The sequence below is a fragment of the Anser cygnoides genome, chromosome 5 (genome assembly GCF_040182565.1).
Source record: "Anser cygnoides isolate HZ-2024a breed goose chromosome 5, Taihu_goose_T2T_genome, whole genome shotgun sequence".
Lineage (NCBI taxonomy): Eukaryota > Metazoa > Chordata > Aves > Anseriformes > Anatidae > Anser > Anser cygnoides.
Genome location: NC_089877.1, coordinates 32,352,328 through 32,590,721, shown reverse-complemented (window position 1 = coordinate 32,590,721; position 238,394 = coordinate 32,352,328). Strand labels below are relative to the sequence as shown.

At 39.9% G+C, this 238,394-nt stretch overlaps 6 protein-coding genes across 10 annotated transcripts; all 6 read right to left on the bottom strand.

Moving 5' to 3' along the window:
- Positions 1 to 1,786: 1,786 nt before the first annotated feature.
- Positions 1,787 to 28,618, bottom strand: EHD4 (EH domain containing 4). The gene is given in 7 exon segments (XM_013192272.3): positions 1,787 to 6,311; positions 8,862 to 9,026; positions 11,861 to 11,937; positions 11,940 to 12,272; positions 18,730 to 18,827; positions 22,298 to 22,474; positions 28,228 to 28,618. Coding segments are annotated over 7 exon segments (1,626 nt in total). The 5' UTR covers positions 28,467 to 28,618; the 3' UTR covers positions 1,787 to 5,774.
- Positions 28,619 to 32,160: 3,542 nt separating this feature from the next.
- LOC106040722 (cytosolic phospholipase A2 epsilon-like) lies at positions 32,161 to 69,093 on the bottom strand. Of its 3 annotated transcripts, XM_048065185.2 has the most exons (22): positions 68,976 to 69,093; positions 68,193 to 68,294; positions 67,747 to 67,833; positions 61,546 to 61,621; positions 50,600 to 50,736; positions 49,737 to 49,865; positions 49,035 to 49,075; positions 48,419 to 48,461; positions 47,932 to 47,995; positions 46,838 to 47,007; positions 46,615 to 46,713; positions 45,969 to 46,006; positions 44,559 to 44,694; positions 42,787 to 42,923; positions 42,169 to 42,394; positions 40,593 to 40,707; positions 40,007 to 40,144; positions 38,688 to 38,795; positions 37,423 to 37,611; positions 36,387 to 36,553; positions 35,671 to 35,857; positions 32,161 to 33,138 (listed from the first exon to the last, which is right to left on the bottom strand). In XM_048065185.2, exons 2-22 carry the CDS (start codon positions 68,217 to 68,219, stop codon positions 32,828 to 32,830), a joined length of 2,625 nt encoding a protein of 874 aa, XP_047921142.1. In that variant the 5' UTR covers positions 68,220 to 68,294; positions 68,976 to 69,093; the 3' UTR covers positions 32,161 to 32,827. The 3 variants fall into 3 exon arrangements, with proteins under 3 accessions (XP_047921142.1, XP_047921141.1, XP_066853875.1); XM_048065184.2 differs by lacking the exon at positions 68,976 to 69,093 and having other exon boundaries at positions 68,193 to 68,352; XM_066997774.1 differs by lacking the exons at positions 61,546 to 61,621; positions 67,747 to 67,833; positions 68,193 to 68,294; positions 68,976 to 69,093 and adding an exon at positions 56,651 to 56,768 and having other exon boundaries at positions 32,162 to 33,138.
- Positions 69,094 to 81,098: 12,005 nt separating this feature from the next.
- Positions 81,099 to 137,272, bottom strand: LOC106043002 (uncharacterized). Its single transcript, XM_048065172.2, has 43 exons — positions 136,861 to 137,272; positions 134,383 to 134,495; positions 132,913 to 133,044; positions 124,598 to 124,670; positions 120,840 to 120,976; positions 119,453 to 119,584; positions 117,944 to 117,984; positions 116,961 to 117,003; positions 116,121 to 116,178; positions 115,531 to 115,697; positions 115,327 to 115,413; positions 114,098 to 114,135; positions 112,007 to 112,154; positions 110,980 to 111,116; positions 110,193 to 110,415; positions 109,693 to 109,807; positions 108,588 to 108,725; positions 107,339 to 107,446; positions 105,931 to 106,122; positions 104,958 to 105,124; positions 103,524 to 103,710; positions 102,669 to 102,867; positions 98,809 to 98,944; positions 98,079 to 98,159; positions 95,805 to 95,877; positions 94,175 to 94,311; positions 93,667 to 93,798; positions 91,351 to 91,391; positions 90,619 to 90,661; positions 90,140 to 90,206; positions 89,778 to 89,947; positions 89,549 to 89,635; positions 88,497 to 88,534; positions 88,083 to 88,218; positions 87,198 to 87,334; positions 86,537 to 86,759; positions 85,729 to 85,843; positions 85,211 to 85,348; positions 84,316 to 84,423; positions 83,408 to 83,599; positions 82,740 to 82,906; positions 82,177 to 82,363; positions 81,099 to 81,644 (listed from the first exon to the last, which is right to left on the bottom strand). Exons 1-43 carry the CDS (start codon positions 136,916 to 136,918, stop codon positions 81,436 to 81,438), a joined length of 5,310 nt encoding a protein of 1,769 aa, XP_047921129.2. The 5' UTR covers positions 136,919 to 137,272; the 3' UTR covers positions 81,099 to 81,435.
- Positions 137,273 to 142,282: 5,010 nt separating this feature from the next.
- Positions 142,283 to 172,876, bottom strand: LOC106042985 (cytosolic phospholipase A2 epsilon-like). 2 transcript variants are annotated; one of them, XM_013192252.3, is made up of 20 exons: positions 172,089 to 172,876; positions 170,865 to 170,937; positions 160,565 to 160,701; positions 157,181 to 157,312; positions 156,066 to 156,106; positions 155,597 to 155,639; positions 154,884 to 154,947; positions 153,908 to 154,071; positions 153,545 to 153,637; positions 152,805 to 152,842; positions 152,210 to 152,345; positions 150,238 to 150,374; positions 149,554 to 149,776; positions 148,862 to 148,976; positions 148,208 to 148,345; positions 146,146 to 146,253; positions 144,881 to 145,075; positions 144,238 to 144,404; positions 142,904 to 143,090; positions 142,283 to 142,726 (listed from the first exon to the last, which is right to left on the bottom strand). In XM_013192252.3, exons 1-20 carry the CDS (start codon positions 172,113 to 172,115, stop codon positions 142,518 to 142,520), a joined length of 2,427 nt encoding a protein of 808 aa, XP_013047706.1. In that variant the 5' UTR covers positions 172,116 to 172,876; the 3' UTR covers positions 142,283 to 142,517. The 2 variants fall into 2 exon arrangements, with proteins under 2 accessions (XP_013047706.1, XP_047921134.2); XM_048065177.2 differs by lacking the exon at positions 142,283 to 142,726 and having other exon boundaries at positions 142,951 to 143,090; positions 144,216 to 144,404.
- A 2,595-nt stretch (positions 172,877 to 175,471) lies between these two features.
- Positions 175,472 to 202,921, bottom strand: LOC106042978 (cytosolic phospholipase A2 epsilon-like). Its single transcript, XM_013192226.3, has 20 exons — positions 202,766 to 202,921; positions 201,139 to 201,211; positions 191,960 to 192,096; positions 191,430 to 191,561; positions 190,512 to 190,552; positions 189,660 to 189,702; positions 189,147 to 189,210; positions 188,096 to 188,256; positions 187,801 to 187,893; positions 187,130 to 187,167; positions 186,283 to 186,439; positions 185,656 to 185,792; positions 184,578 to 184,800; positions 183,176 to 183,290; positions 182,383 to 182,520; positions 181,553 to 181,660; positions 179,392 to 179,583; positions 178,754 to 178,920; positions 177,095 to 177,278; positions 175,472 to 176,205 (listed from the first exon to the last, which is right to left on the bottom strand). Exons 1-20 carry the CDS (start codon positions 202,790 to 202,792, stop codon positions 175,967 to 175,969), a joined length of 2,469 nt encoding a protein of 822 aa, XP_013047680.3. The 5' UTR covers positions 202,793 to 202,921; the 3' UTR covers positions 175,472 to 175,966.
- Positions 202,922 to 205,450: 2,529 nt separating this feature from the next.
- Positions 205,451 to 238,171, bottom strand: LOC106042968 (cytosolic phospholipase A2 epsilon-like). 2 transcript variants are annotated; one of them, XM_013192203.3, is made up of 21 exons: positions 237,972 to 238,169; positions 237,485 to 237,520; positions 231,807 to 231,879; positions 227,431 to 227,567; positions 227,007 to 227,138; positions 226,349 to 226,389; positions 219,861 to 219,903; positions 219,303 to 219,366; positions 217,871 to 218,013; positions 217,630 to 217,719; positions 216,911 to 216,948; positions 214,915 to 215,050; positions 212,969 to 213,105; positions 211,562 to 211,784; positions 210,519 to 210,633; positions 209,669 to 209,806; positions 209,285 to 209,392; positions 208,641 to 208,832; positions 208,005 to 208,174; positions 207,083 to 207,269; positions 205,452 to 206,274 (listed from the first exon to the last, which is right to left on the bottom strand). In XM_013192203.3, the coding sequence occupies exons 1-21, from the start codon at positions 237,996 to 237,998 to the stop codon at positions 206,066 to 206,068; spliced, it is 2,439 nt and encodes an 812-aa protein (XP_013047657.1). In that variant the 5' UTR covers positions 237,999 to 238,169; the 3' UTR covers positions 205,452 to 206,065. The 2 variants fall into 2 exon arrangements, with proteins under 2 accessions (XP_066853874.1, XP_013047657.1); XM_066997773.1 differs by lacking the exon at positions 237,485 to 237,520 and having other exon boundaries at positions 205,451 to 206,274; positions 237,972 to 238,171.
- Between the last annotated feature and the right edge of the window lie 223 nt (positions 238,172 to 238,394).

The window sequence follows — 238,394 nt, the reverse complement described above, 5'->3', positions numbered from 1 at the left end:
GACAGAAAGTACCTGTGAGTCCACAGTCTATCACCACATACAAGTCTGTGCTAGCATGCAGTCTTGTAGGGAAAGGAAGATGAACCCATCTCAGAATACCACAATTTCCATGGGAGAAGATATTTTTCCTTCAGAGATCAAAACAAGCTCAATGTAATTGTGAAACACACACACACCTCCTCCTGGCTGTGTTTTGTTCGATTACAGGTGTTTGCTGGATTTCTGGATTTGGGCATTTATTTCCAGACACTCATTGCCATGAATACTGAGCAAAGGGAAACACCTTTCTCCAGAACAGGTATGTTTGTCCATCTGTCTAAGCAGAGCAAGACAGCCAACTCTTTTTCCTAGGATTTGCTACATAAATCAAGCAACCTAGCCCGCAGGCCAAGGTTTCTAAAGATCTTCCTTGCTCACAGTTATTGCTTGAAGCATAATATAGCCTTGGATAAGAGAAACTTGGAATAAAGTAGTCTCTACTCCAAAGCACTTATAAATACACCAGAAGTAGGAACAAAAAATAAGGTTTGGAGAAATTACATGATATAGTAGGCAGAAATAGAAATATTTCACACTTAAAGGGTGCCAAATATTATAAGTAATGACTACTGAAAAACTTACCATCAAAATGACAGTGTAGGCATCCACCCACTTTTCTTGTCCAAATATAAACTGAGGATTAGAGGAGAACATCCAGCTATGAAGTGTGCAGTAATTTTTTCAAAGTTTGAAATATCTTGGATACTGAGTATGAAATATACCATACTACTGTCTGCCCCGCCCCCCCGCCCAAAAAAAAAACACAAAACAAAAAACAAAAAAACCTACCTCCAAACTCCATTAAATATCATCTTCTCCAAACTGTTTCTGACTTTCAAAAGGAACAGTTAAAATGAACCACTGCAATTCAACAGCAGTGTAGCCTCAAGGAACACACAACATATTGTTTGCACATGAAACATTCCTTCACATGACATATGGCATGCCCACCACAAGCATAATAGCATAGCTTGCTAACACTGCAACCCACAAAACCCTTTAACTTTGCAGCAACTTAGGAGCAGTAGCTGAACTGTAGCATCCTGGTGACACAGATGCATCTCTGGAGATGCTTCAGATAAATAATTTGTATACAGGGGAAGGAGAGACGTAGGTGGAATTAATTTAAGCACAATATTAAAGTGAATATTCTGTTGATATCATTAGTCATTTATAAGCAGTAGGTAGCACAGCATGAAAGATGTCATTGATTTTTTATTTTTTTTTTGAAAAGCATATGGCAAAGTACTTTTGCTAGACTATTCGATCTATTGTTATTTTTCCAGGTGAGTGCCCCCCTTTAAGTTAAAAGAAATGCCTCTCAAATCTCAAGTTTAAAGCTTTGAATCTGCACAGGAAATTACCTCTACATTGATTTATCTTCCATACTTTGACTTTAAGAAAATTCCATGCTTAGACATTGAGAAACTTTGAAATTGCACTCTGCTATAAAAAGCTAATACAGAGAAGTGCTGGAGGTTTTTTTTTTATTATTATTTTTATTTTTCCTTTTAAAATACAAATTTAGATTCTGGAATCAAGCCTTGGCGCTGGCAGTATTTTCAGCAACAAGTTCAAGGACACAGAAGAGGAATAGCCATAACCTATTGTGGATGCATAAACTGAAGTGAGAAAACAAACAGCTTCCCAAATAGCTACTATGTTTATGAGCCTTAAGTAGAAGTATTGAAAAAAATTCTCATCACTGAAAGGTTACCTTTCAGAAAGAAAATTACAAACAAAAGTGTCAGGTAGTTCAATATTAGTTTATTAAATCAGCAGTTTTTATCACCACTTTCTAAAAATGATTACAAAGCATATTAAAATATATTACAGTATCTGCAAGGAATTTATTGTGTAATAAAAAGTGCAACAATAATGAACTTACAGCTTTGTTTGCCTAGCTGGACAAAGTGAAGCGCTCTGCACAGATCAAACTCCCTCAAAAATAAATTGAGTGCCTTTAAGGGGAAAACACAGTATTCAACAAAAGCATTCAAAAAGGTGTGCATGTGAAGTACAAGATGTTCGTGTTCATTCTCTCCATGCTAAGTTACACATACAAAAGAAAACATACACTTCAAATTCTCTGCTTGAATTCCAACAATACAAAGAGCCATCGAACTGAGTGCACATGGTGAAGGGAAAAAAGTGAGAAGAAAAATAGTGTGCCCTTCAAGTACTGGAGATAAATGATGTTGAAAAATCAGGGACTGGATACCACTGCTTTGATACCATATTCCATGCAAGTCTACACCATTCTTAACTAAGGAGCAGGACCTCATCCTGACCTAAAGATCTTTCTAAACTCTCCATTTTCAACCTGTCACAGTTTTGAAAGGGTCTTGCTGTCCTGTAGTGTGGTTTTGAACAGTTGTCTCACATTTTTTCTTCCAAACAAAAATCTAATTGATTTCTGTGGGAACAAAATTTCAGCTGGGAATTAAAACTGTTGCAGAACAGCTAGAAAAGAGGTAAAAGCAGCAGTGTCTACTTTGGTTTACAGCAGCAAACTACACCAATGAGCACTAAATTCACAGAATGAATTCTTGACAGTTTTGAATGATCCTTCAGCATTTGTAATCAAAATCCTTGGCATAAAATGGCCAACCAATCCAAGATCCTGTTCTTTCTTGAGCAGAGATTAATAACAACATCAAATGAACAACAAAGATTACCTCATACCGCTCTTCCCAGTAACACAATTTCATGAGAAGGTAATCCTGCTCCCTTCTCTCCTCCTCATGCTCCTTACATGTTGTCTCACTAACTCAGCAGAGCACTATCCATATTGCTTCCCCTGAGCAACAGCACTCTACTAGATTAGTTTAGCTGCACATGAAACTGCAGTTTAAAGTCCACATGAAATGTACTTGAATTCCTATCAACTAATTATGACTTCTGTTAACATGCCAGTGCACTGCACCACATATCTAGATATGCATTCATTGCATGCTGGTCCTGAAATGCTCCTACTCCTCCAGATCAACAGTGAATCCACCTCTACTCTTATACATGCTTTGTGCATTCCCCTTCCCCTTCAAGTCTTACAGGAAAAGAGCAAAACATTTCAACTATATCTAAAGAAAATATTTAAATTATCAAAATAATGCATTTCAATTTGTCCCCTCTAAGTCCAAGTTAGCACATTCTCACAGAGTCTGAAAAAAAAAAAGGCTGTATTCTCCATTTTACTACCAGTAAAACTAGAAAAAAATATATATAAATCACTGAGAAACTATCCTGCTCCTCTCCCTTTGCTACAGAAGGATATTTCTACTGGCATGGGATCACACGACTCCAAAACACTTGGAGCATCACTCCTGGAAGCCACATGTGGTGGGAATTCAAACACAGGCCCACCCTGGAACCCTGTGCAGCAGAAGGGCAAGGTAAGTACAACAGAGTTGGAAGATCAGCAGCTTCCAAGATCCTGTCAGCTTTGCCCACTCTACATTAGGCACAACACAGAAGTTTTCTTTCTCCTGGTGGCTTTCCTTGCAAAGCTATTCTGGTTGGTCATTAGTGTACAAACTTGTCACTGAGTACAAAAACTACCCACAAACTAACAGCCTGATTTTTAACACCCCTTGCAAAGTCTATATAATACTTTTTGTTCAACTAAAAATAAATTACATAGAGAATCAGTTACTCTGCAGACACGCGGTCACACAGGTAGACTCATGGTCAAGTTTCACAGCTCTACGGAAGTGCACAGAGATGTGCTAAGGCTAATTTGGCTCCTACCATAGGTCTAACAGAAATAAAGTTGGTACACTTGAATTATAAGAGAAAAAACTAAGAATAAGACAAAGCAAGCAAGTCCTCAAGAATGATTAACTGTGCTGGGATATCCTTGACACAGGCCCGGACGCCTGGCAAGGTGAAGGTGTTCTTCTGTCACCATTTAAAATAGCTTCATTGTTTTCACATGGAAGAGTCCTAGCAAAGTTCATGGTAATTTCACTTTAGAATAGAAATGATGCAGAAAGATAAGATGTCCAGAAAGATTTGAAGTATGAAAACCGACTGACAACCTACAAACATACAATTTGAAGAAAAAGCTGAGGCTCTTCTTAGATCACACCTACAGATCTCAACATGTAAATGTGACTGAAGTCTTAACTCAGAGACAACACTCAAATTACTTCCCTCCCTACCCCCACTGCAAAGATGCTTAAACACTTTTTGGCTTGCTCTGTCTCAGAAGGCACTACTGCTAATACTTATTGAGACTCAAAGAAAAAGTGCCTGAAGTTACAGTACCTTTGATATGTAGGACATTTCATACTACAAATGGAGTACAAGTCAATTCTTGTTCACATACATAGACCTACAATGATAGCCAAGTTTGATTTCAGAAAAGAAGTGGCCCTCCCCAAAAGACAGGTTCACAGGACCAAAAATATACCTTCTTTTAAGGTAAAATTACTTTCTTTTAAGGTACTGGTAAAATCAGTTGGAAGCAGCAGTAAGCCAATAGGTTCAACATTTGATTTTGTCATTAGAAAAATGACGATTAATAATCCATTCTTTTTGTTTTAATAAAGGAATAATATTTGAAGGGACCAGTCTATAACTTATTTCAGTCAATGTAAAGATTTCTGTTAGTGGCCCCAGCTTTCAAATCTGCCACCATATCAATCAAATCTCTCTTCAGTGGTTGTCAGCTAGCTGCTGGCAAAAGAGCTAAAAAACCTCACTTTAAAAAAAAAGTATAAGATAATATAGATACCTGTATAATTAACTGTAAATAAAAATTAAATACCCATGGAAATTTCTCAAGACAATTCAACATGCTTTGAAGATGCTGACTTTGAACAATGCACTTTTTCTGAACATTATATGAGGCTTTATTTCAATGGAAACTTTATTTCAGTGGAAACATTCTGCTCTGACTTTGAAAAATTCAGGAATTTGCAGCGCAGCTAAACTGAAACCTCAAAAGAAACACCAAATCCAAGGAACAAAGGAGATTCAGTTCTTTTAAAGATAATACTGAGTATACAGTGCTGTACAAAACTGCAGCAGCAGCTCTTCAGATAAGACAGTGATGACAGACTGAAAGAATCATTTTAATATTTTGTACTTTCTAGCTATAAGCACCAGAGTTTTAAAATAAGTCTGCTCATATTCTGAGCACTTAATATTCTTGCCACAACTTTACTCTTTCTCTACTCCCAAATTAAATAAGAACAACAACAAAAAAATAGAACAAAAATTTAAATTTCTTTTTATATCTGCTTTTTCTTAACCTATAGAAATGTTGACATTCACTTGATGCCTAAAGTATGCTTTCAGTGTAGAAAATGTTCCTCTCACAGGCAGGTGAATATAACATTTAGAGCTTCCTTGCACTAACTAAAATAAATAGTTTGGAGTAACCCATGGTTGCTAAGTGCTTAGGTTTGGTGAAGATCAGTGATTTCATACTTTTTTTTTCTGCTTTATGGCTGTAGAGGCAGCAAGATATGGAAGCAACACTACAGAAACATTTTCACCTTACCATCCACGCATTATGATAGATCTATACAAGGCACTTGTGATAAGCATGTCTCAGTGAAGGTCAGCAGGGACTACTACACAAATGTTTCCCTGCTACTATGCTTCTAATTTCAGTAACTTGCGTGAAATGGGCTGTGAGTTTTGAAGATTTAAGCCTAAATTCAAATTTCGGTAGTTTCAACACATTCATTGAAAGACATCCAAAATCCTCATTCTTCTCCTAATATTTTTCACTCTGCTGTCTGCAAAGGTTTCCTGTGAGATGGTGGCACCAGGTGCGAAGGCAGTGTGCCAGGCAGTTCATACCCATCCAGTTTTATCTTGATGAGATGTTTTGCTAATGCAAATTCCTCATCATCCAACATCCCATCACCATCACAATCTGCGAGTTTCCAGATCTTCCCCAAGACACTGTTGGGTAGTTTGGAAGTCACCATCTCTTTCTTTGCATTGATCCCAGATATTTTGCCATTGATTGGTGATAAAGTGTAGAAAATTTCATCATAAGCAGGTTTATCTTTGGCAACAACCCATTCTTCTTCATCAGCTCCTTCCTTTGCACCTTCTCCATATCCCTGGCCAAAAGGTCCTGCCATGGTGCCATCAAATGCCCCACCGTGAACCAACTCTGTGGGCATATTGCTTTCTTCCTGGCTGATCAGGCTCATCAGGGAGGCAATCTTGTTTGCCAGCATATTATCCACAGCTTCAATAAGCTTTGGTTTCAAAGAGTGAAATTTAGTGAAGTCACAAGTCTCCAGCTGCTCCTGTCAAAGATATAAACATTTCAGTGACAGCAGTTAGAAAAACTTCCAATACACTGAAAAGGTTAGAATCACAGAATGGTTCGGGTTGGAAGGGACCTTAAAGATCATTTAATTTCAACTCCCCTGCCATGGTCAGGGAAACCTACCACTAGATCAGTCTGGTGTTACATTGGTTAAGGAACGGGCTTCAAATGAAAATAATCTTTTGAAATAGATCCCACAACTGAAACTCAATTTTTTCTTGAAGGATAAGCAAGGTGGACACATACATATCATACCTAATACATTGATCAAATATACGGAGACAATTTTGCAAGTGTTCCTCTATTCAATTGCATTTACAACAGTTTTCAAAATGGCTGTGCATAAGAATAGGTGATGTTACCTAACAACTTTCCATTTGATGATTTTCTTCCAAACATCAAAGAAAGTATGCAAGTAGGGCCTTAGACCTGCTAGCCCTTCTGCAAGCATTTAAAGTTAGCAAATACATTCAAGAGTTTGCAGGTCTCATCTCATTTTACAGATTAAACTTCTTTTTTGTAACTAGGTCATGAAGCAATGTCCTTTACCAATAATAATAAAAAAAACACTGAGCTGGGGTAACAGCAGCAACATTTTTATAGCAGTGCTGCCAGAAGTCATCAAGTCATTTATAGAGTTATCATCTTGTGTATAAACTCCTACCAACCTCAGTGAGATTTTTAACTAGGTGATATGTGCTATTTCAACACAAGCCCAAGCATATTTCACGTCAGAAAAATTAAAAATTAAATTTTGTTTAGGCAGTTATTTATTGATTTCTACATGCAAAAGGCTAACCAGGAAAGAAGAGTTACAGTGGAAACAGACAAAAACAAAAAGAAAACTGTTAAACTGCTTTGACAAATCCCATCTATCTCAGGGAGCTGCTCCCCTACATAGCAGAACTGTAACAATACAAACCAAGAAACTTGAAGTACAGACAAATTGCTTCACCCCTGCACAAAGAACTTCACATTTCTTAAAGGAAATACTGCCAGTGAACAACAATCACTCCATTCAGGTGAAGTTTGTGCACAATCACCTGATTTACAGCAACTGTTCAGCGAAAATTTATGATATACAGTAACTTAGAAAGTAAAGGTCAAGTTTGCTATCTGTTTTCTCAGTTTTTTTCCCCTCAGTACAGAAATGAATGATCTCTCATGTATATATTTGCTGCCATCTGCTGCTGAGGCTTAGTGATATACATTATTAGTCTGATAAAGTTCTGTGCAAACTTTGTTTCAATATCCAAACTGACAAGTCACTCATTCTCTCTTTTCCTATCACAAAGGAAAGAGGCAAAGAAAGAAAAACTGCACTTTTTCCATGCGAATCCCTTTCTAAAACCTAACTTCATGAAATCCTTCCTCAACTATTCTGCTTGTGAAAATCTAGATGTAATAGATCTTGTACTAAATCTATAAATTAGTGTCTCATGCAAACAACTGATCCCTAAGTTAAATATTTTAATCCGTAAAATAAACTTGTGCATCCCTATAGATAGGTTAGGTTAATGAAGACAGCGACAGCTAGTCATCACTCTTTATGATTAGCAGTGTAGATATACCACATAAATGGTCAGAATAATGTGCAAATATCAATCTGAAAAATATTCTCCATCACATGCTTGACTAGCCAAGGTCAGCCCAAACTGCAAGTTCCTATTCTCAAGTACATCAACTTAGAAGATCAGATATCTTCTAATTCAAAGATCATTCAAGAAGCCTATGATCTGAGATCAAAAGATTGCAAATTGAGGCTTGAGGAATAAATTGAAAAGCATGGCTAACACAGCATAGCTGTCGTTCCCTAAAGAAAGTGACAAAAAGCAGGTAGTAAGATTTGCACAGAGTTCAAAAAAGAAAAAAGAGGTAAGAGATATTAAAATAACAATAAAAGTATAAATTGAGAGCTACTTTTTCTTCACAGAATACAGCTCAAAAGGACAGGAAAAAAACAGAAAATCATGGTTTTCAGAAGCAGCAGCTTTAAAGCTGGACTTTTCAGGTAACCTATTGCCTTTGTTACTCAATGGCAAACATCATCAGTAAGAGCAAGAACAGAGAAGGGTAAATATGAATGATGTGTGAGTATGGGCATCTTCACCTACCCAAATACCTGACAGAATTACAGAAGTGATATAAATACCCACATTTAGGACACAAATCAAGAAACAGCTTAGCCCATAGGAGTCCTCTAACATTTTATTTGTACCATCTTCTAAAACATTAAGTACTATCTGCCAATAGCAAACAAATATTGACTAAAAGGACAGAAGGTTTGATTCCTTATGGCAATTTCTACAGTTTTGTATCTGGGGATGCACACACACTAAGAAAATTATCAATCATCTTCACTGCTTCCAAGTCATGCTAACACCAGTGCCTGTCACTTCTGCTCTTTTGCCATTTGCCTGAAGGCTCCAAACTATAACGCTGAGATGCTCTGTTCTATCTTTTCTAATTTCTCAATCGTGTCAGAAAATTAATGTTATTTCAGTGGAACTGTAATCTATTGTTTTACCTGCATTTTTTTGACTTCAGGAAAGTCCCCTGCTGAGATATGATATTCTCTTTGCAGCTGGCCATAGATCTCCGGTAACCTGCTGATCAGTTCCTTCTTCTTGTTCTCTTTTCCAAAAACAGAGGGCATTTCTTTTTTCAGGTAACTGATGATATAAGCATGTACCTAAGAAGAAGCAAAGTTGAAATCAATACTACTGCTCATATAAGCTTCACCCAGGTCATAAAAAGAAACAGAATGAATAAAGTCATCTCAAAAAATAAGTCATCTGAAGGACAACATATTATCAGCAATTGTTTGCTGAACCTCATGTTTACAGAAAGAGGTGTCAACTAACTTTTGCTGCTTTCAGTAGTCCTTTGAGAGGCTGAGAGAAAGCAACTGCATTAAAAAAAATAAAGATATACACACTTGGGAAAAAAAAAAAGCACAGTTTAAGAAGGAGCATTGTACACCATTGTATCGGTACCAACAGCGAGAACAAAAGCAAGGTCCTAAAATGCTGCCCTGTCACTTACATTCCTGGATCACGCAGAAAAAAATCAGCTGTACTAGTCTATCTGTCTCAACGGTGGAGAGTTGTAACTCTACTTGTCTTACCAATTATTGAGTGAAGCAATGGGATAATGGCTTGAGTAATCCAAGCATGTTAAGTGGTAGGGCTATCTAACTGAAGTGACAAGGCATTCCTACCTTTTTACTCCCAGAGAAGTGAGCACATAGTCTATATTTATGTAGCCACAAAAGGATGACAGAGCAGTTAGTATGCTATAATAACAGCATACCTTGGCTGCCCTGCAAAGCCTTGGGAGAAAAGCAGAGCCATTCCAGCATACTAGGGAAGGCATTAATTTAGGATGACAAGCCCTAAAACACATCAATACTTGCAGACCTCTTTGAGTTTTTCATCTGCTGTGATCAAGATGAACCAACACTGCCATCAAAGTATCCACCCTGCCCACGTACCCTCCTTCCACCCTTACCCTCAAACCATTCATCTCTTCCCTTGCCACCCTCCCACCACCTTTCACCAACAAAAGGGATCTGTGTGGCCACACAGCAAGTGAGCTGGTCCAGGACAGAAACTGTGGGTTGCATTTGTTCTCACTGGGGTGAATTCATTTATTCCATTCATCGTGTAGGCACAGATACTCATGCTGCACAAGGGAGGGAAGCGCTAGGTCAGGCTTCTTTTAGAAGCAATGCACATACATTCCATTACAACTTGAAGTAATGAACATGCCTTCTTAAGCTCTGACCTAGGAAGGACCACTGAAGTCAAATGGCCTCTGTAACAGGATGAGTCTTTTAAAGAACTCAAACCTTTCTTTATTTGAAAAACAAACAAACAAAAGATGCAGCTGTTTCCCAGACACAATTTTCACACACAGAGAAAAAAATATAAAATTAAGAATGTCTATCATTATCATACCATAGAATATAAAAAAGCTGAAAATTTGAGTAATGGGCAAAGATTACCACAAAAGAGAAGCAGTAGAAAAACATGATTATGCAGATATGGTGATGTGTACAATAATTAACTACCACCAAAACACCACAGAACGTGCCTTATTTTATTCTGGAAAAACCTTACACATAACCTATGCAAGGAAAGTGTGGTCACATTCCTTTACTTACTCATTTAGAAGCTTACTGGATAAAAAAAAAAAGATATATTCACTATTCACTAGAAGTGGTGTAACCAATGTTTCTTTGAATGTCTTAAGAACCAAACTTTCACGTTTGACTTAACAGAACAGAACAGTAGCTAAGCAAAAATGGACCATACACATTCAACACCACTTCCTCCTATCTAAAGGGAATGCATGCATTTTAATTACAGATACACTCAAATTTCTACAGAGCAGATAAAAATAGACAGCATAAAGAAGCATAGTTTCTGCATAAAGCCATGAAATTTTCTCATCGGGCAGATGTGAACGTCCTCCAGAATGACAGAATTGATGAAACGGGGATATTTCCAAGAGAGTTTATAAATAATCTTAAGTAATTTTATGGTCTTATGTTTAAAATAATTCTTCTAGCAAAATCAGAAAAGTACGTTTATAGTTCACAAGCACTGACAGTTTCACATGGGTATGGCTAAGCAGTCTAAGGCCTGCAAATGAGCACATGTGTTTCTTAAAGATAAGAATAATTCTCATCAGAATGGGATATGAGTCACAGGACTTAAAAAAACACGAACAAGCAACAACAAAAATATCCAAATTTGACAGCAAGTTAACAGTTTGTTTTTGTTTTGGGTTGCTGCACATGTTTTAGAAGGGATTCAGAACACAGAGGTAGAGACATTGGACAAAAATACTACGCAATGCTGTAATTTTGACTCAGTACTTCAAGTTCAGTGCAGAAGACAGAAGTATGACACTGTAAGAATTACATTGCTGCTGTCCTGCAGATAAACAGTTTATTCCCCTTCCAGAGCTGACTGATAAGCAAGCCCCTTGAGCACTGTATTTTGTATTCACCTTTATCTGTTTTTATTTTATGTTACATAGAAACACCTAAAAATGATCTGATACCTTTCCATTTCCAAAGTGATTGTAATGAAGGAAAATAAAAAGCTGACAGAAATGTATACAAAACAGATTCAGTTAATAGCAGTTTTTAATGCCATAACACCAGGAGCACGACAAAAAGAAAGTGGTTTATCTTCAAAAAGCAGCATTAAGTTAATTTTAATGTTAATCTTAAGTTAAGTGCAGCATAAAAATTTTGCACCTCCCCTCCCAGCAAACAATAGTTTTAATGGCCTAAAAAGATTTGATGTCCTTCTCTAAAGTAAGGGAGGCACCCCAGTACAAGTCTTTATTTCCTCCCATTTGCCTCTATGACCTCTTCCATGTAAAACTGACAATGCAATCCATTTACTGAAAACCACACATTTTATGAGTACAAAGATTGGGAAAGATGAGAAAGGACACACTGGAAAAGACAGAAGAGATTGCTCATTCGATTAACTTGGCATATTTTCTTACCTTTGCGAGTCTTGCCCTCTTAATGAGATCATTGAGCTTCCGCACTGCGGCCTTCTGCGGGAGACTCTGGATGTCCTGAAAAGATCCTGTGCCTCTGCCTCAAAGAGTCTTCGATTCTCTGTGTTTCGGAGAGGATGGGCCCAGAAGGAGCCAATGTAGACCCGCAGCACCTCTGGAGTGTTGATCACCTTTCCCAGGGACCACATGAGTGCACCATAGACCCTCATCAGCTGCTGTGTGTCCACCTGGTCAGCCTTATTAAGCACCACTCGAATCTTGTCATCCTGGCCCCGGAATGACTTTATAGCCTCTGAAAACTCATCAGATATATCCAGCTTATGGGCATCAAAGAGGAGAATGATGCGGTCGACTCTTTCCGCAAACCACTGGAGGACTTGGCAGAAGTCGTAGCCTGAGGAAAGAACGCACTATCAGTTCTCCTGTTGGGAGCAGTGAGTCTCAGAAGGTAGGGATGGGGGTGCAGAACAAGGGTATCATAGCATCTGCCAAGAGGAAAAAGGGAGACAGACCACCTGGAGGAGAGTATCTGTGGACAGGTCAAGACAACTGTATCCTACATGTCCTTAGACAGGTCTCATTATTACCACCTTTTCTTTTGATTACTAACCTTGATTTTCCTGAACCTTGCCATCCATTATCTACGTTGCTATCTTTCACGTTGCTGTGAAATATCATCTCACACCCATGTTTGCCTCTTCTGAGAGGTTCTGACTTCAGCATGGAGAGCAAGCTAAGAAGGTTTGTGGGGCTCTTGTCACAAGCTCTCTTCTCACTGTTAACACTGGCCACTTGGGTACCTCTGTGTGCCCATAGTAACAGGCTGCAAGTGCAGCACCCCAGTCTAAAACAGCAACCAAAAATTTTTGGATTTTAAAAACATTTCCTAACTCTTATCTCTTTGCACTGCAACACTTGCTGTTATTTCTGCCACAGCAAACTGGGAAATCCAGTTTACCAGTAATGAGCCTGTGTTGCTGATGGCCTTGAGGATGTGACAGATTACAGAACACAAACAGGCAGCGACCTTTCTGATCATCTGAGAGAGACTTTTTGATGTTCTGAAGGAAAGCCTTTTTGTAGCACCTGTCTGAATGCTTTTTTAAATGCAACAGGTAGCCTAATCCACACAGCAAACAGTATTCAGGAAATCCTTATTCAGAAGTGACACATTTAATCTGCAAAGAGTCACCATAAATGATGTGGCGTTGGGCTTGGCATGCACATGACTCATCTTGTTTGAGTGAAGAACAGCAAGGTCTGACTGGGAGATGATATTCTGGCCCTATTTTTCCTCTCAGAAAGAGACACAAACTAAAAGAGGCAGCAGTCAAAATGCAAGGACTGTTGTAAAGTAACCCAAATAGAAATTACACTTTTGTCTCCAGAAGCAGATATTTAAGCACTGACAACAAAGAAAGCTCAGTTATCACCAGTGAACTCTCCAGGGCATTGTTGGTCATTTCTCAACTGTGTAATACAGGCCTTCAGACCTGCACTCCCCCAGCAAACAAAACCACTTAAACTACTCATACATGAGCCAGTTAGCTAAATACTCCATGTTTCTTGTCCAAACACAAGCAAAACTCTTCTCCACTCCTCATTCTGCCCAGCATCTTTTACACCGTTTAAATAAAAGGATAAGGGGACATTGTGAAGTCGCTTAGCTTTGCTTAAAAGAATGCTGGCTCAGTGAAGTCATTATTCACTATATCTTCAAGTTGTTGGTTTTTAACCCAAAAGTAAATCAGCTTTTTCTATTGGCCCTAGCGAAGCTCTATTAGAAAACAAGGAGAAAAATAGGAAAAATGGGGAATTCCAGATTTCTCACGAAGCATACTTGTACATGCTTATCAACATACGGAAGAACTCAGTCTTAAATCTTTTGTTTAAAAATGACAATTAGCATATGAAATGAAATCTGGAATTTCTAGTTAACAGTACGAAAGTGTCCCCAGTTACCTGTCTTCCCACCCACTGCCACTAAAATCCAGCACAGTCATATCAAACAGAATGGAGAAGGCAGTGGTAATAAGGTATTATTAGGACCAAAAGGATGCAGGTCAGGCTTTTTAACTGGCTAAACACCGTCACTACCAACAACAAAACCACCACCTTTCCCATTAAAATAAATACTTTGTTAAAAGTGCAAAAACCCTGTCCTATCCGGATTTCCTACATTCTTTTCTGTGACCAGTTCTAGAAGAGATGAACAAGAGATGAAAAGGAGGACAAAAGGAGATGAAAGGGGGCAAGGAGGAGAGCTGCACAAAACACATCTGGAAGAGAGCTCTTCTCAGTTAACGCAAACAATTTATCAAAATCGCTACGAATCACTATAATTTATCTCTATAAGAACTTAGCAGGAAAGAAAGGGAGAAAAGAATCTTATGCTACTTCTCTGCACAACATAGTAGCATCACTGCACAAATCTGAACTATGCAACAACCTGTTCTGGACTTTATATATGTAGAAGGAAATCTGCTCGAAATTAAATATGTAAAATTGCAAAATGAAACTAGTTAAATTCTAGTAAGTTTTCCACTAACGGTACAAAGTGGACTTAAAGGGCTGGCTAAATAAATAAATATATAAATTCCCAGCATGCATTTGATGGATTTTGAACTACAATTTGCATATTCAGTAAGAATATGTAAACAAACATTTCTTTTGAATATGAATGAAATAAAAGTTAATGAAGCATTTGGTTTGGGAAGAAAAATCTGCTTGCTTAAAACTGGTAAGAAAAAGATAATAACTAAGATCTGACAATCTATTCATTTTAACGAAAACTTGCAATTACAAGTGAATCCATTTCCATAGATTCAGCAGTTAGAGTATTAAGAGTATATCTGAACTACAGGGCAGCAATATATACTTAAACATTTCAGCCAAGAGTTTCCACATAGTTGACTTCATGATTTTTCTATCCTGTCCCCACAGAGCGTGCAATGCAGCATCTATTCCATCAGTCAAAGCAATGTTCTTTAAAGGAAGCATAGAAGAGCACTGGGTCACAATGCACTTAGGATCCTGTCACATGCAGTGTACATGCATGGAGTTGGATTTTCAAAATTGAGCAGTACCAGTTCAACACAGATCAGTATGGAAAACATGACCAAAAGAAAAAAAATCAGTGTTGGTGCTTCTCAGCCTTTTGCTGCCCTACTGTTCCTACTTCTTCAAAGGTTTGTCCCCACACCTGCTGTCAGCTATTATCTGTCTCAGGAGTTACAAAGTCTATTTACAAGTACATATCAGAAAGTCACAAGTCACCCTCATACTCAGCTAAAGGATGAAGAAGAGCAGCAACCCACCAGCAGCACTGAAGAGCTCTTAAGCTCATCCTGAGCTGCAAGGAAGAAGGCAGACAGTGCATCCAGCACAGGCACAAAGGTCAGGCATCAGCAAGGGGCTCAACAGGGAGCCAGATGAAGCAAAAGAAAACAATGAAAACAATGAGATGAAAAAGTTGATGAGAGACCGTGCAAGGTTACCAGCTCTGCAACCACTGATGAGAACAATGATTATGAACTCTCATGTGTTACTGGCCCAGGGCAAAGTACACGTCCTGCACATGACAGCCACCAGCTCTACTCAAAGATAAAACTATGCAATCATCCAGCGCAAGTGTGGGTTGATTTTCTGTGTCAGTCAGTAATAAAAATTTAGACAAATGATAGACTTTCCCTTTGGGGCCTAAGGTAAATAATTTCCAACTTGCCCTAATACCATCTCCCAAATCTTCTACAATTCAGAAAATAATCAGGGAGACTTGATGGGTTCCACCCATCCTCTGCAAGGAGGGACAGGCAGATTGTCCAGTTCTTCCAGCCCTGTGGCTCGTGTTACTGCAGCAGTGAGCTACCTCTTGGATGAGTGCTGCAATGAGGAGCTGCCAAGTCCAGAGAACAATTAGTCGCTTAGTTCATGAAGCAGGGGTGGACAGAGTGTGGAGCGATCCCACCCACTGGTACAGTACTACCATAAAAACAAGGCTACGAACACACACATTTGGGACCTGGACAAGAACAGCTATTCCCCCCCAAAAAGCCTGCTGTTCTTTTCTTGTTATGCAACAAGCAGGCATCTAAACTGTCCCACTCTTTCAAATGCAACTTGGTCCTACACAAAGAAGCATTTTTTAAATATTCTTTTTTAAACACTCCAGTCCTGGGGTAAGTTTCCAGTTATGTCAATGAAAACCTGTCTCAATCCAGCACTCTCAGATGACACTCTTACTGCACTCTTGTTGGCAGTGTAGTCCTAAAGAGAACAGACAGTGCCTCACTGGAAAGAAAAGACTGACACAATACTATAACTATGTACATCACGTTTCAGAATTCCCAACAACATTTTCACAAGCCTGACCAAACTGACAAAATTAACAGTGCTTAATAACTCTGGTTCTAAAAAAATGCAAGGTGAGCAACGTTGTGCATTTTTTCTGATCTTTTTCCCCATGCTTCTTTAAACCCTTTCCTTTGGGTTCAGTACCAGTCAGCTTCCCAGGGGAAAGAGGAATGTATGTTTCCTTTCCTTTCAGCAGGCATTCATATTGACATTTGCAGTAAAATTATCAAGGCGTGGTCCTTGAACGCTGCAAGAAAAAAGGTCACCACATTTTCTGAACAATTTCTTTAATCCTACAGTCATTCCAACAGTCATGAATCAAATTCTCCTCCCTTTCTCAAATCAGTTCCTCCCCATACCCTGCCAGCCATTGTTTCACCTTCCTCCTCTCCTCACACTCATTATTCCTTCCAAACCTTGCAGACCACACACACTTTTATGTTTCAGTCTGCTTTGTGAACATCACCAGTGATGCTGCTGAACCTTCTGGTGCACTCACAGGGCAGCAGCAGCACAGGGACAGCCATTGTCTGAGGGGACAATGCCAGCACACATTTGCACATTCCCGTCGAGCCACTTACGCAGGCAGTGAGCTGACAGGCAGGAAGCCTCTGGCACATTCTCCAGCTGACAACAGGAGCAGGAAAGGTGTGTCAAAAGAAAGACAGCTTTGAATATTGTCCTAAGTGTACGTTTTTGATCCTTTAGAAAATGATCGGCTCCTTCACCTATGGACACCTTGCGAGCTTTACAGAGCTCTAAATAAAACACCTGGGAAGTAACGTATTGCCTGCATTTCTGCAGAGCACCTTTACTTTCTTCTAGTCTTTTACTAGGTGAAAGGAGCAAAAGCTGAGGTCCTGTAAACTAAGAATGGTTGTTACTCTTCCATTAATTCTCTAGAAATGTAACTGACAAACTTGGATATGAATAGACACCAGCAACATGCAGAATAGAAAGCAGGTAATAATATTTATCGGGTGTTATTTCATGTCACATTCCATTACTGCATTATGAAAAAATCTCATCTTACATATATCCATTAGAAAACGGCACTAAGTTTCATAAGAAAAACTCAAGTCTAAAATGAAATAGAAAGATACTGAAAATTTAAACAAAAAATGTACAATTTTGAAATACAAAAATCTGAAGCTGTCAGAAAAGAAATTCTGCTAAAGAGTCACCCAATACTTTTAGACCTATTCTGGCAAGTAAAGACTCCCTGTGTTTACATCTCTATTCACCTTCAGTGAAAGGAAATGACAGCTCCAACAATGAAGCCTACAACAAGCTGTCACCTTGTTACAGTTCAGAATAAGAATTTCTCTAGTGCAGACACATTTAAGAAAAACAGAAAATATCCAGTAGAATGCTGCTTACGTTTGTACGCAGTGTTTTAAAGAGGGCCTCCGAACAACTCAAACTTCAAAACATACTAAATTAGGCTTGTAGCGTATGTTGAAGTCCTTCCAAAAGCCATTCAGACAGGCCCTGCAGTGCAGCATCACAGGATACATCAAGTTTGCTCTCCACAAAACCACCTGTTTTCGAACTGCATAAGAAATCTGGAATTCATACACAGGAAATGTATCTGACTATGAAATATTTCATGGGTGAGCACAGTATTGCCTAATCGTTAACAGTGTACAATCAGTGCGTGCAATAGCTCCGTACAGCAACTTGCAGGTACACCAGGAATGCTGGCATCTAACTATATGAAACCTTAAACCTCAGCAGCAATTGCCCTGCAAACTTGAGGTACAGAGAACAAGAGCACTGCAAGGCTGTCTCCTAAAACCTCGTGGTTGTACCTTATGGTGCAGCCATACTGGTTAAAGCTCAACATCATACAGCAGAAACACATTTTTGATATAAGCACTATGCCAAGTTAGGTATTCAAGAAAAATCCCTAACACATTGAAAAACACCTTGGTGAAATGCAAACTAGTCAAGTTAAAACCTTGTTAACAGATGAGGAAAGCTTAAGGTTATGACTCAGCACTGTCTAGGTGAAAGTCTACTGTATGTAAGGGCAGGTCAATTAGGCCATAAAAACACTTGATAAGGCAAATACCATCAAGAAAGAGAGTTTCAGAACAATAAAGAAACAACAGCTGTATATTCTGTTAAGTCAGAAGAGTAATTCTAGATGGCAGTGAAGATCCAGAGTCTTTTAAGCAACAATCCCTGTCAGCGTTGAATTTTGCCACACAAGTGCTCACTTTTTCAGTGTCTGATTAACACGATGCCTCAATTTTCTGCATATTTCGTGTTCACTTCCATACTGTTATGGAAGTGGCAGCAGGTACTTGAATGCTGCCAAGCATTACTTTCCTTTCATTTAAGCGGAGAAGGAGAAAGACAGAACTATTTTTATTTTTATTTTTTTGGTGGAGGAAGAAGGGAGATTGAATATAAAACATAGAGGCAGACCAAGGAGATTTAGAACCATCTCTGATAGTCAGTGTGCTCAGTTATTTTCAGCTCCTGCAACTCACCTCTGCTGATGCGCTGTTTCTCTCCAGAGAGGATGCCTGGGCTGTCAATAATGCTGATACTCTTCAGCACCTGGTTAGGCAATTGAGAACACAGGAATCTGCAGGCAAGGAGAAGAGAAAAAAACATTAGCATGATCTCTAGCTCACATGTAGATTGTCCCTTGCCCTCTTTATGTATTAGCTTTTAGAAAGACTGAAGTGAAATTTTAAAAAAAAAAAAAAAAAGGAAAAGTTTTTGAAGTCCTTAATGAATGCCATTTTGTTTTTAAACATGTATGGCGGCCAAAACAAAGAAAACTGGAGTGCTTCTTAAAAAAACACATCAAAACAAAAAGAGGAAAGGAAAACAGTGGAAAGCCATGCAAAACCGCAAAACCATATGAACTGTATTATCTAGGTGATGATAAAATTCCAAATGTAGCAAGAGCTGACAACATGGGCCACACATGCACCATTCTAAAAAGAAAAAAAAAAAAGGCTTAAATTCAGTTACTGGCAAGCCAAACCTGCACTCCAAACTCTGATGCTTCTGGGATAATTCATGATTGAAAAAAACTTTACTGCCCTTCATCACAAACTGCCTTTAAAAGATTTGCATAAGAGTTTAATCTTCTTATCGGGTAGTGATTGAAGACCATATAGACAAGAACACAGTGCACAGTGCAACCTAGCATCTGCAAAGCTTGCAAAACACCACTGAAAGCAAACTCGATGACCAACATAAAGAGCTATCATCCCCAGAAATTTAGTTAAAAATGTAACAGTGAGGTACTATTGAATAAAATAGTGATTTTTAAGATTTTCTAAAGACTAAAGGAGACACTGTGTTAAAGCAAACATTTTGTGGAAGCACAACGGATGCACAAAAAGTGACAAAGAAAATACATTTGACCACAACAACCATTACAAAAGCATACATCACTAGCATGAACAACATGAAGTAGCTTTCACAAATTTGCAAGATTCTGATGACTGAGTTTTCATCTCTGTTTTTTTTCTTACCACTATCTCAAAGAAAGCCCAGTTTAGTATCACTGAGATGTTTCTGAAGCTATCTTACAGGAAGAGGAGCACCATTATTTCAGCTGAACAATGCTGTAGTATTTTGATGGAGGCATCGCCCAAATGCGGACAGCTGGAAAAGGCCGTGCAAGAAAACAGGGAGCTAACAGGCCACAGAAATGGAAACACACAGCAGACTTGACAGAAGTCATTAGTAGCAAAGGAAGAAAATACATAAGAAAGAGATATGAAATAAAAGGATAAACTCAAACCACAATTAACTGTCTGTAGCTTTTTGAATATATCCATTATCTGAAGACAACAGGTGGGTTAATAATCTTAGGTCAAACTAGTATTTCAGACAACTTAAAACAGTAATGTTACTTGTATTTGAATATCTGGTTTGGACACTGAGACTTGGCTGTGAACTATCATTTCTTACATAAGCTGTATAAAGTGTGATTTCAAGTGCTACATCATAAAAAGCAAAACTACTTAAACGACATGTTTTTTTTCCTAATAAAAAAGCTTTACAAATATAGTTTAGCTGAGTGAGATGACTGTAACTTCTTGCAGCATGTTGATGCTTTCATGCTCTTCATATTATTAAAAGACTATTATTAAAGAAAACCAGCAATATTAAGCTATCCTTGAAAACATAAAAGTTACATTTTTTGCAAAAGTAAAATCAACAACTTTGCAACCACCAATCACCTGTTGATTTTTTTTTTTTCCTTAAGATTACCTTTTGAAAATCTAGAGTTTATCCAAACAAGAACTTCTCCTTTTTGCATCCATTCAGACACCCATTAGATTAAAGCAGGACCATGTGTTTCTCCTCAGTGGTACTGATTTTCTCCATAACCTTCTGGTATACTGCAATGTTCTTTTTTAACTTACTTTAGTCAGCATCCAAAGGCACACATAGGTCCTGTCCCCCTCCCTCTCAACCTTCCTTACAAGTACACAGGAGAAATAAAAAACGAGTTTCTACAGTCAGGAACCTTACAGAGACATCTACCAGAATCAGTGAGATACAAGGGAGGGGAATAAGAACAGGTCACAGAAAAAGTGGCAAGATAGTATCAGTAAGTTAATGAAGCTAATTAGCAAGTACAAGTCTTCATTGCGCTACAGTGTTCTTGTTTGTATTTTAGTTTCTCCATTACCTCAGACACTGTCTTCTCTCACGTTACATTTAGATGAAAAGGACGTTTGGCTTTGTTAAGTGTCCATAGCCATGTAAAAGTACTACCTTAGGTTTATCCATAAAACATAACAGTAGGATTGAGAAATTAAAAAAAATCATTATGTAAATCTTTCATCCAAACAAACACGTAGCTTTATTACATGTTCAGTGTAAGTACTTGATTGCTGTGAAAAATACTATTTACAGGATAATTATGTTAGCTGTTTTCATAGATAGCCTAGGATACATTAGTGGGGTAAGAAAGATCAGTGATCTGGAGGACAGAATTTAGCTAATACACCTCACAGAAAGGGGGCCCCAGAAGTATTAAAGTAGGACCTGACTGCAGCTTCCCACAGCACATATTATCTCTCAGCAAACTGATAGCCAAGCCAACCATAAGTAGCTATAAACATAAACTTTCTTTTGTGGATACGCACAGCTAGATAGACCATACACGATGAACTTTTAACACATATGTCAGTGTTTATCAGCCAAACAGGAAAGCTTATTGTTAAAAGAGAACCAATTTAGATTAATTGGCTAGCAAAAGCAGGCCTCCATCTCAAATCACCATCAAATACAGGAAGAAAACAAGGCGACTGCTCACACAATGCCGAAGTTATTAATAACTTCAAAATGGAAATAAATATTTCCAACTGCACGTTAAGCTACTTACCACAATATTCACAGCTCCTTAACAACTCCGCCTGTTTTTGCAAATACACAGCAGGTATCCAGAAACTAACACTATCATCCTGGTCTACTGCACTGCTTGAAAACCATCTGGTTTTCAAGCTTTTTACTGGACTGCTTGAATATACACTTAACAGCTTGAATATATTTTTTTTTCCTTCAAAAGGAAAAAAATATTCCTTCAAATATTCAAAAAAAAAATCCTTCAAAAGAATATTCCTTCAAATATTCTCCATTCTTGCAGGCCTTTTTACATATCTCTGCAATTCACAATTTTGAAGAGTTACTCCAAAACCTCTAGTGTTTAAGGGACCAGTGCAGAGGAACAAGACAGCATCAAAGGAAATAGATCTTTTTGTATTCTGGATGGTAGTTTTTAAACAACAGTACTTCCATATTAGTTTTATTGAGCAGAGAAACTTGTGCCCAAACCGATCTTGAGTTCCAGCTAGCATAATGCCTTAAAAAAAGTCAGCTGTACACTAGTGCGACTTCGTACTGCCTTTTTTTTTTTTAATGCACTTGAACTGTCACTGCTTCTGCTTGTACTTGAATACTTATTTTATGCTGTTCAATATGAATACAGCAGAAAAGACTTGGTAAACAGCACTGATGTTTGAAGGTGGTATCAAGTAGAAATTCAGACTTAAAATCAAAAGACAGCAACCAACCAGATCTCACCTGTTCAGGAAAGCATTTCCAAAACGGCTGAGTTTGCGGAATGGCTTCTTAGGATCAACAACCAGGGCATTTCCAGGAACACTTCCTTCTGATTCTCCATACATCACAGCAATAAAAGAATCTGTGGTAGGCTCTGGACCAATCCGCATGCCTGGGAAGTCTTGTTCAAGTAGATATCTAGAGATGGAGAATAGATAAAGAGAATGTATGACTGAGAGCTAGGAAAAAAGCAAATACCTCCAATGCCCTTGAAAATTCCCAAGGATACCCACACACTAGAATCATAAAGTTACATTTTTCTCTGCATTTCACTATTTCTATTAGCTAGGGGAAAAAAAAAAAAAAGAGGGATTCCAGTTTTTCACAACAACTAGGTAAAAGCATCGAGTCAGTCACTTTACAAAAATAGGGTGGAAAGTATTCCCTCACCTGCAACACCTGAGCCACTCAAATGGATGCTTCTACCAATGATCACAGTGCTGTAGGTTACGCTATAAGACTGCTGTTTTTTTGTCCATGTTTGCAATCCCATACAAGTGCTGCTAGCACTGAAAGGGAGTGGTCTGAAACACAGCACGAGCAACATCAGCTTGCTAACAGACATAACCATTCAATGAACTCAGTTGCAACACACTGTTTTTACTACCTTGAACTCACCTTTCCACAGCAGAGATAATACAGTTAGGAGACAATACAGTTACTTCTATTTGAGACTGAGGAAAAGGAGTTTTTATTCAATTTTATTTATTTTAATTAACAATTACTTTCTGATACCCAGGGTAAAACAAGTTAGACCCATAGGAACTCCATGGCTAAAGGTAACATACATCCCACATGCACCAAATCAGGCGATGCTGTACAAACAGAAGCCATCATGCATCCCCCTCTGAGCAATCTGCTGAGACACAGACTGCACATGCCCATTGGGCCAAGTCTGATACAGCAAGTCTTGACTGGCAAGATCTCAAATGAAGGATGCACATATTTAAATGCTAGAACTTAGTGGAAACAGAATACGTACTTAAAGCCTGCCTGCATACCTTCCTGGATGGCAAACGACAAGCGAGAGAAGCCACAAGCCTATCAACCAAGCCTCCAGCCTACACTCTCACATTTGCTACTTTTCACAAACATGAGCAAACAATCCTGCTTAGCTTTAATGTGAATGTATGAAAGTATGAGTACTACTGTCCTCATTCTCAACAGCACCATCTTAAAAATTATCACCTTGAAGTACTAAGCACAAATTGTCAGTGCTGGTCCCACATCCAATGACAGCACCAGTTATAGCTTTGAGCACGTCTAGATTAACGCTGGCCTTTAAGTAATAGGTTTGTTCTGGTCCTTAATCTAACAGCACTATAACTGTTCTACCATCATTTTATAAGTTTCGTAATTTTCCATTGTCTTGAGAAGACTTCCAGGCTGTTCTTCCTGCAAAATACATTCCCCGAAGTATCTATAGTATCATTGCTACCCGTCAGAAAAGCTCATGAACCTGACAGGCATTGGTGATGGAACTTCAATGGCAGTTTTATTTTAGATGACTAAAAAAATAATCTCATGGCCTGTTCATGAAGTTGCTGGCACACACAACACTTGCAGAATTTACAAAGAGTTGAAAGTGTCAAGCACCTTACAGGATTTTCAACATGGTATTTTGAGCTCAGAACTCGAACAATGCAAATTCAGATTACCTGCATATTCAAATGACTAGACATAGAACAAATTTGAATAAAGCGCTACTGACTTGCAATGATACTTCCAAGTTAGCTTCACAGATGCAGCTTTAAAAGCCAGGCTTTCAGAGATAATGCAGGAAGGCAAGAGCTCCTTCCAAATACTGAGTCCCACCCAAGAGCCAGAGTTCTGGGCCTGCTGCAGCTATTCAGAGACAGCAAGCACTTGGTAAGGCAGGTATTTTCCATTAAGACACTCGCTCAGTCACATGTCAAGAACCAAAACAGCCAAAAAGATACCCCAGGTCTTCTTCAGTGCTGGTTGTACAAGCTATATCACACTTCCTCTCATTATGAAAATATCAGTTTCACTTAGCCACACAAAAGGGAAGACCAGCCTTCTGTGAACTGAAAAACTGCAAATGTTTTTGTACAGTGTTATATTAGCACAGGAAGCTACCTGGATTTTTAGCATCTGTGACCACATGCCCTTCTCAGGAACTTTCAGCAGAGAGGGAGTTCAAAAAGATTCACAGGAAGAATGCTTAAAAATAGCATCTGTCCCAAAGACAGTCTAGATCAAACAACAGACATCCTGTTGACTCAAGGGACTTGCTCTTCACCCTTTGTTTTTACCTGGGCTATAAACTTTCTGCTTTGCTAGCAAACATTCATCTACATCCCTTTGCCAGATCTATAGCCCAACTACAGGAAACTGGTTTACAAGTTCCAGAGATAGCAAAGATTACTCACAGTTGCGGATACTGATAATCATCTGAAGCCTGCATGCTTCAGTTAAGCCATACTAACACATGAACACAGGCTAGCTGGACAGAACAGCACTGGGCAAGGATGCAATGTGATGTATGGAGAGACAAGCTAAGTCTCCTTTCCTAAGGCTGCCCACCTCCACACTACGTGCTACCACAAATCCTCGCCACTTTTTTTTTTTTAAACGTAACAAAAGAAGATGTTTGCTATAATGCAAGAATTCTGTTCCAAATACCTTGAATAAGACTTACACATAGTGCTAGTAACAAAGAAGTTCTACAGACCCAAAGAAATTCAGAAAGATCCAACAAAAAAAATGATGCGGCCCATTCTTGCCATACAACTGATGGCACACCATTAGCAGGCTCTAGATATTACAGATATGAAATGGAGCTTTCACAAAACTCAGCTCCAGCTGAGTTAAATAGAGGGAAGTTTACCATTTTAACCTCTGAGTAAGACCTCTGAACAAAGTAAAAGCACGATCTGGAGAGCTGAGGAATTCACTTCTGTTTTTCCTCATCTTGATATGTTAAAATGAAAAAAAAAAACAACACTTAGTCTCTTACACTTGTAGAATAGAAAAAGTGGTGATTACAAATGTGCACTGATGATCTCGTCTCTGATACACTGCAGTTCTCTTCTCCTGGCCCTCCTTTCATCACTTCTTCCTCTAAAGCAGCCATGAGAAGTTGGGAGTATTACAGAAGCTGCGCAGGTACAATGCCAAGCAGCTTACGTGTACGATAAGCACTTGGCTCTCACCCATCCTCCCACCCTATTAAAAAAACAATCATATAAGTATTGCCATTTGGGCCTCGATATATTCGAGTTATTGGCATTGTTAGACGCTTAAATGAAACAGCATTAGCACACTACGTCTTACTCAGACAGTGAAACCGGCCAGTTCCACTGCATTGTTCAGAGAGCAACCAATAACAACAGCACCAAGTGAAAAACCAGAAAGGCTGACAGAAACCTGGAAGTGTTTGTTTTTCTATCCTAATCCCTCAGGACATTCAGTCATTACTAGATCACTGTTTTCCATGAAGACTGAGTGGAAGGAACTGGGTGGATGTGGATGTGTCAGAACTATGAAAATGTGAAGTTCTCACGATAATTTCTAAAACAAATTACCCCATGCTAGGTAGCCTCAAAAAGTTAATCTCAAATGAATACTCATCAGCTAAACAGATTTGCAGGTTCACATACAAACATGATAGTAAACACAAAAATAGATCTAGTGTGTCCTCCTGACTATGAGATGGAGAAACGTGAAAACAAAAAGCAGTTTTAATTAAGGTTTAAAATAATGCTTCCTTGCCAAAAGGCTACTGGAAAAAAAAAAAGAAAAAAAAAGATATAGTCTAACTACTTTCTAGAAAAACCTATCAGTTATAAACCATGAATTATAAGAATCTTGAGAGAGTATGCCTTTTTTTTTGTTTTTTTTTTCAAACATGGGAAATCACCCTACAATGGAGGAAATTAATTTGTGGCTGACCTGGCCACTGCAGTATTTCTTCTTTTGTAAGTCTTCCCTTTATTATACATGCACAATTTCACTTCTCATTTCTTTGCCTTTTTTCTCCTTTCCTCTAAACTGGATTTTGAATATCAGTCACTGTGACATAACCTTTACACTGTTGTCATAAGTTGCTGCCCATGTTGAATGGAGAGTTTTCTCATGCTGATGCAGCCAATGATTATCTACAGTTATTACCTATTCTATAGCAAACCCTGATATAATTAATGTTTTTCTGGCTTCCCTGGGGAAGGTGTTAATGGTGACTGTGTTTCTTTTAGAAGCCATAGCAACTGTTTTATTACAGACAGGGTCTCAATAGTCAATTCCTGTGAATTCCCAAATTCTCCAGTATCTAGTAAGGGATTAAACCACACTGCGATCTATGTAAACTGGGGACAGGAAAAAGGGGTGTCTGGGTGAAAAGGAGGGCACATCATAGTAGAAGTTGCTTCCTCCATTCAGACATTTTGATAAAATCATAAGATATCTTTAACATTTATATCAGTCAAATTTAGTTGATGGTTGCCAGAGGGTTCAAAATGTGTCCAGATATCTGCTCCCAGCAGAGACCAGTGAAGTCTCACTTCCCTGGGAAATAACACTGAAAAGGTGGGAAATAGTCGTAATGAACGATATTTCTTTCTTCTTGCAGACCATCCATTACTATCGGTCAGCCCTATTATTCTGTATTTTACGATTAGACGTAACAAGTTACACACAAAGCAACAGCACCAGAAGTACTTGTGAAGCAGTACAAGGCCTATCAGTGCTCCTGAGTGTGATACTGAGTTACGTTCAGTCAAATATGGGCAGCTGCAAAGGACAGAACACCAAACATCCATAAATCAAGAATGTGAGTTCTCGTCCAAGGCAAACCGGAGGGGAAAAAAATTTCCTATGAACTGCAAATGACACAGCAAGTCGGCTGACAGGCAGAACAGGTTCTGGTACATCTCTGTTCCGGACCACTCTGTCCCACATTACCTGTGCCCTTGCCTTCCTTTGTCCCTAAGCCAGGTAAGATCACTTACCTGGAAATACACCCAGCCTACCAGGGCTGCTAGAATTTGAATACATGTAAAGAAGAAAATGAATCAGTCAGCACGGGTTGAGAAACACGAGAAACATTCAAACCACCCGCCCCACAAACACATACCTCCCTTTCAGCTACCAATGGGGATCCCGAAACCAAGTTTCTCTTAATTACAGCCCTATGCCTATTTTTAGCACGCTGCTCTGAGAAAGCCCACTCAGCGTGTTAGCAGAAGTCAGAAACCACCGGCAAAGAAGCAAGGTGAACCTCAAGCCTGCAGCCAGCTGGCTGCAAGGCAAGCACAAAACGTGACGGGCTCTGCAAACACCTGAAAAGGTGAGTAAAGGGAAACACCGCTCCTCGGTGGGGCGTGAGGAGGGGAGCCTTCTGCACTGTGAAAGTAAAAGTGCCATAGCAAGGCTGCCAGGAACCTTTGGAACTAGAAGTGAAATATTTGTACAATTCACAGTTAGTGATGTTTCCTCTTCAACACGATTGAACAGGAGCGTGAGGGGAAAAAAGATCTCTGAGGACACTGCATGACCGCTGTCGTGTTTCTCCCCTGTACCCACACCCAACCTAAGTATTAAACTTCTTTAGGGAAAGAAGGGGCGGACATAAGGTTGCATGGCCGGCGATGACAGTGCTTTTAACGCCAAGTAGCACCTTTTCCTCTGAAACAATTTAGAAAGAAGAAAAAATACAAAGTTAACAGGAAGTAGACAGCGAGGTTACGCTTTCCCGGCAGAACATGAAATCGAGAGAAGGGTCTGAAGCAGGAAGTAGGAGCAATACACAGCAGCTAAAGCTCAGACCCAGAAGCCGCCCCCATCCTCAGCACAGCCCCTCAGGCACCCCGGGGCGCAGCAGCACCCATCGCCGGGTGGGGGGGGGGCACCCCCGGGTGTCCGCCACCTACCGGATGAAGGTGGTCTTGCCGGTGCTGTACTGCCCCACCAGCAGCACCATGGGCTTGTTCTCGAAATCGGCCTCCTCCAGGGCGGGCGAGTGGAAGTCATGGAAGCGGTAGTGCTCCTCCAGCGGCAGCAGCTTACGGAGGTAAAGGTCCCGCAGCCCCCCGGTCACCGTCTGCACCACGTCGCCGCCTCCGCCGCCGCGCTCCCGCCCGCCGCCCTGCTTGCCCAGCCAGCTGAACATCCCGCCGCTGCCAGCCCCGTGCCGAGCCCAGCCGAGCCGTGCCGAGCCGTGCTGAGCCGTGCTGAGCCGTGCTGAGCCGAGCCGAGCCCCGCTCCTCCCCGCCCACGGCCCTGCCCCGCCGGAGAGGCGGTGCCGGTGCTGCGGGGGGGTGACCGCAACCCACACCACCTGCAAGCAGGGGAGTCCACCAAGGCACTCCCAGCTTGCTATCCCCCATTCCAATAATAAAATAATAATTTACTTTTTTTTTTTTGGGGGGGGGGGGGTATCTGCGTATCTTTTTAATTTTTATTTTATTTTTTACTTTACTTTTTTATTTTTATTCGGAAGCAGCTTGGTCCCGAAGCCGCCTCTTATTTATTTATTTATTGTACCTGCTGCCCCTCTTCCCCGCTGGGTCCGGCTCGGTCCCCGGGAGCGCAGCCCCGCAAGGCGGAGCCGCCCGCATGCCTGGCGAGTTTGGCTGCTGACGGCCCCGGGAGAGCTGCGGGGCGAGCACTGCGCTCGGCAGCTATTTTAAACACGGGAAATTCCTCCTATAGCGCTCATGGTTGGCTGGGGGACGTGCGTAACGTATCTGGCCGTTAGTTTTAACCTTGATAATATGTGTAGCTCCAAGGGTGGAGCACCTTTTCCAGCGGCTTTGCAATAGATTTTAATGGAATACGATAGCACGCTCACTCAGACACTGTTAGTTTTTCATTTTCCATTATTTCATTTTACATAAATTCATTTTTCACATTAGTGATTTACACTAGTACATTCATTGCATTAGTTCATTAATTTTACATTAGTAAAATGAATGTCACTTCTCTCTCTACTTAAAAAATGAAAGCTTGGGCTCCCAGATGAAAAAAAAAAAAAGTGGACATTTTTTTGCTGAGTCTGTGTGTAAAAACGCTGTTGGAAATAAAACTTTTGTGTCGCAGTCTTACCTCATTGCATCTTTTGCAATATCCTTACATTCTCAATCCCTTTTTGCTGGTCCAGCACACCTCCTGAGTCACATTTTTAGCTATTTACCTCTCTTCCTTCTAATTTCCATCATGAATATTACCTTATCTCCATGTGCTCTTGCTCTTTTCTTAATGCACCAGCAGGTTTAGATGTGCCCTTTCCCTGTCTGCTTCCTCCTCATGCTGTTCCTCAAAGAAGAGGTTAGGCTTTAATACTGCTCAGCCCTGAGCTCAGCCACCCTGTCTTTTCTTGGCTCCTTGCTTCACATTTTATTTAGGGCTGTGCATGTGTTTTGCAATGCTTTGTTGCAATTTCCATGCTGAGTCTAAAGATTTTATACCACTTCATGTAGGGTATGTTGGCCAGCTTCCTCATTTTTTGAAATACCCTTTTTTTGTAGTTTGGTTTTGTATTCCTCTCATTTTTATGACTTCTCCCTCTTCCATCTTCCCCCTGTTACCTCAGGGCTCTTTCAGCTGACATCATTACAAGTAACCTTTACAAATTGCATCATTACAAGTAACCTTTTGGTTTCCGTAGATGCACTGAAATGGCAGATGCCAAGACACTTGCTTTCACGTGAAGGATTGAATTCATTGATGCATTCAGGCTTCTATTAACTTTTTCTTTTTTTGTCTGTTTTCTGAGTATTTCTGGACATAGAGTGATTTCCCTCTTCAAATGGTTTGTGGCTGGGTGTAAAGCAGTCTATGTAACTATCAGCATTAAGGGGCAAAGAGCAATACCGTGTATTGCTAACATGGTGTAGTAATTTCTTTTTGAACCAGTCTTGTGTCACCACATTTTCAGCAGTTCCAAATACTCCAGAGCGTTTATTATTTGCAAAAATATCTGAGCTGTGGAAAACCTAAGTCTGGGTTCAGGCCACCTGCCCACTAGTCTTATAGCAGCCAGCATCTGGTGACTGGAGAGTGTCACAGAAAGAGGGCAAGAGTGTTGCAATTCTTCCTCAGGCTATCCTCTCAGCCTCTGCGACCTGGTGATTCAGTGCAGGGCCGAGGCAGATGCAGAGCCCATGTATTTTTTAGCCCTTAAAGACTGCCCAGAGAATGCACCACTAATTATTTTTTTTTGAACCCACATAAACATTTATCAACAGCAATATCCAGAGGCAAAGTAGTCTATAGCATACTGGCATGGTGTGTGAAGAACTACTTTACTTTGTTAACTTTGAGTCTGTGGCTTGCCAGTTTTGCTTTTTCCCCTTGGGTCCTGTTTTAAAAGAGAGATGGTTACCCCTTTGGTTACCCCTTTCATTCTCCTCTATATTCTTGTTGAATACAGGGAACTCAAAGCCATGAATTATTATTTCAGTCCCACTGTGTACTTTTTGAAATGGGGCAAAGTGTCCATTGTTCTCTGTGACCCTTTCGTGGCAACTGGAAAGCTGCAGGAAGAGCCAGGAGGTGTTTGCACTCACACATCTAGCTCTGCTTGTCTTCAGACTTCCTGCCTAGATGCTTCCTGCTGTCAGCGGGAGAATTTGCCCTTCAGACAATAAAGCTCCAACTGTATATGGGTAACTGGGAGTGCTTCCAGATTCCCAGGTCTGGCTGTGCCCTTTGGTTATGTCCATTCCAATATTGCGATGAAAGCCAGCATGCATCAGCACGACTGCCACCTTCACCCTCTGGTTTCCATGGGAGGAAAACCCTGGGCACAGAGCCCATACAGGAGCTGTGCAGGCTCCTGCAGCACACTCCGAGAGGTAAGCGTTCACTGACCTAAGTGGGAGACAGAAGGGTTACATTTCTCTGCACCACCTGGGGAAGACCCTTGACTTTGAGGGCAAAGGGATTTCTAAGACTTCCATTTTCAACCTACAACAATAGGATCTCTTGCTAAAATAAACTACAGCAGAACAGACGATCAGGAAAGCCTGCAGGAAACGTATCAAGGGGCTGCAGGCTGGTAGATACATGTCAATCAATAACATTGAATAAATAATTCAATAACAATGAATAGCAGTTAAACTTACCTTAGAAAAAGAATAAACAGAGACCTGGGATTCCATCTGTCAAAGCACAGCACTCCAATTGTGTTCAGCACTGAGAACAGAGCAACACTGAACTTAGACAACTAGAAACTCATGCCTCTCTCCCACCCATCAGAGATGCTCTGTTTTGCTCAATAATCAAATGAACTCTTCCTCTCTTTCTCTCTTTCTGCGTATTCCTCTCAAATCTATTCCTGCATAATATAATGGAGAGGCTTATAAATGGCTTATATTTTGTTTTGCAGATAACTTTAAGTTCCTGGACTCTCTCCACACAGAATAATGTCTTTCTCTGCATTCCAGGAGAGCCTGATTCCCACTTCTCACAGGTGGATGAGCACTTTACAGAGTTCAGATGAGGTTCCAGCTCCTTATCTAAATGGTATTAGACCTGCTATATCTGCTTCAGAAAAACAGACTGCTCATATGAAAGAAGCCATGTTAATGCGATGACCAAAACATAAAAGAAAGTCAAAAGTTAATAGTCTGCTAACTTCCATTGGACTGCTCTGCAACAAGTTAAAAAATCACATTTGGGTGATATTAAGAATACAATTTTAGATCAGCTGTGCCTATGTTTCTCATGTCTTTTCAAATGTAATATCTCAAAAAAGTTTAAACTTTTAAATCTTCGATGTGTATCAGTAACACATATCTGGTGTATTGAAATAAATTAGTCAGTTCTTCTAGAGATGATCCTTAAATGATCCTTAAACTCAAATGATCCCAGGATCCTGAGACACTTCACATCTAGGCCTGCAGCAAGTGTTATTTCTTCTTCAGTACTTTTTCAGCAGCTATGCAATAAGTTTGCATGTTGCTGAAGTCACCTTTCTGGTACAGGAAGAAACTCCTAAAAGAAATTGCTCTAACATATATTTGCTGCAAAAAAATGTTTATTTCCTGTAACTCTGACTCAAAAAGAAAGTGTTTTATTATGTAAAGTTTAATATTTATTTACATTCACATAAAGAATCCTTAGCTTACAAATAGCTGTCTTCTTGGTTTTCACTTAGAAACAGTGGATTTTGTTCTCTGTTACTGGACTTACAATCCTCTCTTTTTATAGCACAGGTAGAACACAAACACTGCCAGCATCAACTTCCTCACCATCTCTTGTCCACAGAGTTCAGCCTTGGCCTGAAAGGTCACTTCTGCAATTGAGAGCGTGGCACAGCTTCACCTCGCCACTCTCCTGGAGTTGTCAACGCGGGAAGCACATTAATTTATTAAGGAAAAGCTCTGCTTTCTGTGTTTATTTCCTTCACTGGCAGACAGGCCCTAGCATTTCTGATGACAAACAAAGCTTTCTTAGCATTCTTTAGCTTTTCTCTTTCTAATCAAGATCCTTGTGATTTTTTTTCTCTTAACAGGGCTCACAGATATTTTATTTCATATTCCTTAGGACTGTGCTGTTGGCTAGATGCTGGGATTCCTGTCTCTTGGGCACGCACATACCCTCACCACCAGGTGGTTTCTGCAGTGGCTGCTGTTTCTTTTGCTGCTTTTTCCTCTCCACTGCTGTACGCAAGGCCTGAATAATCAAGTCTTTATTATTCTGGACATTGTAGTAACTTAGGTTCACCAGCTTGTCAAAATCTTCCTCTGAATAACTCAGATTGTTTATGTAGTATGGACCACAGGTATTGGCAACGTCAACGTCACCTTCTGCCATCTCCGAGGGACTACGTTTCACCCCTAAGGGACAAACAGGGACTTGGTTAACAAGCAAAAAAGTGATTAGGGTCAGGGTGTTTCTTGGGCATGCACACACTATTGATCACTTCAGTGGTATTTCATTGTTGGGATATTTGATTAACAGCAGGATGTGGAGAAGCTGGTGGTGGTGAGGGGAGCAGGGGTTGTTCTCGGTACTTGTAGAGTTGCTAGGACAAGTAGAGCAAGTACAGTAGCTCCTCTTTTGAGCACAGGGTGTGAGGCTGCATTCCACACTACATCATCCTCCAGCCCTGGGGTGAGCCAGCAGCCTAGTACCCAGGTCACCTTCAGTGCTGATGCACCCCCAGCCTCCCCTTGCTGCCACCTTCCAGACATTGCAGCACCTTACATTTCTATCCAAGGGGGCAAGAATATTGCATTTACTCTTCCCCTCTTTCCTCGCCTTCTCCCAAAGCAGGTAAGTGCAGCAAGGACATCATTGCAGCAGAGTTTCTTTCCAAGCAACTTTCTGTTCCTTCTTTGTCTCCACATCTTATTATTTCCCTTACTGCTGTAAATATGTGCAGTTCTGTGGTTCAGACTTTCCAAAGGCAGTTCTCCCTTTCCAATGACCTTACAGATTATCTTCAATCCAGCACAATCTGCTACCATGACTCTTGTTGCATTCTGGGAAGAATTTGTAAAAGATACAGAAAACAGACCTAAAAAACTATTCTATTGTCTAAACTCAGAGACTTCACAGAGCCATTATCTTGATATAACCCAGGAGCAGATGGCATGAATATTTACCGTAATTTCCTTGAGCTACCTGCTACTATAACTACAAGCCTTATGTAAGGTCAGAAATGAGACTGAACCTAGTAGTCCCTGAATCACTGAATTTTGGAAGGGACACTGAAAAGACTTTTCATGCCCATTTCATTATCCTAGCATTATCAACTCATATATCACTGATCGAAGCAAAATAATTAGGCAAGTAGTCTCACAAGCGTCATCTCTTCAAATTCTAGATCCATCGTATATGATGATTTCAAAACAAATTCCATTAACTTATTTTAATTCACTTAGCAGTAGAGAGCAGATCCAAAGCTAATGCAGAATGCAGTGCAGAACTTCATTTGCAAGCTCTCACAGAGCAAACATTTGTAGGGACCTCTGCAGTGGGTTGTTGGTACTGGGAGAAGAATATCCACAGCTTATCTGGGGATCACAAATCTCAACAAATTTATGGATGCAGAATATATAATGCGCATCTCCTCACTTTTTTTAGCGTCTTAATAAGTCACCATAAGTCAGAACAGCAGCTGATCTCAGCTGCTATGATCTTTCAAGGTCCCTTCCAATCCCTGACGTTCTGTGATTCTATGACATGTTGAGCCCTTCTCAGCTCAGCTGAGACTTCAAGTGTGATGGTCAGATAAGGACCTGTTCTCTCCGTTTAGTCTCAGCTTGCAGCCACCAACTGAAACAGTCAGGCTCGCTTCAAGTGTATGCATGTAAGTATACAGATCTCATGCAGGTCTCCGCATACACCTACACACCTACTAACACCCCTTTTGAGACTTCCTGATGATTTATGTTGCCATATAGCACCTGCACACCGTCTGACATACAGGTAGGTAGCAGAGTTAGGAACAACATCCTAGGTTCTGCTAATTATTGAGTTGAGAGGGGAGGTAAACTCCCTCACAGAGTTTACAGAGAAGTTAATCCACAGAGATAATCCTGCTCTAGTTCTTTCTCCTTTTCTCTCATTCTAATTCTTACTGCAAAGGACAACTGCAGAAACTAACCTCTCAGGTATCCATCTATTGGTTTTCAGTATGCTGTGGGGCTTTGAAGTGATTAAAAAGTAAGTGTTCTCATAGCATGAGTTAGGGATTTTAGCATCTGGAGAAGCAGTAACTGAGACTTTTGGCACCAACAGGGGTAGTATGTAGATCTGGCATACGGTACCAGAATTTAGGATTTGTCTGTTTTGAAGTGACTGGCAATGTTGCTTTTTAAACTCTCTTAAGTTTCAAAGTAGGACCCACTGAAGCGAACAGAAACTGTCTGCACGTCTCAGTGCTATATTTTAATTGCTTCACCAGTTCACACTTTTGTTTTCAAGGTTATCTGCGTAACAGTAAGCCTGGAAATGATTTTAAACAATGAAATCTTTAGATTCCCAAGAGTATTCTCTAACAGGAAAGGATGAGAAGTATGAGAGGAAATAGCACTGCTAATTTCTGCCATTGCAGATAAACAGAATACACTTTTCACTGTTTATCTCTAGAACCTACCCATGAAAAGCCAAAAAAAACACACACACAAAAAACTCAAACCTGAAGAGGGGCATTTATGCTCAAGGCTGATCCCAGCTGCTGCTCTACTGTTAAGGAAAATTTATGTATTTAATCTCCCTGATACGGTTCAGATCTAAGCAAAGGGAGTCTGAACCTGCAAGTTGTTTACAGGATGGTCTGAACAACAGATATTGTACAGTAAAAAAAAGAGAAAATAGAAGGCTACTGCCTCTGATGATATGATGGGTTGCTGTAAACTTACCAGGTGCTTTGTATTCTTTGAAGGTGTCATTTACTAGAGGGAAAAATATCACAATAGGGGTCTCTGGACTCTCCTTGTCACCAAGGATGTAGCATTCCTTCAGATTTGGTGTTTCCTGATCATCTGGCACCTCAGTAGGGAAAGGAATTCCTTGGTTTGCAAAGTATTTAGAGGCTTCTTTCAGAGGCTGGTTTGCCATAATAGGAAAACAAAACAAAACAAAACATCAGAACATACCAGGAATACTTTGAATTTGACCAAACCCAATTTTGCTGGGATTGCTTGTGGAGTAAGGGCCAAGTTCTGGCAGATTATGGCATGTACCTAATTTAGGTGTTGTAGACTGTATATGGAACCAAGCTCTGGAAGGCCAGGCAGCAGGTGGTCTGAATCACCCCTCTGCTTTTCAGAATGGGTGTTACAGTAGTTGAAATAATTAAAATTTTAAATGTGTTTAGCTTTATCCATTCTACATCTAACTGACTGCAGATCAACAAAAATACATTTAGGTATAAAATGGGCAGATTCAGTTTACTAAGTGCCTACTTACTGATAATAAAGTACTGCTCAATAAATGCACATGACCCTGGTAAAATGTTAGCTTATTAATGCTGCACAGGTACTGAAAAGAGAGTTTCTATGAGTAGAGGATTGGCCATTCTGGGAACTGAATGATGAAGCAGAGATATCAACAAAGAAGAATGTACAAGGCTCACCCCTGTCTGGGAACCTGAGCTGTAGTTGAAATGCAAAATGACATCCATTTTCCTTTCTGGTCTTGTAAGTGGTGGGTAACTGGTGGCAAAGGCAAATGCAGTATCAATCAAGATGAGGTAGTCTGTTGCTCCTGTCAGGTGGTTGGGCCGAGAGTCAAGCTCACAGTCTAGAGAAGAAGAATTAGTTTTTGAGAGGAACTCAATACAAGAGATGCATGGGTATGCTGAAGGAAGTCAATTGTTGCCAAAAGGAGTATTATCTTTTTGTATGTTTCAGACCCATAGCTGATAGCTACTGTACAGTCATTTCTGGATTCTTCATCTGACTTCCTATTTCCACTATTTACTTTGCCATTTCTTTTGCTTTCATGTAAGTAAAAGGGGTTAACTTGAGGGTCAGGAGAACAGAATTAATTCCATCCCCTAGTTTTGTGTGACTGAGGAGGAGAAATTCTTTAATAGGGAAAAAAATTAAAATAACATCTCACTGTCTCAACAGGCTGAATATTGAAAATGTTTGATGCTGGGTATGCTGTGAGAACAGGCACAAAGATGTTAAGGTAGGCAGCCACAGCTCCTTGGGAAACATAGAAGATCTGGTACCAGACCCAGTACAGGTTCCCAAATGGTGCAACAGAGAATACTGTTATGAACATTATATCTTGCTTACAAGTAAGAAGGTAACGTGAAACAAGGCTCCATCAAACACCCCTTGAGTACTGTCTGGGCAAGAGACACCGTATGATGGCACTAGTCCCATGCCATAAGCATGTGGGCTGGCCAGCTTGCAGGCATATCAGCAGATGTATGCCGATTGACTGATCAGGGCCTATCAGTTGCTAGTCTTCACGAATTTTTTAGGAACTTATTTTTGAAGCCTCTCCTACTGACTAATTTCACCTTTTTCAGTGACAGTTTCAAATATTATCAGAGAATGGGAACAGAACTAAAAGCCAGCTTAATAATCCCTTCAGCATCATTTCATTTTTAAAGGATAGTTCAATATATACCTAAAAGCAGGATGTTGTTACCATACCTTTCCATGTAGAAAACTGGCTCTCTAGGTAGTTGTTGTTCATCTGGAGGCCCTTTAGGAAGTTAGGGATTTCTGAAGCTGCCGGGCGTAACATGACGACATCTCGGAAAATGTCTGAAAAGCTGTCAGTGGGACAAACCACTCGAGTCTCCAGCTCATTTGGTCTTGTAGGGAATAGGGTTTCATCATCTGCAAAAGAAAGGATAACAATTATTTTATTTGCTATCACTGTGGAGGTCAATCTATGCAATCATAATCTGCTTTAACATGTTTGGGAAAACTTTGACTTCTTGCTCTTTTCATTACCAGGATTTCCACAGATCTCAGTTTTCAGCTAAGTTTGAAAAAATTCATTTCTTCTCAGTCCATAGTGTTAAAAGCCTTGCTTTTATTGTAAATGAATCCATTTCTTCTACTACAAATTACTTTGCTTTTCTTTGATTTTACCTGCTACAATATCCTGCATTTACCCTATATTCCTTTGCTACCTCATGTTACAGATAATCTCTCCATCACACAAATAAAATAGGCATAAGCACAATGTCTCTTACTAGCAAATAAAAGCTCCTTGTTTTAACAATCAGAAACTAACCCCTACACATGCAAGAAGATAAAATAAATCACCCTTTTTGCTACATTCCTCTTCCTTCTCATCTCCCCTCCTCCTCCCCCCCAGTATGTCTGTGTTATGTTTCCCCTTGAAATCCTACCCTGCAGATCTTTCTTAATTTGGTAGCAAGTTTTGCAGATCTCATCCTTATGAGTAATTTAGAATGACCTACAATAGTACTTAAGTTTGTCTTTGTGCTTTGTAGACTCCAGACAGACAAGAATGGTGCTTTCTTTTCTTTTTGTGAAGCTTCATGCCACAATCCAGGTTCAAAGAGACAAAATAGAATCCTGTGGATCACCAGGGGAGGCCTCCAAGCTCTCCTACTATATATTTTTTCCTACTATATTTTCTCCTACTATACATTTTTTCCCCAGTTTTACCCCTGTGCTCTGAAAATAGCTTGTATGAAGGCCATTTCCCTTTTTTCCTGTGACAGATCCCATGGATTCTTTTCCTCACACAACTAAAATGATTACCATGTGGTAATACATAGCATGAATTTCCTCCTGGTTTTTCATGTGGATTACAAAAAGCCCAGAAGAGGGAACTCCACAATAGCTTTGAAAAATTCAGTGAGACAACAGCAGCACATAAGAGAAAAAAGAAAGAAAAGGAGAAACTAAAACAACATTATTGTATAAAAGTAACCCACCTATGTTGGTAATTTTGTCTTGGGTCCATTTGTGCCAGAAGTCTTCCGAATGAACAGATATATACCAAGCATCCATAAGATTCAAAGAAAATACACTGCTCCAGATCCCTGTGGTATAGAATATATTTGGCAGAAAGAAAACCAGTAAAGACCTAGAAGCATTTTCATTCACAATGACCTTCGTTACCTTCTTCATTCTCCAGCAAACTTTTCCCGTTACATTATCCTTGCGGGCAAATAAAAAGGTACTATCTTTCTGAATCAGTATATGAATGCATAATGTATGTAAAGAATTCAACTTATTGGTACATATGAGCAGGACTGGTAGTATTTTCAGTGTATCTGCTAACACCTTCATTTTTGTTATGTGGCAAATAACATTGTGTCAAGTAAATCTAATATTTTTACCTGCCCTCAACATTTCCTATTCCCAAATTCCCAGTATTGATAATTCTAAAGGTTTTACTTATTTGGAGCATAGCCCCGTTACAGGTATGCAGTTATCACGAAGGCCTTGCAGACAGAAAACATTCAAAATTCCTGCAGCAACGAGGAGGCTGACTTGAAGGTTTTGAAAATAGGAAGTGTAAATGTATGAATCTTTTGATTTCTCCTCTGGTTTGGAGGGTGGGGTGTATCTGGGCTATATTCTTGAGTTCTTCCCTCTACTAACTTACATTAAATGGTTAAAAAAAATTAAATCAAGTAGTGAACTTAATGGCAGTCCAGGCTGCCACCTACCTGCAATCTTTCAGGCTAATAAAACAACCACTATGGTTAGATGTGATGGGTGTGCAATGGCACCTCCCTGTACCCTCCAAACAATGCTTTTGCAAAGAAAAAAAAAAGTATTTCTTACTAATTTTACTGTTCTCTTGCACGACAGAAAAATGGTATCTATTAGGATCTGCTGGCAATCCAAAATGGAAGTGCTATCCTAGAGTATTAATCAGTGTTTGCTGCAGCAGCAACATTTTGGATAAAGGACTGTATTTTAGAGTCTCAGTCTAAAAACAGACTGATGATTTGAATTTACTGCAATGTTACACAACTTTTGATGCTGTCAAAGATACATAAATATTATGAAGGCCTCATGTCAATAAACATAACCTTATATGACATCAAATAAATCTGTTCAGCTGAACACAATTGCAGAGAAAATAAAAAATCCTGCAGATGATGACCTGTTATCTACTCTAATATTTCACCATATTCTTTTGGCAGACAAAAAAAATACTAACTGCTTCATTTCAGAAGAGGGATTTGCTCAGGATAGACTATAATAAATTGCATTTTGTTTCCCTAGATTGACAAATCACCTTCCAAAAAGCAGATTCTCGATTCTGGGATTTTCTTCATCAGATGACCCATGAAGAACTCACTACCGAAATCTTCTGCGTGAATGAAGGCACCGTATTTCAGGAATCCTACCTCGTAAGGAGTGAACTCTACCCATTCTGAAACGAAAAAGCACACGACAGACTGATTACAGCAGCAGAGGCTCAAAATAGTTGAATAAAACCTGATACTAGCCAATTTAAGACAGACTGGTTTCTGAGCTAACATACTTTGAAACAGCCATTTTCTTCACTCTCCATTTCACAGTGTTGGATATGAAGAGTAAATTGTCCCCCTACATCTACATATGTCTGCAAAGTTTAGATTTCTGACACTTTCTACAGAAATGCTTAGCAGGTAATTTCATATTAATATCCTCCATCATCCTGTTTTTGATCCTGTATACAGATAGATATAATAAGGCCTTCAGAAATTTAACTATTAAAAATTTACTCTTCGGTGGATTGGCCCTTTAGAGGATTTGTGCATTGAATCAATTTGTTTACCTAGTCCTAAATGGAACCCTACTGAGATTAAAAGTTAAATGCAATTCAGGAGTATTATTACCTCTAAAGTCCTGGTCGCTGATTTTATCCTTCACATTGAGAGAGAGGTAGATGGGCAGGGGATTCTGACCCTGATTTAGTGCCTGCTGCTGATCTGTGAGCTTATGGGAGTCCTCCTGTTTTGAAGAAGGACAGTAGCTGAGGACAGTCAGATGACACAAAGAGCCTCCCACCTCACCTAAGCCTGGGCTCTGACAAAGAAGAGCATACCAGACTCTGACTAGGATGTTCCCCACCGGTTTAATTCAGAGAGATGCTGTGATCCCTATCTCTGACCCTCCTCTGCCTCAGCACTACAGCACACAAATAGTCCTTGTGATATGAATACTCTAAGTTCATATGCTGAAAAAGTATGATATTCCAGCAGTAGGTAGAAAATAGTTATTCATGTTATTTATTCCATGAAAAAGAAAAAAAAAAGAAATATTTGAAAAGCATTCTTGGCATGGACTATTTCATTCAGAAAGAATGAAATTCATTCATTCAGACCTCTGTCCTTACAGCCCAGAAAACCCTCTTTTCCTCAGACCTCTGACAGAGCCAAAGCTCTCAGAGTTAATGTTCAGCATGGCTTGACCCTTACTGCATCTGCTGTGGAGCATTTTGTGTGGTTAGAGAGGGTAGAAAAAGCAGGATGGTTTGGGAGCAGTGCCAAGGCTTGAGAAGGAGCTGACCTCAGCTCCTCCTGAAAGGGGCCCTTTCAAGAGCAGCAGGTGCCCTCCCCTTGCTGGAACAGCCCTTGGAGGGATGACTGTGCCATCAAGGCCACCGGTCTTCCCTCAGCTGATGCCGGTCCAGGGGGCAGGGCAGTGGCACTGCAGGGACACTAACTGTCCTTGCTGAACCCACCCCTACGAGGTCTCTCCCACTGTGCTATGTGGTTGAAATTTGGATATGGTGGGGTTATTCATAATACGGTGGGAGTATTTTCCGAAGTATAAAAGGGGAAGGAAATATTCATGAATACTAACTAAATCAGTATTTTGCCTTTTGGTGGAAATGGTTACAGGGTGATGACCACTAATGACTCAGATACTTTCCTTAATTTTCATTTGCAATTTTTCTTTGCCTTGTCACACCGTATAGCGTTTTTAACAAGAACAGCAGGATTCTCATTTAAATATTTACATGTGAATTCACTTTAAAGTTGTTCATACTAGAAGTTTTCCATTATTTGTCTTTATTGTCACCCTATATATTCCAGGTGTGATGTTAAGGTTTATGTAATACAGTCAACAAACACAAAGAATGACACTGTCAAGGCACATACTTTTTGCATTTATCTGAAAACCAACCAACCAATCCAACTTCCCCCTCCTTTTCTGTAAGGGTGGTCAAACACTGGCACGCATTGCCCGAAGGTGTTTTGGGGTCTCCACCTAGGCAGATATTCAAAACTTGACTGGACAAAGTCTTGGGCAACTTGCTATATAGCTGACCCTGCTCAAGCAGAGGCATTGGACCAGATGACCCCAAGAGGTCCTTTCCAACCTCAAACACACCGTGATTTACAGTCTGCCCTCACTGATACGTTCTCTAAATATGCAAATCTGAAGAGAAAAGCACTTCTCTTGTACCTTTTCATGAAACATGGTTTCAATGATGAGTCCCCATAGGTCTGTGAAACTTATCTGATGTCCTTCCTGTTTCCGCTGGCACAACTCTTTCAAGTAGTATTTCAGACGATCCGGGGCAAAACAAGTAAAGAACTTATTTTTAAGCACATGTCTTCGGACATCATTGAGTGTTTCCTTAAGGTCCTTTTGGGACCAGTCAGGATCCTCATACAAGTTTGCCATGGTCCTAAAAAAATAAAGAAACAGAACGAAAAGTGTGAATTCTGAAGCTGAGCTTTGGAAAGTTGTGGAGGGTTTTGTACGATGCCTTGATTTACATCACAAAGCGCATGTGTGTGTGGTACCATCCACATCTTTAATCAGGACTACTTTAATTCCAGATGCTAGCAAATAGCCAATGAAGGAAATGAGGAAAAAAATCACAGCAGTAAAATGAAAGCCCTTTCTTGATACTGGCCAAAAATAATATGAACAATGATGGCTTCTGATTTTGCAGATAATAACCACTAAATATTTAACAAGGCTCCAACTAACACCTCACCACTCTGACTCTTTGGATCACTTCTCAACAACATGTATAGAAAACTCCTATGAAAACTCTGCAAATGTTGGACTTACCATGTTGTGCCAGATAAACCAGTGATGTATGAGACACAGTCCAAGATATTGAGTTCCTGCACACTCAGAAGGTGAGCGTACATGGCTGTCAGAGCTCTGGTTCCACCACCCGTTGTCATGATTGCCACCAAAGGTACCTGTTCAACCCCAAAAACACGTGCATTTAATGAGGTGGTGGGGGAAAGGAGATAGATGTCAGTGATTAGAAAAGAGAGCATTACAACACTGATAAAGTAATAAGGATGCTGTGTGCCACTGGTCTGCAGGGACAAGCAAGGCTTGAATTTATAATGGGGCATAGATGGAGTAAGAGATACCCAGAAAGGTTGCGGAGTCTCCATCATTGAAGACCTTCAAAAGCTGCCTGGATGTGCTCCTGGGCAACCCTCTCTGGGTGTCTCTGCTTGAGTAGAGGGGTTGAACCAGACGGCCTCCAGAGGTCCCCACCACCCTAAACCATTCTGTGATTTTTTCCTCTACCAAGCAGCTGTGCAACAGGACATGAAATCCATCATCTCAGACATCAAAATTTCAGTGCTCTGTTGTAAAACCAATAGCACAGATGAGCACAAAATGGCCCCTCTTGCCATCTGAACCAGATTTTTACCAAATACAATAGACCAGAAAACAAGGTTGTTGTCTCTCAGTTTCTGTGTTAATAGTAATAATCTCTCTGTTACTGAAGTTTGCTAAAGCTAATTCCTACTACTGCATAACTATTTCACAGACCATACTAGATGTATTATGACTGGTGGGTTTAAGTAAGCATAGACCAATTCAGACCATATGAGACAAGAAGCTGGCGACCCCATTCCCTTTTATAACTTCTTGAGGGAAAGAGGAGCCATATTCACCCTTCCTACCATGTATGTACACAAAATATTAGGTATACAATTGAGTTGTAAATACTTTTTTTTTTTTTTTCTGTGATGATACAGAAATCCAGGGTCTGGTAGTCTTAGGGGAAGTTTAATATTTAAATATGAATTAGCTCAATTAACAGTAAAGACAGACACCATACACTGGGGTGAGTTCACATCTCATTGCAAATCAGGAGACTCTAGGAGGGTGGTTCTGCAGGGAAGCATGTGTGCCTCTAAATCTGAGGGGAAGGAAATGTCAGCTTGGTGCTAGCATTTAAAAGCGATGTCTTGTGTGTGAAAGGTCCAGCTGTGCAAAAAAAATTGCTGAGCTCAGTTTGGGGCAAAACAAGGAAAACTTGCCATCTCTGCATCTGAGTTCAGGCTTCACAACACAGTCTTGGGGCTATCATTAAAAAAGAGAAAGAGAAGCCTGATTTTTCCCTGCCTTAGGTGCTCTGCTGTCACTCCCATTTATCAAGTAAGTGTATGCTCTAGCTGCAGCAGATGTTAACGTTAGACTAGCAGCATGCTCTGCCCACAAAACAGGAACCTAAATGCCAGCACAAAATGCAAAACAATACAAAACGCAGTCTGAATTGCGAGAACTGCTCAATCAATGGGTTAGGTCTGGCAGAGATGATTGTGAATCCTAAAAGGTTTGGCTTCAGTCCTGAAAGCACCTAGCCCACCTCTGCATCATTCTGCAGACTGCTATTCCATGCAAAGATGGATCCTGTAGGAACAAGGCTACATGTTTTTTTTATTGATCTTGCCAATGAGTACTCATTTCTTCTCTAGAATAACAAAGCCAGCTATAGCTTGCATAAGAAACTTCCTGATCTCCTGGAAACAGTGAAAATTGAACAAAAATGCTACATTTTGACACCCAGCTGTGGAGAAGTCATCTACCTCATCATCCTGCAAGTCTTCCTCCAACTGAAGGACGTCCTTCAGAGCTGCTGCAACAACCTTCTTCCTTTTGCAAATGAAATCCTTTTCCTGTGTACACAGGTCAAATCCCAGGCGTACGTCTAAGTCTTCCTGGCTGGAACACAGCATCAGGTACCACATATCATGCTTATAGTCTAATTCAGTAATTGAATGGCTTCTACTTCAGAAATAGACATGCTTCACCATCACATCTATACAAAGCAGAATAGGAAAGGATGAAATATTTGAGTTTGTTCCTAGAGAACAACAGTAAATCTTCCTTTGGACTGAGGAAACTTCCCCACCCCTCCTTACTGAAGATGCCTGAAATTAGATACAGCTGCAACTAACAAAATTGCTCCATTTCAGACATGAAGCCAAAAGCCTGAAGAGGGCAGTATTTTAAAGATGGCTTTCAAACGCACTTTAAAAGTTGTGCAAACGTCCACTGATGCCTGTGAAGCAAGGACTGAAGCCACAGACTTTCAAGTTCATTTTTCCTGGGGGTGTTTAAAGTCATTTATGAGTATTTATAAGTACTACAGTAAGAGTTTGGAAGCTGCTATGAAAATCTTTCATAGGTGGGGTAGGGGAGAGACCTTTAAATGACAGCTGTAAACTGTATGTCTGTCTCATAGAATATACGCTGAAAATAGCATGATAGAAGATGCACCCAATTTTGCAAGAGAAAAGAAGCTTCTAGAAAACATAACACATTCATCCTCTGAAGTTTACTAAGGCTTTAAACATACATAATGCATTTTCTTTGTTTAAAAATAAGCAATCATTTGATTGAGTTAATTTGCATTTATCTCTTTGAATAGCTGCTTAAAATATACTTGGTTACATTTATTGTGTCAATTTTTTCATATCCTAGGGTCAGCCAGGTACTCTGGCTTTGGTCTTCTAGTTCCCTGGTCTGTGCTTGGGGAACAGAAGTGACTTCTTTCGATTAGTTTTGAAATGCTGCTTTTCTTGCAAATCAACATTTGGAAATAATTTCTAGAGGTTTCAGTGAGTGCCTACAGTGGGCCTTAGTGAATAACTTGGATTACAGTAAGATACCAACAGAAAATTTGTGTGTTCTTGATAAAAACCTTTTCTTCACTCGAATAGTCCCACAACATGAAATTAGAGGGCCTGAAAATCTCTGTATTGTGTACTATGTCTGTTTTATTACATAGTCTGAAATGAAAACAAGCCAGCATTCAAGGCACAGGTGGCGGTAACAAAAGAATTGCAATTTGACTGGCAACTTTCCAAATGCAAAGGGACGTGGCTTAGTTGTGGACTTGGTAGTATTATGTGATGATTGGACTCAATGATCTTACAGGTCTTTTCTGACCTAAATGATTCTATGAATCTATAAAGACAAATAAGATATCTTACCATTTTTTCAGCTTAAAGTGGAAATCAAATTTTCTGTGCTGAAATCAGAAAGGAAAAATAACAAATATTGATATTTTGTTTAAAACAGTCCGGTTTCCCCAATCAGAATGAGACACAGTTCTTTTAGGTCACCGTTACATCTACAAAGCTCCGAACTTCAGTAAGCTTAACTACACAAATAAGTAAGAGAAGAGCTACAGCAGTACACCTCCCTGAAAGGCTCCACCATTAAACACTGGTCTAGAAACTGCAGTGTTTCACAAAACAATGTGAGATACAAGGAGAAGCCCAAGAGGCTGCGCATCCCAAAAGCATGGCTGAGGAGGCTGTTTGGTTTGCCTCCTGGGTGGGGCTAAGCCTCACACCCCGGTCGCAGTGGCACCCAGTGACCTCAGCCTGGGTAAGAACATGAACCATACAAGGAGGGTGAACAGCAGCTGAGGCATTTTTCTTCCTCCTTCTCTCCTGGATTTTGTATTTCATTTTGCTCCAAACAATTTACTTCATTGTGCATCACACTATATACAAGGGTGGTTAGAAAACAACTGATTCTGTATCAGAGAGGTGATCTTCAGTTTCTTCACCTATAGAACTAGCAACAATTTTTGGAAGTTTGTGAAGGAGCCCCAGTGACCAGCAGACATACCTCACCAACTACTTCCCACTCAGAGGGGAGAGACTTCAGAGGGAGAGTCAGGGGGATGCTGCTTCTGCTCCTCCTTGCTCCGCATGACACACAAGCACACTGAAAAGGAGCACGGAGGTCCTTTTGGTTAAGACAGAAACATTCTTCTCTTGCTGCGTACTCACACATAATGTTCAGTTTACAGCACTGTCTGTGTTGACTACCATGTTGAGAGGTAACGTACAAAGCTGGGAAACCTCCTCTTCTTTGGGAGTGTGACATCCAGTGAGGGCTGCTTGTATTTGGCGTAGTGGAAGAAAGTGGGATCTGGGATAGGGGAGCAGGAGCCACAGCCCAGTGAAACTCTCTGGGTTTCTTCAAATGATCCTCTCACTGTAAACATTAGCTCATTCTCTAAAACAATGAGATAAAACACACACAAAGTTACCTTTAATTGCAAGAAAGAGACAAAGGGAAAAAGGAAGAAAAATGTAGATTTGAACAATCCCCTTCTCCTCTTTCTACATACTTGGAAAGCTTACATCTGAAAGTGATCCAAGACCCAAACACTACAGGTGGTTTTATCTTTATAATGGGCTGAACAAAAAGCTGGACATGAGTGTGATGTGAGTGGCAGCGAGTTTTAGACTGCTGCACTTCTATTGCAGCTGCATCATGACACAGTAAACACAGCGAGGTACCTTCCTCTGCAAACCATCCTCATCCCAGGCCAAGTAAGGAGCAACAGAAGATCTCAGTCCCCTAAAATAAGATTACACTCTGCAGTAGATGGCCCTGTTCATCTGAAGAGACCAGCTAATCCTGCTGGAGTGTGTTATGCATGCTCTGAGATTGCCTACCAGATCCAGACCCTCAGGGGAGGTTGGTAGAGGAACTTCTAGATTCTGGATCTTGACCAGGGTCAGGCGTGAGCCAGCTGCTGAGCGGCTAACCCCTGCAAAAAATGAGGTGTTTCTGTGCATGTGCAGAAGTCCAACTGTCAGAGATCCTGAGGAAAGTTAAGGTCATGGACTATCGCAACCAAGGCAATAAGCTTCTTCAGGGATTAGCAGTACAACAGCACAGATTTTCAGGATCTCAGCTTGGGGCTTAGATGCCCTCTGTACAGGCATCTGGTGTCTGGCACAAGGTTCCCTGGGCAGTCAGAACCATGAAACTACATCTGCTGCAGCACTGGTGGTGTTCCCTACTGCAAAGATTTTGTGGATTGCTTTAGATGTGGTCAGTTAAAGCTTTAGCATTTAGATGATGCAATTACTAGGCACTGTTAGAGAGGGTAAAATCACTAATATTCAGTTAAAGAATTAGTAAGCTTACCTGCAAAATGCTTCTTTTTCATCCTGCTCTCCAACTCAACTTCCAAGCAGGCTAGTTCACGACACTGCAACAAACATGACCAGGACAGAGAAACAGATTACTCATCCAGCAATCTCACTATCAGTGCTGGCAGGTGTTGGAAGGGTCATTTGTTGAATGCGTGTGCTAAACCTGTTGGAGGATTATTCCATACCCAGTGAAAGAGAGATTTAACTTCACTGTTAATGGGAAAATGTTGCTATGCTAAGCACACTGTAATTTGCTATGGGTGCAGAAAAAAAAAACAAGAGGAAATGATAATAGTCTGAAGACTCCTCTAAGATCATGTTGGCCTCCTCTAAGGGAAAATAAAGCTTCTAAGGGAAGAAGTGTCACTGAAGAATGACAACTTACAGTGTTTCTTGCACTACCATCATAGTCAGCTAAGGTAAGGAATGATGCAGGAAACAAGGCAAGAGAACAAAGCAAGTAATATTTTATGTTTTACCACTATTGCCCCATTTGTGGTGATGGTTTCAGGAGGATCCTGGCTAGAAAACAAAAACAAATAATATGTATATAATAAATGAAATCAGGATATTGTTTTAAACAGGACATATTTTTCTCTCTTAAACACTTTATTTTTACTTGCTTCTTTCTATTGTCTTTAGAAGTACTCTCACATTTTCTCTAGAGGCCACATAGCTAATCTACCAGAAATTATTCAACTGCAATAAAGCACCTGGAAAGTGCCTGTAACAGCCTTAATAACACATGTGCCCCAGATTGGGTAGCAATAATATCCTCATTCATAAGCTGCCCAGAGGATCTATATACTCCGTTAAATCTATAGACTTACTGCAGTGAGACTCACCAGCCCCTGAAAGCCAATTTTGAACTATGTAAATACCACTTTCAAAAGAAAGTTATGGAATTAAATATTACGATATTATTCTCTACACCATGGCATTTTCCTTTCTAACAGCGATTTTGCTGATGCACACCACGAGCTTGGAAAAAGGGAAGCTCTGTCTGTTAAGATGATATTGGGTATACAGAACATTATCTGCATTGATGCACCTCTCTCTGAGCTGCTGCTGCCACAGCAATGGGGTTTTACTCACATGCTTTCCAACAGAAACTCAACTTCTAGCTCCTCCTTCCCCTGAAAATGAAAGAAAAAAAGAAAGAAACAGCCTCAGTATGTGCAGAAGTTTGCAAAGTGGCCTTCAGTTTTGCAAGCACAGTTTCCTTTATTCTTTAATAAGTAACAACATTCTGTTTCTTGCTTGCTATTGTCAGCATTAGAGAACAGAGGCAGCTTTTTCTTCCCCAGGGAAAAGATCTCAGTTGTACTTGCAGAACAAAGGATGTTTACAAGTCTCCCTGCTAAACCTTCATTTTTCACACTTTCTTGTCTGCCAGCTACCACACACTGAGCACGACATGCTAAGACTTAGTGTTTAGAAAAATATTGTGGAAACAGGCCTGGTTTTGCTGTCCTTGGATTGTTTTTCTTTTTATAATCTTTGTGATGACTAGATAAACTCTGTTGTTTTCTGTCAGCTTAGTCAAAGTGCAAAGCTTCCCTAAAATTGCATCTGTTTTGGGGCATTTGGCCAGAACGTATGCCGGATGAAACCAACAGGAATATGAGAAGGTTGTAAATTTTGTCACCAGTGTACAATTTCCCAGATTTTAAGTAATTTTGTTATCCTACTTGGAATCTGTTCCTGGTTGTAAGAGACAGAAAAGACAGCACATTTCTAGTATGTCTAGATGTCACTTTCTTTCCCCTCTGGTTAAACTTCTGGCTGAGTTCTTACCTGTGGATTTAGTGGGAATGCCATAAATACAGTTTTTCCAAGGGAGATTTTAGCTACATCAAAAAGAATAATTGCTTGGTCATCATCATGAATGACATCATCATCAGAAACAGTAATTTCCAGAATATTCTGGGAAAAAAAAAATAAAAACGTACAATTCATTAGAACATCCTCCAGAAGTATGGCATTCTGCAGCTATTCCAGGTTCAGCATCTGCTTTAGAGTGAGGAAATAGAAAAGCATTGATGACAAACTGTCACAAGGAATAATAAGATAAAGACCGCAATCTCCTTTATAAATAGCAGCTTCTAGTCTCATCAATTAAGGCTGAAATGAGATTTCTTTTGGGTCGTCATTTCTGCTTGGAAGTAACTCTCACCAAAACTGTAATCTTTTAAGAAGTAATATGGATAGCCTGAAACCCTACTTTGCTCCATATCAACAGGAGCGGCAGCGGTCACTTCATACTAATATCTTTCAAGGCCACCTTTCTGTGCTCTTCCACTTTTAGCCAGCTTTGCTCATAGGTATTTGGGAGTAGTGTAATTACCAGTACCAAACTGAATAAAGATCTTAATTATACCAGGATTTAGTAGCTTCCTGGTTTTAATATGTCTTTATTTCACATCCTCTCAGTGAAAGAGGTGTTTTTCTGTTCTCATGCTGCTTTATAGTTTTACGTCACTGTTTCTCTGTGTTGTAACTCTGTCATTAGTCCCATCAGCTTTTGTAAGGAGGTCTGGCTGACAGTACTGATATAAAAATAATAAGTATCTGTTAGGAGGGAAGTGGATTCCAGCAAAAGCAAAAACTGTTTCACTCCAGCTTGCTACTGCATGCAGATGAGACAGAGTTTTTGATACCTTGACTTTTCTTTGTATCCGGAAGTAGAAAGTTTCATTCCACACAGGATTTCTGCAGTTCCTGATGGTTTTGGTTTGGAATTTGTCATCTGAAGCGGTTGGCAACCAGAGGCTCACGTAGCAATCAGATTGGCTTACTGTGGAAACATAGACACAAAATATCTGGCAGTGGAAGCATGACACAAGAGATGGAGGCATAGAAATGTTCTATAGTTTGAACATGGATAAGAAATGTCCATTAATTCCTGATATACAGAAGCCAATCAAGGAAGATAGGAATCATACAGTTAGATAAAAACAATTTGTTGTTCATCACAACACTATTTTAATAAACAGAGTATTTGAATAACTATGAACTGTCCCACACATTTAAAAAACAAAACAACAACAACAAAAACAATTCTAGACAGTGGATACAATAATATGAATAGCCAGAAACAGTTTGGCAGGAAAAGAAATTTGCCACCTAGAAAGCTGTCTGCATTTGGCCACACTATCAACCTTTGAAAAACTGTGAATACTTTCAAGTGTTTACTAGATCTCAAAAGCAAAAATCCCCACGCTCTGCGCATCCCATCTCAGACTCAGTGGTGTGACTGATGGAGCAGAGCCTCAGACTCTGAGAGGAACTGGATATGAGCTGTCTGAATGGCAAGAGCAGACCATTGCTCATCCAGCCAGATATCTGAGGGTACCAGCACTGACTAGGCCAGCCTGGCACTAGCAGGAAGCAAAGAAATTAGTGTCAGCTGAAACGGTGAAACAGCAACAGAAGTAGGTACCAGCACCAGCAAAGGAACCAACTGAGGAAGCTTACATGTACGTGCTTACATACTTAGCAGAAACAAACATAATGCTGGCTTTTCCTAACTTTACCTACTTTACTTTGTAAATGTTTGTCGGGACTTTATGCATACAAACATTTTGATATGTAATCCTTGTGTGCAGAGCATGAACAAAATTAGAATATGATCTAAAAAACTGACTTCCTGAATTCTCACTTCTGTATCTGCAATAGAACTGTGAGAAATCTTAAAAGAATCAGAGTTTCAGTCTGATTCAGATAATAAATGCCAGGCATACATAGCTATTAACCCTTCACGATGGAAAAATTAATTATCCCTCCTACCTAGTGTATTGTCTCCTTAGGTGGGGTAGGAAAGGAGAGACCTACTAGCAGTACATTTACATACTTCAGTAGGTCATTAGGTAGCCACCAGGTCCTTTTCCTGGTGTTTGCCGATGCCTGAAAGACCTGGATAACAGTTACTACTCCACCTTTCTTCCCGGAGAAAAACTAAGAGGCAGAAAGACTTTGGAGCTTGTGGATGAAGGGAGAGAGCCTGCATTTAATATAAGGGACCAGATCCCATATATTATGAGCCAAGCGAACACCAAAGAGATTCTCTGATCTTGGACAGGAACTTTTCCAGAAGCTACTGGAAGGGCTGACAAACTCTGTGGTGTAAACACAGGCTTTGGTGAGAAAACAGGAGAAGGGGAGAATTCTGGTCCCACAGCAATCACTAGAGCTACCTATTCCATGGGCAGAGAGAAAAATACTTAGCTTCTGTTAACATAGACGAAGTCTTCAGTAAGTTCCTCAAGAGAGGCTACTGCCTACCCTCTGATAAAGTGCTGTAAGTCACTCAGCCCTCTGAAGCTGGCAGAGACATGATGTGTGGGAGGAGAAGTACAGGCAAGTAGTTTGAGGTGTTCTCTCTCAGGCTGTGATACAGTCAAAATTGCAGGCAAAATGTACCGTGTCCAAAGTTAAAAGAGTTAGTCCTAGTTTCTGTGTTTGTAATATCAGATACACTGCTTTGGGATATTTTGCGTAGATTTAAGGTATCACTTGTAACCCAGAGGCCACTACAGGAGTGCTGGGACATCCCTAAAGGACAATGTCTCTCTGGTGGGGAAATACTTAGGTAACACTTTACACCGAATCTGAAGGATTTTCTTGAAAATGCCAGGTGACTCCCCTGCAAAGGATGTAAGTTGCCTTTCTGTCTTTGAACCTAATTCTTTCCACAGACAATATTTCAGCATTGCAGTGTTTTACATAGTTGAAGTAAAAGGATACTAATATTGACTTTGGCAATGATCAGTGTGGGATTCTATTTACAACATGAAGGAGGGCTGTAATTACCAATCTGTCTGATACACTGAAATAGCTCCCCTTACTAGGCCGTCTGATGGCCTGCCAAGCTATGTACTCATCCTGATACGGGGCATCACTGGCTCTGATCTACAGTTTCTCAAGAGCACGTAGGAAGCCTGTACAAAAGCCTAGATCTAAACATGACTTCAGGCCATCCAGACCTTCACTCATCTCATTAACGCCTTATCACTGTTGATGTTGAGTGTTCCAAAAATATGAGTCCAGCCTCCCTGAAATCATCAAAGTAGTTGAGATGCAATGTACTTCAGAAATGCTACACTGATCTGAGGCATTTGCCTCCTTTTTTTGTTTCTGGTCATTGCAGGGTACAGAAAGGACACATTACAATATTTTTGCTGTAACTGCAAATGCCAGTTCCTTTCTTTTCTTCTTCTTAATGAGAACTGAGATGCTCTATCCCTTTTTAAATTTGAGGCTTCAACCATACAGTGTATAAAATAAGACTCATGATAAAACTGAGAAAGCTGACAATGCTAAGTCTGAGCTGAGCACAAATGAACTGCCACAACATTTACAAATCTCTTTTGTTACTGTTTCATCTGGAATTTACAGATTTACTGGAGCATTTCCTGACAAAACATTTTCATGAAGCTACTTTCTGAACTTATTTTTCCATATAAGTGTTGTTTCATAAATATTTACTTAAAATAAGCTATTGATGATTCTTTGACAAAGTATAGAAATGTCAGCTATATAAACAGACAGTGAGATGGATTGAAAACTGGCTGAACTGCCAGGCTCAAATAATTGTGATCAGCAGCACAAAGTCCATCTGGAGGCCAGTCGCTAGAGGTGTACCCCAGGGGCTGACTCTGCAGCCAATACTGTTTAAAATCTTCATTAACAACGTGGATGATAGGATGGATTATACAGATGATACACAACTGGGAGGAGTGGCTGACACACTAGATGGCTGTGCTGTCATTCAGAGGGACCTGAACAGGCTGGAGAACTGGACCAACAGGAACCTCGTGAAGTTCATCAAGGGAAATGCCAAGTCCTTCACGTGAATGGGAATAACCTCATGCACCAGTGCAGGCTGGGGGGCCAAATAGCTGGAATAAAGGCCTGCAGAGAAGGAGCTAGGGGTCCTGGTAGATACCAAGTCGAATATAAGCCACCAATGTGTCCTTGTGGCAGACAATACCAAGATCATTCTGGGCTGCACTAGAAGGAGTGTTTTCAGCAGATGGAGGGAGGTGATCCTTCCTCTCTACTCTGCACCAGTAAGTCTACATCTGGAGTTCTGAGTACATTTCTAATCTTCCTAAGAAATATGAATGCACTGGAGCAAGCCCAGCAAAAGACTACAGAGAAGATCAGGGAACTGGGGCCTCTGATATATGTGGAGAGGCTGAGACAGCTGGGACTCTTTAGGCCTGGAACAGAAAAAGCTCAGCAGGATCTTAACTTATAAAAATACCTGATAAGGATAAGGGGATTGAACAAGTCAGATTCAGACTCTTCTCAGAAGTGCCCAGTGAAAGGTGAGAGACAAGGGGCATGAAATGAAATAAAAGAAATCCCAGTCAAACACAGTGAAAATATATTTTTTTTTCCTCTTCTGTGAGGGCAGTCAAACAATGGAATAGGTTACTCAGAGAGGTCGTGGAGTCTCCATCCTTAGAGATGTTCAAAACCAACAGAACTTAGGTCTGGATAACCTGCTCTAGCTGACCCTGCTTAGAGCAGAGGCTTTGACTGGATGATGTCCAAAGGTGCCTTCCTACCTCAGCCACTCTGATTCTGTGTGTGATTCTGTTCAGCTGGTCACAGACAAATTATGTATAATTGTTAGTAACTATCAAGTACAGATTTAACCTTGAAGGTGAGGTGAAGGAACTAGGACAGAACACGTCCTCTTCCCATGGACAAAGGGAACTGTGCCACATTTGTCTGTGCCACAGTTTATCTACAGTCCCTACCGATAGTCAGATGCTGTTGTTTCCCACCAATTCCTGTCATTTTCTATGTTTTCCTTGAATTGTACAGACAATACTAACTAATGCCCATGATGTGACATTAACTGAGCTTATGTATTTCTGTAGAAGTGGAAATTTGCACAAAGTCAAACTAAGCCATGATGGAAACTTTGAGACCAACAAAAATAACAGGATAGTAGGATGGTTGATGAAGACTATGATACCCTCGTTACATAGGAGTACTTGAAATCGATGAACAAGCTTTGTTGCTCCCTCTTATCCTTGCAAAAACATACAGAACAGCTAAAAAAATCTTCCAGTTTATTCATTGCTACCTGTGAGCTAATAAAAAAAATAATATTTGCATTTTCTTCATGCTCTAATTTTAATGTAACTTTGTATTGCTGGGCACCATTAACAATTTCATGCCATACCAGATTCTTATGTCACTGCACATGTTGCAACCTCATTCCCTGATGACATAATGTCACCCCATGGGCATGTTGAGACATCTGAACTCATGGTCTCTTTAGATGTCACTACTGAGTGTCATTTATATCCTCTCCCCATTTTCAACTTCTGATTCAGTTGCATTTGTGTGCTGGTGGACTATTTCTCAACTCTGTCTTCATGCTAAAAACGGACTAAACATTCAGAACTGAACATGGATGTTCAGAACCACAACCAGCTGTTTGCTGCACTGTGAAAGTACAGTCCTATGATATATTCTTAAAATTAACCATCACATGCTAAAATCATTCATTTCTATGGCAAGTAAGAAAATTAGAGCACAGAAAACGAAAGCATATAAGAAAACCCAGTCTTGTAAGAACAATAAACGTAATCTATAAAATCACATCTGTCCTGTTACCACAATGACAAAAAAAAAAAAAAAGATTACTCCTAGTGAATTGCATGGACACAGACTGGTTTCCTTTGAATCTAGTTTACTGCAATTCACCTGAAAGGAAGAAGAGAGCCATACACCACATTTCTCAATGAGCAGACGTGGTCTCCAGGGACATTTTCCCTCACCAACATAGTATAATACAAACAACATTAGAAGTTACTTCCAACTTTCATCTGTCTGAAAGCTGATTTGAACTGAACTCTGTCCTCTACAAGTATCCAGATGCAATGCTCATCTGTAAGTATACAGATTCTCTGCAGCTTGCCTATGGAAATAAAAAAGGCTCACAGATCTACCATACTTTATCAGTCCTTTACCAGAAATGGACAGAGTACCCACGTGAACAGGCCTTACACCCTGCACAGACATATAAGCCAAGTGACAAATCAGGATTTGCTCCCTGGAGCACAGGCATAGTGGGTGCAGTACCTGCCATGATCACAGAGCAATGCTTCTGCACCCTGGGTCACTTCTGCCTCCTGCACCACTGGCATCACTTACATTCATTCGTGGGGCATAAGTGTCACCTGCACCAAGCATATTCACCCTAATTTGCCTGCATTTGGTTATTTTCCTTAGCAAAAATAACCACTTTGATTGCAGACACTGTGACTGCAGCGATACCATTCCAGAACTGATGCATTTCTACTGAATGGATAATACAAGGGCTTCCACAAAATACATAAACTGGAAGAGAAGAACGGCTCTGAGCTCATTTTAAAACATGCAAAGTCTCTATCTAAAGGTGAAAAAATGAAATGATCCAAAAACAAGAGGAAGGTTAAAGGAGCAGCACGATTGTTCTGACCCCCCAGCTCAGACAAACAGGCATCCTCTTACAGCTGAGAAACCTAAACATGGCCTTCAGCACAAACATGAAGCAAGACACAGGTTCACTTCCAGCTTTTTAAGGAGGCATTTAACTGCACCATGCTTTGTTCCAGCTTCCACATGCACCTGATTTCTACAGTTAGAAAAGACAATTGATAAACACAGTCACGTTTCAACCCACCCAAGATTTCACCTTCGCCTACCTCAGCTCTGACAGCCACGTCACGGAACACACCTAACCACAGCCTCTTGAACCAGCAGAACCATACTCAGCAGAAAAGGTGCTCTCTCTGGGAAGAAAGCATCTGGCAATCTGAAAATCAAGCCAAGTATCTTCTTATTACGGGACACAGCTCAAATTCACCTCTGCAGTTCGGGTGGAGTTGCAGACACTTAGCACTGATAAGGCTGATTACATTAAACCAGACTTGACACCTCCTCTCTCCACCCATGCTGCATTAATGAGCTTGATTGTGTTCTCCAGCAACAAAGATCAGCTCTTGGCCTGGTGTATCAGTCAATACCCACGTTATTGAGCACGGTTAAGAGACCTGTCTGTCACAGATACCTTTCTTCAGGTCTTCAGGGTTACATGAAATCCAGTGGTATCCAAGAGGGTTTTCATCTTTCACGTTGTACTAAATCATAGTGAGGAGGGCCACATTACTGCAGGTCTGTGTCACTAGCACTACCTGAGGACCTGGAAGAGATCTACTTCCACTCAAAGCACCTTAGGCCTCTTCCCCTCTTTTAATGTTGGGGCTTCAGGTGTGCCAGATGAGCCCTCACCAACTGTCTTTGTCTACAGGAGTGGATTAGGAGGGTCAGCTCCAGCAGTGTGCTTTAACAGACACCGTAAAACAAGTAAATGTTAACAGCAGAGAAGGCAGACCAGGCTGGGAGCACAGGGGCAGCTCTGCATGGACACCCAGTAACTCATCTGTTTCAGAAAGCAGCTCGAGGGTGTTAGAAAACATGAGCCACAACACTCCTCTCCAACTGCCTGGCTCCTTATCCTTCTGGCAAACACAGTCATTGGATGAGGTGTTAGCAATGAGGAAAGCAGCTAATGCACTGTTTCGTCCACCCCCTCATCCTGGCCAGATATTCCTCCTAACTGCGGGGAATTCTCTAGGAGAAGTGATGCCATTGATAGAGTTGGGAAATAAGAGCTTTTGTAAAAGCCTCTGGCACTCATGTAAAACATCTGCCTTTCCCTCCCTGAAGTGAAATGTTTTTGGTGGCTTTCTTCACTGCTTCCCCCTGTCGGGTGGACTCCGTTTCCTTGCTGCCTACTTTCAGCTGAGGAAGAACAAGTGAACATCCCAATAAAAAAAAAGCCATTCTTTTGTCCAAGACTGTCTACAATCCTTGGGCTGAGGAGGGGAATCCCACTGCATAGCAGGTACCAAACTGTAAGGTCCCACAAGCTTCATCTATATTGTTTACTGAACTGCCCACCACCACCCTAGCATAACTGCATAGGAGTATTAGAGCCTGATGTTGACAGGGCAGCAGGATAAGTAGAAGTGATCATAACTTAGCACCTCTCAGTGAGATCAAGGAGTGTCAGAAATTTGTGTTTCAATTTAACCCATTATTATGAATTGACATAAAGGTCAGCTAGGAATACAGTGAAAAATAATTACCTCAAGTCTGTCAAGAACATCTGCATAAGATAAGCCAGAAACCAGTCGCATAAATTAAGCAGCTAACGTCACAGCTGAGCATTAACTAAGTATAGAGGAGCCCACAAAAGTGGTGGAGCAACAGCAGGTATATGAAAGGAGATAATCGATCCATTGAGGAGGAGCGGGCTACTTTCTTTTTCCTTTAGATTTGTCTTTGTGCGTAAACAGGTGAAATCATTGCCCAGATCCACCAGCATGTGCTGTCCACAGGCAAAGGTGTAGCAACAGATCTCAGGATAAGCTAAGACTCCCTCCCAGGCTTATGTAACACACATCCCACAGATTTCGAGATGCATGTTTGATAAACACCTAGGATGAAGCTGGGTGCTTGCAATAGCGAAGAACGTCAGTGGAAGTACATAGAAAGCGGTGTTCCCTGAAGCAAGGATTTGGCAGGTCACAGAAAAAAATATAAAAACTCTGACGACTTAAGAGCCTGGCATGACTACACTTGTGGTGAACAGAGAAAAAAAAACCAAGAAAATAGCATGTTTTAGCTAAGCAGAGGTGAACAGAAATGTGAGCAAGCTGATAACTGTGTGTAGTTAGACTGGAAGGCAGCATGCTGTCAGAAAAAGCATCATAGAAGCTGCTGCACTTTGGTAGAAAGGTAGTTTGTTCCTGGATTTGGCACTTGGAAGATGACAATCTAGGGAAATCTGAAATACATCATGATAAAAATTTTCAGCCTTCCACTGATATCTCACAGCATGAGAGTTTCTGTACCAGCTGCTTATATTCAGTTTTCCAGGGGAAAAGATCATATCATTGAGATGAGGCTAAGTAAACAGCCTCATTTTCAAATTCTCATCAGTACACAATAGCTTATGTAGCTTAGTTTTCTGATGCTTCAAATACTTTTAAATGATAAAAACAAAGCATTAAATCAAAAGGACATGAATATGACTTCCAAATCAAGCTCTCAAAAATTACAGGCTGTCTGCATTATACCAAAGAATTTAAATTACATGGTCACGTACAGTTTCCCCTGGGAGACTCCAACTTCTTTGCGAGCACAGGCAGGTTGCTGCTCTATCAACAGGGAGCTATTTAATATTGTTTTGCCTTCCTTGTTCAACTGCATGCTGGCTTACAGTGCTCCATTTTACATAAGAAACACACCCAAAGCCTTGCAGTAGCTGAGGAATTACTGACAGAAAATTTAGGAAGTTCCTTTTTGTCACCTACTACTGTCACTACTGGTCTCTAAACCTTTTTTTTTTTTTTAAAAAAAAGGTAATTTACAAAAGGATCTAGAGATATTTCTCACTGTTTCTAAGACTCACAAGGTGGACAAAATGTCTGTAAGAGCACATTTTGTTATCCATATTTTATAGACAGGGAAGCATAGGCACAGAGTGTTCAGGTGACTTGCCTACACTTATTCAGGAAGTCTATTGGCAAAGCTAAAAACCGAGCTCACGCATCTTGATCCCTACTTCAGTGATGTATATTTTAGGTGATAATGGGAATTTCCTAAATGTCTTCATCTCATCATGCAAGATTTTCTCTGAAATCCTACCGTCCTCAGGATGGAGGACAAGGTCACCCTTTTCTGAGAACACAGCGTCATCTTACTTCATACGCTCCCTTTGCATAATCTGGTGAATCATGGTTCTTATCTTGTCATTCCATTGCCATTCTAGATCAAAGGTGATTGTAAAAGAAAATAAATTATCACTTCAAAGGAATAAAGGTAAGGTCTTGCAAACATGTGCAGTGTTTTTATAACTTCGAAAAAGTATAGACATTAATTACACTTTCTTTGCTATCCTATGATATTTCTTCTATTCTCTGCAACCCAGAATTACAGACCATACAAATCAAACACTTCTTTCCATTTGGATAGAAGATTGACAACAGTGACATCCATGTTCTTGAAACTCCAAAGCAAATGAAATACAAAAAGGTGGTGACAAATCTTTGTAGAACATTGTTCCTTCAAAGATGAGGTTAAAAACGAGTGGTAATATTTGGTGCGAACATGCTGATATCCTTGAATTATCCAGGGGAAGTCAAGTAGCACTTGGAGAAAACAAAAGTCATCCTGCCATGTACTTAGCCTTTCTTGAAGTCTGTCTGATGACCTGCTGCCTCATGAGGAGGAGGATCTTTAGGGATGGATTTTATCTTTGGACCAGACTCATCACTAGAGGACAGGATCCAGGAGTCTTCTGAAACAAAAGCTGCTAGGGTTTCCAGGCCAAAGTAACCTGGAGCAGAGCTGCCTGGTTTCCTGGCAGTATGGACGCTTCATCTTATTTCCTCGGAAAAGTTGTGACTATCACAGATATTCTCAGAGTTTCTAACTTCAAGGAATGTATCAAGACAATCTGAAAGTCCTTGACATGCAGTGTATAGCCATTTCCCATGATGGCTTTGGTAACTGCACTGAAGCTATCACATTTTATAGCATCATAGCTAAAGAATTGACCTTGCTCTGTGCAAATGGTAATTATAAATTACTTTTTACTCTGATGGATCTTCAGACTGTACTAAAAAAGTTAAAATGTAGGAAGACAGAGTGAGGTAACATGTTATACAAGATGCTGGGCAGTGGAGAGGTTGTGATGTTAGTGAACTCTTCAGACCCATCTCCAAAAAACAAAGAATGCATAGTAACAGGAGGAAGAACAGTATGGTAAGGGGATATGCAAGGCTGTGGTTATTAGTGACATGCCAAGTTCATGAGGCAGGCATAGGAATTGCAGGAGAAAATTCTGCAGAGAGAAAAGCCCCTGTGGAAGAAGAGCACCCAGGAAGGGCTGGACAAATACCACACATTTTCAGAACACTTTGCACGTAAGTTATAATGTGCATTGGACTTCAGTCCCCAACAGATTTCTGTTATACATCTCAGTGTAGGGTCAAAGTTAGAAACATTCATAACATCATGGCTGATGTCATGATACTTGGGACATATACACAATACAGTTTCACTGGACTTCCGAGATGTGCTCTAAGAAATCCCACCAAAGAGCTGAGAGTGAAAGATGTACAAGGATTTCAGACCTGTATTCTACATATTTGTTATAGACATATGATGTAAACACCTGGGTATTAAAACTAGCGTTAAAATGTTTTCATCTCTTTGAAATAGCCAACATGTCAGAAAAGCAATGTATAATTCTGTGCTTTGCTGACATGCCAGTCTTCAAGTTTTAATCAATACCCAACCTGTCATTATTGACCTATTGCTAAATTTAAGAAGACAAACAAAAAAGACAACACACCAACAGAAAAAAAAAACTCTGAAAGTGGAAATAGATAATCTGTGGCAGAATTTGACTTTGTGAATTCTTAGATAGTATGACCTCTGCAGTTTGCACTTGTGTAGTGGCTAGCACCAGCAGGGATCCAGTAATTTTAGACCTGTATAATATCAGTACAAAGAATCTGGTACTTACAGAAGTCTGCCTGATGAGCATTTCTCATCTTTATTATTCTTACAGTGAGCAGGGAGTAAGGTGACATTTCTTCCTGCTGAAAAAGATACCAAAGATGTGGTTTAAAGCTCGGTTCTTGTTACAATAAATACACATATTCCAAACTGTGAAGAAACCCAGGTTCCGCTCAAGTCCTCTCTTCTAATTGGTATTACAGCACTAATACAGTAGGCAACAAAACACACTTTCTTCACCAATTCCCAGTCTGCAGTCACCTAAATATCCATACAGAAACTGTAGAAGGTAAGGGTGAATAAGAACATGAAGAGTAAATAACCTGAGAAAGTTCAGTTAGCCCGATAAACTAAATCATACAAGTGTTTGCTTGCATCCAATACAACAACACAAAATTCAGTGAATCCATGAATCAAAGATGCCCTAATTTTGGTGAACTATTGAGCCTGTGTTGTGCTCTACTAAGAATCAAATCTGATAGAAAAGTTTCTGCTTTTAAATGCAGTTCTTGGATGGAGGGAGGAGGATAAGGTGTGTGTGGGGGTGGGGAAGAGACACCTTTTTTAGATTCTCTTTATTTTTAAAAGGGAGGATCAGTTTCATGATGCAAGGCTGTTTAAAGATGCATTAGCTCCTTAGAGAGAGTATTAAAGTATCAGGCCACCAGGACAACCCACAAATTCTGAGAAACATTCCCAGCTTGCTTTGTGAGAATACAAGTTTTCCTTACCAGATGCAATTATCCCATTAATGGATGGTCAGTTATCCCATTAATGGTGAACAGCTGGACTAAATGATCTTAATGGTTCTATGATTCAAAATATAACAAAACACATGGTTGTTACTACAGGCCAGCTCAGAGAAGGTTAACTCCAATTTCCTGCTGAAAATATTAGGCCTAATCAACTGGGCCTATAGAAGTTGTGCCACTCACATGTGCTTTAGGGATTTACATCTTCAGAGAACATGACCATCAGCAGCAGCTAAAGCAACTAGGATATCAGCATCAGTAGAAACATACAGAAAATGGGCAAAGCTTACTATAGCTGTAGCACAGATGGCTATCTGGAGTCCCTGACAATGGGAACTGTTGTGGAAAATTTAGCAAAAGCTCTGAAGTTTATAAAAATGAAAGAGTTGTACCATGCTTGTACACAAAAAACTGAATGAAAAGGATTCATTGGCACAGGGGATGGCTACCTGTATCATAATTTAGGAACAGAAATAGGGGAAAAAAAGGAGAAAGTTCTAAAAATTCAGCCAGTATTGAACAGGTTTCCAAGCTGATGTGTAATTATAATAGGAACTCTCATTAGGGAGTTGGTGTAAATGCAGTAAGACTGTAGTGAGCACCAGAGGAAAAGGCTCTGTACAAGAAAGAAAAATACAGTTTCAAAGTCTGTCAAATCCCCAGGCCTGACTGCTACCCTCCATAACGAGGATTTAACTACATACAAAGTTATTATCAGCAGATTCTGGATTGAGTACCTCCAGTAAGAGAGAAAGATATAAATAGAATAAAGCATACATTAAAAAGTGACTTTGAGACAGTCAAGATTACAAGATAACAGTGATTTATTTGACTAAGTAAAGCATCAATAGAAATACAATTTTTGGCATTACAGTGAGGTAGATTTGGGAATAAGGAGATATTAGCTGACAGTTCTAATAGCAAGGGCTGGTGGAGGTTATAAATAGACCAAACTAACTACAAGGAGACATGTAAAATTTCAGAAAGATATTCCTCCAAATAATACTGTAGGCTCAGTATGTATCAAAGTCAAGCAAAAGGTGGCCGCTTCATGGAGGCTTGAGGGTAGTCGCTGATATTCACAAGGAGTAATTTAGATAATTTCTGAAGACAAACAGATCAGTAATTCTTAATAAAGTCACTTCAAAAAACAACAGGGAACAAAAGAAAGAAGCTGTTGTGAAAGCTAATGACCAGAAGTTTGAAAAGATTATCTGAAGAGAAAATGGAGGAGTGGTCGTGGAAGATGATGAAATAATTAGGTGTCATCTATTAACTGATAAACATTAATTAAAACAACAGGGAGAAACTCTCAAGTGAAATGAGAGAAAGCACATTTACTGCTGCTACTGTGATAGAAGTCAAAGACTGCTTAAAAGGTCAAAGTATAAGAAATCAGTGAGACAAGACAGTACATCAGCTGAAGTGTGTAAAGCATTGGACCATGAGGAATTCATCATGAAAAAATTTTGTTTAATCTAACAGTGTTTCCATCTCTAGAAAGATAAAAGACATGAAGGTCATAAAAGGGATTTGCAAAAAATTACAGAAGTAGTCAAGCTATGAAGTTATCCCCTCAAATGGCAAAAATGATTTTTTTTTAAAAAAAAAGTGCTGGGTAATTTGATGACACATTAAAAATTAACCAATGCCTAAAATAACCATAAAGTTTTGCCCATGAGCTCAAGCTTATAACCAGCAATCTTGACTTCAGAAGGTAATTAGGTTGAAGGTTCAGTAAGTTGACTTGTTAAAATCCTGATAATTTTTGCTGTGATGTACAGAATCAGCACACCCAAAACACCAAGCGGGCCATGAAGTGCTGAAAAAACACATTCTCTTTATCAGTCTACTAGGAGTAGAAGATACACATGCACTTACTTAGCTTCTGGTTGGGTTTATACCAAAACTAAATAGGAAATTGATAACTTGTCCTAAGTAGGGTGCTCATATTTTATAGTGCTGTTTTTTTAATCCAGGGAGTAAAGATCTCAGCATTATCAGATATTGGGCTGAAACAGCTCCACACTATTCAACCAAACTGCTCCTTTTCCATCAGCTAGGAACATCTGTCTTCTTACCTGAAGACAACATTCTTCTCACCTCTTGTTTTTAAAGAAACCTACTGAGTCATGGGGTTTGTCCATTTGTTTAAATACCTTTCTCAAAAATAGTTTTCAAGTTAGGTTAGGGAAATATATAAAAGCTTCAGCAGACATATTTCAAGACAAAGAAATGAGTGAAAGGAAACACTAAAACATTTAGCATTGGTACTCTTAGCTTCCTTTAGCATAAACTTGTGGCATCAGCTCTTCAATTAGCATTTTGGAACCCATGTTTTTATAGGCTGTCAGAGATGCATATAAATTACCATGACTATTTAAGAGTAGAGTGATAGAAACAAATATGTATTGTATGAAAATTTGTCTACATAGTCATATGCTCATTCCTGAGCGTCATGCACGTATCACTGCAGTGGACTAGAAGAGAGGTTATGTGAAGAATCCTCCATAGGGACTTCATATTGTGCACATAATGAAGACAGACTGATAGAAGAGCTAGCATATGGGAGAATTCTATTAGGAAGAAAACAAACAGAACATACATCTATGAAGATGTATTAAGCATTTCCATGAAGAGTAAAATGCTGCAAAGATTAGATAGCATCAAAGATGGCACAAGGCTTCCAACACCTCTTTTCATATGGAATCACAACAAGAATGTGGATGGGGATATTTGGTGTCATAGGAGGATTGCTCAGTCCAAGAGAAGGAAGAAAATTATGAATTTTTTCTGTCTTCCAGAAGGAAAGCTCTGAATGGGTGCTGCATAAGAGAAAAGCCAATGAGCTGTTTATGGAAACACTGCACAACAGGAGGTAGGTAGCCAGTGTCACAGAAAATCTCACTGTATCAGCTGAGAAATCTCAGTCCTGTGAAACAGCAAGATACAGGCTTTGTCAGTCAGCGCATACCCAGCATACAGTCACGCATATACAGCACAAGTAGGAGACTGGGAAAGAAAAAAAAAGATTCAAGGAATTAACAAGAAGAAAGAGCTAGTGATGTGAACCTCAGAAAAGCAATCAAGTATCTTTGGTTGCTGCTGCTGATTATCATTTGTGTTACAATAAAAAAATAAATTAATTCAGGGAGTTGGTAATGTAATCAACTATTCATGAGTGATTTATTATCATAAATAGCCACTTTCAGCACAACTTCCTATATTAAGCCAGGAGCAATTCCTGATATGAAGGCTGAAGAGAACAGTACCAAAATCTGAGTACCCATAATACACAGACAGGCAAATCCTCTTGCAGTTCCCGCTAACAAAGATAAATCTGTGTACACTGAATCTTTGAACTCATGCCTGCAAAGACAGGGTGATAGGTAGACTCAGCAGCCTTCCTTAAAAACTCATTGACACCTCTGGAAAACTTCATTTGTTTTTAAAAGGGGAAGGATAATGGGGTCCTGGTAATAATGCAGTGCATTTTTTCTCATTTTGTAGCAAACCATTAAGAGACATGCACCACTTTTTTTTTTTATGAGTATCACCTATATAAATCAAAGCGATCAGAGTTCTCCTAGTTCTCTGGTTTATGATTTCGTGCCCAGCAGAATACCTTGGTGATCCTCCCTGCTCAGTGTTAATACTAGTACTCTTGAGTTGAGATTATGCTTACTGATTTCTTGCCTGCATTACTGTGTGTTTTCTGTGCATTTACAGATGAGCCAACATCTAGTCTTTTTAACCTGATAATTTGTTGATCAATTTTTGTGTTTTTAGAAACAGCAAATTATTCTGTAGAGGTCTGAGAAAGACAATGCACTAACAGATAATAGTGATAAATTTGCTAGATTTACTGTTATTATTGACTGGCTTACTCACAACTATTTATGATCTTCTTTTAGCATGTTTCATCTTTCCTGTATTCATGACTAAGGTGCTAGAAGGCAAACTGTCAACTCAGGACTCCCAGAAACAGCTACAGACATGCTCTCTTGACACTCATTCATTTTAAAATCTGAAGGGGGTGGTGGGTGGGGTGTGTGTCAAAGTTGATACATTTTCCAGATATTTTAGCAGTGGGGGATTTTGAACTTTGTGCTGTAAATAGTGAACAGAACTAAATTTTGTGCAGCAGCCCCTGGGCATGTTTTCCTAAACCAGTCCAGTATCTATTCAACATATAACTGTGTGATAAAAAGTCCTCTCAGACTGAAGCAAATACTCAGGCAAATGTTGAGAATTAACATTAAAAAAACATGTTGTCCTTTATAATACTTCTCCATTAATGTTCATCCTCTTCTCATAGATGGTAAAACTTCAGATTACAAAAACCAAGAGAAAAGCCAAAAGCTGCCCAGGAAACCCAATGCCAGTAAGAGGCAGAAATTGGCCAGCTCACACAAGCCTGTGTTTTTAATGCCAGTTTGCTGCCAAGCTTTATTACAGGGGATAGAAGACATGTTCAAGAGCCAGCAGTCAAAAAAAGAGTGACTGAGAACGTCTTTGTTGTCAAACACTCGTAGGGAGCAAAAGAACTTCTGGAGGTTGACTCGATAAGGAAAAAGTATTGCAAGAACAATAAATTCAAGCAGTACAAATGGTCACACAACCCCCATATGCAGCGGCCTGTGACTACAATTTTTTTTCTGTTGCTTTACATATGTTCAAAAGTGTGCTGAAGTCTAACAACCTAATATACATATAACTACATCAGCGGTAAAGGAGGGCTGGATGCCTTTAGCTATGGCTGTTTCAAAACAAAAACACATCAGTATAAATATAGTAAATCATTACAGAAAAGCAACTGAGATTGGGTCATTGCTCTCCTGAATAGCTGCTTTTCCTGCTTTAGTGCACTCCCTTTATGATCTTTAGCATACACACAGAGAGCCAATTCTGAACATCTCAATGCAATGTCAGTATTGGCTATGCTACTTTGCCATTTACATCAAATTTCACACCCCAGTGTGAGTTAGACACCATTTCTATATTCTGTTTTTTCTTTTTTTTTTTTGTTCCTTTCCCCCTCTGGAAATTGGCATTAATGATGAAAATCCAAAGGATTACTAACAGTTAAATTCTGACTTGCTGACACTGGCAACATTCTCCATTCATGCAGAGCTAAAACTCCATTAAAGTCAATAGAGTATTAAAAGAAGGCCAAACTCAGTCCCATTTTAACAACAAATTGAGTACATTTTCCCTAAGGAATTTCTCTAAGGAATAAAACTATGTAAAAATACACTTTGTATAAATAGATAAAGGAATGGAATGTAAAAGCAACGGAATGCAGATGTTTCAACTAAAGAAAGATTTCTTCCATGAAGTGTTCCTATTTCTAAATAAGCATGTGAATCTGATAAGAACCAAATACGGAAAAAAAGATCCTGCCCTTCTCAAAAAAAAAAAGTTTTGTCCCATTGCTAGTTTGTTGAAGTTAGTACCTTAGCACGAATGTCACTCTGTGCCATAGCCTGCATCATCCATTTTTTTCCTTCATTTTTCAATGGGTTTGATTTGCTGCTGTGATGCTGTTGAAAGAAAGAGGACAAAGGATCAAAAAGATAGTGAAAGTCTATATTTCCACATATTTAAACTCCTTAACGTTGAATTACAATGTGGAATGGACAATATACCTGCCTCATCATTCACATCAGCAAGGTGGCGGACAGAAGGAACATGTCAGGAGAGTGGCAGTTATTTCTGCGCTACATCGAAAGGTTTTAACTCCAGATCCTCACAGCTGTAAATAACCAAGGAAGCACAATCTTGCTTTCTTGGAGATTTATGTCCTACTGATAAGGAAGGGCTTGAGCTGCCTGTATTCTGGGGACAAATCTGAATCAAATTCTCAGAGACTCCTGTGAGGTTTATTCTGTTTTCCACTTACCTGAGGAAACGCAGATGTTGATGCCATTGAAATCACTGCTGCATTAAAAGCAGGTGCTGCAAATGACACCCGAATATTAGGTTCCACAGTTGCCAGAGTCTCCTGAAACATATTTACAGCCTTGAAGAGTGTCAGAAGTTGCTGAACAGGTGTTTTATTACCTTGAGTCAGAGCTCCACCCCTCCATGATTTCTGAAACAGGAAAAATTTCCACCCACATTATTTGTCCTAGGAGTAAGTTTGTTGTAAGATGCAAACATTCATCTGCAGCTCTTGTGACTGAACTGAGTGTGCTGAGGCCAAAGTATTCTCACTTGGGGGCTTGCAGAAATGTACTAACAGCAAAAAGCTGATTGATGACCTCAATCCGTGAGAGGAAGCCTTACAGTGTTAATCTAAAAATGATGACCATAACAGCCTAAGAGACAATTCTAACTAGAGTCTTCATGAAAAGACCCTGAGAAATGCTGTACATTAATGCCTCCACAGAGAGATGGAGGGAGAGAAGTCGAAAGGTAGCAGGACAACTTTTTTGTTTAAAAAATTCCAGGGGACTTTTTGATTGGCAATATAATTCACATAGTACCTTATTTAAGGACTTACAGAAATGACCATGAAACAGTGAGCTGTGGATAACTGTTACTACACTACTTACTAGGAAGAGGATGGAGACCTAGAGACAGATCTTCTGGAGTGACTTGCCCTCTCAACCCACTTGTATTCAGCACCGTTTGTGTTCCTTGTTCCTCACACATCTCCTTCCTCATTACACAGCTCTTTTACCTCTCTTTACCTGACAGAGGTTCCTCATTCCCTCTGGTAGGATGGAGAGGAGCTAACCAGGAACAGATTTAGTCTGCGATCCTGTGATTTGGAGCTGAGATGCAGTCCTGAAGAGGCATACAGCTCTGGACGACAAAAAACAAACAAACAAAAAAAACAAGAACAATTTATTAAGACATACACCTAGGGGCAGTGTGGAAGGACACAGTCCTTCCTGAGGACGCACAGTGAGGGAGTAGAGGAAGATGGGAATAATCAGAGAAAATTCTTAATATTTTCATACATAAGGAATTTTCCTGAAGTAATATTTTTCCACTAAAAAGTACAGTTGCATCATGATTTGTATACTTTTATGTTTTAATAGCTTTCCACTTCAAAAGAAATAAAAGGGAGAAATTTGATAAGCAACATTTCTGTGATCCCTAAAACAATGTATCACACTTCCATTTGAAATGCCTTACTTATTTCTGCATTTTATACTTAATATAAAATGCATCTCAGAAACTTTAAATGAGACTTAAATATTTCACCTTAAAAAAAACTTGAAATATTTCAGAAAATCAAATTTCATGTCTTAGGAAAGCTGGATGCTTCATTTTTCTTTTGTTCAGTCCAGTTTTTTTCAGCTGTTTTTTCCTTATGCAAAGGAAATTCAGATTTCTGAGCAACCATATCCAAATCACCAGCCAGCTGGGCCTTACTAGCAAGTTATTGGAGTTTAATGGACTGAACCTCCTCATTTTTATGAACCTTTTCCGTAGTTAGGATCTGCATGTATTCAGCACACATTGAGGAAGCTCGGTGATTAAATTTTCTAATCCATTATGCAAGCATCATTAGGTACACATACATTTATATTGAAAATCCACTCAAAAGATTAAAATTAGAGCTTATGAAACAACTTGAGATTAATAGGATGACAAAGCATGATGCTTCCTATTAGACACCTGCATAAGTATGAAATCACAGCCACTCTGGCTGTAGTAATAAGTGTTGTACAAGAACCTGGGCTGACAGAAACTAGACACAAACCTAGTCACTTCCAGCAGTCTGGTTGCAGGCACTTCCTATATGCACAAAGGAATTCAGATGAAAAGCTGGTGTTGCAAGGAGAACAAGTAAGACAGTTTGATCATCTTACCTGCAGTATTACATAGTTGCAAAATTCGATTTCTTAGGTTTAATTTTATGCCTGCATTTTCTGATGTGATATTATTAAATGACTACTTTTTTTTTGATTACATGGTACAATGGAATTTTTTTTTCTATGAACTTATTTTCTCACCTTTATCATATTGAAACTTTTTGATGGAACAGGAACTGCTTAATTGAAATTGAAATTAGATAAACTACAACAATAAACGAAATAAAATAAACAAGTGCACTTCCAAGCCCTTGAGTAGAAGCTTTTCAAAGCAGCGATTAGAAGCCTCTCCTACTCCTTGGCTCATGCTTTGCTTCATGTGAGCACTTACACCCATCACCTCTCTAGATAGGAAAAAAATGCCAAAATTTCCTGCCTTGTTTTTCCCCCTGTAAAAATGATCAGAGAAATTTAAGAGAAGGGAAAATATACGCACAAAAGTATACAGTTTTTCAATTTGTTCTACAGTCTATCTGTATTCCTGATGGAAGTACACAGAACAGCCACCATATCAGGATGGAGCCACTGGAACATTAGCGACAGTTTCTGTAATTGTACCCCACAAAGATTATTACCTCCAGGTCTTGTTTCTGCAATGTGTGTAAGCTAATGGGTGAGGCTTTTGCTTGAAAGCTGGTTTTCATTTGTGTCAGATTGCACCTTTGGTTTTAAGGGAAAAGGAAACAAAGGGGATAAAAACCTCCAAAATCCCCTAGGAGCATGACTAAGGATTGTTGTTGCCTAACAACTAACTTTTCTTTCGTGACTCAGGCCTTCCATATATGAAATGCCTCTTCTTTAAGCTCAAGTCAGATGCAGCCAAATGCACCTTTGACTCAAAGCTGGTGCTGATACTGAATTTCCTAAATTTGTTCAAAGTTCAAACTCCCTTTTGCTATGAAGTATGACTCCTTTAGAAACAAGCATAACCTTTCCACAAAGCACACACTGAGGATAGGCTCTACCTTACCTAAATCTAGTTATCTAGAAGTTAAACTTCTGGTCTAAGCCTGTTGTCTGTGCTCCCTATGCACTGAATGGAATAAAAAAAGCAAGTGCTGCATCTCCAGGTAGTGACTAAGCCCATCTACATTATGTTCTTCTCTCTCCTTTGACTGGAAAAGCATCCAGGTCACCTAGCTTCTGAATAGCTAAGATACGTGAGATGAATTCCACCCTGAGCAATCAACATATTCTCTTCAATCACTCATTTCCAAAGCTATTGATGCTTAGAGAACCTGACATGGAGGAACTCCGACCGTGTTAACGCGTGATTCAGTGTCGCAAGGTGAAGCTGCAAAACACCCTGAGGCAAAAACTATCAGCTTGTAAACGAAAAATCCTCTTACAGGTTCATTGGAATAACAATAAGTTCTATGACAACCAGGGTAGTGGAGAATGCTAAATGCCATACTGCATGTACCACTATTTTTTTTTTTGTCTCGAGTACCAACTTCCCTCCATATTTCAGTCTGGGATGGCCTTAGGCCCTGTGATTATTTTTAAATTTTCATCATCTTAAGGACTTCTGGATTTTTAAAATTGTTACATTTTAATAGTATTATTATTATTTAATCATTTAAAGATAATTTTAAGGGCAGCTCGAGATTTGTGGTAGCTCCAAGATCCCCTCCCCACCTCATTTCAGGAGCAGCTTTAATGTTAGCAGAGACCAGGCTGTGCAGCAGTAGGTAATGGCCAGGGGATATTGGGGGGAGGGGGAATCATGAAGTTTGTTTTTCTGTGGTATCCCAGGCTGCAATCTGAGGAAGCTTAACAGCTGCTCCATGAGCATCTGAGACACATTTGGGGCAAACAGGGAATTAGAAAGACAGAAAGGAGAGGAGTGTTACAACCTAGAACCCAAAGGTAATGCACTCACCACTTCTGGGGCATAGCCCCAGGGGTCAGATATTAGATTTAGTGCAGCTCAGGGAGCCAGGCCACCCTTCGGTGCCCCCACTCACAGCAGTTCCAGGGCCTGTCAGTCAGCTTGTGAGCTCCTGGCAAGATGCAGAGCAGCCAATATTGATTTGCCTCAAGGTAGTTGTCATTTGAGGCTCTTTCCTGTTTTTTTCCTTTTTCCTAAGGAGTCTGATGACATCTTAGACTACCATCAGCACAGTTCAAAACTACTACCAATGACTGAGCTAGGCCAATTATAATATTACTGCTCGAACACATGAATTGAATCAGAGTTAATTATTCAAAGATGATTAAACTCATAGCTAAGAAAAAATAAAAAAATCAGCTAGATCGTGTTTTCTTTTGCCCTTTCTCAGTCATTCTCCCAGTAACATGCTTCAGCATCTTTTCCATCCTTTCCAGCTCCTCTTTTTTGTCTCATCCCTATTTGCTCTTTCACGTCATACCATAGCAACGTCACCAGCCCCTCTTGCTTCAGCATATCTTTCCCTCAAATTTCCTGGGCAACCTTTCTGAACGCAGTAGAAAAGGAGGATTCAGCTTCCCAAAAAACCCTTCTGTTTTACTCCTGATACTTATCTTTACTAGGAACAGCCATCTTCTACTCCCCAGGGATACAGGAAAGTGCAGCTCCTGTGACTCAGTGATATGAAGCTTCAAGCATATCAAAATTAATAATGCAATCTAAATAAAAGCAAAAATTTAAGTTCATATCAGAAATCAAGAGATCATACAAAGCTCTATGAAAGCAATGCCAGATAAGAACAAGAATCAGGCTCAAATATGTACGTGAATGTGAAATTCTGCCTGATCAACATCACTGCTGTTGGTGACCATATACTTGTTACTTAATAAGATAAATTGGTCACCATAAGTACATATGTGTACATATATATATACACACACATGATTCAAATATGACTACATTAAAAAAGAGAGTGAAATAGCTTGAGAAAATTTGGACAATAAAGTTAGATCACCAGAAAAAGGGATGTTTCAACCTACCAGCATTATCCAGCTTTTAAGAGAGCTCTATATGTTCATTCTCAGGATGAATATTGGCTATAGATATTTGTTGTATTATGTATACTGACTTTACTAGACTCAGAGAAAACTCAGATTCACAAATATTTCAGGAAGAGTTTGAAAAGTATTAACATCCTGGAGAAATACTGGCATTAAAGCAGATTTGTAACATCCTTTAGTCTTCAAAAAGAAATTTTTTCCCCTTTCCTTGTGGAAAACATTATCTATTTTCTGCTATAACTGACTTGTGCGACACCCTTCGCTACTGAACTAAAATATAAAGTTGTTAATCTTCCTTCTCATAAGGCATGCTCTAAGTAGGAGCCTAGTTCTCACCAGTATCACCAAAGTCTCCCACCAAGCAGCAAAAGGAGTTGTAACAGCTAACACAATTTATCCTGAATTAAAAGGTTTCTAACCATTTTCAGCTGTGGTAAGTTAATTGTGTCTTGGTATCCCAATACTGACCCAGCACCTCACCTGAGGCCTTTGAGTCCTCCTCTTCTTGGCTAACATATCAGACATTATATGCTATTGTCAACATCAAATTTTCAGTGACTACTTCAGTTAGCTCCAGGAGACAAAGTACATTACAAGAACCTAGTCCATGCATAAAACTGTTGTTCCCCAGTCCATTTTCTGACTACAGAGAGAGAAAGGTGGTTTCCCATGAGGACTCTGGTTCGAGAATCCCAGGCTGGATCAGGGGACCCCAGTGCAGGTGAATGGATTGCCCCTGGTTTTGGCAGTTTCTCAAAGATTTCCCCATTGCTAAACGGAATCCCCTTTACTTCCTCAGTGTAAAGGCCAGCATGGCAGCTTTCTGACTACTTTGTGGTTTCAGCCCAGACTAACATAGGCAGAGTGTTTCACCACACAGCAGGAGACTGCTTTTCTCCACATGGCAATGGCTCAAGTTTTTGTATGATCAAATTCCTAACTTTTTTGTCATTTTTGTGTTACAGAAGAGGCTAGGACAGTGCCAGTGCACTGTGAGATCAAGGCCCACATCTGATGCAGTACTGCAAGGGAATAAATTCCATCCTAAAGAACTGAGACGGACAGAAACAACCAAGAGATTCTGCCCTAAAAGATTCATCCCCCTCCTCCTCCTCCAGCTGTCAGCCCCTGGGAGAAAGCACAAGCTATGGCAAAGGGAGTTCCCTGGGGAAGGCATACCCAGCCAAGGCAAGGGTGTCAAGCTCTGGGAACACTTTCTATCTCACCCACAGACTGAAGAGGAAGCAGATGCAAAGTGTTTGGTGATGCACTAACTTCATCTCACCTGAAACTCCCAGTGAGGCACTCACTTCATCCCACTGAAATTCCCTGTCCACTTTCTTGTGACAAAGGCAGAAAAATTTTCCCATTTCCAAGCCTTGTGACCCATTATGCAATCTGAAGATGCGTGTATAGCTCTCTTTCTTGTCCTATATACAGTGTGTTGTCACCAAGAGCATGGAGTACCAGCTTTTCCACGGCATCTGGTAGGTCATATAAGCAGTGTTTAACACGTCCACACTCTGGTGGGAGTCACACAGTCATTCCATCTACATTTTCATCTGAGATTGAGCTATCATCCGCGACTTGTGCCAGCTGTGCATGGGATGTGCTCTCAGTGATGCTATATGCCTGACACCACACAACTGATAACAAAACAAAGCCTTTTCTCAGGGAGTCCTAGAAGACTCCATGGTTGGCTGGGGAGCCAAGTGTGGGAGAATTCAGGGCAGGCAAGCAAAAGAGTCCAGCTATCATTCCACGTGCTCCCGCTGAACAAAATACAAACCTGTGCAGGAATCTAGTGTGGCAACTTACTCACAAAAGGGCTGATCAAAAAGATTAAACTATGTTAACAGCTCCACATGGAAAGACTTTAAAGAAACAATTGCAAAACATCCTAAGGAAGTGTTTCAGAAATGCGTAAGGAAAGAAACAGTCTCCAGGAGATTGAGATAGGCAACTATATAAGTACATCCTATTACATGCTGAGATAAATCACCATTGCAAAATGATATCGTGCTATAGCATAAGGACATCAAAGACAACCATAACTCTTAGGTCAAATCAAGAAAATACAAATTAAAGAAAGACAAATTCGTAGGGTCAGGCATTGCTGAATCTCCACTGTAATAAATGTAGGGGAGCCACATGTTAGTAAAGCATGTGGAAGTCTGTCTAAACAGCTATTACATGCAATTCTCACATGTTTTTGATATTTTGACCCTATATGGTGTAATTACTGAAATCTACTCAGAACATGTTGGAGAGATATGAGTTGAAAGGAAAACAAATTATTACTTATATATCCAAAAACACAGAACGATAACAAGGTCAGACATGCTGTTGATACAAACCTTGTGTGATTGACAAAGAGGAATCCCTGTTGCTTTGGAGGCTCAGCATTCCAGCTGCGTGCTGCAAACCAGTGGGAAGAGTCAGGGTGGGCTAGCAGAATTGGATGTCTTAGGGGCACAACTATCTGCTCCTGCTGCAGTTGAGGAAATCTCAGCAGCATGATACGAGCTATCCTAATTTCACAATTTTGGCTGAAAGCCCAGCCTCTTTCAGAAGTGGTAAGAAAGCAGCAGCTGGGTGTCAAAGAGCAATGCACAACACGTGGGAAATTCAAAGTAGATCATAAGTCATTAAGTATAGAAAAAACATGATTTGTATGGTTAACAATAATAAACATATTTGTAAATATAAAAGAAGTCTATGCACAGAAAAAGCAAAATCTCATCAGAGGTCCAGACTCATTATTTCATATAGATACCAAAATGATTACTAACTGCAGCTAAAGCAGGAATGCTAATAAAACACTCTTGTTCTATGTTGGGAAAAAAGAAACTTAACAAGTTCCATCAACAAATATGATGAACTGCTTTGTGACACATAGCCACTAAGTGACATACATTAAGACTAAACAGAGATCGTTCATACCAATTATTTCTAAAATTGTAGTCTAGGAAGATTCCTGACCGTCCACAGTTCCTCTATTTTAAGTCTTGGGATACTGGAGAGCAGCAGAACACTGGAAGAAACTGAATGTTGTGCAAGTTTTCAAAAGTAGCAAGAGGTGGTTATAGGGTGCTATTAGGTTGGTTACCCTGGTGCCAGTGGAATAGTGGGCATGATATCTGATTAAATGAAAATCAGTTATCATGTATTACCACTCTGGGTTCTCTTGGTATTCCTCAAAATACAGGCTGGCAGTTTTACATGCTGAATACATCATCATCCCTGAAATAGTGAATAGTGATGCTTATTTTCAATCAAGAGCTAGTTTCAAGTTACATATATTCTTCTCATTTAGTCTTCGTATGTTTTGTGTAACATGTTGATGTATGCTTTATATGAAATACAAGTTTCAGCATATAAAGCAATTATACACTGAAGACTGCACTGCACCGCACAAGGGAGTGTTTTCCCCAAAAAAGGGTTGATGATGTATGAGTTAGCCTTAGGACAGTCATTAAGTAGTACTGTTTACTGTCTGGACAGGAGATTGTTCCACCCAGTCAGATTCCATACATGTGTGTGTATGTATGTATAAGGACACCTGGGGAGATTTGCAGTAAAAATGATGTCTCAAACCCTTTCCATTAAGGCAGAAATAAGGGACCTATCTGGCTTGTATAAGAACTGAATATCAAGCCATGCGGTTTGGTAAACAGCTTAAAAAGTTCAGAGCTATGAAATAAAAGGAAAGAGAAGCTGTTGAGAGCTGATCTTAATAAAGGTAGGCCTAATTGTGCATTTCTTTTTATTTTTGTAAATCTGTTTTGGAGTTGGACTAGATGATCTTCAGAGGTCCCTGCCAACCTTGGCCATTCTGTGATTTCTATTAAGCTTTGTGAAAGTCTAACTTTTATTTGAATAATGCACAGAAATTCTTCTTTAATTTCCTTATCCTAGGTATGTACTGCATGTGATGCCAGCATATTGCCAAAACCAAAGTTAAAAGTTCCTATGAATGCACTGATTTTGCAAACTAGGGTACTGGATCTCTCCTTCAGTGACCAGAGTGCAATAAGACTGTAAAGGAAGGTGAAACAACTACAGGGTGTTCCACCAGTAAGGTGCATGAGCTAGTAAATTGGTGATGCAATGTGATTGCATGAAAAATAATAAACCTTTCAGGGATTATCATTAGCAGCTTTGCTAAGCCCTGAGCTACCTTCTGGAAGCCATTCAATGTAAAACAGTGGTTTTTTTTGTTTCTTTTTTTTTTTAATAAGAAGAAACTGATGTAGTTCTATGCTGTAACTCTATAGTTTATTGCACAAAGACTTTGTTATGCAAAGATTGAAAGAAGTATGTATTACCAAGGTTAAGAGTTTGTTAGCTGATTTCATAATTAGTCCTCAGTGAGAAACATCACTGAAAAAAGTTTGTCTGTTTGTTGGGCCTTAAGAATTTTTAAGAGTTTAACAGTCTCAAACTGTCTTCAACGTATTCACGAGTGATTTGGAAATAAGCATGACATCCTGACTGGGCAAATTTGCAGTAGAACAAAGATTAATGGAGTGCTGAGTAATACCGAAGACAGAGCAATCAAACAGAAGAATCAGACCTTCTTGATAAACTGGCCTGATAACCACAGTTAATTCTGATGCACTGAAGTGTGAAGTTATGAGTACAGGAATGACAAATGTATGCTACAATTTACTCCCCCTTACGAAAGGGAAGACTGTAGTTTGGAAAACAGTAACTCACCAGTTTATAGAAGATAAACAACTCAGCAGAAGTCTCTAGTGGCAAATGAGGACAGCTGGATTCTGTATGTATAACCCAGGAAGTCATTTATGTGTAAGAATATAAGAATAACAAGGTGCTGTTCATCTCATTATATAGCATTTGTGGGAAAGGTACTGGAATCTGCACTGGATAAAGGGTCAGTGAAGAGTTGGAGGGAGTACAAAAATAGACCTACGGTTGGATATAACAAATAAAGACTTTTTATAGGGAGAACTTAAAAGGCTGAATCTAGTTGTTTGAAAAAAAAGATTGTGATGTAACCTGGGCATGTTTTATAAACTCAATCCCAGTGAAAAAAAGTGGTTATGCAATGGCTTTTAAGCTACTAGAAAAAGCTTTAACAAGAACTAATGCCTACGCTCTGGCTAAACTAAATGAGGCCAAACCCACAGTGTTTACTGTTTTCAGAAGACGATCACCCATTAAAACATAATTCCATGACATGTGGTGACATCACCATTCCTGATATCTTTAAAAGAAGAGAGGTTATTTTCCTTCAATAGAGGCTTTGGTTGGCCACAGGTGATCAGGATTAACACTGAAGTAACTGCACGGCAGGTACAAGCTCTGACGTCTGACAAGTCAGGCAAGATGATCCGATGGTACTTACGGCTCTGTCTATAAATCTACTGGAAGAAATAAGATGAATATTCTTGTACAAATACAAAACTGTATTCATTGTTTCACTTCATTCTTCCACAGCCTAGCAGAAGCTAAGTGGAGCTAAACAATTCAAGAGCTTTGTAAAGTGTTATAAAATGAATTGTTTAAATCAGTACAAGCTGGTAGGCCCATTCAGCAAACAACACTGGCAAAACCATGCCCTAGAAAACTCAAAGTTTTGCTAAAGACTTAATATTATGGACTTACAGACAAGGATTGCAAAGACAAGAGGATCCAAACAACGTGACTATCCCTCTAGGCTTAGCTTGAACCTCTAGTGCTTCAGTCTTTCCTCACCTCTCCTAAGGCCTTCCAGTCTTATCTACTGCAGCTCCCTGCTGAGCCTCCAGTTTTGGTCTCACATGTGAAAGGTGTAAAAAGCCTCCCCCAGCCTTGTTGACTCTTGAGGTAGGCTCAACTGAGCCTTGTGTAAAAAGCTTAAAGTCTTCTACGTGAATTACTGTCTCAATGCACCTCTTGTGCCATACAGAGAGAAATTTCTGAGGGCTTAAGGGGAATAAAACACCCACTGAAAGTGCCTTGGGAAAGGCAAGTTGTTGGCATCAGGAATTGGGGGTTTTGATGAGTGGCCACTGTACACACAACACTTTGGAACATCTCAGTCTTAAAAAAGGCATTTTATAAATGACCATAGTCATTTAAAAGAGGCTATCAATTTGAGGGGGCATTGTAAAAAAAAAAGAGAAAGCACAAAACTATGTCGGAGATGCCCAGCTCCCCACTGATGTGTGAGCAGACAAGTCTGGAATCACAGGTAGTTTGCTGAAAGGAAATGGCATCTGTCCTGTTTGTGGTGGCATGAACAATCTCTCGAGAGGCTCAAGCTGACTTTGTAAATAAAGTGAACTGGTTGTGAGAAAATCCACCCAGCCTGACTAGAAGACGACTAACTGTCAGTTTCATTCCAGAGGGATAGAGGTGAACCAAAGAAGAGCTGAGAGCTTAAACCCATTCATAACCCACAAAAATGTCTTTTGAGCATTTACCTAGACAAACCACACTGTTGCTGCTCCAGCTTTTCAGAAGTACAGAAATAAAAGCTTGACTGTATCCAGAGAAGTCCCTTAGAAGAGCAAGGCAGCACTTGATGGCTCCCTCCCACTCTCTGACACTCCTTCTCCCCTGTGTTTTAAAGCAGGGAGTTGCACAGAGCCCTTTTGTCCTTGGCTGGCATGTCATTACAGAAACAATGAGTCCTGCTCCCTCTTTCAGGTTCTGATGATTCTGTTTAAAGCTTCAGAGTGACATAACTCAGCCAAGCATGCTGCATGTGCCTTTATCTACTTGTTTGGAAAGTAAAGATAACATCCTGCACATGAGTCTTGAAATGTGGCTGGAAGCCACCCAGGCCACATCTGCAGCACTCCCCACAACCAAAACCTTTCCATATGCTTTTAGTAGGCTGCAAATTGTAGCTGCTGTACTGTTACAATTTTAGAAACTCAACAAACTTTTGCATTAAGTGCAGTAAAAATTAGCCATAAGTGGCAAAAGAGAAAAGATGGATTATGAATGGTTAAGTTATGAATGGGAAGCAATTAAACACATAATTGACATTTTCACTAGTATATTTATGTATTCAAAATTGGCCTGGTTGAAAAGTCACTGATAATTCATAATAGGTGGTCTGGCAGAATCAAAAGCTCTGTGTAAAGAAGCTGTGTTTTTACCTTCCAAACTAATCTTCTCAAAATACTACAGAATAAACAACAATAACAAAAAAAAAGATACATTCATATGTCACCAGGCAAAAAAAAAATCAAAAATATTTTGAGATTTTTTTACATGCTGTAAACGTCACCCATTGGTCCTATTTTTATTATGGCTCTCAATATTACTTCTTTTGATGAAAGAGATCTATACAGACCTAGGAAATTTCTTTTAGAAAATGTCTTCTAGAAACTGAGAGGTTAGATGCTCCAGGAGAGACATAACTCATTCAGTCTGTGAAGTACTGTTGTGTTTTATGTTATTAATTCATCCTAAAGCATGGTTTACCTACAAATAACTTATTCAAAGTAGGTTAATTTGCATGTTAGGACAGAAATACACTTGCAGTCTCAGATTGCTATGAGTCTGTGATCTAGGTTTGCATATTTTTACACCTCATTAGGCTATTTCTCTCCTTTGCTGAGCTCATGACAGACCCAGCCAACAGTGAGGGCAGACAGAGCTGAAAAATTCAGGGGCCTGCACATACTTGCTTTCATTTTCATGGGGATTAAAGCCAGCAGAGTGTTATTCTGTTCAACTTGTACTTCTACTTGCTATGCTACCACCCCTCACACCAGGAGCAGGAAGGAGGGGGGCGTAGCCAAGAAGCAGGCAGAAAGTGCACAGAGAAGCTTGGTGGTCAAGCAGTAGAACCCTTCAGCAAACATTGTTTTGCTTTCTTCATTGATCTGGTACTCATAGCCCATGCCTCCTCTGCCTCTGTCCAAAGCCACCCTCAGGGGTGATGTGTGCCCTCAGGATGCTGTATGACATGTGCCTCTCTTTAGACACTTGTCTACCATGTGCCACAGACCTGGCCCACAGGCTGTTTCTGGCCTCACCACCACCTCACAAACACAAAGCACAAGTTGTGTTAATAAAATATGCCTTTAATGTGGTCTGCCCTGAACATGTTAGACTTAAGCATTTCGGATTTTTTCTCAAGGCTACTAGCACCATGCTCATGATCATCTCTGCAAATGCTTCCTCCTGATTCTCCATATTGTGCACCATGTAACAAACTGTTCTCCACATAGCTCAATTGCAATGAGTTGTTGCAGTGAAATTCTTTGGGAAATAAAGTGTCTGTTCAGTCTCCTCTTCATTTGAGCAGGAATCCCTTGAAGCCTGCTGGTTGATTGTAAGGGAGTCTCAGTCTTTCAGGGGGTCACAAAGGAGTACAAAAGCATCATCTCTTTTCTGCCATTATTTCCTCTTCTGTCTTTTCCTTTCCACTGCTGTGTGCAAGGCCTGCATAATGAGGTCCTCATTATTCAGGATGTTGTATTCACCCAGCTGAACCAGACGGTCATATGCCTTCTCAGTATATGTGACTGAATATGTTGAATAAGGGGAACAGCGGCCATAGAGATCAACTTTGCCATCCTCCATCTCTGACTCAGAGCGCTTCTGACCTAAGACAAAGAGGTGACAAATCACTGCTGAGAGATGGGAATTACACTGGTCATAAGAAAGCAAGCTCACAGAGCAGGGAAAGGAGATATCTCATCACAGAGTGAGTTCATAATAGAAATTGTTCTTGTGTGAATGTTTGTTTGTTTGTTTAAACTAATAACTCTTTTTCAAACTGACAGCTCAATCCCTGGCTCAAGTGGATATCATCTGCTTCATATGATGATGGCAGAAAAATGGTAATTATTGCTCTTACATGGGTCTACACTGCAGTTCTGAGCTGTGCCTCTGCACATGTAGATATATCAATGCTAACTGCAAACTAACCAGCTTGGGGATTGAAACAGTGCAGCCAAGGCAGTAAATCTGTCTTGGGTTAAAAAAAAAAAAAAAAAAAAAAAGTAACCTTAAGCAACAGAGAGGTTTGATTTATTGAAACGAACCAACTGTGAAGTTTAGGAGTTGGAGTATTAAACTCCTTTAATAGACTGACCGTAACATCAACCTATTTTTTTAACATGCTTGATTCCTTACCTGGTGCTTTGTATTTTTGGAAGGTATCGTTAATTAGTGGGAAAAATAACAGTATTGGTGCTCCTGGAGACTCAGTGCCTTCAAAGAGGTAACATTCCTTCAAGTTTTTCCTGTCTTCTTCACTCAAGTCCACCTTGGGAAATAGGATGCCCTGTTCTGAACAGTACTTGCAGGTCTGGTCCAGAGCCTGGATCAATGAACAGAGCAATACCAAGACTTAAAGAAGAAGATAGGCTCATAATTTCTTTGGCATCCGGTACCAAAGCGGACATTTTCCAAGCTGGCTGTGAGAGAGCTCTAAAACCCCCATGGCAAAGCATTGTAAAAGCAGAGAGAAGGTATTTGTTTTCCCCGAGTTCTTAGCACAAAACAGTCATTTTGTACAAGAAAAACAAACGAGAATATGTACAAACTATAAATGGAGTATTACACTGCAGAATTAAGCTAAAAGTACTAGCAGTTAAGACTTCCAGTAGAAGCAATATAGAAAGCATCTAAGTGTTAAAAGATTCTAGATATGCAGTAGTTGAAGAAAAAATAGAGACTGCTTCAATTTATCTCACCAGTATCTGTGATCCTGCACTGTAATTTAAATGCAGGATGACATCCACCTTTCTCTCTGGTTTTAGAAGCGGCATGACGCTTGTATTGATGAAAAATCCTGTATCTACTAGAGACAAGTATTCTTCTGATTGTGTCAGCTGGTTGGGAAATGTGTCTAACACCGTATCTAAAAAGAAATATATATATTATTGTAAGTGCAGTAGGTCAAAACTGGTTAACCTGTTTTCTGCTCTTAGACCACAACTGCAGAGTCCTAACTGGTGACTGCCTTCTGGGAAGGGGGATTTGTCATATCCCTTCTCTTCTGCTTTCCCACCTCCAGCCACAGCTTTGGACCTGCATTAGCAACATCAAATGGAGGTGTTTCTTTTGCCTACCACCAAGTGTGTCATGTCTTCAACCAGAGGAAGCAAGGACCACCATCAGATCCTGGTGTCCCAACCTCACGAGATGTGTGCTGATGGCAAATTCTTGGGGTGGAGCTCAACTGCACCAAGCTACATCCCAGTGTGCCACAAATGACTGACTTAATAGCGATTCTGCCCAAACATGGTCTCTAGCCATGAAGAATGGGTTTAATATCTAATCTGTCTTTTCATTTTTTTTTGTTTGCTAATTCTCTTCCCAGGCACAGAGGTCCTCCCCTGCTTTTCTCAGCTGTCTCCACCTTTCCATCTGCGGAAATGCTTGTTCTCCAGGTAGTCGTTATGCATCTGAAAGCCCTTCAGAAAGTTGTGCTCCTGGGCAACAGAGAAGCGGTCAGTGAGAGCGTCGCGGATAATGCTGCTGAGGGGGCCAGCGGGGGTGAACAGGCGAGTCTTCAGCTCATGGGGCTTCAGTGGTAGAAGAGGTTCTTCCTCTGCACAGTGAGAGACGGTTAAATTTTACCTGCCTAGAGCAAGGTAACCCCCCAGAATATCAAAAATAAGGAATAAAAAACAGTGTTTTCTTTATTTAAAAAGCCTGGGATGAAAAGACTTGATGAGCACAAATGACAAAGTAGAAAAAGAAAATGAAATGCTACTCCTGCCAGCAAATATCATTTCCTTACACAGTCCAGATTTGGATAGAAAACAAGACCCAGCATCAAGCAGCAATAAAAATCTGTACCAGATATCCTCATGGAAAGGACTGAAGGCAGGCTTTGGAAAAGCCTGTTTCCAAAACTTTGTACAAGAAAAGACTTTGTACAAGAAAAGACAAGAAAAACTTGTAAAACAAAAAACTGTTGTACTTGTTTGCATTACAGTAGCTCCTGCTTAAGGTAGTCAACATCCTTTTGCTTTATTAATAATCTACAGATCAATCTCATTAATTCCAAACATTTTACTCTTCTGCCAAATCAGTGTTTAGCCCTCAATGAGTACATACACAGGACTGGAGATTTTTTCTTTATGCTTCACCATATGAGACTTTGAAAATGATTCCTTTGGAAAGGCAAAGTGACCTTTGAAGAAACATGTCAAAAAATGCCAAATATACAGTGTACATTTCACATAGCAGATGGGTATGACAGTTTATCTAACATTAAATCTAACAATAAATACACAGTAGGGAAGAAGTATGATAACTAACCTATATTGTCCATTTTGTCCTGGGTCCACCTGTGCCAGAAATCCTCTGATGAATGGGACAAATTCCAGATGTATAACACATTCAGTGAAAATAAACTACTCCATATGCCTGTAAAAGAAAAGAGTTTTCTAACTCCAGCATTCTCATATCATAGATCTCAGAACTGTTATCGTGAGATAAAATTCACAAGGTTTATGCTTTTCTTTAGCTTGTTTTAAATAAATGCTGCATCATTTTAACTTGTCCGTTGTTTTTTAAGCCTTATTTTGGTACCCACGTTTTGTCTTATGGACATATTTTATTTTAATAGATGGTGACATTTTTATGAATTCATGTGACTTAAGAAAGATGTATGCATTAGGCTAAAATAGTACAGTTTCTCCCTCACTCAAAGTCAAGTGGCCAGAGAAGACTGCATTTGAGCCACTGAATGTGTGGCCAAGGAAGGCTCTCTGGAGCGAGTGTGACCTAGCATGCTCAAACACATCATGATGCAGTGAAGAACCTGCATGAAGACTCATGTAGGCTGACAATAGGAAGCACACAAATTACTGACTACCTGTGAAACAGGCAAGAGGCAACATGCTTGGAGCTGCTCTGGAGGTCACCCTTTTGCAGTGGATTCCCGGGGACCTGGATTTTATTATTGGACTGGAAGCAGTACTATATTGTTACTGAAAACTAGCTTTAAAAAAGTCTGTCATTCAAAATTTTCTATTTTACAATAAACTGAATCCACTATACTAAGCATTAATTCATAATGAGATATATATTATCTCCAGTGAAACTACATTCCTGTCATGCACCTGTTCTTTATTTTACTGCTTAGTTTACATAGCTCACAACTTAAAATAAATAAATAAATAAATCAGATGTTTTCAAGACAATAGCTTACCTTCTAAGAAGCAGATCCGGGATTCAGGGAGCTTCCTCATTAACCGACCCATGAAGAACTCACTGCCAAAATCCTCAGACTGAACAAAAACTCCATATTTTTGCAATCCTACCTCATAAGGGGTGAACTCTACCCATTCTGTGAAAAGGAATGCAAAGAAGAAAACAATGTTTTATTACAGCCCCTTAACTGTGGATAAAAAAGTTGTCAACATGGGAATGAAAGGATGTAAAAATGAAAATCATTTCTACAGTTCATTCTAATATTTCAGACAAATAGCAAGGAGTTATAAGCATGATGACAATGAAAACCAGTGCATATGAAAAGTCTTTGGAATATTTTTGAGTCTGTTGTGTGGAAGGTCAAACTACCCAACCACAAGGACGTTATGCCAATATATACCAGATGAGGTTCTGGTCTTTAACAGAGAAGGGTTTTTTTAGTCTACTTAAAGAGACTGTCCTAGATTGACCAGTTTAAATATAAAGACAAATGGCTCTCAGAAATCTCGTAATTACCTTTGAAATCCAGAGTGCTATAGTTGCTCTTGACATTGACTGCAGTATAGATAGGCAAAGGGTTCTGACCACGATCAATGGCCCGTTGCTGATCAGACAGTTTATGGTTGTCCTTCTGTGATTCCAGAGATACGGTTATATTGAGACAAAAATTAGCAGAAGACTGTTTTCTCTGGATCTAAACTTGTAGGGCAATAAAAGCCCTGACTCTAATATATTACATGTGCTGGAGTTAAATTCTGAGATGTTCTGTATTTTCCAGAATTCCTGAGTGAGCACTGTTACCGAAATATCTGCAGGTCCTGGAGTGCCAGATTATTTGATGACCATTAGGATGAAAGTGGAAGGAAATGCTCGAGAGCAGAAAGCAATACTCAAGGCATAAAGCAACTTAATGTGTTATGCTACAAGTTTACATAAGACTTCTCACACATACTTCAAAAGTTTGCAGGTCCATTTGTTAATACCTTACATGGGCATTAAGATACTGTCTGTAATTTTGCTATTTCTAAACAAAATATTTACAAGAATATGCCAACAAATCTTAAGTTTTTTTTTTTCAAAATGTTAATTTTGCAGTTCTCTCAGAAAAAGATATTCAAAATATCAAAGCAAGAATGCTGTTTTCCACCATGGATGGATAGCTAAAAGAGTGCCACCAAATGTTTTGAAAATATCTGGGTGCTTGCATACGCACCATTTTGTAACAAATGACTTTTCTCAGAACAAATAAGAAAACATCATCTCTAGAAATTAATTTTCAGAAAAATGTAAGCCAATGTAAACTCTGCTTTATGACATACTGTACCCCATCATGCAACAAAGATTCCAGGACAAGCCCCCAGAGATCTATAAAAGATGTTTTGCGGCCCTCTCTTTTCCGTTGGCACAGCTGCTTTTTGTAATACTTCAAATACTCCAAGGAAAGGGAACTTATTTTGCATTTTGTCATATGTTTTCGAGCCTCGCTTATTTGCTTATCGAGATCCTTTTGTGACCAGTCAGCATCTCTGTACAAGTTTGACATGGTCCTAGGAAGAGGAAATATACATTGGAGAAGAACAAACAAACAAACAAACAAACAAGGTTTGATTAAGCAGCTAATAGCTAAATTTCATGCTTCTATTTTAAGATCTTTTTAAGTTCTATTTTAAGCAAAGGCTTCCACTCTGTAGTTGTGTGCTCCCCAAGAAATTATTGCTCTCTCTTTTAAAAGTCACAATCAGTATCTCTGTCAAAATGACTTGAGCAATTTTCCATGAGTTGTTTTTAGACAAACACTAATTTTCAGGCTGTTGTAAATTATGTGACTTTCCCCCATGAAAAGATTTTAATCTGTCATTGGAAGAACTAAAAACAGGGTAACTGAGCAGGTATCATAAGTGGACCACCGCTGTCAGCCCTGGCCTACCTCAGTGCATCAGTGTCTAGAGGAAGAAGGCCATGATGAACTGCCCAGTCCCACCTACCAAGTTGTACCAGACAAGCCAGTTAGGTATGTGGCACAGTCCAGGACGTGGAGTTTCTTGAGCCCCCGCAGACTGCCGTACAGTGCGGTCAAAGATCTCATCCCTCCTCCTGTAGTCATGATGGCAACCACTGGGGTCTGAGCAACACATGAACAGAAAGGGCTGGTGTCAGGCAGTGGGCTGCAGCCGGAGTGGGAGCTGCGTGCCCTGCCCTCAGCAGAGACCTCCTGTTATGGATAGCCTGATGCCATCACAAGCACCCAGTCACAAATAGCCTTCTAACTGATTTCTACTGAAACATAAAATACGATTTATTTTATAAAGGATGACAGGAATAAAAATAATTACATTTTTTACTCGGATAATTGACACTTGTCTCTAATGCATTTAACACTTGCTTGGTACAAAACAAAAGAAAATGCATTAATTCAAAACAAAAGTCGCAAAAGAGAGAAAGCATCAGTTGTAAATCGGGAATTAAAAAGAAATCTCACAGGTCAAAGAGAGGTTGACGGGAAATTTCAAGCATAGGTTGATGGTAAATTTTAAGCTAGAAATTGTAGCTCATTGTCAAGGAAAACAGCACTGGAAGAAAAAGCAATACACCTGGACTGGAACAGTGACATAGCAAAGGAGAAAATCAGAGTAAACCAAAGTAAGGTGCATTATTGGGACCCTTCATTGCCATGGCAGTGAGAAGCAATCAAGAGAGGGGAGTGCAGATTTTGCAACTTATCCAGGTTAGGTCTGATGCAGAGAAAAAAAGCTTTGACCCTTGGTGCCTCTGAGCCACCCAAGCTACTAATATAAAGAATATTCAATATCAAACTAGGTGTTCCCACTGCAAGGCATTCATTAGATGTTTTGAATGTTCACCATACAGACCTCATGGTCCAGCAAATCCTGTTCCAGATGCAGGACCTTCTTCAGAGCAGCAGCAACACACTTCTGCCTTTTGCATAGAAACTCTTTCTCCTGCACGCAGAGGTCAAACCCTAAGCGCACGTCAAGGTGGTCTGGGCTGGAGCACAGACAGGAAAAAAGCATATTGAATTTTATTACTGGCAGACAATCTCATAATCTCTAATACAAAAAATCTACTAAATTCACAAAGTACTGCATTTACAGGAAGATTCTTTCCTACACTCAAATAGGTACTCAGTGCCACATGAAATAATAATTGAAAGAGGAACTGCTAAATTTCCAGGCAGTTATTTAAAAAAAAAAAAAAAAAAGAAGAAGAAGGGAAGACATTCCTACAGATAAATTCAGAGAAACCTGCTGTCTGAAGTCTCTTACCAGTCTTCCGTCTTCGCATGTAAATCAAATCCTTTATCCTGGAAAGCAAGAATGCAAACAATGTAAGTGTAATAACCTGCTTCAGCACTCCTCCCTGCTGCCTCAAAAAGAGTTTTATCTTGTGCTGTCTTAGCGATGCAGATACAAACCAGGTTCCCTGAATAATTCAGCAGGGTATATGAATTGACTGCAATGTGTCAGGGATTTTGTTCAGTAGTTCCCAATATTTTGTAGTGAATGTAAGATCTGAGGCCAACTGCTGTTTACAGAGGAAAGTAATGATAATTTACACCTTACAGCCCCCTGCCAACATTACTTCTCCTGGGCTATCAAGAGGCAAACAGTCAGGTTACAGCCACACTAGTTTTACACAGCAGCATTTATTCCTCCTTTTCTGCAGCTTATGCCCTACAAAAGCTGTGTTCCTTTGATTCTAAATGGATTTTCTGTAAGTATGGATCTAAAACTGCTTTGCAAAGCACGGTCAGCATGAGCAAGAGACCGTTGCTACCTCTGTTAGTTCAGGTACCCCACACGTGTGAGAGGAGGAAAAGCAGATTATCCAAATTTAGCATGAAGTAAGGTCAGGATGGAGTAACAACATCCTCTGTATTCCCACATCCATTCAAAGAGAACAAGACACAGCCTGGCATTATTACCCAAAGACCCACCAGTACTCAATTGTGGCATTGTTTTTCGCATGCTTTCATCCCTGAAAATACCCTGGTAATCACCAGAGCATTTCAAAATGATCAAATGGGTCAGGAGCTCCCAGTTTCCTCAGGTAGAAACTGAGGCCTCTGCTCTGCAGACCTTGCTTGCCTGATTCCCATTACCCAAACCAGTGCTAAGAGGGTGGGACTCCCAGTCCCATGCAGAGTCACCAGGCTGTCCTGCAGTGAGACCAGTCTTCCCAATGGTAGGGAGATGCACTGGCAAGGACAGGGAAGAGCTGGAATAGACCCCTGCAGGTGGAGCTCCAAGGGACTGTTCACTGGGGGTGCAGACTTCCAGGCTCAGGCTCCTCAACCCTCAAACAAGCAGGCACTCACCTCTGCTAAGATCATGCTTTTTCCACTTGGAAGGGAATGAAGTTCCATGTTTGGAAAGGCTGATTTTGTACCACACAAACGAGAGTGCTGAAAAGATATAAATATATCCAAGTTTATAATATAAAGCAACGTTACTCTCTTTACACAGAAGCAAATGAATGTTACTATTTATGGTGCATGTTATTCTACATGCCACTGCTATGCTTTATGAAGTCCAGTAATAACATACGTAGGAGGGAGGTGGTTTCTTCCCTGGTAGCGTAACATCCAGCACTGGCTGCTTGTATTTGGCATAGTGGAATTTGGCAGGATAGGGGGAACCGAAGACTAGATCAGATCCCAGCCTAATGCCTTGGGTGCCCTCGTATGAGCCTTGCACCTTGAAGGAGAATTCTTTCTCTAGGGAAGTGACACAGAAGCAGACACAGCAGTTTTGTTATCAAAACCAGTAACACAAATCCTTACAACACCTAACACAAGGCTGTTCTCATCTTTTGATTTGATTTTTTTTTCAGTCTTACAATAAGCCATTTGCCTTCATAACATTAGCATGTCATGATTTAAAAACAGCTGATGGAAAAGTAACCTCACTTGATTTCCTCGCCTTTTTCTTCTTCTTCTCGGTCACCTGAACTTCCAGGCAGCAGACTTTGCGAGACTGTAAGAAATATGAGCAACAAAATACTTCACCGACAGGGAATTTTCCAGTTTGAGATTCTGCTTCCCAGTCCAAGCTCATACTGATGATGATACAAATGCTACATAGGCAGTGCACTGTGTCCCAAATAAAACATTTTTCTAAACCACAACCTTGATTGCAAATGCTGGCTGGAATAGCAATCTCTGAGAAATCAGACACAGGGCAAGGCTGGCAGTGGTGGTGTGGAGGAAGAGGGCTTGCAGAAGGGAGAAGGTAAGGATATGTACCATGAGGCAGATGACGATGAGGGAAATCACCACCTTTCAGCACCAGCTTTGTTATGTCAAAGGGTACGTTGGCCTGATGACTGTGAGTCAAGTGAAACAAGTGTGGCAACAGGACAAGAAAGATGACGAAAGATGACACTCACCACTAGTACTCCATTAGTAATGATGGTTTCAAGAGGGCCTGAACTAGGAAACAGAAAGAAAAACACATTTTTAATAACTCAGTATAATTACAGTTTAATTTATGAGCCACACCCTTCTTCTCATTTTCTTCTTGCTTATTTTTAGCTGTGTATTGGATCTGAAAGAAAAAAATCCAGGAGACTTGTGGCACAAGTTTCCTCACTGTGCCGTCAATGCACAGTTATTGTACCAGCTAGTCCAGTCCTGGGGCTGAGCAAACAAAAAAGGGTACTGCAGGGCCAAACTGTGCGGTGACTTTACGCTAAGCCCCAAGATGAGCCTGCAGATAGTTTTGCTGAATCCTGTTTTTGAAGAATTGCAATTTGTCTGAGATCAAAAATCCACTGATTATTCCATGTTCTGTTATGCTTTGAATAGAGGCAAATCTCCCTACAAATCTCAAAGGAACACATTACAGAACAGCAGTCCCACTATTCTGCTCTTAAATAATATTCATTGAAGTAGGCAAAGAAAAGATTTTAGGGTACTCTCCCTGCCTGCCTGAAGTTCATGGAAGGTCACCTGGCATGCACCAGTTTGTCAGCTCATACCACAGATTCCATGGGAAACCTTGTTAGTCATCAGCATCATCAAGGAATGATGCACTTCGGGCAATTATGCTAGATTAATCCGTGCCTTGGAATTGCTTTTTCCTTTTGCTACAGATTATGTTGCATTTCATGTTTACTCACATGTTATCCAATGCAAATCCCACCTCTAGTTCCTCTTTTCTCTGGAAAATAAAGAAAGGAAAAAGCATTTGGCACTGGTCTACTGGCATTTCTCATAATACAAGTCTCATTCTTATAATGTAGGTAAATACATTGTTCATGACTAGCAGAGCATTTAAAAAATGGGCATATACCACCTCTGGCCTGTCTGTCTTGAGCCTCAGGATTCTTTATAGCTGCTGTCTCTCACCAAGTCTGCCAGCAGGGAGAAAGAGGGTTTGCTGAGGTGAGCAGCCAAACCCTTCTGGTGCAAGGAGGGAAAATGGAGGCATGCAAAGCAGTTGTGGAAGAGGACAACCACTTTGGTAATACGTTGAGGGCACTGGGGCAAAGGTAAATCTAACATTAAGGTTTCCTCTGTGGGTGGGAGAGAAGGGCATAATTCCTCAGTAGAAGGCGGCGCTGAAGAGAGGAAAGCATAAGTGGGGACAGAAGGGATGACCAACAGAGAAACAAGATCATGCTGTAGGTTACTTATCTGCTCAAAGAGGGCAAGAATACTTACTACATTGAAGGCATCAAAAAGTTCTTAATATAGTGTGGTGGTTTTTCCCTGCTGGACAGCTAAACTCCACCACAACTGTTCTGTGGTTTCATAACACTATATATAGGGAAAAAATATTATGAAGGCCTGAAGATCATGAATTCTAACTCTTGTAGCTGTGCAAGTGCAGTAATGAAAGGTTTGGATATGGCACCTGTAATCACCTAGACTATAATGAGCTAGATTACAACCAGCAGAATATTTCTATTTCCATCAAGGGCTAGTGGAAGTCCATGCACTACTCCTCTCATATTTTGCAAAGAAAGAAATGTTCAAATAAGGCATTTAGAGATAATGAAGTGCAAAGCAGAGTTTGGATGTGTGTAGATAAGATCAACTGGATGGTGCATGACAGATGTACAAAAGACTAAAAGGGAAGTGGAAAAGGAGAGAGACTGGCCGAACACACAGGGAGATGGGATGCACCTTTTCATCTGTTAACCTCTGGTTGCTCAATCCTGATATTTGGTTACTCAAGTGTGACACTTGCTGGTGTCCCTGGACAACGAAGCCTGCCTGACAAGTGTGATGTTCAGTGAAGATACTGAATTGAGCAAGGTGGGGGTAGATCACCCTCTGGCCAAAGCAAGTTCAGAAACAGGCCCATTGCAACTGGCAGATGAACAATCAACAGCAGAGACTCACAAAACACTTAATTGGCCTTCCTGGTATCAGACAGTACCACTCCCATGGTTAACATGTGGGCTGGCTGGATGTGAAGTGCTGATATCCAAGGTTGCACATATAGATGCAACAGCTGATGCCTTGCATGTGGATCAGCTTGGTGCAGAGCACAGCACCAGTGATCCCACACAGAGAAAGCATCCATCTTCCTCATGCTTTCCACCCAGGGCATGGGGTGTTCCTCACAGCAAAAAACATCCCTTCGTGCACAAAGGTGCCCAGCAGGGACCCCTACCTAAGAGAGGCAGTAGGACTTTACTTCAGTACTCATTAATAACTATTGTTATTTTGATCTCCCTGGGAAACACTGAAAGCACATGAAGATTCTCCACAGAGATGTGCAGTGAACATTCAAATCTCTCAGCACCTCAGCTTTGGTGGTGGAAGTGCTGCTTGCACTGGATCAAGGTCCCAACACCCAGCCTTCTGATAAGATGGCCATCCCCTGCCACCATGCAGTGCATCCTGCCCTTTCAGCATGTCCTAAGCGGCTGTACAACATTGGCCCCAAAGTTTCAAACACAACTTTCAGAACCTCCCTGGACACTCAGGAGGAACACAGGAACATTTCTTGTTGCAAAGCTGAGTGACGTGACTTGGACACCTTATTTAAACGCCCACGCCACTGCCTGTAATTAGCAACAAGTCTGGTTCGACATTTGGTTCCGATCACAGAGCTATAACTTCCTAATTAGTAGGTTAAGTAACAAGTTATGACAAAAGCATCATGTGACTGTTATTGGTGTGGACACACTCCTGCAGGACCCTCAGCGGGGGTAGGCTCAACAAGGTGGTAATTTTGCAGAGACATTTACAGTTTGTTAGCTTCTTTGGTCAAATACATCCACACCAAACTTCAGTGTGCCTACAGATGCAGGAGTGAAGAGGTTTTCCCAAGTCAGAGTGGAAAAACTACTCCCTTTTATGTGACAGGGAAATCCATACGCAAGATGGAAAAAAGAAAGACGTTGCAAATAACATTTCAGACAGTAAAGCAGGCAAAAGAAATTTTTTTGTCAACCAATTCCATATCCTATTTCAGAACTCACCTGTGAATCACACTTGAAGTGCATGAAGACTTGTTTTCCCAGGGAAAGTTTGGCTATATCGAAATACACTGTGAAGAGGTGATCATCTTGAGTAACTACATCCTTATCATACAGCCCCAGCTCCAGCACATTCTGGGAAGAGAAGCACATTATAAATGTGACCGGAGTCATTTAAAGCAGTGGATCCTTTTTTTATTTGGTTTCTGTGTTGAATGAGAGGAAGTAAAGAAAGAGAAGGAAAGGAAGGAGGAAATGAACTCCATGCAAGTCTGCCTACAAGGAGGCATGAGGAGAAATTAGACATCTCAAAGGTTATATTCTACCCATGGCTAAATGATACACTTGTCTTTCATGGCATGGAAAACATCATAAGGATAAGCGTTATTCTCACATTTTTCTGCATATTTCTTTGCCTCACAGGAAAATTACATATGTCCGCTTTGCAAAAGGACGAAACCTGGCAGTTGTTCCCTAGATCACAGTTAACAGTGAAGTCCCAGCTCAGTACCTTGACCTGACCCTGGATTCTGAAGTAGAAGGTTTCATTCCAAACTGGATCTTTGCAATTCTGGATGGCTTTAGTCTGAAATTTCTCAGTTGAAGCAGTTGGCAGCCACAGGCTCACGTAGCAATCAGTCTGGCTTACTGTATGTTAAAAAACACAAGCACATCTAAAGTCAGAATTTGCTCTAGAAGAATAAATGACTTGAACATGAAGTTTTGCTTTCAAAGAGAGACACTGTGATACATGATGTCATATTTGTCCAACATAAATGTTATGATTTAGGTAATAAGGATGGAGAAAAAAGACATGCAAAGGGACATGATTATTCTCATTAATAAATGTTATTAAAATATAATAAATGCATTAAACCAAAGGTTTTTCTCCTTCTATGTCATCAGTCAGATTAGCCCACTATAAAAAAAAAAAAAAAGAGTCTGTGGCACCCCATACCATCACATGGACTGCCAGTTTGCTTATTGTATATCTTTCAAATCTGGGAGCCAGTTTCAGCTCTTGCAAAAGGGACAGACAGCTCTGGTAGAACCAGTGAGCTGGACTGTGAAGCAGGGATCCAGAGAACAAATAAACACTGAGGTTTCTCTTGAATATTAGCACTGCAGAAATGCAGAAAAGCAGACTTCAGATACAAGTACTTGCCTTGAAAGAAGCTAAATTGCATTGTCAGTTTATTAACATATAGAAGTTGCTACTCAGCAACACCACGGTGACTTTGTCAGAAGGTTTGGAAGGAAATTAGATGTGATATTAGTGATGTAGGGTACTTGCGTCAAGTGCCAGATCTGTTGTAATTAGTAACAAATTGCAAGGTCAAAGCTGTAATAATATATCACGATGACAGATGGGAATTGTGTAGCAAGTGAGAAATACATCCCGATACATTAACCAACATGGCCAAGGGACACTTGGACAAATGAATAGGAAGGAGGGTAAAATAAACTATGAAGAGTTTATAGCAGAGGGTAGTTTTCCAAGCTTTTCCTCCAAGTAGTGATTCAGGTCAGCCATATCACCCTGTGCCTGGAAGGGTAAAAAAAAAATGCTTCTTGATTTTTGCTTAAGGAAACCTATAACCTTCTATTACATTTCAGCTGCAGGCCATCAGAAGTGGACCTACAAATAGTAACAACACCTAACAGTGTTTAATCTGCAAAAGCTGGTACTCAGGGAATCAGGGTGTGGTACTTTGGATTAGCTGCCCTTTAGAAGCTTTAAGTACAGGCTAACTTTGAGATAATACTACTCCACTTTCAGTGTTCCGTTATTCCAACCAGTTTGTGTATTCTGTTTGATGAATATACTCCAGAGGAAAACGTATGAGATCATGCTGCATTTCTTGCTTCTAACAGACTAGAGTAGCTGCTTTCCCTGTTCTCTTTAGGGATGCAGAGAAATATGTGCACTAGGTACAGCTGTGACCTTACACAATCATCTCTGCACAGAATGGGGCTAATGCAAAGAAAAGCAACACACTGTGTTCATTGCTGGGACAAGCATGCCAGTGGGGGAATTTTCCTATCCAAGAAAAAATCTAGAAAGCCCTTTTTCCTGGAGCAGGACTAGCTCGTGCTCCATGAAGGTTAGGGGGATCATAAAGAGTACTACAAATACTTACAGACATCTGCCTGGTGGATATTTCTTGCTCTTATGACTCTTACAGTCAGTAAGTAACATGGAGATGATTCTGTCTGCAAGAAAAATATAAAATCACACACAAAAGACTAGAATGAATCCTAAAGGTAAATAGCATATTTAGGAGTTAGAAATGATTAAAAGAGACAAACACCCAAATCATCAACAGTTTACTTGAATTTTCTGGGTAATTTAGAAATGGTCAGCACAATGGTTTTTCTACTATTATCTAAATCATATACTAGGCTGAAAGGTTTCTCTTCTGTTATAGCATAGAATGCAGATTTAAATAATTACAGTGAATTCCTTTGCTTTCTAACTAAAATCCGTCTACACAAAGTGGTATGATTTAGATTCAGTTTGGGAGATATTTTGAATTTCAAAGGTAGAAAATGAAAAGCTGCTTTGGGCTTTTTGCAAGTGATAAAATTATCATTGTGGGAATCAGCTCCCATCCAGCTATTACACAAATCTGGACTCCTGGGTTACAGAATATGATTTTCTCATATTCCTGCTCTTTAAACATACAGTACTCCTAGTACTGTATCAGTATTCATAGGCTTGATGGAATATATGCCCATGTGGTGTCTCTCATAATGTTTAGCCCCAGCTACAGCTGGGGCTAACAAATATATGTTGTCCATACTGGGAGCAGTTAACAAGTAGGTTAGCGAAGAACAAGGTAAAAGTAACCTTCATGTAACCAAAGCATTCAGTCCTAGGAAAAGCCACAACAGTATCGGTGCTGTTCAGCTGCATTGCCATTGGCTGTGTGCACAAATCAAGGATGTCAAACCCCAGCTGAGGATCCAAACAGCAGCTCTGGATACAACCATCCAATTGCATTCATGTCTAAAGCTTAATTCTAAAGGTACAGAAATGAGGGAGCTACAGGTGGAATAGGTTCATAACGTAGCCAAAAAGTACAGTAATTACCAAAAGGTGAGGGCACTGTGCAAGCCCTTGATGCTCAGTGAGGACAGAGCAAAGGTGAAGGAAACTGAAAGCAGATATTTAAGAATACGGCCTGTACTATCTGTATTTTTCTGCTTAGTCAATTTTTACTTTCCTTTACTCTCTTTGCAGCTTTATAAGAATTGCTGACTTTGTTTTTGCTATATAAAGCTACTTTACAAAGCTGCCTGTAAACTGTTGAAAAGCAGGCAAGTGTGGGTTGCCACTGCAAAGCGGGGAGCACAGAGCCCCTCAGGGGAGCTGGGCTGCCAGGGATGCCAGGCAAGGGGCCACAGTCTGGAATGACGAAGAGGAGTGAGGAAGGGCAGGTGTTGTCAGTGGCTGGCTTTGGAGAAGACATTCTCCTGGAAGGGCTCAACTCTGTTTCAGGAACTGGGTTCCCTGGAGTAACCCTTGTGGCCTGTGCTGTTGCAAAAGCAGCAGAGAGGGAGAACAGATTGAGGCAAGTGCTTAGGCACGTGGACATACCCTGCCATAACCAGCTAACCTTGGCTTAGACATGACAGAGGTATAGATCATGAATGGATGAAATTCCATTGGCAGCAGAAAGGATTGGTTGTTCCTTAAACTGTAAGCCCAACACTCGCTGCTCTGCATCTTAACTCAGCTCTGTTCCTAATTACTATTCTAATAACTATTATTCCTTAGACACGGTTCCTAATTATTATTAAATGGCAGTAAACTAGAGAGAAAAATCTCAAAAATCTCTTTAAGCACATCTGGTCCTATGATTTCTAGGAGGAAAGATTTCACATAACATGCCTGAAGTCTCCTGGAAAACTTCCTAGCTGGGATTAAATTTTTTTTTTCTTTTCTTTTTTCTTTTTTTTTTTGGAGAGGCCAGAAGTAAGATTAATCCAGGAAATCAGGTGTTGAAAAGCCTCTTCAGGATTGTGACATGCTCTTTGTGGGAGCAAGTGGTTTGATTTTACAGTTATTGCTACCTACTCTGGCAGTAAATTTGTCCTTATGCTTTGGCAAGACATATGGAGCAGAAAGCCTAATCAAACCCATCCTTGTAAAATTATTAAACTTATTCAAAGAGGATTAATTTTTCCTTTGCCAAGGATAGAAAACAACAGCAGGACTTGAACGTGAAGCAAGACTGCGTAAGCAAAGTGATCAAATGATAAGCTGGATGGTGTTTTGTGGAGGCAGCTGGATGGGTTATGAGACCTAATTACTGTTCAGCAGACACTGAAACCTATCTCTTCTCACCCAGGCTCCACCCAGCAGAAAAGTCTCTTCTACGGTTTTCTTTTAAAATTCTCCTTTATGGTACCTTTGTAGCCAAAGTCCACTGCTCCCCATCAGGATTCAGCCGCATAATTCCTTCTAGTGCACCAGTTTGGGTGATCAGCTCCTGCAACAGGAAGGGCCAACGTTACCCCTGGAAAAACCATCCTGTCTCTTATCAGCAATCCTCATTAGGAATTCACAACTGCAGAGCAATGGAGGGGAGCCCACGGTCGGTGCTGCCCACGGGGCCTCAGCAGGTAAAGATCCTTCCAGCTGTGCCCAGTGTCGCTGCCTGCGCTGTGCTTGCCCCACCAAGGCCGGGCAGAGGCGTAGCAGCCAAGCAAGGTCCACCCTTTGTGTGACACACCGGCAAGGACGACTGCTCCTAGCTCTGACTGTTAAAGGAACAGCAAACCTGCCTCTAGAAACACACCCTGTAATTAATTCTTCACCTTAAAGTGCATCTCTATGCTACTCAATACTTTTTTCTAAGGTTGCATACGGCACGTTTCTGAAATGAAGAAAACCCCAACATATACAAAATACTCCTTTAGTAATCAAACTCTTACTCCCCAAGCAGTTTTCCCTTTCTTTCCATGTCTTGTTCTCATTTTTAATTTCCATAATGAGTTCTTGAAACACTGACTTTCTTATTCCTGTGCAGAGTCACTTACAGTCATTAATAGGTCAAGAAAGCAGTCCCGTCCGTGCACGATGTGCAGCATAACCGGCTGAGGTCCCAGACGCCTCGTTTTGCTCTGCACCCTTCTTACCTGAGACAAAACACCATCTGGCTCCATTGTGGCCGCTGTTACATACATGTCCAGCGTTATCTCTGGCAATGCAGCTTCACATCTCCCAACTTCCAGAGGCACCAATAGTTTAAATGTCTCAAATGCAGGTGAGCAACTATTTTATAAACTGACTCAGAGCCCCACCTCTGCCTGATTTCTTAAACCCAGCTATTCCCCTCCCATTTTCTTATGCTAGGAAACTGAATCTTGTAGTAGAATAAATAGAAAAAATACTTCTCTCTGTACAATGACTGGAAGAATGCTGTTTGAGTGACTTTGCCCAACACTGGCCAATGGGCCAACAATGCCCTTTTACCTGAGCAGGAACTTTCCACTTAGCAAGGCCCCAGTAAGATGCAGAAACAGTATATAACCTAAATGCAGTTAATCTGTGATAGTAAGTAGACAGGGTAGAACAGCTAATAGGGAAAAAAAAAAAAAGAAAAAAAAAAGAGAGGGACAATACTATTGCTCTCACACTAAAGTTTGCAAAAGCCAGCTGAAGGGTTTCTGTACCACCTCTCTGCACTCCCATGCTTAGGTGTGCAGAGCAGGCACACTCACATGGTGTTTTGTCTCTACTCTGCCAAGGTCCAGCAGTGTTGGGTCTCTCCCCAAGCAGTTGTATCCTTTTCCCCTCCTTTCCTATGGCTTGTTATTATTACTTCTGTTTAGACAAGAGTCCTGAAGCCATGATTTTCCTTAGCCTAGCTCCACCCCGTAAATACTTCTATGCTGCTTTCCAGCTCAGACTGACTCTGGCTGTAACCTGGCTCCTGTGACTGACCCAATAAACCCTGCCAGCCAGAGGCACAACTCAGCACTGTCCACCCACTGCCTTCTGCAACACCAATGGGAGGGCTCCTGGGCTCCTTCACAAACCCACCACTGCAGTGGGACACCTGTGTTGGCCTCTGCTAGCACTCAGCTAACCCCTATGTTATGAGCAGGGCTCCCAGCTCACTGGAAAGGGATTAAAAGGAGCATCAAAGGCTGTTGTATCTTCAGCAGGTTAGAGCAGAGAAAAATCCCTGGGGTAAGGGAATCCTTTGGCATCCCTGTTCTCCTGGTGTATTACCTATGAGCAAAAAGTTAACTATTTCCTGAGCATTCCTGGGCTTACTTGTTAAATATTGTTACTAGCCAACACAATTCCTCTGCACATTCCCATGCTGCCCATTCCCATGCAAATATCACCAGTCATCACAGTCACCTCGGTAGAATAAATTTTTGCTATAGGCTATGTTGTTTCACAACACAGTGAAGGATTGTGTCTACCTACCTGGCGTGTTTCCTCTCTATGCCAGTTGCAATTAGGTAGCTTGATGAAATGCATTTTTCATTAGATCATAGAAAACCCTTGGCAACATCAGCATCTTTCAGCCACAGTTAAAGTCAATACCCTCTTATGACACCTCCCTGGAGAGCTAAGCTATAAACCAGGACTGGGGCTCTGAATATGTCACTTCCACAGTGCCAATGGCCAAAAAACTCTCAGAGGCCCTGACAGCAGGGCTCTGCCATCCCACTTTCCCCTAGAAAATGAGACACACCAAATAGGAGAAGCCTGGTGGAGCACCATGTAGTCCTAAAACCACTGGAGTGTCCAGCAGAAAGCGCGTCAACTGAGGTGACACAAGACTGGGGCTGCCTGGTAGGACATTTGGGGAAGGTGCAATCACTCCTCCATTTTTACAAATAGCATTTGCAGTTCCACATCAGAGACAGCTCTTGCAGGAGGGAGGGACATGGCTCTCTTTGTACTCCTGCATTCGTCTCTGAGACATACCTTTGCTCACAATGCTCACGGCAAGTATTTGGGACACTCTGATGCTCTTTGCTAAAAACAATTTTGCTTTCCTGGAACAAGGAACTCATTGTGAACCTGAAGCATATTACTAAAATGCCTGAATATGTGGAGCAAGGCAGAATTTTGTTTTGCAAACAAGCCTTTATTGTCCAATATTATATACACAACATTTTTGCATGTAACTAACATTTCCTAAGAGCTGGAGGTGACATGAGATTATGGCCAAAACTTGTATTTATTTTTTTCACACCGGGGACTTCAGGTTCCAATGGAGTGGAATGGAATGGCAATTCCCAGGGTTATATGCAGAACATATAGCACCATATTTCAGATTATGACCCATGAAACTAGAATAGAACAAAAAAACCTGGCATAAGTTTATATTAGTTCAAAACTCAAAGGGTTTTAAATATTCATATTTACACTCTGATTTATAGGCTTGCAATATCACACTACAGATGCACAAAAAATAGTTTTGTTTGACATCCTAAATGAGAAAAGCATTGGAAAAAGTCATTTTTGAACCCATTTTTAAAGATAAGTTTGACTTAATAAGTTTCCTTGCCAAAATGGGAATCCTCAGAGAGTCATTTTGCACCAAGAGAAACACCTTATTTGATTATAAATGAAGCTTGTTATTTTCAGGTTGGGTACCCTGGGCTTACGAGGTAGGCAATCTATTAAAAAGAACTTCTGTTTCAAAACAGAGATGTTATGGAAAATATTAATATGAAATGTTTCAACTTACCCAAGCATTTTTCCCTGGTTTATTTCAGCCTCAGATTATGACATCTAGGTAACTTGTTTAGACAGATTTTCTGATAGATTTTCTCACTGAATAGACTTTTTTCCCCAGTTCCCCAAATTTTATCAGTTGTCATCAAGACACAGAATTTATTAATATAAATGTGTATTTTCAATTTGACTTGCTCCTGGAATGCAATGGTTGTTACAGATATATAATTTTTACAGCTCATCCTTAGCACTTTCAAGAGTTCAGAAAAGACACTTTCCATAAAAGGGAATATGAAGAAAGGTATGTCCCAAACTGTTTAAACAAATTCCACTGAGTTACGTAACAAAGTTTTTTTATGCTCTAGTGGAAGTTAAATATATTCATTTCAAGCACACATTTCTTTTTCATTTAAGAAAAGAAGTTCAATATGAGAACTAACTCAATTGGGAAAAAAATCCCATTTTTTTTTTTTATTTTGAAAGATTCAAAATAAAATTTTGACTTTTTTATATCAACACAATCAAAACTGACATAAATTCAAAGGAAATTCTGATGTGCCCAAATGATATCTTGCAATGAAAAAAAAAGAAAAAGAAAAAGAAAAAGAAAACTCCTACAATACTTCCTCCTACACTGCTCCTTCCAATCTATGTGTGGTGCATTCGCAGTCCAAGATTGCTCTGGAGATGGATGTGATTCACAGGGCTGGCCGTGTGCACACACTTGTCCCTATTACATTTCCAACCTCTTTAGCTGCTCTTCAGTACACTTGCAAAATAGAGTCAACTCAGGGATCTGATTCCAGCTTCCAGTCGTGCCTCAGGTTTTCTTCATTCTTCCAGGTTTGGATGCATGTTGTGTTCCATGAAGAAAAGTTGTAGGGAGCAGACATTCATACCCATACCCCCTTCTTGTGGCCTGTCAGTTTGTTAGTTGGGTTGTATTACTGTAGCACTTTGGTGTTAGAAAATGTTTTTTTTATATGTCATATAATAAATTAGGCTTAAAATAAGACTATTTTTAAAAATATAACAAGGATTTTAGGTAAAGAGTGTTCTACAGACAACCTTAATTTAGGGAACAAAACATGTAAAGATTTTCCAGGCAACGTCTTTGCCTAAAGAAGCCACTTCATGGGAATGAAAATAAAATAAAATAAACACTAAGCCACCTGGGGTAGTTTCTTTCTGTAGCGCAGAATGGCCAGTGTTCAAAAAGCTATGTTCTTCATGTGTGCTAGAGCATGTAAAACTCCTCCAAGAAGACACAGGCAATCAGATGTGTGATTAGCACATGTTTTGCCTTCTTTGCATTGCTGTTTGCAAGGCCTGCATAATCATCTGTGAGTTATTCAGGATATTGTATTCACTGAGGTTCAGCAGCCGGCGGTAATTCTCATCAGTATATCTGACCGAGAACATGCAGTAGGGGGAACAGCGACTGGTCAGATCGAGTTGTCCTCCCTCCATCTCTGAGCAACAGCGCTTGACACCTGGAGAAAAACAGAAGTTGTTGCTGTAGCACGGTGTGCATCTCTGTCAATGACAAGCTGTCCACAGCAGCCCCAAGAGGGGGGCTTTCCTCCAGGAGAGAAGTCACTGGGTTTAAATGCTCCAATAATTCAGTCATTTAAGGCCACTACTAGTCAAAGGCACATTGTGTGCATGAAGCAATGAGGGCAGAAGGGAAAAGTGAGGGATAACACTGGGAAGAGACTGATCTTGACATTGCAGGATTTGAGCCTGAAAGCCAGGTTCTTGCTGCCACACCATTCACAAGTGGCAATGTGAATTCTCAAAAGTAGAATTAAATCCCTGGACAACACAGAACAAATGCAGGGGGATATACTTCTCCCATGATTTTTTCTTATAAATAGCTAGCAACACTTTGTTACAAATGGGAGTGACGTGAAGGTAAACACCATGCAGAAGACAAGGGCTGTGTCTAACCTTTTAGGGCCACAAAGATGACATGAATGACATAGCAACTTTGACTGGAATGGAGAAAGAAAATCTAATTAGCTAAAGCACTCCCTGATGAAACCAGCCAGCAAAGACAGCCAGCAGCAGGGAAATAAGGCTCTTTCTGAGTCAGGGAAGTGGGTAGTGTTGTCTTTTATTTGATATTTTGCCACCACTTTTAACTTACCAGGTGCTTTGTACTCTCGGAAAGTATCATTCACAAGTGGAAGAAAAATCACAATGGGACATCCTGGCGAATCTGAATCTTGGAAGATGTAGCACTCCTTTAGATTTTTCTTATCTTCATCACTCAAAGAAATTTTGGGGAATGGGATTTTCTGCTCCGAGTAGTATTTGCATGCCTTATCTAGAGACTAGTGTACCACAGACATGATCAGCATTAAAATTCAACTTGGCTGTCCTAAAGTCCTAAACTGGTTATCTACCATTAAGGTTTAGAGATTTAAATCCATAGAGTGGGTTCCTTCTTATGAAGGGCTGCTATACACAGAAATACCACATACTGTAACCAAAATACTAATCACAAGCTGTAAACACAATTTCAGAGTTAGAGAATTCATGCAGGATGCTGCTTTGTAAAAACATAAGCAGTTAGAAGCTTAGGGTAAATCATGTAGTGTTAGCAAGTGAAACAGTCCATTGCATAGAATTAATCAGAAAAATAAACCACAGCAAGAAAACATTTAAGGTATCTTACTACATGCTTAGAAGCCAGGAGATAATAAAGATTGAATGTGCAATTATATCAGTGTCTGTGCAGGCATTAAAGCAGTGTTCCTTTAGATCAGTGTTTTACTGAGAAATTCTGAAGTACTAGGCTATAATGTGCCTTTTCAGCTCAGCAGGCCAAGATGCTTATTACTAAATTTCTAACTAAACTCAGTTACTGAGGTGTAAAGACCCAAACTCTTTTTCTGGAAGGCTTTTTAGACAGCTAATTAGTTTTACCTCTATGAAACTGGAATTTCTGCAGGAAGATGTTTGTAATTGAATTTTCCTAGTAGCATCTTATTTCCCAGCCCAGAAATAACATCTGCCCTTGACTATCCACTTAGCCCCTTTTGTATTCTATTTTAAGTTAAAAGAAATCGCTCCTTATTTTTACGCATATTCCTGTGCAGGATCTGGAAATCTGCCCAATAGAGCATAAATCTTTAGAGGCTCTTCCCATCATTCTGGAAGAGACTGTGCTGATGTCCTCTTGAATAATTCAATATGTTCATAAGTCAGCGAGGGAGATTCCAGGAGAAGCAGGAACAAATAGGAAAGATAATTATTACAGTCAAAAACATAACCCTGACAGAACAGTTCCATCAAAAAGTCCTCCTCTGGTGTTTCTAAGCCATGGGTGCTAATAGCAAGATAATCTGAAGGGGGATGTATTCAAAGGAGTGATTGACATCAGAGGTTCTGAAATGAGGATTTAGACAATTTAGCAGATTAATTTCTCCTTCCCTTGAAGAAGAAATCAATAACCTCCTCTAGCATTTAAAGAAGGGGATACAGTAATTAAAAACTGGGCAACTGAAATAACTAGTATTTTTATGTGCTACAGGAAAGCAAAAAGAGAGACAACACACTGTAACAAGATCCTCCTCACCGATGTATGTGATCCAGTAGTATAACTTAAATATATGATGACATCCACTTCCCTCTGTGGCCTTAAAAGTGGTGGACTGCTGGTGTTGATGAAAAATCCAGCGTCTATCATACCCAGGTGATGGGGATTTTGCATCAGCTGGTTAGGACGTGAGTCTAACACGGTGTCTAAAAGGAAAATAAGAAATGATATGTTGGTATTTTGACGGAGAAAAAATGCAAGGTGGATCTGACCATCTCACAGACCTGGTTTAATTTCATTGTCATAATACAGGAATGTCATATAGGCATGGGAGGGACTTCAAAACGCCACCCAAATTACTGTTCTTAAAAATCTTCTATATTGAGCTTCCAACCAAGCTATTCCAGTAATTTGCCATACTCAGTAGCATCCATAAACTATATCTAACCTTTATACTAAATCTTTCTAGCTTCATTTCAAACATTGTTTCATGTTTTATCCATCACTGATATGAAGTACAAAATATCCTTGTCCTTTTTTACGTATAGGTTTATGCTTCCCCCTGTTCCACTGTCCTTTGGACTACAAAGCCTCACTCCTTTCAAGCTTTCTCTCCTACATCATATATTCTGTGATATTCCAGTTGCATCTGAAGATAGAGGCACAGCCTTGCTGAATTAAGATGTCTCCCGTGTTCTCTTTGCTCTTTTCTACCTTAAATTTGGTTCTGTCAGCAGCAAGTCTGCCCACTCAGTCTGGGCCACAGACATCTCAGCTAAACCGCATAAACACACACTTATATTTAAAAACAGACTTATATATCTGGCAACTCTTAGTCTTTTCTCTCCATTCAGAAAACAAACAAACAAAAACAAAAACAAAAAAAACCAAGCACTTTTGAAAGAGAGTTTTTTTTTTTTTTCCCCCTCCCAAGTCTGATAGGTTTCTTTCTTAAATTCCACCCCAAAAATCACCTGGATTTTGATACCTCCTAAATATGCGTTCCTATTACCTTTCCATCGGCAGAAGTGCTCATTCTCAAGGTAGTTGTTATGCAGCTGATAGCCCCTCAGGAAATTGTGATGCTGGGCAACTGAGAAGCGGTCGGTTAAAGCACCCCGAAGAGCACTGGAGAGGGGCCCAGGAGGAGTGTACATGCGAGTCCTTAGTTCATGGGGCCTCGTAGGCAATACTGGGTCTTCATCTAGAGCAGGAGAGAAACACTGATGAATGATTAATTAATTCATTTTCACCTCTGGTTGGCCTGGTGTGTAATAGATCTCAGAGTTTCTTCTGAGATGGCTCACTAACACAAAAACTATTCTGGAGCAGAAGAGTGGCTGCTGGACAAAGCTCTGCAGATGGTCTTGAATTTTGGGCTAAAGACAATTAATCAAAAGCCGTCTTTTGTTCTGGAAAACAGACACTTTAAGGGAACTAAGCAATTCAGAGAATTTCCAGTCAGAAGGAAGGTTGCACATCCACATAGGAAGGTACCATGAAACAGAGGCAAGCATGGAGAAAATGGGGCTTAAGCATATACCCCACTCACTCAGAAGGGCAACAAAAGGGCATCACAGGATCTATATCAACAGTGGACAGCTTCTACCTGATAATCACCCACAGCTACATGAGAATATGCTTAACAAGGAGAATAAAAGCATTTCAGGAAAGCCTAAGAAATACATTCATATTTAGAAACTACAGGAAGTTTCCAAGGTGTCTACATGGGAGCATATGTGGGTGAAAAGCAGAAATGGCACTAGGTGTGGTTTCTCGAAATCACAGCCTACTTTGCCAGACCAGTTGGCTGACAGTGCAGCAGGAGAGACTCGGCAGTTTTTCTCACTGCACAGATATATTTCTTTGTTTTCAGGATGTCTGTAATTATAGCTGCCATCATGTTAAATGATTTAGCAATAAAACCATGGTTTCTGTATTGCTTCAGAAAATACCCTCTGGGCCTCGTTTATCTTTGTTCTATGATGAATCCTGCAATAATGCAATAATTACTGTACTGAGTAATAAAATCTAAATTCAGGAAATATTGATTAGCCAATTGATATTCAGGCTTATTCCCTGCACAAGCAGTAAAATAACTTTATTCTTTGCCACCGATTCTTGGTTCTGTATGGCTGAGTGAGAATGGGAAATGCCAAAACATTTCCTGTGAAATGTGTAACCTCTGTAAAGCTTCCTCTTAAAAACAGAAACTTTCAGTCGGTAGCATTTTCATAAGTCTAATAATTACAGCAGCATTTCCCTGATTACTCTCTTCCTTTTAGGCTTTACGATGTGAGGGGAAGTCGCTTTCTTGTAGTAGGATCCAGTTTGCTGGCTTCAAACTAGGTGAAAGGATGATGTCAAAAGACATCAAAAAGACTAAGGCACCACAAATGGAAGGTCTAAAAATTTCTCACCGACTTCGTCTATTCTGTCCTGGGTCCATCTCTTCCAGAAGTCTTCTGAACTGTGGGACAGTCCCCAGATTTGTAATAGGTTCACAGAAAATATACTGCTCCACATACCTGTAAAGGGAATTACTGAACATAAGGATACAATTAAGAAGAAACTGCCTTTTTCCTTCTCTTTTGATCTTCTGAATTCCTTTTTTTTCTTTTTTTGCCATAATTCAAATATTTCTAAACTTTTGGGCTGTTAAATTTATCTAAATTCTCTACTGCATCATCTCTAACTGAAGACCTCAGTTCATACTGCTGTCAGTTCTGTGCCTCATCTACTGCATGGCTCTGCTGCACAGTAAAGGAAGATGACAGTGGGAGAGAGGCAAAGGAGCAAAACCCACTCATTCAAGGAGCAAAATAAGAGCTTGGGTAATGCATACATACACAGTATTTGGCAAATGAATTTCCCAGTAGTGGCCCAGGTAAAAAGGGCCAACCTGAGAGGTAGTATTTTAACAATATCCCCTGGAGCTGCTGGCTATTTAATACCGCATCATGTGTGCTGAGACTGAGGAGCTTATAAGCAGCAAGAGTGTAAGAAGAGATGACTGAAACCAAACTCGCACTGCTCTGTATTCATCTGTTGGTTTGTTTGTGATTCTGACTACTCCAGCCTAATTCCTTAGCAAAGGAACTTTATTGCTTTTTCATACAACCCATCAGTACAACTCAGGCATTGATGAAAGGGATTCAGGCACCTTTTGCTTCTGGTTTCATTTTTAACCCCAGACACCTTGCATCTTTGGTAGATTGGATTCCCTACATCGGACTGAAGTTATACTTCACGGTGGAAGCACAGCTGCATGTTTCCTGCAGCGTCAAAACGTTCACAAATTGGAGTGCATTCAGAGAGGAATCAGAAGAGTAGAAAAGAAGTGGGAAACATTCCTTACGATGGAAGAATTAAGGGGCTTCATCTATCCCATCTATAAGATAATGTTTAAAAGATTAAGCATACCTTGAGAGTGATAAGAAACTTAAAAGGATGAGAGATCTTCTACTGTAGTCTTTTGGATAAACTACAATACACCCCCATCTCCCAGCAGGTGATAGCACAGCAGCAGTTTTTGCATGTTTGACCAGAAATGTTTGCATGTTTGACCAGAAATGTCCACAATCTGGTTAACAGCATTGGACACACTCCTCCCCATCTTCAATTTCCATCCCCCAAGTGCCTCTGTGCCAGGGCAATGCAATATATCACCTTGAAGATAGCAGATCCGGGATTCAGGGAGTTTTTTTAACATGCGTCCCATGAAGAACTCACTTCCAAAATTCTCTGCAGGGATGAACGCACCATACTTCAGCAACCCCACCTCGTAGGGGGTGAACTCTACCCACTCTGCAATACAGCCACAAAGGGACAATGTGAGCTCTTCCAGGCTCTCTGCGTGGTATGAAGCTGCTAGGACAAAACCCAGCCTGAATTCTGTTTGCTCTGCTGTCTTTGCAAAGCCTTGCTTATGAACAACCGCCTTCCAAACCAGGCGGCTTAGCTCAGACATGGTGGTAATGGGGTTTCCTCAGTCACAAGGAGGTAGGAGTGGTCTGGGCAGTGATGGTGGTGCCAGTGGGACAGGGCATATATGGGGCACGTGGCAAGACTTCGGCTCTGAAACACCTCACGTGCTTGCACCAATCCAGGTTTCACTATACCCTTGCATATACCACCTCTAGGTGAAAGTACCTCCACAGTTATCAAGACAGTTGACAGAATAGGATGCATTTCTTTCCCTTGAATAATTCAGGTATGTACTAAGACAGGTGCCCAGCTCTTCAAGAATGATTTTGTTTTAAGTGACCAGTTATGCTCTTTATGTATTGTAGTAAGGAAGACAGAACTAGTCATTGACTTTCTCAGATGTCCCCTACAAGTAAGGTGCTATTGTCTGATATAACTGCAGCGCGAGCAAAGTCTGGGACAGAAAGATCATAGGCCATAATTTCCTTTTTCTTCAGAACTGAGTCATTTTGTTCACCTTAAACATGAAAATTTAACCTGATTTTCTTCTCCTCTTCTCCTCAAAACAAACAAACAAACAAACAAAAAACAACCCACCAAACAAACAAACAAACAAAAAAAAACATAAAAACAAGCAAAGAAAAAGATTCAGTTGGGAGTAGATCAGCTGCTTTCCCAATCTTTGTCATAACTATCTGGTCTTTCTTCATATTTAAAATATCACTGGACATTGGCAAACAGACCAGGGCTGTTGTCTCTAAGTGCTACCAAGCAGAGAAGAGCAAATCAAATCATAGGAATCATGTTGCCAGTTTTAACCCTATGGGATCTGAAATATCATCCTTACCTTTGAAATCCTGAGTGCTGTAGTTGTCCCGGACGCAGACTGACACATAGATGGGCAGTGGGTTCTGGCCATCACACAGTGCTTCTCTCTGCTCTGAAAGTTTGTGGGGGTCTTTCTGGTTTTGAAGAAAAACAGTTTTGTGAGGAGAGGTGGAAAAAATACATCTCAAAATCTTTCTGTATGTGTAATCTGGACTTCAGGCAGGCTGCCTGAGATCACCTCCGATTTTATTTCAGCACCATTCAGAGTCTAATGGCACTTTCCAAATGGCTGCATTCACAACCTAATTTATTGATATATAGGATGCATATCTCCTTAGGCAGACTATTGAAGAAAATAAAAAAGTTTGAGCATTTGTTGACATGGACAACTCCGCTCTGTTTTGAGGTATGTCCTCTGAACCGACAGGCTAATTTTCTCTCTATTTATTAAAGGCAAAAAATAAATAAAATAAAACAAAACAAAACATTGTTCTCTAAGAAAAGGGATAGACATCATACCCCATCATTTAGTAAGTATTCAATCATGAGTCCCCAGAGATCTATAAATGATGTCCTGTATCCTTCTTCTTTCCGCTGACATAGCTGCTTATTGTAATACTTCATGCGATCCATAGAAAAGCAGCCCATCTTGCATTTGGTTGCTTGTTTCTGTGCTTCAACAATATGCGAGTCAAGGTCCTTCTGTGACCAGTAGGCATCTCTGTATAAATTGGCCATAGTCCTGGAGAAAAACAACACAGAAAACAAAAACTAAAAGAAGAAAAAGAAGAATTCTTTTTTTTTTTTTTTTTTTGCTTTTAGAGACAGAGATCTACATTTAGGTATTAATTTATGTTCATACAGCTTTATTTTTGCCGTTCCATTCAGCAGAATGATCTCTTCAGATTTTCTATGATTGTTTTAGAGATGGCCCTGAAAGATATGGCGCACACTTATTAATGTTCTTGAATTTTTTAACGACAAACTTGGCAGCACCATTAGCAATACAATTGCCAGATGTAAACATGAAGCATAAATTAGGCAGAAAATTACAATTATTTTTGCTTGTTTTCAAGAATCATAAATCAGTTCACACCAGCAGCTGTCTCTTGTTTCTGTATCATCTGAGGGCCTAAAAATTGTTTTAAAATAAGAAAAGACTGAACCATTATTTTTATCTTTGGAGGAGGTACTGATTTTCTGTAGCAGACTCTTTGGCAGTTTCCAGCAACCCTGTGATGGTAGGTCCCTGCAGGAGCATCACCCCAAAAAGCTTGGTCCAGTGTCCTGCACAAGCTGTCCTTACCACGTGGTGCCAGACAGTCCACTGATGTATGTTACACAGTCCAGGAGATTTAATTTCTTGAGTCCCATGAGACTGCCGTATAGTCCTGTCATTGACTTCAGCCCACCACCTGTCGTGATGATAGCTACAACAGGGACCTGTTGGACAGAGAAAGATGGGACATTTACACTGATGGCACTCAATGGACTGACATGGGGTCCAGCCACTGAATCCAGCCTGGGTCCTGATCTCACGGCGCAGGTCCCTTTTAGGAAGGAAAGGCTCCAAAATGGCAATGACTATTACTGCTGCTTCCCTTTGGATAAACATGGGATTAGAGATTAACCTAAACCTGGGTTCTTGCCCATCTCTAGTTTAGGGAAAGCGAGGACCCAGGGGAACAAGAGAAAACCCTTCTGTGGAGGCAACAATATATTTTCTCTATATTTCCCATTCCTTTGCCACTTTGTTCTGTATCTTGCACCTACTACTGCTGTTCAAAAATTCACATGCCAGCCCCACCAAGAAATACACCCAGTTCACACAGTGTTGCTAAACTACCTTCATCAATGTTGTTACTCATCAGTATCATGAAGTTCCTTTAAAATACAGGATATTTACTTTGAGGAATTTAAAAATTGCAATAAAAGATATTATAAAATGCATTCAATGGAAATGCTTATCCTAAGCTCTCACAAAATGATGAAATTTGAACAATGGAAGAAATCTTTGCTATGCAATGTATTTAACATGCACATAGTATTTCTGAACCAAGGCAGCTATAGAATAGGATGGAAGGGATGAACGCACTGCAGATCTGTCAAATTTCAAATTTGGGAGTCATATAGGATACAACTACTGCAACTAATGTTTCTCAAAATAACAGAACTTGGCAGCAAAAGCAAAAGATGCATGCACTAGCTGGTCCCTACACAACAGACACATGCAGCCCGTTTTGCTGACCACTTATCTAGAAGGGAACACAAAGGCACTAGCAATGCAAGATCCTCCTCCCCGCCCCCCCACCCCCCCCACCCCCCCGCCATACTTCATGATCCTGCAGATCCTGTTGTAGGTGAAAAACATTTTTCATGGCACTTGCTACATATTTCTTCCTTTTGCACAGAAAAGCCATCTCGTCTGAACATAAGTCAAACCCAAAACGCATGTCCAGGTCTTGGCGGCATGAGCAATTACTAAGGTAAAAACAGACATATATTTTACATATTAACACACACATACCAATCTTAGGACTTAGACCAAAGATTCTCTACAGTGCCCTTCCCTTTACACAGGGTTATTCAATGTGACAGGAGAAAGAGAATATTCTCACTATTTTTAAAAGTAAGAAAACATATTTCAATTAGTAAGCTTAACCAGTAGCATTATATCCCATTAGTAATAACTAATGAAGAAACAAGGTACAGCAATTTAAAATGAAACCAAATATTTAAATGAATATTTTAAAACTAAAAGGACCACATATTGCAAAAATCTGTGCAAATGTTCCAAAGTGAGTGTACTGATATCCACTTTTATGGGCAATTCCAACATACGTTTTCTCATTCCAAATCTAAAATAAAGACAAATTTTCAAATGTTGGCATTTCCAACTTGAAGGAAATGTCCCATTTTGAGCAACTCAAGTGGGAATGCATCCCCCTCTAGCGGTGAACATGGCTGCAGAAAAAAAAAATCTCTATCTCTGAGGTGCAGATGGCCAGGTAACCCTGACCTGCCATCTCTGGAAGGATGACCTCGGTGACATCCAGCCACTGGATGGATAGAGATTTGTCACCGAATTTAGTGGGGCAGGATCTCAACCCTGCTGTTCTGATCTGTCTGCACTTGCACAAGGTGTCTCACACGTCAGTGCTGCCACCTGTATTTCATGGCAAGCTTTACTCAAAAATCAGAAAGCACAATATTCTTCTGATGAAGGCTTTATTGGCATCAAATTTGAAATTTAATAAGTCATTCCTAATAACTCACTGTTTTAATATATTCACCTGTGCATTTGTGCTCTTGTGCTCACTAATCTGACTCCTGTCCTACAAGACTTCACCAATGGGCAAGAGACCTGCCATAGTGTATCAAGGACAGAGCTACCTATGGACTCTCTGGCTGGCCAGCTAGCCATGGACAGAGACTGTAAAATAACAGGATTTTGATTTTACTTTCAGTGACAGAACTTTTCTCTTCTACTAAGTCCATAATTTAACTGAAACTAGCAATGAAATTTATTTATGAGATTTTTCCTCCATCGGATTTAGATAAAATCAGCCAGATGATTACAACTATATTTGTAAGTTGAGCACACACAAAGAGAACTGAGTTAGGTGGAGCTGCAAAAGTTTGTTTCTATTGGATATCATTGGATATTTTTAAAGTTGTCAGAATGTGAAATAAATAGATGGATTTTTTTTTCCTGTCCTGGAATAACACCGTTTTTCTTGTTGTCATTGACTATTTGCCTTTCTGGATGAAATGATAGGAAATTCTTTTTGAATTCAAAATTAAATTATTTTTCTCTTTTATTTCATAGTCAGGCACAAAATGAAAAGACCAACTTGCCCGTTTCTGTGTGTTACATATGGCTATGGATAAAATGAAACATCTTCATGTTTACTGCTGGGTATTAATGAGCATGTCTATAGAAGTCAAATCACTAGCCTTATTGTTTACCTTAGTTTCTGCTCAATATACAGAATAGCTGGACTTTACAGAATACAAGGTTCATTGTTACTGAATATTGACAATTAGGAAAAGAATGTTCATAATTTATCGTTATTCATAATTTCTGATCAAGTTTAAAATTTGCTCTTCTCCATTCTGGTTTTTGTTTGTTTTATTGAACTTTGTTCTTTTTTTGAATTTGAGAGACGGAAATTGATCAAAAACAATCTGTGGTCAGAGACTAAGTAATAATGCTAAAATAAATACATGTTAATCAACATTTATTTATGAAAGTCAAAGCCTCCTAAGACTAATTATATATTATATACTGAACGTGTGTTTTATGTTTTCTTAAAAGTACATTCTAGTTTTCACACTGAGGATGTCTGCTTGTATCCTTTCCATGTGGTTAAAACAAAGTGAAAATCAACAGCTCAAACCTTTAGGAACAGAAAATCCCTTACCATCTTTCTGCTTTCACATTCAAATCAAATCTTTTCTCCTGAAAAACAAGAATATAAACAGCACATTTTTATTTTATTTTTCCTTTTACTTTTTCTCCTTTCTCTCCTGGGGTCAGAGCTTGATTTAGACCCCAGCAATGTCTGGCAAGGATAAAGTTATATGCCTAAGATCTCTGCATATATTCCCATACTCATTCATTTATCCTCAGTGGAACATTCTTACCCACAGATCCCAAATGCTTCCAGGCCACAAAAAACATTAAAAATCTTGGTGCAAAGGATTATGATGCTCATGTAGTAGGTCCCATTTCCTGTGTTATTCAAGAGCTTTTTGCAGCATCCTGAAATACCACTGTTGTGTGCTTCCCATTCTTTATGCTGTAACAAACAGCAGATCTTTGACATCCTGCCTAGTCCTGCAGTGAAGAGACTGCAGTTCTGTACTCACTACTGCCAAGATTTCACCCTGCCTTAAAATCCTTATTACAACCTTCATATTGTTGATTAACTGACAAAAGGTGTTCCATTCTCAGGGGATGTTTTTATGGCCCTAAAATCTGATGTTCTACTTCTTCACAGCCTAACAATTAGTATTTGGATGAGAGTTTCCCACATAATCTGGATATATGTAGGTGTTTCTTAGTGGAAACACATTATTTTATAAGCAAGGATCTATTTCTTATTCTATTTCTTATTTCTATTTCTTAATATTTTCTTGTGTTAATTTCAGTCAAAATTATACACATTTATTTTGAGCAATATTCTAACTACATTATTTAAAATTCTGATACTATATGTAATGTTTTTTTATACTTTTTATATACAGTCCTTTGAAGTACATGGTCTACTGAAGGCATATTGATAGACTATTTCCTAGTTTGTGTCCAAGAGGCAAATTTTTATTTGGACACTAAGCAAAAGCGTGAGTCTTTGGGTAAACATGGAGAAATCCTGTGAAGTGAATCATCATATTTTCTGGCATTCTTGCAGGTTGCTATATCTGCTGCTAATGGCACATAATGGAGACTAAAGGACAGACAACCTGCTTCCATGGAGAAAACAACTAGAGAAACAGAGCTCCTGTTTGTTCAAGGTCTGAGAAAAAATCAGAATATTTCTAACCTCCTAAGCAGATATCTACAGGGACTCCAGTGGAAGAGTATTATGGGGGCTCACAGAAAGAATGATTTCTACTTGAGTGACCTTTTGTTCCTGGAAGTGATGCTCACCTCTGCAATTGTCGTTTTCCTTCCCATAGGCAGCGAATTGAGCATCAGCACTGGGGAGCCTGTTTCTGTACTGAACCTACAGGTCCACTGGGAAAACAACATGCTTTAGGACCAAAACAGTCATGGGTTTACCCTCTTTGCCTCCTCCCACCTCCTAGAGTGTGACTCATGGCCAGTTCAATATTAAGGCCATTTGCAACATACAGGGTGGTAGCGCCTCTTCTTTGGCAACATGACATCCAGCGTTGGCTCTGCATACTTGATGTAGTGGAACTTGGTGGGACCTGATGGGCTGACCACTCCGTCGGGGCCCAGTATGATATCCTGTGTCCCTTCAAAGGAACCTTTCACAGTAAGGGAAAGCTCTTTCTCTAAAAAAGCAAACAAAGCACATGAGAAATATCAGTACGATTTAACTGGTAAATTGTGCTGTCTTGATTAAAGGCAGACAGCTGAGGTGTAGAGATTGGACCACAGCTTTGTCTAATGGAAAACATTCTGAAAGGAGTGCAAAAAGTGCTGGGACTATTTTTAAAGAGGACTCTGAATATTCTTCCTTGTAGGTACAACCAGGATATCAACTTTGTCAGTTCTAATAGGCGTTATTGGCATATACCTAAGGGAGTATGAGATGCAGTCACTGAGGATTATAGCAACCTAATGGATTTGCCTGGTGTTAATCACACTGAATAATGCAAATACGATTTGTTTCATCATTCATTATAGGACAGAGGCATCCTCTCATCAGCAGGCATGTGGTTATTGTTAAATAGATACTAAAGTAATAACCTTACTTGATTTTTTCTGCTCCTTCTCATTCACTTCAACTTCCAAGCAACAAAGTTCACGACACTGTAAAAGACAGAGAATAATGAGAAAGATCATCCGTTACTGAGAGCTATCAGTTGGCTTTTGGGAAAGTCTAATTGCCTGAAGTGTTTAATCACCTGTCTTTTCTGGACTTCTGTCTAGTAGCCACTAAAAAGAGGGAAAAGCTTTGAAGAGACTTGTAGAGCATCCTCTAGTGAAAATGATTTGGCACAATAAGAGGAAAGTACCAAAGAAGAAAATCTGGAGCATTTTCAAGATACTAGCATGTATACAAAAGATCACATGGGGAAAACCATAAATAAAAGATGTGGTGCTGAGAGATCTAGAGTCAGTAACAGAAAGCATTTTCTGAAAAAACATTGCTATTAATGGTGTGGATTTTTTGTTTGATTGGTTTGTTGTTGTTTTTGTTTGTTCTGTTTTATGGCATTCGCTTTTCTTTCACACAATCTAATTATGCTAAGTCAATTATTTAGTGCTGAGCTTACCCACCAGGCATGACTCATCTCCCATGGGGAAAACAGCTGGTTAGGTTATCAGCAAGTGGCTTCACAGTCATATGACTGTGCTTTGATAAAGAGCAGTACATTTTGAAGCAGTACTCATACCAGAGGAAGGGCAGAGAGGGATCTTGAAATACAGGACAAACAGAAAACAATAGGATACAGAAAAGAATTGGCATAGAAAGAGAAAAGAATTAGCATACTGGGTATCTTATAGTTCACAGTTTCTCTAACCCCACCTTTCCTTACCCTTTGTATTAAGGAAACAGTTACAGAAAAATTCTTAGGAAAAAGACATACCACTAGGACTCCATTGGTAGCAATGATTTCATGAGGACCAGACCTTGGATAAGAAAAAGAAAAACATGGATTTTTATATCAAACTTATGCCTACTTATCTTTGTCCATGGTGTTGCTCTTTTTCCCCATTTAGAAGGATGACTGCCCGAGGAACCCCAGCAACCACACAAGACGCTCCTTCCCACACTTGCTTGGATTGAGCACTGCTCTGAAGGGACTTGCCCCAATACCAAAGCTGAGTGATTTGCATCATGGCTACTTTTCTGCAGAGCAATCTCATGAAAAATGAAAATGGAAACTGCAGCTAGGCAGTCAAATTCTTCCTGTAACTAGAATATGGAGTACATATATTTCATCGGTAACATGTTAATACACCAGCATATCCCTGTAGGGAAGGCCAGCTCTATGTATTTGCTTGTATGCAAATACAATCAAAGGGACAGAGGATATGAATTACAGGAAAAAAAAATCAGATCATGCTGGAGGAAAAGCTCTGCACTAGAGCATAAAACATTGACACTGTGTTGAGAAGGGAAGAAAGAGAATTTGTAGGACCAAAACAGTGCTGCAAGGGAAAAATCAAAGGAGGCTGAGATACAAAGGAAACCTAAACAGAATGGCTCAGCATCAGAAGTCTGTCTAGTGCAGATACAAAAACAGGCATGAAAAGATTGATAGACATGCATGCACACATAAGCTTATGCACACGCACTTGGAAAGTCTTCTGAAATGTCCCACAAAAGACAGTCTGATGTTGGGGATGGAAGAGACAATGCTGGGAGATGCATTTTGAAAACAGCTATATACAGAACAAGCTGTCAGGAGGGATCAGCCAGGTGTTTAACTCCAGCGCAGGCTGCAGCAATGAAGAAAAATCTGGCACTTTTTAACAGAAATCCCACAAAGTGAGACTTCTAGTGCTGTTTCTGTGTTTTAGCATTTAATGATTTTTGCATTCTTTAAACAATCAGCCTATCACTTACATGGCTTCCAGTTTGAATTCAACCTCTAGCTCCTCCTTGGCCTGGAAACAAGAACAAGAAATTAAATGAAGTAGCTATGTAATGCTTTCTCCCTTGTCTAAACCTGGGTCTACAGTACGCAATATTGAAGTAATTGGATACAATATACAGCCTGTGATTAACGTACCTGACTGGAAGGTCTGAAACAACCATTTCAAACCAGATAGTTTAACAATTCTTTCCTCACCATCTACCTTCTACAAGATATATCAAAACCACCTGTATTTTTATCTCATACCGTGAAGTTGCTCCAGTAAAAGAATTTGCAACTTGCTCTGTTGTCTCAATTCAGCCTTTTTTCCCTACCTGTTCCTGTCACTGTCCTTCCACAATGAACTGTCCTTGCTATTAGCTTGAAAGTTAAGGCACTTTCCACCATCATGTTAACATAGTAAACAGAGACTGGTATTACTGAGTGATTCAGTCACTGTTGTGCAACACACAATAAGGCAGTGTTGATAAGTATGATCTAGTTGTGAGTGACCTAGTTTAGTTACCAGAAACAATCTGTCCATGGTAGCAAGAAGTTGCAGGATATTTCACTGATCTTATCCAGAGATCTCAAAGAGAATCAAGACTCTTTTTTCCCATTTTATGGATGGGTAAATCAGTCATTCACAGCCACAAAACAACACTAATCACAATACACTAGTACTTATCACTGGCTGAGTTAACATTGCAGTGCACAGCAGAGGACATTGCTGGGGTACGCACAGGGACACCTTCAGATTTCCTGCCTGGCATGCTTTTGATGTGAAAGGAGATGCAATCAAAGGAGCAGAAGGCAGTGGCTATGAATTACCTGGAAAAAACTTCTTTACAGATTGTTCACTCTGTAGCAGCTGTGCAGCTTTGGTATTGTTCAGAGATTGCTCAGTTAGATCTCTCCCCCACATATCACACTGTTTCAGTTATATGTTCTTTAACCATTTATAAAAATACCACAAGGAGGGGCTCTCCAATCCAGATTTATGACTGCATTTTTTGTTTTTATATTTTGAATGGCAATTAAAGTACACCTTATTGGGGCAAGTGATCCGCAGTGGATTCAGAAACCTCACTCCAAGATTTTGGAATCATTGTATAATTTCCCACTAGTTTCTTGGTTGCTATATTTTAAACCCCTACCTGATCTAAATGATGGAGTCACATAGCTGCTAGATCAGTGACAAATTGGAGCAACAGTCCCTGAGTTCATTCACAGGAAATAAAACAAGGATACTGTGCCAAGAACATTAACTAATGCTGACAAGTAGCTGTAGCCAAAAAGGACTTCTTCATGGAAGATAACACAGAGAAGAGCTGCAATATGCATTGCCAGAGACATCGAAGTAGGGCAAAGCAATGCGATACATAAGCCAGGAAGCAGCAATACATTACAATTTATAGATAAGGCTTGAAAACTCAGGTAAGTGTGCCCTCTACACTCCATTCTGCCTGATCATGCAGGCACTGATCTCACAATCTCACCGTTGAGCTAGGCTTAAAATACAGGAGCACTGTTCTATCAATTGGAAGTTTAGCAGTATCAAAGAGTGCACAGAGGAGATGGTCATCTGGAGTAGCAAAATCCTCATCATACACTGTCAGCTCCAGCACATTCTGGAAAGAGAAGGAGAGGAATTTTAGAGTTTCTAAAGTCTGGACATCACTGACTCCAGGGAAGGAGGAATATTGGGAATGCGTGCGGGAACAAAAATTGAGGAATTAAGTATCATCTTTCTTGGGAGAAACATACTATAATTTGAATATGAATTCTTCCCCATTTCAGCTTAATTGCCCCAACATGAGTAATACATCTGCTATATCCACATGACAGCTTATTCAGCTTCCAGATTTTCTATCTACCTTGCACTGACTGGTAAGAGTCTCTAGTCTGCCTAAAACTTGAGAAAAGTGCTCAGTCCCTGGCCCTCTGGTAACACTAGGCTAGCATTCATACACACTGTATCAGGTTATGCAGACAGAAAACATCTTGAATAAAAATATTCTTTTCATCATGTTATACTCCTGTAAAAGCCCGTGTTTGTAGATCGGCACTTGAAAATACAAAGACTGTGTGCTTCCAACACCATCCCGCCAGGGATAGGCCAATAAGGTCTCAAACAGCAAAGAGCAGCTTTTCATTCATTCAGTGTGGTTCATAAAGCTGCCTGGGTAGGCCAGAGACACCAGGAATGTGGTATAGCACGTCCATGAGGCACAGCCACTGTGCTTCCATGACACAGGAGAAACTGTGTTTGCCCACAAGTTCACATTCAGTAAACCAGGGTACACAGAAAGCTTATCCATTTTGCAGAAGAGATACTGGGGAGAAATATCAGAAGCAGGTGCTATCTGCTGTTGCACTTCCACACTGTTCAGCAGCACATGGGATGCATGGCACAGCAGTTACACACCAAACCTTTGTCTTATACGTGCATTAGTAGGACCCAATGCACAAATGTGTTCCACAGAGCTTTGGCATGATATGAAGTTTCCCCTCACAGTGTATCAGCTGCAAGGAAAGGCCATGTGGGGATGCAGTTCTACAAAAAGTCTGAATTTTGAGACCCCTGCTTGTTCACATAATTTCCAACAAACTCTATAGAATCTCTACTGCTTATTTAACGTCTAAGGTTTGCTGTACTAATTTAACTCTGAACTCTGTGGTTATGCCTCTCTAAGCAATTTAAACAGCACCATCAAATGTTTCCAGGCATGGGCACTCAGCCGTCTTTAATGATCAATAATTTGAACAGTGTCTTATCTTATACTGTATCTTAAACAATTCCTGGGCATGGTTCATGGGATAGATAGGACCCACCATACACAAACATCTTCAGGATGCTTCAAGCAGACAACTCTGGCTCCTTACCTTGACCTGGCTCTGGATCCTGAAGTAGAAGGTTTCATTCCACACTGGGTCGTTGGAGTTTCTTATGGTTTTGGTGCGGGACTTTTCAATTGTTGCAGTAGGCAACCACAACGACACGTAACAATCAGCCTGGCTTACTGAGTAGGGAAAGAGAGCACTGTTAATGTGGCAAAGTAAGCAGTGCTGCATGAGACTGAAAAGGTGATCTTATGGTACCAACACCAAGTGTGATTTATTTAGAGGCAGAAATGCCTGAGGTAACACAATTCTTTTCAAGATATCCTTCTGAGAGGAAAAAGCACAGACAATAAGATGACCTAGAACAGGAGGTGTTTTCTGTTCTTCCTTATGTGAGTTATGGATGACAGTGATGTGTATAAAACAGCATCAGAATTTCCTGTTAGTGAAGGATATTCCATCCTATTTCTCAAAGTCACCTAAATTAAAGCACATCTCAAATACCTACAGGTAAGTACATGATGTACTCTGTGCAAAGGGAATGTTATATATCTTCATACAGTTCATACAAAATACTGAAGGAGCCTTCAGCACTGCAAAACTTTCTCTCACACAGACATTTCTTAACAGTAAAATGAGCAGATACATAATGAAAAAAGTAACTAAGTCTGAGAATGGGCGTCCTTTGATAAGGAACTTTTGAGAGAGATAAGTGATGATAATAAATGGTGAGTACCCTTCAGCAGCAGCAGGTAAGGACTCTGCAGGTAGGTCAGGAGAACAGAGCTTGCACATCTACTCATGCAGAAAGACAAAAACTTGCTGGGCTGCAACAGGAGTTTTTTCTTGTCTTCTGCTTTTCTTTCCTTGTCCTCATGGTTTTGCAATATGTCTCCCTACAGCCATTTGTTCTGCATCAAACTGCGTGGAGGATGCATTTTATGTTGTTGAAAGTGTATTTGTTCAAAAAAGCTCCCTGCTTTTCTTTTCGTGTTAGCATGAAGAACTGAAATTCAGAAATAGCTTGAGAAATTATGTAATGTTTTGTGCTTCATCAATTGACATTTTATTATTTTTATTATTTTTCTACTTGTTTTAATGTTATAATACGGAAATAAAAAAAATCTGCTGTAATTTTTCTAAAAAAAAGTGGAGAAATTAACATATTCCTGCAGAGTCAAAAAAATTAAATTTCTCTGATAGAAAAGTTAGGTTAGAAAATATTTGGCGTGCCCTAACCCTTTCCTGGTCTTTCCCACTTTCCGTATCTCATCTTGAACTAAAATACACATACACATACATGTATGTATTATTAGGTTCTGACAGCAGCTTAAGTGTCCTGTCTGGAGTATTATCTTCTGCTCTAACTCACTCCTACCTTCCCACCACTTTTCTCTCTTAGCCCCCTTCCTTGTACTTTATTTCTGACTATGCTAGTCAAGAGGAAATTCTGCCTTCAACATTCAGGTTTCTTCCTTTTCTTAAGGAACAAAATCACGAAGAGAAGAAAAAGGTTTAGTAAAGGCTACCTGTCTGCTCTGTGTTCAAGCCCACAGGCAGAAGCAACAGAAATTACCCCAGTAGTATCTTTTTCCCCTGCACAGACAGCATAATGGACTTCACAGACCGATGACAGTGCGAACAGTGATTCTCAGGGATGTCACTTCAGATGTTTTGTTTGAATACTATAACCCTTTGCTTTCTGCTCTACTCATAGGCATATTCTTCTTGCATTCAGCTGTGGGAGACATACCCATGTCTTCACAATTCCCGTGAGTACAGATGAACAATAAACAGCATCAAGAGCCTCATTAATAGACAACAGAGAACCACTGCAGCACAAAGTTGATGCATATTTGCAGCAAGCTGCTAGGAAACTGCTAAAATTGAAAACATTGGCTGCTAATCTTAAACGTCTCCCTGGTGAGGGTTGGTCTAGTCAGCCCAGCCAGCCTGGCTGCCTTGCACATTTTGCCTTGCTCATGCACATAAGTACCTCTCTGAAGGAGGGACTAAGTGTCTCATCCGCACCTTTTCCTTGCAAAGAAAGCTGCTTGTCTTTATTTCATTTGTAGACAGAGTTGATTTAGTGCCTAGATTTTAAGGCTGGCCTCCTTCTGTCTTAAAACATCACTTTTAATTGTCTACTACTTGTTCAACTCCAGTATTCAGCCTATACATTTCCAGGAAGCAAAAATGTCTGTCTTGGATGGGGCACTTTGAGAAATTCTTAATCATTTTACTGCTGGGCAATAGCCCTTTTGCACCTTTCTACAGAGTAGAAGAAAGAAGCTAATTTGTGGTGGACCTAGTGAATATATCCCTTTCAAAGTTCTTTATGAGCATTGATTTAATTCTGTAGGACTGTTCGTTATTTTAATTTTTGTTTTTCATCTGGAAAACTCTATGCAGATAATGCTTCAAATAATTTTGAAATTGCAAAAACAGGCTTTCATGTTTCAATTCCCAGAAGTAATAATAATGATTTTAAAATGTTTTAAATGTAATTCTGTATGACTACTACATGACTTTGGTTTATCACTGGAGATCAATGCCTGCTTGGTTTACAAAGTACTCTGTTCTACTGATGTGATTCATCCTTCTTGCATATTAATTGTACTTTGAGATACAAAGCATATCAAGCAATCTTTAATTATATGAGTGGGTGCAGGCAAAATAGTTAGCTGTGCATTTAATTCAGAGTACTGCTCCAGTTCTGCTTGCACAATCCCCTTCTACAACCTGGTTATTTGTGATTTTGTCCTGTCACCTGACATGCAGAAGAGCTTAGACAAGTCCTTGATGAAACTTTTCTCTTTTATTGCATCATCACACATGTGCCACAGCCATGGACAGGGAGGAAGATGCAAGTTGCAGAGAGTGTGACCCAATGAAACAACCTAAGATATGGCTAATATATATCACTCAGAGCTGTGACACAGGGAAGTCGTCTGATACACCTTGCAGAAAAACAAGAAAACCACAGAGTATTGGAGGGGGGATCTTGCTCTCATTCTCTTGCTTGGTGCTGGTTTTTGTTTTGTTTTATTCCTCCAGGTTTCACATGTGCCAGCCACACAGAGGTATCCTTTGGGCTAGAGAATGAACAGGTACAGCAGCAAGGGTCAGCAACACTGATCAATGTCTACTTAGCAATCCCTCAGCATCACTTCTGCTTGTTAGAAACTGACAAGAAACTTCTTAGAGAACATTGGAAGTACATCTAAATTCATGAATCACAGTTTTTATAAATGTATTAGAAAAACTGCAAATTTACTGGTGGGCATAAGAATACAGTCTTTTTCATTGGTACATGTCAGAAAATTTCCTTTCTTTGGGAGAAAGTACTTATCCTCAAAAGCACATTCACTTTTCACCCAGAAACCACTGAAATAACATTCAGTGAAACAGCAGAAAGCAACAAGGACTGACCTGGTTTATAACAGTTAGTTTAAATAAACACTGGATTATTTTAGAAATAATCGCAAAAGATTGCTTTATTGTTATAAAGAAAACTTTTTGGCAGTACTCTGACATACCACTTACCTTCTTTTGAACAATATGCTGTTTTCCATACTATATACATATTCTCATTTAACCATTTATCCTTGCAGGATAAAATAGATCTTGATTCTTATCTAATAAGCAGGCATCCCAAAGTAATGTATTTTTTTAGATATATCCTAGTGATGCCATCAACTTTACTTTTTTGATGTTTACATTTGTGTTTACAGTGTCCAGTTATCTCCTAAGTACTTTCAAGAAAATGAGATATTTGAAAGAACAATAGAGATACTTACAAGCATCTGCTCGCTGGAGATTTCTCATTCGGATGATCCTCACGGTCAGCAGGTAGCAGGGAGACGATTCTATCTAAAGAATGGTAGGAAACAGAGTATGAATAAAAAATTCAGCAGAAAAAAAAATAAAAACGTGCAACCTAATCAAGTGCTACAAAACAATAATACAGTCAATAAGAATTATTTCAACCTTCTCAGTGTTCTGCAGATGAAAATCTGCAACAACACAGAGTAAAAGCAAGGGTGCAAGGATAACTGTAGGGGGTTAGAGCAGAGAGCTCGGGACCCCCTGCCTTACCATGGTCTTAGTGGGCTTGAAAAACACAGAGAAATACAAAGTGATATTTCCTATAACTGTTTTCCTAGCCTGCAGCAATTTGCAGTTTAAGGGCATTCCAAGCCAGGTGTGGTTTCTTTTTATCTGTCAAAAGCTTCTGCTATTAAAGAAGCCTTATTTGAACATTTTATACATTCTACTGTCTTAATACTGTGTCAGTCAGAGGCTGGTTGGCTCATTAGAGCAAACAAGAAAGGAATATATTCACGTCAAATGAGACTGTATGCAAAATGATTGCAAACGCTATAGAATATAGCTACAATAAGTCTCTTGAACACAACAAATGATTTGGTGAGCACCATGATGTAGTTGTCAAAATACTGCTATTCTTCCTCTAAGTTACAGTCACTGTAGTATCCACCTATGAAGCCCCATTGCACTGAAAAGATATCTGTGGAGAATAGCTGTTGTTGCGTGGTGCTAAGCACTGCTCTGAGAGGTGTTTTTGACTTCTGCTTCAAAAACATGGAACAGCTATCTCCTAATCTCTCTCTTTTTTTTTTCCCCATTACAACTCTCCAAGACAAAAACAAGTAAACAACAACAATAAAAAATGAACAAACAAACAAAAAAGCAATACTCTAAGCTGAGCTTTTCTAAATCACAAGTTCGTCATAAACTAATGGCTGAGAATTACGTCCAGAGGAATTAAGGGCTTAAGGAGTTAGGTATGGGTTGCCTTTGAGAAAAAAATTAACACCCCCTTCAAAAACCCTAAAAAAGGAAAGTGCTTAAGTTCTTCTGGCCCCTTTAAATATCTCAGCCAAAATCTTCTATAAAACAAGTCACTCCAGATTTTGTGACTGCAGGCACCTCTTCCTATTTATTATTAGAGGATAACGTGATTTCCTTCTCCTAAGGAAGGTGATTTCCTGCTGGCTCATTCCAAAAAGCCATCTCTGGCTCAGCCCTGTCTGCAGAAGGCTACTCTAACAAAGCCAATAAATAAATCAGCATTTCCTGCTACTGTAACATATGGTCATTTCCTCACACTCCTACAAACGTTTCTACCTGCATAAGTGGTTACAGCGGAGCCCTCCAAATCATTCTGTTTGACAATTGCTATTTTTATAAACTGATTTCCTCTCATTTAGGAGCATCCTTATATTTCTATAGCACTTCAGAAACTTCCTAGAATGACTATAAACAGACAAAATAGATGTTAAGGCAGATAAAGAGAGGCTGGAAGAACCTCGCTTAAAACAATATGTATACTATTGCCAATTATTTTTATTTTATTTTTTAATAGAACAGAACAAAAAAAAAAGACTTTAATTTCAGATGGGAAGACAACTAGCCCTCTTCTGTTACAACAAATTATTTTTTCTACATGTGTTTAAAATTCTCTCACCTTCCATAACACATTATGCTATGTTAAAAAGTTACACTAAGATCTTAAAAAGGGTTCTGTATCCTCCTGTATGTGCCACAAGAAATCCTTGCTTTCTGCCTTACTTAGTACTTTTATTTCATGAAATTCACTCTCAGCAATTCACCTGCATTCTGTTTCAAGGAAGCATAACAGAAGCTGCCAAATCTGCAAGCAATAACTGATAGAGTGGTATGTCCTCAGAGCTACCCCATGCTCTACACAGGCTCACATTTCTGAAACAGTACAACCATATTAACAAAGTTCCCCACCCAGTTAATTATCTTCTCAGCTGGATAATTAGCAAAGGTGGATCACCACACTCACCTGTTAGGAACGAGCCTGGGCACCTTGGAGCCCAGGATATGCCCTAGAAGGCAGAAACTCATTGTTCAGTAGGATCTGCATAAGCGTGGAGCTGTTCGCATGCAGCTGTTTAGCTCAGGAGAGTTCGAAGATTGCACAAGGTGCTGCCAGCTCATGGATCAGTTCCAGTTATACTTCCTCAAGCAAATGGCTCCCTTGCTTGAGTAAGAACTGATTGATTCCGTATTTGCAAAGCAGTTTGAGATTTTTAGATAAGACACATTCAGGAAGTGCACTGGCTTGGTTGATTGTTTTTTGTTTTGTTTGTTTTTTAAATGATTTATTACTCAGTTGCTGCCATCTGATCACCTGTCCCCTGGTCCCCATGTAATGACTTTCTAATGTCAAATTTGGCCAAAGTTCCCCATCTGACATGGGGAAATTGATTCTCAGACATGTGGGTTTCACTAATAGACATCCTGAAGTTTCACAAAGAATCAGTGGCTTCATAGAAGTGACACAAGTTGGTTGCTGCACTCACACCGTGGGAGAGGCAGATGCTATGAGACAGCCGCCCGCAGAGAGGCAGCAGCCAGGCAGCCCCACCACCTGCTGGTGGGGTACCAAAACCGAGGAGACCTGAAATCACCCGGTGGTCAGATCTCATTAGTTCTGCTGCTCCCTGGAGAATTTGCTATTTTAATTAATTTCAGTAACTTATCAAACAAAGGAATTGTATTTAAACCGTGACAATCGTAACATAATGTATTAGCGTCTAGTTATACAAAGAAAATACCAGCTACGCATGCCTAAAATGAAGGATATAAGTTCTGTTATCCAGTTTACTTAAAACCTATTATGATGTCTTTACAAAAAAGTGTTGCTGCTCTGTCACCTTGTTCCACATACCAAGGGTTTTTAGCATTGCCTTGCATGGTGAAAGACCCCAAGCAGAGTCCTGCCTGGGACAACCCTCATTTAGCTTTGTAACCTTGCAGTTTTGCTTTTAACAAAAGCAAGATTGATTTAGCCACTCTGTGACTGTTTCATTGATTGTCAGTCTGCTAGCCTGTCTTCATTTCAGTGTTTCCCAAATTGTGCTTTATGTACATACTCGTATAACAGAACTGCAAACAATGTACCATGCTGGGGTGCCAGTGCATAAGCAAAGCTTACACTGCTAGTTTATCTGTACTCCCAGGAAAACAAAGTTTTACAGGGATTTTTCAAACAGCAGCCCCATCAAACATAGAGCAGACTTCATATTCTCTTCCACTTTTCCACCACTTCTCAAAAGAAAGAATACTGTAGTATGAAACTTGGCACCAAGTTACTGTGTTGGTGGAAATAAAGGATTCCTGCACCGTATGAATGATCCAACTTTCTCCCACCCAGTCTAGTAAGAATCTGAAAACAGAATTTTCTCTGTCATGAGTTCTCCAGGGATTCCAGGCAGTCTACATTCCTGACATATTTGTGTGTCCCTATGTCTATCCCAGCCCTCTCTAAAGTCACACTCAAATTCACATGTAGGTATGTGTGGCATGCATCCATCTCAAGAAGCACAGGTGTAAATACTCCAACATTTTAGCTGTGTAATATACATCCTGTCACATCGCAATTGGCTATGGAGCTCCAAACTGACAGTTCTTCCTAATGAGTCCACGAGACCAGAGAATGGTTATTCTTCTTTACCTTTTTTACTTGCTTTTCTCTCCATGCCTTTCTTCAGCCTTTAGACTTCTTCATCTAACAGACTCTTCCAACATGGGCTATTGCTAGCAGCATCTTCCTAGCTTGTGATTTCAATGGTACAGACATTCACTACTCTACCATGCCTACTGTAGATTACCCCAGCCTCACAGTTGCATAACAGTATGGTCAAACATACACCAGGTCAATGCATATTTTGTTTTTCTGTGTTAGCTGCCTGTTTTACCATAGATATTTGATCAGTTATCAGAATATGGTAGCTGCTTGCCCAAAACAGAGAACAGTCATCCAACGTCACTGACTCCAGAGGAGAATTTGCTCTTGAACTTCCAGGGACAGACAACGCATTCTCAGTCTTGATTACTGCCCTTTATAAATAAGTAAATTTACTTTTACAACAGTTGAAAAAGGCCACTTCTACAGATCCAGCTGAAAAAAAAAATGTTATCTATGAAAATCATGAAAAGAGCTTCCTCTCCACCCACACATTTTCCCTGCACACCCAATAGTAATGCCTCTATCCATTTCTGTGTCATCTACTGGCACAGCAGCCTTTCCTGGCAAAGATAACTTCCCTACCTTTACTAACATCCCCTTGCAATCCTGGCCCAGAGAAACATTCTGCTGAGATGAAATCATGCACAGGATGTCACCAGGGCACTCCTTTCTTCATCTCTGGGTGCTACTTTAACTAGATGGCAGCCAGGGACCAAATCAAAGGAACTAAAATACTTTGCTGCTGACAGTGCATCTAGAGTTGGTGCTGTGTGAAGAAGTGCCCATCTTGAGCCATCTGTGAATCAGGCCTCTTTAGACAGTGTGTAACCACAGGTTTCTGTGGGGTATCTCTATAGGCCTATTTGGGATTCTTCAGGTTGTGCACGTCACGTAGTCAAGCCAGGCCCCGTCAACCACTGCCATGGGATATGCCAGGGGAGCCCACCACGGCACGCCTGCCCGGGTTAAGCGTGGCTAGCTGCTGGTTTTGGTGACGTCTCTGAAGTTCTTCCTCATTCTTGAGGAACCCAGGCTCCACACTGGAAAAGCAGCTGCTCTAATTGCTTCCTTCTTTCACCTCCTCCAGACACTGGGGCTGCACAGGAGCCTGGAGAGTGCCAAGGGGACAGATGCCAGCAATATAGCTGCCACAGGCTGGTTTTCACAAGTTGCTTGTTGCATGTTTTAGGAACATAACTTCTAATCAGACCTTCTTTTCAACAAAGTTAACAGAAGTCTTGCTTGGATGTTGTTGAAGTCAAACACTCTCATAGCCAGACAGAAACACTCCTTTCATGCATACAGCCATGATAATCCTGGTTTCAACAGGGAAAATTCACCTGTGCCTGCAGCAGCATGACAGGTGTAGACTAGGACACAGGAATTGTGTCCTTCAGATCATTGCTTCCTCATACACATATCCATCATGGGCTACTGAATATTTCCAAGGAATAAGAGTGTACACGTGGTGCTGTGCTTGAAACGTGATTCCAAAAAAAAGCGGGATTTCAGATACTGATCAGCACAACATGGGTACTGTCAGTGCACTGTGATCCCAGCTTCTGAGGAGGCTTACTATTTTACTGACAACTCAAGCTACTTGCTACATCAGTACTCTTAAAATTGTTCTCCATCTTTTAGTATTTCCACTTATTCAACAGTTGGATTTCTTCCTATTTTGAAAAGTACATCCATTTGAAAACATAAAACATTGAACTACTCATACAAAATTATTTCCACATGTAGAATTTTAGCCAGGGGAATAAGATAGGCCATCAGTGAAAAGACACAGCTCTTTTGTCCTGTTTTGCTCTTCATAACCAGAACAAACATGAGAGAAAGACACTAACTGGGTCATCTGACAGAGGGTTGAGACTCGTCACACATAATTCCAGCTAGCTTTAAAACAGGTGTTTACACTGGACAGCTGTTAGGCATTTCTGGAGTCTCATCCTAAGGCAGACATTACCACAGGACATGCATCACCCTCTGAAAAATCTCTGTGTATGACTACTGATTCTCAGGGGAATCTAGAGGTCTATCTCAGGCAGGCATGTTTTACATTTTCAATGTCAAATGTGAGTAAGATAGACCTTATTTCAAAGCTAAGAGCTAATTGGAAGTGGCTTCCTTTGTCTTATTTTTGAAGCAGGAGGCATGCTGGAGTGCATTATTTCAGCAGCAGGGATCTCATGCCTGCTTCAGATCCTGATTCACTCCAAGCTCAGTGACAGCACGTGCTGCTGCTTCTCATAACTAAATCTAGCCTGTATAAGAGGCAGCAGCTTCAACCTCCTCCTAACCTTGTCATGCAGGGAAGAAGCTCCCCACTTTTCCCATGATCTTAGGAGCTGCTTCCAGCTCCAAAACCCAGTGGAAGCCAGGGTTCCTGCTTTGCACAGGGGTGAAGAGTTTAACCTGTCCCCCTTCTGTTAAAGTGCTGCCGTTCTCACAGCAGCATAAACTCTAAAAGAACAAGGAGTCCTTACCTGGCAGTGAAATGAAGTACCATTCACTGAAAGTATGAGGTATATGAGGTATCTTAGCCTCTTTAGGGCATGGCTTATGCTATATTCAGAACTATACATCCATTATTTCACTTCCCTTCCTCCACATAAATTGTTGTATGAAACCTGCTGCAATCCTTAAATACTTTAATATAAGCACTGATGCCTGCAACACCAGATCTGGCTCTGACTGCAGCTTTAGCATAGAGCAAAGTACCAGTCAAAGCCTGTATAATATATATTTCTTAATGCAGATAAAAATCAACATGTTGGCGTAAAGGCACATGCATTTGCTGGGATCTGCTGTAATAGATATTTCTAACAGTTGATTCCTCTTAGCAGCCAACAACCCTCACTTAAGTCTTCCGATGTTTCGGTGATGAAATATTTACATTGGAGCATAACATTTACATAAGAGCATGTAATGTGTCCTTCATGCAAACACATGATATGCTGCAATAATGAAGTGATAATCATACAAGCACATAGGATAGAGGGCTATGTTCTAATCATAGAAGAGAAAACTGTGATCATGTAACCAGATGCAATAACAACAACTCTGTCCGTCACCAAGGGATTGTCATGATTTTCTGGAATTTTGAAATGTGAAAAATAATCCTTCTGTAAGAAACAGGTGCAGTATAGTGGTCTACAAGAAGGTTATGATCCCATACACATAAGATGCTTCTTTTGGTCTACTACTATCATATCTGCTTCCTCAAAATTTCACAACCCTGAAACGTCTTTGATCTAAGCCTATATCCTGAGCGGATAATGCAAAAACAAGCATATCATTGTGTGGGATTAAAAAATGAAGACAAGAAGTTACCTGTCGTATGCATAATTATCATGGGTAATTATAGCCCAGGAGTTCAAATCTTTCTGCTTTCCCTCTTCATGACTTTGGGTTTCTTATCACTTGTAAGTAGAAAGCACTGTACTAAAGTCTTATCAACTCATTTTTTCTCATCATGTTTTTTCTATCTAGAAAATTCTTCACCTAATGAATGTTTCAAAATTTTGGTATCCCTACAGACTGGAGATAACAGAGATTGTAAGTTAAATATTTGCAAGATTAAAAGCCCAAAAGACCCCAAACTGGTAGAATATATCCTGAGAAAATATAGTAAAATCTTTACATGACTGATTTTATTTTTTTTAATACAAATCCTAATACTGGGTAAATAGAAAAGCTAAACTTTGAAAAAAGTAGTGTATGCAAAGAAGTAAAAAAACTGGGAACGCAAATGTGAATTTGCTTTAAAAGTTTTTGTTGCCTAAATTTTACAAGGACTATCTCCATGTATATCTAGTTTATTGCAAAGCTCACCTGCTTACTCATTTACAATATTACTTCAACTTCTAGATAAAGTTCCTATTTAAGCTTCATTCTGTCTCAATATAATGTGTCTAAATCAATTATAATGCAAAATGCCATGCAATTATCTAGCTCAGAATCAGACAGTTCTTTGGAAAACATTGTTATATGTGATTCAAATCTTCATTTACGCTTCTCTAATCCTGACAGATAGGAAACAATGCCTGTATTTACTGCACAAGCGGCAAAGTATCACAAATGAGAACCCTCATTGAAATTAGTACATTCAAACATCACTCTATTCCTAAAATTCCCCATTACAGTTTTTTTTCTGATGGAGCATAGAAGTGGTGAAAAGACAGGGATCGATAATCTAGGACTTCCCCATAAATTGCTAAACTAGAGATTGCACTGGAAAAATCATTACAGCAAAACAGGGATCACTGTTATCTTTGACCATTTCAGTTATGAAAAGCATTGACGAAAAAGAAAGTGCACCAATGGATTTCCTTTACAAATAAGTGAAGGATGAAAACAGTGTGCAGATATTCTGCATAGTTCTAATAAAAGGTAAGAGAGAAATACAATGAGCAATTCTGGAAATCACAAATGTAAGTGGAATAAAACTATCCAATCAATAAATTTAGGGATGTTTCTCTTGTACCACTCAAACACCTGCCATCATTATTTATTTGCCTGAGCCTTCTCCCTTTCAGCAAAACAAAACCTTCATCTCTTTTTGGTTCAAAATTCTCTTATTCATAATACCTTGAAATCACCTTTGCCTGGTTCAGTACTTCGTTCATTTTCTTCTTGAGGTCTAGTACCTCCAAAAGGATCAAAAGAATCAAAAGAACCCAAAGAGTCCAAGTCCGAGTCTAAGTCTGAGTCGTCTTCATCCTGAAGAAATAAACGATAACATTAAAGCAACAACAACAACAGTATTATCAGGATAGATTATTAATTCCTACTTGCAATAACTCATGCTTAAACCCCAATTAGAACAGCTGTTGGTTACTCCCTGTTGTGGCATGGCACTCAGCATAATGAACAAACCACCACATGGTTTGTTGTACATGGGCACTAAATCCAGGGGGCAAGGGGGTGCACTTTCAACAAGTCAGTGAAGGAGGAGCAGTTTTAGTCAGAAGATAACCAAAAAGTGCCTGAATTTATTCAGTGAACAAAGGTTTGTTTTTTGTTTTGAATATGCTCTTTTGGCAACCTGCTCTCATTCTCAGAAGTCATTAAATCTTGATGAAAAAAATAATCCCGATCTGTCTACTCTGGGTTCACACTTCAATCTTGAGACATACTGTAATTGCAAAATTTTATAGATAGTATTTCATTTTTTCCGCCCAGGAAACAGAAGTCCAAAAACACTTCTAAAATGTAAAGTGCCCACTTCTGAAATGCTTCATAGGAAAACACCGCTGCGAGACAGTTCCTACAAAAATGTCAGAAGTATTCTGTTTCTGTTTGTAGAGTACTTCCTGAAGAGACGTGTCCTTACCCAAAGAGCACAGAGAAAAATATATAACATACTTCAGTTAAAATTAAATGCAAAGCTTGAAATGACACAAAGAATGAAAAATAAAATGGAAAATGGAGCAAACTGGGAATGTTGAAATTATATTAATTTCCCATTCCACATGCTTTATCCTGTCTGTAGCTCTTTTACAAGAAGAGAATGAGGTTCTTGCATTAATTATAATGTATCAAAATTTTGTTATTGATACACACATGCTTTGTTTTTAATAAGAGATATCTGATTCCGGAACAAAAAGCTGTACTGAATACAAGAGCTTTTCTTTCCTAAAAATGTGAAGTATGGAAAACATTTTTTATTTATTTTTATTATTTATATTATTTGGAAGTAGCTCTGGGTTTACACGGGCAATTCACTCTCCTAAACATTGTCTCTGTCCGTGTTCATTTTTTCCACTTTCTCTAATTTTTCTGTTTCCTTGATAGGCAGACTTTCATTTTGCCCATAAAGCTGAAAGCTTTGGCTCCAGTGAAGGCAAGAGGATTTTTGCCACTGATAGCCATGAAAAAAATGTTTCACCTTAAAACTCCTTCATGCAGAGGCATTGCCACCTGGTCCCATCAGACAGCAAGTATGCACAGTACCATGTATATACCATGTATATCAATACAATCATAAAAACAGGTTTTGTTTTCTGTCAAATACATCTTAACTGGGCCTGTAACAAACTTTTAAAGCTGATGTCTTACCTCCAGTGCTTTGGTATCTGATGGTATCATGGTCTTCCCTGGATACATATAATAGAACGATTCAGGCACATCCACGGGAAGCAGTTCCTGAGACATGTTTGCAGGGTTTACTCCTGTAGGAGTCAATGACAAGTTATTTTATAAAATGACCTGAGGCCCCACCCATCTCATCTCTATAAGTAAAGGTCTCCCCTCCCATTGCTGGAGATGATGGAGCACCAAGGATGACTGCTCTAGGGAAGGCTCCTACAGGACAAGAACAGCTGCTGGAAGGGATGTGGTACCTTGCTTTAATCAGAAAGCGACGGCACCTATCCCATCCTGTGCTTGTCCCTGGGTCCCTCCATCACTGCCACCCTTTTGTCATGCCTGCAAAGAGGCACAGTTCTGCACCCCACAGGAGCTATCACCACCACAACCCCTGCCCCAAAGGTGTCATCCCCACCACTTGGCAGGCTATTGCACCAGCCAGCAGTTTCCAGCTCCTGCTGGGCTGCCTCCGATTCTTGCTCCTTGGGAAGCAAGGCCAAGACTGGGTCTTTGGTTTGCAGAACTGAGCTGTAGGTAGGAGAGGTGAGGGTCGGGTGTGGAGGAGGTGTCCCTGATTGCCTACAACAGCAGGGAGAAAGTGGTGGATGTTTGCAAGGGTTAGCGAAGATCTCGAGGTAAATGCCTATGGCTACAATCATTACCCAGGACTACTGAATCTGACAGTATCTTAAATTAGACAAAAAAAGCAAGGAAATATATAATAACTGTGCAAATCAGGTAAGAATTATGTTTTTGTACATTTTCCAGAGAAATGCAACTGAACTTTAGACAGAAGCTGCTGGAAAAGTGTATCAAATGAAATAGGTGAATGTAATATACTATCCAGTGTTTTAGCTTTATTTTACAGAGATTTTATTCGACTAAAGAGCATGAAGAAAAGAGCACACGAACATCTCCAGGCATACCCACTGGAAATTACCATCTTCAAACACAGAAAAACAAATGAATAACAAACGAGCAGCTCCAGTAACAGTAGGCTGTGTCATAGCATCTGCATTTCCAGCATGAAAAATAGCTGTGCCCATAAAGTGCAGGAGCATCTTCTGGCCTCAGGTCACAGACTGTGCTGCATCCTGGAGAACTCTTGCAGCTGCATTCAGAGAACAATCATAACAATCATTCCTCTTTTTTTTTTTTTGGCCTTGTCAGTAAAGACCTGCCTGACCTTGGAAGACCTGCCACAGGACACTAAAAATACTTGTATACTTGTTATTAGACCAGGCCAGCTTTCCCAAGGCTGATTAGTTCAGAGAACCATCAGCATAAATGATGATGTTCATTTGGAAACCCCTCTAAAGGTGATGAATCTTAGGAAAGTTCAGAATCCTTTCATCAAGGAAACCTGTGGAGAAGAATACCCAGATTCTGCATACAGACTTCCATGTCTGTGGAGTTAATGCCCAGTTACATGCATACAGGACCATCTGGAAAGATTTCTATGGCCTTCAGTGAAACCAAGTTATTCTGCTCCTACCTGACTGACTCCACAGAGAACACCATAAAAGAAGAAAACTCTGAGGCTGCATTAACAACTAAACTAATGTTATTTAATTTAAAATCCGACTGTACAAATCTGGATGGTCTCAGTTTATAGAATGAAGAGCAAAGACTCCAAATGGAATTATTTTGTTCATTTACATATCATATTTCAGTAATTTGAGGATAGATAAAGCCAGGTAACCAAACTGCCTGACATCTAACTCTAATTCATGGCAGCAAACAGCACACTACTCTCTTCCTTGAGTGCTTGCCATACCTAGCCTGGGGTCATTCTGACAAGCTGAAAATACAAAAAAGACCAGCTGTGAGCACTCTTTGCTCTCAGACACATAGACACTTCTGCAAAAAAAATGGAGAGCAAAATCAAATGGGCATTCTGGCTCAGCTACATCCTCTTCCCACAGAAGGAACAGTGTCTTAGGCCATCACTTGTATCATCAGTGAAGGAAGATTTGGAGAGGAAAGGAAACTCACTGGAGACAGGGGCACTGCTGTTGTCTACATCTTTACCCTTGACACAGGTAAGAAATCTGGGAAATTAATTTTGAAACTAATCTTTAACCAAACAGTAGTACAATACTATAATACATTCCTGTTAAGACATGATGATGATACTAAGAAAATTATGGCGATTTATATCCATCACATTTATACATAAGCATTTGCATGCATCAGGGCAAGACAGTTCTAATACTGGGAGATATTATTTTCTGAGTAAAGAGACTGGCATCAACAACGATTTTTTATATCGCTGCACTCAAAGTTAAATGCTTGGCTACTTTTCTTTCACGTTACAGTTACTGATGTACTGGATAAAACCCAGCACTTACACATCCTAGAGCAGCCTATATAAAGTAGAGACCTATGCTCCATTTTGTGTCTCTCAGATTTTATGCATTTTGCAAACATACAGTACTCAGTAGTTACCTGTACAGCGATAAAGTCCTCCATGCCTGCAGTTAACTGACCCAAGGGCATTTTCCATACTTGGAGAAGGTTTCCCAGGAACAGAGTAAACTAGAAGAGTGGTTTCCAAAGTCTTCTGAAGACTCAGAAGGAAGTTCAACCTCCATATTTCTTCAGACTACATGCAAGATTGCCAACTCCTTATGAGCTGGAAACCTCCACAAGGGCAGTGACTGGTGTGACAGTTCCTCCCATGCCCCAAACTAGCTGTGTGTTACAGGCCATCAGTTCCTGTACCAGCAGCAATCATGGATCAGAGCTTAAGAATGACCAGAAAGGTAGTTTTTGAAGCTCTACACTAAGGATTTACAGAAGGCTTTTCTGCACATTTAACCAAAACACTTTAATCTGTATCAAATTATAGGCCTTTTCATGCAATTTTTGCCCATATCTTCTCCCACAGATCCTGGTCTCTGTGAGATATTATATCATCAGTTAAATCTCAAAAATAAACCACATCATACATTTACCAAGTAGATGGCAAACAAAACAACTACAACTCAGGGAGGAATTTGGAGCATGGCTTGCTTTCAAGACTGGTTGGAATAATTTTGGATGTCAGCCAGCTGAGTAGCAGAAATTGCAAAATTAAAGAAGTAACTATTAATTGCTTAAGATTTAAAAGTGCATAATACTATATGAAGAAACTTGCAGCTCCCTACCTGATAGTTATCAGCCTCAAAGGATGATCCATTACCACATCAGGAGAAAGGAAATAGAAGGGGAGCACACATTTAATGTATTTACAACTAATTTACAGATTATTAGCTGAAAGAGGGGAGGGTGCAAAAAGCAGCAGCTGGCAGGAAAAGTCATACTGCTAGGGGCTGGCTTTTCCCAGTGTGTAAGGGAAGAGAAAAGAAGAGAAAGCTGCAAGTTGGCAAATACTCACAGCCTGTATATCTTGACTCTGTGCAGCACAGCAGCCAGAATCTCAGTGGTAGTAGTTTTTAATGCTATCACGTTTTCTGGATTGCAGTTTTTCTGGTTGTTATGCTTTTTAATGGAAGAGCCTGTCAAGACATCTCTGAAGAAAGCAGAGGAAGGATATACATTGATCTCCATTTTAAAATGTTTGTCTCCATCCCCTTCTCATTCCTGATTTCCTCCTTATTTTTTTTTTTCCTTCCTCCAATTCCCTGCCAGATTTCCTTTCTCATTGACTTCTTGGCTTTCCAAAATATGTCTTTCTTTTTTCCCTCTTAATACCACATAACTATAATTCCCTTTTTCAGTTCTATTCAAATGATCCAAATTTTTTTTTCCTTCTTCCTGTCTTCCCTCCCTTGCCTTTTATCCCATCTGTTTTCTTTCTCCTTTTTCTCTCACGACTCCTCTTTACTGCAATGGTACCTCCAGAAATTTCAGGTCTGAATGATGGGATCTTGGTCATACTTAGAACCAGCAGGAACACTACAAGTTTAGTATTTTTTAGTATTAGTATAGTATTTGGTATTAATAGTATTATAGTATTTGGTATTATAGTATTTGGTATTAGTATAGCAGGGATCAGGCCATAACGTCCTGGTGAGACACCTGACCACGTAGAAAAAATATGATAAGAAATGGTGGGCTGAAGGGAAAGGAAAGGAGACCTCAGAAACCAAGGAGCAAGAAATTGGAGGCATGACAAAACATCACAGAGTTTTGATATGAAGTGTGGGGAGGGTCTTGGGGAAGTGCTTTATGAATGCTGTGGGTGTGGTGGGCTTAGATGGGAAACTTTCAGTGGATAGGCTTTCAGAAGGAGCTCAAAGGTCTAAGTGTTCAGTGGCATAAAAGACACAGCTGTCACCCATTGCTATCTGTGGACCAGCATACTATGATGAGGGTATAAGGAAACCAACCCTGTCAGAAAAGAGACCTTGATGGCCTCCTCTGAAGCATTGTCACTCTCTCTAGTAACATGATGGGTAATTGCACATACACAGCAGAGTTTTACACGTGGACAGGTTTTAGCACAGGGTTTCACAGAAGGGAGTCCTGCTCTATCACCCATATTCTCTTGTATCCGCTGTGGCAAATACTTCCCATAATTTATGTGGTGCAACATGTCGTCTCACAAACAAATTGCTTGCTTCGCTCAGACAGTTTATATTTTTTTTGTTTGATTACTCTATGGGTTACAGAACAGCATTAAATGGTGCTGCCAACCACAGCAAACAAAACGACACAGTGGCTAAAGTACTTTGAGAATCCCATTTGCTTCTGCTTCCTCAGCAGTGCTCGCCTGACAGGACTGTCCATGTACTCACACACCACACAAGGGGTTCAGAAATCCCACTGCTGTTTTCCTTAGGTTCCTACAAGCTGACTCACCTTCCTGAACTGCCCAGTGCTTGATGCTTCTCTGTGATAATCGGAAGGGCTGGGGCAAAGGTGCAATTGCATGCTAATACCTTCACTTACCTCCACATAATGAATAGGTAAGAAGGAAAAGCCAGACACAGAAAAGATGCAGGACATATTCATTACAACTAAGAAGGTCTCTGTGCTAGTGTATGTAATTCCTATTACCACAGCTGTCAAGACTTCTGCCTTTCAAAATATTTAGGAAAAAATCATGTTTACGATATTAGTGCCTAACTCTGAAATACAGCACAGGCCTGGATTTTTTCAGCATCTCCCCCTCTAGTTTGTTTCCTGCCTTAAGGGGATGATTTCATGGGATTACTCCTATTTCCTGTAAAAAGGGACACTCCCAACCTGCAAAACCAAAGGTGCTTTTAAATGCCACATCTGTAGCTATCACCTGCATTCCTTCAATGCCTTAGTACAGCCCAGAGGCTGCATGCAAAGAACACACCCAATTTGCAGCGAAGCAGAACATAAAATGCCAGAGGACAAAGCCACACAAAGCTCCTGCACTGGCTTGCAAGCAGAACTGACCACCAGGACTTTCTGCAAGCATTCCGTTCAATTAATTAATAAATTTAACGATAAAAAGCAAGCAGCAAATTAATCAGCCCCTAAGTCATAAAGCAGCTCTACTAAGCATGGACCGGGAGTGCTGACTAGATAGGAGTCAGAACAGGCCACTGCTGAGGAAGAGGCATCTGGAGCCACTGCTACTATTGTAGTACCTCAGAGAGGAAGAAACCAGCTGTCCCAAATGACTGTGCTCCCTCCTTTCCCCATGATGGACACACAAAGACAGGCTGCCTTGTCACATATTTCAGCTCAGGTTGCAGGGGCCTGCATGACTTTACAGGCCAAGACAAGGCCTGCTGTGCCAGGGGAGCACACGTGAGTCATGGGCGAGAAGGCCGCGCAATGGGCTTGACTGCAGATGACAAGACGGGTCTGGTGTCCTACACCCCAGCTCAGAAGCGTGACATGTGGGGTTGTTACATGTATTTGGGTGAAGGCCCCCACGGCCCGAGGATGAAGGATTAAGTGAGAACTTTTTCAGGGCCCATAACAACATAGGACACATAGGTATTTTCAGGGTCACAGCAAGGACCTCGCTGTGGGACTCGGGTGGCTGTAGGTAAGGGAGCAAGCTGCAGAGGTACATCTGCAAGAAGCAAGCCATGGATGTTTGAGGATTGCAAAGGGAAGATTGACAAGAAGATCCAGTTCTCATCCAAGATCTTCACCCACACCAGAAGCACCACTAGCAGCTATTGTGCAGGCCCGACCAGACTGCCTGTGGGTAGGAAGGGCACCTGGGGACAGGCTCAGCCCCTGTAGGGTGGAGCAGAGGAGGGGGTGCTCTAGTGGCACACTCAAACCAACAAACAAAAACACGGCAAGGGAAGCAATGGATTTATAGTTAAGGGCAGGAAAGGGAAAAGAGAGGCTGGGCTCTTGAAACTTGGTGTCAGTAAAGATCTTGGAAGGCAGGAAAGGGAACTCATTTGCAGCTTTTGAAGATGCCCAAAACTCCATCTGGAAGACAGGCAGGTGGGAGAAGTAGCAAAAATATGTGTCACCCCAAATAGATTTGCCATAATGACAAGCAGGGAAGCCCAAGAGGGAGTTGGAGCTAGGACAGAAGAGAGGCAATGCCGAAGGGGACTGAGTGATTCAGCAGCAGAGATCACAATGAGAAGAACCCTTGATGAGTACAACCATGTAAACAGTCACTGCAGCTCCGTGGAGATTTAAACCAGGGCTGCAAATTGGATGGAGGTGTGAGGGCCTAGAAAAGCAGCTGGGGCAAGGACACACCACCCCTAAGGGGGCTGATGTCATTAGAGGTGAGTATAGGATAATGAAGAAGACAAGGGCTAAAAGCCATAGAGGTATGCTTGAAGCAAGAGAGACAGAAGATGACAGCAAGAGAGGAGAGAAATTTTCAACCTTTTCTAAGTTCATGTTTCGTTTTCAATTAAGGATTTATCTTATATTTTGGCTATGATTGTATCTATTCAAGGTGAACACTCATTGTCCTGTGTGTGCTAACATGTTACTTCAACACAGACAAGTTACTGTGTTTTATTTAAATTTGAAGTAATTAAAGCGCAGCTGATACTGACTTAAGCATTACTTTTTTTTTATTTGTAAGATCAGCTTCTCTGTTGTAACAAAACAGGTTTGCTGAGTACTTGCATTATTAAAATCATTCATAAAACAAATAATTATTTTGGTCTCCATCTAGAAAATAAGCAATCTCAACAAATCGCCTTATGCTATTTATAGTAGTTGCACAAAGCCTGTGTTACTTGTATATATTCAAGGACTAACAAAGTTACGTAATTACCCATGAATTGCCCCAGGATATCAGTGTAAAACAGTTAGCTTGTCCTCTTACCACAAAATCTGAATATCTCTCAGTTTTTAATGTTTTTATTCTCACAGAATCCCTATCCCATAATAACAAGAAATACTATTAGACCAGTTTAAACTAATGGGAAGTAGATGATGAGATGGATATTCTAAACACCATAAGTATTTAAGGAAAAGCACAACCACAGGTCAGGTACATACGCATGCACCAGAAGAGCAGTTCGTGACTCACTACAGGGTATGGAGCAGTCACTTCCAGAGGATTTTCCAAACCCAAATATCAGTGGCATAATAAAACTGGTAAATTCAGAAGCATGGAAAATTTGGATTTTACACGTGAAATCTCAGTTTTTCTATATCTTTTATGTTTAGCTTTGCATGTTATTTGCAATAAAATTTCAGGCTGACATTAAAACAAAATCTAGTTTTCTCTTATTCTTTGAGATTGTCCACTTTTATTACATGTTTTTCTATTGCATTGAATTTGCAATAAATTAAACAACTGTATCTCATTTATCTTCACATACAACTTTTACTAGTGCAATAAATTTTGAGTTATTTCACTGTTCCACATTCATGCATGCAAAAAACTCATCAATAAGCCCCATATTTCCTAACCTTTGATTTACTGCATATAGAGATATATATAGATAAACACATGAAAAAAAAAATCACAAGCAGTGCAAACCTGCTTAAATAAAGCACAAGATTGATCATTAATCTTTTTGATGGGCTTATCCAGGATTGCCACTTGGTGGAGAGGGACTACAGGCTGAAATAAGTCTTAGTACTTTCCCAAGTCCATATATTCATTCATCAACAGGTCTTGATTCTTCTGCAGGGGAAGAAAAAGTGATATAGGCATCTTTCTGAACTCAGGACAGCATTCATTTTTTGTGTTGCTGTTTCTGCTCTATTGCTGAACTCAAAGCCTGAAGAATCAGATGCTTGTTGTTCTGAATGTTGTAGCTGGTCAGTTTTACCAACTTGTCAAATTGGTCCTCTGTGTAGGTAAAGCTGTTTATGCAGTATGGGGAAAAAAGGCTGGAAACATCCACATTGCCCTCTGCCATCTCAGCAGGGCTACGCTCCACACCTGCCAAATCAAGAGAAGTCATTGATAGGGCATAGAGATGATCATACATCCTGCTTTCCAGGTGGAGACCAATGTCTCTACCCTGACACCCACATTCCTCCCCATGGGAGCCATGGCAGCTGATGCCACTGAAGGGTGGGTGGGTGGTAGGAGGACCAACTCTGTCCCACAGCTTACCTGGCTCTTTGTATTTTCTGAACGTGTCATTCACCAGTGGGAAAAACACCACTGTTGGTGCCCCTGGGGTCTCAGCATCTTCAAAGATGTAACACTCCTTTAGATTTTTCTTTTCCTCTTCACTCAGGTGGATTTTAGGAAATGGGATTCCCTGTTTTAAGAAGTACTTGGAGGCTTCTTCCAAAGGCTGCATTCAGACAGGAAAAAAAAAGTCAGAAATTCTGTCCGTCTTCACAATGCACAACACATCCAGCAAAGGCACTACACAAAGATCAGGGAGCAGCTTTCGCTGCCAGTGTTTCTTCTGGTCTTTGTCTCTTTCATGAGAAATTAAGTTTTGGTTATCAACAGAATTTCAAGATTTCAAGACTCCAACTTGCACTCCTGATTGTTGTCCTACCTCCTCTTTCTCAGCCTTTATCTGCAAGATAAATAAGATGTTCATAACTGTGGGGTAGGGGTGGCCCAGTCACTTAGAACACAGAAACATGCCCCTTACTGGAGAAAATCCTGAAATGAGCAGCATGGAGAGGAATTTAAGATGGTATATTTTTAAAACATCAATTCACAGAAGTACAAAAACTTCATTAATTTGGCATGAAATATTTAAAAGCCTCTAACTGTCCTAGATGCCTTAGATAGTTATATAAAGTGATGTAGGCATCTGGGAGCAAATGTCATATTGACTGAAATGTTAACTTCATCTTGGGGTGGATAAATTCACTTCTGAAACTGGGAATTTTATTCCTGAATCTGGTTGCCATTTATGAAAACTTTAGTCTTCAAGAAGCTCTGTCCATCGGGTACCAGGGATTATAGTTCAAATCATTAGCTATTTTTGCCATACTTTCTGTTTCAAATAAAGGACAATTATTATTCTCCATGACTTAGAAAAAAAAAAATCAAACTATTGTATTAGAGAGACAAATTACTTGTAATTTGCATGTGGATATCTTTAGGAGGTATCACAAGAAATTAAATGAGTTCGTCAGTGGTCAATACTGGTCCCAGAGAAACACCCCATACAGAGTACATAGTGAGCTGTATTGAGGTCCAAGGAGCACACAGGTGTAGAAGGTAATGTTTGCCGATCACAGGCTTAATTAAAATACAAGATTTAGAAAACTGATACTACTTCTGTTCTCCTTAGGGGACTGGCTGTGTTATGTTAGCATTAGTGTGAGACCCGGGTATCTAGAAAACTGGAGCTGTACACCAAGAATCCTTTTCTCCCAATATCAGTTTCTTCTACATAAATTATTCTGACTCCTTAGGATTTAAAAAGGGTGAAAAGACAGTTGTCATTACTGACAAGAATAGAGTGGTCATCGCACCGATGTCTGTGATCCAGAAGAATAATTTAAGTGTAGGACAACATCCACTTTTCTCTCTGGTCTCATGAGTGGTGGGTAGCTGATATCAATGTATCCTGCTGTGTCGGCAAGGCACAGGAACTCTGCTGTTTCTGTCAGCTGGTTGGGGAAATTCTCTAGTACAGTATCTAAAAGGAAATATTTCTTACAATGAGTGATTCTCCAAAGAAGTAATATATTTGCTGTTTGGCTAATAAAAGAGGGAATAATAATAATAATAATGAAATAAATGCCTCATTACTTTTTCCAAGACCCTGCTGCACTCCTGAAGTTCAGTCTTAACTCAGAAGAGAAAGATCTATCCACAACAAAAAGAGCTCCTCATGTCTGATGCTGCTGTTTTTGCATTCCCAACAAGCAGTAGCTGCCCTTCCCCAGAATCAAAAGATTTCTTGGAGTATCTGTTAAACATTTTAATTTCAGTAACAACAGAGCTGTACCACAATTACAGCTGTTTCGCAAATTCACATATGAAATTTGACTACTTATCTTGAAATTTTTGTTTCCAAAGTGAAGAATTAAGCCTGTTCATCATCTGCCTTCTCTTCACTAAGAAATATACCAACCATCTAACCAGCAGAAATTAATATTCGAAGATGGTTACCTTTCCATATATGAAAGCTTTTGCTCTGAAGGTATTCATTGTGCATCTGGAACCCCTTCAGAAAGTTGTAGAACTTTGAAACCATCACTCGCTCAGACAGGACCTCCCGAACAATGCCCATGATGCCACATTCAGGGGTGACTAAGTAAGTCTCCAACTGATGGTTCCTGGCTGGTAGAGAAGGCTCATCTCCTTCTGAGAGGTAGAAGAGATAAACAAGTTATTGTTTTGAAAGCATTATTTGCAATACTTAAAATGAACTAAATTGTAATATTATAATAATAATAATAATACATAATTATATAATTAAAGTGTACCATAATATCAGCTAAAGTAAAGAAGATCCTAGTAAGACATGGCAACATACAATCAAATAAATACCAGAATAGGAACAAGAAAATCAATGTTCAGTAAAGTATATTCCATAAAAAAACAAAGTGAGAACAGAAACAAACTTCTTAAAGCTAGAAAAAAGTGATCTATTGTTTGATAGAAATCATAGGTGGATTCCCTGTGTGAAAATCAATAGAGGCTAAGAATCCAGACCAGTTTATTTCAAAGCTAGTCCAAACTGGCTTTGAAAAAAATGCTGTCAGAAGACTTAGACATGTGGAAAAGAGAGAAAAAAAGGATTGTGCTAAATGACACCTCATCAGATTGAGAATGAGGGCCAATAACTTTCTGTCATCTCTGGCATTTACTGAGGGAAGGGTTCTGCAACACTTCCCTGGAGAAAGTGGTGAAAAGTATGTGAACCAGATTCATCGATCACATTTGAACACAGGGAAGACAGGCAACACCTCTAAATAGGACACAGAGTTCCACATAACTGATACATCCAAGTCTTTAACAACAACAACAGACAAAAAAAGTGTGATCTGACAAGGCAGACAGAGAACACAGCACTGAGTTTGTTTCAACATGCAGGTTTCCTGAAAGGCCCCTGGCAAAGATTATCTGCTTAAAACTTCGGTAGTTTTATATTTGGTGGCAAATCAACACTTACACAAATTCAGTGCAAGGGTGACCAGTGGAAATAACATTGCTATGGATGAATGCAGACAGAGAGTAAAGTGAAGTAGATAGTGGCAACACGAACCCCCAGGGGACAAAAAAAAAAAAAAAGAAAAAAAAAAGAAAAAAAAAAGCCAAAAGCTTTAAGATTTACAAAGATATAAAGATATCCTGCTATATGTATCTGGATGTTATATTCATTTATAGATTTGTAAAGCAACAGATAAAGTAGAAACAGAAATATAACCAACCAACATCAACAGCCCTGTGTTGGGTGCACCTCAGTGAGCACCTTTCTGAAGGATCCGATGAATGCCAGGCATCCAAGAGGTTGTATGAAAATACATTGCTCCACAGGCCTGTACAGTGATAGAGAAAAGGGTAACTGCTTAGAAATACTTAAATGGAAAATATCCCTTTGCTCTTTCCACAGGTTTTAAAACATAACTTTTCAGCTCTTGCAAGGAGTCTCAGAATGCCGCAAGGTTTCTGAACTCTAACCAAAAATGGTACTAAGTTCTTTTACAGAAGCTCACAGTTTATCCTCCAGAGGAACCTACATGGTTTTAAACATTGTGCCAGGCCTTCAGCCACCATAATTCATTGTCATATACAGTTATTACCAATATTTTGCAAGCCACTTTTTTCTAGCCTGCATATTCTTGTCCTATAAGCATCTCTCAAAGAGTAAAACCATGCCATTTCACATAAAGTAAGAGTCTGGTCTATAAAATGTCATATACAACTGTATACATAACTAAAGATTTAGAGTTTGCTCCTGAACAGCCAGGATCCAAGTAGTCAGAATACAATTTGGGATGGTCTGCAAAGCAGTCCCCTAAAACAAGACACCTTCAGTGCCAATTGTACACTTTCCCTTGACACCAGTTGAGTGAGACTAATCTCCCCCACATCCCTCTTCTTATTCCCATTGTCCTTAGTCACTTTTGTCCTTGCACTTAAGACATTACCTCTCCCTGCAAATGACACCTCACTTTTATCCTTAAATAGCCATGCTTAACTACCAGTACATTTAATTGTATCCCAAGAGGGCACTTAGGTTTCATCACTAGGTGGCAACATAGCTCTAACTCTCTAACCTTTCTAAAGATGCACTTTAGGGTCACCGGCCTAATTAAGGTACTGGGAGCAAGAACCCAGAGCTCAACCCAAACTGGATGTGCAGGGTGTGCTTGCTACCTGGCCACCTTGGGTATGACCACACCACTGTCATTGCTAAGCTGCAATGGAGGCGAGATATTCTCAGAAGGCTTCACAGTCCCGCGTAGCTCCATGATCTATTTCCTATCTCTGGCTGACAGCCCAAGGCACTTAACAGAAGAAGAATACATGAAAATGGGAAAACATAAATGGGTCTCTTCCCCACTCTCTAGCATCTCGCGGTTCTGGATTTGGTACTTGCCTGGCTTGCAAGTCTTGCAAGTCTTCCTCATGCCCAGGTATTTTCTCATGTTAGTACCAATATGACTCTGGGTTCCTTTTGCATCATACATTGAGGTGCACAACTTCTTTGCACTTCAAATAAGGAATACAACACAATGTTGTTTTTCATCTGGGCTTTTCAGTCGTAACTAAATCCTTTCTTACTGGTCTTCTTGGTGTCCTGTTGTGTGTCATGCTTATTTACATGTAATGCACCTGTTGTTCAGAGTTAAGAGCAGAAGGACTCTTCTGCAGACAACTTTACTCCCATGAACTAGCATATAAAATGGTATGGTAGAGAATTCTAGCACTGTACAAAGTTAAAACAAGAAGAATTGCATAAAAACTGCAAAGCTGTCCTTCATGCTTTCCTGGGAGCAATTCACACATTACTGAAATAAAAATGGCAAAACTCACCACTTTAATCATGCAAGAAAAACTTAAAAAAAATAGAATACTATTAAACTTGCAAAAATATCAATAACATTTGGGAACACTACTCAGAATTATCATATTATATAACAACTTCAGTATAACAACATTGCTTTTGTTATAAAATAGTCCCATTTATAGACAAATTTGGCTTTAAGATTCCAGTTTCAAAATATAAATGTTTTCCCTGTGGAAAACTGCTACTGACCTGTTGAAAATAAACTTCCTTACGCAGCCCTGAAACTTCAAGCATAAGAAACACAATAGTGAATAGTGTTATTTGAGATGTTCACCTAAGGAATGCATCCAAAATTGAGAACAAAATGTCGTACTTTATATTTCAGTCCTGCATGTTGCAGAGCACTGTTGAATATGCAGGGACTGTATATATTAGGCACTTTTTTAAACAATCCAAAGTTTCTCAAGGGAGCACATCACCTTTCATGAAGCAGATCCGAGACTCGGGGAGCTTCTTCATCAAGCGACCCATGAAAAACTTGCTGCCAAAATCCTCTGCACGAATGAAGGCACCATATTTTAAGAACCCAACCTCATAAGGTGTGAACTCAATCCATTCTGCAGAGACACCAAATGAATATTTAATTCAAAATCCTTTCCATACTTTCTTGAAAGAAATGCTCTGAAATGGCAGGGAAGCAACTGCAGGACAAACCCTATCAGCAGGGTGATCACAGTCTGGCCTTCCTGAGGGTAACGGTATCATTCTGATAGTTTCAGTCACTCACTCAAGTAATTTTTCCCAAACTTGTTCCTGCAGAACTTCCTAATGAGCCTCTCCATATGTGACATAAATGAAGTTTATATCAAAAAGGGTCAGCCTAAGTTACTCCACGTGCGGAGGTAAGGCTCTGATTTGGGAGTGCTTCGGCTGCCCTAAGGAACCTCCCCCAAATTTCTCCTGTCCCGTAGGAGCTGGGTTCCTTCCAGAGCCTGGGCACAAAGTCTAAAAATGGAAGATGAAAAGGAACTGGTTACGAATGCTATGGTTCAGTAGTGCAAGGGGTTGCAGGGCATGCAGTAACTGATAATACAGGTACACTGAGTCCAGATAGAGCTCAGTTTTGTCATCACCTTTAAACTCTGAAAGGCTGTAGTCATCTTTGATGTTGAGGATCATGTAGATAGGTAGGGGATTCTGACCCTGATTCAATGCCTGTCGCTCATCTGAGAGTCTGTGGTTGTTTTTCTGAGAATTGACCAGAAAAAGAGAAAGAGAAAACCAAGAAACCTTGTGACAGTGTACGGGCTTGCAAGATTATAGGAAAATAAATACCTGTTTCCAGCTACAATTTCTTATTCTCTCCATTCACTTTGAGTACAAACAATTTATTTAACCAAAGAATGATCTAAGCATTCACACACCCACTAAGGCTTATTTAATTACAGTAGAACTACAGGATGTTTTGTGGTACAGTGGGCTGTCATTCCTCCAAATAAGCGCATCCATTTTACATGGATTATTTAAGTTCTCACAGGGATGAATGGAGCAAAAGAAACCAAAGGCAGGACACCAGTACTAGGTGTCCTAGATACATGTATATACAGTATTAGGTGTATTAGATACATGTATAAGGAGATACAGGTTTCTTGCTCTACTGAATATCTCTTAGGCTGGTAATTATATGTTAAGAGGTATGTGGGGTCAAATGATCTTTGTCAGTCAGCAGAAATCATCTGCCTGATAATGCTAGCACCTGTCCCTGGAGCTTCATTTTCTGTACAACAGTATTCAGGAGCTGTTACGGAAAATACAGACATGCTACCCCATCACTTAATGCCTTTTCCAGCAGAAGCCCCCATAAATCGATGCTAGAGATCTGGTATCCTTCTTGCTTCCTCCGATTTAGTTCCCGGTCATAATACTTCAAGCTCTCCAGGGAAAAGCAGCTCAGCTTGCATTTGGTCATATGTCTGCGGACTTCACCAATTGGTCCCAAGAGATCCTTGTGTGACCAGTCAGGGTTCTGATACAAATGTGACAAGGTCCTGGGGAAAAGAAAGAAGTATGTTATCACATTTTTAAGTGTGCTTTCACTTTTAAGGCTTGGATTTAAGGACCACAACAAACAATCTAGCTGAGGTTCATAAAAAGGGCTTTGGGGCTCAGTACGTTATGAAAGAGAAAAGAATTTTTGATTTAGATCCCATAGAAATCTACCACATATGATTAAATAATTTCTTGCACTTCATTAAATCAAGGTGCTAAGCTTTGAGTTAGCTGTCAAATATAAGGCAGATGGAAATTAAGATAGAGTTGATTTGGGGTAGAAATTGAGAAATCTGATGCAATAGGAACAACTAAAATGTTTTACAACATGTTCCTTATGCAACAATAAAAAAGCTTGAAACTAAAAATATACACCTTCCTTTACCAAAACAAAGAGAATAAACCTCATATAGCAGGCTATAGAGTTGACAGACGACATCTTTGTTCAGGATTTCCTTACCATGTTGAGCCAGATGACCCAGTGATGTATGAAATAGCATCTAAGAGATCCAGCTTCTGAAGACCCAGCAGGTTGCCTAACAAAGATGTCAGTGCCCGGGTGCCACCTCCTGTTGTCATGACTGCTACAACTGGTACCTGTTTAAGCATAAACACAGCAGCTGGTAAGCAACAGCTTAGTACTCATGAGCAGATGTTGTCACAGCTAAATGAATCACAGCATTTCGGTCCTGCAAGAAATTCTGACATCTCACCATTTCCCCAAGCAGAGGAGAGAAAGAAGAAATGTTGGTATTTCATATAGAAATTTAAAGAAAATAGACAGTTTGGTAGTTTTGACATTTTTCAGCTAAAGAGACTGGGCTTCTAAATTCTTACATGCTGGCTTACTGAAACAGCTCATAACTTTTTTTCAAGGCATTTCAATCTTATGCTGTTTTCCTTCGTGTAACATAATCTCCTGAGGGGTCTATTTTGAGAACCAGAAAAGCTCATCCTCTTTTGTAAGTCAAATATAATGACTGGATTATATTTCTCATAAGGTACCTAGAGTACATAATTGCAGTGATGAACCACAAAGCCTGATTGCATAGAAAACTAAATTATATTACAGGAAGACACATTTCTCCAAGTAAAACCCACTGAGAGGAGAGGGGCCAAGTGACATTTTCTATACACATTTCCTATACACATTTCCAGGCAATCACATCAAGGAAATACTTAGCGATGCTTCTTTAAACTGATCCAAATCAAGCATTTCAGCTCAAAGCAAAGTATTCTGATTTCGGTTTAAGTATGAGGAAACATTCCCTTTTCTTGTTGGACAACCTGAAATTAGTAGCTAAAAGTAGTCCCATAAAAAAAAGTAAAAGCTTAGACTCCCCTCCCACCCTCCACCGCCCAAAACCAATATGTTAATGAGAAATGATCTACTGGTATACTGGTGTGATTAGTTTGTGTACAGGGACACCATTTTGATGATCTTAGAGATCTGTTCCAGCCTAAATGAGTCTGTGATTTATAGCACCCAAAGACATACTGTCATGTCATGCTTAATATGCCTTTGGTGCAGATGTTCTGGGCAAGATGAAAAGCACAGGTGAAAAGAAATCCTCAGAATGAAAAATTCTTCATTTCTGTAGTGCCTGATCACAAGCCATATTCCCTCCCTGAAACACCAACCATCCCCATGCCGGCATGTACATGAACAAACGCGAACCCTAACTCACTGAGTGCTAAATTCTGAGGTATTTTGTGCCTGCTGCCTCCTCTTGTTTTCACCCTAATATTTTCTCTAATAAGTGCCATAAAAGACTAAGGTCACTCTAACAGAAGGAAAAAAAAAAAAAAGGAAAAACAAAAAAAAGAAAAAAGGAAATCAATTCGACATTTTGAAAGACTAGAAAATTTATTTTGCTTGGATTCCCAACTGGAAAATGGAGTTTGAAACTCAGATTTGTTTCTGAAGGGGCTGTGGTTCTTATGCTCTGAGACTCATTTTCATTTTGCACTTCAAATGGAAGCTTATGGGATCTGGCTTATCCAGACTGATGCACAATTTCTAGACACAATGGTCCCACGTAGGAGAGATGAGAGGAAAATGTTGAATAACATTGTGCTGTTAGAGTAACAGTACAGCTGAAATGGTGACCACTGGAGAGAGCTGGTGATAAGGAACATCATCATCATTCAGTGTTACGTATCATTTCAAGTGCTAGGTTTTTTCCACTCAAAAGCTGACAGTATAAAATGCCCTATCTGGGGCCTTGGTAACTGAAAGCTCAGCTAAAAAAAAAGTATGATTCTCCAGGACTGGGATTCACAGATGAAAAAGAAGTAATGCAGAAAAAAATGCTGATTTTTATGTGGGGCACTGAACACATCAGTGCTGGTTAAGGAACAATATACAAACAGCTATGGACAACTCATTTCTGTTACACAACACAGTCCAGCCCCAATAGTGCTCCCCATACCTCATGGTCTTGTAGGTCCCGTTCTAAATGAAGTGCTTTTTTCAGAGCAGAAGCCACCAATTTCCTCCGTTTCTGTAGGAAATTTTTCTCCTCCATACATAGATCAAACTCCAGGCGAACATCTAATTTTCTTGACCTCAGACAGAGTCCACAGTTAAACAGGATATAAAAAGCCTATGTACATGATCAATTCCGATTAAGGTCTGGACCTATGCTTACAAGTCATAAACTTTACAATAAGGCTTTAAAAAGATGGTATTGTGGCCCCATGAAAGCATACCAGAAAAGACTAAGTTACCAGGTTTTGAAGTCTTACAGAAAAAAAAATAGAAATACTGCTTTTTTTTTTCCACACTGCTTTTCAAGAAGTGTCAAACATAAATATTGTAGTCCATAAACAGATACTATAAACAGTGAAATTTTTTAAATTCGTTGCCTGAAGACCTTTATTTTTATATATATACACAAGTATCTCGGATTCTTTACAAGCAAGGAAAATGAGAAACATTTTTCTAAACATGTAGCTCCATGATTTTTTTTATTCAGAAAAGATCTTTTTTTCACAACCACAAAACCCAAAGACACAATTTCTTACCAGTCAGTTGACTTCACATGTAAACTGATTGTTTCATCCTGAAAACAAACAAACAAAACAACAATGAAAAAAACCACACAACACAATATAAGTATTGGAGATGATTTTATGCCCTCTCTTTTCAGTCAGCTTTAAAGGCCTTCACTTTTTCTGAGAGCAGTGTTAGAGCCACAAAGCTGTAACAATGAGAAATTCCATCCTATTGTTAGAACTTCTGCAAGTCCATTGTATTTTCATTAAAATTATTTATACTAAAGTTTAAGCTTAAAGTTACACAGAGCAGTATACAGTAAAAACCAACATGAGGTCTGCCAGTGTGCCCTGCCTTGCTTCATTTTTTGCATATTCACGGACCTGCAAACTTCAACACAAAAATAGGACAAAAAAGCCAGGTGTGAGTATCATAAATTGTCAGAATCACAGACATAACTTCAAACAAGCCATAAAGTCTGAGATTTGTCTGCTTCATCGTGTGAGTTTTAATTAGTAAGTGTTATTTAATCAAGTCCTTTCCTTTAAATAATCACCAAAGGACAGAGCATCTTAAATAAACTCTACCCTTCCTACATTCCTCCCTAGCACAGCCTTTTATTATTTTGCATAGTTTTCTAATGCTTGCAGATAATGGAGGCTAGCAGTTAGATATGTAAACTTCTACTTCATGGTAATGTAGTAAACTTATGCCCATCGATCTTGGGGCCATAGCTTTTGATTTATTCTAAAAAGTTGGTATCAATCACCTTTGCTACTGCTACTTTCTCCTTGAAGGGAAATGAATCCAGAGGAATCCTGAGGGATGCACTGCAATCTCTTTTCTCTTCACATGAGGTACCCTGAAAAATAAAATTTAATGTAGAAAAATATTTAACGTATATACCACAGAAGAGTACTGTCACCAACCTATCTTTTTGAATAGGGTCAACATTCAGCAATTTCCAAGTTGGCATCTATTATTTAGGTGTCTTAGTGGGTACAGCACTCTTCCAGAGCGGAAGATCATGGAAGATGACTTTTGATTAAAAATACAAATTCTTTCCATTTGTCTCAGTGAAGTATGGAAAAACATGATCTTACTGCGCTCTCTCAACCTGAGGATCACGTACCAAGCAGAAGGGTGGCTTCTTTTCTGCCAGAGCCATGCACAGCTCTGGCAGACTGTACTTGATATAATGGAAGATGAGGGGCTTTTTGGGTTGCTGGGCAGAGCCCAGTGACAGAGTCTGGCTCTCTTCATATGAGCCCTTCACTGAAAACAAGAAGTCTTTTTCTAAAGAAAAAGGATGAAATATATACAGAGAACATAATGGTTATGATCACAGAAATAGAACATTAAACAGTCATTTAGAAGTAGTTCTTTTTATATACAAGCCATTCAGCAATGCTTAAAAGTTCCTAGACTATCTTTATCCAAACAGGAAATATTACAGGAAACGAAACAAAACAAAACAAAAGAGCTTGTAAAAAAGCATTAGCTGTTTTGGAAACTCAGACCTGTAGGAAAACTGGGCAAAATGTAAACTGCTGAGACAGAATAATGTATTTACTTCCATTTTACAGCGCTAATAAGATTCATGCTCTAATTGCAAATCCCAGTTTTAATAGATAGTTAGCATAGAACAGACACAGCATGGACACAGACAAACCATCCAACACCTGTGCTTATTACACAATACTATTTACACAATAATATTATACAATATTACAAGATACTGTGTTTTTTTTCCATCTCAGTTTCATCATAGTAGTGTGCTTAAGAGAGAGAGAGGTAGACCTATACAGAAATGCAGCATGCTTGAAGAGTTGCTTGGACTACTTTTGCTAAGCCCAGTGTTGTCCCAAGTCATAACTTAACTAAGGTGATACCCATCCTACTATCATAGGGACATTTAGGATTCCTATAAGGACAAAGAAGGGAAATTACTGGATAAGACAGTGACAAAAAAAGTTCTGAAATATCCAAATGGTTTATACTTCACGGAGTTTAAAACCCAGTCACCACGTTTTCTTTTTTTTGTATTGCATTTTTTGATGTTAATAAAAAATGTCAAACATATTTTTGTTTCTAGTTTAAAGTCTAACCTGAAGCTTCTTTCTTCATCTGTTTATTGTCTATCAGAACTTCCAAGCAGGAAATTTCACGAGACTGCAGAAGGGATGAATGATGAGACAATTAAATATCCAAAATGTGCGACACCTGAGTCACTTCACTGCTATTTATTTCTGGCCACCTAGGTTTCTGGGGTCTGAAGAACAGTCCACTTTGTGTTTGGTAGGCTTGTAAGAGAAAGATTTTGGCACTCTGATGGTGTGCTGGGGTTTCAGCTGAAAGAAAAATGGCTGTGGCAGTGTGGTCTGTCTGCAGGGACAGGGCTGGGAAGGGAGAGGATATAACCAAGGAAGGAACAGGAGCATGCTGAGGATTCCTGAGGGTGAATTGATAGGCCAGTCAAATCCACATCATCCAAGATACGGACGGCTGTGAGAGAGTCCCTAGAGCAGTCCCCAGAAGGGATGACACAAAGGCAGTAAGCCAATGAAAGAGCACTTCAGGCTTTGCCAAGAAGCTTGCCATCAGCTGTTAATAGAGGACATATCTGTGGATATCCCCAGTGACTGTGTTCACTCTTTCCAAATACATACTCCCCCACAGAGCCACACAGGCAGACAGCTGCCAGTGTCTGACCCCCTTCAGCTCTACCTGCAGTGAGATGTTGGGGCACCTCCCACATTCATCCCTCCCAACACTAGTAGGAAAATGAACACAGCAGAAAAGAGAAATAGTTTAAAATTACCACTAATACACCATTATTGACAAGACTTTCAGGAGGAACCGGACTGAAAGACAGAAAAAAAATGCAATCAGAACTAATATGTACTAAATACCTCTTTAAATGAACAGCAGGAATAACATTTTCCTTAAAGGTTGTCTCAACTAGCACAGTCTGTAATAGGTCACTGATTTTTTTTTCTGTTTTCAAAGACATCTGAAATATGGTTTTCTTATATATATTTTTTTATGGTAATGAATAGTAAGAAATATTTAGCACACTTGTTGCAGTTCTTAGTATCTTTCTCCCTCCTCCAGGAAATATCAGAATAAATTAGCATCCAGGATGATTCTTGGTAGATAAGGAACAGAGTGTTTTTGCCAATATGCAGCTAACTTGGTAAACACTATCTGTGGCTGCGATGCTATTTTAAACTACATTAAACCCTAGCACATGTTTTACAGTTCTTCAGTTCCATATGGATTTTACTCACATGCTCTCTGATGCAAATTCAACCTCCAGCAGCTCTTGTGTCTGTAAAAGATTAATTCATTTTAAGCATTCAAATTAATTTTCTTTCTTGCTAACTATGCTTGCTAATGATTATTTGGGCTCCTGAAATAGCTCTTAAAGTCTAATTTTCCTGTTTTAGGGTATGCTCAGATGATTGAAAGCAATTGAGTTAAAGTGATTTTGGAAGGTATTCTCCCTCCTCAGACTGCCTGTGCTTGTCCATTAAGTAGTGAGGCAGAATACAATGATCACACAGGGAATCCCCAGTCCTAAGTCTGCCAGAAGTGTTGGCTTAAAACTGTCTTTGGCTTTTTTGGGTAATGCTATCAGAGGACTGATAGTCTTGGATAGCACCGGGCATTCTCGATTCTTCTGATGGGAAGGGTTCCCATAACAAGGATAATACATTGACCAACTACTAAACGAGTTTATAGACTTCCTGCCGATATTACCTCTGTGTAAGCTGAATACCAATACTTACCAATAAGAAAAGTCAGTGAAACAGCATATCTACAAAAACATCTAAATTGGACATCCTTGTTGATGTCATCTTATATGTATTCAGACAGACTAAAGCAATGAAATACAGCAGATGGCCATCTACCAGCTTTAACATCTCAGCACGAATCTTTGTGTTATATTTAGGAATGCATGAAAAATTTACAGGCCAGGTTATCAGTTTTTAACTGAGCACTCCAACATCTGTGTCAGCATATGCCAAAACTCATAAGTGCTGGTCCCAGGAAAAGAAATTCTGACAGGAAAACTTTGCTCAGTGGTGATGGGATCTTCTATCCCCAGCAAAATCTATTAGAGCAACAGAGTCAAGAAAGAGGAAAAAAGGGAACTCTGCTGCCAAAAAAAAAATCCTACTAAGAGGGCGGAGGAGCTAGCAAAAACCTTCAGCATGACGTCCAACAGAAGGAGCACTTTGCATTCTATTGAACTAGGTCTGAATGGTATTTTTCAGATTAATAAAGTACAAATGAATATGAAATAAACCCTCCCACCTACAATTGCTTTACAATAAGTTATTTAGGAGGTAACAGCAAAACTACGTTCCTTTTCTGTGGCCACGGCTACTTTATTTCTCACCTCTGGATTTAATCGAAATGTCAAGCGAACAGTTTCTCCAAGCTGTATTTTAGCAACATCAAAGAGGACAGTGAAGAGGAGGTCATCTTTAGTGATTGCATTTTCATCATAGACTTTCAGTTCAAGAACATTCTGTGAATAGAGGTAGAGGATTAAGAACATTTCTATTTGGAGACCTTATGGAGGAATGAGATGATGTGCTCAGAGATTTAAGGAAGACAGAGAACGGGGAGACATGAGAGAGCATGGTCAACTTTTCATCTACATAGAGCTGAATAAAAATATTCAGAATCTTAAAATAGTTGAGTTTGCTGATAATTTTCCCCTGCAGAGTAATTTAAATGACAAAGGCTAGCAGAACCATTGAACGCACAGGTCCCATGTTGGGAAACACGATCAACCTCTAGCTTGATTTGAGGTCACCATTTTTCCCCGAACTGTAGGAAATCACCCAGTGGCCAAGACTTTATTATTATTATTGAGGAAAAAATATATATGAATATACATATGTGTGTGTGTGTATCTTTGGATATAAGCAGTGATTAAAATACATTAAGGAAGAGCCATATAACTACTGAATTATGACATAATTATATCCTGTAAATTATTAATCAGATCACACATGGAGCTAATTACCAAGCAATCTGCGGAAATGGATATCTTTTTTTTAAATTGGCAAAAAACATCCACAGAAGCAGCAGAACAAAGGCCTATTTCCACTGGATTTCATCCTGCACCTCTCAACCTTCTGATCCTTCCTGTCATGGCAGGGAGCTTCTCCTCTCCCTCCTCTGCCACCCATGGTCTGGCCTGGCAGGAGGGGACGCAGCTCCACCAGGGGCTTCTTGCAGCTGCACGCCAGCTGGCTCAGAGGTGCCTCCCACAGTGGTGAGCAAAGTAACGTGAGCAGCTGTTTTCCCGGTGGGGAAACAATTCAGGCCCCAATAGGCAGCTCATTTTCATGAAAATTACAAGGACCTTTTATCTCAGAGGTTGCTCCTTATCTGTCAGATTCAAGTGAAATTTGCCAACGGGTTTGATGATTATCACACTGATGGGCCCACAATCTCACACACAAACACATCCGCAAGAAGTGTGATCGCGTGAGCTTTGTTGCCTTAAAAGTTGAGAATAAATCACATAAACTCAAAAGTCAACTGAATATACAAATGGTCTTAAAGAAAGATGAACCAGTTCCAAGTATTCTGGGAAATATCGACATCTAACCTTTCTGGAAGAAGCTGGTAAGTGAGAGATGGCAAGTGTTAGCAAATTTCAGTTTGCAGTTTGATGTCAGAAGACAGAAAGGCTGCTCTCCTTTAAGGGCACAAGTGTAAACGCATTACACTGTGGTTCAAACAGAAAAAATTATCCTCAGTGCAGAGAGGGTCATCCGTGGAGCTCTGAATTTCTTTCCACCACCTTGCTAAGAAAAACAGACTGACAAGAAGCAGAGAAAAGCAGCCACAGCAATTAGGTTCACAGGCTGAAGAATATAAGAGGATGAGAAATATATATATCACAGAAATATATATTACAGTAATAGATACATCTATTATTGCAGCAGACTGTCCTTATTTGGCTAAAATGGTGGACATTTTCTAGTGTTGAAGGCAGAAGGGCCTCTGGGTGGTTCCCTGCTCCTGACAGAGGACATGAAGGCACCAGGTGCCTTGTGAAAGCGCTGGCAGAGACACACCATCCGGAGTTGACCCTCAGAGGGACTGGAGGCTGCCAACTTGGTGGTGGAGAGGCCGCCTGCCCCGTGCAGCAGCCTGGGGAAGCCCATCCTCACAGGCGGTGATCTGTCAGAAGTTCACCAGAACAGATCCCTTCCAATAAACTCACCAGTTCCTGACAGGAAACAGCGGAACATCAAAATGTTTTTATATTCCATGGTGACAGTGTATTGTGCGATTTTACTGAGCTCTAGCTCCCACAATTTGGCAAGATGAATTCCTGAACTATACACATGACAAGTGAGAAGAAAATAAGCAGAGCACCAGACTCTGGCTCTGCTCAGAAGGCAAGGAGCAGAGTAATTCCAGTGTATGCAGAGAAAACCATGAGAGCCTTAACTTGGTCTTTTGAACTCAGACAGCAGTGAGGTTGCAGTGGCAGACATGCCAGCGTGTGTTGTTGTCCAGAATTCCCAGAATATGTTTGTGCAGCCCACACTAAAGTGACAGCAGCCACTACCATACTGCTGCTGCTGCTCACCAAAAATTGCTGGGGCTACTGCCATATGTCCTGCCACAAATTTACTGCAGAGTAAACATAAGTCCTTGCAGGACTGGTTCAAGTAGCTTCCTGCGGCCACTGGCTGTGGCATGGTTTTTTGGCTATTACATATGGTATCGCAATTTTGAAATACTTGTCATACACAAGCCATTGCAAAGTGCTAATGTTCTGGTGCAAGAGGTACAGAGCAGTGGGTGTTTGCTCTCATGCTAAAATGTTCATGCCTTGCCTTCTGCTTTCCTGCTAAACCTGAAGGGCTTGGTGAAATTGTGCCTCAGCGGTGTTTTGAAAGAAGCTGGACTTTTTTTGGTCTGCAAGGAAAACACTGGACTTAGGCCACAGACCAGTAGACGTGCTGAAGCTGAAAAAGTGTATGAAACAGGACCAGCACCACCTCACCTGGCAGAACTGAGCCTGAGGCTCATGCATAGGCAACTTCCGTGGACAAAGGAAAGAGGTATTGTTGACTGAAGACCCTGTGGTGGAGCTGTTCTGAGTGTCCTGTTGGCATTGATGATAAGACAGGTGGGGGAATGGCCTGCTGATTTGGCACCTGGTGGAACTGCAGTTCACCTGCTCTGTCAGCAGCACCAGGAACTGAAGGGTGCAAGTCTTAAAACAAGGTTTGATAGGCTGTAAGCCAACTTTTCTTCATGCCTAGGGCTATCTTAAGCTCTCACATTTATCACCATGGTAAAAACTTAGCTGGCCTTCTGCAAACTTGAAAATTTTGTTTTGTTTGCCTTTTTTTTTTTTTTAAGTTGAGGTAATTCCAAAGAAATAGTAAAAAAAAAAAAAAAAAAGCACTCAGGCTTGCTTTCATTACTTAGTTCATATGTGTCTGTCTTATGCTCTTCAGTCTACTCTGAAATTCTCACCTTTACTCTTCAAAAAAAAGGAAAAATAATAAAAGAGAAAAAGTGAAAAGCAGTAGAACATTATATGAATAGTTGTGAAATATCTCATCTATCTACTACACAACACAAAAATAAAATTTAATTTTGCTGCTGCATGCTACTGCACATTCCCTTACCCACCATCCCTCCAGTCTCTCGCACATAGCTATTTTTATGGTACCCTACATATGGATCACAAAATGAGATCTCCGCCCAAATAGAAAAACAAATACACTCTGCATCTTACTTTTACTTGGCTCTGGATCCTGAAGCAAAATGTTTCATTCCAGATTGGGTCTTTGCAGTTCTTGATGGTTTTGGTCCGGACAGTCTCAGAGGAAGCAGTAGGCAAGGACAGGCTTACATAGCAGTCAGTTTGACTAACTGTATTAAAAAAGATATATTGTAACTAACATATTACGATAAAAATCTTAGAACATAAGCTTATAGCACGGCATAGATGGTAAGCTGCAAAAAGGAGATACTGTTTTTATTACTTTTTCTAAACATTCTTACTCAACAACCCTCACTACTACTTGTTCTGTCAAGCAGGTTGAAGCTCTGGTCATTAATGGAGATTCAGAGAAGCTAATATCCTAATATATCGATACGTCCTAATATCCAATTATCCCAGTAAAAGGAACTGGTGAGGAAAAAAAAGAAAAAAAAAGCGCTATTTCTATTTAACATATTGATATGTCCCCAGTTTGTTGAGACTCTGAAGTGAAGAGTATGGCAGGACTCACTCCCTCTGCACTCTTGTTCACTCTTACCAGCCCTCCAATTTGGAGCAAATCTGCTATCCTAGGTTCTGTACATTGCTCTGTACTCATGTTTAACACAACAGACATTTCTTTTGTCTGCTGGGCAACCACAGTTGTCTCTAATGTCTCCAACCTTTAGAACTCATTTTGTAATCACAGTAGCAGGTCATATTTGGTGTAATATGAGACAGTTTGGGACTATGGGATACATCCTGAGAGGCAGCGTGACCAAGCAGGTAACCTGCTGGAAAAGGTCTCATGACATGTTGGCTCCAATCCCAGCTCTGTTCCAGGCTGCTAGGTCATTGCAGGCAATTGCTTCCATTTAAATTAATCTTCTCTATCTGCATTTTCCCATCAATACAACAGTGATAATGATCATTTCCTCTTTTGTAACTTGCTTTGACATCCCATGATTAAAAGCATCACACACAAAAAATAACTACTATTATTATTACCAGATGACCCACAAGAAAAGAGCACCTTATCAGTAATTATGTTTTTCTTTCTCTGTCAGTCTTTGGTTCTCATTCCACACTTTCTTTAAACTTGTCGTATTACTCATGTGGCAATGAATAGGTATTGCTTAAAACAATTTCTGCAATCATGTTACATATGATTTATCTTTCAAGTCTTCTCATACAACCTGAATAGGAAACATCTTCCAGTTTTTCAGCATGCATTTGATAGTTTCCACCTTACTGTCCACAGTGGAGAAGAAAAGACTTCACCATTACAAATACAGACCTCTATAATACTTGCAAGTAATATTAGGATAATTTAAACTCATTACTATAATTTTGAAATGCCAAATACATGTAATATACCTTTAGATAACAATTTATTGGTTAAGGAGGTCATAAAAGCATTTTTTAGCTGTCTTCCCCACAATATTTTCTACAAGTCTTCCATTGATTTTTAATAAGTGAAAAAGAGAATATTAACTTTGAATAGGTACATCCTCAGGCAGTGCGAGAGGAGAAGGTATGTGTGTTTCTGAGAATTTGTTCACTTGTGGTCTGGGAAATCTCTTTGTCATACATACTAGATAAGAAATTTGTTTGAAAAGATGGGCTTTAGATAGTTTCTTTATCAAAGAAGCCAGTGCTACACTCTTGACCTACATCTAGATAGAGCTGTGTTGGGAACTTTCTTCAATCTGTCATCCTCTCTGAACACAGTAGACCTGTAGCAAAAGTTACTCCAGTCTTTAACAAGGCTGTTCACCATTAATAAGAGCAAAACAAACTCCCACAGCCTGATGATCTACACTAACACCGGCTCAGTTAGTAACCAGTAAGGCCTCAGTCTCAACATAGCCCAAGACAAGAATGCAGATAAAGACATTTGAATATGAAAACAAGCAATTACAACTAGATCACTGCATGAAAAATAACAAATGATGCCACAAAACTATACTGCTGTTGGACTTATCAGATAACTTACAAACACAATGTAGATTTATATAACTATAGGACCAGATCCCAAATACATAATGCTAGATGTACGTGCAGGAGACTGAAATGTCTGCATACACTCCCAGCCATGGACAAGAACAAGTGGATGCCCAGTGTCTTCCAGGTTCTAGCTCTCTTCCACTCACTTGCCACCTCAATCTTTAAAGACTTAACTGTGACCAATTATTGAAATGAAACATATCCAGATTGAAGAGGACTGTCTTCATCAGCCTAGCATATGAGAAAGAGCTGAAGGAATTGAGTTTGCTAATTCAACAACAAAGAATGACAAAGAAGAGGGTAACAATCAGTTATGGAATGTCCAAATGAGTGTAAAAAAAGAGGACAATGATCAGTGTCTCTGCATGGCAAGGTGGAAATAAACAAAAGATGTAGTAGGAAAACTGTTCCAGCTCTAAAAGTGCTCTAGTAAGCTCTATTGAGAGCCTTTTTATACATTTTCTATGATTCATTTCAGACAGTACTCCTACTCAGATAATTTATCAGAGACAGATAAAGTAAATTTGATCGTGCTTCAGGAGAAGAGGACCAGTCTAGGTGAACCTACAAATGTATCATATGGAATCAGGACTTGCTGCCACGTGATGCCCATGTTTATGCTGGAAGGCAATAAACAGAATAATCATGGCATGATTATTATATATATCAATTATATTACATGGAAACCAACTAACCAGTCTCCCTCCCAGACTTGACTGTCCGGGAAGGAAGTGATAGAGAAATCCTTATACTGTACACGAGCCCAAGTGAAAAATTCCCAGATAATATCTGGATGATGGAAGGCCTCATTATTTGCAAAACTACTGCAAATGTCAGTGACAATTTTATGATCCAAATTTTGAACATACAGGGCATAACATAGACAGAAATTACAGTTTGTTTTTAGTTTATTTCCTCATTAGGTCTTGATTAAAAGTTTATATCAAAGCAATGGTTCATCCTGATGTATATACTATGCTTTGGATGTGTACCATGTGCACAATGGTACAATCAAGTCTTCACATTATATATATATCTTTTCTACAAAGACGTCACTGTCAGCTTCTTTTACATCAAAGTAAACCACTGATAAACACACAGCATCCAGACTCTCTTTTATCATAGGACTACAACTAATCCCCTTTTCACTGTTAAACTAAATTAGTTCACACTTCTGGCTGGAATCCTCCAGTTCTCCCAACTGATCTAGGAGTTTACAGCAACTTTTCTATGAATAAGAATGAATGAAAACATTAAGAATATATATGACTTACAAAAAACATTTTCACCCCAAAACTTTTCTTTCTCCGTTTTCTTCTTGAACAGAAAGGGAACGTGGGAGAGAAATGTTGTAAAGATTAGGCCTGGATAAATAGAAGATGAATACCTTTGCCAGGCAGACATTCAAAAAGATTGTCAATTTAATAGCATAATAGGATATAAGCACCATCTCCGACATTTGTGAGCAAATCTTTCTTTTAAACTTCACTGGCTACTATTGCAGCACTACTTCATTGCCTCTTACTGAGGATACAGCAAGACAAATTACCTGGGAGGGAAGCCATAGACTCATGTGGAAACCCTCATGTGCCTTTTCAGTGATGCAGACTAGCACTGCCATGTAAAAAAACCACTCTTCTTTACATTGGCCTCCCACATAATAGCAAATTACCTCAAGATTCTTGGCCATTATCTGTAAGGTAATCAATGGCCTCAATTCAGCAAAAAGTTTGGCTGAAGTTCCTCTCTGGAGAACATCACTGATAAAAGTCCTCAAGGGCAAGGTTTTCCCTGGCACTGCTTCAGGACAAGCCTCCACAGGGACTCTGACATCCCACAAGCCCTATCACATTGCTCTTCTAGCAAAAGGCTCACCTCAGCAGCATGCTTCATCTCATGCCTGTGAAGGAGCGCTAAGAGCACGCATACATAAAACAAAGCTGCTCTCTGCTCAGCATGTACGGGAAGGAGTGAATCACTGATTACAGTATCAGTCACATTGCTTAATGCACAACTGGATAATCTGCAGATACTGTTGTCTTGATGAAACCGGAGCAATCAGGACTGAATTAGAACAGATTCTACGGGATCTTTAATAGTACGTAAGAAAATCTGTTGGTAGTCAATGAAAAAGAAAAAAAAGTATTTTTCACATTAAAATACTGAAGGCAGGAAGTTGTACCTTCTTCTCCTCCTCAAAGGACTATCTCAAATATCTTGAAGCAAGTCCTGCAATGAGTAAATATGTGTATCAATCTTCACGTTCTTTATGAACTTCTCGGAATGTGCCACATAACAACTAATAGTACATCTGCTGATATTCTATTTGTGGTCACTGTTCAGTGTCAAAGTATACTTTGGTCTTAAATGCAATACACTACTGTGCAATAGTAAGCAGGATACAGAGTAAAAATATGATCATTATCAAAGATGGTCAAAAATGCCAAGGTACAATAACTTTTAAGAAGACGTGGGAGATGGTAAGCGTGGGAAAAGGCACTGCTCAGCTTAGCTTCATAAGGACTGAGAAGGCATTACACAACTCAGCCCAAAGAAATTTGTAAATACAGAATGCCTATTCAGAAATCAGAACACATATGGCATTGCTATTATCTGTTGATAACCCCTGAAGTTGCCTGCATATATTTGAAAGAAACTGAATGCTAGTCTTGTGCTGTGTTATTTATTAGCACAGCACTTCATGAAACATATCTCAGCTCTTGCACAGATGTCTATCCAAGTTTGCTGGAACTTTCCAAGCTCAAACATGAGCTTGTCATGTTTGAAACAAAGTCATGTTCTGAGCAGTGTGCCACAGCCTATAGCTCTGCAATCCAAGTGGCAGAGAAAGAATGAAGGGCCATGAAGCTCTGTATAGAACTGTGTCTTCTCAAAACACATGGTTTGGTTCTACATTGCTGCCATCATCACCTACTCATTCCAGCCTCTCTTCTCCACCCGAGCTTCTCCCTTGTTCATTTCCATTGCCTCCACCCTCTTCCAACCTGTTTTAAAACAGGTTTTGAGATTTAAAAAATTATAAAACATTTAAAAGCCCATTTCAACCATTCATTAGATAGGTATTTCCTCTAAACAATAGGATAGTGAAGTCTACTAAGAGCATGTAGTACCACCGAAGACTTTTATAAGATCATCCCTGTTCAGTGAAAGACAACAGCTGCAGTACCACTTGTGCTGGTACAGTATTAGAGCGTGATAGCTGCTCCCAGCTTTTGCCTTTGAGACAGGGATGAGCCTAACACTTTTATCAAAGTTGACTCCTTTCACCAGTCCTTCAGACTCTAAACTGTTTATCCTCCTAATGCCCCTGCAAGATGCCTAATACCCATTCTGCAGTCCTTTAGAGATGAGGAACTAAGGTTCTGAGTAAAAACACCTTTTCCAAGGTTACACCACAAGTCTACAGCAAGTCATGAGGGAACATTGTATGTAATCACCTTTAACCACCAAAACAGCTTTCTATTCTTGCACACAGAAGGTACACAGAAGTCAGCATGGCTACAGGAAGATGCATGTGTGCTTACATAAAACCCATTGATACCTAGCAGTAGGCATTTCCACCTGCAAGGAGGTGCCCTGATCAGGATTCCTAAACAAATAACATTTTAGCGACCTCCTTGACTGTACATGTATATATGTATACATGTATATGTACATGTGTATACAGTACACTCCATCTTGGTGTTTCTACCAACAATTCACTAAGGGTCTGAGAAACAGGAAAGGGAAAGGCCTAGAAATAGTCTTCTGGACTAGAAAATAAACAATATGTGTGATCAGAGGGAAACTGGTTTTTGCACATAGATGGTAGCTGTGAACTGAAGAAGAGTGGGAGCAGAGTTGGATGATGAGTGAAAGAAAACAATGGGAAGATTTAATAGAAGGGAACAGAGGTTGTTAACAACTGCAACTGTAAAGTTGATTCAGACAATATTCATTAAGATCACCCATCCATTTGTTCTTCATATTATTAACCGTGGCTGTTACTTTTCTATGAGAAACATCGGTCAGGACCAGAGCTCCATTTTGCCAGGTGCAACTAGTAGTTATGCAATTAGACCTTGATCCTGATCTGAACAGCTTTCAATTACAGTAAGAAAAGCCTTGCTTCGGGTATGACATCACAGGGAGGAGTTTCTGGTGATCAGCAATTGCTTCTTTTGTGTGTTTTTATTTCAGTTTCTTAACTAATTAGGAAATCACTGTTTACAGGCCTTGTTGCAACTTTGTAGTTATCTACATAACTATTTCTCTGTCTTTGTTCATGTACAAGCATTGACCCATTGTCAAGCATTTCTCTTAGGCTGCCTTTAGGATTTCTCTCAATACAAACACAGCCCTCCTGAGGGGCTAGTAGCATAAGGAACCTATATGAGATGTCTTACAGGGGATGCAATGCTCTTAATCATAGGACCATGTTTGAGGATTTCCCTCAACCACAGCAAAAGTCAGTGACAACGTTCATTTTAACAGAAGACTGATTTCACCCTAAGGCATTAGTGCTGTCTGGCTCACACTATCTGTCTGCCTGCCTCACACTACAGCCGCTGCTGGCCCCTCGCACTCATACTACAGGCAGTGGAAAGGGTAAGAAGCAGCGTATGCAGCTTGTTTAGCATGTCTTCAGTCATTCCTTTTCCTATCAAAGTTTCTTTTGGACAACAGAGCAACTAAAGTCTCACTATGGTGGTTTACCCAGGATTTAGATGATATGTGGAAAAAATAGTAACACTGCCTTTCAACTTTTAAAATCAATGATCAGTGCAGTATTATGAGTTTGTTACTGAAATGACACAGCAACAAGACAGATTTAGCACTATAGCAAGATATAAAGACAAGTTTCATAATTTATCTAATGAAAACACTAATTTAGAATTAGGCTGTCACTTTAAAAATAAAAAATAAAAAAATGTATCACTTGGGCATTTCAGGAAACACTTTCTGGAACCTTGGACTTCGCTAAATGCAAAGTAGGGCAAGATGGTCTAGCAAATAGCCTCACTGAAAACAAGATCAACAATGAGGAATTTTCACAGTATGGGTCTAATTCTTGTTAGGTTGAAATGCAGTTGTACTTGGCTTGCAGCGAAGTCTTTCCAGAAAGAAATTCTTACATGTTAGAAATGCAGAGTCCTGCACAGAGGTGGCTTCAAAGGGGGCTGTGAAGAAATGAATGTGGGGACATGAGGATGAAGGCTCAGCTCTCTCTTTTAGAGATCTTGGCTGGTGGATCAGCCCTTGACAAACAAGACTTTTGCAACAACTGATCTCTTCCCACACATGGTGGTAGCTTCTGAAAGCCAAGCTCCACCACACCAACTGACAGAAAAAAACAAGGGAAGGTCACAGGAAGCCACTGGATGGAAGAACAAATTCAAGGCCTTTCAGTAGCAAAAGCCAAACTGATTTTGCCACTGCAAAGATGAGCATTTAAATAGTAGCAAAGGTTTTTGTGACAAGGAAACCAGAATCTGGACAAAAATTGTTGTTGGTACATAAAGATTACATTGGCTCAAGAAGAGACTAGAAGAGTGGCTGCATTCACAGACATGCCGTTTGGCCTGGGATAGCACCACATCTGAAGTGCTTGGAGGATGAGAGAACACTACACTGTTTCACCTTACCCTCATCCTCCTCCCCAGGCAGGTGCCTTTGGCTGCTCTCAGACTTCAGCAGGAGAGACCTTTGGTCTGATCCAGTGCAGCCATTCCTGTCCCTTGTGCACTTTGATGGGAACACAGGAATGTGGAGAGGCCATGGGCCTTGGCCTGTGACTCCTGTACCTGGTGGTTCCTGCTGGCTACGGTTCACAGCTAACTCTTCTCCCAACAGCAGCAGCAAGGCTGGCTCTTCTCTGCCAGGAGAAAACAGCCATGGCCATATATCTGCCCCTAGGAATGTGTCACAGCTCCCTGTTTTGCCTGTGCCTCAAGCCACCCTGTTTGGATGACGGGTGTTCAGACTTCGGGCAATTAAACACATTTATCCACACACTATCCTGTACAGCTGCAGAGAAATAGCACCATCCAGACAGTGAATCCAGATTCTGCTGGAGCAGCGGGTACATTTGTGACAGCCACAAAGCTTTCACGGTTTAAAAACAAGAGACAGCTTCAGCTGTGCAGCTGTTAATGCTAAGTTGTCTGCCAGTTCTGGAATAAATGCAAGGGTGCAATTGTCTTTGTGTGAGAAAGAACCCTAAATAATGTGTAGAAAAGGCCTTTTCAGGCCAGCCAGAAAATATCAGAATTTCTCTAGAAGGCATTTCTGCTGCCCAAGCAAGGCAAATAAGATTAAGAAAAATAATAATAATGTCCATAAATATTTAATGCAATATAAGCACCCCAAAGAATACTACTGAATCAGGAGCCAGACCTTGTGAGACACAGATCTCTCGGGAGATCTGTGGGAGAGTGGTGTGGTGAAAAGTGTGCCTTAGTGTTTCTCCTGTCCAGAAGCATCTGCTGTAGGCCACTTCTGAGGACTACAGAAACAGATGAACCTTTGGACTGGTCTGGTATCACCATTATTACAACTTTTTATAGAAAAACTTTAGCTAAACTCAAATATGCCCAGAAATCGGGACACCATTGTCTTGGGAATTATGTGTACTACTTAGATTGTAGTTGCCTGATATCCTACATATGTTGGAACAAATTCTTCTGATTCATGAGTAAGCCTTACTCATATCAGATTTCAACACACATTAGTAGCCTAATTCTTGTTATTATGCTCACACCACATACAAATATGACCTTTTGTTTGACACAAAAGGAAAAAGCTAGGAGATCATGATCATAGCTTATTGACATAGATATCCTGTAATATAAAAACAAATCCTCTATTATACAACTTGTGCAAGATCTAAGGAGGCAAAGATGCTGTGGATAGCAGCTCCTCTGCACAAAGGAGGACACTGGCTCTCCTTTAGCTGCACAGTGCCACAGAGCAAGAAAAGCAAAGCACACTTGTCTTTGACACACGGTCTTCCAAAAGCTACAATTTGGCCTAATCCAACTGACTCCATCAAAGCACAGATAGGTTTTGCAACTTGAACTATTTCTGTTCCCTCTTTCAACTCTGTCAGCAATTCCCTCTCTCTTAACAACTTTAAATTATACAAAAATAGTAAATAAAACAAATAACTATGAATGGGAAATATAGCCACTGTTCTCTGCTTTTTCTAAAATATGTTTTGTTTGAAATGTTTCAAATACTTACAAATATGAGTATATTTGTGAATTACATGAGAAATGCATTCCCACAAAAAGTATTTTCCAAAATAATAACTGAGCAAAGACTAATCCTAAGCCTGAAATTATTTGTAATTTTACTTAGAGATGCTAGTGTTAGTCTTTTGGATCTATAATGTAAAGAAAAAATATATATATATTACTCGGTTTCAATTTGCTTTTTAACAGTGAATAATTTATCATTTATTGACCTTTAACAGCATACACTAGCCTTTTAAAATGGTGAGCAAAACCTTTGAGGTGAGTCCAATATTTTTCAGAAAGCCATGTGGTCTCCATGGAGGCAATTATTCTTGCTGAGTTCACTTGGGTTTACTTACTACGTAAAGGTACACATTCACTTCCTTCCCACTGCATTCCTGCCTTGTGTTTTCTCTCTGAGACAGATATTTGAGTTGTCCCATCAGCTTGGTTTGTCCTACATGAGTAACCACTGAGATTTTCTCTTTTCCACTCTCACCCACTACACCAAGCCCCCAGAAACATTTCAGTCATATTGTTTTTGCCTTGCAAGTCTGGTATTTCAAATACATTTCAGTAAACCATTCCCAGAAAAAGTTGTTTGACAATAAGCTATATAACGCCTTTTTTTTTTTTCTTTTTTAAAAATCAGAGATAGAAATATAGATGTGCCTGAATGTACTTCTACTGCCTGCAAAAGACGGACAGGTGATAGCAGAGCTCCACATATTACCCCACGGCCTGTAGCAGCCACTCATCATCAGTGCTGGCATTTTCATCCAGAAGCAGAGGCACAGCCTGCATCACAGCACGTCAGAAACTGTAACTGACACTTACTTGTTAGCAGTTAAGACACTTCACAGAATACCACAGTTGACTTTTGGTATTTCCATTAAGAGTAACACTTCTATAAACTGAAAGGTATTGTTTATAAAAGAGTGTGTTCTAAGAATAGCACATATTCAAATATGGAACAATATCTGAAACCATGGTGACGCTTTGTACACAGATACATGTTACCGTGTTCAGTTATCCTCACTGCTTTCAGAATTGAACTACTGGGAAGTGCAAAGAAAAACTGTGATACTCACAGAGATCTGCCTTTCTCAGATTTCTCATCCTTATGATTTTCACAGAGAGGGAGCTGCACGGACATTCTTCACTCTGTGGGAACATGACAAAACAATTACTCGCATAAACATTAGATTGTTTATGCTTCATAAATCATATCCTCCCGTAAATGTTTGTTGCAATTTTCAAAACCATGCGACAAAATAGGAAGACTAGTTCTCCTGCCGTCTATCACTAAGAGGTCTTTAACTTTACTCTTTCTCATGAGGCTCTTTTAATGGTTAAGGGCAAGGGGGAAGAGCAGAGAGGATGAGGGGCCCCATTCCATGCTTTGAACACGTCTCCCACATGAAGACCATTGCAAGATTCTGTTCATTACTCTCCCCTCTTTTTGAGATGATAAACCTATAGATTTGTAGGGTTTCTTTAGCCAGTTTACATTTTCACTCTGTTTATTTGTTAAGCCATGGAGGTCCCACACTGGAGGTCTCTGAGCCCTTCACTGGTTTCAATGAACTCTTTTGCTAACACATATCCCTGTTATGCAGAAATGCTCCGTAATTTCCATTTTACAGCTAGTGAAGATGGGCACAGAATGATTAAATAACTCATTTATAGTCAGAGAGCAAGTTAATTTCAGAGCTGAGGAGAGGACAGAGCATGAGACTTTCTGGAGCCCAACAGAGAGTTTTGGGGCTTCCCCTGCCTACGTTCCACCAAAAGAGGAGAGAAAAAATAAATAAATTCACAGACCAAGATTTTCTTGGGTGTCAGCCATGCACAAATGTCAAACTAGTTCTATCTTTGTGTCCATGATTAACTACTGTTGTTAGTCTGTGTCTCTCCTATGTAAACCACTACCAGGTGGTTGCTAGCACAGCTACATAGGCACAGCAAACGACAATACTCATAGCTGACAAATGCTGCACTGAGAAAGATCCCAACACGCTTGCATCAAACCACAGTTTCAGCCCAGGTCCTCAGCAAACTTCTGTGAGAAACCTCAGACTTCTTCCCAGCCCCTGCATGGATCATCCAATGCAGCTGAACTTCTCTCCACCACCAAAAATGCCTCCGCAGGGATGTTAGTACCGGCAAAGCCGTCAGTCTGCCTGACGTAAGTAAATACATGCAGAAAGTTGGACTAACAGCTCCTGAATCCTATTCTAGGCACTAGAATCCCAGTCACAAACCCACCCCAGGTCATGTTCAGCTTCTAATGAATTTTGGTCTGAATTTCTTACCTCACGAGCACTCCAGTAGGATCCCATTGTGCTCCCAGCTGCATACAATAGTCAGATACAGGTGTCACGTTAGTGTTAGAGGCAACAGCTGGCAGTGACTCATGAAGTACCTCTGCAAACTTTAAGGAGGCACCTGTTGAGCACCAAGTGGCTTATCTGTGCCCCACCTTCTTTATTGCCTGAAAGGGAAAGTATGAAGAGAGAAGGGGAGGGAATTTGCTGAGTTTATTTGATAGCTAAACACCACAGGTGTGTGTTGGAGGAAGGCTGTACACACCAAGATGCTTAGAGCTATTAGCAAATCAAGATTAAGGAGTGATAGTGTACAGCACTTGCATAGATACCTATGACCTGGCAGTCTAACAATGCACAAATCAGAGTAGATAGCAGTAGATATGTGTAGGCTGAAGGAAAACAGCAGCTCAACAGTAATTCGATCAAAAGTCAAAGGCATTGTGGACAAAACTTTTAAAGATTCTGCATTTCAACCAAATTTTATTTACTTTCCTAGGGTAGAGTTACACGCTGGTAGATTTTTCCCCGCTTTCATGTGTGTACTTGTTCAGTTTGATTATATGTTTTCCTTCTTTCAGGACTCACAAACAAGCAAAAAAAAAAAAAAAAAAAAAAAAAGTAAACCAAGACAAAAAGAACACATTTTCCTCCAAATTTGGGCATACGTTCATTCATCTTAAATGCTAATGTCTAGTTGTTTTCAACACGATGCAGTGTAATTAAATTGATATAAAAATGACAACTTTTTTTTCTTTTTTTCTGGCAGAAAACTGCAACAGCAGATATGCAGGTGCATAGCCCTTCCATGTATCGCGCTACTGACATGCCTAGATATCTGGTATGAAATCACCATTTGAGGTCTGCTGGAGCTGATGCTGTATTCTCACAAAATGGTGGTAGTACCCATCACCTGTGTTCCCCTTCTACACGCATCAGGAAAATGCACAACAAAAAACCTCAATCCTGTACAACATTCCACCAAAAGCATTCTGTGTGGTAAGAGATCTTCAGCATTGTAATAACATTCCTTAAATCCTAATTTCTTCTATTGGCCTGTCTGCAACAGTCATTCCCAAAATCAAATCATCCTACTTTGTACAGTACGAAATAAGCATTACCAAGCTCAATAATCAGGTAAACCAAGTAAATGCACGAAAAGGTGCTGTATCAGACAAGCAGCCTTGGCTGTTTGTTCAAAGCTGAGAAACTTGATCAGGAAGTGGGTAAGCCTGGACTGTTTTGTTAGCTTCTGCAGTGGCTCAGCTGTTGTCTCCTGAGCCTTCCCCTGGGAAAGTCTGACTTGAATAGTTCAAGGAAAGAAAAACTCTGGGCCAGTCTCCAGGCCTCTATCCCCTCCTCCAGAGGATCTCTTAAATTCAGTGGAAGTTCCCCCCACAGTAAGCACTGGAGAGCATAGATGGAGCTTGAGGGATCCCATCCTAGACACTGGCTAGCAAGTGCCTCTGCTAGAAGAGGGCCTAGTGGTAAGGCCCAGGACAGGTACCTGGGACACATCTAGCGTGAGCCTACAGAACAGGAAAAATCCAGTAACAGAAAACACAATGACAATGTCCAAGAAACTACTGTTTCTGTTTTGGGTCACGTTTTCTGATATTTTAGGGTACATCTCAAATTCCGTTAATAGACATGCAGAAGGTGTAGCAGGCTGTAGGAGGTACCCTTAGGTCCATTTTCTAAGGAATGTGTATTTTCTAACTAGCCTGAGGCTGGTAAAACCAGGAAGGAGCAGGTGCTCACCATTTACTATCAAAATTTCCTGAGGTAAAATCAAGCAGAGTATCTAACAGGGTAAACTTCTAACAAAAGAAAAAAAAAAAAAGGCAACAGCTGAAAAATGAAATTGAACCAGGGTACCCCAGGAGCCCACAGACTTGACAAAGCTGATACAACACTCAGATCTTTGCAGTAACAGGACAACTCTCACAAACATGATGAGACCCTCCCTGGTAGGCACTGAAGATTCAAACATGATGCCCATTTTGACAGTTTGGGTTCCTTATTTTGAGCTTATCAGTGGCTTTTTAGACAGAACATCAGACAGGATTTAAGATAAGGGTGAAAATATCTACATGTCTTGCTGGTAAATGCGTGTAGAGAAAAGCCTCTTCTATAGCTCTTGCCTATTTCTTTTAGGCCAGGCTACACAAAGAGGTAAGAGACTCTCCTGACTCTCATCCTGGCTGGCCAGCTGCCAGCTACTGTCTGTTTCACAACCCTTTTGTGGGTCTAGGACCAAAATAACCAGCTCCAATTCTAGAAAAGACTAAAGACCAATTATCTTTCCCCAGTAATTTGCCTCTGAGGAAAAATTCATATCAAAAACAAACTACACTTCCCTCTATAGTGGTCTTTTCTTGACTGTTGTGTGTTTCAGTAGATTCCTTTCTCTGAGCAGCTGAGCTTTTTTTTTTTTTTAAGCAAAACAGTTAATATTTTTTTTTCATAATATCTAAACAACTGCCCAAAGGGGGGAGAGGATTTACTTATGAAATTTCTTGTTAGCTGAAGTGGAAGAAATATAAGATATTTATTCTCTTATATATAAACACGCATGTGCAGTGATGGTTGATCAACATCCATGATTTGGCAGACAAGCTCTCACTTCTTTGGAATGACACACAACCATTTCCTGTTCCTGTTACAAACTGGTCTCCTGAACAGCTTGAAGAGGAGTGCTGCTTTTTGTTTATGGATTGCTCATCAGGTTGCCTTCATCATGTGTGTACGCACATCATTTAGTGCATTCCCAGGAAATGCTTTGGACACCTCTTCATCTGTTCTTTGGTAATCGCGCTGGTTGTTTGAGAGCTGTTACATTTTTGTGTGTGCTTAAATCAGCTTTTCCCCCTCAGCTACTGTACTTCAATACACTTGTCAAATAACTAGGTTACTCTGTGACAATTGTATCTTAATTTGTACTTGCAGATGTATTTTACATTTTATGGCTGTTTAACAACTGTGATGCAGTGAACAGAATATTGTTATCTTATTCCATTTCAATGGTGTGACTGTGTGGATGCAATTATCATACACCTTGCAATCCCCCTCACATACTACTTGTTTTGGTAATATTTCATCTCACTACATTGAACAAGTTCCAGATGATGCTGAAGCAAAATCGCTTTTCAGGGAGGTAACTGCAGTACACGCATGTGACTCAAGACAGAACAGTTGATTGTCAGAGAAAATGGCAGTAGCCCTTCAAAACAAACTCATAAGTTTGATTTAATTGTTAAGAAGAGACTGAAGACCTAAAAGTCACCATCTATACATATTTATCACCCATCACAAGTCTGAAAATTTAAGTATCCTTCATGTGATATTTCATGACAATTCATAAAAAAATATCAGGGCAACAAAATTTTTATGAGGTAGAACACCATTTAATTCAAGTTATTAAAACCAAATAAAATATTTTTATATGTTAAAATCACCACCTTCTGTCTGAAGATGGCTTCATAGATCTGTTACCAATGGTCACAATGAAATGCCAGAATATTTTGCACATGAAAAAATACTAACAACCAAACCATTAAGATACTGCAGAGAGAAAGTTAAAACTATTCCCCTATCACACACAGCTGAATTTGCATTCTGTGCATCACAATGAGATGGTGTTAACAACAGACCAGCCTGTCTGATATCAAAACTCCTGACCAAAAAAAGCAACTATATCAGTAAACCAAACCATGTGGCTCTGAAGTCAGTACTTCAAGTTTTCTTTTTTGAGAAGGCTACTTAGAAAGAGATGGCGCCCGCCAAGAAGAGTGAAGTAGCTACTGCATTTGATATATAATTCTGTGCTGTCATGATAAATATTTAGTAAGAGAGGAAAATGCTGTTCAACCAGAGGCCTGTGCCTGTGATACTGGCTGGCTCAGAGCTTGTTTCTTCCGTGCCACAGCCATGCGCAAGGCCTGAAGAATCATGTTCTCATTGTTCATTATGTTGTAATTAGTCAGCCTCTGAAGTTTGTTGAAATCTTCTGCTTTCAGCGAGACCTCTCTCGTTGAGTACGGAGAACAGAAACTGGAGAGATCAATCTTGCCCTGTTCCATTTCCGCAGCACTACGAGCCATGCCTGTCAGGGGAAAAGAGGAAGGTGTTTGTATAGTCCCAGGGAATTATAGTCCTCTGATAGACTATGTCAAGAATAATTTAGAGAGATCACATATGTGGTTGCTATGAAGACAATTGCAGTGCTCTGATCTCTGAAAAATGTACTTCTAAACAAAACCCTTTTCGAAAAAGAGAAAAAAAAAAAAAAGCATCACTAACCATTCCATTGCAATCAGCACCGTCTACTGGCCAACTCGTGGCATGACATTTTTTGAGAGTTCACAGGTCATCAAGTCATACCATTAGGGTTCTTGAGAAGACTACATGCTAATGGTAAAAGGAATAACGAGATGTACAGGGCAGGAGGAGGCAGAATATTAGTAGCCTTGGAAATCATAATAAAAACAAAGGCAATGTGTCAAACAGTGGTCCGAAAGAACACTCTGACTGCATTTATCAAGTCTTAGTTTACATACTATTGCTTTGATTTCCCAGAATATACAATCAACATGTTAAACAGTGTAAAAAGAAAGCACAGTGGCCCTCCACAGGTCTATACTCTAAAGCTAATTCTCCCTAGATCTGAATGTCATAAAAATACATATTTGAAAACCAGGCTTTGTTCTACACCCTAAAGTAAAATTTTGGACATCACAAGGTGAAATTAGATCCCATTCCTCTACTTGAGAAACACATTTCTTCTTTCACTGAACAGCACCAAGATTCAAACTAAAATTATGCCCAAGATTTCACTGATTTTGCAAATAATTTGTGTCATCCCCTTTTGCAATGTATTCACTAGTAGGAACAAGCAAGCAAACAAAGGATTTTTGTATTGGGTTAAAGAAGAAACTCCCATGGAGTGAAGAAGTTAATTGGGTCAATAAAACAGCTGGGTAGTGCTAACTTACCTGGTGCTACGTATCTTTGGAAGGTGTCATTCACTAGTGGAAAATAAAGCAGGAGAGGAGCTCCCGGAGTGTCTGCACCATCGAACATGTAACACTCCTTCAGGTTCTTCTCATCATCCTTCAGCCCAATGTTGGGAAATGGAATTCCCTGCTCCGAGAAGTAACTGCAAGCCTGCTCTAGAGGCTGGTCAGTGCCCAACAGCAGCAGTGTAAGAAACGGAAAAGATACACAAGATCAGGCTACTGCTTCATGTTAAGCTGCACAAAATAGCCTGATAGCACTGGAAGGTTAGAGATAATGTGAGCACCTGCAGTCCCTACTTCTTCTGTTGCCTAAGGAGCTTTTTGAAAATAAACGTGCAGGAAAACACTTGATATTAAGTTGGTAAAGAAGATTTTAGATCAGTACCAAGGCACATCTTTAAAATGGAAATATGATTTAGGAACAGAACAGGTAATTTGAAAGACTGTTACAGAGCATCATTAATTAAAGAACTAAGAAAAATTTGCATCTAAACAAAAATAAATTTTCAGTCCAAGACAGTAAGGATTTGCAGTCATGTTACCTGTTTATATAGCAGTTATAATTTGTGAACTGACTTCAATAGATTTTAGCAGGGTTTTGAGACCAACTTCCCCATTTTAAACTTTGAATTTTAGAAATAATATGAATTTTCAAGCTAACATATTTTAAGAGTATTAGACTTCAAAATATAACACTAAAAGCATTTATCACAAAGCTCATTTGTGATGACCAAACTTTGTTAAATTATGTGACAAAACACTGAAGCACCACCTTTTTTATGTGAATTAAATATTTTCAGAAGAGTTCTGACTACCAGAAGGAAATGCAGTATGAGTTACTACATGTGGTTTTTTTTCAGCTACAGTACAGAGACAAAAAAATTTCATGTGGCATCACAGTGTAAGAGCAGCATGAGAGTATCATCCACTTGTAAAATAATGACAAAATCTTAACCAGTGAACTTCACATTTTCTATGGTGCCTTTCAGGAGCAGGTTTACAATTACAAGTATGCATTTGGAAGACTAAATTTGTCTTCTTAAGTGGTAAATACCACTTCTGAAAACTATATAACCATTTTATAATCAGATTTCTTCAAACATAGTAAATGCATTTGATGTTTTACTTCAAGCTCACTGCATTAGGAGAAAAAATGCATTCATTAAAAAAAAAAAAAAAGAAGAAATTCTTGACTCTCTAAGTTGTTCTTGGACAGCTGAAAACCACATTTAAAAAAATTAAAAGAGAAATAAAAATTTATACATTTAAGGAAAATGCAGAATAAATTATACATATGAATCACAGAAAAATTTTTTCCAGTTATATTTGTGCTATAAAATCTTATATTAAATTGTAATGGAAGTTGCAGCTCAACCATAATAATTTCATTGTGCCACTCTGCACTTTATTGGTGAAGCAGAGATCTCTGAGTATTCCATTTACTGTTCTTTCGAAAGTGATTCGAGGAAAAAAATGGAGTTGTTCTTCCCTGTGGGAATTTCCATTCTTCTTCTAAGGTTTGGAAACACAGTTTTACTAGTTTCTACTAATAACATTCTACAGACACCTATCTGAAAGCTGAAGAAAGCAAAGGAAAAGCCATTATTAAACAAAGTCATTTTTGAGACTTCTCACCAAGGTCTGCGATCCACCCGTGTAATTTAAGTGTATGATGACGTCTACTTTCCTCTCTGGTCTCATAAGGGGTGGACAGCTGGTTTCAAAGAAGAAAGCTGCATCCACCAGCTCCAGGTGCTCTGAATTGCCTCTCAGGTCATTAGGAGAGGTGTCTAGCGAGGTGTCTAAAAAGTGACAGATTTGGAGTTATTTACAAACAGCAGAAAGACACCTGTCAAGTTAGAAAACAAAAGAAAAGTGAGCTTTCCTCCCATGCAGGAATTTCCCTTTGCTTTTGGATGCCATGCAAAGGTTCCTTCAGCCTCTCCACTCACATTTTGTCAGTCTTTCCAAGGCCATAAGCTTCACCAAACCCATGGCTGGTTTTCCATATGTGAAGTCCCACCCCAATGATTTTCATCTCAGGAAGGACTGTCAGTACCAAATCTCCCCAAAACTGAACAGTCATGTTATTGGAAGTGAGGGATGTAAGGAGTTACTTCATTTTCCCTCTCTTTACTTTCAGCAAAGGATAACAACTGACCACAAAATCCGTTCTGTTTTCTGCAGGATGTACAAACGTCCCACACTGTATTCCAACCCCTGTGCCTGCTCAGATGACCACTATGGCACATGAGCAGAAGTGCTGTCTACACCTTTCCATTTTGCAAACTGCTCGTGCTGGATGTACTCGTTATGCATCTGGAAGCCCCTCAGGAAGTTGTGGTACTTGGAGACAGCAGGGCGGTCCGTCAGGATGTCCCGGAGAGTTGTGGAAAGGCCACTGGTAGGAGTGAACATGCAGGTAGCCATCTCGTAGGGCTTCTCAGGCAAGTCTGGTTGTTCCTCTAGAGATACATGGCATAAATTACACACAAATTATAGTCACAATTAAGATGTGAACCGGATGCAAAGAAGAGAAAGGATCAATGACTTCCCCAACAGTAGTAACAATACGTTTAGTGCTCTTTGTGGTCACCTTTTTAAAGGCCGGACCTGAAAGTTGCTAAGCATCAGCAAAAAGCAGTACAAGTTTTTTGATCCAGGGCTATATATGCATTTGAAATAAAAAGTGAGAATTAATCTGAACAGTATTGCCACAACATTTGCAACTTGTAAGAATCAAATGATAACATCCCAAATTAGTTCATTTCTCTGCTGACAATGGACTCACAGCAGCTTAGCTTCATGGAATATGAAAATTATTGCCTCTATAGATCATTTCTGGATGCTCTTCTGAATGCACAGGAATATATTTTTCCTCCTATATGCAACTAGGATAGAGAATTTGACACAGGTGTCTTTACAATTACATATCCAGCCACTCTTCAAGCCCATAGTATTTTGTGTGTATACAGCACATAAACATGACATCTGAAGTGGAGTTAAAGAATTCAGTGCTGAATGTGTTACACCATTAATTTAAACATTTCCATTTTAGCAGTGAATTAATAGAATAGAATAGTTCAGTAGGAAGAGACCTTCAAAGATCATCAAGTCTGACCTCTTCAGGGCTAACCAAAAGTTAGAACATATTATTGAGGTCATTGTCCAAATTCCCCTTGAACACTGACAGGCACAGGACATCAACCATCTGTCTAGGAATCCTGTTCCAGTGTTTGACCACCCTCACGGTAAATAGTTTTTTCCTTATATCTAGTCTGAACATCCCCTAGTGCAGCTCATCCCATTCCCATGTATCCTGACATCAGTTACCAGGGAGAAAAGACTGGCACCTCCCTCTCCACTTCAACTCACAAGGAAGTTGTAAAGAGTTATTTTGCCTTATGGTCTGCAGTGAGTTCCAGACAAAAGTTTGATAAAATATAAACTCACTTTTCTAAACCGTGATTGGTCATATTTGATTGAAGTAGCATTTTTCTCATAAAACATGAGGATTTTGGTAGATATTAAAACAATTTTCCAAGCAAACAAAAAGCAAGTAAAATCATTTCATTTATACATTTGAAGAGGTTATTGGTTTTAGATTGGGCTAAATTTGAAATTCTAGGCTTATTTTGAAAAGAAAACTTGAACATTTTTAAATTAAATGTTTTGACTTCAAACAGTTTGTTCAGTTTGGTTTGCACATCTGAATTCAACTCAAACTTGCAAATTATTTATATAAACCCAAATATGGTTGTTTTGTTTTGTTTTTTCCCAAAATAAACATAGCCCACAGAAATGTCACGTGAGTCCATTCAACATGAAACCACTGATTTCACTTGAATTTTAACAATGAAGTTGCTCATGGGTATTTTCAAGGAATGGTCTTTCAGTCCAGAGCTGTCCTTCTCAGCTGGCATAATAGATCTCTACTCCACTGATCTCCTCAGACCTCTGCTAAATCTTGCAGTTCAATCAGATTTTGAGGGAGGAATACACAATGCAGGGGGAACAGAAACTGGAGAAAAAAAAGAAAAAACTCTCAAGCTGCTCAACAAATAGAGATGCCATGAGGCTTTGATCAAAGCAAGTCTTCCCAAAAGTATTTTAACTCAGCACTTTAGGGATCATGTTATATAGCCATCCCTATCTTCTTTCCATCAAGGTCTGTCTGATAGTGCCTTACCTTCTAATACAAATCTCACTAATGCCAGTCTCAGATTAAGAAAAGCACTAGCTATTCGGTAACATCAAAGCACTTAATTTTCCCAGTACTTTCCCTAACCCAAGACTGAGAGCACCAGGCTGACAGAAGAAGGGAAAACATGGGAAATGTGAGTGCAGTTACTGTATCAGAGGTATGTTATTTCGTCCCATATCAAAGGGGCCTGGAGGAGGGAGGCCATAAGTCAAAAGGCACTGGAGATTTACCTATTTCAGTCACTTTGTCTTGGGTCCATCTGTGCCAGAAGTCCTCTGAATTGTCAGCTGCATGCCAGGCATCCAAGAGATTTTTGGAGAAGATACTACTCCACATTCCTAGGAAGTCAGCGATGGATAATGAGTAGTAGTGAGGTAAACACAAGGAATTGATTACAACAAACAAACAACAAAAAAACCTGCCTTCTGCTCCTTTCACGGCACTTTTCTAACTTCTTTTTTTATTAATTTCTTTCCAACTTTTACATAAGCCTAGACATCTATTTCAGTGATAGACTGACAGACTTGACTCAGAATGCAAACTCATTTCACAAGAAATTTTAAAGTTCTTTTCCTCCCACCTTGTTTTACCTAGAACAACATAAGTTTTGACAAATACTGCATTGCTATTTTCTTATTTTCATTTCCTTTTTCTTTCTATAGTGAAATATTTTCAACCAGCTCCTTCACTGACTCCCCTCCCTCATGTCCTATTTATTTCTTATTATTTCCCTCAGCTTCCACAAAGTTTCGTAGACTTTCAACTTCTAAAAGGTTTTGCACTTTAAGGTCAATGGTGATGTTTCAAACACACTTGCAAAGGTACATAACTTGTTTTTTTTTAAGTTTCATTTTCATAGTCCCAATGACAAAGCTAGCTGGGCAGATGAGTGAGTTTCAGGAGACATGCTGAATGTAACTGACTGAGATACTGAACTGCTTCTGATATGACCCAGTACCTCTGCTACCACATGCAGAACAACAGTTTGCTATGGATTAATTTCAAGAATCATTAGTGTTCGTATTAAATTCTTGTCAATCCCCCCAGGCTGGTGAGTCACCTTGCATGAAGCAGATCCGGGACTCAGGGAGCTTCTTCATCAGGCGACCCATGAAGAACTCACTGCCAAAATCCTCTGCACGAATGAAGGCACCATACTTCAGGAAGCCCACCTCGTACGGCGTGAACTCCACCCACTCTGCCAACACACAAGCCAATAATGTTAGCTCCAGCAACCAAGGGGACAAAATGCTGCTAAAAATGGCAAGGTCAACAGACACTGAGTGAACCTTTCAAGTGTCAGCTCTTGGAGGTGGCTGGTTTAGCTCATGCCCAAGGCAAACCCTGCTGACTGATGCCTCTCAGGTCTAGTAGGCGATTGAACCCACTATTGCACTTTCCACAAGGTTTTGAAAGAATAAAGTGAGGGCTAAGGGAAAATTTAAGCTTCTTTTTATCTAGCAAGCAGGAAGCTTTCTCATGGAAGGTGGACTAGAATTCAGTCTGGTTTCTACTGCATTTATTACCTTTAGCCAGCCATGAAAAATATACATTAAGTGAACTTAGAGCTTCTGTGAGTCATTTTCTTTAAGAATTCGAAGTTTCTGAGGTAGTGTCATGGATCTATGTCATGTTAGCAGTCTGAAGTTAATGTCTAAATATGCACACTTAATGTGACAGGGGATTTTACAAAATGTTAAACTGTTGCTGTCGATCCTATGGCTTCCCAGCTATTGTTTACATCTCTCAAGAGGACTTCTGGCTTGGAGCAAGAATTCGAAATGATCTGTCATTGTTTACAGGATCTATACCTATGTTAAAACATAGCTCTTATCCCAGAATTGAAACATTACCTCTAAAATCTTTGGTAGCAACTTTGTCCTTGACACTGAGGGCAAGGTAGATAGGCAGTGGGTTCTGACCCTGATTCACTGCCCGACGTTGATCAGAAAGTCTGTGGTAGCATTTCTGGATTAAAAAAAAAAAAAAAAAAAAAAGGTTTGCTGAAAATCAGTTCCATGAAGACATCAGTGAATATGGGATATTATTTATCTGAATTTCCTCCTAGGTTTACTTCCATATGCCCAATAAACAAAGGATAAGAAAATCATGGGAGCAGGAATAACTCTCACTAAGAGAAAGAGACATGTTCTATATTCAGTATATGACACCACTAATGAAGTACTTCACATGCTTTCCTAGCTTTATATTTTCAAATGTAAGTGAAAAAAACAAACAAACATGGCAGATCTGGCTAATTCTGCTATTATCATATACTTATCTATATAACTTATCTATATATATCTTATCTATATCTATTCTCTATATCTATTATCTATATCTTATCTAAATAACTTATCTATATAATATCCATTTAACATGAGTTCTTCAAGGCAGGATGTTAATGACAGTTCTAATCAAGAATTTTCTTGAAACTCATACTGAAGTTTAATATCCCTAGAGGAAAAATCCCTGAGCTGTCCAATACTAATGGCTTATGTTTTACATGAAATTGATATTTTGAGTGTACTTAAGCCAAATGAAATATTAACACATTTTCTAGGAAGCACTGAGGCCAGAAATACACTGTGAAATCTGATATGAAGTGCCAGTACTTTTTTTTTCCTGTTTCACTTGGACAAAATATAAACCATTTTTTATGGGGTTTTAAAATAAAATAGCTTTTTCTCCAGTTAACATCAGACTGCAAGTTTACATGGAAACTTTTGCTTTTGTCATTACAACAGAATTAGGAAGGAGCGGTCCTGCGAGACCAAATCAAACGCAGCTGAAAGGCACTGCAAAATGACAGTTCCTCAGCAAAGATCTCTCAGGAGCTCTGGATCAATACTCTTTCATAGCACTAATTCAGGAACTACATAGGGGGATACATCTGCAGTACATTCAATGTATGACTTGTGTAAACACTGCAAACACTGCAGCAGCAGAGACATTAAACATAGGGCTATAAAAAACACCTAAGAATCTTGAAAAAATCTTGGACAGCTACAAATGTTAACTAGTATGCCAGTTACTTTAGAGCTAGTCTAAGCATTTCTGTTACATTTAGTCACACTTTAGGCTTCACTGTAGACATACACTGCATCTCCAAGTTACTAATGTAAATAGATGCTCTGCCTGCATACCAAGTATAGTGTTATTAGCCAGGCACCTCCTCCTAGGATTTAATTTTCTTGTAATAATCATAAGGATCATGTCACCAACTTTATGAGAAGAAAGGTGAATAGACATTACCCCATCATTTAACATGGATTCAATCATGAGCCCCCACAGATCAATAAAAGATGTCTTATGTCCTGCTTGGGTCCTTTGGCTCAGCTCTCTGTAATAATTCCTCAGACTTCTCAAGCAAAAAGCACCCATCTTGCACTTGGTTGCTTGCTTCCGAGCTTCAATAATTACTTCTCCGAGATCCTTACGTGACCAATCTGCATCTTCATACAGTTTGGTCATGGTCCTGTAGGCAGGAAACACAATGGGGAGGGGAAAGAAATGAAGATGATGGTTTTAAAACTGAGAGTATATACTTTGCAGAGCTTTGGGCACCTCTTATTGTTTTAGCTATAGGTCACTCACCTACTTTGAGCTTACTTTGAACAAAAATGCAAATCTAAAGGCAATAAATCATAACCTCTTGGTCTGGAAGCCAACACAAGCAGCTGCACCAGCTGTCTGTGTTGTTTCTGTCCAACAGTCATTAAGCATACAGGATCATTTTGCATTGGATTAAGGATTTTTGCACTACCAGTAAAGTCTCATATTTTAATTAGGGATAAATTACTTCAAAGACACCAAATATTACTGAGGGGGAGAGGAGAGGCAGGCGCTGATCTCTGCTTTCTGGGGACAGCAACAGGACCTGAGGGAATGGCATGGAGCTGGGACAGAGGAGGGTCAGGCTTGGTGTTAGGAAAATGTTCTTCACCAAGAGGGTGTTTGGGTACTGGCACAGGCTCCCCAAGGCAGTAGTCACAGCACTGAGCCTGCTGGAGTTCAAGAAGTGTTTGTACAACACCCTCAGACACATGGTCTCATTTTGGGGTGGTTCTGTGTGGAGCCAGTAGCTGGACTCGATGATCCTTGTGCGTGCCTTCTACCTTGGGATATGCTGTGATTCTATGATGATTCTGTGAAAAATGTGGCACATAACAGGCCTTTCAAGGCCTATTATGAATGCCCTGGCATTCATAGGCCTAATATGGAAGCAGTAACTCATGACCCCTTTTACCCTTGCTGAGATCTAAAAACCTGGACAAAGCATGAGATTTGCTTCACATAATATCCCAACAATAGTATCAAAATGATTCCTCACCATGTTGTGCCAGATGAGCCACTGATGTATGAAATGCAATCCAGAACGCGCAACTTTTGAAGACCCAAAATGCTGCCATACATGGCAGTGAGTGCTCTTATCCCACACCCTGCTGTTGTCACAGCCACTATCGGCACCTGTTCAACACAAAGAAAAGGGCAGGAAGCACGGGTGGAAAAGTGACATCAAAGGACATTCACATCAAAAGAAGGCAGACATGAAAATGCAATATCCAGATGCTAGTAAAATAAAACACGTGGATTAGAGATAAAGTAATATTGGTCTATAAGCTATAAGCAATGTGAGTTTCTGGCCATCCCTGTGGAATATATTAACAGATCTGTGCACTTCATGAAGGATTTTTAAGAAAGATGGACCAGAATCATGGTTTGAAGTTCCTTTAAATGATCACTTGAAAGCCAAATGGAAATAGAGAATTTGCTCATCCAGATTGCTGAGCAATCCAGCTCAGATCACCCTGGATGCAAACAGGGCCCAGGAGAAGGAGCTGCTGACATAGGTCCTCATGCTTCATCTGGACAGAGGGGAGATAACACTCCTGTTGCCATCTCCAGGCCCAAGGGAAAGAAGAGCGAAAAATCCCACAGCAGTGCGTTTCCCAGCTACCTCGTGGTCTTGCAGGTCTTCCTCCAGATGAAGAACATCCTTCAGTGCAGCAGCAACCACCCTCCTCCGGTTTTGCAGGAAATTCTGTTCATCCGTGCACAGGTCAAACCCCAGGCGAGCATCTAGGTTTCTTGGCCTGAAACACAGACCCTGGGTCCTGAGACCAGGGCACCAACATTATATATTATTACTTGCTGTGGTCAACTCCAGTTGTGCTTGTGCGTGTGTTTACAAACCAGTTAATGGACAGCATAATGTAATAAATGAGAAAGAGCAACACCACAGACAGGCCTCAGCTAATTGCTGTAGCTGCTACCAAGAATGCAAATGGGAATGCAGGGCAGAACATGACATACTGCTCTGGTATTGGAATGAGGTACCTACAGCACTTTTCTGGTTTTGTTTGCTCATATAATTGATTTTTCATGTTTCAGCAGTGCCTACCATATGTGCCTGTAACTAGATAACTGCTGTCAACAGCCACCATGGTTAAATAGGGAAACAGCTACCACACCTTGTCTTTATTTTGTTGGTATTATACAGAAATATGATTTCTGTGTAGAACTACTCTCTCCATCTGTGGGCATAACAGTGCACACAAACTGAGACCTACTTGCTTAAGTGCACTACAAGCTCAGAAACTTGGAGGAAAAGGGACCCATGATTTAGTTATCCATCACTGAATAAGGACAACCTGGCAATCAAAAGCCTGAGACCAGAAGTGGAACACACACCTCTGCTTACCAAGGTCTGAGTATGCATGGCCCCATGCTGATTTCAAATGAGCTTTGTGTACTTGCAAATGTCTCCCAGTTACAGTATAAGGCATTGCTGGAGACTCACTTACCATTCATTTGCCTTTACATACAAGTCGATCGTCTTGTCCTGAAAATAGCAAATGAAATAATGTAAGCATGCTCAGGTCATTAATCCTGTGTATTCCTCCGCCACACCATCTACAGGCTGAGTTTTACTCTTTTTGCTGCTGTATGTGGCCAAGAAATGGTCTGGGTTATGAGGTATATAACAGGCCCCAGTGCAATCTGAGCTGGATAGAAACATAGACCCTCAGTTTTCCACAAATGAACACTTAGTTTGCCCTTTTTTTTCTAGGAAGCTCATTAAAAGCTGAGCACCTGAACCACAGGCATGTGGATGTTCTCTGTTTTACCTTCTGCTTCAGATTTCCCCTTTGCAAATTATCAGTATTAAATGTCACATATACTGTTAGCTCACATACAGTGTTGATAAACATATTAGATATGCCCTTAAGAAATTAGTTTCCACTCAGGACAGGGTTGAACAGCATGCCTGGAACCACATGCAGCACAAAAGCCAAAATAATCATAATAATAAAAAATATCGCATAGCTATACTGTCACTGACAGTTATTCACAGTTTACAGCTGCAGCATGTGTTGTGCCTGACTGGATCCAAGTCACTGGAGTGTAAAACCCATATCACCCCCCAAAATGAGTATGTATTGGGATGGAGTTTTATTAAGAACTCACTTCTCACCTGTGCTACTGTTATTTTCTCTTGTATAGGAAGCAAGTTCAGAGCTACAGTCACAGACTCATTCATATCCCTTTCATTTTGGCTTGATATAGACTGGAAAAAAAAAAAAAAAAAAAAAACAAACATAAAAACATGATGAGGAGAGTTACACAAAAAGACAAAAAGAAGTAAAAAGCAGTCTCCCCAGCCTCACATATGTGTGTTCACTTACCAATTCCCTGCATACACAGACCTCAGAGGTCCCCAAAGAAGCACACAGCAAAGAGCCATCTGCCCGTTAGGGGCGACCACGTACCCTGCTGAGCCGCCTCCGCCGCGGCAGCGCCACGGCCAGCGCTGACTGGTGGTATTTGATGTAGTGGAACCTGGCCGGTGCAGTCGGGCACAGGCAGGAGCTCAGCGTGTGGGTCTGGGTCCCTTCGTATGAGCCATCCACTGTTAGTGCAAATTTCCTCTCTGAAGGGATGACAGAAAAAACATTGTCACATCCTCACGAACAGGCCTTGCTATCTTAAAGCTAATAATACTCAAAAACACTGTGTGTCTGCCCACACTTCTTAGCTATAAGAAAATTTCCATCTTGTGGGGATCTGAACTCCACCAGTCCTCACCGAATTCAGCAGGATTCATGGTTGTTCACCACAGATCGCAAGTAATTTATGTTGGGGGATAAAAAGGTGTTTCAAATTTAAGTCCTTCTAAAAAATGTGATTTGCAGTGTGAAAGTATCCCTTTTTGGTTTGCACCATAGCGTGTGAGGTTGGAGCCATCAGGAGATGCCAGAGCACAATGTTTTAAAAATTGCTTAGGAAATACATAGGTCCACAAGCATAGGCTTAACACAGTACTGATGTGCCTCTTTAAAATGTGCAACAGGTACTTTTGCTAATATATTGTGTGTGTCTCATGTTTCACCTAGTGGCATGTTTTATATTTTTACACCTAAAGAAATTTTTAAAAGTGAAATTGAGAAAGAGAGGCTCAGTCCTCATCCTGCCTATTTTCTTTTTCTTTGAATCCAAAAACAAGGATTTTGCTCCAGTTGAGGACTTGGAAAAATTCAATGCCCTGCACAAATGATTTGGAAAGTTATAAGCATCTGACAAGATATTATTATGGGGGAAAGTCTTTTGCAGGGAAACCAGACAGCAAGCTCATCAGGCTGCACTCTGCAATTATCTCTGCGGTTTTGATCACTTACAGTCCCCTCCAGAGGCCACTGACATTGCTGAGATTTTGCTTTGCATCTTCAACCATTTTAAACCAAGGTGTTCAAGAGTAAAATGCTGAGCACTTTTGCTATAAAGCAGCCTACAGATTTGCTCCGTAAGTCAGCAAAGGCTCACCTGTGCTATCCTTCCTCATCTTGCCGCCATTCACCTGCACATCCAGACAGGAAACTTCACGGGACTGGAAGAAACGACCAGAGAAAGAGAAAAGGCATTTGCTGCTGGTCAAGCTTGGCCTCAGCCAAACCCCTATGTACATGCCCAGGCTGGTGCCAGGCTGTCACCCCCCCACCAGGTCAAGGGAAGTGGCATTTGGCATCAGGAAAAAGGGCCCAGGGGAAGGGGTGCAGGGTGGGCACCCCAATGAGGATGCTCAGCTTGGTTGTCCCCACGCATCGGGGGATGATCATCCACACCAGCCCTGCTCAGTTTGGGCAGAGGCAAGCACTGGAGGCAGCTGCAGCCTCTCCCAGCCTGAGTCACCAGTGCAAATTGCTGGCACCAGCATTTGCCTGCCCCATGTCCAATGCCTCCATGCCACTCTATGGAGCAACTGCCCAGCACCTTTAATCCTGGTTCTGCAATAAGCATGGCCATACAGCAGGGAAAGGGTTAGGAAATAAAAATTACCACTAAGACGCCATTAGTAATAATGTTTTCAGGAGGATCCGGACTAAAAGACAAAATAGAAAACAATCAGTTCACAACTAGCACTCTCCCAGTTCTTTTTTCTTTCATTATCTTTAGAAGCCTGTCTTTGGACAGGCAACATGAGTAAACAGCATATGAAATTCTAGCTGGACACTCAGTCCAATTTGCCTCTCTGAGGCTGAAAATTAAGCCTGGGTACTCTATTTATGGAGAGCTGCTGAACAGAGGAGCTCCTTGCTGCATCAGACAGGATCATTTTCTGACACAAAAGTACAGGAAGGGCAGAATTAGACTATTGCCCTATATTGCTCAGGTTCAAACCTGGGCGATCAGTACTGAAAAGCTGGTGAATTCATCCAACTTGCAACAGCAGCACTAGGACTGATTTTCTTTCCCATTCTCTCCATTAACTGTACAGTCAGAATAGAAACACAGTAAAAATATATTTGTAAATCTATTCCTACAACTCAAATTCCAAGTATTTTCCCACATTCTTATGACAAAGCAAACATCTGGGACAGACATCCCAGGAAGGTGTAAAACTTAAAATATCCTCCTGCAAAGAATGCCCCCTGCAGCCTGGCGAGCAGTAGCAACCAGGAGACATCTCCATGCCCATGTCAGTGCCTGTGCTAGCTCTTCAGTGTGTCTGGGTGCCTGGTATGGATTCACCCCTTCTCTGCTAAATGACGTACACAAGCATTTCCTGAACACCCAAAATTCCCTCTAGTTTATTCAGACTATGACAGTGTTAGGAGGGGCTGCAAGCATAAACAGATGTTTTGTATATCAGAAACATTTGTTTGCTTGCATTTCTGTTGATTGACTCACCTGCTCTCCATTGTGAATTCAACCTCCAGCTCCTCTTTTCCCTGGGAAAGAAAATGAATTATGTCACTGCATGTGGATTCCTCTGTGCTGAAAAATACCCTACAGGAATCTGTGCTCCTCAGGGAACTGGCTCCAAGCCAGTGTCCACCTTTAGTTTCTGCACACACCACAGATTTCATTTTCTTTGTGTTTTATCTGTTATACTTCATATCGCATACTTCTGATGTTGTAGCCATTATATCAGCAGGCTTCTAGTTGACACTTTGTAAGCCAAACATAATATATATTGCAGGATCTCTTGACAGTTGCTCTGCATTTCCGCAAGCTTAGATTCACCCTCCACTGCTTCACAGTCCACCTGCAATTCCCCTTTCCCGCTCACAAGCTCTCAGTGCTCCCCACTAATTCTCAGCATCAGCAAGACTGAATTTCTCTGGTGCATCCAAATCACCCTGCCCCTCTCCCAAGCCTCACCCACAACCTGAGCGAATGGGCCTGGTGGCACATTAACATGGCAGCACAGTTGGGCATGCAAAGCCCAGGGTGCTCTGGAGAATGAACTTTGGTTATGAAGTCAAGATCGCTATTTTTTATATCAGTCGGACATGAGCCGCAGCTCAAAACCATGAGCTCCGACTGCAAAGGAAAGCCTAAAACTCTCAACATTTTGACATCAAGTAGAGCAACCAAACAAGCCTGATAATGTTGGCCAACTCTATCTGTAAAAGCAGCACCCAAAATTTACTGTAATTACTGAGGCAAAACTGGGCACCAACCCCTGAAACAGACGGGCGTGTTCTGATGACTAAATAGACAGTAGGAAAGGCCTCTATACTGGGCAGGTGAGATGAAAGCTGAGAAAACCACATTCTCACCTGACCGTGTCCCCTTAGCTTTGTCTTTGAATTTTATTCCTACCTGTGGATTCAGCTGGAAACTTAGCTGAATGTTTTCTCCGAGCTGGATTTTGGAGACATCAAAGAAAACAGTGAGGAGATGGTCATCTTGTGTCATGTTGTCCTCATCACAAACTTTCAGCTCCAGAATGTTCTGGGAACAGAAAAAATAGATTGTATGAGATTTAAAAAATATAAGATGCTACAGTTACTTCAGTTCAGCTGGAGGGATTTGGGTAAGAAGTTCAAGAAGGAATGCAAAGGAAACAATAAAATAGAAGTTTTACAGTTGTTCTCTACAGGCTCCATTGACTATGCAGTAATATACAGTCTTATGCACATGTCAAAAGCTAAATAACTGCAGTCAGACAGTGTGAATACTTCATAAAGAAACTCAGGAAGACCCACAGTGTGGGAAGCTATGGTACCATTTCATGTCTGGTAAGAAAAATGGCTTTTAGGCAAGGAAGGGGGCATCTGGGCCTTCAGCCTGATCATCAGGAGGTGGGTAGAAGGCAAATGCCGACTGTCGGGGATAGCTGTGGTTCCTACCTTAACCTGGCTCTGAATCGTGAAGTGGAAGGTCTCGTTCCACGTTGGGTTCTTGGTGTTTGGAATCGTTTTGGTGCGGAAATGCTGCACCGAGGCTGTTGGCAGGCTCAGGCTCACGTAGCAGTCAGACTGGGTTACTGCAGAAGAGAAGGGAAGCGTGAAAGCAATGGACCAGGGGGCCACATTTGGTACCCCGTAAGCTGTGGCACTGTATGAATTTTTAAGCTCTGTACACAGGACAATATGCACAATGTGAGCTGGGATTCTAGATAAGGTGCCATCAAGTCAGTGCTGTATGGCCAAACTGACTCCACTCTTTGTGAAATCCTAGCATTTTTCTCTTCTTGAGAGCTACCTCTTTTCATTGCAGGAAAAATAACAGTGAAAATAACGGAACATGCCTTAATGTTTCTGGGGTAGCTCTGGCTGTAAGTTCTGTCCTGTCTACTTTTCAGAGCATCCTTTCCTTCCATTAGCACATCTGGCTGCCAACACATTGGCAGTGGAAGCTATTTGCACTGAAGGTTCTTGTGAAGCACCATTGCTGTCAGAGGACAGATCTCTGCTGAGGCACCTTATCTCTGGCTGCCTTCTTCCCTTTGGTAGATTAAAGGGAACACACACACTGTGAGAGTTCAACAACAGAGCTTCTCAAGAAAAGATGCATATATTCCTGCAGAGGAAATAAACTGCATTTAATCCTTTGCTAAGTGGATTAAAATGAGCACATGGAAGAAAGGAATTGGAAATACTGTACAGTTTGAAGGTGTAGCATTTGTTTTGAGAAGCAGCTGTCCTGAAGGAGAGTTTTAGCCAGTAAAGCTCTATTAAAATATTTCTTAATCTCACTATTTTCACCTCCACCTTTGTGCCTCAGAGTAGCAATGACATTTGCAATATGATGTACAGATGAAAAAGCTTGTCCGTGCTTCCCAGCACATACTGAGATGACGTTGCTGCTTTGCACAAGATGGCATTGCTTTTGCTTTGTTGTTTCAATTAAGGGTGTGTTCAATTCATAAAGTTCACCTGTGAATTTGAATGTGCCTAGTTGCTAAGTGGGGCAAACTTTAGGGTTTTCATTTTCCTTTCCCTGACGAAGAGGCTAGCTGTGAAGTTTGGCTTCCCACATGAGCTCCTTCATAAGTGAGGAATATTTAGGACCAAGGTTTCAGAATGAAACAGTGTTCCGCAGCTGTCTGCAGTGCTTAGATCATCAATGAGCACTTTCATTCTGAAGTCAGAATAATTTGCCTGTGAATGCTTTTTGTCATAGTCATTAAGCAATAAAATCCAAATGTGAATCATGAGATGAGCAATTCTTTGGATTCACACTCCAGAGTCGAAGATGACCACCATACAGAACACATTTTTTTGTTAGGAGCAAAACTTATGTAAGTACCAAAGATAACATGATGGAATATTGCCCATAAATGCAAATTCCATCATCAGCATTGCATTTCCTCTATTTTTAATGCCACCTACTTGAGCATTCCTGCCATTGCATAGCAAACACACCTTCATATGACTACACTTAGCCTTGTCCCACTTAGTTTTATCAGTAGGTCTGACTTTTGGGAAACACAGAGTAAATGACTTGGCCCCTTAGTGCACTCTATGTGTAACTGAAGAATTAACAAAGCAAACTTTTTTTTTTTTTTAAATGATCCCCTATGAGACTTAAGTCATCTTTGTTTGAGTAACTTTGACTGATGAAGGTAGTTGTGGAATATGCAAAAATATATAAATTATAAGAATACCAAAATACATAGAGATATCCAAGTTTCTAACAGTCCTAATAGCTTCCAAACTTCCATGTCTATAGAGGAAAAGGCTGTATGAAAACATTTTTTGATGCTTGGTAACTCCAGATTGAGATCCACACATTACTGTCGGATCTTGTCCCCTCTAGGAGGAGGATCAGAAGGACCCACTGAAGTTTGTGAATGACCCTGATATTCTGCCTGATTGGCTGCAAGTATGAACTGGTGTGAGAACTGGCACTCCACTCTGCCCAAGCCTATCATTCACACAGCAAAACATCACATCACGTTATATAAAGGGACTCTTTGTGTATATATACAAGTCTCCCATTACCAGGCATGTGCAAACAAATTGTCATTATGGTACGTAAGCCTAAAAGCCAACTGACTACAGGAGATGAACAGCAGCAATGATGCTCACACATGATGTACCCATCAGAACTTCCCAGCAGCAACCTGTGTCCCTCCCCTCGACCATGACATGTGAGCAGCTGTCGAAACATGCTTGAGATGGCAGCTGTGGTATCACCATGGGGCAATATCCTGCCAAAAGCAGGTGTGGCAGCAGGTGCTTATGAAAGCCCAGTCTCTTCATGCAGTTATTACACTAAGTTTCTAATTAGCTTCCAGGATAGCAGCAGGACTGGATTTTAATTGTGCTTTACCATTAGAAAGCATTACAGTGACATGACCAATGCTAAACAACACGATGGCCCCAGTACCAATGCTGTACCCCTAAACAACAGCAGGGCACCAGCTGTTCTGGCTCAAACTGAAGTCTCACTCCTCTCATAAACAGCTCAAATTCAAACAAGGTTAAACCAAAATTTTAACCAAAATTTTTAATTTTATTTTTTTTCCCTCTTTTTTTTTTTTTAATGTGGTCTCAAACATTGAACTGCTTATCCAGGTCATCTCCATGATCACGGATGTTCTTCACTTGGACTCATCCATCTCATGAAATACAAACTATCACTACCAGCTGAGGAAAGCATTTTTATTCTTCATCCAGCACCGGGGAGAAGAGAAACCTGGCTATGGGTGGGTAGAGTGGCATTGCTACCTTCTAGAGTAAAAATTTAGATATTTTGGATCATTAATTAATTAATTTATTAGGATTTTTTTAAGACATGGGTTACTTCTGTGGAAATAAACACCTTCATTTCCAAGGCCCTTAACAGACTTATGGTATTCATTCAGGCCTGGGAGAATGCTTCCTGCCTCCTGGCAACATTCAACATTAATCTCCATCACCTGCTAGCTAAACTTCAATAAAAAGCTTTCGCGCACTCTCCCACCCTGCCCTTCATTTAGGGTGGCACACACTACGGGTATCCATAAAACTATCATTTTCATTTACATCTCTATAAAGCTGTCCTTTGCTGAGATTATGCCAAACAACAACAATTTTTCTGTTTTCTTGGCCCTTGTTGGGCTTTATCAGTCCACATCTTTTTATTTTATAATGAGATTTCAAGCAGCATCTAGAACAATAGGCTGTTGGTACATAATTGCAACTGCTTAAATATCATGGTGAAGTAAGTAATAAATAACAATGAAACTATATCAACAACAGTGCAAGAACCAAACACCGGAGGAAGTCTGCGGGTTCCTCTAATAAATATCACATTAGACTATAGTTCCTCAAACAATAATGTATTTCACTGGCTATGTTTCATTTCTGGATCTCAAGGATCTTTCCATTAATTGATTTCATACATGTCAGAACTGCAACTGCAATGCCATAAAATATTTTTGAATATGTTTTTAAATAAAATATAAACTACACTTCATAATTCTATAAATTATTATATACAAAATATCAAGCCTTACCTTAGAAAAAGATCCAAAATGGAACTTTGCAAAATTATCAAGCCTAAAAAAAAGCCCCCTCCCCACCCCCCGAACTTCAGAAAACATCATTATTGCACTTAAAAAATGCTGAAGAATATTTTTTAACTCTATGCCAGTCCATTTAGCCCAGTGCCCCTCAGCGTCCACTGAGGGCTATAAGATGTTTTCAGGAAGCAGGAAATGATGGCTTGAAAATGCTCATCTCAACATTTCCATCCAGTTTTGCTTTTTTACTTTTTTTTTGTAAACCTTAATACTCTGAGGCATTTTGTTTTGTTTTAGTTTGATTTGTTGATTCCACTTAATTATTTTTTTTTCTCTCCAGAAATCTTGTTCTTCAGTCCTTTTGCCCTTTTTTAGGAAAGATCTTTGGTCTTACTAGGGTTAGACATCAGTGTCAGAGGAGCCCGTGACCTATATTTCGTGAGTGTCTGAGAGGGCAAACATCAGATAATACTCTTAGCCCTCACAGTTTTAAATTCAGAGACTTCCTAAGCCAAATCTCATTGCACTTTTTTTCTTCTAAGAGTTTGTCCAGTCTGCCTTGAACCCACCCACATTTTTGCCATACATAGTCTCCTGCTGTGAGGAGTTCCCTAAGTGAAACAGCTGCGGAAAAAAAGAAAAAAAAAAAAAAAAAAAAGACACTTTCTTCTGTTTGTTATCAAGCTATGATGGCTGCCCAAGGACTGGAAAAGGCTGAGCATGAAATCTGAAATTCTTTACAGAAAAAGTACTGTTTTTAAGGGTGGATTGGATTGGTGTACATACAAGTCTCACACCATTAAGGAGTCAGGATGCAGATGAGGTCCACACCCAGATCTGGGAACTGGCAAGCGTAGCTGGTCCAGGAATACTAATAACCCCAATGAGCCTGATGGGGATGTGGGTGTGCTCAGTGGGAAGGGGGAATGTGGAGATCATAAACAAGCCACTAAAGTCACAGGTGATATCAATGATGTCACCGATGCATCAATACACAAATGGAATTAGTGTTGACATATAATTTACACATTGATGAATCAGTGGGGAAAAGATGGAATAGTACAAGGATGTATTAAATAAATTAAGGGCTAAATATTAGAACGAAGCAATTCAAATAGTCTTAGATCAAAATATTATCTTATGCACTGAACTTCCATTAAGGATGTAGTAATATCTGTTTTGTAGTAGATATTAGTGAAGTTTTGCGACTATTATGGTGGATTGGTTTTCCCATTTCCATTTATTATCTAGAAGATAAAGCAGATAGAACAACAATGAAACTAAGATGTGGTACCAGGTTGGGAGGAATTCTAAGTACAAGGTGAGTATTAAACACAGTGATACAAAGACTGCAGAAATCGTGCAAGAAATGGGATTCACTTCCAAAAAAAAAAAAAAAAAAAGGATGAGCATAACTGGAGAGAAGCAGAAAGAGCTGATTTAAAACACAGAAAATGTTTAAGATGGCTTGAAAGTAGGTGACACTTTCCACCTGGTTCTATCCAGAAAGGTTTCCAGGAAACGGAAAATTATATAAAAGAGCTTGAAAAGGATGAATGAAAAAAAAAAATCAGTGTTAGGAAAACGGTATTGTAAAGAAGTCAGCATAACTGGTGATGGATGCCCACATGCTTCTGGGTTCCCTAAGGCTGTGCCAAGCTAATCTTTAGGGAATTGTAAAGATGACTGAAAAAAAAATTAAAATATTCCACAGTATTACACATACAAAAAAAGCTGAATTCTGTGAGTAGTGCGTTTTTCATTTTAGGTCTCCTAGTTTGCTTCTTCTCAGAGAAAGTCAGATAGTTATCAACATGAAATTTGCACTAGCTTTTACATTGCCAGTAACTTTAACCAGCCATTAATTTATTTAAAAATTCGAATCATGTTTATTTTATGTAATCAAGGGTACCTAAGTGAAATATGTGACTTAAACAAGTCTGTCTGTATATCAAACTACATGCTGAAAGCCTTAAAAGCAGATCTTCCAGAAAAATGTTATTGACAAATTTCACACTCGACAAAGAATGAATGATACCGGAAATAAACAGCAGTCAGTCAAAAATAGATTCAGAAATTAAGTGTATGCAAGACAGTGTCATGACTGCTACAAAGTTTGTAATCCTCCAAAGTTTGTAGTCCTGGGTACAAAGCTGAACTTAAGGGAGGCGACATTACTAGTTGAGTCCTCAACTCCAGGAGAGATAACAAGAAATCTTAGTCAAGGCAACCAAAAAGCAGACGTATCACTCCTGTTTCTTTGTCTTCCACTGGATGGAGGCTTCAGTCCATTCAGACTCACAAACTGACACGCTCACAGGCTGTCTGTGCTTCCTACCTGCAAATCTCCTATGGTTTGGATACCAAAAGACTGGCTGCCCTGCTTCACAGGGAAGGTATTTCTTCTATATCAAAATATCATTCCTAATTTCTCTTCTACATCTTGGACAGTTCTTTTAGGGATTTTCTTTCCTTACCCAGTGGAAGTACCCGACAAACAAAGAATTCACCTTTACAAGTATGGTATTTGTTTTGTTTGTGCCATCCATGGTTTGACTTACATGACCGTTTCAAACAGATAACAGCTTGGCTATGTTGGCGGTGAAATGTTTGTTGCTCTTTTTTTTGCAAGCAACATCCAGTACAGGCTTCATAGCGTAAGGTAAAACAGCCTTAGCCTGGGGAGCCTGTGCAGCTCCAGACCCCAGGCCATGCTCTGAATGCACCACTGCCTTCAAACCACTCCTTTAGGCAGCGGTACAGGCTGGGAACGTGCGCCTGGCTGGGAAGCAGAAATGCTCAAGCATCGCAGTACCTGGTCTAGGCTCTAAATATTTCTACTATTGGGAAGGAAAGCAGCAAGACATAGGCAACTCTCTTCAGAACAGAAATAGTTTGAAGCCAAAAATAAAACACGTTGATCTAGATGAGAATAAGACATAGAGGAATTTCAGTAAGCTCATTCTCATGTGGAGAGCTTAATAGAACATGAATATCTGTGGAGATATTTAAGGGCAGTATTTTTCAACACTTCCTTCTTTCAGCTCAGAGTGCACTTCAGTACCTTTAAGTAGATTTTAGCTATAGCAAGAGATTTCTGTCCAGCCTCTAATTGAACTTCAGATCTCCTTTCTATACAATACAAATAATTCATACAGACTCTTCTTCCCCATGCATTCAGCAAAAAGAAAGTACCTTAATTCTTGTCAATAAAAATGAGAGTGAGAAATTTCTATTCATATACCTTTGGGCTCTAGAGGAACAATAGCAGAACTCAAGGCAAATCACTATAGAAAGGCCCAAACAAATCTCTTGTACTGCATCATTTTAACTGAACAAATTTAACTTCGTGTGGTTCCTACAGAAACATTGTGGACTGAGACCTTCCTATCTATGTAAATGAATAAACACAAGACAATCAGCCATCTCCTCAGACTGGAGGTGATTGTCACTCACACCTTTTTCTCTTCTGCTTTGCTGTTCAGGTATGTATGGAGCATTAATAAAGTTCTACATACCTGTTGACTTCCAGGGACTTTGTAAACATTACTAAGAATAAAAACAGCTAATAGTGCAAGCACTCAACTAAGTTTTGAAACACACATCTCCTATAGCTGAATCAAATGGGACAGTCATAGAATCATAGAATTATTTAGGTTGGAAAAGACACAGAAAATGATCTAGTCCAGTGATCACCTAACATCACCAAGTCCACCACTAAACCATGTCCCTAGGCACCAAATCCACATCTCTCTTAAATACCTCCAGGGATGGTGACTCTACCACTTCCCTGAGCAGCCTGTTCCAATATTTAACTAGTCTTTCTGTGAAAAATGAATCTATGAGAGATGTCAAATATCCATTCCTAAGCTCACATAAAATGATCTGTGCTATGGACAAGTTGGACATTACTGTAAGAAGGAACCATTGAAGTGACCACCATCTCATTGCAGCATTCCTTATGACTAAATAACTGTTCTTTGTTTTGCATTTGAATCTGCATTTCATGCATTCTGTGCAAAAAGATCTTCTGAACTACAGCTGGTGGCTGGACCTCAGCATTGGTTCTCGAACTTATTGAGGCTCACCTGGGGGACAAAGCAGTCATTGGTCCCAGCCAGCATGGGTTTGTGAAGGGTAGGTCCTGCCTGACTAACCTGATTTCCTTTTATGATAAGATGACCCGTATGATGGACCAAGGGAAACCAGCTGATGTGATTTTTTTGGACTTCAGCAAGGCTTTTGACACGGTTTCCCATAGGATCCTACTGGACAAAATGTCCACCATACAGCTAAATAAAAACATCATACGATGGGTGAGCAATTGGCTAACGGGCAGGGCCCAAAGGGTTATGGTAAATGGGGCTGCGTCAGGCTGGCGGGCAGTCACCAGTGGGGTCCCTCAAGGCTCCATTTTAGGGCCGGTACTTTTCAATATTTTTATAAACGATCTGGATGTAGGAATAGAAGGTATTTTGAGCAAGTTTGCTGATGACACCAAACTTGGAGGAGTTGTGGACTCGAATGAGGGTGGAAAGGCCTTGCAGAGGGATCTGGATCGGTTGGAGAGCTGGGCGATCATCAACCGCATGAAGTTCAATAAGAGCAAGTGCCGGGTCCTGCACCTGGGACGGGGAAACCCTGGCTGCACGTACAGACTGGGCGATGAGATGCTGGAGAGCAGCCTAGAAGAGAGGGATCTGGGGGTCGTGGTAGACAGCAAGTTGAATATGAGCCAGCAGTGTGCCCTGGCGGCCAGGAGGGCCAACCGTGTCCTGGGGTGCATCAAGCACGGCATCGCTAGTAGGTCAAGGGAGGTGATTGTCCCCCTCTACTCTGCGCTGGTGCGGCCTCACCTCGAGTACTGTGTGCAGTTCTGGGCACCACAGTATAAAAAGGACATGAAACTGTTGGAGAGTGTACAGAGGAGGGCTACGAAGATGGTGAAAGGCCTGGAGGGGAAGACGTACGAGGAACGGCTGAGGTCACTGGGCCTGTTCAGCCTGGAGAAGAGGAGGCTGAGGGGAGACCTCATCACAGTCTACAACTTCCTCGTAAGGGGGTGTCGAGAGGCAGGAGACCTTTTCTCCATTAACACCAGTGACAGGACCCGCGGGAACGGGGTTAAGCTGAGGCAGGGGAAATTTAGGCTCGACATCAGGAGGGGGTTCGTCACAGAGAGGGTGGTTGCACACTGGAACAGGCTCCCCAGGGAAGTGGTCACTGCACCGAGCCTGTCTGAATTTAAGAAGAGATTGGACTGTGCACTTAGTCACATGGTCTGAACTTTTGGGTAGACCTGTGCGGTATCAAGAGTTGGACTTGATGATCCTTAAGGGTCCCTTCCAACTCAGGATATTCTATGATTCTATGATTCTATGATTACACTGGCAAAGATCTAAGAATATATAAAATTCTCTAACTACAGTTTTTCACCTTCACCATACCATAGTCAAACCTCTTCTCTGTCTTTCCCTCTCCTTTTATAAATACTCTGTGATGTTTGTGACACTCGGTTATTTTCCAGGTGGTTTTATAAGCACATGGACAATCCAGGGGTATAGTAAAGATACTCACACAAGTCTGCTTTCCTGGCATTTTTCATCCGTATGATTTTTACAGTGAGCAAGTTGCATGGAGAGGGTTCTGTCTGTAGAACAGCATAAAAAAACATGGGATTAGCATGCAGAGAGAAAGAACAGAAGCATAGTCATAGATGGTTGGTATTGAAACATTTAATAGAACACTATCTAAAATGTTTCCAGACTGAGGTTCTTCCTTGTGCATCATCTTCTCTGTCTTCCCAGATTTACAGCCAGGTGTGGCCAAAGACCTCAAATGCACACTCAGCCACAGATCAAACCTCCAATGCCCTCCATTTTCCATTCTGAGGAAACTTGTGGAAACCCTCAACTTGTGGAAACCCTCAACTTGTGGTGGCTGACTGACTCTTAAAATGCAACCACAGAAAAATAAGTGATAGTGAACATTGCTGTGTTATTAATACAGGTGATACACATCTTGGTCTGTGCAAATTCAGAGGATGTCATATATATCTACTATATTTCACAATAAATAGTTGACAATCTAGCAGGGCAGGAATTAGTAATGATATCGTGATGTAACAACACTGCATGTCAGCTGGTTTATAGTCATATAGCTCCATTGTTATGTTTGACATAGGGCAGCACTGGCTCTCAGACAATGAAGAATAAAAAATATCTTCCAGGAACCTAACCCAAATTTCTCAAAAGGGGGCAGTGAAAACAACTATTCTGTAATTATTTATGTCAGAATAATTCACTTTATCCGTTTTTCCTTATGCAAAGGTCACAGAAAAGTGTCATTGGAAATCCTGTGAAACCACCTAAACATCGGTGGTTATCAAAGATATTTAACAAACCTGCCAGGGAACTGGTTTGATTTTGTCATCCTCCCTCATCTAAAGCAAGGAGTGGACAAACATGGTACTTAATCAAAAGTATGGAGGTTGAAGGTGAGGTAGTTTACCCCCTAGATAATTGTTTGTGTTTTCTTCTTTTTTAAAGGAATAAAAGGAGAAAAAAAATGCATTTTTAATGCTCTGAACCACCACCAAACAACAAAAATAGGAATAAAGAATAAAGTCTCTGTAGCAATGTAACAAATATGTAAGAGAGATCTCATGCACACTACCCATAAAGCAGGGAATACCACTGCAACAAATATGTAGATAGCTGTACAACAATGAAAGCCTGCTGTGTTACCATTCATTCCCTCATGCCCCCAAGTTCCCAGAATTTCTAAGAGAGCTCATATTTCATTCCTTACATAATATCAACTTTCTGTCTTTCCCTATGCACTCATTGACATTAGTAATGCCTCTTTGGTTTTCCTTGGTGGGTTGTTTTGCCTAATCCCATTGGAGGGAATTGAAAGACTACAGCAACATATAAAAAGATGTCTTTTTTTTTTTTTTTTTAATTGGAGATTTACAAAATATAGTAAAATTACAGCAGCATTAGAGCCTTTGCATTCCTCGAGGGAAAACACAAATTGGGCACAAAACCCAGGCAGAAGTCACCCACTGCTCTCAGCTCTGGTGCTGAAGAAGGAATCTCAGAGCTGAAGACACAGGAACAACAACACTTCCCACAGAAGATCCCCACTACTGCCAAGGCTGCCTACACAGTTCATCCCAGAGCCTCCTCTTCCCTTTTCTTACCTGGCTCGTGCTGTAAAACACCCCCATCGTGGTCTTCTCCGCGTTCAAGCCAGGTGCGAAACGCGGCAGCGGATGGGTGCGGAGGAGTGACCACGAGGCAGCTTCTCGCGCTTTAAGCTGCCTGGAGCAGACAGACAGGTGTGTGGGTGCCTGACTCAGAGCCCGCCTCGCCCCAGCCACTTGAGCAATTCCCCAGTTCCTCCTCCTCCTCGCTGCTGGCAGGTGAGTGCCTGCAGCTGACACACAGACACCCCAACTCCGGCAGTGCAGGACAGCCTTGGCAGCTGTGGTCAGAGGGGCATCAAGACCCAACAGGGATCTTCCCTTCAGAGTTCTGGGCACTGAACAAATATTTGGTACTCTTGTGAGCATCCCCATTCCTTCTTTAGGGGGCCAAAAAGCTTTTGCATCATGGAGGGCTGTCAGACTGCAGCCTCTTGTGCAGAGTCAGCTGGCATCAGGCACGGTCCATCTGTCTGCCCAAGAACAGGAGTCAAGGGCTTCTTTGGACAAAGATATCCGAACAAATCATTGTGCAGACAAAATGGTTGTAGTTTTTTATTGCCTATAGGGAGAAGATGGGTATTTGTTTAAAAGACAGATCTGAAAGACAATTTTTCATTCCTATCTCACCTTCTATGGTGCTCTCAGACAAGAAGCTCTCATTCAGACAAGCAGTTACTGCAGTGAAAAATTGTGCATGAAACTTTGCAAATCAGCTGTTGAGACTGTAAGAGCTTCCATAGTAAAGGCAAAGCTTTAACAGTTCACCCACTTTCTCAAAAGTTTTAATTTTGTGCACCTAAATCAAAGTGCTGAAGCCAATGATCTCAAAAAGAATACATTTGTAAGGGTGTCACTTGAAATTAATGTTAATTATTCTTCATGTTCTAGCATAGTCGTTCTGTCCGTGCATTTATGAGACCCCTCTGTGCAGGGCACTGTTGGCATCACATTAGGTGGTCCCTGAGTGAAGGAGTGCACAAAGTGAATACACAAGACATAATGAGATGGAAGACAAAAACGAACAAACACATTACCACTGATATTATGGAATTTAATTAAAAAATGGAACAAAATAATTTCACTTCACTTTGCAATGGAATGAGAATTGATTGATAAATCTAACTTCACAGACATGTTATAACTTGAATTTCATAAAAGGTTTGACATTTAAAGGTACCCTACCTTAAGAACTGGGTGCAACAAACACCATCCAAACATTAAACAGACGACGGATGGGTAACTAACAGATCACAAAAAGCAGTAGTCAAAGGAAATATTCCTAAAGTGATTGCAAACAGCTCAGTTTTAAGCCTATTGCAGGTTTTATAAATAAAAAATATTTTTGACACCCTGTTTCAAACAGATGATACTGAAATATTGGGAAGATAAAGAACTGTGGAGTGATCTGAGGACTGGAGGAACTCCCTTAAAGAAGAAAAAGCCAGCTTTTGTATCAGCCAGCAGGACACAATGCAGGGATACCCCAAGGCTGACATGGGAAGGAACATAGCTACGTCAGTGCAGTAATTAGTCATGGTTAGAAGATGGACTAATTAGTTCTTATGAAAAGTAGGGTTAATGTGGCTCAGGCTGTCTCATGCACCTATCTGTCTTTTTTCTGTCCTGTTGTTGAACAAGTTTTCCCTATAAAACAGATAGAAACAGCTTCCATCCTGTTCAGTTTCATTTCCACCAAAAAGGCCTAGTATCCATGACGGTCAAACCAAAGATAACCCTGGGAAAAACCCAGATCCCTTGAGCTGATTCTAGTGTTCTGGAGCTGAACCACAATTAGAGTTGCTTCACACCACGCAGAGCTAATAATGTCAATCTACACATGCAGTACTGCACGCAGTTACACCATGTCCTTCGAAGTGCTGCAGTAGCATGAACACAATGAACACTGTCATAGGTCAAAAACATGGCCCGGTCCCTTTCTTTCACCACACAAATTGCTCCAGGTGCTCCTTCAGCTGTTTTTCCCATAGCACAGAAGTATTTTTTCTCCCATTTCCTAGAACTTGGTTCCATATTAACAAATTTGTCACTTCAGAGCATAATCAAGACTCTCCCCTGATCTCAACACCTGTCCTATCCTGGAGAGTTGGTCTTGTATTCATAGCAATAATAAGACCCTTTTATTATCAAAAGCCAGATAACCCCAAGCATCACCTGAGCTGCTGTGAACAGTCTCTTTGTGTATCACAGCTGCACAGTGCAGGGCTGCTATTGTGAAAGACTGAATTTGTCATCTAGTCATTGCAGAACTGTGAGAAAAGAGCCTCAGGCAACCACCTTACCCCAGAAAACCTCTAGGATTTTTGACAATGAGGAATCACTCTTTCAGGATAACTCTGCAAAAGACCATTTGCAGGAAAGCATTGAACAGCTGCAAAACTATGTCTGGAAGGTTGTTCAAAAGGTCTTCTTTCATTACCACATTCTGTGCAAGAAGCTAGCAGCCCCTTCCCATCCTCTGAGACAAAACACTGGAAGGAAGACTGTTGACAAGAACAGTCAAAGCAGGTGAAGATGAGTGAAACACAAAAGCCAACAACAACTCCAAGAGCGAATGAAAGGAGGAAAAATTGGGAAACATGACTACTATTAAGGCTGATATATAGGTGGTTCTGTGAATAGCAGCTCAAAGAATACTTTTGACCATATGAAACAAAGATAACCTGATTCAGGGTGGGTTTTGATTAATTTTTTTTAATGGATGGTGAAAAATCTGTAGATTTTAACACTGATTGTAACTTGAAAAAAGCTTATTTTCAAAGACAGGTGAAGAAAGCCAGCTGATTTAAAAAATTTATAGTAGACAATAACATCAGAGAGAACTTTCAGGGTGTCAATAATTAAGATAAGCAATAACAAACACAATGGATTAGCTATCAATGAGAGAAATTCCAGTTCAAGGGATTGCTGTTCTGCTGAACAGAAAAACACACACGAATACTGGTTTGATTCACATTTTTAATGTGCTACAATATTTCACCATCTCAGAAAACATGATATTAAATTATATGGAATCTATCTCCATTGGTAAAGTAACAAGGTAACAAAACTAAATGTAAATCTGCTGCTTTGAAACTTGTTTTTGATTAAACCACTGTAAATTACAATGTTCATCTGAACAGTCAATTAAATAGGAGGATTTGAAGTCCAGCAAGTCCTCAGGATGACACATTTTCTACTGCAGATTAAAGTGTCAAGCATCAAACATTTTAATCTCATGAGATAACACACAACCCCAGAAATATCACATGGAAGGTTAAAACTAGCAGATGATAGCTAATAGTTTCTCTGCTTCCTCCGTGCCACTGCCATGCGCAAGGCCCGAATAATCAACTTCTCATTATTCAGGACATTGTAATCAGTCAGCTTCACCAGTTTGTCAAAATTCTCTTCACTGAAACACACCTCCCTTGTTGTAAATGGAGAGAGAATAGTGGAGACATCAACTTTGCCTTCAGACATCTCTTCAGGACTCCTTTCCACACCTGAGGGAAAAACCACAAGATGCACCCATCAGGTTTTATTGCAGCATGCGATTCCTATCATTCATTTAAGTAATTATAGGTAGAAAATGGAGATTTGGAGGGAAAGAGATGATTTGTCAGAGGGATGTAAAAGTGGTCCAGTAGTATCATGTTTTTCAGTGTTTGTTCAAACCTGATGTACACCCAAATGTCTGGGAACGAAAACAGCACATATTATCAGCAGAAGCATTTGTAGACCACTCATTAGACAACAAAGTCTTGGCTGCTCAAACTAGGAAAGAGGAAGCAAGAGGAAAACGAATCATCTTATACTGGGCGAAATAACACTCACTGGAAGATCAGGAGAAATGATGGCCCTTCAGAGAGAGATCATAGCTCATATTAAACAAACAACAACAAAAAAAGAGATCTCAGTCCACTCAGTTCTGAAGTGATGAATGAATTATCCCCCAAAACTTCCAGAAGGTTGTGCTTCTTTTTGCAGAGAGTGGTGCATAACAAGTGTATGTCAATAGAGTAGAGAACCTGCTACCTATGCTGTACATATTTTGGGAGTTTCACCCTCGTGCTATATTTACAAAATCCTGTGGAATAAATGCCGGTTTTCATCTCAGATGTATTACGAGAGCTTCTGTAGTTCCTACAGTTCAGATATAATGAGACAGTATTTATCTTTGTCAGTGATGAGACTGCCAATATCAACACTAGAACGAAGGTCAGAATTGACAGTGAGACATTAGATATGAAATGGAGAGGACACACCAGGCAATTGACTTTTTATTAAAATTGCTAGCCACAGATGACTCACCAGGAGCTTTGTAATTCTTGAAGGTGTCATTTACTAGGGGAAAAAAGAGCACTGTTGGAGCTCGTGGACTGTCAGAATCTTCAAACACATAGCATTCCTTCAAGTTTTCCCTGTCTTCCTCGCTTATCTCAATTTTGGGAAACGGAATTCCTTGCCCCGATATGTATTTTGCAATCTGGTCCAGAGGCTGGATAAATGAATAAAATAAATAAGAACAACCAAAAATCAGAAGAGATCTAGAGTTTTGTGGGGGCTCTTTTAAAAAAAAAATAAAAACAAACAAACAAACAATAAAAAACAACTTCAGCAGCTAACATTAATATTCCAAGGCTTGGATTTTCCTCTGGGAAGACATTAATTTTCAGAGAGAAACGGCTGTAAACACAGCATACATTACAGTTATCTTATTTCCTTCATTGCTTCAGGCAAAATAAGAAAACAGTCACTTTATACAAACTTGCAAATACAGCCAAAAGCCAGAGGACTGATTTTACAGTTCCAATTAAACATGTTCTATAAATGGGTTCAGAAGGGAAAGGCAAAGAAACTGCAAGAACAGAGAAGGAACCAATCAGTCCAGATATTTCGCATCGCCTTGACTTCATTGTTTACAGCTTTCCCAGTCTTTCTGTCCTCTGCGTGGTTTGTGACTGTTTGCTAATGACTTCCTATTAACAACTATCAACATACCTTATGATCTCATAAAAAAAACACAATTTGTTTATTTAACGGCTATATTAACTGTAGGCCTATGTTTATTTTCATATTAATCTCCCTAAGTACACAACAGTAATTATATTACTTCTCATTATTAACCAAGTCCAGTTTCAGCCAGTCCATTTCCCTACGACTGATATTAGAAAAAAAAAAAAAAAAAAAGACGATGAAGGAAAAGGATCTCAGATGCCATGACTTTTCTTACCAGCGTCTGGGACCCTCCACTGTAATTTAAATGCAGGATGACATCCACCTCCCTTTTTGATCTCAAAAGTGGTGGGTAGCTGGTATTGATGAAAAATCCGGTATCAACCAGGGAGAGCTCATCATCTGCTGTTTCCATCAGTTTATTTGGGAAGGAGTCTATCACTGTGTCTGAAACCCAAATATTTCTTGTCAATAAGTGAAAAACAAGATTGACTGCTCCTCATAGAAAGTTAAAGATGGAAGAATGGAACCCCCATTTTCCCTGCCTTTGATGACTCACAAGCAGCACTGATTTACAGGAATAAATGACACAATACAGTTCCTTCCTTCCTGGACACCTCATGCAGCTTTGGCCCTAAAGGATAGGTCACTCCTGTCTCCTCAGGTCGAGCTTGCATTGTCCACTGGAACACAATCCCCAGACAACCAAGTTCAAATTTACCCCCAATACAAACAAACAAAAAAATGAAATGCATTTCAAATCTGGTTCCCGTTTCTTCCATCTAAGGAAGGGAGAAGTGGAGTTTCAGAAGTCAGTCATGTTTCTTCCTGTCTCCGCTTCATAAATCCTAAATGAATTCCCAAGCCTAAACCTGCCCAAAATGTTACTGAAGAACGTGCTATGTTACTGTGCCTTTCCAAGTACAGAATCCATCGCTCTCCAGGTACTTGCTGTGCATCTGGAAGCCTCTGATAAAATTGGGATACTGTGCAATTGTTGGGCGTCCTGTTAAGACATCTCGCAGAGCAGAGGAGAGGGTGGATGAGGGAGCGAGTAGACATGTGTCAATCTCATAAGGATTCATAGACAGAAAGGGTTCTTCCTCTGCAAGAAAGGAAGAAGTAGTTCTGAGTTTAGGACACTTTCCTGAAACAATCAATATTTTTAAAAACTGAATAACTAATAAACACAGTTGTCACCATCCCAAACCTGAAGGTAAACCAAATGTAGTTATTAGCCCTGAAACTTGTAACTCTGAGCGCAAATCAAACTCAGAATTACACTCTGAATTAAATGACAGCTACCTGCAGGCAGCAAGATCAAGGCAATAAACAATAAACTCAACCTCACACTCTAGGCTTCCTCAAATGATGCACACCTCTGTTGCAGCGTGAGGTGCAGAGAAGATCCAAGTGCTAAAACACAGGTCAACAGCACTGGCCTTTGAACAGGAAACCTCCAGAAAACATGTGACTGTCACTCAGCTGGAAACATTAGCTAACTTACGGGGCCAGTCACTCTGGTGGTAAAAATAAATAAATACATAAATATCTCACCGATATCTTTTACTCTGTCTCTGGTCCACCTACACCAGAAGTCCTCTGAATCAGCAGCCAAATTCCAGACATACATCACGTCTATGGAAAATATACTACTCCACATGCCTGTAATGTGAAAGAGAGAATATAAACTGATTGGTGGAGTAGTTTTGGAAGAATTTTAATTGATACATACCTTCAGTCATTCCCCTTGGATACTTCCTTTCTGTCTGGATGGATATCTTCGTGGGCACACTTGCTAAGTACATCCTCACTAATGCAATCTCACACCTGCTCAGCCTGTTTGCTGGTGTCTTCACAGGGCTGTCCTCCACAAACCATGTGCTCACTAGCACCAGCTCTCTTTTGAGTAGGCCACTTTTCCCTCTATGCAATAGTCACCTTGCATGTAGCAGATCCGAGTCTCTGGAAGCCTCTTCACCAGCCTTCCCATAAAAAACTCACTTCCAAAATGTTCTGCAGGAATAGACGCTCCGTATTTCAGGAGACTGACTTCATAAGGAGTGAACTCCAACCACTCTAATGGAGACAACAGCCAGATTGTGAAAAGGTGATAAAGTGTTAACTACTGCTAAACAGAATAGTGACTATGTACAAATTAAAAAGACACTGTCTAGCTCATAACATGCTGTTTGCCAGCTAGTGCTGTACCTATATTGCTCACAGTATGCTGAGAGAACACATGATCCTTTCACATCAAGGGAGGGTAGTCCTAGGCTGTGAAGTCTTTTGACACAGCAGTCTCCAGCAGACAAACCTTGGTATGAATGAAACTGTAAGCATTCGCTGCAGTTACTATTGCCCAAAAGCACCTATTGCTCAGGTATAACATGGTTCCTTTAGGGCAACAGTGACAGAAAGCCTAACATTCATCTGGCATCATGTACTCAGCTGTTCATATTAAATAAATACCGTGAAAATCAATAGCAGAGGAAACTGATTTTTGTGCCACTAGACCCAAAAACATGAAGTTCTCTAAGTATTCCAAATAGGACTAGGTGTAAATATCATAAGTCAGTTTAATTAAAAAGTTCCTGTGACCAGGATAACTTGTGAGTTTAGCATCTCCTCTGGTATAAATATATTTTTGCTCCTAGCAACATTGAGAAACGATCTTTTTGTGATTAGAACGAAAGGAGGATTGTGTTATTGAAGCTGATTACATCCGATTAGTCTTAGTTCAGATTACTTAAATTATAGAAGTATTAGGAAACTAGATTATAATCATTACCTCTGAATGCCTGAGCACTATAGTTGGACTTGAGGTTGATGGCCACATAGATGGGCAACGGGTTCTGACCATTATCCACTGCCTGCCGCTGATCGGAGAGTCTATGTTCGTCTTTCTGGTTTTAATTAAAACTGGTTAATGGAATGAGGTGACAAACAACTTGTACTTGAAATTATATAATGTGAACTGTGAGCTTTATCCAGACTCTCCCTCCTGATTTCATCTCACTGGACTGTTCACAAGTCTATCTGCCTTGGCATATTCCAAACTTGGCAAGTATCCCGCAAGCAGCAGCCCCTACATGGGTTCTCAGATTTTGAGATACACAGAGAGGTTGAGTGTAGATTTAGCAAGGAAAAAAACAGTTCCCAGAAATAAATACGTGGCTAAGTGAAAGGTAAGGTACTTTCCTTGGCTGGATTTCAGGTAACAGATTTTATCAGATTCTAATATCATTCTCAAGCATATTCATATGCAAGAATATATCGTATTGCACATGACAATGTAAAACTTCCTTGTATAAACATAAACCAGGAGTAAACTATTAAGTTATGCTATTTTAAAAGTAATGATATTTCTATCAATCTTTCTTAGGCCTTGATGACATATTTAAAGAATGGCCTTTCCTATTATTTGAATAATCCCCCTATATAAAGCCTGTAACTAAAGCACTTTGTAAAAGCATATGTTCAATTATGTGAGTGAAGTAAATTATTTCTAATTTATAAGGACCTCTTCTAGTCATGTTTCATAATATAATGTTCAAAGTGATTAGGGTACATTTCCAAATACATTTTTCATAAGGATTTTTCTTTCTTTCTCAAGAAGAGAGAACACTTTTGAAATGCCACAGCTCCTTCAAGGTCAACCTCACTTTAAAATGAGAGTAGTGTTTTAATAATGAACCTCAATATACAGCACTTAATCAAACACTAATTATTTGCATTAGTAGTACTTAACAGCATCCCAGGATTTATTTTTTCTCCTTTACAGTTACAGATGTTCATCAGGCTTCTGGGAAAAAAAAAAAAAAAGAGTAATACCTTATCATGTAGCATGGATTCAATGACAAGCCCCCACAGGTCTATGAAAGATGTGTTATGTCCCTCCTTAGTCCTCTCCATCAGGTCATTATAATAGTACTTCAGACAGTCCAGACTAAAACAGCAGATCTTGTTTTTGGTTACTTGCTTGCGAGCTTCCTTGATTGCCTCTTCCAGATATTTTTGTGACCAATTAGCATCTTCATACAAATTTGCCATTGTCCTGAATAAACATTAGAAGGGAACAATGAAAGAGAACTGTGTAGTTTGGCTTCAGACAACATTTTTGCAAGCTATTTGCCAGTTTCAATTCATATGCGGGTTCACAACTGAAAACTAAACACACTTGTTCGCCGTCAAAATGAGAGGATTTCAAAACCTCTCCCAGGCTTTCCTTGCTTTGATGGTAAGACTTCGCAGGCTCAAGAATAATCTGAGAAATTCAAGGAACTAAAAACTGCCTAAGGCTATTAAATACACTGACTCCACAAGCCCTCAGAAAATCCTTTTCTTGTAAGGTGAGAAACACTCTAGGGAACAGTCACTACAAGTTTGCTCTAGTCTAATATTTTTTCCCAGGTATCTGCTGCTGACTCCTGTCTGTGAGAGGACTGGGCAGTTCTCGGGTCTGTGGCATGTCCTGGTATGACCAGTCTTATCTGTCTCCTCGAAATCACAGACAGGTACACTCAGATCTCCACATGCATCAGAGAAGCTGAAAGAATACTTAGACAAACCTGCCATTAAGTTTTGGACGTATATAAAGGACTGACAAAATTCACTGAAAAAGCTGTCTCCACTTTCAGACAAGTGTAGAGGAGTGGATCTAGCTAGAACCCACATGCTTAAATACTTTAAAGGTATTTTAAATGTGACATTGTCTGCTGTATACCCACTGGGAGAAGAGAGCACTTCATAATGAGCAACAGCAATTGCAGTCTGTCTGAGGCTGGTAACTCAGAGTCATTTTCTGGATCATCTTCAACAACATTAATTCCACTAGACCCAAAAATGTCCTTTACCAGAGGAAGATGCACTCTAAATCCAAAATGGAAGTGAGATTAACCAGCAAATGGCAGGCATAAATTCTTCTTCCCATCTTTCTTCAATTTCCCGTATAAAGACAAATTCACTGCATTCAGTCTAAGGTATAATTGATAAAATATGAAAAGGTAATACAGCATTTACATGAAATATCAGGCATAGGCTGTGTCAATGTGGTGACAAAGCAGCTGATGAATGTGATGATCACTTATTGGGTATGTTTTGTTTCTAGGTTCTAGGTGGAAATGAGAAAATTGAAATCTTTTGCTTTACTAAATGCATCATAAACTGATGGTGCTCTACAAATAATCAATAATATCAAGCACAGAGAACAAACATGTATCTTGTTTGGGTCATTCTTACCATGTGGTACCCGATAAACCACCGATGTAGGAAATACAGTCTAACAGATTGAGTTTCTGGAGACCCAGTAGGCTGCCATACATTGCTGTCAGTGATCTCGTCCCTCCCCCAGTAGTGGTGATGGCCACCACTGGCACCTGTTCAACACAGCAAGGGAAAATGATAGAAAAAGCCATGCACATACTAGAGATGAGCCTCTTACTGCAGAAATCAAATAATAGGTTATAGGCACTGATAGCAAGCAATGGCATTACTTTGTGTAAAAAGGGCGTGATGCAAAATGCTTCCATTGTCACCATCGGATTGATTGAAGAGGTAAGGCTCACGTCTTACCCACTCAGATCGGGTTGGGGGAAGTTGTTTACTTAATATGTAATTGGAAATCAACCTCATCACCCTGGAATTCTTCTCAAGGTGTATTATTAGAAGCCGGCATAAAAAAAATACAGGATTTACCATGGCAGGGCAGATTAGGGATTCATGATTCTGCCCCTAACAATGATCAGTGTCTCAGAAGAATGCACAGCACCCTGTAATCAGCCAAACCACACAATAGCTGAAGCCTTCCTGACCTCAGGCCAGAAATTACTTTATGTCCTGAGGCACAATCATTGACAGAGCTTTTTTTTTTTTTTTTCCTTCCTAAATTCCAAGTGCAATTGAAGAGACTATTCTTCTCTTAATCTTTTCCTAATCTAGTATACCATTTGCTTCCGTTAACATCTCGAGTTGTGTGGATGCTTACATGCTGTATGGGAAATGTCTATTTTTACCTTTCAAGTACTAACTTCCAATTTCATCAAGTGATCAACTGTTCTAAAGACAATGAATAGAACTTGAAGAAATTATTTCTTCCATCTTATAAAACTACAAGAAACAAAAATAGCTGTTCTTCCTACCCTGAACTTAATAACAACTTAAAATATAAGAAATTATACGATAATAATGAGGAAAAATCTGATCATCTTCATTAAAATAAGAAAAAAATAAATATATATTTTAGGAAAAGGGAAAACCAACTTTTTCAGCACAAATTAAAGTTCTAATGATACCTTTGAACTGAAGATATACATTTTTTTAAGCCAGTAAACAAGGGAGTTAGGATATTTTCAAAATTGTGAGATTAAATACATGAATAGCAGTGCCAGAGTAACTAGACCTTTTTCAAAAACAAACTTTCGTCTTACCATTTTGGCCTTACCATCTCAACCATTTTTCCATGTCTCAGGAAACTCTCAGACAACTATGTAAAAGTGTTCCCTTTTATCTGTCAGCTAACAAAGATTCTTGCAGTTGGTGTGTTCGTACTTTTCTGATTTTCTACAGTCCAACTAGGCTTAAGCAGTTACAAAGCTTATACTGAAATATGGAAGTAGGAGGAGGACCTACAGTGATAAAGCTAAACAACTTATAATCAACGATTTCATCTGTACAGCTCAACTATGCTATGAGATTCACTCTCTTTTTCCAGCTTGGCAGATTTATTCCAATAGTAATTTTCCCAACAATGCATCTTTTCTGCTGCAGAAATGAACCAAAGTATTTTTAATTGTGGTTTCTGTGCGAAAATTTAGCTTCCTCATCTCAGACTCCTCTTATGAATGCCATTAATATCGTCTTGCCTCTCCTACTGAGCTACAGCAAGCTATTCCCCAAACAGCACCCCCCAGCTGTTCTGTATCTGCTCACCATAAATTTTCTTCCTGAGACACATGAGCAATACCAGGAATAAACAGGAATGGGTTAAACTGTGTCTGTAAAGGCACATCATGCCTTCTCCACACAAACCAGGACACTGGCTTCTCTTGCGAATCTCTTTTTCTAGGTGGCTGAGCCTGCCCTAGAACAGCAGGATTAATTAAGCTATTTTACTATTTCATGTTTCAGTTTGTGATCCAGGCCCCAATCCCTGGAGGAGAATCACTACCAGGGACCATATGGCTTGCCTCATGCTCTTTCAGATCTTCCTCCAAATTAAGAATCTTTTTCAGAGCAGCAGCAACGTATTTCTTCCTTTTCCTCAGAAAGTCCTGTTCCTCCATGCACAGGCTAAACCCCAAGCGCACATCCAGGTCTCCTGAGCTGGAACAGACAACAGGACAAATCAATGCACATGTCAGTTATAGCCAATTTCAGGACCTGTAAGGGCAGTTAGTCAGTAAACTCCACAAACAAGCTATTTCTAAGTCTACATATTATTCAAGAAATAGAAGAAAAGAAGCATTTCTATTGGCAGCAAGAAGTAGTGAAGATAAAAGAAGTGTCCAAGGCACCTTAGATTTCTTGTGAATTAGGGCACAAAAGGCAAGACACAAGCTAGAGAAAGATTGACAAAAGAGGTGTGTTTTTTCCTGTATCTATTCCGTTCTGTCACCACAACATCCTGGAAAACTCAACTGATGCCAACATCACCTGTTCTCAGGTTTTGACTGCTCACTAACATTATCTGAAAGTGAAGGTCTTAATGAGGAGTTTGATGGAGCTTGAAATCACAGGACAAGTCCCACACCATCGCTGCTCAGACTGTCCCATGAGATCCAGCTAGAACTGGAAGCTTTGCAGCATTGCCTGTCCTTGCTTATGTTGGATAAATAGATGAGTAATCCTAAGCAGTGCACATGACCCTCGTGGTGAGCATATTTTCTGCACACTGTTCTGCCTTTGTTGGTTTGTGGCGGTCGCTTCACCTGTGCTTATCAATATGCTCACTCACAGCTACACTGATTTGTAATGCCTTTCACCTGTGTGCTGAATAGATTTCTAGGTAAGCATTTAAAAGCTTCATCCTGCAAATATGTAAAAATATCCATCATTTTTTTCTGCAGACAGCCACACTGAATTTTCTCCCCTGAAAAATGTGAAGTACAAGCCACAGGTTTTGCAGAAAAAAAGAACAAAACCAAACAAATGGCAATTAAATTTTTTGTGCCTTTCGAAGGGGCAAATATGCTTATTACTGAAAAGGGCACTCAATATTACCCAAATCTTCTGTATCACATCCCCCTCTAGTGGCTGCAAAATATTATTTTGAACATTACTTTCATTAGTATTCCACGAACACAAATGTTTCAAGGGTTAATGTTAGTATCTTCTGTTCTCCAGAAAAATTTGTACATGATAGCTTAATTTTGAGAACAGAATAAGGTGATTTAATTGACCTAAAAGCAAACAACTTTTTAGTGTAGATGTAAAAACACTAGCGCTTTCTTTTCTTCAGTTGCTCTTTCTATAATCTGTAAAATTGACATTTCAGTAGATTTCTTGTGGGCTGAGATTGATAAGGTAGATCTCTGTCCTATGCTCTAAATTTTATCTACACAAACTCCTCCCATACTCTGAATATCAGAGTTGCTTCCCCTGCATATGTCACACAATAGTGAGGTTGTTAGTGGTTGAGTTAACCATATGGAGTCTTCAGCTGTACCATAAAGCCTCATTCTTTTCAATTTTACCCTTCGCTGCTGCCATTCTGTTCCTGTGAGGTGCAGAGGTGCAGCTGGTCAGGTCCAAGTTCACATTTTGCTCAGAAGCAGAAGGGGCAGAAGCCAGGCTGCCCTTCAGTTTGATTGTTTGGGAGTTTGATTTTTTTGTTTGTTTTGTTTTGGTGAGCTTGCAAAGTCAAAGAGGGATAGAGTTTATTTCACTCATTATGTCAATAGATTTGCATAAAGTGGTAACAAAAATAATGTGCAAAAAGTGTAATTTCATTCATTTCTAAGAATGGTAGTCATAAAATGAGATAACTTACTCTGGAAAAAAAAAGTCTCAAACTCACATTGACTTGCATGATCCTGAAACTACAATGGATTTGCACTTACCTCAGGCACCACCTGAGTACAGGAGAAAGCACCCACATGGTGTTTTCCTCTCTCCACAGACTAGAGAAAAAAATAACTTGTTTACAGTAATCCTGCACACTAGGACAAGAAGAGGCTATCTTACCATTTTCTTGCTGTCAAGCACACCTCAAAGGACTGATCCTAGAAATCAAGAAAATAAAGTTAATTACTACCAAATTTTAAAATATTTCTTTCCTTCAAGCTCACACAAGGCTCATTCAGTAAGAAAGGAGCTTCTCAAAAGATAGTTCGTATGACTAGGATTCATATTGTTCTGGAACCAAATTCACTCTTATCTAATAAGCTTCCTTGGGACAGTGAACTTGCATGTTACGCTAACTCACAGCATGCACAGTTAGAACAAGCACAAGAACCAGAAAAGTTATCTCACTGAAAAAAAAAAAAAAAAATATATATATATATATGTATATACACACAAACCACTCAACATCAATATTTAGGCAACATCCAAATTAAAAATCCTTCCAGAATATAAGCTTAATAGCTATTGTAGAATTACCCCAATAACCATAAAGAAACCTTGGAATACATGTGCATATGACCATCACTTTTGTTCCTTGAAACCACCTAATTCTAATTTTGGTATGTGGCTTTGCAAAGATTTAACTATTATTACAGCGATTGCTACCATCTGCTTCCTTTAAAAGCAAATAGGACAGTCTTATTTGTTAAAAAAAGATTTTGAATAAATATCCATGCAATTTTACTCAGTGATTTTGCATAGTTAGTAACCTTATCTCTATCAGGATATAATTAAGCACAATTTGAAACTATTTATTTCAAAAGGTTCACAGAACTCACCTCTTCTACCATTATTTCCTTCTGCAAAGGGAGTGAATTCAGAGGGAAAGAAAGGACCCCGTAGTTCTGTGTTTCATTTTTATCTGCCAGCTGAAACAATGTGAAAAACAGTGGGGATACATGTGAAAGGTTTATCATCTCTAGTACTTCTCTTAAGAGGGCTAGTTGGCTTCACTGTTTACATTCAGTTCTTCTGCTAATTTCACTATGGTTAATGATAACGTACAGAAGGGGCATATACCTCTTCTGGTAATGTGATATCCAGTCTTGTCTGGTCATTTATGACACAGTGAAATACGATGTTTTGAAGAACGGGGTCAGCGCCCAGTGAAATCTTCTGGCTTCCTTCATGGGATCCCTTCACTGTAAACATAAGCTCCTGATCTAAACCAAAAGGCAGGGAACAAAGAGAATTTTAAGTGTTTTTTTTTTTTTTTTTTTTTTTTTTTTTTTTTTAACTATTCCAAGGAAACACGCATAACTGATAAATAAAATCTGCCTTTAACATGTACGCTTTTTGTCTGACCTTTCTCACACTACAATCATTAAGTAGAGTATGGGTGGCCAAAAGAGATCAAAAAATAATATAAAACACTTGGTAGATCTGTATAAATCATTAATACACAGAAATCACACACTTTTGAAGTCCTGTAGTGTGTCATTACGCTTTCCAAAAATACATAAAACCAAAACTTTGATTTAAAGGTGTGTCAGTTTAAAGAAGCTTTGGATAATTCACACAATTAAAAAATCATTTATTGGATATCAATCTGTTCTGGTTCATCTTGTATATTTTATTGTATATCATATTTCCTAGGCAGGCGTTTCAGACTCAAAATCACGCAGAAATACTTGACACATGCCCTCTGCCATTACTCCTCCACGATAATTGTGTCACCAAAACTGAAACTGCCTGCCAACGCAAAAGCTGTTTCTTCACAGAGAAGTCTCGACATTTACAGAGAGATTGTATGCTGTTCCCTTGCAAGATCATTGTGTAATTTTAAGCGACTAGCTTTTCCTCCTCATGCTACATTTCAGACTGAATCATTTTACCATACAACTCAGCCATTGCTACCATTTTCTTCATAAAGGTCAATTTTCCATTCATGAACTAAGTAGAAATAACTGATTTCTTGAGATCTGCCCCATGAGCACCATTACATGAGCTGTTTGTTTTAACTGAATGAATTTAAAGACTATTGAGGAGTTCTGCTGTATTTATAAGGGCTATATTTTACAGGCAAAGTCCTGTTTTGCTAGTGGTTTGCATACTCAACCCCAAATTAAACATATAGGATAAGCCTTCTCTATATTAACTTGATTATAAGATAATTTTTTAAGGATTCAACTTAGTTAACAATTTTGAACTGACAATAACTAAAGAGAATGCACTACTCCTCTTCCCCCCCTCCCCCCCCAAAAAAATAATTCTGGTATATATGGCATTAGTTTTGCATCAATTCATCAATTTAAGATCTGCCAGGGAACCAAATACTTGAATAACTTAAATTTAACAGATACAATATTTCTGCAAGGCTGATCATGGCAAAGTTAAGTGTTGTGTGACACAGCTAGTGTAACATGCACAACAGATTATTAATTTTTCAACATCTGTTACGACAACTGAATCACAACACAAAAACAATAGGTTAATGAAGCAATAACCTCACTTGTGGATTGCTGCTTCAGCTTGCCTGTATCCACTCTAACCTCCAAACAGGAAACCTCGCGTGCCTGCAATAAGAGAGGATAAACGATGATTAAGAGATGTGTAAATATCTTTGCAAGTTATTCATACTGTCCTTCACCAACCCCTCTAGCTCATCAATGGGCAACATTATTATTATCTATTAATATCTGCTCAGATGATGTAAGGATAATACTGACATGGTATTTTTTCTAGGTTGGAAAGTAAAGAGAAACAATTCATGAGCTGCTTGAACCTGGAAAGCCAAAGAAGTGATAAAGATGAGACCTATTCAAAATAACAGGTGTATTGAGATACCGATCTCTTTTTATGAGTGTTTTATCTCTTTCTTCATTAACCCTTGTTAGTTCTGGGCATCATGTATAAACAATGGGTACAAAATTACTCATTAGTGCCAACTACAGACCTTTATTCTCAGTAGGACAACCTGGCTGACAGTACTGGCTTTGGGACATAGCTCAGTTTCCAAAGTTAAAAGTATTATGCAGTCATACGGAAGATAGTAAGAAATAAACATTACCACTAGTACTCCATTAGTAATGATGCCATCAGGATAGTCCAGACTGAAAAATAAAATGGAGAATGCAATGTTATCCATGGAACAACTCGGATAAACATTTGATTCTATCTGTTAATACATAGCTCATTTCATTCACCCACCCCACCCCACATCAGCTTTGACATTTAATGTTCATTCTCATTCACAAATTCTTTAAAGCTGTTAACAAGCAAAATTCTAGCGGACCATCCCATCCTTCTCTCACAATAGAATACGAAGCTGGGCTTTTACTGCTGTGGTTTTTCATCTTTGCTTTAGAAAAACACGTAATGAATACTGATGCGGAACATAAAGATTGAGGAGAATCTGTCCTGACTGTTTCAAGCATTATACAGTTTGACCCAAGTTTTTATCCTTGAAAAACTATTCGTCCAGTTTTCCACAGAAACATTAAGGTGGGAGACATTTTACTCACTTCTATAAAAAGACTTGCAATATGGACATGAAATTTTTACATATCACTATGTGAGAAGATGTGTTTCCACTTACCCATTTAAGGGCAGAAGTAGGTTCATATACTGCAGAAACCAATTTTTATAAATATTTTTCCCTCAAAGAATAAAACAAAGCACACACCACACAGGCAGTTCCTCATTACAGATATCTTATAATTTAATATTTTATTAAATTGCCATATCTCATATAACTTATATTAGTCCTAAGGGAATACGCAAACACAGAAAATTATAAGGATTTAGCACCAGCTCCTCAATCTGACGCAGACAGCATGAGTCATTTATTCAGACTTTACAAACTACAGATTACACATCCTGTAGTCTCACAGTTACATAGTTGTGCATTTATTCTCAGCAGAAACTATGCAATAAGCTTCCTTTACAACCAGATTCATGACTTTATTAACAAATTAGATTATTTTTCATAAACTATTAGATACCAGCACAAACACATGACAAAAAATAGCTAAATGCAGCAAACACCACTCAAGAAAAACTATACAGTGGAAAGAAACAACAGTTAAGCACTGGAAAACATTACTTAAGAATTCTGTAGGATCGTCTCATACTGAAAGTATATTTTAAGAGTTCAAAGAACATCAGGCATAGAATTCACGCAGGTGTTTCTACCTGTTTGTAGGGAAATGGACTTAGTTACTACTCAAGATTTCTCTCAGACCCAAACTTTTGTACTTACTTAATTTGTAGTCAAACAGTTTTAACATTACATACATGTCATACAGTGTCACTAGCCTAAAATACTTCATTAAGTAATTTAAGGAAAGCAGAGAAAGAGCTTGACAGATATTAAGATTTCAGCCTGCATACCCAGGTAAAACGAAGGTGGAAAGATAGGAAAAGATGTCCCTAAACGGAGATAAGCATCCAGTAGAGTGTAGTGTTATTTCAGTTACTGTACCAGCGAAGTGTAAAGTTAGACTGATAATTAGGAAGTCCAAAAGCTTCTTCCACCCTTCAAAGAGGGTGGAAGAACATGTACTGTTGCACAGAGCAGCTTGGAAGACTCCTAAGAAGAGCAAGGATAGCACAGGCTTTAAGCACTAACAGACAAGATGTCCCGGGGGGGGGTCAGTTGTGTGGACACAGCTGTAAAGCCAGCTGCTGTCAGCTGTTGGTTACTCCACGTTATGCTTTCACCCTTTAGACCTTGAGTTTCAACGCTTCTGCTATTCAAAGCACAGGACACTTACTATCTGTTAATTTCCCTAACACACAGTCTGCTATCACACAGCCCTCATTACACATACTAACACTTCTGCTCTCCGCTCCATCACAGCTTGTGATTTGTGGCCTTTAGAATGCAGGTCTCAGTTCTATTAAGCAAACTAAGAGCACACTGTTGCCTGCAGCAGGGGAAGCCAAGAACAGATATATGGGTGCCTCCCCCACTGAACTTCTGTTGAACAGGTACCTAAGACTATGGTGGACTTTGTTACCCATGGGATCATTTCCCATCCTAAGCATCTGCAACACCTGCTCCAGATCACATCGTCTTTTCCTCCTTCAATCATACCTGGTTCATAATGAAACAGTCAACATTGTCAGGAAGTTACAGCCACATGGATTCTCAGATTACAGCTCCAATTTAGAATAGAAAACCATACTGTTTCACCTGAGAATCTGGATTTTTGGATAGCTACGTACAGTATTTTAGTTCTTTCATGGATACAGCTTCCCATTCTTTTAGTGGTTTCCACACACTATTGTCTACTTTTCTGATGACCTGAAAGATGGAGGACGGTATGATTTCAATAAAGAAAATTTTATTAGCCTCAAAGATTCTTTGGTGGTTGTATTTCTTGACTTAAAACTTCTGCTTTAAGTGCTCCTTGAGGACTTGTGACTTCCTGCCACAAATACAAATATGAACAGCACACTTAGCCCTTGGTGGATTGAGACTCAGCCCACTCAGAGTTTTCTCAGCAGTGCCCAAACCAAACTGCTGGCATGAGCTGCTGTTCCCCACACGCAGAGGGAGGAAATTTCTCGAAGCAACACAGCAGAACTACAGAAAGAAAAAAAGGTTTTTATTTTCTAAAAATCATGTGTTTGCCATATTGCAATAATTAACATTCAAGTTTTATACAACTTTTTGTACATCTATTTACATTTATTTGTGTTAAGTGGGCTTTGTTTTAAACACTTTCACATTTGGAAAAAATAAAAGAGAAGGGAAGAGGTGATGGGAAAGGTAAGAGTGGTCCTTCATTCTTCTAAGAACTGTTAGAGATGCACCTCCTCAACTCAGGATTTCTGAAAGATAGAAAGAGGCCAAAAAGAAAATCAGCCGACCCGGAAATACCCAGGCCCCCTCAGACCTCTCCTTGGAAATTCAAAGTACCTTTTAGTTCATCAGAAGTCTCTTTGTGGCCACTTAATACCAGGCCTAAGTCTTCAGTAAAAGTCAGAGGGGAGGGGGATGTTGAGGGAGCGAAGCCACCTAGTCCAGCGGGACCCTGTCCCCGTAGCAATTCGTAAAGGCTCATGTTGTTGCTGGACCCTATCAGTTGAAACACAAAGGAGAAAGCCCACGTTACCATTGATAATCACCACAAACTAACACAAAAAGCACTAAGAGATGCAAATCTGCAACCTGTGTACAACAACCTTACCTTTTCTGTCACTGCTGCTCAAGAGCAGCAGCTCTCACGCCAGCTGGGCTCGTGCTATGGGCCCATAAAACAGGTGTTTGCAATCCCTTGGCTCGGTTGCTGGTGAAAAGGCACTTGGAGGAAGGAGCATGCCTTCCTCTCTGTGTCGTTAGGATCAAACATCTGGCTCAGTGCCTGCCACAGGTAGTGGCAGCAAAGAGGGGTGCATTTGCAGGTACTGCAGGCAGTGACGCAAGAGTCAGGCAAAACTAGAGAAGGTATTTATGATGCAGTTGTGGAAACCAAGTTACCAAAGAAGAAGTTTTCTTACATTTTAAGCCAAAGATAACTGGAATGAACGCCAGAACCAATTTCAGAAAGATCAATGATGTATCATGAGGGAATTTTTAAAATGATGTTTCGTAGAAGTAACCCAAAACACAATTTTTGCAGTGAGGTCAATAGGCAAACTAAAATAGGCAAGTGACAAAGCCATTCTTGTAGGTGCAATCCAGGAAACTTTCTTGGCCTGGGGTTACACCTCATGTATGATATTATTCATCTGAAGTGCTGGAAAGGAAGAATGGCCTAATACTGTAATTTTTGCAGCTGGTAACCTGTAGTCTGGAATGTAGATGTGGAAGGAACTACTTCAAATAAATAGTGTCAGATAATGTTCTGATGGTAATCATTTCCAAGATAAACTGCCATATTTAAAAAAAAAAAAAAGGAAAAAAAAAGCATATTGTCATTGTTCTCATCACAATATCAGATTTGTAGAAACTGTGCTGCGTGGTAAGCTATACTTCCTGTCATCGCTGTAGTTTGCTGTCCCCCTCTGAAAATTCTCTCTCATCTCTGTCAACACTTCTCCAGACCAGCAATGCTTTTGGGATAGCTTAGCTGTTTAAAGTGTCTGCAAAAATTATGGGAAGAGGCACTTGCACAGTCTTCTATTTGGTTCTCAGATCACTAAATAGCTGGTGATCTCTTTCTGAAGAGATCTTTTCCTCAGTACTTTCTTCCAAAGCTTCACTGTGTCCCCTCCATTGCTTAGGCTCAGCAGCCACCAGTTCCCCCTCAAGTTTCAACAGTTAAACCTTGATTTGGGGAACCCAGCCTCTTCAGTTTCCTTTCAGCAAGGAAGTCTCTTTTGTTATCTCTGACTGTACTACAGCATCTCAGCAGGAAAACAGTGACACTAACATACTTTAGTCTCTCCACAGAGTATGTCCACAATTGTTCCTGGATGCTGTTCCTTTTCCTGGTGTCAACTCTCAATCCGGGTGTCCTTCTCAATGGGAGAAATAGTCAGCTTTTGTTTCAAAGTTAATATCGTTTTTCCCAGGGCTCATTTTATCCCTCTCTGGACAACCAAGGATCTTAATTTGGCCACTGGGCTCTGTTCTCTTGCCAAAACCTGCTGAGCTTGTTCAATACAGGCGAGGTCAGTTTGGTCCATAGCTTTCTGATGACCCATCTCAGCTATTTCAGTATTTCAGAGTTTTTCAGGGCTCCGTAGTTTAACAAAGGTGATGCAGTCCATGTTCTCTAAGTTTAGTCCACCAAACCTTTCCTTAAAGGTTTATTCCTGACATCACGTTTTGCTACATTGAGGGGAAAAAAAAAATCCCTCTCCAGGTCAAAATTAGTACATTAGTCCCTGAGGTACCACACTCCATGAATAAAGAAGTGAATCAGAAGTGTTCTTGTAGCAAATGACTCATGATTTTGATCTGTTTTTAAAAATCTCTTCCTTGGGACTGCCAAGGGTCCTTCTTACTTGCAAAGGCCCCAACATCATCTTCCAACCAGTAGAATTCTCTACTTCCAACCAGCAGAATTCTCACTCAGACAGAAATTGCAGAAACTGGTTCATCTCTGACTGTATCTATAAAACATGTCTCCAGGAAATGCAACTGGCTGCAAGGTCCAAAATAATAGTTTCACACACAGCCAGCACTCACATGCTTCAAGAATTCCAGCCTCTGCCCCGTATACAAACCCACCCCTGCACAACACCCAAGCCAAAAACCTGCCCAGCCGTCCTTCATCAAAAAAACAGGATTAACAAGAGTATGATTCTATGTACCAACTTCACAAGCCATCCTCTAACTAGAAAGACCTTGGATAGACTGTGTGGGATACCTACTGCAGCTCCTTCCCCATTGCCATTATTGATTTCATGACACCAAGTTGCGATAGGCACCATTTGTCTTGCTGGTGCAGGGCCTTCTGACAGTTTGGGTACACAGTAAGCAACAAACAACCCACACTGGTGAGTTTCCATGAGCTGTAATAGGAGAATTTAGGACTTTTTTTTTTCTCTCTGATGGCTCTTTTCCTTGTGAAAAGAGACTTCTGCATTCACAACACTGAAATACTGCTCTTTCTCCAGCAATTCCTAATTTCTAGCAGGAATAAACACACTACTCAAATTCTTCACCAAAATATTACCATGACAAGCCTCCCAAGGTGACCCAAATACCTGGTCAAGGTCTCAGCAATACCTCCCACCTCTAAGGTTGTTTTAACAACACTTTCAGTCCAGTAGCATGGATCAAACTGGTAACAGAACTCCTTTCAAATAACTGCCCTCAGTCATAAAGCATATTATGGAAATAGACACGATCCTGCCTCAGACTCCCTCTTCAGGTGGTGTGACAAGCTCACAAATTTCCCCACAGTATCAATTAGCTGAAGCAAACATGTTCCGAAACAGTTAAACACCTGAGCTCCACTGACAGCTTTCAAGCCGAGCAAGTGAAGCTAGTGCTGCTCCTCCAGTTTTCCTGGTTCCTCAGTCCTCAGCCTCCCACAGTGACCTTGCTCTTTTCTTTATGCAAAATATTTAGTTCCTCTCCTTGCTGGAACTGATAATCAAGTCTACCACATCTCCCTGTGTGTGGCCCGATGAGCTAAATATATCAAGTTACAGGAGAGCATTATTTTTTTTATTTTTTTATTTTTTTTTTTTTAACTCTGTGGATTTGAAAAGCAACTTCCCCTCAAAAGAGATGATATAAGATATTAAGACTTGGCATTCCTTCTTCTAAGGGTCAAAGATTCTTGAATAATGTAGATCTCCTTGTCCTTCTTCGTGTAGTAATCCAATGAGGAAAAAAGGACTGGAGAAAGTAGGTGCCCAGGAGGTATTAGTCACCCCAGAGGTAATAGCCAAACTGGGCAAAAATGGCTTTTTCAGATATTTAAAATCTAAAAATCTGTATTCTGTAATCCCAATTTACTAGACTCGAATGAAAATATCTAGATACTATGTTCAGAGAATGTAGGTTTGAGAAGCACTGTCACATATGAACCAACCTTCCCGACTTTTTACACTGAATACAACAGTTTATATAGAATTTAGGACTTTACTCACGTGTTCTGCAATGTGAACTCCACCTCCAGTTCCTCACGTGCCTGAAAAGAGAGAAAAGGAAGAGGAAAGGTATATTACTTTTCTTCATAGCTTCCCTCACACCAGTTGCATATCATTTGTAAAATGTATATTTATAATAGCACTTGGGAAAATTCCCTGAACATAAGAATACTTTGCAGAAGAAATTGTGTTGCCAAATAAAGACATTTAAGATACTGAAAAAGCATTTGCTTTTGGTATTTTGGCATCTAAAGCTCATATGAGCATGTAGATGTATGATCTGATTATTCTAAAACACCAATTTATCAGATTTAGATTCCCACAAAAAGAATCAGCTGTGTTATTATTATGACAGTTCAAATTGGATGAGAATTCAGAACTTGTACCAAGAACCAACACACTGTGCCTGATATATTCTGGACGAAGGCACCAGGACAATTACTTCTAGCTGCTTAGAATTTGAGCATATAGATTTGTTCTTATGCAAAACAACTAGCATGGAGCATTGCTACAGGGATTTTAATTCTTCCTTATAATAGCAGGAAAACACAGTTCAAGTAGAGCTTTATTTTTTTTTTTAATAATGAAACACTGTATGAGGATATGCTTAGGTGGAATGACAGAATTTGCTTTTGTTCTCACTGATTCCATTGCTCACCAGTGGATTCAGCTGAAACTTCACTCGAACAGTACGTCCTACGGTGAGTTTATCTATGTCAAAGAGAACTGTGCAGAGTTCATCATCCCTGGTGATTGTGTCTTCATCACAAACCTTTAGCTCCAGTACATTCTGTAAAAAGAGTTTAAGAATTTTATAACCTTTCTACATCATCTTTCAAAGAGCTCCAAAAGGCAGGAAAATCTCAAGACTAGGATTTCTTTTTCCTCTCCAGTTTCAGAAGAGGAAATTTAATAGCTTCTTACTGTTTCTGAAGAGTGGATGTTTACGTAACAAATAGCTGGAACAGAATAATACCAAGGAGGATGTAAGTAACTGTAGTTGCTGTAGTTTTGCATTATCTATTTACTACCTGCAGATAATGAACAGTGAAAAACATTTGAAAAACATTTATTTTCATTACCTTGACTCGTCGGTCAATCTTATAGCAGAAAGCTTCGTTCCAGACTGGGTTTTTGCTGTTCCTGATGGTTCTGGTCCGAACCTTCTCAGTTGAAGCAGTAGGCAACCACAGCGTCACATAGCAATCTGAAAGGGTGACTGCATAACAAAAAGATGAGCAGAGTGACAATGCGCCTAGAAAAAGAATTACTGCAATGTCTAACTTTAACACTAATAAGTTTGAGATAACACAGTAGGGGATTTTTTTTTTTCCTAAATTACATAGAGTAAGGAATAAATAATACAATGAGGCACTCACTGGAAAATAAATATCCTCACACATTTGTCATGCTCATTCCCATCTTTTCACTTCTAGTTAAACTTATTTTTCTCTTAAACATTACTTTTTATTTGAAATAGCACTGTACTCCACGTGTAGTACAGGCACACCTATCCATGCTGCATGTAACTCAATATTCATGATTGTCCAAATGACTTGGGCAGAGAGTAGGCTAATGTTGCCAAAACACAAGAATACTTAAGAGCGTATGCCCTCTCCCATATGCACTCACATCAGATGGCTCCTGTATAGCTCAGGCAACAGACCTCAGTCTTTGATCTGGGGTGGAAATAGACTTGTCTTCTAGCATGTCCTCCCCAAATGCTTGTTTAAATGAAGACAAATTTTATTTATGTATTTATTTTAGCCAAAAAGTGTTCCCCCCATTAAAACTGAAAAATTTGATTTCCTTGTCACAAACCAGAATGTGACAATTTCATATTAATATATCTGAGAATTTTTAGAAGCTTTGTCTTTCTCATTAAGTCTTCTCTCAGCAACACTGTTAAGTTACTCTTTATCCTACTTCTTTCTACTACTCTATCTGCTGACTGGAAAATCTTGCCACCACTCCTGTCTGGGAAAGGAAACACCACCAGAGATGTTAGCTCCTTCCATATTCTGACCCCCTACATCTGGAGGGAGAATCACCACAGAGTGATTTACAGAAGCTTGTTATAGGCTCCAGTGGCCTTGGTCTCATACCTGTAACACAATTCATGTTCTCCAAATTTCATGTTAGCAATGTTTAACCAGTCATCTGATTCTCACAGGAATCTTGTGAGTCAGAAGAGGTCAAATAATTCACCCATAGTCAATCCCTGCATCATGCCCCAAACCTGTAGCAGTATCATTACATCATATTAAGTACAATTTTCTTCATATATTTCCTCTTTATCTTTTAGTAACAGCTACAGAATTAGGTTATTCTAGCAGATGTATTTTTCTCAAGCTGTGCCCTTATCACGCAATTAACCCATACTACTGCAGTCAGGAAAACCTTGGTAACAACCGTGGGAAGGACAGCGTTTCCAGGTGGTGCCCTTAGCCAGTTGTGATCAGAAAAGCAAAACCAAAGACCTTCATCAGAGGCACAACTGTAGGCAGATGAAAATTTAAATAGTTTTTGGTGATTAATACTAAAGCTTCTATTTTCAAAGAGCTTGACACACGATTAATTACTTCACAGTGGCAATGTAAGGATTAAGCAAGTGCCTTCAGAAAACTTGAATAACTTGTCCAGGATCCCATAATGCATCAGCATCCAGTCCAAAACAGACTAATTTCCAGGCCTATATCTAAATCTATTAAAATTGTCTTACACTGCAACACTAGTAGGGATAAATATTTTTAAAGCATGCTTATTTTTCACTAGTAAAATAAATAGTGATGGAAGACTCAAAAACCAAGCAGAAAGATTCACTTCAGTAAATTAAGCACAAATACTTGAATAATAAGAAAATATGAAAAAAACACTGAAATAGGAAACACCGAGGTTTAATTAGAAAATCAGTAAAGCTAAAGCAGAAGAAAAATATTAGCTCAGCATTGTAACAAAAAGCCTACTGTTACCATTATAAAGAGGTAGAAAAGGGGTATTCTCCTACACTTAAAAATTCTGAGGCTTTGAAGAAAGCTAGCTGAAATGTTGAATTCTCAAACTTTTTTTTTTTTGATGCCTCAGAACAGGTAAAGCCCATCTGCCATATCCTTCCCACTATAGACAAAAAGACTCAACACTTACTTTTCCCCACAATAATCTGAGTTTGCTCAGAAAACAAGTTTTTGGCTGAGAAAATACTCTTGCTTCAGAGTTTTCAAATCTCTCTGCCAAATACACTTTAAACAAACCTGTGAAAAGCCAAACCCAAGTTCTGAATTTGGTGCATTTTAAGGGAATAAGGACACTACATGTATCCATTCTCAGGACCTGAACACAAAGAAGTAAGGCATTATGTCGTGACAGACAAACTAGTAGCCTTCATGAAGAAAGACCAACTATTCACGGTGGTAAGGAGCAATTGTGAGTAATTTGTTCCTGAGAAGGACAACCACAATGAACTGAAGCATAAGCAGGTAACCTGCTGGAGTAGACAAATGCACACACAATTGTGAATGCAGGGTTGCAGATGCAATTGCAGTGACTACCCGGTCGAATCACATACTTGGTTGATGCAAATCACCACTTAGACATTTGAACATCTGTGGTTTTTTGTTGTAGTTGTGAAATAAAAAGGCAGCGCATACAACTATAAGCCTACAACTAAGTGCATATCTTTGAAAAATTTAAAATGTATCTTTAATCTCTAAGAAACCCAGAACTTTACATCTTATAAATCTCTATAACTGTGTCTAATGAATCAAATCCTATTTTCAAATTACATGGCAAAAATTACCAAAAAGAAGTTTGATAATCCCTAATTTCTAGATTAACAAGCATCAAGATATAAGCAGTGAATAGAGAATTCAGTAAATTGTAGTGAAGTTTTCATAGCTGGAAAATGTAAGGTACCCGATAAATAAGTTCAGTAGTATTACACTGTGGAAAGCGCAGGCTTAAGTAACAAAGAATACAACAAGTGAGTGAAACAGATTTGTTCTCTGATAGTAATCATTCATTCAGAAATAATTGTTGCACAACTTCCAACAATATTAACCCTATCAGCAACCACCAAATCCAACTTCTGACAACTTTTCCCCCTATTATTGACCCATCACACCACTTAACGTCTCAAAATATATATATAGTACATTAACTGAAATTTACAGTTGGTTTCCTAAGAAACTATGACACACTGCATGACATTTTGTATGTACCATAAGACAATTTTTTTAGCTATGCTCAGCAAGATTTTGGAGAAAATATTGTGGACTATTCCTCTTTGATTTACTTCTTTCCAGTCTATTCTTGTGGTCTTCAGATTTGGGACTTTTTCTACTTTCTTCATCTTTGTCTTTTTCCTTCATGTCTTTCCAACCTCTTTTACATGAAGCTTCACCATGAAAGTGACCCTCAGTGGCATACGCGCATTTTGAGAGGCACCTGAACAAGTCCCAGTGCACTCTGGAAAGCAACCCACATCGATGGAAATGAAGTGCGAGCAAACTCGTCAGTGAATTGTAATGTTTTAAAAATTCAGAATTGAACCAGTCCCTCCACTGGGTTAAGTGCAATGTCTAGACAGTAAGCACTGTTCTCTCCACCTACTCCAAGTCCCATTCTCCCACATAGGATTTTCTTTTTAAGTTTGCTGCCACACTCTGGTCAACAAGCTGATACCCACTAAAGTATGCTGACACAGAGAAGAGGAATCGTTACAGGACTTCCACAATGGGATATTATCAGACTCCATAGACTTCTTTGCTGAATACATTTTTTTTGTCTTGGGGTAGTTACTCTATTAACTTTTGTCCTGTGATCACACTATGACATTTTTCTCTTGCAGTCTTTATTCTAGACATCTTTTTCTTGTTTCCTTTCACAAACCTCACTTTAACTCCTTTAAAACTTTCACAGTAGCACTCTATTTTTATTTACTTATTTTTAAATTGTTCAGCCCTCTAATTAAACACATTCTCAGACTGAATTTTATCTTTTTTTTTTTAAACAAAATCTGCAGAACATCCATATGATTATACTTCCATTGTTTTCATAGACTTTCCTGCTACTTATGATTTTACATTTGCATCATCAATCCTCTCCTTCCTTCTGAACAGGAATTCTGTTGGAAATACTCAGCTTTCTCACCCAAAAGTAAAAGAACTTCCATAATGTAAAGAACAGCCCTCTGATAATCCTGATGCCACAAGGATAGGAAATAAGTTTCATATAACTTGGTATGAAGGCATGAAATCAAATGCATCACCTTGCTCAAGTTAGCCTCTTTGCACTTAAGAGCAGAAAGCAATGCTGCAGTATCACAGTAAACCTAACTCTTGAAAGCTTACAGCAACACATGTCAGTATTCCCACACAATTTAAGGACCATAATGATGACCAAATATTTACTTTACTTTAAGAAACTGTAAGAAATATTTGACAATTGCAGAAGTACTCACGCAAGTCTGCCTTCCGTACATTCCTCACTCTTAGTATTTTTACAGTCAGCAAGTTGAAAGGAGATACTGGTCTCTGCACAACAATTAAAAAAAAAAAAAAAGACAACATTGAGATGAGGATCGTAATCTATAATCAGAATAACGCATGCTGTAACCCTGAAGTTAGAAGTACCGGAGTAGTTGGAAAAACTAGATGAATTTTTGGCTCAGAACCTTCTTCAGGTCTGTTTAAGCACCAGCAGATTTCAGACCCATATGAGTTGAGAACAGCTGCTGAGTTTAGTTTGATAAGGATCAGTTCTTTCTAACACCACTCCTTAACCATCACAGTGAACACCCCTAAAGCGTACTTCTCAGCGTCCTCAGGTCCTACACATGCATGGCCTGCAATATAGTAGACTGCCTGTGAGACAAGTGTAGCTGTCAATAGCTTGTGCAGGTAGACCTAAGTGAGCAGCACAAGTTTCCGTACACAGTCTAAAAGACCAGAAATGGAGCTGACAGTCAGGAGATACTTCTCACAAAGGCTCTGATCTTCAGCCCTAATTCCCATCAGAAAGATACAAAACTCTTCCCAGAGATGATCCTGGGAATTAACTCATAACTCTACTGATTATCAGACACCTTAAGCTAAGAAATATTAATTTTATAATACCTCATAACTTTTTGTATTGTGGTTGACACGCTTGAGGGAAGGGATACCATCCAGAGAGACCTTGACAGGCTTGAGAGGCAGGCCTGTGGAACCTCATGAGATTCAAAAGGCCAAGTGCAAAGCCCTGCATCTGAGCCAGGGCAACCCTAAGCACAAATACAGGCTGGACAGAGGATGCATTGAGAGCAGCCCTGAAGAGAAGGACATGGGCGTGTTGGTTGATGAAACATGAGCCAGCAATGTGCACTTGCAGCCCAGAAAGCCAACCACATCCTAGGCCGCATCAAAAGAGGCAACAAGGACAATCAGAGGGCTGGAGCATCTCTCCTGCGAAGACAGGCTGAGGGAGCTGGGTTATTCAGCCTGGAGAAGAGAACACTGCAGAGACCTCATTGCAGCCTTCCAGTACCTAAAGGGGACCTACAGGAAAGCTGGGGAGGGACTCTTTGTCAGGGAGTGTAGTGATAGGACAAGGAGTAATGGTTTTAAACTAAAAGAGGGCAGATTTAAAATTTATATTAGATGTTAGGAAGAAATCCTTTACTCAGAGAGTAGTGAGTTCAGAGGGTGGTGAGTACAGAGAGACACTAGCACAGGTTGCCCAGAGAAGCTGTGGATGCCCCATCCCTGAAAGTGTTTAAGACCAGGATGACTGAGGCTTTGAACAACCTGCTCTAGTGGGAGGTGTCCCTGACCATGGCGAGGGGGGGGCTGGAACTAGATGATCTTTAAGGTCCCTTTCAGCCCAAACCATTCTGTAATTCTGTGTGCAATATTAATATGTCTTATTCCTCAGGCTATAATTAAACTTTCTCCCCTTTTCACTTTGGGGATAACTACTTAACGTGTTTCTCTCCCCTTCCATATTAACATCTCCTATGTTTCATTTGTACCATCTTTACTTTTAAAACCAGTGCATGTGTATATATATACGTATATATATACACAATCATTTCTCTTAACATTTTCTTTAAATTGGTATTTAGCTTTGAGTATACTGGTTCTATATTAGACCAGAAATGGATGTTTTGTGCCCCAGAAATGTGTGTAATCTCTCTATCTACACCAACTGGTAAGAAAATGTTAACTCTCCTCATAAATACTCTCATGCCTGTATTCATAGACTATTCATACTATGCCCTAATAAGGGAAATATAGTGTCCTGTCAGAACCACAATTTTATTACTTTTCATCTGAAATGCTGATATTATTCACAAGAGGCAAAAGTAAAAATGATTTTGCTGATGTTAACCAACCATCTCTTTCATACACACTGCACACTTTGACTGAACGTCTTTCCAGCTGCAGCACTAGTCTTATCCTGAAGAGTTTCACAACACTTGGACAAAATTAACCAAATGGAGCCATGACATGACATTAGACCCTAACACAACATGATGAACCAGATCCTTGTCCTCACCAATGAAGCCCTCAGCCTCTCTAAAATGCAGTTGAGATGGAAAACTGCCTCCAAGAAACAACCTGACTAACCCCTAGCGTATCCCTCTCCTACTTCCCTGAAGGTCCACAAGGGGCCTGAAGAGACAGAGCTGAAGGCCAGTGAGCCACTGGCAGAAGGGTCAGAGCAGTCACTGACACAGGCACATTCGTTCTACTTGATGAGACGACAGCCTGTCCAGACCCTACTGCAGGGCACAGTTTCATGGTGCAGTTTAGAAGAACCTGAAGTGTCAGCTATGCGATATTTCGGCAGACCGAAGGGCTATATGTTGCTTGTCAGGTAGGGTAGATAGTGGTATCTCACTACAGCCCTAAGTAACGTACTGAGATAGGATTTAAGATTGATGCTCCTGTGCTTAGCTTTCCCCATTAGGTGGGCATACCTACTTACATGGTTCCCTGCTCAGCTATTACAATTCCCATTCCAGTGCACCTAACTCTCCAAATACATTAAATCAGTCCTCAATGCCTCAGTCTGGGCTGTAGAAATTTAGAAGTCAAACCTTATAGCTCCTAAATTTAGGTGTGTGAATGCTTTGTTACATTTAGATCCCAGCAACTTCCTCAAAGTCACACAGAAAAAAAATATTGAGGAGCGTATCTTAAACTGGATCATCTGTTCTCAGGCAATGACTTCCAAATCATGAAATATCCGGGTTAGAAGGGACCCACAAGGATCATTGAGTCCAACTCCTGAATCTTTCCCTTTAAATCATTCCCTTTAATCTGATGATGACCGTATATCATCGGCTGGGTGAATTCTGAGGCCAGAAGCCTCCAAGGTCAGCTATTACACATACCTCAACTTTCGGCTTCTCTATTTATTTAGTCTGAGACCTGACTGTTACCTCATCAGCCGGAAACACAAGCCAGGCATTTTAATAATCACTGTTGAAGCTACTTAAATATATGAGATTACAAGAGCAGGACTTGGTCACAGTATCCTACGTCAGATAAAAGTTCAATTAAGTCCTGTGGCATGCTTGTGCAACCCTTACATATCTGTTCCTGGGGAAGTCAATGGAACTGTTCACAACCATGAGTGCTCAGCTATATGAATACGAGTAACCTAACTAGGCTCTAAAAGCATTATATTTTAGTAAAATTCCTTCTACATTTCTACAGAAGTGTAAAAGACCAATGTCTTTTACAGATTTTTTTTCCTTGGGGAGACTAGAGTGAAACACATACAACATTCCCAAGTTAAATCAAGTGAAAAGGCAATTATCAAAGTAAAACAGTGTGTCAGATATATTTGGAGCAGAGTACTCTTCCCTTAGCTTTCTCTTCAAAAAAGAAACTGAAATCTCATTACTAACTAAAAACTTGAAAGGCCAACAAAGAAAACACTCAGCCCTGTCAGAAAGACTGGTTCTGACCTCTGTCACCTCTGTCAGTCTGTGGCACCTTTTAACTTCAAAGAGTTTTGGAGCCTCAAGGGTGGGCAGGATTTCATAGAATCATTTCATTATGTTACTATGTCTACCACCTCAGGCAAGGTCAGATGCATAAGAAACACTTTCCTTGTACTGTGTGTTTTGTATTTAGTCCACCCAATTTAAAATATCCTATTGCTGGGTCTTGTTAAAAATCAATGGAGCTCACTGGGGTTATCCCAGAATAAGAAGAAATGGAGCAGCATTGAATCAAGGCCTGGCTTTTTCCAAACGCTACGTAAAAATTCTGTGGCTTCAGACTGCCATTTTCATGTGGTTTTCCTTCTCTTCCTGTTTGTGACTCCACAGCTCAAATCCCACACTAGAACAGATCCAAAACTCAGAAGAGAAACTGAGTTAAACATTTGCACAGTTCAACATGGTTTTTTGTCAAGAACATGTTAGCCTACATTATTCTGATATGATACAAAAAAAAAAAAACACTTTTTGGTTACTCAAATTACTGTTTACATGTTTGTTTTGCTTCTCAATTTAGGGTCACTACCTACATTTTTCCACCAAATGTTTTATATTATCCTTTTAATTTAAATGGCCATTTAAGTTTTAATCACAGACATTCCATGGGTTGCCCTGAAATTGACTAGTAACAAAAGCTGTTTTCCTTACTGAGCTATGAAGTGACATAAAAACAACTTAGATATTCTATGTTTATATATTTGCCATTTCTACTATGTTTACATATTTACAAACTACTACCTACCAGGTGAAAAAAAAAGGCGGGGGGGGGTGGGGGGTGGGCAGGGAAGTGTCAGACCCTTACTGATTTCTGCCTGGGAGCCCTGAAGAGTCAGGCTCTTTCTGAAAGAGACTTCTGAAAGATGTCAATTTCCTTCTTGAAAGACTCAGGGTGGTACTCTATATCATATTTACTATATTCAGTTTGGTTTAGCCATGCTAAATACTTTAAAGACAAAAGTGAACTATACAGGTCTCACACCTAGAGACTTATAAACAAAATTAAAAGCACTAGCGGAAAAAATTAAAAAAAAAAAAAGGAAAAAAGATCCTGTAAACACAGGCTGAGTTTACAGGACTAAAAATAACAATTTATAGAATACTAGTATAGAGGGACTGGGATTCTATACACAGAAGCCTAAACATCATTTTAGAAGCTACGTCTTGAATAAACTCTGCCGACAAAGTCTTGTTTTGCCATAGCATTTCTCTTTGACTGAACATAGAAGGCATCAAGTGGCTCTCAGGCAAGATCAGGCATCAGATACTATGGATAACAGCAAACATTCATGAGACAAAGACCAAAATTATCATTTGGGAGAGCCTCCATAACACCACAAATTTCCACTAGAATCACATGCAACCAAAGCTCAAAACAAACCCATCTGGTAAACCACCACATCACTGAAGCAGGGCAAGAGCATCAAGCCCACAGCAAGTTTCTGAAGACAATCCTGTTCTGATGCCACTGCCCCCATTTGCTGACTCCTAACATCTTATCTGACATATTTTCCTCTATGCTAATATGTCTTAACATGAACATCTGCTAACTGCCCAAGAAGTTTTTATTTGCCTGCACGAAGTACTCATCCTCAGTTCAATCTCTAAAAAACACCCTGTTACTCTTCCCTCTCACCTCCCACTACCAGGCTAATGAGACCAGAGATACAAAACATGACATTTACTGCAGTTTTACATGTTCCGAGACTGTGTTTTCCATCACTGTATCGCCCAGTGAATGTTAAGTTCTATAACAGGTCATTACAATGCAAAGAAAAACTACAAGAAACACTGGAGCACTAAGAGCAATTGAAAGACCCACTCAAACACAGCCTTCTTATGAAGGAATAACGTACAAGGCAAGTGGGCATTTCATCCCAGGAAATCAATATACAAAAGAGGGCAGGAATTCAAGAATGAAAACATGTGAAGTACAAACCTGCCCAGATATAGCACAACAGTATCATAAGCATCTGAAAAGCAAGGCAATATTTCACCTACAGAGCTGAAGTTGCAGCTCAGCCTTTCCACGTTCAGTAAATATGCCAGTACAGTTTTCCCCCGAGCCATTGAATTCCCAACATTTTTTCTAGTGCTTTACATTCAGCACTGGACAGCATTTAATGAAGGGCCAACTAATAACTACCTACCGTTCTCTCCGCTGTCGCTGAGGTGCCCGTAAAAGTCTAGGAAAAACAACGCAAGGCAAAGTTAAGAAAACTGCATGTTCAACTTCTATTTTAGACTGACATTTAAAAACATCTCCCATTCAAAAACATACTTAGGGCTACGCGTATTAATGACGGTCATTAGGTGCTTTACTGATTACCAAACCCACGACAACAACTCTATGCCAGCTTGTTGTTTCCTTGACCTGAAGCTTTTCTTTTAAGCAAGCACAGTAAGTAACACTGCTAGCCCTAAAATTTATCTTGAAAATATACACGCCACAAGGTTTTGTATAAGGCTAGAGTAAAAAAACACTCCTTGCAACCATGAGATCCAAGGAAGAGCAAACTTGCTTTCCCTAGCTTGCCCATACACCTGAAACAGCTTGTTCTCTGCTGTGACCAATTGAACTGGAAAAAATCAGACAATTTTACCCGCTTCATGATTGCTATGGGTCTTTATTCTTACCTCATTTGAACTTAAATTTGATCCCATTGCAGCCCCAGTTGCATGGAAGTCCACTGACAAAAGATACCGAGCCGGATGGACTGGCAGAAACTCCTCATGCAGATTAGGGGTGGAGGAATAGGGATTTTATGACCAGGCTCTCCCGCCCCACCCCTTAATTACTTGCAGTCATTAGGCAGTCCCCTCCCTGCTTCCTGCAGCCTATTAGAGCACTTCTGCTGAGTCAGCAGAATGCAGAGAGATTTCTACCCACTGTCATGTTTTTGGGGGGCACTGAAACTACTTTCTGCCCAGGGATTGCTTTCTAGGAAATACTGCTGTTAATGAAGTTTTGCATTTATACAATACTAACCCTCAAGTGAAGTGCTTGTTACTAACCAAATCACAGCTACCATAGTACTGTAGGGTACTAGGGAGAGGTCT

Bases quoted from the DNA above. Each gene is read 5' to 3' on its own strand.
- LOC106040722 (XM_048065184.2), bottom strand. From the start codon at position 68,303: ATGTTTCAGGAGACTCTGGCAACTGTGGAACCTAATATTCGGGTGTCA. The intron at 61,622-67,746 runs GTACTAACTTCA...TATCTTTTTCAG, and splicing joins AGAGTGACATTCGTGCTAAG to CAGGAAGAAATGTCACCTTA. The intron at 42,924-44,558 runs GTAGATGACTTC...GGGGTTGAACAG, and splicing joins AAGACTTGCAGGATGATGAG to GTACCTTTGGTGGCAATCAT.
- LOC106043002 (XM_048065172.2), bottom strand. From the start codon at position 136,918: ATGGAAAATGCCCTTGGGTCAGTTAACTGCAGGCATGGAGGACTTTAT. The intron at 120,977-124,597 runs GTAAGTATCTCT...TTCCCTACTCAG, and splicing joins TCTCCAGCGAGCAGATGCTT to TAAGCCAGGCTGATTGTTAC. The intron at 84,424-85,210 runs GTAAGCTATTGT...TTTCTTTTACAG, and splicing joins CCGGATCTGCTTCTTAGAAG to GCATATGGAGTAGTTTATTT.
- LOC106042985 (XM_013192252.3), bottom strand. From the start codon at position 172,115: ATGGGATCCTACTGGAGTGCTCGTGAG. The intron at 160,702-170,864 runs GTGAGTATCACA...TTTTTAATACAG, and splicing joins TCTGAGAAAGGCAGATCTCT to TTAGTCAAACTGACTGCTAT. The intron at 148,977-149,553 runs GTAGCATGTCTG...GTCAATTCTCAG, and splicing joins AAAAGGCATTAAGTGATGGG to AAAAACAACCACAGACTCTC.
- LOC106042978 (XM_013192226.3), bottom strand. From the start codon at position 202,792: ATGGGGGTGTTTTACAGCACGAGCCAG. The intron at 184,801-185,655 runs GTGAGGAATCAT...TCCTGCCTACAG, and splicing joins GGCTCATCTGGCACAACATG to GACCATGACCAAACTGTATG. The intron at 181,661-182,382 runs GTGACTCACCAG...CTGACTTCCTAG, and splicing joins CCGGATCTGCTTCATGCAAG to GAATGTGGAGTAGTATCTTC.
- LOC106042968 (XM_013192203.3), bottom strand. From the start codon at position 237,998: ATGGGATCAAATTTAAGTTCAAATGAG. The intron at 217,720-217,870 runs GTATATGCCCCT...ACATTGTTTCAG, and splicing joins ATATCACATTACCAGAAGAG to CTGGCAGATAAAAATGAAAC. The intron at 216,949-217,629 runs GTGAGTTCTGTG...CTTGATTTCTAG, and splicing joins AGGAAATAATGGTAGAAGAG to GATCAGTCCTTTGAGGTGTG.